The 222,249-nt window shown below is 44.3% G+C and overlaps 1 long non-coding RNA gene across 1 annotated transcript; it reads right to left on the bottom strand.

The window, feature by feature from the left end:
• Positions 1-66,403: 66,403 nt before the first annotated feature.
• Positions 66,404-186,911, bottom strand: LOC143818150 (uncharacterized). Its single transcript, XR_013224345.1, has 3 exons — positions 186,854-186,911; positions 186,712-186,766; positions 66,404-66,568 (listed from the first exon to the last, which is right to left on the bottom strand). It is a non-coding gene; the product is annotated as an uncharacterized LOC143818150 (long non-coding RNA).
• Positions 186,912-222,249: the final 35,338 nt, after the last annotated feature.

The following is a 222,249-nucleotide window of genomic DNA, read 5'->3' as shown; positions in this document are numbered from 1 at the left end:
AACGGTTTTTATGTCCGTCGAAAAACGTATGAAACTGAGATGTGAAACGATGAATCCGGCCTCCAAATCCATTTTTTCATGCATGTTTCCATTCAAATCATGCACATTTTCTTTTTATTTATTTCCAAAAACTGCATCAAAACCGCACCAAAAACTGCACCAAAACTGCATCAAAAACCGCACCAAAAACTGCACCAAAACCACACCAAAAACTGCATCAAAACTGCACCAGTTTTTGATGCAGGTTTTGATACAGTTTTTGGTGCAGTTTTTGCCCATAGACTTGTATTAGCGATAGATCGCGATGGATGGCCACACGTCGCGTCCATCGTGCAACGGATCCGTCGTGTTTTGGCGGACTGTCGGCACGAAAAAACATTTAAGTGAACGTTTTTTTGTCCGTCACGTTCGCCATTTTCTACCGCGCATGCGCGGCCGAAACTTCCCCCCCCTCCTCCCCGGACTTCAGAATGGGCAGCAGATGCGTTGAAAAACTGCATCCGCTGCCCACGTCGTGCACAAATTTCACAATGTGCATCGGTACGTCAGCCCGACGCATAGCGACGGACCCGTACCGACGCAAGTATGAAAGACGCCTTAATGAGCGATTAATTTAAAAAAAGTGAAAAAAAAACGGCGTGGGCTCCCGCGCAATTTTCTGCCCCAGAGGAGGAAAGCCGACAGCCGGGGGCCAATATTTGTAGCCTGGGAAGGGGGTAATACCCATGGCCCCTCCCAGGCTATGAATATCAGCCCACAGCTGTCTGCGCAGCCTTTACTGGCTATTAAAATAGGGGGACCCCCCAAAAAATGACGTGGGGTCCCCCTATATTTTATAGCCAGAAAGACTGTGCAGACAGCTGGGGGCTGATATTCATAGCCTAGAGAAGGGCAATGGATGTTGTCCCCCCGGCTACAAATACCAGTCCGCAGCTGCCCCAGAAATGGTGCATCTGTAAGATGCGCCAATTCCGGCACTTAGACCCTCTCTTCCCACTCCCGTGTAGCGGTGGGATATGGGGGTAATAAGGGGTTAATGTCACCTTTCTATTGTAAGGTGACATTAAGCCAGGTTAATAATGGAGAGGCGTCAATAAGACGCCTATCCATTATTAATCCTAGTGTAGTGAAAGAGTTAAAAAAAAAATAAAGACACAGCCAGAAAAAGTATTTTAATATTCTTCATTTAACCATACTTACCATACTTCAGCGCCTGCAAAAAACGTAAAATTTTAAACCGTATACTACCTGTCCGCCGTAGTCCAATTAATAACGAGTGTCCCACGTGTGATGTCACTGCTCTATAGGACCTTCAGTGACACACTGACAAGAGACAATGGCTCCTGCAGTGCATCACTGAGAGGTTACCTTAGTTCAGAGTTTCGCTTTATGGCATTTGCTACGTGGGAAATTTCTCACACAGCAATGCCAAAAGTGAGACTAGGGACTATTTTTTTTACAGCAGCGGAGGAATACAGTGCGAAAGGATAACTTCCTCCCGTGTTTGTATTCCTGGAGCCCCTAGAGAGCGGTCGCATCAGCAGATGCTGCCATTCTCACATGGGTGAGGACACACTGGGAGAGGGTAGAGCTGGTCGTGCGGCGGTTCAGTTGACTGAGGATCACTGCAGTTTTGTAGGCTTGTCGAAAGAGGTAGGTCTTCAGGTTCCTTTTGAAGGTTTCCGTGGTAGGCGAAAGTCTGATGTGTTGGGGTAGAGAGTTCCAGAGTATGGAGGAAGCACAGGAGAAGTCTTGCATGTGGTTGTGGGAAGAAGAGGTAAGAAGGGAGTAGTGAAGGAGGTCTTGAGAGGATCGAAGGTTGCGTGTAGGTAAGTACCGGGAGACCATGTCAGGAGACAGGTTGTGGATGGCTTTGTCTTGCTATATCTTGAAGATAGGAATTACCTGTGTTTTTGATAGATAAAACTCTAGATTTCAAACATTGCTGTTTAACTGCATTGGCTATGAGCCTACTCATTTTTTTATATGAGTAGGAGTGGTTTAGTTTGATTGCATTCATTGCTTTGTTATAATTCTCCAACAGCAAAGTTTTCAATTGCTTAAAATTTTAGAATGTGTTTCTTCAGAGGGATTTATTTGTTGCTTTTTTCTCTTCTTCTGTTATTTTTTGTGATATATTTTGAATATTTCCCCTAGTTTGTTTTTTGAGTTGAGCATTTAACTGAATAAGAACACCTCTAATAACCGTACTGTGGGCGCTCCAAATAGAAAAAGGGGAAATATTTTGAGTAGAATTCTCTTGGAAATAAAAAATTATTGCTTTTTCTATTTTCTCTTTGAATGCTGGGTATCGAAGAAGAAAAGAGTTACATTTCCGCACACTAGAATTGTTCCCATTGACAACTGATTTAATCGAAAAATGTATTGGTGCGTGATCAGACCATGAAATGTTCCCTATGTTGATGTCCTTATATCTCTGAAGAGAAGTGATATTGATTAGTTAAAACCAAATAAATTCTCGAAAAAGTTTGATGACTGTCAGAATAGTATGTAAATTCCCTAGATGAAGAATTCAGACATCTAAATACATCAAACAATTGCTGTTTGATGATCCATTTTTTTAAGGTGATAGTCTTAGGCGAACTGAAGACCGCGCACACGAGGTAGATTTAGGGTGGTTTATTGAAGCCTACGCGTTTCAAGAGCTATCTTGCTCTCTTCTTCAGGGCATATAGTCATACTATATGCCCTGAAGAAGAGAGCAAGATAGCTCTTGAAACGCGTAGGCTTCAATAAACCACCCTAAATCTACCTCGTGTGCGCGGTCTTCAGTTCGCCTAAGACTATTACCTCCAGCATCCTTTTGGATTCTTGTGGAGACCTGCTGCTACGATTATGCCTTCTTGGGAGTTGTGAGCCAGTTTCACAACTTCAATAGGTGAGCACATTCCCTACAAAGGATTGTATGTGTGTTTTTTAAACAGTGTGACACATTGGGGGCGCCTTGTCTTTTTTCTTTTTTCTTTTATTTTTTTAAGGTGAACATTTTACCTCTGGGTGTGGCTGTTATATACATTGCTTGTTCAGGAATAATATTAAAAAAACCCAGAATAATTAAATCCCCTTTCTGATTTTTTTGGACTTTTTTCATTAGTTTGAATAGAAATGTGATTTGCCCACGATAAGGAGCTACAAATTAACTAGAGTATACATGATTGTATAAATTACACAGATAATTAAAATCGGCCGTTAGTATCAGTAATTTCCTCTAATAATTGAAAAGAGACAGTATCTCTGATTGCCATAATCACTTCTGTCTTTTCTTTGTCTAATGAGGAGCTAAAAATATAAGGGAAATTCTTATGAGAAAATGTTGGTGGATTAATAGATGATGGTCTTGTTTCTTGGAAAGCAATTACGACACTGGCCGGTACTGCAAACAGATACACAAACAACGCAGGTCATCAGTAGTAGGCCACTGTTGACATCTAGAAGAGCCCCCAACTTAAGACAGCTATTGACCAGGAGCCATTTCTCTAGGCCCACAGTTAAACTTAACAGGGGTATTGTCCTTAAGGGGTCATTCCCCTGTGGAGGATGTAATGTCTGTCCCTTTATGGTACCCACCCGGGATACCTTTATCCATCCCACCAGTTCCAGTAGACATCCTCTAAAAGCTTACATAAATTGTAAGACCAGGAACGTAATTTATGCTTTAATATGCCCTTGTAACTTGGTTTACGTAGGGCAAACGTCCCAGGAACTGTGCAAGAGGTCACAGAAACATATATCCACCATACGCCTGGCGGCCACGGATCAAGATAGAGGTAAAGTTCTTACTCCCGTGGTGGCACATTTCTTGTTAATGCACAGAGGTTCCCCCACTAACCTTCAAGTTGTGGGGTTGCAGAAGGTTCCCTATGATGGGAGGGGTGGCGATATGTGCAACCACCTCTTGCGTGCAGTGCAGAGTCTAGGTGGATTTTTTATCTCCAGACGGTTGCACCAATGGGCCTTAATGAGGAGTTACTCTTCACGGGATTCTTGGGATAAAGCACTGCGTTTGTGTGGTGCGAACCTGATCTCCTGGGCTCTTGCACCATTATTATGACCTATCCTCTGTTACTTTCAGGACAGCTGATGACAAATACAATGTAATTGAGGTGGACAGCAATGAATATCCATAAAACCTGAGAACCACCGGTTGGCTTGGATGCTAAAGGGGGTCCATTCAACCCCAGAACATGGGATGGGAGAGGAACCTATGGAGGGTGGATGTATATGGATCTATTGAAGAAGAAGGAAGGATACCGGATGTGGATGTCAACTTGTCTTCAACAATGTTGTTGTGGTCCATACAGCAATATACATATATAATTGGACACATGGACATGGTAGAGATCATGGAATCTCTCATGATGGAGGGGACATTGGATGATGGCTAAGTTGGAAGAGCCTCTGAATAGGAGTGCCCCCTTTTTCATATCTGGGCCTGGCCAGTCTTTTTTGGACTATAACATTGTACGGAGACGTCTGCACAGTAATATGTGTACATGGATATAAAAGGATATAACTTATATGTATTAACCCAATATGTATTGCTTGATCCGGTGCATTACCTTGGGTTTCACAAGGCTTTCACTGTGGATTACTATCCTAGTCTGGCAGACTTAGCATGTTATATAGATATGTAATATTATGGCTATATTATGCTCTTTTTTCTGTGCTTTTTAACCTATTATTTCCTTACTTTTGTGGTACAGTATGTACCTACTAGCTGGCAATTCCCCTTATTTTTCCATTCTACAGGTTTTAGCCGCTATGGTATTGACACCCATCCCTATCCTCTTCCCCTTTCTTTTCTCTCCCCACCCCCTTACACCGCTATGTCTCTGTCCTCCCTATTTTTGTCTCCGGCTACTACCGGCCTCTACGTTCCTCATATCACATATATGGGTCTTGCCGGCTGGTATTGCGCACGCGCAACGCGGTCCTATCCGGCATCTCGGTGTGCGCATGTTACCTCTCAGACTCCATATTATTCTGGCCGCCCGGCGGCTATTATGACGTGATTTGCGCCTTCTGCCCCCCGCTCCTGGGTACCACATGACGCTCCACACAGCAGTAGGCAATTTTCTTTATTTGGCTAGCTATTTATACTGCGTTATGCGCGCCTTTCACCACTTCCCCTGACGAAGCTGCTGCGGCAGCGATACGCGTGGGGTCAGCTCCCGCCATACCCACCTTCATTTTTGGGCTATTTGGCTCGTTTGGCTCCCTGGTTCATGGGGATGCAAGTTCTGCCGTGAAAACCCTCTGCCAATAATCCCTGCTATTTCCTGCGGGCTCTATTGGACTGATTACAGGTTGTATTCACTGCCATTGTGCAGCTTCATGGTTACTTCATTTTACCTAGGGATGGTCCATAGCATGGTCACCTATTTTGGGTGCTTCAGTCTTTAGCTACACGGTTTAGGTGTATATACATATTGGTTACGTGGCTTTAGCCGGAATAGACACTGTATGCAGGGTTATGGATTATGCGCAGATAGGGCCATGAATATGTCTATATGACACTGTCGGCATTATCATGAGACTGTATGGACTATTGGGTAGGGTATGTGGATTGATTTTGATACCATGTTTTAAATGTTTTTAATGTGTTTTTTTGAGGTGTTGAATAAAGGTGTTTTTTCATATTTACAAATGCATATAGCTTGTCTCAATAATTGCGGTAGTGCATACCATATTAGTCCTTCTTTTCTTGGTTGACATGGCTTTACATATGGACTAGGTTTTTTGCACCCCTATATGATAATTCAGACATGACGTTGGTGCACCCCTTCTTTCTTTAGTTCCCACACTTTTATATACCTGTATCCCACATCAAATTGCTAATTTTGCTGTTGAATCTCATCTCACGAAATACACCACAGATTTGCAATATTATATAAAATCTGTGTTATCCTTCTTACTCTTCCATAATTATTGTTATTTAATAAAAAGTTTTTCCTTTTAAATAATGGCATCTCAGTGGGAGCAAAATTTTCCCCTTCAATTTAGTAATGGTATGGTGGGAATAACCATTTATTTACAGGACTAATAATCCTTTTTTCAGTTCCATACAATGGTACTCGATATATAGATGACCTGTTGCTGATTTGGAATAATGATGTCTCGCTCATCCGTTCTTTCTTAAATTTGCATAAATGATAACCCATTTAAATTGAAATTTGCTAATTTTTTTCACCAAAATACAATTTGTTTCTTGAATTTGTGCTTAACAGGTAAACCTAATAAACCCATTTCTAGTTGTACTTACCAAAAAATGTGGGCAATGCTATACTACATGTACAAAGTTTTCACCCGTCTCATACAATCAAATCTATCCCTGTAGGCAAAATCATTAGCGCAAAACTCAACTGCAGTGAGACTGCATGTAAGGCTACTTTCACACTAGCGTTTTTCTGCGAACGTCTCAAAGCGTCGGCACGACGCATCGACGGATGCGTCACAAATAGTGAAAAACGGACGCAATGCATACAGTATTTCGACGGATCCGTCGTAGATCCGCTAGACGGTTCCGTCGAAAAACTGGATCCGTTTAATCCGTTGTGTCCATTTTTACTATCCGTTTCATCCGTTTTTATGACGGATCCGTTTTCCCTGCCTAAAATGGGAGTCTGTGATTGGATACTGGAAAATAGGGAAAACTATATATTGAATGTTTTTACAGCCTATCTTTGAAAGGGTTTAAAGTGGCAAAGATGGAGCAAGTGCTTGTGAGGATTGCAAACGTGGTTACCGATGTGATTTTTGAAACAAATCGCCTGGATATACAGGTCCTTCTCAAAAAATTAGCATATAGTGTTAAATTTCATTATTTACCATAATGTAATGATTACAATTAAACTTTCATATATTATAGATTCATTATCCACCAACTGAAATTTGTCAGGTCTTTTATTGTTTTAATACTGATGATTTTGGCATACAACTCCTGATGACCCAAAAAACCTGTCTCAATAAATTAGCATATTTCACCCGTCCAATCAAATAAAAGTGTTTTTTAATAACAAACCAAAAAACCAACAAATAATAATGTTCAGTTATGCACTCAATACTTGGTCGGGAATCCTTTGGCAGAAATGACTGCTTCAATGCGGCGTGGCATGGAGGCAATCAGCCTGTGACACTGCTGAGATGTTATGGAGGCCCAGGATGCTTCAATAGCGGCCTTAAGCTCATCCAGAGTGTTGGGTCTTGCGTCTCTCAACTTTCTCTTCACAATATCCCACAGATTCTCTATGGGGTTCATGTCAGGAGAGTTGGCAGGCCAATTGAGCACAGTAATACCATGGACAGTAAACCATTTACCAGTGGTTTTGGCACTGTGAGCAGGTGCCAGGTCGTGCTGAAAAATGAAATCTTCATCTCCATAAAGCATTTCAGCCGATGGAAGCATGAAGTGCTCCAAAATCTCCTGATAGCTAGCTGCATTGACCCTGCCCTTGATGAAACACAGTGGACCAACACCAGCAGCTGACATGGCACCCCACACCATCACTGACTGTGGGTACTTGACACTGGACTTCAGGCATTTTGGCATTTCCTTCTCCCCAGTCTTCCTCCAGACTCTGGCACCTTGATTTCTGAATGACATGCAAAATTTGCTTTCATCAGAAAAAAGTACTTGGGACCACTTAGCAACAGTCCAGTGCTGCTTCTCTGTAGCCCAGGTCAGGCGCTTCTGCCGCTGTTTATGGTTCAAAAGTGGCTTTACCTGGGGAATGCGGCACCTGTAGCCCATTTCCTGCACACGCCTGTGCACGGTGGCTCTGGATGTTTCCACACCAGACTCAGTCCACTGCTTCCTCAGCAATCTTCCTCAGGGTCCGGTCACCTCTTCTCGTTGTACAGCGTTTTCTGCCACATTGTTTCCTTCCAACAGACTTACCATTGAGGTGCCTTGATACAGCACTCTGGGAACAGCCTATTTGTTGAGAAATTTCTTTCTGGGTCTTACCCTCTTGCTTGAGGGTGTCAATGATGGCCTTCTTGACATCTGTCAGGTCGCTAGTCTTACCCATGATGGGGGTTTTGAGTAATGAACCAGGCAGGGAGTTTTTAAAAGCCTCAGGTATCTTTTGCATGTGTTTAGAGTTAATTAGTTGATTCAGAAGATTAGGGTAATAGGTCATTTAGAGGACCTTTTCTTGATATGCTAATTTATTGAGACAGGTTTTTTGGGTTATCAGGAGTTGTATGCCAAAATCATCAGTATTAAAACAATAAAAGACCTGACAAATTTCAGTTGGTGGATAATGAATCTATAATATATGAAAGTTTAATTGTAATCATTACATTATGGTAAATAATGAAATTTAACACTATATGCTAATTTTTTGAGAAGGACCTGTAGTGGTTCGGGAGAAGGAGGCGGCAGCAGAAAGACGGAGGATGCTTCAACCTCGACGTCACAGACTATATGGATTCATCCCATTAATGCACTGCGGATGACCCGGGGTGTATATTCTACTCTCTACATGGAGTTGCGCCAGAACCCGGAGAAATTTTTTAATTATCTTCGGATGAGGCAGGAGCATTTTGATTTGTTACTGGAACAAGTTGGGGATGTCATCCAAAGACAGGACACACGCATGAGGTTTTCCATTTCACTGGCGGAGCGGCTGATGGTGACACTGCGGTAAGCTCTTTTTTTTTAATCATTGTTCATATTTAAACCCTCACATCAGCAGTGAACATGCACCACAAAATACTGCGCTAAAACACTGCGTTGCATTTTCTGGAGCATGTTAATTTTTTATTGTTTGTGGCCATTACTAATTTTTTAAACACCTGTTGCATAAGAATGCACAGATGTAAAAATGCTGTTTTTAATGTGCACTGCTACAGACAAAAAAAATCCGCAGTGCCATTTTTTGAAACTTAAAAAAAAAAAATGTAACATTTGTGTAAATTGTTTAAAAATGTTATGTGGGTCTTTGCAATTTTTACTAACATTTTTTTTTTTCACAGCTTCTTGGCTACAGGAGAATCCCTTATGTTACTACACTACCAGTTCCGCATTGGAGTTTCAACTATTTCCGGAATTGTAAAAGGCACCTGCTGCGCTATATGGGATAACTTGCACACGGAGTACATGCCACAACCGACAAGGGACATCTGGCTGCAGAGTGCAGAACTGTTTGAGAAACTGTGCCATTTCCCAAACTGCTTGGGTGCAGTAGATGGGAAACACATACGTATATCCAAACCGGCAGGATCAGGCTCACAGTTCTTCAATTACAAGAAGTACTTTTCTATCGTACTCATGGCCATTGCAGATGCCAACTGCAAATTTCTGGCTGTGGACATTGGAGCCTATGGCCTGTCCAACGACTCCCAAGTATTCAAAAATTCACCGATGGGCCACTGTTTGTACGGAGACATGTATGACTTTCCACCAGCCAGAGCACTCCCGGGAACAACTGGACCACCTATGCCTTATGTATGTGTGGGTGATGAGGCCTTCCAGTTGTCCCCACATCTCCTTAAACCGTATTCAAGCAGAGACTTGACCCGAACAATAAGAGTGTTCAATTACAGATTAAGAAGAGCAAGAAGAGTCGTGGAATGTGCATTTGGCATTCTCACAGCCAAGTGGCGCGTGCTGCTCACCGCCATCAGACTTCACACTCAAACAGTGGATGAGGTTGTGAAGGTGTGCGTGGTCCTACAAAACTGTACTTTTCAAGGAGCCTGTTTCTGTGGAAGATGAGGACTTGGAGACCACCCTGTGGGATTACAACAGCAGCTCTGTACGTTCCGCCGGTTCTGTTTCCAGAATGAGGGACCACTTTGCAGAGTATTTTGTTTCACCTGTGGGCAGGGTGCCATGGCAAGAGAACATTGTGTGACATCTTTTTTCATGTCTTGGTGATTAATGTTTGTGTAAAAAGTTTTTTTATTGACACCGACTTTTAATAATTACTATCCAAAACTTTGGTATATTTTGGTTAATAAACCAAATGTTATACCTTCTAACGTGTGGTGTGTATTGTTTTTGTACATTTAGTTAGCATACTTAAATGAAGGCACTTCACAAAGAAATTCTTTTTAAACCAAACCAAATTTTATTTTACATATTACAATACAAAATTTGTAATACTTTTTTTTTTATAAAAAAAAAATTTTGTGTAAATATTTTTTTGTTGTTTTTGTAAACCTTTTCATTGGTTACCCTTTTATTTTTGTTAAACTTTTTATTTTAAGTAAACTTTTTTTTTTTAAACCTTTTTTTTGTAAACCATATTTTTTTATTTTTTTTATTTTTTGTAAACTTTTTTTGAAAAACATAACCGCATACAACATTACAAATCGCTAAAGTGTGGGGTGGAGATAGTAGCGGAGGGGCTGGAAGGTTGGACCACGTCGATAGGTGGGGAAAGCCTACTGGGTTGGGGTGTAGTGGAATGGGTGGAAAAAACAGGAGGCTGAGCAGGGGTGGGTGTTGTTGGGGTAGGTGGAATACTAAATGGGGAAGGTAAGGTGGACAAGGAAGAAAACATTGGGGAAGACACTTGGATTTGGGGCCGGGATGGGAATTGGGACTGTGTTTGGTATTGGGCCTGGGGTGGGAATTGGGACTGTGTTTGGTATTGGGCCTGGGGTGGGAATTGGGACTGTGTTTGGTATTGGGCCTCTGGTGGGAATTGGGACTGGGGTGGGAAAGTAGTAGTGACTATGTGGGGAGGTGTAGGAGTTTTGGATTTGGACATGACCCGCAGTAGAGCAGCATGGCAGTCGTGCATTGCCTGCATCTGCTCGTCAAGACTAAGCTTTTCCATGCTCCTGAGCATAGATTGAAAAAAAAGGTTGCTTGGAGCTTGACTTGCATCTGAATGCAGCCTATCCAAGCGACTGCTGTTTTCACTGATGCGTGCTTGCACCATGTTCAACCCAGCAGTCACTTGCTCTCCCAAAATTTTGAAAGAGCTTTGGAAGGCTGCATACAGATGCAAGAACTCAGGAGCATAGCTCCTTTCTGGACCCCTCTGTCGCTGCCACCACGAACCTAATGGTGGTCTAGAGGTGGCAGGATCAGAGGGGTGTGGCCAAGGGAACGCTACGTCTTGACCAGCAGATTCAAGTAACGAGAGCTGCGATGCTGCTCCAGTGCTTGTGGAGGTGGATGGGGCAGAGGTACCGGAAGGGCCAGATGAGGGGTCAGAGGGGTGGGGTCTACCAATGTGGCCCTCGTTGGCGGACTCCTGAGAGATCCCTCCAGAGGGGTCCAAAGTAAATGCAGGTGCCCGATGACTAGAGAAGGTGCTGTGAAATAGAGAAAAAAACAATTAATATATTGATAGGGGAAAAGCCCTGACTGAAACCAAACAAGTTATACAGGTAAACATGGTGATTTATTGAATGGGCTGTTGTTGTCAGCATACTTTCACGGAGGAAGGACAGGGCACGACCATACTTGTACCGAATCCTTCGATGTCCTGATGAGCCACTCGGGGCCTGCATCTCCTGGTTAAACTCCCTCTTGAAGTGATCCCTGAGTGACCGCCACCACTTCCTAACCCTTTCACCTGTAAAGACAAGAATAAAAGCAAGTGTTAATTCAAACACATTCCATTCAGTTCAAAACATAACTGAAAAGGGAATACTTACATTCTTGAGTCTGCTGCCTTGGCTCAAGGTCCTCCCACCTCGGCAATACGTTCTGGCATACTTCCTCCCAGAACCGACGGGTCACATACGTATCAGCATGTCTGCGGTCAGCCATATTCCACAGCGGCTCCCGCTCGCGGACCTCCTCAATGAGGCGTTCCACATCGATTCCTATGTCCTCTCCGTCTGAGTCGGGAGCATGCTGTGAAGACTGAAAAGAAAAAAAAAAAAGAAAAAAAAATTTAATACACTGAAACCAAAAACTACAGTGAAAAAAAAAGAAAATTACTCACTGCTGGCTGGCCGCGGCGGCAACCACCACGTCGACTCCGGGAGCGGCTGGAAGGATCCTCCTGGTGTTGGCCTGAATGTGCAGCAGACTAAAACAAAAGAAAAATAGTTATCTTTGATATAGGCATATGTTGTATGTGTACAGTGATGTATGGTGATCTGTTTTGTGTTGGGTGCACTGTGATGTGTGAAGCAACTGTTTCGACACAACTTACACTCTGTGCGCCCGCTCCTGGCATTTCTCCACCCATCTCGTCCCCTTCTGAGAGCCCCTCGGCTGCTTCAGCTTCCTGTGAAAACATAATTAATGCATATAGTGATTAACAGAAATTCAAACTAACACCCAACAAAAATTTAAAACATTTTTAACTGACCGCTACACGCTGTCTCTCTGGAGGAGGGCTATCAGAAGAGGACATTCTTGCTGTGGTCCCTGGTGTCTCTGTAAGTAAAAAGACAATTGTAATCTGCTATACACATTGAATTGGCAGATTTAGGGTCTTCAAAACTTACATCTGGAAATTGGCTTGCTGTGTGCACGTGGCTGTTGTTCCCTGGAAAAGGTGGCCTGTGGTTCCTGGTGGCTGGCAAGGTGGTTGGGGTTCCAGGTGGATTGCAAAGGTGGCGAGGTTCCTGGTGGGTCTGTAAGTATAAAAAATTTATAGTTATACCCACCCCCAAACTCATCTAAAAGATTTAATAACCACCCTGCTCAAAGTATGTGAGCAATGTTCATGCAGGCCAACACCAACAGTTTTGAGAAACAAAACCCCCCAAAAAATAGATCCAAGGCACACCAGTTTGAGCTGGATTACCTACTTCAATAGTATGTGCAAGCTGTAAAACCATTTCCCCTATCACCCAAAAAAAAAACCCTCTTGTAAAATTGAAATTCCAACACACAAGTTCCAAATGTATTTATCACATATGTGGTTTGAAAATATCCCTTTAAAAATAACTTTAAAAAATTAAATTTCCCTTTGAAAAATGTTAGATTACCTTTTATCTTAAAAAAATAAACTCTGAACCAACACAGTAGTGCATGTGTAACCATTTGTACATACACCAGTTTAAAATTTACCTTTGTGAATTGATACTACGGACATTTTTTAGAAAATTTTTATTAATTCTTTTTTAATTTTTTTTTACCATCACAATAGGAGCTAAAATGCTCTTTATTTTAAATACAAGTACATCAACTGGAAATGTGTTCAACAATAAAACAAAACAAAAAATTTACAGAAAAAAACAAAACACACACGGAAGACACGCTCACACACTGAAACCACATGCTGCACAGACCACACTACTTGGTAAATACATCACAGAAAAAAAAATGCATGTGAAATCACTGCACGTGAGTGCACGGACGCATGCACCCACAATCACCCAGATACATGCATGAAAGCACACAGGTGCAGGCATAACGCACGCACACATACAAAAGCACACAGCTGTACACAAACACACACAGATGCACACACACAAAAGCACACAGCCAGACAAAAACACAAAGACGCACATACACGCATGCACCCAACACACATACACAAAAATGGCAGGCCTCATGCTGGAGCTGGACTGGCAGGATGCTGGATGTTGCAGGACGATGGTAGGCCTCTGGCTGTATTCAGGTTTAGCTCTGGCTGTATTCAGTACATCATACAGACACACATGCACACTCACACACAGACATGCACACAGACGCACACAAAAATGGCAGTACTCACACTGGTTTGAAGGCTGGAGTGTGATGGTTTCTTCTGGCAGCACAGTCAGGCCTCTGGAATGGTTTTATAGCTGCCTGGTGGCTGGCTCTTGGCTGTATGGTGGCTGGAGTCTTGGTGGCTGGAGTCTTGGTGGCAGAAGTCTTGCAGGCTGGAGTCTTGCAGGCTGGAGTCTTGCTGGCAGGCTTCTTGCTTCTTGGCTTCTAGCTGGCACATTTGGGGTTGAAGGCCCAGGCCAGGTTTATATAGATATGGGGGTGTCTGGTGAATTGGCAACAAAATCCTGCTTCTGAGCATGCTCAGTGTAAAAAAACGCATTGCAGCGCTGCATTCCGTCATACGACGTGTCCCGAGGCAACCTGCGCCCATAGGCTTCCATTCTAGCCAACGACGCATGCCGCAGGATGCGTCGTGACACATTTTCCCGGCGCAGACAAAAAACGTTACAATCAACGTTTTTTCCAGACGACATGTCACCAAATTTCGATGCAACTGTCGCACGACGTACACAACGCATGACAATGCGTCGCGATGCGTCGCCAATACAAGTCTATGGGAAAAAAACACATCCTGCGAGAGATTTTGCAGGATGCGTTTTTTTCACAAAACGACGCTTTGAGATGTCCGCCGAACAACGCTAGTGTGAAAGTAGCCTTAGAATAAATAACACTTCCTTACTTTTTCAAGTAAGAGCACGGTGAGGATAGAAAGGAAAGCAATATTGAATTGTATGGATAAAACAAATCTTGTTTAATGAAGAAAAGTAAGTTCATAAGTTCATAGCACACACAATTAAGTATTAGATTATAGAAGAGGAATCAAGCATTCATTGATCTTACATATGATGTGGTCCGTGTGGAGATTCCCAAGGTATGAGGATCTGACTGAACAGGAGTCGTGTCTGCTTTATATACTATTTTGACCCATAGACTTACATTGGTTTCTATTTTTCCTATCTCATAGCAATATATGGTGATCTACCGCTATTTTCATAGCTTCTACCATATTAGAAGAACACTATTAACTTGGAGAATATGCATATTAGTTCTGTACATTACCTCATTTTAAAATGCTTAAGCATATAGCTTGTGTGATCTTTAAAAGAACCATTTATTATCTTCAAATAGCCACATTTTGACTGTTCTGACAAGAGTCCTATAGCTATGACATACAGAGAACAGATGTATCTAGCAAGATCCTCAAAATAACTCAGTCACAAACTACCCAGAGTTTCTGCTCACTAGTTGGACTCTGTATACGTTAAGTAATCTTCTATACTTTTTTTTATTATTGTTATATTAATATTTTACAGTCCCCCTGTTAATGATTTGAGAAATATAATCAATCCTAAACTCATTCCCTCACCATTCGTATCACATTCATTCTTTATTCTGAAAACATTGTATCAACATCTGTCTTGAATGTCATTTGAATTTTGAAAACTAAAATGAAAATTAAATCAGAGAGTTATATATTTCTCAAATGTCTCCTTTTTCATTTGTCTTTATCTTTTTATAAATGTTCTTAATTTTACACATAACTATTTGATACATTATACACAGCAAAACTATAATAAATATAATAACAATCTGATTTAATACATTTCCTGCTGCCATTTTCGCTGAAGACTGTGACCAACTAGTTACTGATTTTCCTAAATTTCTACACCAAGATGCGCCTGACATACTTGTCCATTCATGTTCAATATCATTTAAATTCCCTTGCTCATGTCTGAATACAATTTCAGCTTCTTTTACTTGTTTTGTTAATTTAACAAACCCTTGTCTTTCTTTATCTCATTTGTCCACGTATCCCAAGTAAAATTATTCGGGACAAATTGAACTGAATTGGAAGGATTTTTAGATTTCTTGAGCCTATTGATGTAATATTAATACGTCCTTCCTTGTTTGTGAGAGTTTTCACATTTCCCTCAATGCAATATAAACCTATTGTCAGATTTTCAGCATGTACAAAAGATGAAAAGAGATCAGAAACAATTTCTTTTTCTGACATAACTTGGAAACAAATCTTATTAGCGCTTATTGGTGCCACCAAGTCATGTATCGTGTGTACATTCTCAACTCTGGCATGACATGAGGTATGATTATGGAAACATGAATGATAAATGACTTTATCCTGTCCAGGTAGACACATTACTTTAGAAACAAAATGTAAGCATGAGGAAATGTCTAATTGTTCAGTGTTTGTACCATCATAAGCAAAATCTGTGTACTAAAATTGATACCGTATTTTTTCCATCATACATGACGGCACCATGAGAGAGTGGATCCGCCCATCAAGGACAGTAAACCTTCAAGATAAAAGGGGCGGCTCCTTTCTCCACATCAGTTGGTTTCCTGTCCTTGACCGGGAACCCTCAAGATGGAAGACTTTTGATGAAGATAGAAGAGGATGCCTGGGCCTGGGTCGGGTGGATTTGGGCAGGCGCTGGTCTGCTGCACCCGTCACCAAGTACCGGTAGTCGCCTCGGGGGCCATGTATACCATGCCCCCCCTGAGCGAAGCATGGCCACAGCCCGTGAGGCGAACGCCTGGGTGAAAATTATCCACGGGGGCCGCAGGTGGCGTTTCCCCCCCTGTTGATCTAAAATCCTGCTGTCCACGGGGGTCACTTTTATGGTGCCCCCCCTGTTGACCAAAGGTGGCCATGCAGCCCGTAAGGCACATCGGTGCCCGGGCTAGGTAAGCTCCTCAGAGGTTTTGGGGCCCTCCCTGTCGAGCGTTAAGAGCAGGTCTCCCCCCTTCATCCTCCTCCCTGACGGTACCTGAAGCTGCAGAGCGGTTTTGAGCGGTGTCCGGAGCACTGGAACATCTGGACGCTGAGAGCTGCGCTGCCTTCCTGTACATCCGTGGCGTGGGCTCCAGCCAGCGCCAGGTACCCGGGAATGGAGGTACGTGCGTTTGCAAGGGAAAGGGCGGCAGCACTCGGAACGTTTGTTGCGAGCAGAGGGGCCCAAATCTTCGGCGCGCACCGGAAGCAAAGGCCGGGTGCGCGCCTGGAAGTAAAGCGTGCATAGACGCTGAAGCCGGCGGCAGCACTCGGGGCAGGATAAACCAGGTGAATGGTAGCGCGCACCGGAAGGGGTTGCCGGGTGCGCGCTCAGGTATCATTTTATGGTGCAAGTGTCGCGCTGGGCGGCCGGCAATGGCAGGATCAGCCAGGTAAATGGTGGCTCTAATAGCGCGCACCGGAAGTGGTTGCTGGGTGCGCACTCTGCCATGATTATACAGTGCAGGCATTGCGCTAGCGGACGGCAGATGCAGGATCAACCAGGTGATTGATTGCATCTATGAGCACCGGAAGTGGTGCAGGCACGATCAGCCAGGTAATCATTCATGACAGGTGCGAACATACACCTGAGTACTGAAGCGACCAGTAAAGGCAGGATGAACCAGGTGATCCATTAAAAAAAAAGAAAAAAAGAGTGAATCTATTTAAACGAACCAGATGCGCTGCCCTGTGTCACTAAACCAGGTCAGGTTGAAGGTGACTACTCTTGTTGCGTGGTGGTGTGTAAGATGGAGAGCTTTTCACTGGAGCATTTGATGCCACAGAAAGAGGTGCAGGAGAGGCGGTCTCGCTCAAGTGAAAAGAGCCAGATCCGCCGTGGCAGCAGCAGAAGCCGCTCGGACAGCGTACGGACGGATCGCCATACCAAGGAGGGGTCCCTAGTCTCATTGGGAGACACTGAGAAAACCAGCCAACCTCTGGATCCGGTACCCATACTTTGAAAGCATCCGAGTGGTGAGTGAACTGCGAGAAAGTCCAGCACGCTAATGTCTGTTCTTTTCTCTTTTCTTATCTCCGTCTCTCCCCTCTTTTCTTATATACATTGCGGGGTGGAGTTTAGGAGGTCCCCAAAAAGTATAAGGCAAAAACTAAAAATAAGGAATGTCCCTTATGTAAAAAGCCTTTAAAGACATCTTGGGGTAAAATACTGTGTCAGGAGTGTATCAACCAGACTGTGGCAGAGGAAACACCCTCCTTTACGGACAGCCTAGGATCTCTGATTCAGTCCGAAGTCTCTAGGTCCGTAAAAGCATTACAGACAGCTGACATGGATGCCAGATCTAGGGACAGATCCAGCCCCTCAGTAGCATCCCAAAGAGATTCCTCGGAGTCAGAGGAGGACTCAGATACAGCCCGCTGCTCAGATAGTAGCTCAGAGGAGGAGGATACATTTCCAGCAGAGGCTACGGATAAGCTTATAAAAGCTGTTCGCTCTACCATGGGGCTGGTAGATGAGAAGGCTAAAAAGACAGCCCAGGAACTTATGTTCAGTGGTCTACAAAAGAGAAAACGGAGGTCATTCCCTATTAATGAACAGCTACAGGAACTGATTAAAAGGGAATGTCAAAAACTGGAAAAAAGGTCCAAAATAACCACCTCCCTAAAGAGAAGGTATCCATTTGAAAAAGAGGCGTCCTCATCTTGGGATAGAGCCCCAAAAATTGATGTGGCAGTCTCAAAAGTTGCCAGGAAATCCTCCCAGCCATTCGAGGACCTAGGTTCTCTAAAAGAACCTCTGGATAGGAAGGTGGACAGTTCCCGGAAGACAGCATGGGAAGCCTCAGCAGGAGCACTAAGGCCAGCTATCGCGGCCACTTGTGTAGCCAGATCCCTTAAAATCTGGATAGACAACCTGGAGGAACAGGTAGAGCAAAAAGTTCCCAGAGAAGCTATCCTAGAGGCAATACCAACCATGAGAGCAGCGGCTGTGTTTCTAGCTAAAGCATCAGCAGACTCGGCTAGGCTGGCAGCAAAATCAGCAGCTTTAGCCAACACAGGACGCCGTGCCATATGGCTTAAATGCTGGCCAGGAGATACTCAGGCAAAGATGAAGCTTTGCTCTTTGCCTTGTGAGGGGAACTTCCTGTTTGGACCGGCATTAGACGAGGTGTTGGAGAAAGCCGGTGACAAAAAGAAGAACTTCCCAAAACAGCCATTCCAGCCCTTTCATCGCTCCTTTCGGAGTTCACTCAGACACACTATGGGTCCAAGACCCCTGGGCTCAAGAGGAGAAAGATCTATCCTCAAACGAGTGGGAACTCCTAGCAATAGAAAAGGCGCTAGAGAGGTTACTTCCACACTTGGGATGGCATCATGTGAGAGTCCTATTGGACAACCGAACAGCGGTCGCATACGTGAACCACCAGGGGGGCACCCGTTCTCGGTCACTGATGCACATAACCACAAGACTCATGTCTCTAGCCGAAAGGCACTTCCTTTCATTATCGGCCCTGCATATCCGAGGTGTGGACTACATAAAGGCAGACTTTTTAAGCAGGAACCACTTGAGGCAAGGGGAATGGTCCCTAAAAAAGTCAATTTTTCAATGGATAATACACATGTGGGGAAGACCCAGTACAGACCTCTTTGCCTCGAAAGCCAACAAAAAAGTTCAAAAATTCTGCTCCCTGAACCCAGCAGACAGGCCGTTGGCAGAAGACGCCTTCAGCATAGAATGGACGTCAGGACTCCTGTATGCCTTCCCACCGATATGTCTAATCCCAGCAGTTCTGAAGAAGATCAGGGAGGACAAGGCCAGGGTAATTGTGATAGCTCCCTGTTATGATCCGGTGGTAGGATCACCAAACTGACCTGATAGGTAAACAGAATATTTGGACGAGCTCTGGGGATGTGGAAACTATACTGACCGCAACACTGAACCTATCCAATACACACTAAAGGCAGCCGTGGAGCGTTACCTAAAAACCTAGACGCCTCGTCACAGCCTGAGGAACTAACTACCCCTAGAGAGAAAGCCAAGCCTCACTTGCCTCAGAGAAATGACCCCAAAGTTTAGACAGCCCCCACAAATAATAACGGTGAGTTAAGGGGAAAATACAAACGTAGTAATGAAAAACAGGTTTAAGCAAATGAGGCCCGCTAAAGCTAAATAGACTGAAGATAGCAAGGGATCTGTGCGGTCAGTACAAAAACTATCAAAAACTATCCACGCAGAAAATACAAGAACCCCCACACCGACTCACGATGTGAGGGGCGCACTCTGCACCCCAGAACTTCCAGCAAGCAAAAAATCACATATAAGCAAGCTGGACTGAACTCATCATATAATGAAACATATTTTCAAGAGAAAAATGAGCAAACATGAACTAGCAAGACTTAGCTTCTCCAGATGGAGACAGGTCACAAGGAAGTCCAGAGAGATCAGAACCAGTACTGAATACAACGACAGCAGGCAACAAACAAAGGTGCAGGTGGAGTTAAATAGGAACCAGCAAAGCAGGAAATGAGGCAGCTGAGCCCATCTCCAGACCCGCAGTATCGCTAAAGGCCACCAGAGGGAGCCCAGACGGAATTCACAACAGTACCCCCCCCTTGAGGAGGGGTCACCGAACCCTCACCAGAGCCCCCAGGCCGATCAGGACGAACCGAATGAAAGGCACGAACCAAATCGGCCGCATGGACATCAGAGGCGACAACCCAGGAATTATCCTCCTGACCATAGCCCTTCCATTTAACTAAGTACTGAAGCCTTCATCTCGAAACACGAGAATCCAAGATCTTCTCCACCACATACTCCAATTCTCCCTCGACCAAGACCGGAGCAGAAGGATCAACAGAAGGAACCACAGGCACCACATATCTCCGCAACAATGACCTATGGAACACATTGTGAATGGCAAATGATGCTGGGAGGTCCAAATGAAATGACTCAGGGTTGAGGATTTCCAAAATCTTATAAGGACCGATGAAACGAGGCTTGAACTTAGGAGAGGAAACCTTCATCGGAACATAACGAGAAGACAACCACACCAAGTCCCCCACAGCGACGGCGGTTAGCAAAGCGCTGAGCCTTCTCTTGTGACAACGTCAAATTGTCCACCACGTGGTTCCAAATCTGCTGCAACCTATCCACCACAGAATCCACCCCAGGACAGTCAGAAGGCTCAACCTGACCTGAGGAAAAACAAGGATGAAAACCAGAATTGTAAAAAAAAGGCGAAACCAAAGTAGCAGAACTAGCCCGATTATTGAGGGCGAACTCAGCCAATGGCAAAAAAGTCACCCAGTCATCCTGATCAGCAGAAACAAAACATCTCAGATAAGTCTCCAAGGTCTGATTAGTACGTTCGGTTTGGCCATTTGTCTGAGGATGGAAGGCTGATGAAAAAGATAATTCAATGCCCATCTTAGCACAAAAGGACTGCCAAAATCTGGACACAAACTGGGATCCTCTATCAGACACAATATTTTCAGGAATACCATGCAAACGAACCACATTCTGAAAAAACAGTGGAACCAAATCAGAGGAGGAAGGCAGCTTAGGCAAGGGCACCAAATGGACCATTTTAGAAAAACGATCACAAACCATCCAGATAACAGACATCTTCTGAGAGACTGGAAGATCCGAAATAAAATCCATGGAAATATGCGTCCAGGGCCTCTTCGGGACAGGCAAAGGCAAAAGCAAACCACTGGCACGAGAACAGCAAGGCTTGGCCCGAGCACAAATCCCACAGGACTGCACAAAGGAACGCACATCCCGCGACAAGGAAGGCCACCAAAAGGACCTAGCCACCAAATCCCTGGTACCAAAAATCCCAGGGTGACCTGCCAACACCGAAGAATGAACCTCGGAAATGACTCTACTGGTCCATCTATCCGGGACAAACAGTCTCTCCGGTGGACAACGATCAGGTCTGGTTCAGAAACTCCCGGAGAGTCAGGCACAAAGCTTCTAGAAAGAGCATCAGCCTTCACGTTCTTCGAACCCGGAAGGTATGAAACCACGAAATTGAAACGGGAGAAAAACAGCGACCATCGAGCCTGTCTAGGATTTAGCCGTTTAGCAGACTCGAGATAAGTCAAATTCTTGTGATCAGTCAAGACCACCACACGATGTTTGGCTCCCTCAAGCCAATGTCGCCACTCCTCAAATGCCCACTTCATTGCCAACAACTCCCGATTACCAACATCATAATTCCGCTCGGCAGGCGAAAACTTTCTTGAAAAGAAAGCACATGGCCTCATCACAGAGCCATCAGAGTTTCTCTGTGACAAGACAGCCCCTGCTCCAATCTCAGAAGCATCAACCTCGACCTGGAATGGTAGAGAGACATCCGGCTGACGCAAGACAGGAGCTGAAGAGAACCGACGTTTGAGCTCCTGAAAGGCCTCCACGGCCGCAGGAGACCAATTTGTCACATCAGAACCCTTCTTAGTCAAATCCGTCAAAGGCTTAACCACACTGGAAAAATTAGTGATGAAGCGACGGTAAAAATTAGCAAAACCCAAGAACTTCTGAAGACTTTTTACCGATGTAGGTTGAGTCCAGTCATGAATAGCCTGGACCTTGACTGGATCCATCTCAATGGTAGAAGGAAAAAAAATAAAGCCCAAAAAGGAAACCTTCTGGACTCCGAAGAGACATTTAGAGCCCTTCACAAACAAGGCATTGGCTCGCAGGACCCGAAATACCATCTGGACCTGCTTCACATGAGATTCCCAATCATCAGAAAAGACCAAAATATCATCCAGGTACACAATCATAAACCTATCCAGATACTCTCGGAAGATGTCGTGCATGAAGGACTGGAACACAGAAGGGGCATTAGAAAGCCCAAAAGGCATCATCAAGTACTCAAAATGGCCTTCGGGCGTATTAAATGCTGTTTTCCATTCATCGCCCTGCTTTATACGCACAAGATTATACGCTCCACGAAGATCTATCTTGGTGAACCAACTGGCCCCCCTAATCCGAGCAAACAGATCGGACAACAGTGGCAAAGGATACTGAAATTTGACCGTGATGTTATTTAGAAGGCGATAATCTATACAGGGTCTTAGAGAACCATCCTTCTTGGCCACAAAAAAGAACCCCGCACCCAAAGGGGACGAGGACGGGCGAATATGCCCCTTCTCCAAAGACTCCTTGATATAACTCCGCATAGCGGCATGTTCTGGTACAGACAAATTAAAAAGTCGTCCCTTAGGGAACTTACTACCAGGAATCAAATTTATGGCGCAATCACAATCCCTATGAGGAGGTAGGGCACTGGACTTGGGCTAATCAAATACATCCTGGTAGTCCGACAAAAATTCAGGGACTTCAGAAGGAGTAGAAGAAGCAATTGACACCAAAGGAGCATCGCCATGAATCCCCTGGCAACCCCAACTTGACACAGACATTGCTTTCCAATCCAGGACTGGATTATGAGCCTGCAGCCATGGCAGACCCAACACGACAACATCATGCAAATTATGTAACACAAGAAAGCGAATCACCTCCTGATGTGCAGGAGTCATGCACATAGTCATTTGAGCCCAGTACTGAGGTTTATTCTTGGCCAATGGCGTGGCATCAATTCCCTTTAGTGGAATAGGGAATTGCAAAGGCTCCAAGACAAAACCACAGCGCCTGGCAAAAGACAAATCCATCAAATTCAGGGCGGCACCTGAATCCACAAAAGCCATAACTGAGTAGGATGACAGAGAGCAAATTAAAGTAACAGACAAAATGAATTTAGGTTGTACAGTACCAATGGTGACAGACCTAGCGAAGTTTTTTGTGCGCTTAGAACAATCTGAGATAACATGAGCAGAATCACCACAGTAAAAGCACAACCCATTCTGACGTCTGTGATTTTGCTGTTCAATTCTGGTCAGAATCCTGTCACATTGCATAGACTCAGGCTTCTGCTCAGAAAATACCGCCAGATGGTGCACTGGTTTGCGCTCCCACAAACGGCGATCAATCTGAATGGCCAAAGACATTGACTCACTCAGACCCGCAGGCGTGGGGATCCCCACCATAACATCCTTAATGGCTTCAGAAAGACCCTTTCTGAAAATCGCTGCCAGGGCACACTCATTCCATTGAGTGAGCACAGACCATTTCCTAAACATCTGACAGTAAACCTCTGCTTCATCCTGACCCTGACACAAAGCCAGCAAGATTTTCTCTGCCTGATACACAGAATTAGGTTCATCATAAAGCAAACCCAGCGCCAGAAAAAACGCATCTACATTACGCAATGCAGGATCTCCTGGCGCCAGGGCGAATGCCCAGTCTTGAGGGTCGCCACGCAACAAAGAAATAATAATTTTAACTTGCTGAACCGGATCACCAGAGGAACGAGGTCTCAGAGAAAGAAATAATTTGCAATTATTTTTAAAGTTCAAAAACCTAGATCTGTCTCCGGAGAACAACTCAGGAATAGGTATCTTAGGCTCTGACATAGGACTGCAAACTACATAATCCTGAATGTCTTGTACTCTAGCAGTGAGATGATCCACACTAGAAGACAGACTCTGAAGGTTCATAGCTGCAGCTGAATTCTGAACCACCCAGAGATTAAGGGGAGGAGAGAGGCAAGACACACTGCAGAAAAAAAAAAAAATGAACTCAGGATTTCTCTTATCCCTCTTTTGTGATGCATTAACTCTTTACTGGCCTGCTGTACTGTTATGATCCGGTGGTAGGATCACCAAACTGACCTGATAGGTAAACAGAATATTAGGACGAGCTCTGGGGATGTGGAAACTATACTGACGGCAACACTGAACCTATCCAATACACACTAAAGGCAGCCGTGGAGCGTTACCTAAAAACCTAGACGCCTCGTCACAGCCTGAGGAACTAACTACCCCTAGAGAGAAAGCCAAGCCTCACTTGCCTCAGAGAAATGACCCCAAAGCTTAGACAGCCCCCACAAATAATAACGGTGAGTTAAGGGGAAAATACAAACGTAGTAATGAAAAACAGGTTTAAGCAAATGAGGCCCGCTAAAGCTAAATAGACTGAAGATAGCAAGGGATCTGTGCGGTCAGTACAAAAACTATCAAAAACTATCCACGCAGAAAATACAAGAACCCCCACACCGACTCACGATGTGAGGGGCGCACTCTGCACCCCAGAACTTCCAGCAAGCAAAAAATCACATATAAGCAAGCTGGACTGAACTCATCATATAATGAAACATATTTTCAAGAGAAAAATGAGCAAACATGAACTAGCAAGACTTAGCTTCTCCGGATGGAGACAGGTCACAAGGAAGTCCAGAGAGATCAGAACCAGTACTGAATACAACGACAGCAGGCAACAAACAAAGGTGCAGGTGGAGTTAAATAGGAACCAGCAAAGCAGGAAATGAGGCAGCTGAGCCCATCTCCACACCCGCAGTATCGCTAAAGGCCACCAGAGGGAGCCCAGACGGAATTCACAACAGCTCCCTTCTGGCCGAAAAGACCATGGTTTTACTGGCTGAAGTAGTAGAGCATTGGGTGGTTTCGTCAAACTCAATTTGACAGGTGGACCCGCCCCTATGAAAGTGTATCAAAGTGTGTAACCCCCCCCCCTCCCTGGCAGCCAGCTGTTCCCCCTTGTCTGGCTCTCCCCTTTTAATATAATTTGATATTGTTATCACAGTGTTTAATATTGTTATCACAGTGAATATTATCCCAGTAATTATTTTTTTATTAGCTGTTTATATGTAGCTGATATGAATTTGAATGAGTCTGTGTTTCTGCAGGCCTGTATCCTGTAATATGTAAGTCTCGCTGACTATTACTTACTTAACTACATGCAGATGTGTTGCTGCTTGACATGCATTCACAAACATCATGGTTCCTACATAATCACAGACAGATGTGGCCGTGATGCTGGGATATGTCTGCAAATCCTGTTGTGAACCGGGGAAATGCTGTATCCCACGGATGTGCCTTCCCTTGGCTCATCAATCAACGCAGCAAAAACTGTCTGCATTTCCGTTTCACATACAAGCTTGTTGTATGTGAACCGGGGAAATGATGCATCCCACGGCTATGTGGGGGGCCCCACGGATGTTCCCAGATAGTTGTGCAAACACAGAACAGTTTAAAATCTTTTATTGTGAGAAGTAAACCACAACAGAGCTAATTGCTAGCAGATGTCACCCTGAATATCTTCTAACTAAATAACTGTCCTGGTCATATTTAGATCAGCAAAAGCAAGTGCATTTTTGATTAAATTGATAACAACGATTAGAACAAGTTAAATTTGAAAATGTTGATGACACATAATCTGTTACGATTCTATCGTTTCTTTGTACATCAGAACTGAAACGCTGTAAAAGCGTCTTGAATGGTAATCCGTGCGCTAAATGATGCAAAACATATACGCAGTAATGTCCGCATACATGGCTATACATATCTTGGATTTGGGCGTCTTGATAACAATACGCGTCACAATTCTTGTTCAGGAATGTCACAAAATCGCGTGGGAAGATTATATTTTCAGGACTAAAGCCGTAACTATCAAAAAATATGCCCGTCTTATCATCGCAGAGTACGATTAATACCCAGTGGCGTCCAGCTTGATTCGCCGGGTCTGTATTCACGATATATGCCGCTGGTCTCTGAGTCACCCTTTCTTCCGGAAGCAAATCACACGGAAACACACCGACGAATATGCGGGCTGTATAATTATCGGCATTCAGTATCGTTGTAAGCTGCAGACTGTCCATCGTTACTTAATTAAAATCGTACAAGATCTCTCTCCTATTATTAATTTCCAGAATGGTGTGGTTGACTGCAAAAACAATCATATTTATCGTGTGGGGTGTCGCTAGCGCAAAGCGGACTTCAGCACGTAGGTTACCTGTTTTAATGAGTGAGAAATGGCCTCCAGGCTCTTGATCAGGCGATAAATCAAAAGCAAATAGAGTGAATCCAGCCATAATTTCTTCACGATCTATCACCATGGCACAATCAGCCTTTTACTTGCCGGATATATGGGCAAGCGCCATATACTCTCTGATGGCTAAACCATCATTAAAATTAGGATTATAAGGTCTCGCGGGTATCTGCTGGCCGTCCAGATATAAAGCGGCGTGGTTGATATGGTAGTGGTTGAATTGAAGAGGATTTTTCGCGTATGAACCACTGAACCCCTCATTATCTACAAACCCCAATATAACAGTCTTTGGTATCTGGCCTAGGAAGAGGTTCTCGTGGTTCGTGATCCGTGTCCCTGCGGCGATGCTGTACACTTTCAGGCATGTTTGGTCAATAGCGTACTTGGCGGTTGCGGTTAGAAGGGCCTGGCTGTGGCCGATTCGGACAGCCGGAGACACCTGCACTCTTTTCACATAGACGCTTTTATATATTTTGATATACGTGCACACTCTCTGTACAGTCAATGATACACGTGCTTCTCCAATGAGATCCTGATCGCACAGATATCTGGCACATATCTGACACATATCTGGCGCATATCTGACACATATCTGATGCATATCTGACACATGTATAATCTTTCCCGCAGCTATGCGCAGCGACACCCGGCGGTCGCGCACATATCTGACACATGTATAATCTTTCCTGCAGCTAAAAGCAAAGTCATGAGAAAAACACCTCCAGCACCTCTACAGCCGCTATAGCTCTCCGAGAATGGCGCAGTACCAGTGTGGATGGCAATACAGTCGTCTAATGGACCTGTTAGAACAGCCCCGGTATCGTCGACCTGTGTGGTGCACGGCCTGGGAAACCCTGTGTCTGCGGTCCAGCGTGAAATACCCCATTCAAGTGCTGGACAGCCAGCGATCAGTCATGTGAATGACCCCTCGCTACTATATCCAGAAGTGGTAGAGGCACCCCGAAAACATAAGCGAAAAACAAAGCATATTACAGAGCCACCAACCACATCCAGCGCCGTGGGTACCACAGCCACATCCAGCGCCGTGGGTACCACAGCCACGACGACGACTCGTGAAGAGCTTGATCGCGAGATTGATCAGCTCACTGATGGTAAGCAATCAGCCGTAGAACCGATCATTATACGTATGTCACACACTATGCAGCCGCCAGTGGCATATCTAACTGTACCTGCTAACTCCTCTGGTGCTGCCCCCACAGGCGCCTCTAATTTGGGTGGCACATCTCATGCTTGTGTATCTAACTCTGTTAATGTTAAGAAACGGTTAAAGAGGGCTTTACCAGCGAGTGTTAAGTTGTGTAAAAAGCCGAGGATTCAAGCGCCATCTACAAATCTGACGCATGAATCCATCGGTTGGGGGGTAGCTGAAATGACTGTGGTTCAGGAGCTGTTCACGCGCTACTTATGCTACAAACTCTGGGGCCCCAACATAATGTTTTTTTGTGATACTTTTGAAAAATTATTATCAACACAAACCCCAACACACGCTAATAAGGCCAAACTATATGCACTCCGGAATCTGCAACTGGATGGCGAGACAACAGCTGCCGCTAGCCCATTATGACTGAATATGGTCGGCCACGGTATGCATAAATCACCTAAATCAACACCACCCAGCTATAATAGGGCTAGAGTTATAAAGAGGGCTCTAAAATTGTTGGTCAGCGCCAGGCGCGCTCTATGCTCTAGGAGGCGTCATGGTGGCTTGTGTCCTGCAACAACGCTACAGGCACCACAGTTGCAGCCACATGCGCCAGACCCGCATTCACATGGCCGAGACAACTCTGCAGATGCCCTGCATACATCTACACAATATTCACAAGCCTCAGACATTGACACAGCCGCTGATGGTGATGTGTTGTACAACGATCATACAGTATTTTTACAACGCATCTATCATCATCATAGGCCTCTCCGCAATTTCAACGGGCATATCATCATATAATGAAACATATTTTCAAGAGAAAAATGAGCAAACATGAACTAGCAAGACTTAGCTTCTCCGGATGGAGACAGGTCACAAGGAAGTCCAGTGAGATTAGAACCAGTACTGAATACAACGACAGCAGGCAACAAACAAAGGTGCAGGTGGAGTTAAATAGGAACCAGCAAAGCAGGAAATGAGGCAGCTGAGCCCATCTCCACACCCGCAGTATCGCTAAAGGCCACCAGAGGGAGCCCAGACGGAATTCACAACAGCTCCCTTCTGGCCGAAAAGACCATGGTTTTACTGGCTGAAGTAGTAGAGCATCGGGTGGTTTCGTCAAACTCAATTTGACAGGTGGACCCGCCCCTATGAAAGTGTATCAAAGTGTGTAACCCCACCCCTCCCTGGCAGCCAGCTGTTCCCCCTTGTCTGGCTCTCCCCTTTTAATATAATTTGATATTGTTATCACAGTGTTTAATATTGTTATCACAGTGAATATTATCCCAGTAATTATTTTTTTATTAGCTGTTTATATGTAGCTGATATGAATTTGAATGAGTCTGTGTTTCTGCAGGCCTGTATCCTGTAATATGTAAGTCTCGCTGACTATTACTTACTTAACTACATGCAGATGTGTTGCTGCTTGACATGCATTCACAAACATCATGGTTCCTACATAATCACAGACAGATGTGGCCGTGATGCTGGGATATGTCTGCAAATCCTGTTGTGAACCGGGGAAATGCTGTATCCCACGGATGTGCCTTCCCTTGGCTCATCAATCAACGCAGCAAAAACTGTCTGCATTTCCGTTTCACATACAAGCTTGTTGTATGTGAACCGGGGAAATGATGCATCCCACGGCTATGTGGGGGGCCCCACGGATGTTCCCAGATAGTTGTGCAAACACAGAACAGTTTAAAATCTTTTATTGTGAGAAGTAAACCACAACAGATCTAATTGCTAGCAGATGTCACCCTGAATATCTTCTAACTAAATAACTGTCCTGGTCATATTTAGATCAGCGAAAGCAAGTGCATTTTTGATTAAATTGATAACCACGATTAGAACAAGTTAAATTTGAAAATGTTGATGACACATAATCTGTTACGATTCTATCGTTTCTTTGTACATCAGAACTGAAACGCTGTAAAAGCGTCTTGAATGGTAATCCATGCGCTAAATGATGCAAAACATATACGCAGTAATGTCCGCATACATGGCTATACATATCTTGGATTTGGGCGTCTTGATAACAATACGCGTCACAATTCTTGTTCAGGAATGTCACAAAATCGCGTGGGAAGATTATATTTTCAGGACTAAAGCTGTAACTATCAAAAAATATGCCCGTCTTATCATCGCAGAGTACGATTAATACCCAGTGGCGTCCAGCTTGATTCGCCGGGTCTGTATTCACGATATATGCCGCTGGTCTCTGAGTCACCCTTTCTTCCGGAAGCAAATCACACGGAAACACACCGACGAATATGCGGGCTGTATAATTATCGGCATTCAGTATCGTTGTAAGCTGCAGACTGTCCATCGTTACTTAATTAAAATCGTACAAGATCTCTCTCCTATTATTAATTTCCAGAATGGTGTGGTTGACTGCAAAAACAATCATATTTATCGTGTGGGGTGTCGCTAGCGCAAAGCGGACTTCAGCACGTAGGTTACCTGTTTTAATGAGCGAGAAATGGCCTCCAGGCTCTTGATCAGGCGATAAATCAAAATCAAATAGAGTGAATCCAGCCATAATTTCTTCACGATCTATCACCATGGCACAATCAGCCTTTTACTTGCCGGATATATGGGCAAGCGCCATATACTCTCTGATGGCTAAACCATCATTAAAATTAGGATTATAAGGTCTCGCGGGTATCTGCTGGCCGTCCAGATATAAAGCGGCGTGGTTGATATGGTAGTGGTTGAATTGAAGAGGATTTTTCGCGTATGAACCACTGAACCCCTCATTATCTACAAACCCCAATATAACAGTCTTTGGTATCTGGCCTAGGAAGAGGTTCTCGTGGTTCGTGATCCGTGTCCCTGCGGCGATGCTGTACACTTTCAGGCATGTTTGGTCAATAGCGTACTTGGCGGTTGCGGTTAGGAGGGCCTGGCTGTGGCCGATTCGGACAGCCGGAGACACCTGCACTCTTTTCACATAGAGAGCCGCTTGCGAGATTTGCACCTTCAGCGGCTCGGCTTCTGCGGACATGAGGCAGAAAGCATCCTTATTTCTTGTTAACTAAACCTTAAGGTCAAGACCATTCAATATTAACTTTGGCTGATTAAATATATCCCCAAAAATGGGCCCCAAGAAGTCGATGGGCTTTGAGCGAGAAGCTGCGTTGGCTCTTTTGATAAACCCCACATTTGCGCCATCCAAGCTCCGGTCATTATCATGGCCCGCAGTGTCTTTATAGAACAAACCGGCTGTAAATTGTGATGAAAGCGTCTGCGAGCTGTAATTTAAAAGGGTTTGTGAGATAAGTCGATCTCCCAGAGTAATATCGACCTGGTTAAAAAGGGTGGCTAGAGGATAATTTATGAGAGCCACCCGGGAGTCATCGGCAATAGCCGTTTTATCTTGCTTCACGATGCGACAGCTTATGTACAACAGCGTATTGTTTAGATCATAATAATAATCGCCGCTCCCAGATATGAAAAATTCCAACGGGCCATTGTCTGACAGAGCCGCAACCGGCTGTACTTCTACAAATAGAGATTTCTCTATACTTGTTTGTGTCGGGGGTACATCAAAAATATCCAGTTCAGATTTTGCGCAATCTACAGAAGCGTCATGCAGGAAAGCCATGATAACTGATTAGAAGATGTCGTCCACAGAGCGTCTTACTCGTTTCTGGCGGTGTCGTCTCTTGGTGGTAGTTTTATTCATGAGCATCGGCGGTAAAGGCGGGCAAGCGCGCCTCTTTCTTCTTTGTTGTTTTTTAGTGACATAAATTATCCCAGATCCGTCTTGCTGTGGTTGTGTATTTATCCGTTTCATAAGGGCTGTTGAGGCGGTCGTGACGGCGTCCGTTGCGATGTTCCGGACCGCCATCTTTATGTGCGGTTTTACTAATTCTAAGCCTTTTCTGAAAAGCGGCACGGCGCAGCGAAATAAGCCTTTAAATATCCCGGCCAGGCCGGAGCCATACATGTACTCGCTCCCACGGAACCCCTCTAGCCCGTGCCCCGACTGGGCAGTGTAGTAGCGGGCATAAACAGCGGGGTCACCATACACCCTTTGAGACACCATTTTATCGTGTCAATACTGTCGCGGTCTGAAATGTAATCGCACTATACACTTTCCGTATCTGAATTTAACCGGCGTAGCCTAGTCCGACATGACTGTAATGTTTATGGAGTCAAAGTGTTGTTTGCACAGCGGTATGTAATCGAGACGCGTGTAGCGCACCGTGACAATATCATTATCATCGCCGCTAACTTCTACGGTTTGTAACAGTTGAATGTAACTGTCACCTACAAGCTGGTGCTGAATTATATCAGTGTATACAAAAAGCAAATAAAAACCAGCCTTTGAATCGGGGAAAAAGTGTCGATTCCACGGCATTAAAGCAACGGGGGAGTCATCGACGGTCTGTAGCCTGAAAATAAATTTTAACTTAGTACCCAGAGCAAACTGTATAGGGGCCGGGTCGGGCAGGATCACCTCTCGGCGTAGCTCATCATACCGTATTCTGTAGGCAGGCGCGGATAAATTCAGCGCCTCTATTCGGGCATTGATCGCTCCAACCAACTTATGAATGTTCGAGTAAAATCCTGATTTTATGTGATAATGTTCTAACGGTTCGCCGTGTTTGGCAGCGTAGAAGTTCCCTTCAAAAGCCTCAAACGTGTTCCACGTATGGGGGTACTGTATTTCCGTTAACGCCACTTCATAAGCGTCTGAATGATGAGCGGCCCTCGCTAACTTGGTGTTGTAATTCGATATGGTGTTATCGGGGTAGATTTTAAATGAGGAATTACTGGGCAGTGTCACGAAAAACGAGCGCGCTTCCATGACTATATATCTGTCAACTCCGAGGCCGGAATCTAACTATTGAATTTTTCGGGGTACCCCAGCCATTTGACGAAGCAGTGACTCACACCCCCGACGCGTTTTTTTCTCAAAATCTTTTCTACTCTGTAGACACGATTCTCATCCATAGGTATTTTTTGCAGTTCTTCCTTATAAAATAACCCCTCTACAGGGTCGCCGGCTAAATCACTAATTTTATAAAGAGGTTTATGAAATTTATTGGAGACGCCGGTAATTAAAAAAATCTCTTCGCTGTACGATTTCTCATACGACTTACAGAATGGGCCCCTATAGCGCAATATTCTCACATGATCTCCGACCTTTAAAGTTGGTTTAATCGGTTTATTAGTAATAGTAGAGCTGTAAATATTGCGCCAGATCTGCATCGCGTTTTTCTCTGTCACTTCAGCGGGGCTACAGCGTATGGTAGTAGTAATGATAAGTATGATTGTAGCTATGCACCAAATCCGGTAAAATATCAATATACCTAAAGGTATTATGCTTTGTGAGATAGCGCCACATACAAGTTTTTAATGTGCGATTAAAGCGCTCTATCATAGCTGCTTTTTCGACGTTGTTGGTAAAAAGTGGTGAATATTATGCATATTACATAGTTGCTTGACTGACGAATTTATAAATTCTTTGCCGCGATCCGTCTGAAATTTCTTCGGTATGCGCTTATCATTTTGAAATATTAATTCGAACGACCTGGCCACACAAGGCAACGCACCACGCGTATCGCAATAGAGTATCAATCACCGTCAGGATGTATTTGACATTATCATTTTCCCTTAAATAGTCAATTAAACTTACGAGATCCGCCTGCCACTGCGCATCAATGTTCGAGACGTAAATTTTATTTGTCAAAAACCGTTTTCTAATAGGCTTATGCAGCGTGTAAGCATCTTGGCTATTCAGCCACTCAGACACGTCAGATTTCTTTATTCCACGGTCTCTCGTCGCTCTAAATAATTTGTCGATTCCGCCGAATGATCTGGGCTCCCTAGCTGTAAAATATTGTTTTTCTAATATGTGATCCCAGGTATTAGAACCCATGATTGAATAAAATGATTGTGTCTCGACGAACAGCAGCCTGCTTCTTTCAGAAATTCAACTGTATAAAATTTCATATTAAATGCTGTATTTATACCAAATATTCCAGCCCTAGATAATATATTTCATAGGAATTAGAAGCCATGAATGGATAAAATGATTGTGTCTCGACGAACAGCAGACTGCTTCTTTCAGCATTCAACTGTATAAAATTCCCTGTTTTAATCTGACTATGTCATGCATGAGTTAATACATGCAATAATTGCTTGCATGTGTGTGCTCTGGGTGTTAACAGAAGGCTTGTGACGGGGCGTAACTGGGTGTGTTTCTGGGTGTTAACACCTGGCTTGCTTTCTGACACACAGAATAAATACAGCTGTCTGTAGTCCTGTACAGCCACGAGAAGTCAGACGCAGTCTAATCTCTGAGCTATTCGGAAATGTAAGTATATAAGACAGTTGTCTTATTATTTGCAAATGCTTAATTATATTTAACTACGCATCTCTAAAACATAATTAAGGTTGTTATTTGTTTAATAATTTGAGTAATACGGTAGTTAATAGCTGTTAATACATCCTAACTAGCGTATTCAGCGCGTACTTGTTACCTATGTTTGGTTAGTATAAACATATTTATTATTTAAGCATATATTTATTATGACATGATTTGTGTAATACAGTAGTTAATAGCTGTTAATACATCCTAATTAGCGTATTCAGCGCGTACTTATTACCTATGGTTGGTTAGTATAAACATATTTATTATTTAAGCGTCTATTTATTATGACATGATTTGTGTAATACAGTAGTTAATAGCTGTTAATACATCCTAACTAGCGTATTCAGCGCGTACTTATTACATATGTTTGGTTAGTATAAACATATTTATTATTTAAGCGTATATTTATTATGACATGATTTGTGTAATACAGTAGTTAATAGCTGTTAATACATCCTAATTAGCGTATTCAGCGCGTACTTATTACCTATGGTTGGTTAGTATAAACATATTTATTATTTAAGCGTCTATTTATTATGACATGATTTGTGTAATACAGTAGTTAATAGCTGTTAATACATCCTAACTAGCGTATTCAGCGCGTACTTATTACATATGTTTGGTTAGTATAAACATATTTATTATTTAAGCGTATATTTATTATGACATGATTTGTGTAATACAGTAGTTAATAGCTGTTAATACATCCTAACTAGCGTATTCAGCGCGTACTTATTACCTATGTTTGGTTAGTATAAACATATTTATGCCGCACTCGCAAATTTAGTTGCGCTGTATAATATAGTTTAACTGTATAAACAATATTTGTTGTGTGAAATTAATATAGATAGCACAAAAATTTACACGGATAATTTATTTTAGATGGAATCCCAAAATTTTTCGGCTTTTTCCGGCCTACTTGATACGATATTAGGTATGTTTCAAGCTTTATATAAATGCATCTGTTAGTGTACCATTCTAAGTAAGTGCTGTTATGTATATTATATTTATATTGTTTTTTATTCTTTCTTGTTTAAGATGAACTTGTCAGGAACCTTCCGGATGATATTTTTAACATCTGCAGCGTGCCTGCTCTGGAGTGCGATACAACCGGAGCTGAGTATAGTATCGCTGATGAGACTGATGCATGGGATTTTGCCCAGGACATCATAGGTGCGTTGTGTGTCTGTGTGCGTGTGTGTGTATATATCTTTTAAGTATTTAGACATGTAATCATATATTAATTCTTTACTGATGCCGACATGAATCTCTTTTAAGTATTTAGACATTTAGACGTGTAAATATATATTCATTCTTTACAGATGTTGACCAGATTCCAGAACCAGCTACCTCGGAACACAATCAGATGATTGTTGAAGTCCTGTTGTACCAAACCCCCACACCGAGAAACAGCCCTGTTTCTAGAGCCCCTAAAAAACCGCGAGGAAGAGCAAGAAAGGAAAAGGTAGCAATCGTATGAAAACGTGTTTTTGCACAACCGCTCTGAGAAAATCCCCCTCGCCACTACTAAGGCCTATATCTTTATTTATAGCTTGTAAACTGAAGCCTAGAAGGATTTTCACAAAAGAGAATATACACCTGCTAGTGGAGAACCCCACAGAAGCTCCAGTAGTCACCACAGCAGTCATCCGCCCCATATCGCTAGCCCGTAGGTGTATATTTTGATATACGTGCACACTCTCTGTACAGTCAATGATACACGTGCTTCTCCAATGAGATCCTGATCGCACAGATATCTGACACATATCTGGCACATATCTGACACATATCTGGCGCATATCTGACACATATCTGATGCATATCTGACACATGTATAATCTTTCCCGCAGCTATGCGCAGCGACACCCGGCGGTCGCGCACATATCTGACACATGTATAATCTTTCCTGCAGCTAAAAGCAAAGTCATGAGAAAAACACCTCCAGCACCTCTACAGCCGCTACAGCTCTCCGAGAATGGCGCAGTACCAGTGTGGATGGCAATACAGTCGTCTAATGGACCTGTTAGAACAGCCCCGGTATCGTCGACCTGTGTGGTGCACGGCCTGGGAAACCCTGTGTCTGCGGTCCAGCGTGAAATACCCCATTCAAGTGCTGGACAGCCAGCGATCAGTCATGTGAATGACCCCTCGCTACTATATCCAGAAGTCGTAGAGGCACCCCGAAAACATAAGCGAAAAACAAAGCATATTACAGAGCCACCAACCACATCCAGCGCCGTGGGTACCACAGCCACATCCAGCGCCGTGGGTACCACAGCCACGACGATGACTCGTGAAGAGCTTGATCGCGAGATTGATCAGCTCACTGATGGTAAGCAATCAGCCGTAGAACCGATCATTATACGTATGTCACACACTATGCAGCCGCCAGTGGCATATCTAACTGTACCTGCTAACTCCTCTGGTGCTGCCCCCACAGGCGCCTCTAATTTGGGTGGCACATCTCATGCTTGTGTATCTAACTCTGTTAATGTTAAGAAACGGTTAAAGAGGGCTTTACCAGCGAGTGTTAAGTTGTGTAAAAAGCCGAGGATTCAAGCGCCATCTACAAATCTGACGCATGAATCCATCGGTTGGGGGGTAGCTGAAATGACTGTGGTTCAGGAGCTGTTCACGCGCTACTTATGCTACAAACTCTGGGGCCCCAACATAATGTTTTTTTGTGATACTTTTGAAAAATTATTATCAACACAAACCCCAACACACGCTAATAAGGCCGAACTATATGCACTCCGGAATCTGCAACTGGATGGCGAGACAACAGCTGCCGCTAGCCCATTATGACTGAATATGGTCGGCCACGGTATGCATAAATCACCTAAATCAACACCACCCAGCTATAATAGGGCTAGAGTTATAAAGAGGGCTCTAAAATTGTTGGTCAGCGCCAGGCGCGCGCTATGCTCTAGGAGGCTTCATGGTGGCTTGTGTCCTGCAACAACGCTACAGGCACCACAGTTGCAGCCACATGCGGCAGACCCGCATTCACATGGCCGAGACAACTCTGCAGATGCCCTGCATACATCTACACAATATTCACAAGCCTCAGACCTTGACACAGCCGCTGATGGTGATGTGTTGTACAACGATCATACAGTATTTTTACAATGCATCTATCATCATCATAGGCCTCTCCGCAATTTCAACGGGCATATACATACAAATCATTTTAGATTTGTAAATTTGGAGCGTGTACGATCATTTGTAGAGGGTGTGAATATTGTTCATGACGGCATTCAGTCATTACTGGATAGAATCATCAGGGACATTGAACCTGGTGACTTTGTACAGTTAAGACTTGAAGGTGGCGATACTCTAGACCCTATTTTCGCTACAAAACAGACCAGGGAAGATTTTAATTCCGAATCTTTTTTAAATGCCGTTGCCCGTACACTTCAAAGTAACGCTGAATGCATAGCAACCAATTCGCTAAAGCTAGTCGTCACCATCATTAAAAACCGCCGTGGTGGTGTAAAACAAAAAAGGCGCTTGAAATCTATATCGAGCAGTCAGATCATTAAACAAAAGAGACAATGGCTGTATGATTTTAACAATTACACAACAAATCTGTGTTTGGCTGCTAGTGTGTGCGCCCTGATGGACGACACGGGTCTCGCTGATGGCGATTTACTGAGCCGCTCTAAAAACATACACACAGCACTGGGCATCCCTGATGGTCAGTTAGTGAGCTTTAGCGACATTCCTGCATTTGAAAAATATTTGGGGGTCACCATTAAAGTACTGTACTATAGTCAGGGTGACTGGTGCTACTTTCAGAGCGGCAATACAGCTAATGGTAAAACCGTATTCATATTGTTCCATGATCACCACTACTACGGTATCAAAAATATGAAGGGCTTTATCGGTGCTGATTTCTTTTGCGAACGCTGCAATTCTGTGTTTCATCACAAGAGCAGTCATTCCTGTCAGTATTTTTGTAAGTCCTGCCAGAGAGATGTTTATGTAGAAACCGCTGGCGAGCAACAGCCCAGGTGCCCTATTTGCAGGGCTTATTGCCGATCGAGCGAGTGCTTAGATTATCACGCACAATTGGGTGTAGCCGACTTAACATTCTGCAGGCTTAAAACATTTTGTGATAAATGCAACCGTTTTGTTTTCAGAAATAGCGAGACTGAGCATAAATGTAAAGGTTTGCGCTGCCCTGTATGTCGCGGCCCTATAAATAAATTCGATGCTCATCTTTGTTACATGCGGCGGTATGTAGCACAGGATGAGACGGATTGTTATATCTTTTATGATTTTGAATGTATGCAGGAGACAGGCATACACATTCCGAATTACATTTATGCTACCACGCTGTATGGTCACCCCTCCTGGGAGTTTGAGGGTGATACCTGTACACATAACTTTGTACAGTTCTTTACAAGCGGTAAATTTTCAGATCACACATTTATTGCCCACAATGGTGGTAGATACGACTCATACTTTATTGTTAAGGAACTGATTTCTGAAAAACTACAGGTAAAGTTGATAACCCGAGGTGGCCGCCTCTTGTGTGTGACGCTACCCGATCTGTCTATAAGGTTCATAGACTCTCTAAATTTTATCCCCATGAAACTCAGTAAATTACCACAGGCCATGGGTTTTTCAGGGGGCAAAGGACATTTTCCACACTTTTTTAATATCAGGGAAAACCAAAACTATGTAGGCCCCATACCTGATGTAAAATATTATGGGGTGGAGTACATGTCACCTGGTGAGAAGGTAGAGTTCCTGGAGTGGTATGCGACACAGGTAAATACAACTTTTGACTTCAAGGCTGAGCTAAAATCTTATTGCAAACAAGATGTTGAAATTCTGAGATACGCCTGCGAGATCTATAGAGAGCGTATTATGCAGATGACACAGAAAAATGTCAAAAAATACTGTAAGCGTCAAAGGCAAACGATTGTAGTGAGCAGATGTGTTGATCCTTTTCAGCTCATCACTCTGGCCTCAGTGTGTATGGCAATGTACAGGTTTAAATTTCTTCCAAAAAAGACCATCGGCATTTTGCCTGGTGATAATTATCACAAGACAAAAAAGCGCTACTCGTCACCGGCTATACAATGGCTCATGTATGTAGCACAATCCGAGAACATCGACATCCGCCACGCATTGAGAGGCGGTGAAAAACGAGTCGGGAAATATTTTCTAGATGGTTATGCCTATGTTAGCGGCCAACTCATAGCATTTGAATTTCATGGATGTTTTTACCACGGGTGTCCCGTGTGCTATAATGAAAATGACACGAATAAGGTCACAAACACGTCCTACGGTCAGTTATATTACACCTTTTAAGCTAAAAAGCGCTACTTACAGGCCTGCGGCTACACAATAAGAGTGATGTGGGAGCATGAGTGGAATGAAATGGTTGAAAATGATTCTAACCTTCAATCATTTCTCGACCAGATGGAATTCCCCGTTCCTTTAGACCCCCGTGATGCGCTTTATGGCGGGCGAACTAACGCCATTAAGCTCTATCACCAGCTGGCAGAAGGGGAGACTTTACATTACTACGATTTCACCAGTCTGTACCCCTTTGTAAACAAAACTAAAACATACCCTGTAGGTCATCCAGACATCATCTATGACAATTTTGGATTCATTAAAAAATACTTTGGCATTGCTAAAGTCAAGGTCTACCCACCGAGAGATTTATTTTTTCCAGTTCTACCGGTAAAACTCAACAAAAAATTAATGTTTCCCCTATGCTACACATGCGCTGTAAATTCCCAGGCAGATATTTGTGCGCATAGTGATGAAGAGCGTGCATTGTCAGGCACCTGGTGCACTATAGAGCTCGAGATGGCGATAGAAAAAGGGTATCGGATTGCGCACATCTATGAAATATGGCATTTTCCTAAAACCACTGATGATCTGTTTGCACCCTACATTAAATTACATCTGAGGGAGAAGCAGGAAGCCTCTGGTTACCCTAGCTGGTGCACTGATGAGGTCAAGAAAAGGCAGTACATTGACTCCTTTCTTGAAAAAGAAGGTGTGCAATTACAACCTGAAAATATAGCTGTCAACCCTGCTAAGAGACAGATCTCCAAGCTTTTCTTAAATTCTTTATGGGGGAAGTTTGCTCAGAGATCTAATCTATCATGTACCAGCATTGTTAGGGATCCAGATGAGCTTTTTAAGTATTTGTTCCTGCCTTACTATGACATCTCAATGTTACATTTCCTTGATGATGACACCGCAACCATTAACTGGAAATACGCAAAAGGTCACCACACCGTCAACAAAAACACAAACATTTTTATAGCGTGTTTTACAACAGCGTATGCCCGGCTAGAGCTCTATTCGCTGCTGGACCGGCTGCAGGAGAGGTGCCTTTATCACGACACAGATTCTGTTATTTTTGTACAGAGAGATGGTGAGTGGCAGCCGCCTGTAGGCGATTACCTGGGGGAGCTGACCAGTAAAATACCCGATGGTACACACATCACAGAATTTGTATCCGCGGGCCCCAAAACTTACGGATACAAACTCAACACCGGTAAAACTGTCTTAAAAGTTAAGGGTATAACACTAAATGTTGGTAACTCTCAATCTATTAATTTCAACAGTCTAAAAGATCTAGTTCTGGACTACCCGAGCAATTCTGACACAGATACACAGAAGCGTATTGTCGTACAACAACCGTCCATTGTAAGAAATAAAAAGTACTGGGAGATTGAAATGAGGCCGTTACGCAAAACACAAAAGTGCGTTTATAAAAGCGGCGACTAATTGACGGTTTCACAACCCTGCCTTTTGGGTATTAGCCGAGTATTGTGGTGATGGATACACGCTTGCAACATCCATTCTCATGCATTCAAGCAGGGCCGTCTAATTCTGGAAAGAGCTATTTTGTAAAACAACTGCTGTATAATATTGAAACTAATTTTTCTCAGAAACCTGATAATATTGTTTGGTTTTATTCGTGTTGGCAAAAACTATATGATGAAATCTCTCTCTCTTTTCCCCACGCCAGATTTGTGGAGGGTCTGCCGAATACATTCGTAGATGACGAATTATTCCCACTGGAGAAGGTGAATTTGGCTATTGTTGATGATCTCATGGAGAGTGCTAGTGAAAATTGTGAGATAGAAAAAGCCTTTACCAAGTATGTGCATCACAGAAATCTCAGCATTTTCTACCTGGTACAAAACATATTTTGTCAGGGTAAGAAAAGCCGTACGATAAATTTAAACACAAAATACATGGTGCTTTTTAATAACCCCCGAGATAAATTACAAATTTTAACTCTAGCTCGCCAGATGTATCCCGGAAAAACACGTTTTTTCCTAGAAGCTTTTGAGGATGCCACGCGGGAACCTTATGGGTATTTGCTTGTAGATTTGAGAGCTAATACCCCTTAGGAACTTCGCTTAAGGAGCGGCTTGTTTCCACCAGGGTTGCCTGCTGTTTATGTTCAAAAGAAAAACACTTCTAAAAAGTGAATTTTACCCAGGTATCAGACATTCTACGCTGTGTGCGTTGTGCTGTAAAGATGTCTGAGAGACTCCGGCGTAACTGGGCTCTCTTACAAACTCTGGTGAAGTCAACCCCGGCTGTCCGAAAGTCTATTTTGCGCAATGCAAGCAATGATTTAATTACAGCCATAGGCGAGATTGCTTTAAACATCTTAAAAGGCAGGATTCCGCTGAAAGAGCGCCAAAAAGGCATATTAAAGAAGTGGCGTAAAGCTATAAGAACCCTGAGCGACAGGTCTCAGCCCATAAAGAAAAAGAAGCGGCTACTAAAGCAGGCCGGAGGGTTTATCGGCCCTCTTTTAGCTTTTGCAATCCCTATAATAACAAGTCTGCTCGCAGGAAGATAATGGAGCATACAGAGAAAATGTATCTAGTACCCAAACAGGAGCTAGACAAACTAAGAACCGGTGCTACAGATAACATACGCGACAGCGTTATTCGTCGCCTTGATGGTGAAATTAGCGACATTTTACAACGTAGCGACATTCCCGATGATGTGAAAATTAAAATGTATAGCACCGTGCTACAGCGCTACTTGGTGCATACGCGGCACAGCTCAAAAGAAGTAACGGCTTTAAATCTCGTTAGCACTCCTGATCCTGGTCAGCAACAATTGTCAAATACCGACTCTGATAAAAATCAAGAGATCGCTGAAATTGTCAGCCATATAAACCAAAGATATAAAAAGAATGCTGAATTTTTACTAAACAGGTTACTACAGAATAGAAATGTTACAGCCTGGAATAATAAAGCTGAATTTATTTTCAAAGGATCCGTAATACCGGGGTCTAACTTACTGGATTTGGTACGTAGTAATACGCAGAGCCATGCTCTGACCGGCAGAAATTTACCGCCGGGTTGGGATTCATTTATGCAGGTTATGGCCGAGCTAAATATACCATCTACAGTTGTTGGTAATCCCACTACTAGGAAGCTTTTAGATGAATTAAAAATTTCCAGCAGCGAGACACACGCTGTATCTACGGCGCAGAAGCTAGCTCCGATGCCGCGTACAATTCAATCTTTACATTCCCCGTCATTAGGTACCACACGTGGAACTCTGCTACCTAAAAAAAGGTCTCTACCGATGCTACAAACCATGTGGCTCACGATGTAAAGAATGTAGTGGATAAATGACATACATGACTTGTAACACTATATTATTTATTTTGTAAGAAGTGTAATGTTGTATATTCATTGTACTTGTGATACTATTTAATGTCTTTGCTTTTATACTCTGCAAGAATTTTACAGCATTGAAATGTCTTTGAGATGTGTTTATTTTACAATAAAATCTTTTACATTTTTACAATACCGTGTCTTTTCTTTTTTTTATAAACGTATAAAACACCGAGCTTCATACTTGCGAGTGTTGTAATATGGCCACATACATAATGTGCCCATTATAAAACACATATAAATGAGAATAACAATACTGTGTTTTTGCTTTTTTATATACGTATAAAACACCGCGCTTCATACTTGCGGGTGTTGTAATATGGCCACATACATAATGTGCCCATTATAAAACACATATAAATGAGATATAAACATCTAATATAAAAACAATTACTGGGATAATATTCACTGTGATAACAATATTAAACACTGTGATAACAATATCAAATTATATTAAAAGGGGAGAGCCAGACAAGGGGGAACAGCTGGCTGCCAGGGAGGAGTGGGGTTACACACTTTGATACACTTTGATAGGGGCGGGTCCACCTGTCAAATTGAGTTTGACGAAACCACCCGAGGCTCTACTACTGGCTGAGAGTGATCTCAGTGACAGACCCGTGGGTTCTCCCGGAAGACCAGGACCTTCTAACACAGGGTTTCTTCAGCCACCCGCAGAATTCCGGGCTACATTTGACAGCCTGGCATTTGAATGGTCGTTAGAGAAAGAAGGGTTCTCAGCTGGTTTAATATCCACCTTGCTCAGTAGTAGAAAACCAGTAACAACCAAGATCTATGGGAGAATATGGAAGAAATTCCTGTCCAGCTCAGGGCCAATACTGGAAGGGGAGGTCCCGATAGTGGCAATACTGGAGTTCCTGCAAAAGGGCTTAGATCTGGGGTTAGCTGTTAGTACCCTCAAAGTACACATTTCAGCCTTAGCAGCCCTATTCAACTGTGACCTGGCAAGCAATAGGTGGGTGGTGAGGTTTATCCGAGCCTGTAGTAGAGCTGACTCTGTTCCATCCCCTACTCCTCCACCATGGGATCTAAATTTAGTGTTAACAGCTTTGACAGAAAGCCCCTTTGAGCTGTTAAATAGCTCAAATAAACAACTTTAGATAAAGTACTAACATTAAAGACAGCTTTGTTAGTGGCACTTACATCGGCCCGTGGGGTGGGGGATTTACACACGTTGTCAGCTGACCCCCCTACACACAAATTATGGACGATAGGGTTGTATTAAAATTAGATCCGGCATATCTCCCCAAAGTGGTATCGAGATTCCATAGGGCTCAGGATATAACCTTACTCTCTTTCTGTCCTAATCCTAGCAACAAGAAAGAGGAGAGACTCCATTGCCTAGATGTCAGGAGATGTATCCTACAGTATCTAGAGATGACAAAATCCTGGAGGAAACAGAAGGCTTTATTTGTTTCGTTCCAGGGGTCAAGGAAGGGCCTTAAAGCCTCAAAACAAACTATAGCTAGATGGGTGAGAGAGGCCATTATTCTAGCGTATAGTAGTGCAGGCAGGGTTGTTCCACAGGGTCTGAAAGCCCACTCCACGAGGGCCATGGCGACGTCATGGGCGGAGAGAGCAGATGCTACCATTGACCAAATCTTTAAGGCGGCCACTTGGTCTTCTCCGTCTACATTTTAAACATTATAGGCTAGACCTATCTGCTACCTCTGATCTCACATTTGAGAGAAGAGTGTTACAAGCAGTGATCCCTCCCTAAAAGAGAATATAAATCTCTGTAACTCTCTCGTGGTGCCGTCATGTATGATGGAAAAACACGGGTATTACATATCTGGTAATGTGTTTTTTCATGAGACATGACGGCACCCTTATATTCCCACCCTTTTGATCACGTCATTAGTTGGGTGCATTAGCATTATTTGTATTATACACTCCCTGGGGTATCGGTGAATAGAACCGTATAGGATGTATTATTTATGTGTACACTAACCAGCGGAGTTCCTTTCGTACTCTGTAAAACAACTGATGTGGAGAGAGGAGCCACCCCTTTTATCTTGAAGGTTTCCTGTCCTTGATGGGCAGATCCCCTCTCTCGTGGTGCCGTCATGTCTCATGAAAAAACACATTACCAGGTATGTAATACCCGTGTTTCCGGTGTATAAGACAACTGGGCCTATAAGACGACCCCCCAACTTTTCCAGGTAAAATATAAAATCTTCTTAAAAGTCGCGGGTCTTCTTATATGCCATGTGTCATCTTTTAGGGCCAGTGAATAATGTGCCTTTTGGGGGGGAGTGGTCCCGATGACGAAGAGAGGGGGCGTCTCACAGGAAAGTCTGAGTGGAGTATCCCCCTATTACCTCATTGTAGCAGCGTGGGGTCTCTGTGCTGGGGAGCGGCGGTGGCTGCTCCTCTTTGTGCCGCGTGGGTGCTGTGCTGTGGGGTGGCTCCTCTTCGTGCAGCATCGGGCCTCTGTGCTGTGGGGCACCGTCGCCGCATCTTAGTGCAGAGTCGGGGCTCCTCCGGCATCTCTTCAAAGCCCGGAGGCATCGGCAGCTCCATTGCTGCGATGCGGTGGCCTCCGGGAAAAGGGCCGCTGGGGGCGGCGCATGCTCAGATTCAGATCTCATCCCGAGATCTCTGGAGATGAGGCCCGATGCTGCACGAAGAGGAGCCGCCCCACAGCACAGCATCCACGCGGCACAAAGAGGAGCAGCCGCCGCCGCTCCCCAGCACAGAGACCCCACGCTGCTACAATGAGGTAATAGGGGGATACTCCACTCACACTTTCCTGTGAGACGCCCCCTCTCTTCGTCATCGGCACCACTCCCCCCACCATATACACATAGGTCTGCACCCGGCGTACAAGACGACACCCGACGTATAAGACGACCCCCGACTTTTAAGAAGATTTTCAAGGGTTAAAAAGTTGTCTTATACGCCGGAAAATACGGTAATATAGCAATTGTGTATGACTAACAGGAATTCCCAAAACAGTTATAGGAACCAGGGTTTCTTCTCTTCCCGACACTGGAATCAGTGATGTTCCTATACAAATGTTCTGTTCACATCCTAACCACTTATTTACCCACAAATCTGTATGATTTAAAGCAAAATTATATTCTGTAGGCAAATTTCTCATTAATCCTAAAGGTGTAATTCCACTTTGTAATGCTTGTGCGATCATTTTCAGATTGGTGGAATATTCAATCTGAATTTTTAGACATGTCTTGGCCACTTGAGATTCCTGTTCACTTTCTATTAAAGCTAAAGTAGCATATTGTAGATGTGATACAGAAGATCCCAATACAGCAGCAGTGTTAAAAATCATCTTTTCAAGGACTTGATTCAAACTTTTCTGAGTCTTTACCCCTTTACCTCCAATATACCCAATATTTTCCAGATCTGATTTAAGTGTATGAATGTCCATAGTATTAATTAGACTTCCCACTGTTCCTAATCCCCCCAAAATACTTGCTAAAGGTACCGTCACACTAAACGATATCGCTAGCGATCCGTGACGTTGCAGCGTCCTGGCTAGCGATATCGTTTAGTTTGACACGCAGCAGCGATCAGGATCCTGCTGTGATGTCGCTGGTCGCTGAATAAAGTTCAGAACTTTATTTGGTCGTCCGATCGCCGTGTATCGTTTTGTTTGACAGCAAAAGCAACAATACCAGCGATATTTTACACTGGTAACCAGGGTAAACATCGGGTTACTAAGCGCAGGGCCGCGCTTAGTAACCCGATGTTTACCCTGGTTACCAGCGTAAAATGTAAAAAAACCAAACAGTACATACTCACATGCGTCCCCCGGCGTCCGCTTCCCACACTGACTGAGCACCGCAAAGTGAAAGTGAAAGTACGGCACAGCGGTGACGTCACCGCTGTGCCCTGCTACTGCCGGCGCTCAGTCATTGCAGGAAGTGAACGCCGGGGGACGCATGTGAGTATGTACTGTTTGTTTTTTTTACATTTTACGCTGGTAACCAGGGTAAACATCGGGTTACTAAGCGCGGCCCTGCGCTTAGCAACCCGATGTTTACCCTGGTTACCCGGAGACCTCGGCATCGTTGGTCGCTGGAGAGCGGTCTGTGTGACAGCTCCCCAGCGATCAAACAGCGACGCTGCAGCGATCGGCATCGTTGTCGCTATCGCTGCAGCGTCGCTTAGTGTGACGGTACCTTAACACTCCCCTCTTACTTCTAACTTGTGTTGAAGTTCTTTTCCCAAACCATTGTTCTATATCCATTTCCATGTTAATGAGATGTGATTGACACTGGGGATTAGGGTTGAGCGACCTTTACTTTTATAGGATCGGGTCGGGTTTCACGAAACCCGACTTTTTCAAAAGTCGGGTCGAGTGAAATCGGCCGATCCTATAAAAAAGTCGGGGTCGGGGTCGGCCGAAACTCGAAACCCAATGCAGTGCATTGGGTTTCCAATGGTTCCCAGGGTCTGAAGGAGCGGAAACTCTCCTTCAGGCCCTGGGATCCATATTTAAGTGTAAAATAAAGAATTAAAATAAAAAATATCGCTATACTTACACTCTGACGGGCCCTGGTACTAACCGGGAACCTTCCTTCCTTAGAATCAGCCTTCCAAGACCTGCGGTGACGTCGCAGTGACGTCGCGGCTTGTGATTGGTCGCGCGGCCCCCATGTGACCGCTCGCGCGACCAATCACAAGCCGCGACGTCTCCGTGACGTCACCGAAGGCCCTGGAAGGGCTGATTCTTAGGAAGGAAGGCTGCCGGAACGAAGCTGAGGGTGAGTATATTCCTATTAGGTATATACTCACCCTCGGACATGCCCTGCTTCTTTCCGACAGCCTTCCTTCCTAAGAATCAGCCCTTCCAGGGCCTTCGGTGACGTCACGGTGACGTCGCGGCTTGTGATTGGTCGCGCGAGCGGTCACATGGGGGCCGCGCGACCAATCACAAGCCGCGACATCACCGCGACGTCATCGCAAGGCCCTGGAAGGCTGATTCTAAGGAAGGAAGGTTCCCGGTTAGTACCAGGGCCCGTCAGATGGTAAGTATGGTGATATTTTTTATTTTAATTCTTTATTTTACACTTAAATCTGAATTCCGATACCAATTCCCGATATCTTAAACATATCGGGAATCGGTATCGGAATTCCGATTCCAGATTCAGAAGATCGCCGACTTCATGGCCGACCCCACACAGGGGTCGGGTCGGGTGTCATGAAACCCGACTTTGCCAAAAGTCGGCGACTTCTGAAAATTGCCGACCCGTTTCGCTCAACCCTACTGGGGATATCTAGAAGAGATTTTTCAGTTAGACATGTTAAAAGTCCATATCATAGTCATAAACACTCCATACTAATAGAGGTTTAGATTGGAATTGATTTATTTGGAAAGGAGTGGATGGTTGAAATCTTGTCTGAGTGCATACATTATCTACGGCTGACCATACATTTACATCTTTACATTGTTTGTAATTATTTTTCATTAAAATGCAACATTGGTAAAGTCCAGAATCCTTAGGAAATGGATTATCTACAGAAAAAATAAAATTCTTATTCAACCATCTCACATTACCCGACTGACCTCTGTGTATAACATTTGTTGGACATTTGATAAAATTCCCAAAAATAATCTATCTTTGGTCCATGTTAACAGAGATTCCGAAGGTAACTAACCATGTGTTGCATTTTACTAACAAAGGATACATATTTTCTTGACTATGTACTGCTTGTGGGGTAACCCTTACTTCTGGAGCTATAGTATTTGTTACTGTAAAAATTACAGATACCTGTACTCGGACTGGTTCTCTAGTTATCTGGAAGTTCCATGTTTTTACCCAATCTTCATCTCCTTCTGTAATAGAAAGTAATGAAGGATCCAAAATCATTCCAAAAAGGTGTGTCCTTAACCAAATATCTGTTTTGAATGTTCCAACTTTCCCTTTTGTGATCATATAATTTGTAATATCTCCTGACCACACATCTTTTTCTTCACCTCTTATCTCTATATTCCAGTATAACACATCTGTAGGATTACATTGCCATGTGCCTGTCTTATTATTGTGTACATAATCTCCTTGTAACTGTATAAACCCAGTCTTAGGTCTTGTGGTAGCATGAAATATGTCAGTGTCATGTATAAAGTGTAGCTCAATACAGCATTTTACGCCATTACCCATGCAAATGTTTCCAGTAATATCTACTGAATCGTCGGGTATGTCTTTATCTTTTAGGCTTTGTAGACTTGATCCTCTTGGTTTCCGTAAACCGTAAAGGTTCATTTACTTTACTAGTATTTGTTCCACGATATAAAATATCTTCTGCGTAGATCACAGTTGAAATAGTACAAAGTAGCAGAAATGTAATTCCCATCAGATAGTAACTTTTTCTGGGAACTGTCTTCTTCTCCTGAAGGATTGGTGTTGAATCCCTTCCATCAAGGACATGGTGTTTCGTATTTGTTAAATATGCTTATTTTCGCACATTTATTTAATCAAGACTATTCACCAGGTGCATTACTCTTAAAGAAAAATGTCATGATATTCTCATAAAAAAGTTAGTGGTTTATTGAATTGTCCACAGAAAAACCACATTCCAGCAAAACATAAAATAGATGAAAAAGTTACGAACAGATTGTCCATGTGTAGATATCAGCACTTTATACTCATCTTTCCCAAAGTTCTGAATGGTAAAAGCTGTCTGTCTGTGTGAAATCTGAAGGTCATCATGGCTACCGCTATCAGCTGTTCCTTCCTTCTGTGACTTGTCTGATGTCCATGGAGAATGATGGTGAAGGAAGGAGGTGACAGCCCCCACGTGACAAAAGCCCCACACCCTCCTAAGAGACGTTTATAAATGTGTCCCACAGACCATGTGTTCCCCTTTATATGGTGTTGAGCTACACACACATAAATAGCCCTTGCTAATGTCAGCAAGAAGCAATGTGCTCAGTACAGAATTGAATAAGAATAATTCAATTAATAATTAATATTTAACAATTCCCCCTTTTGAGGGTGACAGACATTGATTGGAACCCTCAAAGTAAACATATTAATAAGATCTTCTTTCTTCTTTTCTTCTTCTTTGGCAAAATAATTTAATGTTCATAATAATATAAATAATAATATTGTTATATGTACTCAATAATATAATGATATGTAAATTCATGTTATGGTAAGCCGTGACTAATATTCATATAAAATATATAATTAATTATACTTCCCTATATCTACTTGAAGCATCTTAGGTCTGATCATCATCTGATGTCATCTGGTCTTCTTCTTCTTGGTTCTTTTAAAACAATCTTTATTATAATTCTTTTGAAATAGATGATAGCATGTAGATATTGTAGAAACCGTGTGTCATGTGTCAATCAAAGTCCATAAATTCAAATGTTGATAAGAAAACAAAGTTCATAGATGAAATGTAGCTTTAATATCTGTGCAGTGTCACCTTTAAAGACCTGGACTTATATTGGCTCGCCTTGGAAATCATCTGGAATCTCCATATCATCCGCATTGGTCTTGGAACAGGTGTGACATCTTTGGTCAGCACAGCAAGGGATAAATTGACTCTTCCTTGCTAAACATAGCACCATAACCAGTCTTTAACCCGTTTACCCCCAAGGGTTGTTTGCACGTTAATGACCGGGCCAATTTTTACAATTCTGACCACTGTCCCTTTATGAGGTTATAACTCTGGAAAGCTTCAACAGAACCTGGTAATTCTGACAGTTTTCTCGTGACATATTGTACTTCATTATAGTGGTAACATTTCTTTGATATTACCTATTTGTGAAAAAAATGGAAATTTGGCAAAAATTTTGAAAATTTAGCAATTTTCCAACTTTGAATTTTTATACAATTAAATCACACAAAATACTTAATAAGTAACATTTCCCACATATCTACTTTACATCAGCACAATTTTGGAACCAAAATTTTCTTTTGTTAGGGAGCTATAAGGGTTAAACGTTGACAAGCAATTTCTCATTTTTACAACACCATTTTTTTTTTAGGGACCATATCTCATTTGAAGTCATTTTTAGGGGTTTATATGATGGAAAATATCCAAGTGTGACACCATTCTAAAAACTGCCCCCCCAAGGTGCTCAAAACCACATTCAAGAAGTTTATTAACCCTTCAGGTGTTTCACAGGAATTTTTGGAATGTTTTAATAAAAATGAACATTTAACTTTTTTACACAAAAAATTTATTTCAGCTCCAATTTGTTCTATTTTACAAAGGGTAACAGGAGAAAATGGACCCCAAAAGTTGTTGTACAATTTGTCCTGAGTATGCCGATACCCCATATGTGGGGGTAAACCACTGTTTGGGCGCATGGCAGAGCTCGGAATCGATGGAGCGCCATTTGACTTTTTAATGCAAAATTGACTGAAATTCAGATGGGACGCCATGTAGCGTTTGGAGAGCCCCTGATGTGACTAAATTTTAAACCCCCCACAAGTGACACCATTTTGGAAAGTAGACCCCCTAAGGAACTTATCTAGATGTGTGGTGAGCACTTTGACCCATTAAGTAATTCACAGAAGTTTATAATGCAGAGCCGTAAAAATAAAAAATCATATTTTTTCACAAAAATGATCTTTTTGCCCCCAATTTTTTATTTTACCAAGTGTAAGAGAAGAAATTGGACTCCAAAAATTGTTGTACAATTTGTCCTGAGTACGCTGATACCCCATGTGTGGGGGTAAACCACTGTTTGGGCACAAGGGAGAGCTCGGAAGGGAAGGAGCGCCGTTTGACTTTTCAATGCAAAATTGACTGGAATTGAGATGGGACGCCATGTTGTGTTTGGAGAGCCCCTGATGTGCCTAAACATTGAAACCCCCCACAAGTGACACCATATTGAAAAGTAGACCACCTAAGGAACTTATATAGATGTGTGGTGGTGAGCACTTTGACCCACCAAGTGCTTCACAGAAGTTTATAATGCAGAGCCGTAAAAATAAAAAATTATATTTTTTCACAAAAATGATATTTTTGCCCCCAATTTTTTAGTTTCCCAAGGGTAAGAGAAGAAATTAGACCCCAAAAGTTGTTGTCCAATGTGTATTGAGTACGCTGATACCCCATATGTTGGGGTAAACCCCTGTTTGTGCTCACAGGAGAGCTCGGAAGGGAAGGAGCACTGTTTTACTTTTTCAACGCAGAATTGGCTGGAATTGAGATCGGACGCCATGTCGCATTTGGAGAGCCCCTGATGTGCCTAAATGGTGGAAACCCCCCAATTATAACTGAAACCCTAATCCAAACACACCCCTAACCCTAATCTCAACTGTAACCCTAACCACACCCCTAACCCTGACACACCACTAACCCTAATCCCAACCCTATTCCCAACTGTAAATGTAATCCAAACCCTAACCCTAACTTTAGCCCGAACCCTAACTTTAGCCCCAACCCTAACTTTAGCCCCAACCCTAACCCTAACTGTAGCCCTAACCCTAGCCCCAACCCTAGCCCTAACCCTAGCTCTAACCCTAACCCTAGCCCTAACCCTAGCCCTAACTCTAGCCCTAACCCTAGCCCTAACCCTAGCCCTAACCCTAGCCCTAGCCCTAACCCTAATGGGAAAATGGAAATAAATAAAGTTTTTAAATTTTTTAATTTTTCGTAACTAAGGGCGTGATGAATAGGGGTTTGATTTACTATTTATAGCGGGTTTTCTAGCGGATTTTTATGATTGGCAGCCGTCACACACTAAAAGACGCTTTTTATTGCAAGAAATGTTTTTTTCGTTACCACATTTTGAGTGCTATAATTTTTTCATATTTTGGTCCACAGAGTCATGTGAGGTCTTGTTTTTTGCGGGACGAGGACATTTTTATTGGTAACATTTTCGGGCATGTGACATTTTTTGATCGCTTTTTATTCTGATTTTTGTGAGACAGAATGACCAAAAACCAGCTATTCATGAATTTCTTTTGGGGGGGACGCTTATACCTTTCCGCATTTGGTAAAATGGATAAAGCAGTTTTATTCTTCGGGTCAGTACGATTACAGCGATACCTCATTTATATAATTTTTTTATGTTTTGGCGCTTTTATACGATAAAAACTATTTTATAGAAAAAATAATTATTTTTGCATCGCTTTATTCTGAGGACTATAACTTTTTTATTTTCTCACTGATGATGCTGTATCATGGCTCGTTTTTTGCGGGACAAGATGACGTTTTCAGCGGTACCATGGTTATTTATTTCTGTCTTTTTGATCGCATGCTATTCCACTTTTTGTTCGGCAGTATATAATAAAGCGTTGTTTTTTGCCTCGCTTTTTTTTTTTACGGTGTTCACTGAAGGGGTTAACTAGTGGGACAGTTTTATAGGTCGGGTCGTTATGGATGCGGCGATACTAAATATGTGTACTTTTATTGTTTTTTTATTTAGCTAAAGGAATGTATTTATTGGAACAATATTTTTTTTATTGTTATTTATTTAGGAATTTATTTTTTTTTTACACATGTATTTTTTTTTTTTTTACATTTTTACTTTGTCCCAGGGGTGGACATCACAGTAAAGTGACAGATCGCCGATCTGACACTTTGCTGTGCACCGTGTCAGATCGGCGATCACACAGCACAGCAGGGAGGCTTCCCGGCGCATGCTCTGAGCAGGTGCTGTGAAGCCACCTACAGGAACCGGATGCAGCCCCGTGGCCATTTTGGATCCGGGGCTTGCAGGGAGGAGATGCTCGGTACAAGGTGAGCACATCGCCTTGTACCGATCGTCTCAGGGAAGCCCACAGGGAGCCCCCTCCCTGCACGATGCTTCCCTATACCGCCGGCACACTGCGATCATGTTTGATCGCAGTGTGCCGGGGGTTAATGTGCCGGGGGCGGTCCGTGACCGCTCCTGGCACATAGTGCTGGATGTCAACTGCGATAGTCAGCTGACACCCGGCCGCGATCGGCCGCGCTCCTCCCGTGAGTGCGGCCGATCGCGCTGGACGTACTATTCCATCCTTGGGAAGTAGGGCCCACCCCACATGGACAGAATAGTATGTCCGATGACAGAAAGGGGTTTATGCACAGGACACATGTCAGAGTTGTAGCGTCCTGACAATTACCTGATTGTTCACCAGCTTTCATGGAAGTCTTATAGGTGATAGGAAACCACTGGAACGTAATATCACAGTTTATCTTAGCATCATAGGATCATCGTCCCAATTGTGATTGTCAGTTTAGATACTGTACTCATGCTTGTCAGTGATGGATGCTGTAGTTGTGAGTGGTGACATGAATTGTATTTGACAGTCTATTATTACTTAGAAATCATAGCATTGTTACCTTATGGAACTTCTGGATAACAGCTTTTTCTTCTTGAAACTTTTAAGAATCAATTGAATTTAATGTATTAATGTAACTTCAGTATCTTGATTGAAGTCTTCATTCCCTATTCTATACCAAATCTGGTAATTTTCCTAACTTATAATATCACAGCGTACCATAGCAATCAATAATATCCATATAATTATTAAATTATATTAATATGGAATTTATATTTGGAAAAATAAAGTAATACATTATTAACCATATTCTTCATGTGATAGGACATTTTTTTTTTGTCATAGGTGTAATTTCTTTTTGAACCCATAGATGTCAGTGTGTCTTAATTATGTAACAAGTATTTTATTACAAAAACTTTATTAATAAACTATATTTATTAGACCAATAATATATAAGAATGTGTAGCCATGAACCAAAATAAGAATATATATATGAATAAATGAATGAATGAGTGGAAGAATTGTATTCAACCCAGAATTGAAACATGTCTTATATAATGAAACCATAAGATCACTATATTTGATAAAGCAATATCCTTGTATTAAGCATTACTTTATTAAATATTGTTTTTTTTTTTTTCTTGGAGTAAAAAATAAAAATTAAGAATAAAAATTGAAGAAAAAATGAAAAATGAAAAATAAAAATTAAGAATTAAAATTTCAAGAAAAAATGAAAAATGAAAAATAAAAATGAGAATAAAAATAAAAATAAGGTCTTATATGTTGATGATAAATAGAGAAGTTATGTCTCAATAACACATTCCCTTAATATTTCCATCATTTAGATTTTGTCATAACCTTGGATTACCAAAATATTGAAATTATGCAACTTTGCATATAATATCCTTCATTAGAGAAAAAAAATTACTTTTATAATACTTAATGTTATTGTACCCAATAATACCTTATTAATATTTCTTCTTTATTAAAATGTGTGAAGAGGTATTGATGAAATGTGATGATGTAATCTGGATCAAAAACACATTTCCCCTTAATACCAAAAATTTATATTTTATGAAAAAAATTAATTTATGGAAAAAAAACGAAATAAAAAATAATTAATTTTATAACTGTCATTTCAGCTCGTGCTATATATTTGTTTGAAGATGTGTACCCATCTATGTAATCATTAAAAAAACACTGAATATCATAAAATTATAATTTGGAAAAATTATTCTAAATGTAGATTTTCTTTATTAAACCATATTGATGTGTGATTGCACTTATTCACTATTAACTAAATCAAGAAATAATAATTACTAAAGAAATATAGAAATATATGTTGAGTAAATAATATTTAAATATATCTTAATATTCTAATAATTTAACTGTATCTTATTTCCCATAAACACAAGTTTTTTTTTTTTTTATAACATACCATAAATCATGAGGCCTCTTTCATACTGTACATTCCACGCTATAGTCACTCTTACAATAACTTCACTCTTAGCAGCTGCTCATACGCTCATCTGTCATCTGTCACTCAAACTGTGACACACATAGAAGTTCACAATACATATTTCACATACAAAGAATAAGAATACATGTATATTAACCCAAAATATTGTATCCTAATTATCAATGCGCATTGTAAACTATTAAATTGAATATTTATTTGAATATTCCCTAAATACACATGCCCTAGCATTTTGTTCTACAGCTATATCTGGTACAAGGCCTGCAACTGAATCCATTCTAAAGCTTCTTCTTACAGCTCTAAATTAAAACAGGGGTGTGACATGTCATGCCATGCAGTATAGAAAAAAACTATATTATTACCATGCAAAGGAAAAAAAAACCAAGTTTTAGATTATGTTACAGAACAAAAATTACAGTACAGAAATTTTAGATTGTTAGTTATGTATTATTTTCTTTTAAATGTTAAATATATAAAATCATGCAGTTGTGTAAATAAAAACATAAATTAATGTAAGAAGTTTTTTGTTCAAGTCCTGCTTTGAAATGAAAGCTCTAAGGAAAAATAAAAGATAAGATTAATTTCATATTTATTCAAAAACAAAATAATTTAAATATGTTATACATATGTATATATTTAATAAATGTATTTAATGTAATTCTAATTATTATTACTAGATTAAATTCTAATTATTTCACTATACATATAAAAATACAGTTAATATAATCACTACTTATACAAATATGCTACAGTATTTACTGTATACTATATTAATATATATATATATATATATATATATATATATATATATATATATATATATATATATATATATATACACTCACCGGCCACTTTATGAGGTACACCATGCTAGTAACGGGTTGGACCCCCTTTTGCCTTCAGAACTGCCTCAATTCTTCGTGGCATAGATTCAACAAGGTGCTGGAAGCATTCCTCAGAGATTTTGGTCCATATTGACATGATGGCATCACACAGTTGCCGCAGATTTGTCGGCTGCACATCCCAAAGATGCTCCATACAAGGCAGGATGGATCCATGCTTTCATGTTGTTTACGCCAAATTCTGACCCTACCATCCGAATGTCGCAGCAGAAATCGAGACTCATCAGACCAAGCAACGTTTTTCCAATCTTCTACTGTCCAATTTCGATGAGCTTGTACAAATTGTAGCCTCAGTTTCCTATTCTTAGCTGAAAGGAGTGGTACCCGGTGTGGTCTTCTGCTGCTGTAGCCCATCTGCCTCAAAGTTCGACGCACTGTGCGTTCAGAGATGCTCTTAGGCCTACCTTGGTTGTAACGGGTGGCGATTTGAGTCACTGTTGCCTTTCTATCAGCTCGAACCAGTCTGCCCATTCTCCTCTGACCTCTGGCATCAACAAGGCATTTCCGCCCACAGAACTGCCGCTCACTGGATTTTTTTTCTTTTTCGGACCATTCTCTGTAAACCCTAGAGATGGTTGGCGTGAAAATCCCAGTAGATCAGCAGTTTCTGAAATACTCAGACCAGCCCTTCTGGCACCAACAACCATGCCACGTTCAAAGGCACTCAAATCACCTTTCTTCCCCATACTGATTTTCGGTTTGAACTGCAGGAGATTGTCTTGACCATGTCTACATGCCTAAATGCACTGAGTTGCCGCCATGTGATTGGCTGATTAGAAATTAAGTGTTAACAAGAAGTTGGACAGGTGTACCTAATAAAGTGGCCGGTGAGTGTATATATATATATATATATATAACTGCAGAATTATATTGTATAAATTAATTACATATTAATAAATAATACATTGTATAATTCATTTACACATCATATAATATAATTACATTTTTAGCCAATTCCTAAACCAAATCTCAACTCTCTGTCAATAATTTGTTGAAAAGCGCTATTTAATAAGGTCATTTTTAGACCGAGCTGTGATAATGGAGTGTTCAGTTGAGCACCCCCTATGCTGTTGCTCACCTGTTTCTGTTTGTCAATTTCCGCCATCTTTACAGACAGATCTGGCCCATCAACTTTTAACCCATTCAGTGCAACTTCTTTAATGGACTCATAGGGTTTGTAGCAAATATGTAATTTTCTTCGTACTTCATAGATTTGATTTTGGGTCAGTTTTGGAGATTTTGATTTTGGTTTCTCATAAGATATAATTCTGCCTGTTTTAAAAAACTTAGTATGATTTGTTTTCCTTTTAAGATTCTCATGTTTTCTAGAAAAATCAAGGGATTGCGCACACTCAAATAAAGAATCTTTTTGTGACGCAATAACACGAGATACAGAATTTAGAAATCCAAATTTGTTTACAAAACATTTTATCATTGATTGTTTATTACAATTTGGAATGACAATTTTGTACAACCTTTCAAATATGGACATGAATGTAAAAGTACATTCTTTCCGGCCAATCTTCAATTTTAGAAGAATATCAACATCTGGATAATTTTCTTTTAATCCGCAGAATATCAACATTTTTAATCTTTCTATATCAGTCATTTCTTCATGGAACTCATCATTCTGCATTTTTAATGAGAACCTTCTGGAAAAAGTTACTGGAAGCCACATTTTAAACAACTGATTTTTCTCTTCATTAGTTAAATCAAACTTATCAGCAAAACTCTCAAATATCTCTGAATTTCTGCACACATGAATTTTGTCATCATATGCAGGAATGATTTTGCATAATTTTAACAAGATTTTCCTAGATTTAGTTTGGGGTTGGGCTTCTGAGTCGTCTTCTATATTTAGTGGCCCTTCTACATCTGTCCCTCGTACATCATCTTTGTCAGTTGTCATGTCTGCTACGTTCCCTCCATCTTGTTTTTCATCATGAGACACAAAGTCACCTTGGGTGGCCACAACAGACACATGCGTCACATCTTGTTTATTCTCCACATTACAGTCAATCTTGGGAACATCATTATTATCAACTGGTACTATTTTTACATGGTCATTTTTGGATTTTTCTGACACAAACTTGTGAAATACGTTAACCATATGTTAGGGCTAGCGGAACGCACCAAATGAATATATAGATTTTATTATGATAGATGCATTCGCAGCCCGGGGTCCACCGTGCAGGAGAACCTGCTGCTAGCAAATAGCGGAACTAAATGGCGGTGTTAGCTAACTCTGTTACTTCACAGAGCAGTCGTGAACTCAAAGCACTGCACCCTGTTAGACTCCACAGAGGCACAGGCTAACTGCCTAACAAGAGCAGTCAGTGGTCATGCATGCACACGAAACTCCTTGCCGGAGGTGCCAGCATTCTAGGGGCTTATTTCGGCCAGGTCCCTGAATACCCAAGCATACAAACTCCTCGACGGAGGTGCCAGCATTCTAGGGGCTTATTTCAGCCGGGTCCCTGAACACACTCATACAAGACCACACTGGCGCAAAGTGCATAAATAAAGAGCAATACTAGCCACACGGCCATGCGAGCCTTAAATAGTTGCAGCACGTAAAGGACCTTCCAGAAAGGACCAATGAGAGGCTGCCACAGAGCGTGAGCACCTACAGGACCTTAGCTGCAGTGTCTGATCATGTGACCCTCGATCTCCACTGAGAGATCTTACTCTGGGCATGCTCAGAACGAGAAAAGCAGGACTTAGTCCCAGAAGCGTCTGCTCGCCGCTGCCCAGCACTGACTTCAATGGCAGAATCACCTTGCACCCCAAAATAGCGTTCACCTCGTAATCGTCCGTAGACGACCCCGATGTCCCAGCAGATGACTCAGAAAACCGGGACATGTATACAGGTTTCAAGAGGGACACATGAAAGGTGTCGGTGATACCCAGGCGTGGTGGAAGGGCTAAACAATAGACCACAGGGTTAACCTGTTCGAGGACCTTGAAGGGACCCAAGTAGCAAGGTTCAAACTTAGTGGACTCAACACGCAGCCTGATGTTACGGGCGGAGAGCCACACTAAGTCGCCAGGAGCAAATGTCGGAGCGGGGCGCCGATGTGCATTGGCGGAGGACCTCATTCTCTCCTTGGAGGCCTGAATGGCATCCTGAGTGCGGTCTCAAATATCCCGTGCTTCCACAGCCCAGTCTGCCACCCTGGAGTCGGCAGAAGACACGGGCATAGGCACAGGTACCCGCGGATGCTGACCATAGTTGAGGAGGAATGGGGTTTGTCCAGTGGAGTCAGCTACCGCATTGTTCAGCGCAAACTCTGCCCACGGTAGCAAGGACGCCCAGTCATCCTGCCTGGCTGAGACAAAATGTCGCAGATATGTGACCAAGGTCTGATTGGCCCTCTCTACCAATCCATTCGTCTCAGGATGATATGTGGAAGAGAGATTTAACTCAATGCTGAGAAGACGACAAAGCTCTCTCCAGAACCGAGACGCAAACTGGGGACCCCGGTCACTGACAATTTTGTCTGGCATACCATGTAGGCGGAAGATGTGCTTTATGAACAACGCTGCCAAGGCCCATGCCGAAGGTAACCGTGGAAGCGGCACCAAATGCACCATTTTGGAAAAATGATCAGTGATAACCCAAATGATGGTACAGCCCCGAGACTTGGGCAAACCCACCATAAAGTCCATCCTGACCATCTCCCAGGGCCTGTCTTCCACCGGCAATGGATAGAGTAACCCAGCTGGCCATTGTCGAGGAGACTTATTTTTGGCGCAGGAGACACACGCCTGAATATAATCCCTGACATCACGGACCATATGTGGCCACCAGTACGTCCTCACCAACAGCACAGATGTCCTTTTTGTCCCAAAATGTCCACCCACCCTGGACGAATGAGCCCATGAGAGAACCTCCGGTCGCAAACTGGATGGTACGAAAGTCTTGCCCGGAGGCACAGACTCTAGTGAAACCGGAGCTACGGTTCTCAGACTCTCAGTGGGGACAATAAGCCGAGGCTCCTCTTCCTCCTCCACAGATGACACAACGGAGCGAGAGAGAGCATTGGCATGAATGTTCTTCTCCCCCGAAAGAAAATGGATGGTGAAATGGAACCGGGAGAAGAACAGGGACCATGTAGCCTGGTGAGAATTTAACCGCTGGGCTGTCTGCAGGTACATCAAATTTTTATGGTCTGTGAAGACTTGGAAAGGAAAACGAGCTCCCTCCAAGAGATGTCTCCACTCCAAGAAAGCCAACTTCATGGCCAGCAACTCCCTGTCCCCGATGGAATAATTCCTCTCTGCTGGTGAGAAGGTCTTAGAAAAGAATAAGCAAGGATGCTTCCGACCCTGAGCATCTTTTTGGAAGAGGACTGCTCCAGCACCAACAGATGAGGCATCCACCTCCATGATAAATGGTTTGTCTACATCGGGGCGATGTAGGATGGGAGCGCTAGCGAAGTGTGACTTTATGGAATTAAAGGCCTTGGAGACCTCCTCAGACCACAATTTGGGATTTGCTCCCTTCTTGGTAAGGGCAACCAAGGGAGCTACCAAAGTTGAGAAGTGTGGAATGAACTGTCGATAGTAGTTAATGAACCCCATAAAGCGCTGCACCGCTTTAAGAGAATGGGGTTCCTGCCAGTCCATCACAGCCTGTAGCTTGGCAGGATCCATAGCCAAACCCTGGGCAGAGCTGATTGTTATGATCCTAGTGGTAGAGGATCTCAGGAGTTCCAGCTAAGTCCGCAAACACAAAAACCAGCTCATAGGGAAGTGGTAACTTGGCTGACCGCATATCTGATCCTGGCACAACAACTAGAAGTAGCCGGGGAACGTACCTACGTTGATTCTAGACGTCTCGCACCAGCCGGAGAACTAACTAACCCTTTCAGAGAAAATAAGACCTCACTTGCCTCCAGAGAAAAGTTATTATACAAGCCCCCAACAAATAATAACGGTGAGGTAAGAAGAAAAGACAAACGTAAGAATGAACTAGATTTAGCAAAGAGAGGCCCACTAATTAATAGCAGAAAATAGGAAGAGGACTTATGCGGTCAGCAAAAAACCCTATAAAAATATCCACGCTGAAGATTCAAGAACCCCCGCACCGACTAACGGTGTGGGGGGAGAATATCAGCCCCCTAGAGCTTCCAGCAAAAACAGAAATCACATTTTGAACAAGCTGGAACAAAATAAGAGCAAATGCAAAAGGACAAAAATAAGAAAGCAGAACTTAGCTTATCTTGCAAAACCCAGGGACCAGGAGTCAGGAGGAAAACAGACATAGACTGATTACATCGATTCCAGGCACTAGACTGAGTTTCCAGGAAGTCTAAATAGGAACACCCAAGGCCTAACGAACCAGGTGGGTACCAACCTGGGGAAGGATAATCCAAGTGCCATACCGCTAGTGACCACAAGAGGGAGCCAACAAATATAGTTCACAACAGCTGATATAACCAAGAAATGGCAAGGACTCCTGCTCAAACACACACTTCTCCAACTTAGCGTAGAGGGAGTTTGCCCGTAAGAGGTCAAAGACTTTGCGAACATCTCTCCGATGGGAGTCAATATCTGGAGAGTAGATGAGAATATCATCCAGATAGACTATGACCGAGGTGGTGAGCATATCCCGGAAGATGTCATTCACAAAGTCTTGGAAAACGGCTGGGGCATTACAGAGCCCGAAGTGTTATGATCCCTAGTGGCGGAGGATCACAAATAGATCAGCAAGTGATTAAACTAAGGACGAGCTCTAGGGAGATGGTAACTGGACTGATCGCAAATCTGAACCTATCCAAAACAACTAGAGGTAGCCGGTGAACGTGCCTAAAAAATTCTTAGACGTCTCGAGCCAGCCTGAGGAACTAGCTACCCCTAAAGAGAAAGAAAGACCTCGCTTGCCTCCAGAGAAATAATCCCCAAAGATATAGAAGCCCCCAACAAATATTAACGGTGAAGTAAGAAGAAGGCACATACATAGGGATGAAATCAGATTCAGCAAAAGAGGCCCACTAGTACTAGAAAGCAGAAAATAGAGCAGGGGTCTATGCGATCAATAAAAAACCCTTACAAAATATCCATCCTGAGATTTCAAGAACCCACACACCAACTAACGGTGTGTGGGGAGAAACTCAGCCCACTAGAGCAACCAGCAAGCGAGGGAATTACATTTTAGCAAGCTGGAACAGAAAACATGATAAACACTGCTGATCAAAAAATGAGCAAACAAAACTTAGCTTATCCTGGATGGACTGGGAGCAAGGTAGTCAGAAGGAATCTGAGTAGCACTGATTACATCGACAGCCGGCAACAAGTGAAAGTAAAACAGAGCTATATAGGAACCTCCCAGAGGATAACGAACCAGCTGATAGCCAGAGACCAGCAGTATAACAAACAAAGCCACCAGGGGGAGCCCAAAGCAAAAGTCACACCATACCACCAGTGACCACAAGAGGGAGCCCGAAAACAGAGTTCACAACACCGAAGGGCATCACCAGATATTCATAGTGCCCATCCCTGGTGTTAAAAGCCGTCTTCCATTCGTCCCCCTCACGGATGCGAATCAGGTTGTAAGCACCCCGCAGATCTAATTTTGTAAGTACCCTTGCTTCCTGTAGCCTATCAAAAAGCTCAGATATCGGGGTAATGGGTACTTGTTCTTAACGGTGATGGTGTTAAGACCCCTGTAATCTATACATGGACTCAGTTCTCCATTCTTCTTCTGAACAAAGAAGAACCCAGCCCCAGCAGGCGACACTGACTTCCTGATGAACCCTCTTGCCAGATTCTCTTGGATGTACTGAGACATAGCCTCCGTCTCCGGGAGAGATAACCGATAAACTCGACCCTGGGGAGGCTCAGCACCAGGCAAGAGGTCAATAGGACAGTCATAGGGGCGGTGAGGCGGAAGGGTCTCTGCCGCCTTTTTGGAGAACACGTCCGCATGAGACCAGTATTGTTTGGGGAGAGAGGATAGATCTGCGGGTACCTCTGTAGTAGCAACCTGAATGCACTCCCTTTGACACCTACCCTCACAAGACTCACCCCATCCCAAAATTCTGCCTGAGGACCACTCGATATGTGGAGAGTGGTACCGTAACCAAAGTATTCCCAACAGGACCTCATCAATTCCCTCAGGTATGACGAGCAGAGATATTGTCTCCTGATGGGATGGCGACATGGACAGAAAAGTCATATAGCAAATAGATCAATGGCTGCACTCAAAATTTACTGTGCTAAGGCCATTGATCTATTTGCTGTATGACTTTTCTGGTTATGCATATGCACCAGTTCAGACTTTATGGTTGTTCAGTCAGTTTTCTTATATTTACTATGTACTATTTTTTCTGACTTGAACGCCCCACCCTTCACCATGCTGTCATTTTAATTACATCCAAACACAGTTGGTTCTGAGCTTCGTATAAAAGCAGGCTTTACCATGTTATTAGCCATAGGTAAGTGTTCACACTAGGCAGTCAGCTCAGGTACCCATCCATTTTGAGATTACCTTGACGTTTGGTGGATGGGCTCACAACTTTTGGCCAAATCTTGTGCTAAGAATCTCATGTGTTTTTTCATAAATTTCACAAGCCATTATGCTATTCACATTTCATGTATTACACATTTCCTTGCCTTAGCACAGTAAATTTTGAGTGAAACCTCTGCCTACACTGGGCTCGCTCTAACCTCCGCTCGTTAAAACAGAGGTCAATACGGGTAGAGACAGTTATTAACTCCTCCAGTGTGGCTGGAATCTCCCTAGTGGCCAGAGCGTCCTTAACATGATCAGCCAGCCCCCTCCAAGATATGGGGATAAGGGCTTTATCCGACCACTCCAGCTCTGAAGCTAAAGTTCGGAAACGGATGGCAAATTTCCTGACCAAGGACTCACCCTGAGTTAATGCCAGCAGTTGGAGCGCCATATCATGGGTGACTTGAGGTCCTAGGAAGACCTGTTTCAGAGTGCTCAGAAACAATGGAGCACTCTGCACCACACGATCGTCACGCTCCCACGGCGGCGTAGCCCATTCCGACGCCCTGTCCGACAAGAGGGACACAATAAATCCCACCTTAGCCCGCTCTGTGGGAAAACGTGCAGCCAGTAGCTCAAGGTGAATAGAGCACTGACTCACGAATCCCCTACAAGATCTGCTTTCTCCAGAAAATTTTTCTGGCAGCAGGAGGTGTGAAAATGTTGGAACAGGGGTGGCAATGGACAAGGTTGCTGCAGCCACGCTAGCAGCCTGTACAGCAACTGCGGAAATATCCACAGCTGAGGTTGAGCTCTCGAGGGCCACCAACCTACCCTCCAGCTGCTGGATATACCGCAAAGATTGCTGTATGTCCGCCATTTACTAGCCAGACCCTGGCGCTAATATTCTGTTAGGGCTAGCGGAATGCACCAAATGAATATATAGATTTTATTATGATAGATGCGTTCGCAGCCCGGGGTCCACCGTGCAGGAGAACCTGCTGCTAGCAAATAGCGGAACTAAATGGCGGTGTTAGCTAACGCTGTTATTTCACAGAGCAGCCGTGAACTCAAAGCACCGCGCCCTGTTAGACTCCACAGAGGCACAGGCTAACTGCCTAACAAGAGCAGTCAGTGGTCATGCATGCACACGAAACTCCTCGCCGGGGGTGCCAGCATTCTAGGGGCTTATTTCGGCCAGGTCCCTGAATACCTAAGCATACAAACTCCTCGACGGAGGTGCCAGCATTCTAGGGGCTTATTTCAGACGGGTCCCTGAACACACTAATACAAGACCACACTGGTGCAAAGTACATAAATAAAGAGCAATACTAGCCTTAAATAGCCTTAAATAGTTGCAGCACGTACAGGACCTTCCAGAAAGGACCAATGAGAGGCTGCCACAGAGCGTGAGCACCTACAGGACCTTAGCTGCAGTGTCTGATCATGTGACCCTCGATCTCCACTGAGAGATCTTACTCTGGGCATGCTCTGTTGTGAATTCCGTTCTTGGGCTCCCTCCGGTGGTTGTAAATGGCACTTTTGTGAATTCTGCCCTTGGGCTCCCTCTGGTGGTTTTGAGTGGAACTGCTGCTCCTTGGATTTAGCATTAGCAGCTGCTTCCACTGATCTTCTCTCCTGGCTCTGCTATTTAACCTGGCTCTGGGCTTCAGCCAGTGCCAGCTGTCAATGTTTCTTGGTTGGATTCAGATCTCTCCTTGGATTTCTCTGATTGCCGGTCCATTTCAGCAAAAGATAAGTCTTTGCTTGTTCTTTTGTTGTCCACCTGCTGTGGACTTAATAGCTCAGCTCATGTTATGTTTTTTCTTGTCCAGCTTTTCAGTATGATATATTCAGCTTAGCTGGAAGCTCTGAGGAAGCAGATTTGCCCTCCACACCGTGAGTCGGTGTGGAGATTATTTTTGTAAACTCTGCATGGGTTATTTAGCTTTTAATACTGACCGCACAGTATCCTTTTCTGTTCTGTCTATTTAGGTAGTTTTGGCCTCCTTTGCTAAATCCTGTTTTCATTCTGTGTATGTCATTTCCCTCTCCACTCACAGTCAATATTTGTGGGGGGCTATCTTTCCTTTGGGGGTTTTCTCTGAGGCAAGATAGCTTTCTGTTTCCATCGTTAGGGGTAGTTAGTTCTCAGGCTGTGACGAGGTGTCTAGGGAGTGACAGGAACATCCCACGGCTACTTCTAGTGTTGGTGTTAGGATTAGGAACTGCGGTCAGTACAGATACCACCTCCTCAGAGCTTGTCCCATGTTGCCTCTTAACCACCAGGTCATAACAATGCTCAGAACGAGAAAAGCAGGACTTAGTCCCAGAAGTGTCTGCTTGCCGCTGCCCAGCACTGACTTCAATGGCAGAAGCAGGAAAAGCAGCAGTAACTCTCTGTACAGAGTCAGACTGAGCGAGATGCTGGGACCGACATCTCCGCTGAGCAGACTCCACTGCGGCAGGAGAAGAATGGGAGACTACAGCGGAGATGGCCCGAGATTCCCCCTGTGCAGAGATGGGAACTCGAACCCTAACACCATATGTATTATATTTTTCAGTTGCGCTTTTTATTTTTTTCTAGATATTAGCTTAGAATCTAACTTTAGATTTGCTTTCTTGCATTCTGCAAACAAGCTAAGCCAGAAAATTTCTAAGCTAGATTAGATTTGTACAAACTTACAAATTCTATCTGACTTGATTTAGCATACGTATTAATTAAATCCATTTTTCTTACCTTGAAATATCTCAGCTTGTAGTTCCTTTGTTAGACAACGCTGGGCTCCAGTCAACAACACGTCTATTTTCAGCACTTCCAATGCTATTGCTTGTCAATCCGGCTGACACCTGTTAAAGTCTCCTTACTCATAGGTTCTTGTGAGATCTTTGTGACTTGAAGTTTTGAAGTGGAATTCCTGAAAACTTGCACAACATCTAGTGAAGCTCTTCTCTCTTCCCCTGTATGCAAGATAAAGGAAATTCACGCAAAAATAGCACAAAAAATCAAAACTGGCTGGCTTGGCCAATGTTAAATATGCTTATTTTCGCACATTTATTTAATCAAGACTATTCACCAGGTGCATTACTCTTAAAGAAAAATGTCATGATATTCTCATAAAAAAGGTAGTGGTTTATTGAATTGTCCACAGAAAAACCACATTCCAGCAAAACATAAAATAGATGAAAAAGTTACGAACAGATTGTCCATGTGTAGATATCAGCACTTGATACTCATCTTTCCCAAAGTTCTGAATGGTAAAAGCCATCTGTCTGTGTGAAATCTGAAGGTCATCATGGCTACCGCTATCAGCTGTTCCTTCCTTCTGTGACTTGTCTGATGTCCATGGAGAATGATGGTGAAGGCAGGAGGTGACAGCCCCCACGTGACAAAAGCCCCCACACCCTCCTAAGAGGCGTTTATAAATGTGTCCCACAGACCACGTGTTCCCCTTTATATGGTGTTGAGCTACACACACAGAAATAGCCCTTTGTAATGTCAGCAAGAAGCAATGTGCTCAGCACAGAATTGAATAAGAATAATTCAATTAATAATTAATATTTAACAGTATTCCAGCTCTTATTGGAATCCATTTCTTCCTAAAAGAAATGCAGTATCACTATTTTGCAACATATAATTTGCATTGATCGACATGTACCCACACTCTTTGTTGTCTGCGGGTATTTTTAACCACATTAGATGCTCGTTGCACAAGAATCATAACTTGTCCCATGGTTTCAATGATCTCAAAGAGACCTTCCCATTTACTTTTCCTTTCATTTTTCCTGAAAGTTTTAATCATCACTTGAGCCCCTTTCTTGAATTTGGATTCATACGGTGGCTCCATTCTCTGCAATCTTGATGCAGCATATGGAAGAATTTTTTTCAAGTTTTCCTGCAACAATTGCAACCATTTGGACCTTGCAACAGCATCTTTTTGAGGTGTGGACAAAAATGGTTCATGTGGAAAAATCAATGGCATTTTTCTTCCTGTCATAAGTTCAAAAGGAGTAAACTGAGTTGTGGAAGAAGTTTTTCCTCTCACACTCAACAGTACAAAAGGTACAGCATCAACCCAAGTATTGCCTTTGTCCAATAGCATCTTGGCAATTCTGGATTTTATTGTTCTATTCATCCTTTCCACAATACCAGCAGACTGTGGAAGGTAAGGTACATGGAACTGTTGTACACCTAGAATAGTACAAACTGCTTGCATGATTTTTCCTGTAAAGTGACTCTATCTGAGGTGATCATTCTTGAGATCCCCCAAGTACAAAAGACATGATTAACTAATGCTGTAGCTGTAGACAAGGCATCATCTTTCAGAAGGAAAAGTTGGGGGGCCAGGGAGCACCACAACTGGGCGGATGTATTACTCCAAATACTAAAAGTATTATAATGAGGGGTGCCACTCAATGCATAGCTAAAAGGATTATATGAAGGAGGCAAGAAAAGAAACCGTGCATATAGGGCGCACACCCAAAGGGAATACAATATCAATAACAAAATATGACAATCGTTTATTAGAAAAAGAGACAAGTGCACAAGAATAAAAACATGCTAAAATACAACAGACACACCACCGGTCCCATAGTAAATGCTAGTCAATAGATGGCCCGAATACAGACAATAAATAACAGAGGCAAAAATACACCACCGATATAATGTTGGAATGAAAAAAATCAGACAATGTATAACAATGACCTAAAGTATAAAGTATGAAATACCATATATCCTATGTGTATATAATAACAGTATGACCCCCTACTTGAGTAGCCAACATATAACAGTATATAAATATGGATAGGCACATCGAGCTTGGGCGTCCCCAGACAACCATATGATAAATATAATGCCCTTATGTAGATGGAAATGCTAGAGCCACCAATACGGCCCCAATAAGCCAATTGGAAGAAAATAACAAATAGATATATAATCAAACAGGGAGTGGCCCAATAGGGGAACAATACCACTACAGCGGTATAGAAGTGCCAAAGAGGTAAAAACCTGTGGCACAAAGATAAGCAGATAAAGAGGGGTAAAGGATAAGTCACCCAGTTAGGTCATCCAGTAAGTGGCGTAGGCCGTCGGCCATCAGAAGTCAGCAGTAGGGGAAGGGGATCCCGGGATCCAGGGGGTGTGGGAGAGGCCCCACGCGTATCGCTGCTAGCCGCAGCTTCGTCAGGGGAAGTGCTGGGGAACAAGTCAGGGAATCTTAAATAGCGGTAGGTTAATAAGAAAGAATTGCCAGCAGGTGGGCAAGGAACGTATGGGTACATACCATAATCAACGTCAACGTAAGCGATATATGTGGGCACCTTCACAAGGATAAGTAATCGCAAGTAAAATGAAAGTGAAAGTACGCGCACAACGCCTAGTCCCGGGCATTAGCTTGGCGCTTGCGCACTGCACGCCGCTCAAGATAAAACTAGTGTGACGTAGGTAAGGCTGAATCAGCCCACAAAGAGGAACACAAATGGCGCATGCGCGGAGCGCAACTTCCAGCACCATAATCTGAAGCCGAGAACATAGGACACAGCGCCCTGATGTAGCACTGGCAGCAAAAAAAGGGGGGAGAGAGGGGTAAAGGCGACCAAACAGACTAAGCTAATAGCAAGGAGTTCTAAATTAGAAATTAAAAATAAAAAGGAGATTCAAATTGTCACAACGTGGATATACAGTACGTCAGTTCTGTTAGTTTGTCGCATATCAGCCAGCCATGTTCTGCCACTTACATTGTGTTGTGTTATACACTGGGCCTGAGTTGTGGTGCTGTCTCTCCCCAAAAAAGGGAGATTCAAATTGTCAAAAAGTGGATATAAGTCAGTTCTGTTAGTTTGTTGTATATCAGCCAGCCACGTTCTGCCACTTACATTGTGTTGTGTTATACACTGGGCCTGAGTTGCAGTGCAGTCTCCCCAAAATAAAAAGGGAGATTCAAATTGTCACAAAGTGGATATAAGTCAGTTCTGTTAGTTTGTCGCATATCAGCCAGCCACGTTCTGCCACTTACCGTACATTGTGTTGTGTTATACACTGGTCCTGAGTTGCGGTGCAGTCTCCCCCAAAAAAAGGGAGATTCAAATTGTCACAAAGTAGATATACGTCAGTTCTGTTAGTTTGTTGTATATCAGCCAGCCACGTTCTGCCACTTACATTGTGTTGTGTTATACACTGGGCCTGAGTTGCAGTGCAGTCTCCCCAAAATAAAAAGGGAGATTCAAATTGTCACAAAGTGGATATACGTCAGTTCTGTTAGTTTGTCGTATATCAGCCAGCCACGTTCTGCCACTTACATTGTGTTGTGTTATACACTGGGCCTGAGTTGCGGTGCAGTCTCCCCCCCAAAAAAGGAGATTCAAATTGTCACAAAGTGGATATACGTCAGTTCTGTTAGTTTGTCGCATATCAGCCAGCCACGTTCTGCCACTTACATTGTGTTGTGTTATACACTGGTCCTGAGTTGCGGTGCAGTCTCCCCCCCAAAAAAGGAGATTCAAATTGTCACAAAGTGGATATATGTCAGTTCTGTTAGTTTGTCATATATCAGCCAGCCACGTTCTGCCACTTACATTGTGTTGTGTTATATACTGGGCCTGAGTTGCGGTGCAGTCTCCCCAAAATAAAAAGGGAGATTCAAATTGTCACAAAGTGGATATACGTCAGTTCTGTTAGTTTGTCGTATATCAGCCAGCCACGTTCTACCACTTACATTGTGTTGTGTTATACACTGGGCCTGAGTTGCGGTGCAATCTCCCCAAAGTAAAAAGGGAGATTTAAATTCTCAACAAGTTTAGATACACCTTCTACCTTGTTTTACAGTACCATATAACGGTTGTTATTTTGGTAACATTTTCCCAAAAATGAGGAAGTCTGGTGGAAGAGGCCATGGGCGGTTGTTGCCAGCTGGTACTGATGGTGATGGTGGTGGTGGTGGAGCATCTGGTGGTAGTGGGAAAAGCAAAATAGCACCTAAGGCTGGAGATGTTGAGCCAGCGTCATCGTCTGGCTACACAAGGCCTCGAAGGCTCCATTATCTTGGAGTAGGAAAACCGCTTTTAAAGCCGGAGCAGCAGGAAAAAGTTTTGACTTTCCTTGCTGACGCAGCCTCTAGCTCTTTCGCCTCCTCTTCAGAAAGTTCCAAATATAAAAGCAGCGAGTCGTCAGTGGATGTTCCTGGTCAGGAACAAGACGTTTCCTTGTGTCCTTCACCCAAACCAAAAGTGAAGGATGCGTCAGGCGACATTACAGGTTACTCCATGGAGCTCTTTACACATACCGTGCCTGGGTTAGAAAGGGAAATTGTTAACTGCCCATTACAAGATAAATCGGACATGGAGTGCACTGATGCACAGCCACAGCTAGATTATTATGCTGTTCCATTGACTCAGATCACTAAATTGCCCTCGCAGTGTACTCAGCCAGAATCTGACCCTGATGAGACTATGGTGCCCCGTCCCAAACGCTATAGCACCTTACACGGTGACACAGAGGAAGGTGCACATGACATTGAAGAGGAGGTGATAGATGACCCAGTTGTTGACCCAGATTGGCAGCCATTGGGGGAAGAGGGTGCCACTGCCAGTAGCTCAGAAGCGGAGGAGGATGATCCGCAGCAGCCATCTACATCGCAACAGCTGTCATCTGGCAGGCCCGTATCAGGCCAAAAACGTGTGTCAAAAACAAAAACAGTTTTAGGACAGCATGTCCAACCGGTGAAAGTACCACAGCATGCAATGCCTGAAAAGGTATTCGATAGTAGGAAGAGTGCAATGTGGCAATTTTTTAACCAAGATCCAAATAATCAGTCAAAAGTTATCCGTAAGAAATGCTCAAAAACCTTTAGCAGAGGGAAGAATCTTCAAAATTTAAATACAACGTGCATGCGTAGACATTTAACCAGCATGCACTTGCAAGCCTGGACTAACTACCAAACGTCCCGTACCATTGGTGCACCTGCTCAGAATGAAGGTAGTCAGCAACGTTACATTGCTTCCCTCACTGTAAGCCCACCGGTTAGGACACCAGCAGTAAATGTGGAGGTATCGTCGCAAGGCCAAAGCAGTCAGGGAATCACAAGGTTTTTGGTAGGAAACACTATGTAGGCCAGCATCAAGAATACCATCACCAACCCTCTCTCAATCCGCCATGTCCACCACCACCACCACCGCTAGTTCCACCATATGCAGCTCTCCAGTCCAGCTCACCCTACAAGAGACTCTCGATAGGAAAAGAAAGTATTCTGTTATGATTGAACTGGTGGTTAGGAGCACTAGAAATGACCAGATGAGCAAACTAGTATTACAGGACGAGCTCTGGGAAGTGGGAGCTCTGCTGACCGCAAGTCCTAATCCTATCACAACAACTAGAAATAGCCGTGGAGCGTTCCTGACTCTGCCTAGATGCCTCTTCACAGCCTAAGAGCTAACTACCCCTAATGATAGAAAATACAGCCTACCTTGCCTCAGAGAAATTCCCCAAAGAAATAGGCAGCCCCCACATACATTGACTGTGAGTTAAGATGGAAGTCACAAACACAGGAATGAAATAGGTTTCAGCAAAGGAGGCCAGCCTTAACTAAACAGACTGAGGACAGAAAAGGTATCTTTGCGGTCAGCATAAAAACTAACAAAAAAACCACGCAGAGTGTGCAAAAGAAACCACCGCACCGACTCACGGTGCGGTGGTACCACTCTGCATCCCAGAGCTTCCAGCTAACAGGACAAAATCATTATAGCAAGCTGGACAAAAAAACAGTGGTAACAAATAAGCTAGCAGGGACTTAGCTTTTGCTGAAGTAGACAGGTCATCTGAAAGATCCAAGAGAACTGAACCAGTACTAGGACATTGACAGCTGGCATCAAGTAACGATCTGAGTGGAGTTAAATAGAGCAGCCAGCCAAGGCCTCAACGTGATCAGCTGGAGAATGAATCTCAGAACCAGCAGCTCCACTCACAGCCACCAGAGGGAGTCCATGAACAGAACTCGCCGAAGTACCATTCATAACCACAGGAGGGAGCTCGAGAACAGAATTCACAACAGTACCCCCCCCTTGAGGAGGGGTCACCGAACCCTCACCAGAGCCTCCAGGCCGATCCGGACGAGCCAAATGAAAGGCACGAACAAGATCGGCAGCATGAACATCAGAGGAAACCACCCAGGAATTATCCTCCTGACTAGGTACTGAAGTTTCCGTCTCGAAATACGTGAATCCAAAATCTTCTCCACCACATACTCCAACTCCCCCTCAACCAACACCGGGGCAGGAGGATCAACGGAGGGAACCATAGGAGCCACATATCTCTGCAATAACTACCTATGGAACACATTATGGATGGTGAAAGAAGCTGGAAGGTCCAAACGAAATGACACAGGATTAAGAATTTCAGAAATCTTATAAGGACCAATGAAACGAGGCTTAAACTTAGGAGACGAAACCTTCATAGGAACAAAACGAGACGACAACCAAACCAAATCCCCAACACGAAGTCGGGGACCAACACAGCGACGGCAGTTAGCGAAACGTTGAGCCTTCTCCTGGGGCAATGTCAAATTGTCCACTACATGAGTCCAAATTTGCTGCAACCTGTCCACCACAGAATCCACACCAGGACAGTCCGAAGGCTCAACCTGCCCTGAAGAAAAACGAGGGTGGAAACCAGAATTACAGAAAAAAGGCGAAACCAAAGTGGCCGAGCTGGCCCGATTATTAAGGGCGAACTCTGCCAAAAGCAAGAAGGACACCCAATCATCCTGATCAGCAGAAACAAAGCATCTCAGATATGTTTCCAAAGTCTGATTGGTTCGTTCGGTTTGGCCATTTGTCTGAGGATGGAAAGCTGAAGAAAAAGACAAATCAATGCCCATCTTAGCACAAAAGGACCGCCAAAATCTTGAAACAAACTGGGAACCTCTGTCCGACACGATGTTCTCCGGAATGCCATGTAAATGAACCACATGCTGGAAAAACAATGGAACCAAATCAGAGGAGGAAGGCAATTTAGGCAAAGGTACCAAATGGACCATCGTAGAGAAGCGATCACAAACCACCCAGATAACTGACATCCTCTGAGAGACAGGAAGATCTGAAATAAAATCCATGGAAATATGCATCCAGGGCCTCTTCGGGACCGGCAAGGGCAAAAGCAACCCACTGGCACGAGAACAGCAGGGCTTAGCCCGAGCACAAGTCCCACAAGACTGCACAAAAGAACACACATCTCGTGACAAGGAAGGCCACCAAAAGGATCTAGCCACAAAATCTCTGGTACCAAAGATTCCAGGATGACCAGCCAACACCGAACAATGAACCTCAGAGATAACTCTACTAGTCCATCTATCAGGGACAAACAGCTTCTCCGCTGGGCAACGGTCAGGTCTATCAGCCTGAAACTCCTGCAGCACCCGCCGCAAATCAGGGGAGATGGCAGACAAAACTACCCCCTCTTTGAGAATACCAGCCGGCTCAGGAACTCCCGGAGAATCAGGCACAAAACTCCTTGAAAGGGCATCAGCCTTCACATTCTTAGAACCCGGAAGGTACGAAACCACAAAATTGAAGCGGGAGAAAAACAGCGACCATCGAGCCTGTCTAGGATTCAACCGCTTGGCAGACTCGAGATAAGTCAGATTCTTGTGATCCGTCAAGACCACCACGAGATGCTTGGCTCCTTCAAGCCAATGTTGCCACTCCTCAAACGCCCACTTCATAGCCAACAACTCTCGATTGCCCACATCATAATTGCGCTCAGCAGGCAAAAACTTTCTAGAAAAGAAAGCACATGGTTTCATCACAGAGTCATCAGAACCTCTTTGAGACAAAACAGCCCCTGCTCCAATCTCAGAAGCATCCACCTCGACCTGAAATGGGAGCGAAACATCTGGCTGACACAATACAGGGGCAGAAGAAAAACGACGCTTCAGCTCCTGAAAAGCCTCAACGGCCGCAGAGGACCAATTGACCACATCAGCACCTTTCTTGGTCAAATCAGTCAATGGTTTAACAACACTAGAAAAATTAGCGATGAAGCGACAGTAAAAATTAGCAAAGCCCAGGAATTTCTGAAGGCTCTTCACAGAAGTAGGCTGAGTCCAATCATAAATGGCCTGAACTTTAACACGGTCCATCTCGATAGTAGAAGGGGAAAAAATGAAGCCCAAAAATGAAACCTTCTGAACTCCAAAAAGACATTTAGACCCCTTCACAAACAAGGAATTAGCACGAAGGACCTGGAACACCATTCTGACCTGCTTCACATGAGACTCCCAATTGTCCGAAAAGACCAAAATATCATCCAAATATACAATCATGAATCTATCCAGGTACTTTCGGAAGATGTCATGCATAAAGGACTGAAACACAGATGGAGAATTAGAAAGCCCGAATGGCATCACCAAGTACTCAAAATGGCCCTCGGGCGTATTAAATGCTGTTTTCCATTCGTCGCCCCGTTTAATACGCACAAGATTATACGCCCCTCGAAGATCTATCTTGGTGAACCAGCTAGCTCCCTTAATCCGAGCAAACAAATCAGACAGTAGCGGCAAAGGGTACTGAAATTTGACGGTCATTTTATTGAGAAGGCGATAATCTATACAAGGTCTCAGAGAACCATCCTTCTTGGCCACAAAAAAGAACCCTGCTCCCAACGGTGACGATGACGGGCGAATATGCCCTTTCTCCAAGGACTCCTTTATATAACTCCGCATTGCAGCGTGTTCTGGCACAGATAAATTGAACAGTCGGCCCTTCAGAAACTTACTACCAGGAATCAAATTAATAGCACAATCGCAATCCCTATGAGGAGGTAGGGCAAATACATCCCGGTAATCTGACAAGAACTCAGGGACTTCAGAAGGATTGAAAGATGAAATAGACAACAATGGGACATCCCCATGTACCCCTTGACAACCCCAGCTGGATACAGACATTGATTTCCAATCCAATACTGGATTATGGACCTGTAGCCATGGCAAACCCAAAACGACCACATCATGCAGATTATGCAACACCAAAAAGCGAATATCCTCCTGATGTGCAGGAGCCATGCACATGGTCAATTGAGTCCAGTACTGAGGCTTATTCTTGGCCAAAGGTGTAGCATCAATTCCTCTCAATGGAATAGGATACTGTAAGGGCTCCAAGAAAAAACCACAGCGCCTGGCAAACTCCAAGTCCATCAAATTCAGGGCAGCGCCTGAATCCACAAATGCCATAACAGAATAGGACGACAAAGAGCAAATCAGAGTAATGGACAAAAGAAATTTTGGCTGTACCGTACCAATGGTGGCAGACCTAGCGAACCGTTTAGTGCGCTTAGGACAATCAGAGATAGCGTGAGTGGAGTCACCACAGTAAAAACACAGCCCATTCTGACGTCTGTACTCTTGCCGTTCAGCTCTGGTCAAGGTCCTGTCACATTGCATAGGCTCAGGCCTCTGCTCAGAAAACACCGCCAAATGGTGCACATTTTTGCGCGCACGTAAGCGTCGATCGATCTGAATGGCCAAGGACATAGACTCATTCAGACCAGCAGGCATGGGGAATCCCACCATAACATCCTTAAGGGCTTCAGAAAGACCCTTTCTGAAAATTGCCGCCAGGGCACATTCATTCCACTAAGTAAGCACAGACCACTTTCTAAACTTCTGACAATATACCTCCGCTTCATCCTGACCCTGACACAAAGCCAGCAAAATTTTCTCTGCCTGATCCACTGAATCTGGTTCATCATAAAGCAATCCAAGCGCCAGAAAAAACGCATCTACATTACGCAATGCAGGATCTCCTGGTGCAAGGGAAAATGCCCAGTCTTGAGGGTCGCCACGCAGCAAAGAAATAATGATTTTTACTTGCTGAATGGGGTCACCAGAGGAGCGGGGTTTCAAAGCAAAAAACAGTCTACATTTATTTTTGAAATTCAGGAACTTAGATCTATCCCCAGAAATCAAATCAGGAATTGGAATTCTGGGTTCTAACATCGGGTTCTGAACTACATAATCTTGAATGCCTTGCACCCTTGCAGTGAGTTGATCCACACAAGAGGACAGACCTTGAATGTCCATATCTACACCTGTGTCCTGAACCACCCAGAGATTTAGGGGAAAAGAGAAACAAAACACACTGCAGAGGAAAAAAAAATGGTCTCAGAACTTCTCTTATCCCTCTATTGAGATGCATTAACACTTTGTGGGCCAGCTGTACTGTTATGATTGAACTGGTGATTAGGAGCACTAGAAATGACCAGATGAGCAAACTAGTATTACAGGACGAGCTCTGGGAAGTGGGAGCTCTGCTGACCGCAAGTCCTAATCCTATCACAACAACTAGAAATAGCCGTGGAGCGTTCCTAACTCTGCCTAGACGCCTCTTCACAGCCTAAGAGCTAACTACCCCTAATGATAGAAAATACAGCCTACTTTGCCTCAGAGAAATTCCCCGAAGAAATAGGCAGCCCCCCACATATATTGACTGTGAGTTAAGATGGAAGTCACAAACACAGGAATGAAATAGGTTTCAGCAAAGGAGGCCAGCCTTAACTAAACAGACTGAGGACAGAAAAGGTATCTTTGCGGTCAGCATAAAAACTAACAAAAAAACCACGCAGAGTGTGCAAAAGAAACCACCGCACCGACTCACGGCGCGGTGGTGCCACTCTGCATCCCAGAGCTTCCAGCTAACAGGACAAAATCATTATAGCAAGCTGGACAAAAAAACAGTGGTAACAAATAAGCTAGCAGGGACTTAGCTTTTGCTGAAGTAGACAGGTCATCTGAAAGATCCAAGAGAACTGAACCAGTACTAGGACATTGACAGCTGGCATCAAGTAACGATCTGACTGGAGTTAAATAGAGCAGCCAGCCAAGGCCTCAACGAGATTAGCTGGAGAATGAATCTCAGAACCAGCAGCTCCAGTCACAGCCACCAGAGGGAGTCCATGAACAGAACTCGCCGAAGTACCATTCATAACCACAGGAGGGAGCTCGAGAACAGAATTCACAACAGTATTCATCCTCTCATCCGCGTACACAGGGTTTGAATGCCCACATTGCTAGACTGATCTTGTTAGAGATGATGCCCTACCGGTTGGTTGAAAGCGAAGCTTTCAAAGACCTGATGGCCTACGCAGTACCACGCTATGACCTACCCAGTCGGCACTTCTTTGCGAGAAAAGCCATCCCAGCCCTCCACCAGCATGTCAAAGACCGCATTGTCCATGCACTGAGGCAATCAGTCAGTGGAAAGGTGCACCTCACAACAGATACATGGACCAGTAGGCATGGCCAGGGACATTACGTGTCCATCACGGCGCACTGGGTTAATGTGGTGGATGCAGGGTCCACAGGGGACAGCCATAGTGGGACAGTTCTGCCTAGCCCACGGTCTAGGAAACAGTTGGCTTTAGGCGTTCGCCACCCCTCCTCCTCCTCCAGAAGCGAAAGCTCGTCCACAGAGCGCAGTCGCATGACCACTCCATCCGCAGCTGCCAGCGTTGCACACGAGGTGTCCCATTATCAAACAGCTAGTGGTAAGCGGCAGCAGGCTGTCTTACAAATGAAGAGTTTGGGCGACAACAGACACACTGCGGAAGTACTGTCCGAGTACTTGCAGCAAGAAACTCGGTCATGGCTGGGCAGTGTACATCTTGAGGCAGGCAAGGTAGTCAGTGATAACGGAAGGAATTTTATGGCTGCCATAGCCCTTTCACAACTGAAACACATACCTTGCCTGGCTCACACCTTGAACCTGGTGGTGCAGTGCTTCCTGAAAAATTATCCGGGGTTACCAGCCCTGCTCCTGAAGGGGCAAAGACTTTGCTCGCACATCCGCCGGTCGCCCGTACACTCCAGCCGTATGCTGAACCATCAGCGATCGCTGAAGCTTCCCCAGCACTGCCTAATAATCGACGTTGCAACAAGGTGGAACTCCACACTGCACATGCTTCAGAGGCTGTGTGAACAGAGGCGTGCTGTAATTTATTTGTGGGAGGATACACATACACTGGCAGGCACTTGGATGGGAGACATGGAGTTGTCTGGTGTGCAGTGGTCGAAGCTACAAGACCTCTGTCAAGTCCTTCAGTGTTTTGAGGAATGCACACGGCTGGTAAGTGCAGACAACGCCATCATAAGCATGAGCATCCCACTAATGCATCTGCTGATGCAAAGTTTGACGCACATTAAGGAGCAGGCGTCTGCAGCCGAGGAGGAGGGAAGCCTTGATGACAGTCAGCCATTGTCTGCTCAAGGAACTCTCCTGGATGAGGTGGCGGACGAAGAGGAGGAGGAGGAGGATGATGGGGATGAATATTTATGGGAGGATGCTTCTCAGGGGGCAACAGAAACTGGTGGCATTGCAAGGTCAGGTACAGGTTTTTTCGGGACACAAGTTGATTTGCAAGAAAGTGCTCCTCAACCCAGCACAAGCAGTGAATTGACACCTGGAACATTGGCCCACATGGCTGAGTATGCCTTGCGTATCCTTAAAAGGGACCCCTGCATTATCAAAATGATGACCGATGACGATTACTGGTTGTCCTGCCTCCTGGATCCACGCTATAAAGGGAAATTGCAAAATATCATGCCACATGAGAACCTTGAGCAAATATTGGCTGCCAAACAAGCAACTCTTGTAGACCGTTTGGTTCAGGCATTCCCAGCACACAGCGGCGGTGATGGTTCTCACACGAGCCGTAGGGGGCAACATGGTAGATGTGTTAGAGGTGCACAAATCCGAAGTGGCGTTGGACAGAGGGGTTTTATGGCCAGGTTGTGGAGTGATTTCGCAATGACCGCTGACACGACAGGTATTGCTGCATCGATTCAAAGTGACAGGAGACAGCATTTTTCCAGTATGGCTACAAACTACTTTTCCTCCCTCATCGATGTTCTCCCTCACAGGTCATTCCCCTTTGATTACTGGGCATCTAAAATAGACACTTGGCCTGAATTGGCAGAATATGCATTACAGGAGCTCGCTTGCCCTGCTGCTAGTGTGCTATCCGAAAGAATCTTCAGTGCTGCTGGTTCAATACTGACCGAAAAAAGGACATGTCTGGCTACCCGAAATGTTGATGCTCTAACCTTCATTAAAATGAACCAATCATGGATTTCAAATTATTTGGCCCCACCTTCCCCTGCTGACACGTAGCTTGCCTGAAAAATGTCTTGCTTTTGGCCTCCTCTTACTGACTTATCCAATTCCTCCATTTGCAGCTGCTGAATGTCCACCATAGGCCATTTTTATACCTCCCTAAATGGGCTGACTCCCCCCACAGGGCCGTGGTCACCACCTGGCGCAAGCACCCGTGCAAGTGCCGTTTGCCTGGACAGGTGGGTGTGCCCACTCTTGGGCGATGGCACTGGTACAGGGTCCCTCATAGTACAATGAAGTGTCTCTGATGGTGGTGGTGCACAACCAACGTCAGACACACCGTCGTAATATGAGGGGCCCTGTGCCAGTACCGCCGCCCACGAGAGAGTGTTCCCCCCAGCTCGAACAGTGCTCTACCACTTGCAATACTTACCGCTCCCTGCTCCACCGCTGTGTAGTCTGTGCTGTTAAATCTTTCAATGGCACTGCCAATACAAATTTGTTGAAATGATAGATGATAGTTAAAATATACAGGGGCCCTGGCCTCCATTTAGACCAGTTAATACTTTGCGCCTACTACCACTGTCTGCTACTCAGCAGAGGAGCCCACCCCTGTACCTAGCTATGCCACCTGTTTATTTATGAACAATTTTTTGGCAGAAATTTAGCCTACTTACTTATTTGGGCCAACTCACTGTGTCTGCCCCTCATTACAGTTGTCCTCCACTGAACAAAGCAATGCCGCCTGGTTAATCGTGTTACCAATTTTGAACTGCATTTGGCCTATTTACTTATTTGGGCCTACTCAGTGTGTCAGCCACTCCTTACAGTTGTCCTCTGCTGAACAAAGCAATGCCGCCAGTTTAGTCCTGTTACCAATTTTGAACTGCATTTAGCCTACTTATTTGGGCCTACTCGCTGTGTCAGCCACTCCTTACAGTTGTCCTCCGCTGAACAAAGCAATGCCGCCTGGTTAGTCGTGTTACCAATTTTGAACTGCATTTAGCCTATTTACTTATTTGGGCCTACTCAGTGTGTCAGCCACTCCTTACAGTTGTCCTCCGCTGAACAAAGCAATGCCGCCAGTTTAGTCCTGTTACCAATTTTGAACAGCATTTAGCCTACTTACTTATTTGGGTCTACTCACTGTGTCAGCCACTCCTTATAGTTATCCTCCGCTGAACAAAGCAATGCCACCTGGTTAGTCCTGTTACCAATTTTGAACTGCATTTAGCCTACTTACTTATTTGGGCTTACTCACTGTGTCAGCCACTCCTTACAGTTGTCCTCCGCTGAACAAAGCAATGCCGCCTGGTTAGTCCTTTTACCAATTTTGAACTGCATTTAGCCTACTTACTTATTTGGGCCTACTCACTGTGTCAGCCACTACTTACAGTTGTCCTCCACTGAACAAAGCAATGCCGCCTGTTTAGTCATGTTACCAATTTTGAACTGCATTTAGCCTACTTTATAATTTGGGCCTACTAACTGTGTCTGCCCCTCATTACAATTGTCCTCCACTGAACAAAGCAATGCCGCCAGTTTAGTCCTGTTACCAATTTTGAACTGCATTTAGCCTACTTACTTATTTGGGCCTACTCACTGTGTCAGCCACTACTTACAGTTGTCCTCCACTGAACAAAGCAATGCCGCCTGTTTAGTCATGTTACCAATTTTGAACTGCATTTAGCCTACTTTATAATTTGGGCCTACTAACTGTGTCTGCCCCTCATTACAATTGTCCTCCACTGAACAAAGCAATGCCGCCAGTTTAGTCCTGTTACCAATTTTGAACTGCATTTAGCCTACTTACTTATTTGGGCCTACTCACTGTGTCAGCCACTACTTACAGTTGTCCTCCACTGAACAAAGCAATGCCGCCTGTTTAGTCATGTTACCAATTTTGAACTGCATTTAGCCTACTTTATAATTTGGGCCTACTAACTGTGTCTGCCCCTCATTACAATTGTCCTCCACTGAACAAAGCAATGCCGCCAGTTTAGTCCTGTTACCAATTTTGAACTGCATTTAGCCTACTTAATTATTTGGGCCTACTAACTGTGTCTGCCACTCCTTACAGTTGTCCTCCGCTGAACAAAGCAATGCCGCCTGTTTAGTTCTGTTACCAATTTTGAACTGCATTTAGCCCACTTTATTATTTGTGCCTACTCACTGTGTCTGCCACTCCTTACAGTTGTCCTCCGCTAAACAAAGCAATGCCGACTGTTTAGTCCTGTTACCAATTTTGAACTGCATTTAGCCTACTTTATTATTTGGGCCTATATCTGTGTTTCCTCCTCATCCTGCCCATTGCCCAGCCACTGCTAGATGAGTCTGCTGGTACATTGACCCAGACCACTACATTCCCCTTGCACTCTACACAGCCAGAATCTGACCCTGCTGAAAGTCAGGTTTCTCTTCCTGCATACTATACCACCTTACACGGGGACAAAGAGGAAGGTGCAGATGAAATTGCAGGTTCCTTCATCAGGTAGGGGGGCATACTCGTTGGCGAGATCACTGGCACAGGGCCCCTCATAGTATGCAAAAGTGTCTCTACCGGTGGGAGGCGCTACCCGCCGTCAAACACACCGCCGTACTATGAGGGGCCCTGTGCCAGTGCCAATGCCAACGAGTGGGCCCCCCCTGCTTGCTCAGGATCACAGCACTTGCAAAGTTGAAATACTTACCTCTCCCTGCTCCACCGCCTTGACATATTCCGCGTTTCCTGGGCCCACGAACATCTTGAGCCAGCCCTACCCCCCCACAACTTTAGCCAAATGACCCCCAGTTTTCAATGCCTAACTATTCTTATAAAATAAATTAAGATTGACAAGCTTCAGTAATAAGAATTGATGTTTTTGGCATTAAAATGGGCACTGTAGGTGTTTTCCTGTCCTCCACTCACTGCCGACTTTGATTCCCCATTGACTTGCATTGGGTTTCGTGTTTGTCGGCCCCCGACTTTTCGCAATAATCGGCCGATTTCACCCGACCCGACTTTTGACAAAGTCGGGTTTCGCAAAACTTGACTCGATCCGAAAAAAGTAAAAGTCGCTCAACTCTAGTCATAATTATGGTCCAGCAAAATTAATTCTATTTCCTCCATTTTGTTGGCGAGGCTTCTGGCATAAGTATACATGCACTTTATGTATCTCTCTTTCACTCTATTCTTTCTTATAATATTAACTGTACTAACCCCACCGCCCATGCCACCCCCCAATTTATTTATTTGTGCCCAGGTCACTATCTGCACTATCTTCCCCTCTTATAAAATGAATACCCTCCCCCAATCCCTAGTTTAAACACTCCTACAACCTTCTAGCCATTTTCTCCCCCAGCACAGCTGCACCCTCCCCATTGAGGTGCAGCCAGTCCCTAGCGTAGAACCTGTAGCCAAATGAGAAGTCGTCCCAGTTCTCCAGGAACCCGAACCCCTCCTTCCTACACCAATTCCTGAGCTACTTATTTATCTCCCTAATCTCCTGTTGCCTCTCTGGTGTGGCATGTGGTACAGGCAGTATTTCAGAGAATATCACCTTGGATGTCCTTACTTTAAGCTTGCAGCCTAATTCCCTGAAATCATCTTTAAGGACCTTCCACCTACCTCTAACTTTGCCATTTGTGCCAATGTGCACCATGACAGCTGGGTCCTCACCAGCCCCTCCCAATAATCTGTCAACCCGATCAGCAATGTGTCGGACTCCAGCGCCAGGTAGGCAGCACACTGTTCGACGATCCCTGTCTTTGTGACAGATTGCCCTATCTGGTCCCCTAATAATTGAGTTCCCCTCAACCAGCACCTGTCTGGCCTGCCCTGCTCTCCTATTTCCCTCCTTACTGTAGCAGTCACTCCTCCGGCTTTCAGAGGACATGCCTTGCTTCAGCAGTGCTACCCCCGTACTGGCATCCCCCTCATCTGCCAACTTAGCAATCTTATTAGGGTGAGCCAGATCAGGACTAGCCTCCCTGGCATTCTTCCCTTTATCACGCCTTCTAACTGTCACCCAGCTGGCTGCCTCACTGTTCTGCAGTTCCTTACTAACATCCTCCCCACATCTATCCCGTTGAGTGTCTGCTCAGTCAGCAGAAGACTACTTTCCATGTTGTCTATGGATCAGTGTTGCCATCTTCACATTTAGATTCAGTATCTGGGCTTCCAAATGCACAACGTGCTCACATCTCGCACAGCAGTATGCACCCTCGACCGGCTGCTCAAGGATTGCATACATGTGGCAAGATGTGCACTGGATGGCATTAACAATAGTGGAGCACATTTCCTAATGGGGATTGAACCAGACAGACAGAAATGTTAAGTAAAAAGAAATATAAAGAAATATAAAGCATTATAAAAAGTATTAATAAAATACAGACAGCAATTCAGTTATTCCTCTCTTGGAAAACTCTCTGAATCCAAAGTCACTGAATCACAAGTCAAACCCTTAATTGTGTTCGCGCTTACACTCCTGTCACACTCAGTTTGTTCACACTCACTAAGGAAGAAAATTTAAAGCGTTTTTTTTACAGAGTGTAGCCAGAGGCCTAATTGGAGGAAGTTTAATATCTGTTGTAGTGTGAGTAGTGTTGAGCGATACCGTCCGATACTTGAAAGTATCGGTATCGGAAAGTATCGGCCGATACCGGCAAAGTATCGGATCCAATCCGATACCGATACCCGATACCAATACAAGTCAATGGGACTCAAGTATCGGACGGTATTCCTGATGGTTCCCAGGGTCTGAAGGAGAGGAAACTCTCCTTCAGGCCCTGGGAACCATATTAATGTGTAAAAGAAAGAATTAAAATAAAAAATATTGCTATACTCACCTCTCCGACGCAGCCTGCACCTTACCGAGGGAAGCGGCAGCGTTCTTTGTTTAAAATTCGCGCGTTTACTTGGTTACGTGAAGTCCCGGCTTGTGATTGGTCGCGGCGGCCATGTTGCCGGGACGCGGACCAATCACAGCAAGCCGTGACGTAATTTCAGGTCCTACAGGATTTTAAAATTACGTTCCGGCGTTGTGATTGGTCCGCGTCCCGGCAACATGGCCGCCGCGACCAATCACAAGCCGGGACGTCACGGGAGGCTGGACACGCGCGCATTTTAAAATGTGCGCGTGTCCAGCCTCCCGTGACGTCCCGGCTTGTGATTGGTTACGTCGCCCATGTGACCACGACGCGCCCAATCACAACGCCGGAATGTAATTTTAAAATCCTGCAAGGACCTGAAATTACGTCACGGCTTGCTGTGATCGGTCCGCGTCCCGGCAACATGGCCGCCGCGACCAATCACAAGCCGGGACTTCACGTAACCAAGTAAACGCGCAAATTTTAAACAAACAACGCTGCCGGTTCCCTCGCTGAGGTCCGGGCTGCGTCGGAGAGGTGAGTATAGCAATATTTTTTATTTTAATTCTCTCTTTTACACATTATTACATTAATGTTGTTTCGATACCCGATACCCGATACCACAAAAGTATCGGATCTCGGTATCGGAATTCCGATACAGCAAGTATCGGCCGATACCCGATACTTGCAGTATCGGAATGCTCAACACTAAGTGTGAGTGTGGACGGAGCAGGAGAAATTGCCCTCTGGCAGCAAACCAACCAACAGCTCAATGCACTTCCAAAGGACTGGATGCCCCAACCAGCTGCCACTTATAAACCCTTAATTATGAACCCCCACCCTTAATTAATCCCTTGTGAGTAAAGCTACATCTCAGGATTTTAGTGCAATGTAGATAACTCTTAAACACACAGATAGTAAAATAAGAAACTGTAAACCTGATGAGAGAAATGATGATAATGAGAAATAACACAGGTAAAAAGTATTGTGTACATGAAAAAAGGTGCAAAAGGCCTTTGAAAGCCATGACATCTTCTGAAATCTATTAGTAATTAAAAGCAATCCTGCCACTTAGTTAAAAATAATGTCAGTTGATTCAGCCAATGGGCTATATCAGTGTTACCCAAGTCCGTTCCTCAAGAGCCACCAACAGGTCATGTTTTCAGTATTTCCTTTGTATTGCACAGGCAATAATTCCATCACCTGTGCAATACTAAGGAAATCCTGAAAACATGACCTGTTGGTGGCTCTTCAAGACCGGAGTTGGGGAACACTGGGCTATATAAAGGTATCTCCTGATCTGAACCCAATCGAACACCTATGGGGAATTCTGAAGATAAAAATTGAGCATCAGTCTTCATCCAGGCTTTAAAAGTGGTAGTGCTTGAAGAATCAAAAACTTAAATGTTGCAGTATGTGCCCAAATTGATGCCTACAAGATTTGGTGTTTGTTGTTAAAAAATCATGGAGGTTCTGCAAAATAGTAGAAGTAGTAGTTTTTGAAGTGGGATGTGTTAATTTTTTATTTTTGCATCAACTAGTGTAAGTAAAACTGAAGGTTTTGTAATGGATGTTGATAAGGAATAACTTCTCAGTCTCCCAATGATGACGTCACAACCTTGTTAGGGTTAAAAGGTTTATTGTAGCCACAAGAGCTCTGATCTATGATAGAACAGAACTAACTTCATTGTCTCGAGGTACAACTCTTATAGTAATTTCATAGGAGGGAGTACAGGTGGGGGGACATAGGAGAATCATGAATCAACCAATCATTATACAGAACAAACAATTAACAACCAATCATGTTACAACACGGTATTTTAAGCTAAAGGTAAAAGATACAGTGTAAAGAGTTTTTGATGTTCAAGGTTGATACCCTAGACCATACTGACCCTAAGGGTACCGTCACACAGTGCAATTTTGATCGCTACGACGGTACGATTCGTGACGTTCTAGCGATATCATTACGATATCGCAGTGTCTGACACGCAGCAGCGATCAGGGATCCTGCTGAGAATCGTACGTCGTAGCAGATCGTTTGGAACTTTCTTTTCGTCGCTTGATCACCCGCTGACATCGCTGGATCGTTGTGTGTGACAGCGATCCAGCGATGTCTTCGCTTGTAACCAGGGTAAACATCGGGTAACTAAGCGCAGGGCCGCGCTTAGTAACCCGATGTTTACCCTGGTTACCAGCGTAAACGTAAAAAAACAAACAGTACATACTCACCCGTCGGTGTCCTTCAGGTCCCTTGCCGTCTGCTTCCTGCTCTGAGTGCCGGCCGGAAAGTGAGAGCAGATCGCAGCGGTGCTGCGCTCTGCTCTCACTGTACGGCTGCACTCAGAGCAGGAAGCAGACGGCAAGGGACCTGAAGGACACCGACGGGTGAGTATGTACTGTTTGTTTTTTTACGTTTACGCTGGTAACCAGGGTAAACATCGGGTTACTAAGCGCGGCCCTGCGCTTAGTTACCCGATGTTTACCCTGGTTACCCGGGGACTTCGGCATCGCTCCAGCGCCGTGATTGCAACGTGTGACCGCAGTCTACGACGCTGGAGCGATGATCATACGATCGCTGCGACGTCACGGATCGTGCCGTCGCAGCGATGAAAATTTCAATGTGTGACGGTACCCTTAGGTCAGCGTGACCAGGGCACACAGCTTTCTGTAAATACCACAGTAGCTTCTGTCAACATTGTATCTTTGCTTAGTGATTGCTGATAATTTGAGGACATAGATTCTACTTGCTATAATCTAAGTTTTATTCTGTTAAGAGGAATACTTAAAGGGAAATGGGAAGGAATTTAAAGGTGAGGTAGAATATGGTTTATTAATTTCCTTATCAGATGTTATATTTTTAACCTTACCTTTATGTTATGGGTTAAATGTTCTATGAAGCTCAGTCCTGTCAAAATTTTGGATATTGTTAAAATACTGGAGGATAGATATGTGTCACTTAGGATGTTAGGCTCAGTGATATGAACCTGGTAAAATACTCCTGCATACTAAGTGCTGAGAGAGGTTAATCAGCCATATTAAGTGTTGTATTTTTGTGAAGTGTAGGTGGGAGGCTGTCCGCCATATCTACACCTCTTTGTGTGGTTTAGAAGGTAAATGTAGAGCGTTTGGACTCATTCAGTGTTCTGTGTGTCTGGAGATGAGCTCTTCAGAACTGTGCTTGTGTTAAAGTTGTCGGGACCACACTCAGTCGGAGCAGCCTTTGGAAGTGGGGAATCACCAGAAATAATACACAAGACACGTCTCGTATAGTATATCACTGGGAAGCCTCTGTTGCACGCCTGCCTTCAAGGTGCTATCCCCTCTTTATATAGTTGTACAGGTAGTTTCAGTGGTTATACAAGTTTTGCTTGTTTAAACAAAGAGAGAAAAGAGAAGACAAAAAAAACAGTTTCGGCTATGTGATAGTTTCACAACAAACAAAACAGTACAGTTTCGCCTAAGTGGCAGTTTCACAAACAAAAAATAGGATTTCACACTATAGCTAAAATGTCCTTGAATGGACAGGTCAATATTGATCACAAATTCTTTTTGGTTCATTGAGGTAACCATTTTTGTTCCGCTCTTCACAATCCCCCCTTTGACATATTCCATTCAAAACCTTGTCATATAGACGATTATTTTAGTCATTCTTTTTGTGATATTACAAAAAAAAACTAAAAACTTTATATTCTCCCATCCATTACACAAAATTTATTTGTGCATACCGAGATACCCTTGAGTACAACCTTGAATAATACATATATAATTACAATAACTATAACTGTATGTATTAGGCTTTGCATAATCCCGGTAACCCACCCACCGATCCCCCTGAACCAATTGGCCGGGTTAAGAAAAGAAAAGGTATCTGACCACCAGCTATCCTTATTTTGGTCATTGTCTTTGTCATACTGATCCCTGAGTCGTTGTACGTCTTCTAATTTAAATCTCATACTCATAGTACTATTCGGGTCTATATAATGACAGCAGGTGGGTCCGATGATTTGACACATACCCCCTTGTGAGGCAGTTAGGTAATCCAATACCAGGGTATGTTGGTTAGTGACTATTATAAGCTGATTCTGTACAGCTATACTAGTATTTAATATGTCCAATATATCCCAAATCTGGTCATCTAGATAATCCGTGGCTCTAACTAATTTATAGTATTGCCAGGTTGGTTGTTGGCCAGGTTGTCTGAACAATTAGGCCAAGCGAATATTTCTTCAGCTGACACGGGAACTGCTAGAAAAGGTATACTTGTGGCTGATACTGGTGAATGGGTACAGATCCAACAATCTGCCAGGGGTTGCGTATTATTTAACAAATCATGCACTAATTTTCTATGATGTTGTACGAATCTATTGTTCAAAGGGGCTAGAGAATTCAATCTTTCCCATGCCTCCGTTGAGGTTAACATTATTAACATCAATATCATGAGTCTTATACTGCTTTTTTGCAATGGCTTGCATGTATCCATGATGCCTTTCCTTCAAGCTTGACTGCTGTTGGAGTTGTTAACAGGACTTGGAAAGGTCCGTCAAATCTCGGTTCCAGAGTCTTTCTGGTGTGTCTTTTCACGTAGATTTGATCACCAGGTTCCAACTTGTGGCCTCCTTCGAGATTTTCTGGATCTGGAAGGGAAGCAAAAACTTGCGAATGCACTTTAGTTAAACGTTTTTGTAATTCTTGTACATAAGCAGTTAAAGTCTCAGTATTCAACATCAGTTGTTGTGGAAAATAACAACCCAAATTTGCTGCTCTACCAAAAAGAATCTCATGTGGTGACAGCTTAGCCTTCCCCCTTGGGGCGTTTCGGATGGAATACAGGGCAAGTGGTAGACACTCGGTCCAAGGCTTTCCTGTTTCTACCATGGCCTTCTGGATTTTTAATTTTATTGTTCCATTTAATCTTTCCACTTTACCTGAACTCTGTGGGTGATACGGAGTGTGAAACTGGTTTTCTACTCCCAACATTTTCATAACATTCTGGAATATTTCTCCAGTAAAATGGGTACCCCTATCTGACTCGATCACCTCAGGCATGCCGTAACGGGGTATCAGTTCATGTGCTATTTTAATGGCAGTAGTTTTTGCTGAGGCTTTACGAACTGGATAAGCCTCTGGCCACCCTGAGAACATGTCCACACACACAAGCACATATTCGTATCCATTGTACCTAGGAAGCTGGATGTAGTCGATCTGGAGTCTTTGAAAGGGATACAGTGGTCTTACATGATGCTTGGTTGGGGTTTTAATGGTCTGACCTGGATTGTGTGCCAGGCATATAGCGCATGCAGCACACATGTTCCGAGCGAAATTACCAAAGCCTGGAGCCAACCACCTTTCTTTTACCTTGAGCGTCATACCGTTTGCCGATACATGCGTAGGTAGGTGGAGGTCACTCGCCACTGCGGGGTACCAGGCTCTGGGTAAACACAACAAAGTTCCTTTTTTCCATAATCCTTGCTGATCTTCTGCCCCTTTTTTCTGCCACTGCCCTCGTTCTTCGTCGTCTACCTGTTTCTGAGCTTTCTTCAATCTCTCCTCATCATCTTCAGAGCTATCTAGTGTGTGGGCATGATGTAAGGGTTTACGTGCTGCCTGTTTTGCTGCTTTGTCGGCTTTATCGTTACCCCTGGCTTCCTCGGTGTCGAGTCTCACATGTGCAGCTACCTTTATCACCGCTATTTCTTTAGTTTCTTGTGCTGCCTCCAGAATCTGTCTAATGAGGGAGGCATGTTTAACAGGTTGGCCTGAAGCAGTCATATAACCTCTGGCTCTCCATATTACGCCAAAATCGAAAATAATGCCATGTGCATATCTAGAATCAGTGTATATGTTTGCTGTCTGATCTTTGGCTATTTTTAGAGCTTCAACTAATGCCGTAAGTTCTGCTTCTTGTGCAGACTGATTAGCAGGGAGAGGTTCTGCTTTCAGCACTTCATGCTGAGTTACTACCGCATAACCTGTATGAAATTGTCCATTCATATCTGCATATCTACTGCCATCTATGAAAAGTTCAAATGTAGCATTACAGAGTGGCTTGTCACGTACATTACGTAAGCCCTGAGTCTCTTGTTCCATTAATTGTACACAATCATGCATTGACTCTGATGGGTCAAAGGAGTTGGAGAGTGCAGTTTCCTCAGGTATGGTACCCCCCTCAGACTCTAAAGGGAGCAAAGACGCGAGATTAAGAGTCTGAACCCTGGCAAAGGAAATGTTGGGCGGCAGTAGTAGGGAACATTGGAGACGGAGGTGTCTGGCCATTGAAATATGTTTAGGTTGGACCTGGTTAAGAATGCCATGTACATCATGAGTGGTCTGAACTAGAAGTGGGTGATCAAGAACAATCTCAGAAGCTTTATCTAATAACAGTGAAATTGCGGCTACTACTCTTACACAAGAAGGTGCGGCTCTAGCTACAGGGTCCAGATGAGCTGATATGTATGCCACAGGTCTCTGTTTGTTTCCATGTTTTTGTGTGAGCACCCCTGTAGCATGTGAGGATATCTCAGCTGCCATCAATTGAAAAGGTTTAGTGTAGTCTGGGAGTCCCAAAGCCGGAGCTGATACCAGTGCTGTTTTCAAAGAGGAAAATGACTGTTTAGCCTCTTCACTGAGTGAATATGGCGTGTTGGCAATACAGTCATATAAAGACTGCATGAGTTGACTTGCATGTATGATCCACTGTCTACAGTGTGAAACAATACCCAGGAAAGCACGCAGCTGTTTGTGATTCCTGGGTTCAAGCATGTTACGTATGGCTTCCGTACGTTGAGGTGTGAGGTGTCTGATGCCCTGTGATATGCAGTGACCTAAGAACACGACTGTTTGTTGACAAGCCTGGAGTTTCTGTCTATTTACTTTACAGCCTTCTTGCGCTAGGAAAATTAAGAAATTAACAGTTGAGGTAACTGCCGTCTGCTCATCAGGGCAACAAATAAGTAAGTCATCTACATACTGTAGAATGACTACTCCTGGTTCTGGGGTGAAATTTTTCAGCACGGTCTGCATTGCTTCAGAGTAAAAAGTTGGTGAGTGTACCATACCTTGTGGCAATCTTGTCCATGCTAATTGTTTACCCTTGAATGTAAAGGCAAACAAATGCCAACAGTTCTTATGTAGTGGCACAGAAAAAAATGCGTTTGATAAGTCAATTACCGTAAAATATGCAGCAGTGCTGGGAATTTGAGACAGTAAGGTATGAGGATTCGGTACCACAGGGGTGACCGGTGCCAAAACCTTATTGATTTCCCGTAGGTCGTGCACCATGCGATATTTCACCATAGTTTCTTTGGAGGAAACTTTCTTTTTAACAGGATATAAGGGTGTATTGGCGGGTGACCTGATTTCTACCAAAACATCTTGTAACACATAATCCTGAATTTGTTGAGAAATCGCCAGTTCTTGCTGGGCGCTGATGGGGTATTGCCTAAGCTGAGGTAAAATGGTTCCCGGGGCAGTTTCTAACAGTATAGGAGCTACTGATAAGAATCCTACATCAGTGTCTCCTTTTGCCCATAGGCTGTCAGGAACCCGAGACAAGTCAATTTTTGCTTGTTGAGTGTAAATTTCGGGAAAATCCTCCATTGCCTGTATTCTAACATATTGTTCCAGAGTTTCTGCATCTTCAGGGATGGTCAGCATAACTGTGCCATCTTCTCTAAAATGGATGTTTGCATGCATTTTACTTAAGACATCAGTACCCAACAAGCAGGTAGGTGCACCTTTAGCAAATAAAAATTTGGATACAAAGGTTTTAGGGCCAAAGCTCACATTTAAAGGTTTTGTAAAGGGCAACGCCTGAATTTTACCATCATACCCTTCTGCATATGTTACCTTTGAGGATATATTGTCAGGATATGGTAAAAAGTCTTGATTTAAAATGGAGGATGTTGCTCCCGTATCTATCAGAAAAGGTACATTTTTACCCTCAACCTCAACTTGTATTATTGGTCTTCTAGAAGGAAGAGAGACCTGCATAACCTTCAGTCATTCTGAGCTGTCTGTTTGATCAGGCACTGGGTTATTTATCCTATTTTTGGGTACAAAGGTTCCTGAATCTATATCTGCTTTTCTCTTCCTACATTCCCTTTGGAAATGTCCTGGCTTCTTACAGTAATGACAAGTAAACTTTTGATTAGCAGAGCCAGTATTAGCCTGTGCAATTCTTACTGGCTTAGAATTTTCTCTTAAGTCCATTTCTATCCCTACAGCTTTCTGTCTAGCCAGGTGTGGGTCTTCCAAGGTTCTCCAATCAGGGGTTGCGGCCTTAAGCTTTTCCTTCACTTTTGGAGACAATCCATCTATAAAGGTTTTTGTAACTAACCTCATCATTCCTGAAGCGGTTAGATCCATGCCTTCATCTCTGAAATTATTTTCTACACTTAGATAATATTCGTCTACTGATTGTCCAGATTTCTGAGCCACCACTCCCGTTGTTCTTCTCTGCCTCTGTTTTTCCCTCATAAAAACCATTAAGTGATCTACAAATTGCGTACCTGATTCTATCGTTTGTAAGGCACCATCTCCTGCCTGGGGCCTATGTACCTGTAGATTTGCTAATAGCTCCTGGAAGAGTCCAGGAGTCATTTTCATTCTACATAATTCTTCTCCATCTGCCCAAACTCCAGCGTGAGTCTGCATAATTTGCTGTATATATTGTGCAAATCTAACTGGACACTGGGTGGGATCTGGTGCGTTATGCAAGAGAGACATGCCTTCAGCGGGGGACCAAGGGAAATATTGTCGAGTTTGGTGATATCTAGTTCCCATTACTCCGTCAGCACCAGGTTCCCTAAAGGGTCTTGGTACTACCCTAACAGGGGCAAGTACAGCGCCATGTCTAGGTGTACCACAGGCTAGGCAATCATTTCTCCAGTCTGGATTTTGTTGTCCACAGTGCGGACATACCCATCCTCCTGGTCCGGCTAAACTTTGAGGTGGTGTTTGGAGAAAAGATGGGGCATGTGGGTTAAGGTATGGGGGTGGGGTGTTCTTATATTCCACATTTTGTTTTTCTCCATAGCCTGCGGGTCTAATACACCACTTTTTATTCTGTTGATTATATGTCCATCCCTCTTTTTCTGCTACCCTAGAGACATCAATCAACGCTTGGATCTGATCTATCCATTTCTTGTCTCTGATTATGCGTTTTTTTTTTTCCTGAATTCCTTCCCATTTTTTTCTACTAAAGGCTTCTGCCTTAGTAACTCCAAACTTACTAAAAATCTTTCTCAGCCCCTTAGTAGCATCTTCACCACTTCTCTCCTTTATGATAGTATAGATATCTAATTCTTCTGGTTCCGACTTTGTTTGCTTATTCCCCATTTTCTTATCCTGAGCTTTTTTCTTTTCTTGCCCTAGGTGGCGTTTGGGTATGAGAATACCTCGTTACCTTCTTCCTAAGGAGCTAGGATGTTTAACGGCTTCTGCGTACCGTGTTGATGTAAGAAAATCCTGATTCCTACACCTATAGCAAACAACACAAATGCAACCAGACAGAGGATCAAAATACAACGTATCTTGTCCCAGGCTAATTTATCTGTCCTGGGCTCATACTATCATACACTTATCCGTCACCAGGTTTTCGTCAAAGACAGGATCAGAGATTGAACATAGGCGCGGAGGTCTCCCCGAAAGGATGCAACCACGTTGCCCAGTGGGACAGTCACTTCTTCTGTTTCAACACCCTGGGCGGCTTATAGGGCTATTCCCAACTTCCACACACCTTCTATTCACATTCACTCTCATTCAATGCCGTACTCCGTGAGGTGGTCAATTCCTAAGTAGTTCAAGAACCCGAGCTATAGGTATCCTCCTCTACTAGAACTACCCGCTAAAGGACACGACACAGAAAATCTTACGGACAGTGCAGGGCAGATATAAGAGATCTAACAGTGTCTCTTACCTGGCCAGGTTTTTTATTCATCTGCCGTCCATTATCCCAGATTCTCTTTTCGTTCGTATTCTGCCGGTGTTCTTGAAGGAGTACACAGACCTCGGGTCCCTGTTCAGGCGCCAGGAAATGTCGGGACCACACTCAGTCGGAGCAGCCTTTGGAAGTGGGGAATCACCAGAAATAATACACAAGACATGTCTCGTATAGTATATCACTGGGAAGCCTCTGAAGGACGCCTGCCTTCAAGGTGCTATCCCCTCTTTATATAGTTGTACAGGTAGTTTCAGTGGTTATACAAGTTTTGCTTGTTTAAACAAAGAGAGAAAAGAGAAGACAAAAAAACCAGTTTCGGCTATGTGATAGTTTCACAACAAACAAAACAGTACAGTTTTGCCTAAGTGGCAGTTTCACAAACAAAAAATAGGATTTCACACTATAGCTAAAATGTCCTTGAATGGACAGGTCAATATTGATCACAAATTCTTTTTGGTTCATTGAGGTAACCATTTTTGTTCCGCTCTTCACAAAGTGAACTGAACATTGTTTTTGTTTTCCTGAGTGGGTGGATCGCCACAGTCACACAGACTGCACTGTATGCTATTTTGTTTTTCCTGTTTTGCCAGAAGGGCCATGCTTGTTTATTTTGTTTTGAACTGATTTATACAGTATGATTTTATTAAACCAGTTGAAAACTTAAATGGAGATTGTTCCTGTCACTACCTCTTTAGGCAGCTGAGTGAGTCGATCTACCATAATTGATGGAGAATACAGGCAGCATTCCCAGGGAAGATGGACCTGATCAAGTACATGATGCAAGCTCAGCAGCAGCACCAGCAGCAACAGCTGCCATAACAGATGACAAGTTAACTGCTTATGCAGCAGATACAGCAACAGCAACTGCAGCAGCAACAAGTCTTGCACCGACAGCAGCAGCAGCAGATTGAAATTCTCGCAGAATCAGTTCGTGGCATAGCGGCAGTTCCGACTCCAAGGTCTGCTGATGATTTTTTCATTGGGAAGGCAGTAAGGAGAGGCTTGCATAAATTGACCCCATGTGTCGACATAGAGTACTTTTTGACCGGTTTTGAAAGAGTCGTGGAGGAGAAACTCCTGGCAGAACAATGGGGGGAGGTGTTGGTGCCATACTTAACAGGGGAGCCCCATAAAGCCTAGTATGACTTAGCCTTATAAGACACCAAAGAATATGTGAAACTGAAAATTTGGAGCATTTGGAAATTACAATGACTTTCAGGGCACAATGGATCCACCACTGGGAGTATCACTGTGACAAATCACCAAAATGTTTGATCTGCTGCACCTGGTCCAGTTGACCTCTGGTATGAAGGCTGGCGTTCTCTGATCTACGGGGATATTAAAGACTCTAAAGACTATCCAGTGGCCATATTGGACATTGAAATGGTCCAAGATGCTGAGTGACATGAGGTTGGTGTGGTCCAGGTATTACTGCAACCCATTATCATAGGCCGGGACTTTTGTTTGTTTGGGACTTGTGGGGGGAATGAGGCAGAGCTTGGTTACTCGGAAAAGAGACAGGTCGCCCATAAAGAAGTATCAACACCCCCCAGAGTCTGATGATTTTCCCTTCTGTGTTTTTGTGGGTGATTAGGAGGTAGTTTCCCCTGAGGCCAAGATTCCTGATTTAGGGGTGTCCAGTGAAAATTTTGGAACTACTCAAATGAAGGACTTTACATTAAAAGAACCTGTCACGTAATTTCTAGCATCTAAACTGTCTCCAGCATGTTGTTAGTAATGTAATGTGCATCACTAACACTTTTTTCAATAAAAACTGTGTTGTAATGAAGCCCAAAAAGCTCTTTACATACGTAGTTATACCATACTGGCTCAATTAGTTATAGGGGTGTGCTTTAATTTCTGTTCAGTCACAGGCATCTCTGCCCACTCAATTTAATTGATTTCGCTGGTTGCGCCAACATCACTGGAATCCTGCATGTCAACGCAACCAGGGAAATCATTCTAATTGAATGGGCGGTGATGCCTGTGACTGAACAGAAAATGAAGTACACTCCTGTGACTTAATGAGTGGGTATGATATAACTATATAAAGTGCTTTTTTGACATAATTACAGCCCCATTTTTAATGAAAAAACATGTTAGGCTAAGTTCACATTTGCGTATTTGTCCGCAGCATATTATCTGCATGCGCAAGCGCATGCCAAAACACATTCAAATGCATGGTTACGCTGCGTTTTTTTTATCCGCATCACCTTACGCATGACTCCAAAAAAATGCTGCGTGTGTCTGCTTTTGTGTGCATTTGTGCATGCGTTTACGTTGTTTCTGCTCATGTGTTTGAAATTTATATGAATTTTGTTATGCGGCAAATGCTGTTCCAGGAGAATTTCCTTGACAAAAGCCACACACAATGGGCGTGTCTCATGGGGATTCTGTATATATATATATATATATATATATATATATATATATATATATACCCTACACAGATGAAATCCTCATCTTTTGCTGCTGTATCCAGCTGCAAGATGGATCTTAGCATGGAGAGCTTCTATCATAATTTGGTTTTGGAAATGAAATTGGCTTTTGCCTTTGCTGTGGCTTGTGAAGAAGAAAGAAGAAGAGCAAGACGGAGAAGACGTCGTCGTTGCTACTGGCAACACCCCATCGTTGAAGTCTGAGAGAGCCGTGGAGCGTACTACTCGTTGTACACCGAGCTGCGTGAAAACCCTGAGAAGTTTTTCGACTACACGAGGATGTCAGAACAGAGCTTCAATGACTTACTGCAACGTGTCCAAGGATCCATCACCAGGCAGGACACACAACTATGTTGAGCAATTCCTGCTGAGGAACGTCTTTTGGTGACCCTGAGGTACATGATTTTGAAAAATAAACACATGTCGTTTGTATTATTGTTATAACAGCCATGTACTGATTTTTTTAAATATTTTCTGTTCTATTTTCTGGTAGCCAGTAATTTTTGATTACTGGCTACCAGAGAGACCTTATCATCTCTACATTTTCAATTCCGGATTGGAGTGTCCACCCTTTCTGGGATTGTTGGAGACCATGCTTTATGTGATGTTCTGCGTGCAGAATTCCTCCCCCAACCCACAACTGAACTCTGGCTGAAAAATGCTGCAAAATTACATGAAATTTGTAATTTTCCAAACTGTTTGGGTGCCGTGGACGGCAAACACATTCGGATTATGAAACCTGCCGGAAGTGGATCCGAGTATTTCAATTACAAAAAAATACTTTTCGATTCTTCTGATGGCGATTGCAGATGCTGAGTCTCGATTTGTCACCGTTGATGTTGGCTCATTTGGATGAGGAAATGACTCACAGACTTTCAAAAACTCTGACATGGCCAACGTTTGTATGGTAATAATTTAAATTTAGGGAAAAATAATAAAATAAAAAAAATTATTTATTTCCATTTTCCCATTAGGGTTAGGCTAAGGGCTAAAGTTAGGGTTATGGTTGGGGCCAAAGTTAGGGTTATGGGTGTGGTTAGGGCTATGGTTAGGGTTGAGATTAGGGTTAGGGGTGTGTTGGGCTTAGGGGTGTGTTGGGCTTAGGGTTGTGGTTAGGGTTGTGATTAGGGTTAGGGGTGTGTTCGGGTTAAGGGTGTGATTAGGATTATGGTTAGGGTTGGGATTAGGGTTAGTAGTGTGTTGGGGTTAGGGTTAGACTTAGAATTGGGGGGTTTCCACTGTTGAGGCACATCAGGGGCTCTCCAAACCTGACATGGCATCCGATCTCAATTCCAGCCAATTCTGGGTTGAGAAAGTCAAATGGTGCTCCTTCACTTCAGAGCTCTGCCGTGCGCCAACAGTGGTTCCCCCCCACATACAGGGTATCAGCGTACTCAGGACAAATTGGAAAACAACTTTTGTGGTCCAATTTCTCCTGTTACCCTTGAGAAAATAAAAATTTGAGGGTTAAAATTATTTTTTGTAGAAAAAAAGATTTTTTATTTTCACGGCTCTGCATTTTAAACTTTAGTGAAACACTTGGGGGTTTAAAGTTCTCACAACACATCAAGATATGTTCCTTGGGGGGTCTAGTTTCCAAAATAATGTCACTTAAGGGGGGATTCTACTGTTTAGGCACATCAGTGGCTCTGCAAATGCAACATGACACCCACAGACCATTCCATCAAAGTCTGCATTCCAAAACGTCACTACTTCCCTTCCAAGCCCCGACGTGTGCCCAAACAGTAGTTTTCTCCCACATATGGGGTATCAGTGAACTCAGGACAAATTGTACAACAACTTTTGTGGTCCAGTTTCTCCTGTTACCCTTGTGAAAATAAAAATTTGGAGGTTAAAATGATTTTTTGTGGGAAAAAAAATGATTTTTATTTTTGCGTCTCTGCATTACAAACTTTAGTGAAATACTTTGGGGTTCAAAGTTCTCGCAACACATCTAGATGAGTTCCTTGGGGGGTCTAGTTTCCAATATGGGGTTACTTGGGGGGGTTCCTACTGTTTAGGTACATCAGGTGCTCTGCAAACGCAACGTGACGCCCGCAGACAATTCCATCAAAGTCTGCATTCCAAAACAGCGCTCCTTCCCTTCCAAGCTCTTCCATATGCCCAAACCATGGTTCCCCCTCACATATGGGGTATCAGAGCACTCAGAACAAATTGCACAACAACTTTTGGGGTCAAATTTCTCTTGTTACCCTTTGGGGAAAATAATGATTTTTTTAAATTCACGGCTTTACATTATATACTTCTGTGAAACAATTGGGAGTTGAAAGTGCTCACCACTAGTGATGAGCGAATATACTCGTTACTCGAGATTTCTCGAGCATGCTCGGGGGTCCTCCGAGTATGTTTTAGTGCCGGAGATTAAGTTTTTCTTGCCGCAGCTGAATGATTTACATCTGTTAGCCAGCATAAGTACATGTGGGGGTTGCCTAGCAACCAGGCAACCCCCACATGTACTTATGCTGGCTAACAGATGTAAATCATTCAGCTGTGGCAAGAAAAACTAAATCTCCGAGTACTAAATAATACCCCCGAGCATGCTCGAGAAATCTCGAGTAACGAGTATATTCGCTCATCACTACTCACCACACATCTAGATAAGTTCCTTTGGTAGTCTAGTTTGTAAAATGGTGTCACTTGTAGGGGGTTTCCACTGTTTAGGCACATCAGGGGCTCTCCAAACGTGATATGGCGTCTGATCGCAATTCCAGCCAGTTCTGTGTTGAAAAAGTCAAACTGTGCTCCTTGTTGTGAACTCTATTTTTAGGCTCCCTCTAGTGGTCACAAGCGGTACTGTGTAGTGTTGTCTTCTGCAGGTTGGCTGCATCAGCTGGTTCGTTATCCTTGGTTCGTTTCCTATTTAACTCACCTGGATACTCAGTTCCTTGCCTGCTATCAATGTATTCAGTGCTCTTCAGATTCCTTGTGATTACCTTGCTCCCAGCCTCTCCAAGACAAGCTAAGTTTTTGTCCGTTCATTTTTTGATTATCAGCATTCATCATGTTTCTTGTCCAGCTTGCTAAGATGTGATCTCCTCCCTTGCTGGTTGCTCTAGGGGACTGAGTTTCTCCCCCCACACCGTTAGTTGGTGCGGGGGTTCTTGAAATCTCAGTGTGGATATTTTGTTAGGGTTTTTTACTGACCGCACAGACCCCTTACTATTTTCTGCTATCTAGTATTAGTGGGCCTCATTTGCTGAATCTGTTTTCACCCCTGTGTATGTGCCTTCCTCTTACCTCACCGTTATTATTTGTTGGGGGCTTCTATATCTTTGGGGATTATTTCTCTGGAGGCAAGAGAGGTCTTTCTTTCTCTCTAGGGGTAGTTAGTTCCTCAGGCTGGCTCGAGACGTCTAGGATTTTTTAGGCACGTTCACCGGTTACTTCTAGTGTGTTTGGATAGGTTCAGATTTGCGGTTAGTCCAGTTTGCCACCTCCCTAGAGCTTGTCCTATGTTTGTTACTTAGCTGGAGTAATTCGTGATCCTCAACCACTAAGGATCATAACAGCTCCTTCCCTCCCAAGCTCTGCCATGCGCCCAAACAGTGGTTTACCCCCACATATGGGATATCAGCGTACTCAGGACAAACTGGACAACGACTTTTGTGGTCTAATTTCTCCTGTTACCCTTGGGAAAATTAAAAATTGTGGGCGAAAATATCATTTTTGTGAAAAAAATATGATTTTTTATTTTTACAGCTCTACATTATATACTACTGTGAAGCACTTGGGAGTTCAAAGTGCTCACCAGACATCTAGATAAGTTCCTTAGGGGGTCTACTTTCCAAAATGGTGTCACTTGTGGGGGGTTTCCACTGTTTAGGCATATCAGGAGCTCTCCACATGCGACATAGCGTCCTATCTCAATTCCAGACAATTTTGCATTGAAAAGTCAAACAGCTTTCCTTCCCTTCTGAGCTCTGCCATGCACCCAAACAGTGATTTACCCCCACATATTGGGTATCAGCATACTCAGGACCAAATTGCACAACAACTTTTGGGGTCCAATTTCTCCTGTTACCCTTGGTAAAATAAAACAAATTCCAAAAATTCATGTGAAACACCTGAAGGGTAAATAAACTTCTTGAATGTGGTTTTGAGCACCATGATGGGTGCAGTTTTTAGAATTGTGTCACTTTTGGGTATTTTCTATCATATAGACCCCTCAAAATGACTTCAAATGTGATGTGGTCCTTAAAAAAAAAATTATGTTGTGAAAATGAGAAATCGCTGGTAAACTTTTAACCCTTATAACTCCCTAACAAAAAAAAAAATTTGGTTCCAATATTGTGCTGATGTAAAGTAGACATGTGGAAAATGTTACTTATTAAGTACTTTGTGTGAGATATCTGTGTGATTTAAGGGCATGAAAATTCAAAATTCGAAAATTGTGAAATTTTCAACATTTTTGCCAAATGTCTGTTTTTTTCACAAATGAACCCATGTCATATCAAAGAAATTTCATGAAGTACAATATGTCACAAGAAAACACTGTCAGAATCACCGGGATCTGTTGAAGCGTTCCAGAGTTATAACCTCATAAAGGGACAGTGGTCAGAATTGTAAAAATTGGCCTGTTCATTAACATGCAAACCACCCTTGCTGGTAAAGAGGTTAAATAGTTTATATTATTATTATTATTATAGCTAACATGTTCCTAAGATTATATAATTTCATTTTCCAAAAGTGGCTGCCTATGTATTATCCAAACTGCCTCTAACACTTTCTGTCTCACACTCTATTAATCGCTAGAAAATTAACTGTGCAAAGCAGAAAATAGTTCTGTGCAATTTTATGCAAACTGTCAAAACTTTCTTTTGAATAGTGATTAGTAGCCCAACCCTGCTGCAGATCAGGTGGTTGATGATACAAATAAGAGAAATTTTAGCACCAAGGTCAGCTTCCTTAAGACTGCTGGCAGCCAGAAAATTACTGAGCTTGAGTGTCCAACCTCACAACACAGTTCACTGCACTAGATTTATCAAAGAAGCTGAGCTGAGAAAGGCTGTTGTTGCTGTGTCTAAGGAATCACATCTGTCACCCCAATTTTCACCTATAAGCTAAAGTTACCGTCACACTAAGCGACGCTGCAGCGATACAGACAACGATGCCGATCGCTGCAGCGTCGCTGTTTGGTCGCTGGAGAGCTGTCACACAGACCGCTCTCCAGCGACCAACGATGCCGAGGTCCCTGGGTAACCAGGGTAAACATCGGGTTGCTAAGCGCAGGGCCGCGCTTAGTAACCCGATGTTTACCCTGGTTACCAGTGTAAAATGTAAAAAAACAAACACTACATACTCACCATCGCGTCCCCCGGCGTCCGCTTCCCTGCACTGACTGTGAGTGCCGGCCCTAACAGCAGAGCGGTGACGTCACCGCTGTGCTGTGCTTTCACTTTACGGCCAGCACTCAGTCAGTGCAGGAAGCAGACGGCGGGGGACGCGAAGGTGAGTATGTACTTTTTGTTTTTTTACATTTTACACTGGTAACCAGGGTAAACATCGGGTTACTAAGCGCGGCCCTGCGCTTAGTAACCCGATATTTACCCTGGTTACCATTGTAAAACATCGCTGGTATCGTTGCTTTTGCTGTCAAACACAACGATACACGGCGATCTGACGACCAAATAAAGTTCTGAACTTTAATCAACGACCAGTGATATCACAGCAGGATCCTGATCGCTGCTGCGTGTCAAACACAACGATATCTCTATCCAGGACGCTGCAACGTCACGGATCGCTAGCGATATCGTTTAGTGTGACGGTACCTTAAGGCCACCACCATCAGGGGCTTATCTACAGCATTCTGTAATGCTGTAGATAAGCCCCCGATGTAACCTGAAAGATAAGAAAAACAAGTTAGATTATACTCACCCAGGGGCAGTCCTGGTGCGGTGCAGGTCCGATGGGCGTCGCGGTCCGGGTCCGGCACCCCCCATCTTTATACGATGACGTCATTCTTTGCTTCCTGCTGCAGCTCCTGCGTAGGCGTAATTCTCTGCCCTGTTGTTGGCAGCGTAAAGTACTGCAGTGCGCAGGCGCCAGGAAAGGTCAGAGAGGCCCGGCGCCTGCGCACTGCAGTACTTTACGCTGCCAACAACAGGGCAGAGAATTACGCCTACGCAGGAGCTGCAGCAGGAAGCAAAGAAGGACGTCATCGTATGAAGATGGGAGGCGCCGGACCCGGACCGCGATGCCCATCAGACTGGACCGCACTGGGTGTGTATAATCTAACTTGTTTTTCTTATCTTTCAGGTTACATCAGGGGCTTATCTACAGCATTACAGAATGCTTTAGATAAGCCCCTGATGGCGGTGGCCTTAGTTTTTAGGTGAAAATTGGGGTGACAGATTCCCTTTAACAGATGAGACACTTTACTCATAACAATATTCAAAGCATTCCACTGGGGACCATCATTTTTGTTGAGCTAGATCTGATACTCTTTTATAACAACTTTCTAAGCTACAGAATAGTCTCTCTTTGTCTCCAAAACCATACAAATGTATAATCAATGAAAAATAATGCAAAAAATAACCCAAATGCAATGTTTATTTAATGCTATTTTGTGCATGCAAAGGATGTATTGTTACTATTAGGCGAGTGCAATGCGAGAATCTCTCATGATTCTCTCGCGTCAATACACAGCAATGCTGCCGGCACTCGGGAGCGGAGCGTTCAGCTGCATAGAAATACATGCAGCAGCACACTCTGGTCCCGAGTACCGGTGGCTGTGTCAGGTATTGATGTGAGAGACTCGTGCAAATGTCTCGCATTGCACTCTCAAGTGTGACCCCGGCCTAAGTTAAATTGTGTGCCAGTGGTAAAGTTAGGTAGCAGAAAGTTTTCCTGCAGAAAAAGTCAGATTTTGTTCAGGAAAATTCTGCACACTTTCCTGAACGTGTGCACATAGCCTTAAGGTTAAAATTTACACTTCTAGCTTTTCCAGGAGTATTCAATTTGCAGACAATCTCGCCTGATGCACCAACAATAGTCAACCATCATATGTACATCCCATCTAACCTGATACCATTCCTCCAAGGCCTTCAAATCTTGGTGGAATTGTTCACCTTGCCTACCACTGACTGCAACAAGGTAGTAAACATAGCCACTGTCACCTCTAGAGTTTGCAGTAATGCACTTTCTCTGGATTCAAAGCAGGATGGATACCTTTGCTCCTTCTGCAAGCAAGTTTTTTTCATTCAATTTTAATGTTAAGAGTTCTTAATCCTTCTTTTATTTTCTTTTATAGTCCCAAATCTCGTGCCTAATTGTTCAACTCATGCTTGTCAAATCTCTTACCACCAAGACATCTTCAATTTAAAAATCTTCATCATTGCTGTCACTTTGTTCTTCACCATAATTCTGCTCTTTTAAAGGTGATAGTTCAAAGAAAACTGACACTAGGATTCCAGATGAATGAGGCACTGGACATATAGCTGATGATAGACTATGATTCTCTCTTTTATAGGTATTTTTCTTGTTATATCCTGAAGTTTTCACTTTACAAATGACAAACCTTAGGTCTACCAAATGACATCACAATTATAGAAACATGCAGGCCATTAACACCCAGAAACTTATGAAGAACTTGCAGTCATCATTGGCCCCTATCTCCTCCATCTTTTGTCCTGATTCTGCACTGAACCATTACAATGAAACCCTGCAAAGTGCCCTGAATGAAATTGCACCATCTATACATAGGATAACTCGGCACAGACGGTGACAACTGTGGCACACGCTGCAAACAAGTTTCCTGCAGTGGTGCTCCAGGAGCGCCGAACGTCTGTGGAGAAAATCTAATGTACCCGAAGATTTCATGCATTATAAGTTCATGCTTAAAACATACAACTCTGCCCTTCACCTCTCCAAACAAACCTATTTTAACACCCTCATCACCTCACTGTCCAATAGCCCTAAACGTCTCTTTGACACATTCCAGTCCCAACTCAACCCAAGAGTGCAGGCCCCAACCACAGATCTCCGCGCTGACGATCTGGCCAATTACTTCTAAGAAAAAATTGACAACATTAGACATTAGACAGGAAATTATCTCCCAATCCCTTCATACTATGCACTGTTCTCCCTCCCCCACTGCATCTAGTTCACTCTCTGACTTTAAATCAATCACAGAAGAAGGAGCTATCAGGCTTCTTGCATCTTCTCGCCCGACCACTTGCACCAGTGACCCCATTCCGTCACATCTCCTCCAGTCCCTTTCCCTGGCTGTCACCTCTCACCTAACAAAAATATTCAACCTTTCTCTCTCTTCCGGTATTTTTCCCTCCTCATTTAACCATGCCATCATACATCCATTACTTAAAAAACCATCCCTTCCCTTCCCTTCATCTCTAAACTCCTCGAACGCCAGGTCCACTCCCGTCTTATCCGCTATCTCTCAGATAACTCTCTTCTCGACCCTCTTCAATCTGGTTTCCGCTCTTTACACTCTACTGAAACTGCCCTCACTAAAGTCTCTAATGACCTACTAACAGCTAAATCTAATGGTCACTACTCCATGCTAATTCTCTTGGATCTCTCCGCAGCATTCGATACTGTGGATCATCAGCTCCTCCTCACTATGCTCCGCTCCATCGGCCTCAAGGACACCGTTCTCTCCTGGTTCTCCTCCAATCTCTCTGATCGCTCTTTCACTGTATCTTTTGCTGGTTCCTCCTCCTCTCACCTTCCCCTTACTGTTGGGGTTCCTCAAGGATCAGTCCTAGGCCCCCTCCTCTTCTCTTTGTATACTGCCCTTATTGGACAAACAATTAGTAGATTTGGGTTCCAGTACCATCTCTATGCTGATGACACCCAATTATACACTTCTTCTCCTAATATCACGCCTACCTTTTTAGAAAACACCAGTGATTGTCTTACCGCTGTCTCTAACATCATGTCCTCCCTCTATCTTAAACTGAACCTGTCTAAAACTGAACTCTTGTTTTCTCCCTCTACTAACGTACCTTTGCCTGACATTGCCATGTCCGTTTGTGATTCCACCATTACTCCCAAGCAACATGCCCGCTGCCCTGGGGTCATCCTTGATTCCTTCACCCCCCACATCCGATCATTGGTTCGCTCTTCTTATCTGCATCTCAAAAACATTTCTAGAATTCGCCCTTTTCTTACTTTCGACACTGCAAAAACTCTTACTGTTTCACTCATTCATTCTCGTCTTGACTATTGTAACTCTCTCTTAATTGGCATCCCTCTTACCAAGGTCTCCCCGCTCCAATCTGTCCTGAATGCTGCAGCCAGGATTACATTCCTCACCAACCGTTACACCGATGCCTCTACCTTGTGCCAGTCATTACACTGGTTACCCATCCACTCCAGAATCCAGTACAAAACTATTACCCTCATCCACAAAGCACTCCATGGCTCAGCACCACCCTACATCTCCTCCCTGGTCTCAGTCTACCACCCTACCCGTGCTCTCCATTCTGCTAATGACCTGAGGTTAGCATCGTCAATAATCAGAACCTCCCACTCCCGTCTCCAAGACTTTTCACGTACTTCGCCAATTCTTTGGAATGCACTACCCAGGTTAATACGATTTATCCCCAATCCGGACAGTTTTAAGCGTGCCCTAAAAACACATTTATTCAGACTGGCCTACCGCCTCAACGCATTAACCTAACTATCCCTGTGTGGCCCATTCAAAAAACCAAACAAAGCAAAAAAAACATAATCAGGTTCCTCACATCATGTTCTCATACACGTCATGCAGTTAATAGCACTCTGTGTCTGTACTGTTACATACTGAGGCTGTTAACTGGTTCATGCAGCTTTACATGAACATCCGAGCCTTACACTATGGCTGGTCCGAACAACGAAAGCAATTTTTACCATCCACCTCTCGTGTCTCCCCTTTTCCTCATAGTTTGTAAGCTTGCGAGCAGGGCCCTCACTCCTCTTGGTATCCATTTTGAACTGTGTTTTTGTTACGCTGTAATGTCTATTGTCTGTACAAATCCCCTCTATAATGTAAAGTGCTGCGGAATATGTTGGCGCTATATAAATAAAATTATTATTATTATTATCTTATGGCGTTCTCTTCATCTACATCCATAAACTCTTGACACACTGCTTGCACTCCCTGAGAGGGGCCCAACATTTACTTGATCACCAAGTTTTTCTTTGAAACATGCAAAATAGGCTTTCTTGACAAACGTGCTGATGTTTGTCCTTGGACTGGGAATGGTGAAACTGTCATAGATATAAAAAAAGGAATCGGGACTATTTAGGCACTTTCGACAAGAAATAGCAAAGACAGACGTAACCTGAAAGAAAAGAAATGTGTGTGAATAAAAAAATAAATTCTGCTAACCCCTTGTATATACGTTTGAAATGTGTTTCATACTGTAGAGCGTCACACAAACTCTCTTTACAATCTCTCATGTGTAAGTGAATAACCTAGACAAATAACAAACTGTTCCTATTGTAGCCAATAGGAAAGAACTAGCCTTGAGCAATTGCATTAAGATAACTTGTAGCGAAAAAACCTGAACACAAAAAAATTATGTTCAAAATTGTTCCCCAGTGCTATAAAAAATACTCATAATATTAATCTATGTACATGGTATATACAAATATAAATGCTAACGGAACAGCCTAGACAAATAACAACCTGCGGTGGTCGCCAAGGTCATTCTCCACCCCTCATCACTCGAGGGGGGTTCGCTCTAGACTAATAGGAAGGAACTAGTTCTACCCGTGATCCTGCCAAGAATAATTAGGATAAGCTGCAGAGAAGAAACTTGAACACTACAAAAATTATGTTTAACCTTGTTCCGCAGTGTTATACAAAATATTTGTAATATACAAATCTACTGTATGTACATATATATCTATTCAGTAGAGTGATTGAGATACTGTAATAGAAAATAGACATTCATTTCATATGTATGGTGCCCAAAGTTTCTAAAATATACATACAACATGCTAACATACATAAATAATCCAATAAAAACCAGATGCTGTATTATAATCATAAGTGATAGATCATAGTAAGAGAGATGCCAATTCAATTTCACCGCACTTGGCCATATTGACGAAAAAATTAAAAAGTTATGGCTCTGAAAATCAAGGGGATCAAAAAACAAAAAATCAGAAAAGGAAAATCGCAAGGTCATGAAGGGGTTAATGGGGCAAAAAGGGTGATTTGAACGTTTGTTTTTTTTATTCCTTTTTATTTTTTTAAACTTTTTTTTTCTTTTTATTGTATTTCATATCCCCCTTAGGAGACTTAAAGCTGTGATCGTCCGATCGCCTGTGATATAGATAGCAGTGCTTCAGCCTCACCGCTGCCATACAGGCTCGGACTGACCCAGAGCGTAACAGAGGAATCCCCCGGTGGGCCCCTATGCAGATCTGGGCTTCCAACCCCACTGTATGAGCAGTATTTGGCATAATTCACTTGATTCACTCAGACAGAAAAAAGCAGCATATCATCATTCCTTAAGCAAACTTCCCTGTTTACTATTATATAGAGATATAGGTCAATTTGTGAATGAGGGTAGTGTAATATTTGTGTGCAGATGAAAAGTGGGCCCTGCCAAAATCAATGTCACTGGTGGGCCCTTGGAACCCCAGTCCGACACTGCTGCCATGTAAAGCCTGGATCAATGACGTGATCGAATGGGATCAATGACATGCTCTGTGCTTGTTAAATGCCACTATCAGTGATTAACAGCTGCATTTAACTGCGGTTGGATCTCGGATCTACCCACAGCTGTTAGAAGGACTTGATAATTGATTAACCCCTTTCTGCCATCAGATGCACTATCCCGTCCGTGTGACCTGTGAATGAATTCACATGGACTGGATAGTACGTCATACATGATCAGCCATGATCACGGGGGGGGGGGGAGCGCGGCCAATTGTGGCCGGGTGTCAGCTGATTATCACAGCTGACACCCGGCACTATGTGCCAGGAGCTGTCACGGACTGCTCCCGACATTTTAACACCCGGAACACTGCGATGAAGCAGGATAGCAGCGTTCTGGTGGCATAGGAAAGCATCGCGCAGGGAGGGCGCTCCCTGCGTGCTTCTTTGAGACCCTCAGAACAACACAAGGTGATCGCGTTGTTCCAAGGGTCTCCTCCCTGCAGGCCCCTGGATCCAATGGCCATGGGGGAGGTGGCTTGTCAGTACCTGCTGAGAGCAGGTGCTGACAAGCCTCCTACACTGCCTGTCAGATCGCTGATTTGACACAGTGCCCTGCAAAGTGTAAGATCAGCGATCTGACTTTATAGAGTGATGTCCCACCCTGGGACAATGTAAAAAAGTAAAAAAAAAAAAAAAAGTAACATATGTAAAAATATTTTTTTTTAAATTCCTAAATAAACAAAAAAATAAACATTTTTCCAAAAAATACATTTCTTTATGTAAAAAAAATAAAAAATAAAAGTACACATATTTAGTATCGCCGACCAATAAAACTGTCCCACTAGTTAACCCCTTCAGTGAACACCGTAAAAAAAAAACCGAGGCAAAAAACAATGCTTTATCATTGTACCGCTGAACAAAAAGTGGAATAACACATGATCAAAAAGACGGATATAAATAAACATGGTATCACTGAAAACGTCATCTTGTGCAGCAAAAAACGAGCCACCAAACAGCATTATCAGCAAAAAAATAAAAAAGTTATAGCACTCAAAATAAAATGATGCAAAAATAATTATTTTTTATATAGAATAGTTTTTATTGTATAAAAGCGCCAAAACATAAAAAAATGATAAAAGTGAGGTATCGCTGTAATTGTACTAACCCAAAGAATAAAACTGCCTTATCAATTTTACCACACTCAGAACGGTATAAACATCCCACCCAAAAGAAATTCAGGAATTACTGTTTTTTGTTCATTCTGCCTCCCAAAAATCGTAATAAAATGCGATCAAAAAATGTCATGTGCCCAAAAATCATACCAATAAAAACATCAATTTGTCCCGCAAAAAACAAGACCTCACATGACTCTGTGGGCCAAAATATGGAAAAATTATAGCTCTCAAAATTTGGTGATGCAAAAACTATTTTTTGCAATAAAAAGCGTATTTTAGTGTGTGACAGCTGGCAAACATAAAAACTCGCTATAAATAGTAAATCAAACCCCCCTTTATCACCTCTTTAGTTAGGGAAAAGTAATAAAATAATTTTTTTTTTATTTATTTCCATTTTCCATTTAGGGTTAGGGATGGGGCTATAGTAAGGGTTAGGGTTGGAGCTAAAGTTAGGGTAAGGGTTTGGGCTAAAGTTAGGGATAGGGTTGGGGCTAAAGTAAGGGTTAGGTTTGGGGCTAGAGGTGGGGCTAGAGGTGGGGCTAGGGTTTAATTTACGTTTACGATTGGGATTAGGGTTGGGATTGGGGTTAGGGGTGTGTCAGGGTTATTAGTGTGGTTAGGGTTATGTTTACGGTTGGGATTAGGGATAGGGGTGTGTTGGAGTTAGGGGTGTGGTTAGGGTTGGAATCAGGGTTAGGGGCATGTTTGGGTTAGGGGTGTGGTTAGGGTTATGGTTAGGGTTGGGATTAGGGTTAGGGGTGTGTTTGGGTTAGGGTTGGAGTTAGAATTGGGGGGTTTCCACTGTTTAGGCACATCAGGGGCTCTCCAAACGTGACATGGCATCTGATCTCAATTCCAGCCAATTCTGCGTTGAAAAAGTAAAATGGTGCTCCTTCCTTTCCGAGCTCTGCCGTACACCCAAACTGGTTTACCCCCACATATGGGGTATTAGCGTACTCAAGACAAATTGGACAAACTTTAGTGAAACACTTGGGAGCTTAAAGTTCTCACAACACATCTAGATAAGTTTCATGGGGGTCTAGTTTCCAAAATATGGTCACTTGTGGGGGTTTCTACTGTTTAGGCACATCAGTGGCTCTGCAAATGCAACATGACGCCAGCAGATCATTCCATCTAACTCTGTATTCCAAAACGGTGCTCCTTCCCTTCTGAGCTCTGCCATGTGCCCAAACGGTGGTTCCCCCCCACATATGGGGTATCAGTGTACTCAGGACAAATTGCACAACAACATTAGGGGTCCAATTTCTTCTGTTATCCTTTGGAAAATAAAACATTGGGGGCAAAAAGATAATTTTTTGTGAAAAAAATATGATCTTTTATTTTTACGGCTCTACATTAGAAACTTCTGTGAAGCACATGGGGGATCAAAGTACTCACCACACATCTACATTGGTTCCTTAGGGGGTCTAATTTCCAAAATGGTTTCACTTGTGGTGTGTTTCCACTGTTTAGGCACATCAGGGGCTCTCCAAGCGTGACATGGCGTCCTATCTCAATTCCAGCCAATTTTGCATTGAAAAGTCAAATGGCTCTCCTTCCCTTCCGAGCTGCCATGCACCCAAACAGTGGTTTACCCCTACATATTGGGTATCGGCATACTCAGGACAAATTGCTCAACAACTTTTGGGGTCCAATTTCTCCTTTTACCATAGGGAAAATAACATATTGTGGGCAAAAAAATCATTTTTGTGAAAAAATATGATTTTTTCTTTTAACGGGTTTACATTATAAACTTCTGTGAAGCACTTGGGGGTTAAAAGTGTTCACCACACATCTAGATAAGTTCCTTAGGGGGTCTATCTTCCAAAATGGTGTCACTTGTGGGGGGTTTCCACTGTTTAAGCACATCAGGGGCTCTCCAAATGCGACATGGCGTCCTATCTCTATTCCAGCCAATTCTGCATTGAAAAGTCAAACGGCGCACCTTCCCTTCCGAGCTCTACCATGCTCCCAAACAGTGGTTTACCCCCAATTTTACCAATAACTTGAAGTAAAATATGTCACTAGAAAACATTGTCAGAATCACCAGGATCCATGGAAGCGTTCCAGAGTTATTACCTCACAGTGGACAGAATTGTAAAAATTGGCCCGGTCATTAACATGCAAACCACACTTGGGGGTTAAGGGGTTAAATCAGCCATCAAGTGCAGGGAAAGATGTGGGCTCAGCGTGTGAGCCAACATCAAGGCAGGGACACAGCAGTTGATGTAAATATTTGTCATCAGTCTTGAAGGGGTTAATGTCTGATGTGGATTAGTGAAATCAAAACTCTTTAGGGTATGTGCACACGTTGCGGATTTTGCTGCGGATCCGCAGCAGATTGGCCACTGCGGAATCCACAGGTATAAAACTGCAGGTGGAATCCACACAAAATCTGCAAAAAAATGCGGTTAATCCGCGATAATTCTGCAGGTAATCCGCAGTGCGGTTTACCTGCGGATTTACCAAAATTGGTCTGGAAAAATCCGCACCACTTTCCGCAACATGTGCACGTGGCCTTAGCGATGGTTTTGTAGCCTTTTCCAGCGTGATGAGCCTCAACAATTTGTCATTTGATGCCTTCAAAAATATTCTTTGTGCGCACCATGGTACACTTCCACAAATGTGTTGCAAAGATAAATAGCTGTTTTCCAATAAATCAGGTCAATGCTTAACACCTGATTGGCATCCTGTTGCAAACACAAGACTATAATTTCACCTTCATCTGCTGATACTAAAGGTTCACATACTTTTGATACACACAGGCACATGATATTGGATATTTTCCTAATCTAAAAAATGAGAACGCCTAATATTTTTCAATCATTTATTTTGTTCCTTTTTATTTACTTTTAAAACTTGTGAGAAAATCTTATGGACTTGTTCCGCTTTTCATCTTGGAAAGTCCCAAAGAGCTGTCTGGTTTGTGGCCGCCATTTTAATCAATTTATTATAGTGTATATATTAGCTGTGAGTATAGTATGTATGAGTATATATGGAAGTGAGATATATATGAAATATATATATCCCATTAAAATATTTTAGGTCAAATTTATGCAGCAACATGGAAAAATTCTAAAGTGTTCACAAACTTTCAAACACCACCATAATAATACCTGTAAAATCCTTTGCTCATTTTTAGTATACCCTGCCGTAGATGAGACATTACTATGGCATTACAGGAGGAGGATGGTTCACAATATTTATATGAGGTTAGAATTTCCTTGGATGTCCACAACGTGAGCTGCTCATCTCCTGAGAGGCTCCTTGGGAGCGCATGAAGGCTGACTTATGTGTTTTCTTCCTAGGATCATAAAACAATAGATTGAACTTTCATTTCCTCATATATATTTTGCCAGTAAAATATCCTGGAAATGATTCGGTTTTATGAGCCACTGACACATTAATAAAAGGACAGCATATTTATTCCTTTCAGAGTCTGCGGTCACAAAGGGACATAAGCAGCCGAGGATCATCTCCCTTCTGTCACATATGGGACATGGGGAAAATGTTACTTAATGACAGTGCCCTGCCATGTAAGATTTCCTTCTGCTGTGCTTTTCTTTTCATAAAACGCAATCCTCTCTCTATAACATTTTTATCTGATATCCCTGATAAATCTATAGCTTTCCAGATACAGAAGTAATATCATTCGGAAAGCTGCAAAAGCATTAAGTCCCCAAATAAATCAGGGGCCATAATCATGTGTAGGCTCTAGAGCTTACACACCTATCTTTCCTATCTGTGTCACTGGATGCTATAGGGTGTTTTAGCGCCATCCAGAGCTGCTGTCACAAAGATGCCAACATATTTTTAACTTAAAGGGAACCTGTCACCTGAATTTGGCGGTACCAGTTTTGGGTCATATGGGCAGGGTTTTCGGGTGTTTGATTCACCCTTTCCTTACCCGCTGGCTGCATGCTGGCCGCAATATTGGATTGAAGTTCATTCTTTGTCCTCCGGAGTACATGCCTGCGCAAGGCAATATTTGGAACTTACCTCTTCATAGAAGCTGATCAAATTAGTCTGACATGAACGGTCCCTAGTAAACCCGTGCTGATACTGGGTCATGAGGTTATTCCTCTTCAGATACTCCAGTATAGCATCCATTAGAATGCCCTCCAGGATTTTACCCACAGTAGAGGTTAAGCTTACTGGCCTATAATTACCGAGTTCAGTTTTTGTCCCCTTTTTGAATATTGGCACCACATTTGCTATACGCCAGTCCTGTGGTACAGACCCTCTTATTATGGAGTCTTTAAAGATTAAAAATATTGGTCTATCAATGACTGTACTTAATTCCTGCAGTACTCGGGGGTGTATCCCATCCGGGCCCGGAGATTTGTCAATTTTAGTGATTTTTAGACGCCGCCGTACTTCCTGCTGGGTTAAGCAGGTGACACTTAATGGGGAATTTTTGTTATCACTGATCATATTGTCTGCCATGGGATTTTCTTGTGTAAATACTGATGAAAAAAAGTCATTTAGCATATTGGCTTTTTCCTCATCCTCATCCACCATTTCCCCCAGACTATTAATAGCATCCTCAAGCTGCCCAGCACACACACTGAAGGCCCCACTATCAGGAGAAAATTAACTTTTTTCCTCCCAACAGCCTCAAGTATTCCATCAAAGGGGTGGGCCAACGCAGCTTCAGCCACCGCTCAGTGAACAATAAGTGGCAGCTGTAACAACGCCGTAGGACTTGTCAAACCTAGACACATTTGAGTCACCCGGCAGGGCCGTGGGGTACTCAGTACCGGGTCCGTTACTTAAAGGGACGTGTCAAGGCAGCGGCAACCCGGTCCGTGGCCCTGGGCGCCCATGTTAAAGGGACGGTCTTTAAAGGGGTTGTGGAAATAAGGAAAGTTCGTGACGCCACCTGTGGTTCTCAGTCAGAGGTGACTGACGCTGCTTAAAGGGGTCGTATGGGGGCGATGGTGCTGCATCAAAGATGGTGTCGTTTCCCACAGGTGAAGCGGTGTCCCCAGGGCTTCCGGTGTATTTGGCAGGGATGATGAATGCCGCAAATAATTGGTGGACACGGGGTTGCAGTCTTTACCTGGTTTACTGAGATGATATTCAGCCTCAGTCCAGGGTACCGGTAACACATGTAGCTGGAGTCAAGGCAGCCTGAAGACAGGTGGAAATCCCCTTGACAGGTCAGTTTGAGAGCCTTCCACTATGCGCTGGTCTGTGGTCCCTTGCTGCCTGTAGCTCTCTAACAAGGCCCTCTTTCTTCCCTGTCCAGGGACAGTACCTGCAGGGTAGGCAACTTGAGCCGTCTCTTTTGGGTCTCTGTTCACGGTGACTCTGGACTCTGATTGCTGCTGTACCTCAGGTATTATGTAGGCAAGTCCCTTTTAGTTTACTGCCCTCTGGTTTTGCCGTGGAGCTTGCAGTCCCCCTCAGCCTCGGGCTCTCGGTACCCGGTTTCTGCGCTCAGCTTAAAGAGCCCCAGTAGCAGTCTCTCTCTAGCTCCTAAGTACCTCTGTGCTCCTTCACTATCTGCTACCAACTGTCAACTGTCTGCTTGTCTGCCTAGCAACTGATTCATCCTCCCGACCAGAGAGAGCAGCTCCCCTCAAGTCGGGTGTAGAGCTCCCCCTTCTGGCCTGGAGTCAGAATGTGTTGCATGTAAGGTCACCTGCCAAAGGGAACCCTCCTGTCTCCAGGCATGGCATTACCCTCCCTGAGAGGAAGGCAATACCACTGTGGTACCTGAACTCCTGGGGAGCCATACATTCATATGACTGCCAGAGAGAAAAGTGTGATTCATCACTCATAACTACACAGTCCTGTAGTAACATGCCTTATACGACTCCATCTGACTCTTTGTATTGTGCTCAGTGATGTAAGGCTAGCATGCAGTTGCTTGATAATTAACACATGCATGAAAGTATTGGGACATATGTCTTAATTATTAGTAAAACTTCTTTCCCCTTAAATATTTCATGATCCATAGTGAGTAGTCTTATTGAAATGTGGAAGCATTTAGAGATCACTGAAACTCAGCCACAAAGTAGAAGATCACTTAAAGGCCGGGGTCACACTTGCGAGTGCATTGCGAGAGACTCGCACGAGTCTCTCACCTCAATACCCGACACTACCGCATGCTCCTGTCCCAAGTGCCAAGAGTCTCTTGCATTGCACTCGGAAGCGTGACCCTGGTCAAAGTTATAGAGTAGGATCATCAAGTACTGAAGCAAATAATGCTGAAAAGTCACCAATGGTCTGCTGACTCAATAACTGCAAAAACCCTACACGAGGAGTTTCATCTGTGTGAGGGTCATTTCCACATAGTCGGCTCTCGGACTAAAATATGTTCATGTACATTGTAACCTAACATTATTCAGATTAATTTATAGGTGCATGGTATAGCTGCATGGCCTTAATAAGTTTTCTTATAGGCAAAAAAACTGAATGATTTTCATCAGTGTTGTGGGCCAGATTTTTATTATTTTTTGGTAAGTGTGGACATTTTATTACAAGAATTTCATTGGTTTCTTTTGTATGCAACAAAAAACTGATGTAACTATGATGGCATCGGAGTGCTGTCTGTGTACTTCACTTTTTCATTGTTGTGATTGGATAAATGTGATCCATCAGGAACAGAATAAAATACAGACATGCAATATAAAAGCCATGTAGATTAATGGCTACATGTTCTATCTGTGAGAACTCTATTTCTGAAAGAGACATGTGTAACAGTAGACATTTTAATATGAAAGGAGCAGAAGTAAGGATTTTCATGATATTTAGATATTTTGTATTTTTATAGGAGCGTGGTGATATACCGCTTTCCCCTGCTTTCTTTCACAAAATGTTAATCATTTTACTTATTTCTACGTGCAGCCACCACTTGGGGCCACTCCATGCATATGTATTTGTGCAGCTACAAATAAATTTAATAATAAAGACTTTGTCTGATATACTGGAGACATTTATTTCCAGGCATATATGTGCTTAAAATAACAATGGTGGCATGTTCAACTTCCAGCTGCCCCAGGTCTGCACCAGTTCTGGAAGAAATCCGTGCTCTGTTCAGAGACCACTGCAGTCAATCACAAGCTGACATGTGTCTCTCAGGTGACTCATTCAGCAGATTAGAAGATTTTATCATGCCTGGGGAGCTGTAAGTTGAGTATGCTGCAGCGCCCCAGAGTCCTGGTCGTTGCAGTACTGACGCTCCGCCGCTAAGGGGAGTGATGGTATGTCTGATGGCACTTAAGGAGTTCACCTGACCAGGTATCACAGACACCAATACACTTCATAGTCTGGCCTCCAGGGGGAGCAAAGGGCATTATGTATTAGGCCACTCCTCACAATCTGGTAAAACTGGGGGTTGGATAGAAAGTTAGACAGAAGCTGACTGGGTTGGAACCAGGCAACACCCTGTGGCAGAGGGTGTTGCAGGGGAAGATTCAGGGGGGTCCCTGTCAGGGGTGGGATCCTGACAGAGGCCTAGCGAACAAGACAGAACGTTAAGGAGCCACGCCTGCACTACCTAGCGGCGGTATCTCAAGAAAGGACAAGAAGCGAGGTTTATTGTGAATAGTGAGAAACGAGATCATAGCAAAGAGGAGATAACACCAGTAGGAGTCGTGCCGTAAGATCGAGGCAACATCCTACTGAGGCGCGTAGCCGGTGGCCGGAACGCCGAGGAAGTATTGGGCTCCAAGCATTACTTCAAACCAACAGCAGGACAGTTAATTATAGGTTGGCTGTCTCACCTAAATCACCTAAGCAGACATAGGGGGCAACTGTGGGAGAGGGGCGTCACTAGGGTCCCGGAAGAACTCCAGGCCTACCCGTCATACGGGTGCGTCCTAGCCATATCATCTGGGGGACGGAGAAGAACATCAGAACAGATATAAGTTGTGGGAAAGAACATCAGAAAGAGACACAACAGTTGTGAGGACTATCCTGTGGTGCTCAGCAGGGAAGTACTACAACACACAGGCGCTAGAAGGTAGGCACAGATTTCCACCTGCAAAGGGAACTCTGGAGGTGCCATCGGACCGGCCGGTCTCAGACAGCCCTGTTGACAGTACTCTGGATTGAGGATCTTGAAGCCTTCAGTAAAGAGGTAAAGAGACTGCAACCCTGTGTCCTCGTTATTCACCGCGACCTGCACCACGCACCACCACCTACACCTTTCATTGGACGCCCCTTAGCAGGGTCACGGACCGGGTCTAGCCACCGTGACAACCCCAGAACTGAGACAGAGAGGCCCGGTACCGAGTACCCCGCGGCCCTGCGTCTGGGGGCGCTCCAATGCCATAGGTTATCATTTTAACCCCTTAACAACCAGGGGTATTTCAGTTTATGATATTCCGTTTTTTGCTTCCCTTCTCCCCAAAGCCAAAGTTTTTTAATTTTTCAGTCAATATGGCCATGTGAGGGCTTGATTTTTGTGGGATGAGTTATACAGTACAGACCAAAAGTTTGGACACGCCTTCTCATTTAAAGATTTTTTGGTATTTTCATGACTATGAAAATTGTACATTCACACTGAAGGCATCAAAACTATGAATTAATACATGTGGAATTATATACTTAACAAAAAAGTGTGAAACAACTGAAATTATGTCTTATATTCTAGGTGCTTTTGCTTTGATGACTGCTTTTGCACACTCTTGGCATTCTCTTGATGAGCTTCAAGAGGTAGTCACCTGGAATGGTTTTTAATTCACAGGTGTGCCCTGTCAGGTTTAATAAGTGGGATTTCTTGCCTTATAAATGGGGTTGGGACCATCAGTTGTGTTGTGCAGAAGTCTGGTGGATACACAGCTGATAGTCCTATGAATAGACTGTTAGAATTTGCATTATGGTAAAAAAAAATGCAGCTAAGTAAAGAAAAATGAGTGGCCATCATTACTTTAAGAAATGAAGGTCAGTCAATACGAAAATTGGGAAAATTTTGAAAGTGTCCCCAAGTGCAGTGGCAAAAACCATCAAGCGCTACAAAGAAACTGGTTCACATGAGGACCGCCCCAGGAAAGGAAGACCAAGAGTCACCTCTGCTTCTGAGGATAAGTTTATCCGAGTCACCAGCCTCAGAAATCGCAGGTTAACAGCAGCTCAGATTAGAGACCAGGTCAAAGCCACACAGAGTTCTAGCAGCAGACACATCTCTACAACAACTGTTAAGAAGAGACTTTGTGCAGCAGGCCTTCATGGTAAAATAGCTGCGAGGAAACCACTGCTAAAAACAGGCAACAAGCAGAAGAGACTTGTTTGGGCTAAAGAACACAAGGAATGGACATTAGACCAGTGGAAATCTGTGCTTTGGTCTGATGAGTCCAAATTTGAGATCTTTAGTTCCAACCACCATGTCTTTGTGCAACACAGAAAAGGTGAACGGATGGACTCTACATGCCTGGTTCCCACCGTGATGCATGGAGGAGGAGGTGTGATGGTGTGGGGGTGCTTTGCTGGTGACACTTTTGAGGATTTATTCAAAATTGAAGGCATACTGAACCAGCATGGCTACCACAGCATCTTGCAGTGGCAGGCTATTCCATCCGGTTTGCGTTTAGTTGGACCATCATTTATTTTTCAACAGAACAATGACCCCAAACACACCTCCAGGCTGTGTAAGGGCTATTTGACCAAGAAGGAGAGTGATGGGGTGCTATGCCAGATGACCTGGCCTCCACAGTCACCAGACTGTGGAGGCCAGGTTCTTCAATTTTCATAGTCATGAAAATACAGAAAAATCTTTAACCCCTTTACCCCCAAGGGTGGTTTTCACGTTAATGACCAGGCCAATTTTTACAATTCTGACCACTTTCCTTTTTTGAGGTTATAACTCTGGAACGCTTCAACGGATCTTGGCGATTCTGCCATTGTTTTCTCGTGAGATATTGTACTTCATGATAGTAGTAAAATGTGTTTGATATAACTTGCGTTTATTTGTGAAAAAAACAGAAATTTGGCGAAAATTTTGAAAATGTTGCCATTTTCCAACTTTAAATTTTTATGCCCTTAAATCACAGAGATATGTCACGCAAAATACTGAATAAGTAACATTTCCCACATGTCTACTTTACATCAGCACAATTTTGGAACCAAATTTTTTTTTTGTTAGGGAGTTATAAGGGTTAAAAGTTGACCAGAAATTTCTCATTTTTACAACAACATTTTTTTTTAGGGACCACATCTCATTTGAAGTCATTTTGAGGGGTCTATATGATAGAAAATACCGAAGTGTGACACCATTCTAAAAACTGCACCCCTCAAGGTGCTCAAAACCACATTCAAGAAGTTTATTTACCCATCAGGTGTTTCACAGGAATTTTTGGAATGTTTAAATAAAAATGAACATTTAACTTTTTTTCACACAAAATTCATTTCAGCTCCAATTTGTTTTATTTTACCAAGGATAACAGGAGAAAATGGACCCCAAAACTTGTTGTACAATTTGTCCTGAGTACGCTGATACCCCATATGTGGGGGTAAACCACTGTTTGGGCGCATGGCAGAGCTCGGAAGGAAAGGAGCACCATTTTACTTTTCAATGCAAAATTGACTGGAATTGAGATGGGACGCCATGTTGCGTTTGGAGAGCCCCTGATGTGCCTAAACATTGAAACCCCCCACAAGTGACACCATTTTGGAAAGTAGACCCCCTAAGGAACTTATCTAGATGTGTGGTGAGCACTTTGACCCAACAAGTGCTTCACAAAAGTTTATAATGCAGAGCCGTAAAAATACAAAATCATATTTTTTCACAAAAATGATATTTTCGCCCCCAATTTTTTATTTTCCCAAGGGTAAGAGAAGAAATTGGACCCTGAAAGTTGTTTTGCAATTTGTCCTGAATACGCTGATACCCCATATGTGGAGGTAAACGACTGTTTGGGCTCATGGCTGAACTTGGAAGGGAAGGAGCGCCGTTTGACTTTTCATTGCAAAATTGACTGGAATTGAGATGGGACACCATACCACTTTTGGAGAGCCCCTGATGTGCCAAAACATTAAAAAAAAAACACAAGTGACACCATTTTGGAAAGTAGACCCCCTAAGGAACTTATCTAGATGTGTTTTGAGAGCTTTGAACTCCCAAGTGTTTCACTACAGTTTACAACGCAGAGCCGTGAAAATAAAAAATCCTTTTTTTTTCCACAAAAATGATTTTTAGCCCCCCATTTGGAATGCAGACTTAGATGGATTGGTCTGCAGGTGTCACGTTGCATTTGCAGAGCCCCTGATGTACCCAAACAGTAGAAACCCCCCACAAGTGACCCCATATTGGAAACTAGACCTCCCAAGGAACTTATCTAGATGTGTTGTGAGAACTTTGAACCCCCAAGTGTTTCACTACAGTTTACAACGCAGAGCCGTGAAAATAAAAAATCTTTTTTTTCCCCACAAAAATGATTTTTAGCCCCCCAAATTTTTATTTTCCCAAGGATAACAAGAGATAAATCAAATCAGGGTGTGACTATAACTAAAATTTAACTTTTAATATATAAATCTAAAATGGTATGATTAACCAACACGATAAACACACATAAAGGACTCACAGACAAATCACATTCTTTGGAATGTAAAACCACAAAATCCCCGAGATTTTAAGCCACCATTCAATTTCTCAATCTCTTAGGGAAAAAGAGATTCTCATAACATGAGAATCACAATACAAAAGCAATCACAAACCGCATGTCTCGTATTCCAAATACCTTCTTGTGGAATGGAAAAGCAATAGTAGTGATTGACATATACAATTGGAACGATCTCACCTCAAGGTTCCTTTTCTTTGCTATGGATAAGACCGCTCACTTTTGGCACTGCATCCGGGAGGGGGGGGCACATTCCGGCCGGGTTCAGCCGCCGAGGAATGGGGGCGCCAATCTTGCGTTTTTTCTGTCCTAGGGTGCCAACCTCCATTGTTAGGTAGGTGACAAACATCAGGAGCGCATTTAGGGAAAGAATGGGGGGTTACATATGATACTATCCCTCTAACTATATTTTTTCATGCACCAATCTCTGTATTTTTAAAATCCTGTATTTTTGAAATCTTGCATTACCTTCCCCCTCCATCTCTCCGAAATTTCCTCACTTTGGAGTCCTAAAATGGACCACCTAAGGAGTCAGTTCCTTTTTGGGGAATATTCTTTTGAATATTAGATGGCTATGGTTATGATTGGATATTTGATACTATCGGCCCTCTTACTCAGTGTTCCTTTCCACTTTTTTTAGGGTATAGCCGTCATATGCCTGTTGTTATGATCCTCCTTCCTATTAGGAGGTCTGGTAGGATCTATATGGGTTATCCGAGAAGTGGCCCTGCAGAAACAGACAGCATAGAGATTGATAAATTGAATGGTGGCTTAAAATCTTGGGGATTTTGTGGTTTTACATTCCAAAGAATGTAATTTTTCTGTGAGTCCTTTATGTGTGTTTATCGTGTTGGTTAATCATACCATTTCAGATTTATATATTAAAAGTTAAATTTTAGTTATAGTCACACCCTGCTTTGATTTATTATTTTGGATTGGTGGATATATATCTTTTTCCCAAGGATAACAAGAGAACTTCGACCCCAAAAGTTGTTGTCCAATTTGTCCTGAGTATGCTGATACCCCATATGTTGGGGTAAACCCCTGTTTGGGCACACGGGAGAGCTCGGAAGGGAAGGAGCAATGTTTTACTTTTTCAACGCAGAATTGGCTGGAATTGAGATCGGACGTCATGTCGCGTTTGGAGAGCCCCTGATGTGCCTGAACAGTGGAAACTCCCCAATTCTACCTGAAACCCTAATCCAAACACACCCCTAACCCTAATCCCAATGGTAACCCTAACCACACCCCTAACCCTGACACACCCCTGACTCTAATCCCAACCCTAATCCCAACCGTAAATGTAATCCAAACCCTAACCCTAACTTTAGCCCCAACCCTAACCCTAACTTTAGCCCCAACCCTAACCCTAACTTTAGCCCCAACCCTAGCCCCAACCTGTCATGATTCCCCAATGGCATGGGAACATCAGAAACACAAAAATAACAGACTAGCTCTCGGGTGATGGAAACTCAAGCTGACCGTGACCTAAATCTACCACACAACTAACAGTAGCCAGGAAGCATTCCTACGGCTGCCTAGATGCCATGCGCCAGCCGGAGAACTAACTACGCCTGGAAGAGGAAGGAACAGACCTGGCTTACCTCTAGAGAAATTCCCCAAAGATATACACGTATATTAACGGTGAGTTCAGAGGAAAAGACATACACAGTATGAAGGTAGAGCAAAGCGAGGTCCACTTACTAGATAGAGGAAGGATACAAAAGAGGACTTCACGGTCAGCTGAAAAACCCTTTCAAAAACCCATCCTGAAATTACTTTAAGACTCCTGTGTCAACTCATGACACAGGAGTGGCAATTTCAGTCCACAAGAGCTTCCAGTAACAGGAAATGACAAAACTGTAAACTGGACAAGAAAAACAAAACAATAAGGACAAGAGTCCACTTAGCTGATCAGCAGACTAGTAGCAGGAACATGCAACTGAAAGACTCAGGTTACAATGATGACCGGCAAGGAAGTGACTGGAGAGCAAGGCTAAATAGGGAACTCCCAAAACTGATGGAAGCAGGTGAGCTGAGGCAGAAAAGCACACACAAGTCTCCAGTACCACCAGCCACCACCAGGGGAGCCAAAAAGCGGATCACAACAGTACCCCCCCCTTAGGGAGGGGGCACCGAACCCTCACAAGAACCGCCAGGGCGACCCGGATGAGCCCTATGAAAGGCACGAACCAAATTCGAGGCATGAACATCAGAGGCAGTTACCCAAGAATTATCTTCCTGACCATAGCCCTTCCATTTAACCAGGTACTGGAGTCTCCGCCTGGAAATACGGGAGTCCAAGATCTTCTCTATAACGTACTCCAATTCACCCTCAACCAGCACAGGAGCAGGAGGCCCAGCAGAAGGAACCACCGGCACCTCGTATCTCCGCAACAACGACCGATGGAACACATTATGGATAGCGAAAGATGCCGGAAGGTCCAAACGAAAGGAAACAGGGTTAATAATCTCCAAAATCCTATAGGGACCGATGAACCGAGGCTTGAATTTAGGAGAAGAAACCCTCATTGGGACAAAACGGGAAGACAACCACACCAAGTCCCCAACACGAAGGCGAGGACCAACCCGACGCTGGCGGTTAGCAAACCACTGAGTCCTCTCCTGGGACAAATTCAAATTGTCCACCACTTGTTCCCAAATCCGATACAACCGATCCACCACAGCATCTACTCCAGGACAATCCGAAGACTCCACCTGACCAGAAGAAAAACGGGGATGAAACCCCGAATTGCAAAAGAAAGGGGAAACCAAAGTGGCAGAACTGGCCCGATTATTAAGAGCAAACTCCGCCAACGGCAAAAAGGCAACCCAATCATCCTGATCCGCAGACACAAAACACCTCAAATACGTCTCCAAAGTTTGATTAGTTCGCTCCGTCTGGCCATTAGTCTGAGGATGGAAGGCAGACGAAAAAGACAAATCAATGCCCAACCTGGCACAGAATGCCCGCCAAAATCTAGAAACGAACTGGGTACCCCTATCAGAAACGATATTTTCAGGAATACCATGCAAGCGAACCACATTTTGAAAAAACAAAGGAACCAACTCAGACGAGGAAGGCAACTTCGGCAATGGCACCAAATGAACCATCTTAGAAAAACGGTCACACACCACCCAGATAACAGACATCCTCTGAGAGACAGGAAGATCAGAAATAAAGTCCATCGAGATGTGCGTCCAAGGCCTCTTCGGAATAGGCAAGGGCAACAACAACCCGCTAGCCCTAGAACAACAAGGCTTGGCCCGAGCACACACATCACAAGACTGCACAAAAACACGCACATCACGAGACAGAGATGGCCACCAGAAGGATCTAGCCACCAAATCCCTGGTACCAAAAATTCCAGGATGACCCGCCAGCGTAGAAGAATGAACCTCCGAGATGACTCTACTGGTCCAATCATCCGGAACAAACAGTCTACCAGGTGGACAGCGATCAGGTCTATCCGCCTGAAACTCTTGCAAAGCACGTCGCAGATCTGGGGAAATAGCAGATAATATCACCCCATCCTTAAGGATACCTGTAGGTTCCGAATCACCAGGGGAATCAGGCTCAAAACTCCTAGAAAGGGCATCCGCCTTCACATTCTTAGAACCTGGTAGATATGAGACCACAAAATTAAACCGAGAGAAAAACAACGACCAGCGCGCCTGTCTAGGATTCAGGCGCCTGGCAGACTCAAGATAAATCAGATTCTTGTGATCAGTCAAAACCACCACCTGATGTCTAGCACCCTCAAGCCAATGACGCCACTCCTCAAATGCCCACTTCATGGCCAAAAGCTCCCGATTACCGACATCATAATTTCTTTCGGCGGCAGAAAATTTTCGAGAAAAGAACGCACAAGGTCTCATCACTGAGCAATCGGAACTTTTCTGCGACAAAACCGCCCCCGCTCCGATCTCGGAAGCATCGACCTCAACCTGAAAGGGGAGAGAGACATCGGGCTGGCGCAACACAGGGGCAGACGAAAAGCGGCGCTTAAGTTCCCGAAAGGCCTCCACAGCGGCAGAGGACCAATTGGCAACATCAGCACCCTTCTTAGTCAAATCCGTAAGAGGCTTAGCAACACCAGAAAAACCAGTTATAAATCGACGATAAAAATTAGCAAAGCCCAAGAACTTCTGAAGACCCTTTAGAGAAGTAGGCTGCGTCCAGTCACAAATAGCCCGAACCTTGACAGGGTCCATCTCAACAGAAGAAGGGGAAAAAATGTACCCCAAAAAGGAAATCTTTTGAACCCCAAAAACACACTTAGAACCCTTTACACATAGAGAATTCTCCCGCAAGACCTGAAAAACCCTTCTGACCTGCTGAACATGAGACTCCCAGTCCTCAGAAAAAATCAAAATATCGTCCAAATACACAATCATAAATTTATCCAGATATTCACGGAAAATATCATGCATAAAGGACTGAAAAACTGAAGGCGCATTAGAAAGGCCGAAAGGCATTACTAAATACTCAAAGTGGCCCTCAGGCGTATTAAATGCGGTTTTCCACTCATCCCCTTGCTTAATTCGCACCAAATTATACGCCCCACGGAGATCAATCTTGGAGAACCACTTAGCCCCCCTTATGCGAGCAAACAAATCAGTAAGCAGCGGCAACGGATACTGATATTTGACAGTAATTTTATTCAGGAGTCGATAATCAATACAAGGCCTCAGCGAGCCATCCTTTTTAGAGACAAAGAAAAACCCAGCTCCTAAAGGTGATGAAGAAGGACGAATATGTCCCTTTTCCAGGGACTCCTTAACATATTCTCGCATGGCAGCATGCTCAGGTACAGATAGGTTAAACAAACGACCCTTTGGAAATTTACTGCCTGGAATCAGATCTATGGCGCAATCACACTCTCTGTGGGGAGGGAGAGAACCAATTTTAGGCTCTTCAAAAATATCCCCAAAATCCGACAAAAATGCAGGAATCTCAGAGGGAATAGATGACGAGATAGGAACCAAAGGTATGTCCCCATGAGCCCCCCGACATCCCCAGCTTAACACAGACATAGTTTTCCAGTCCAGTACTGGGTTATGAGATTGTAACCATGGTAATCCAAGCACTAAAACATCATGTAAATTATACAACACGAGGAAGCGAATCATCTCCTGATGGTCTGGAGTCATACGCATAGTCACTTGCGTCCAGAACTGTGGTCTATTACAAGCCAGAGGTGTAGAATCAATACCCTTCAGAGTTATAGGAACTTCCAGAGGCTCCAAATCAAACCCACAGCGCCTGGCGAAGGACCAATCCATGAGACTCAGAGCGGCGCCAGAGTCCACATAGGCATCCACGGTAATAACTGATAATGAACAAATCAGAGTTACAGACAGAAGAAATTTAGACTGTAAAGTGCCAATAGAAACAGACTTATCAACCTTCCTAGTACGTTTAGAGCATGCTGATATAACATGCGCGGAATCACCACAGTAGAAGCACAAGCCATTTTTGCGCCTATAATTCTGCCGCTCGCTTCTTGACAGAATTCTGTCACATTGCATTTTCTCTGGTGTCCCTTCAGAAGATACCGCCAAATGGTGCACGGGTTTGCGCTCCCGCAAACGCCGATCAATCTGAATCGCCATTGTCATGGACTCATTCAGACCTGTGGGCGTAGGAAACCCCACCATGACATCCTTAACGGCATCAGAAAGGCCCTCTCTGAAATTTGCCGCTAGGGCACACTCATTCCACTGAGTAAGCACAGACCATTTACGAAATTTTTGGCAGTATATCTCAGCTTCATCTTGCCCTTGAGACAGGGCTATTAAAGCTTTTTCAGCTTGAATCTCCAAATTAGGTTCCTCATACAGCAACCCTAAAGCCAGAAAAAACGCATCCACATTGAGCAACGCAGGATCCCCTGGTGTCAATGAAAATGCCCAATTTTGAGGGTCACCTCGCAGCAAAGAAATCACAATCTTAACCTGCTGAACAGGATCTCCAGAGGAGTGAGGTCTGAGAGAAAGGAATAATTTACAATTACATTTGAAATTCAGAAACCGAGATCTATCTCCGGAAAATACCTCTGGTGTAGGAATCTTAGGTTCAGAAATAGGAGTACGTATAACATAATCTTGTAAATTCTGAACCTTCGTAGCAAGATTATTTAAACCTGCAGCCAAACTCTGAGGGTCCATCCTTAAACCGGAGAGATCAGAGCCATTCAAGGATTAGAAGGAGAGAAAGGCAAGGCTGTAAATAGAGCAGAAATACAACTGAGCCAACTAAGTAGCAAACATGAGAGGAAAAAAAAAATCTACTGACTTCTTTTACTCTCCTTTCTTCTGCCAATTACTTTAACAGTGGCCGGTCATACTGTCATGATTCCCCAATGGCATGGGAACATCAGAAACACAAAAATAACAGACTAGCTCTCGGGTGATGGAAACTCAAGCTGACCGTGACCTAAATCTACCACACAACTAACAGTAGCCATGAAGCATTCCTACGGCTGCCTAGATGCCATGCGCCAGCCGGAGAACTAACTACGCCTGGAAGAGGAAGGAACAGACCTGGCTTACCTCTAGAGAAATTCCCCAAAGATGATAGTAGCCCCCACGTATATTAACGGAGAGTTCAGAGGAAAAGACATACACAGTATGAAGGTAGATTTAGCAAAGCGAGGTCCACTTACTAGATAGAGGAAGGATACAAAAGAGGACTTCACGGTCAGCTGAAAAACCCTTTCAAAAACCCATCCTGAAATTACTTTAAGACTCCTGTGTCAACTCATGACACAGGAGTGGCAATTTCAGTCCACAAGAGCTTCCAGTAACAGGAAATGACAAAACTGTAAACTGGACAAGAAAAACAAAACAATAAGGACAAGAGTCCACTTAGCTGATCAGCAGACTAGTAGCAGGAACATGCAACTGAAAGACTCAGGTTACAATGATGACCGGCAAGGAAGTGACTGGAGAGCAAGGCTAAATAGGGAACTCCCAAAACTGATGGAAGCAGGTGAGCTGAGGCAGAAAAGCACACACAAGTCTCCAGTACCACCAGCCACCACCAGGGGAGCCAAAAAGCGGATCACAACACCAACCCTAGCCCTAACCCTAGCCCTAACCCTAACCCTAACCCTAACCCTAGCCCTAACCCTAGCCCTAACCCTAACCCTAACCCTATCCCTATCCCTAGCCCTAACCCTAACCCTAGCCCTAACCCTAGCCCTAACCCTAACCCTAACCCTAATGGGAAAATGGAAATAAATACATTTTTTTTAATTTTATTATTTTTCCCTAACTAAGGGGGTGATGAAGGGGGGTTTGATTTACTTTTATAGCATTTTTTATATCGGATTTTTATGATTGGCAGCTGTCACACACTAAAAGACGCTGTTTATAGCAAAAAAGTTTTTGCGTCTCCACATTTTGAGACCTATAATTTTTCCATATTTTGGTCCACAGAGTCATGTGAGGTCTTGTTTTTTGTGGGACGAGTTGACGTTTTTATTGGTAACATTTTCGCACACGTGCCAGTTTTTGATCACTTCTTATTTCGATTTTTGTGAGGCAGAATGACCAAAAACCAGCTATTCATGAATTTCTTTTGGGGGAGGCGTTTATACCGTTCCACGTTTGGTAAAATTGATAAAGCAGTTTTATTCTTCGGGTCAGTACGATTACAGCGATATCTCATTTATATCATTTTTTTATGTTTTGGCGCTTTTATACGATAAAAGCTATTTTATAGAAAAAATAATTATTTAGGCATCGCTCTATTCTGAGGACTATAAATTTTTTATTTTTTTGTCTATGATGCTATATGGCAGCTCGTTTTTTGCGGGACAAGATGACGTTTTCAGCGGTACCATGGTTATTTATATCCGTCTTTTTAATCGCGTGTTATTCCACTTTTTGTTCGGCAGTATGATAATAAAGAGTTGTTTTTTGGCTCGTTTTTTTTTTTTTTCTTACGGTGTTCACTGAAGGGGTTAACTAGTGGGACAGTTTTATAAGTTGGATCATTATGGATGTGGCGATACTAAATATGTGTACTTTTATTGTTTTTTTTTTATAAAGAAATGTATTTATGGGAATAATATATATTTTTTTTCTTTATTTAGGATTTTTTTTTTTTTACACATGTGGAAATTTTTTTTTTTACTCTTTTACTTTGTCCCGGGGGGGACATTACAGATCGCTGATCTGACAGTTTGCACAGCACTCTGTCAGATCAGCGATCTGACATACAGCCGTGCAGGCTTACCAGCGCCTGCTGTGTACCCGGAAGTACTCCCTGCAGGACCCGGATGCAGCCCCGCGGCCATTTTGGATCCAGGGACTGCAGGGAGGAGACGCTCGGTACAAGGTGAGTACATCGCCTTGTACCGATCGTCTCAGGGAAGCACGCAGGGAGCCCCCTCCCTGCGCGATGCTTCCCTGTACCACCGGTACACTGCGATCATGTTTGATCGCAGTGTGCCGGTGGTTAATGTGCCGGATAGTCAGTATAGCCGGATAGTAATAGTGCCGGATGTCAGCTGCGATAGTCAGCTGACACCCGGTCGCGATCGGCCGCGCTCCCCCCGTGAGCGCGGCCGATCGCATATGACGTACTATCCCATCGGTGGTCATACGGGCCCACCCCACCTCGACGGGATAGTACGTCAGATGTAAGAAAGAGGTTAAATGAGAAGGTGTGTCCAAACTTTTGGCCTACTTCCCCATGCTATGGTAGCCTGGGGGGAGATGAATCCTGTTCACCAACAGATACCTTGTTTGCAAATCTCATCATAATAAATATACCAGCTCTTGCGGTCACATGCACTAGTAATACCAACATTTATGTAATGAAAGGGTAAATGAATATACTCTTATTATGAATCACCATTTCCACTATATGAGGTTTACCATTCAGTCTGCAGCGGTTGTCCGCAGCTCGTTTATATAGGGAATGTTTGGAGACAGCTTTTATATCTAGGTCACCATACAGAAGTATGAAGGTAGCAGGCACAAGGCGTGCTAAGTTGCAGGTTCCTTTTGCACCCGGGAGAAGCCATTTATACTCCTGGTGACCACATACTAGATATACAGTGCTGTTCAAATTAATTGGGACAAAGCATTTTTTAAGTAAAGTAAGTTGGTTACCAGTCAGTGATTCAAACCAGTTTTAATATATAATAAATAAATCTTGTTCAACTAGCCAGGGAAAAAGGTAATTTTCAGAATTAGTATGTAACAGTGCATTATAACATTTTATTGTTTTGCTTTGTCCCAATTAATTTGCACAGCACTGTAAATCCTTAGGCAGTATGCAGGGTACGATGTCAGTGGGTCTCCCAAAACAATGTTTAAAAGTCAAAAGTCCTCGCATCGGAGGTTGGGCATAGCAAGGTTTGAGTGTTTTGAAAACCGACCTCGTTCCTTCAGCACGTGTTTTGCCAAGTACTTAAAGGGGTCGAATACAGCTTTAAAGAAGGGGATTAATTTTATTACAATAATTAAATTATTACAGAAAATAGCTAATAGTGTGATATTGCGTATACTTTTGCATAATATAAATCACAAAGGTAAAGTACTTACATTGCACAATACTCAGGTAGAAGAACTGCACCAGAAATTGCACATCACCTGTCTGGGAAACATCAACTGTGAGAAGCAAAACAGCGCGGACAGAGAAATTCCTGGAATATCTACACTGTGGACCCATGGGTGTACCCTTCAGTCCACAGGATAACAGGCTTCTGTCTTCGCTGAAATCTTCCCCAGCTTATGTATTGTTTAGAAACAAATGCTTGCGTAACCAAGTGTTAGGGTACTGTCACACATTGAAATTTCCATCGCTACGACGTTACGATTCGTGACGTTCTAGCGATATCGTTACGATATCGCAGTGTCTGACACGCTACTGCGATCAGACACCCTGCTGAGAATCGTACGTCGTAGCAGATCGTATGGAACTTTCTTTCGTCGCTTGATCACCCGCTGACATCGCTGGATCGTTGTGTGTGACAGCGATCCAGCGATGTCTTTGCTTGTAACCAGGGTAAACATCGGGTAACTAAGCGCAGGGCCGCGCTTAGTAACCCGATGTTTACCCTGGTTACAAGCATAAACGTAAAAAAACAAACCGTACATACTCACCCGTCGGTGTCCTTCAGGTCCCTTGCCGTCTGCTTCCTGCTCTGAGTGCCGGCCGGAAAGTGAGAGCAGATCACAGCGGTGCTGCGCTCTGCGCCTCTCACTGTACGGCTGCACTCAGAGCAGGAAGCAGACGGCAAGGGACCTGACGGACATCACATGGTGAGTATGTACGGTTTGTTTTTTTTTACTTTTACGCTGGTAACCACGGTAAACATCGGGTTACTAAGCGCGGCCCTGCGCTTAGTAACCCGATGTTTACCCTGGTTACCAGCGAACCTCGGCATCGCTCCAGCGCCGTGATTGCAAAGTGTGACCGCAGTCTACGACGCTGGAGCGATATTCATACGACGCTGCGACGTCACGAATCGTGCCGTCGCAGCGATGGAAATTTCACTGTGTGACGGTACCCTTACACAAACTCTAACAAATTCTATTTGTCCAATATAGCATCTCTCTTCTGAGTGGCCAGCTCTTCATAAACATCGGATAAATACATCATTGGATATGACATGCCAAAAACTCTCCTGGTACCTGATGTTCTACCATACTATAAACACGACGTGTGAATGTGAATAAATCAGAAGTCACGGCGGGGCTGGGAATCACAAGCAGGGCGGCCACGCAGGCGCAGTCAGCTGGGCTGCATATGAGGAAAGACGGCCAGCGCTCACTGCGCCTGCACCAGGCAGGGGACAAAAGCGCAGGCGCCGGCTATTTTGAAAACAGCGGTGAGGAGGAGGCGGCGCCCGGCGCCAAGAAGATGTGAGTGACAGCTGTGTGCTGTCTGAAGCAGGGTGGAAACGCCAGCCTCCTTGACTGAAGACCAGATATTTCTGACAAATTATAAAACTGATTATTTCTCCAGTTACAGCACCCAGAACTAAAAGAGCCACCTTGTCAGAATGCAGCATTACTGCTGCACAAGGTGGCTCTTTTAGTTTGAAACGACTGGGGGGGGGATGACAGGTTCCCTTTAATATCATACAGAAGGTTCCAGTGTCTATCATGAATGTAACAGCTTGTCCCTCCTCAGGAAAATGCAGATCATTAGTGTGGGTCCCTTGGGGGTGACAATGGGGCACAGGGAGACATCTGGATGGACAGTTTCCTATGGGGGGGGGGGGTGTTCAGGATAGTAGCTGTTAATTTTGTAGAACATTTGGAAGACAAAATGTCTTTTTTGCCCACAAGACCAACATTCTACTTTGCTACAGTCTCTATTTCTACCTTGATGGTTACTTCCCCCTCTCCCTCTTTCCTTTCTGGCTACATGGTTTCTAACTAACTCTTTCTTTGACACGCTTTCCAGTTCAGCACCCTGGGCTCTTTCCTTCAGGTCAACCCATTGCATATTATGTCACTCCAGGCAACTAGTGGATACTGCAGTCTGGACAGTAGATCTAAAACCATTCATGAAATACTGCAGCAATAGTAAGTAAGGGGTAACTATAAAATGACTGAGACTAGATCATCCGAACTGGCTGATATGTCTCCTCAAAACTGTCATCACCCCATAATGTGGGACATTCTGAGACATTTTATCTGCTCCAAATTAAATTGCATAATTCTAATACGTGCACGGAAGAGCCACTCTAATACATTAACAATCAAAGCAGATCTCTCTATTACACACCTTGGTCAGGAGTTTTATAGGTTATTAGTATTCATGCATTGTAACAAGGTAATTGTCTCATCTTATCTCTAAATATGTGCTGGCATTAGCATAAATACTTCTAATTGGCCAAGTTAACACTGTTAACACCAAGCTTGTGGTCTAGGGGTCACACTAGCCTCTAAGTTTCATTTCTCTCACTTTCCTATGTTTTTTCTAAGTCCATTACGCAAAGGCATTCCTGAGCCCCCTTCTCTGATCATGGACTCCATCTTGGAAAGAAATACATTTAGAAAGAAACTAAAATGATGTCAGGATAGATAAAATATAAATCCTGTTCTCACAACACCCTGGTGATGCATTCTAAATGTTAGGGGTCCGGGACCAGGGTAACAAGAGTGTTGAGCTCATTGGGGGGAGGCCAGAGCCAATGTTATGCTATTGGCTAAACCTGTGGTCAGTGGCGTAGGAAGGGGGGGGCGGGGGGGGCGGTCCGCCCCGGGCGGCACAATGCGGGGGGCGTATTGTAGTCCAAAGCTGTGACGCTCCGACTCCATCACTAGTGCTTGTTTCTGCATCACTGAGACGCTGCAGATGAAAAGGAGCAGAGTGTGGTGTCTCTAAAGAGTGGAGAGACTTGTGGGGGTGGCGTGCATGCTTAACACAGTGCGTGCACACATCTCCATAGCCCAGGACACTGTAACACCCCCCCCCCCTTCGGTCAGGATGGACTGAGCCAAAGGACCTTTCCTGACCCCGACGTCGTAGATACCTGTGATCAGTCATGTGTGTGGGAGGACTCGTCACACTGTAGGCTGACGGCTGTGCTGTGTACTAACTGCTGTACGAGGGTTATGTAGTGCGCAGTATGTACCGATGTATGAGTGTACATGAGAATGTTCAGGTAAGAAGATCGGCTAGGTGTTTGTTATAGGGGAACCTCGCTCTGTGCCGTCAGTCGTATACGCGGGGGCCGGCTCTGCACCTTCTTCCGTATATACTGGGCTCTGCACCTTCTTCCGTATATACTGGGCTCTGCACCTTCTTCCGTATATACTGGGCTCTGCACCTTCTTCCGTATATACTGGGCTCTGCACCTTCTTCCGTATATACTGGGCTCTGCACCTTCTTCCGTATACACTGGGCTCTGCACCTTCTGCCGTATATACTGGGCTCTGCACCTTCTGCCGTATATACTGGGCTCTGCACCTTCTTCCGTATATACTGGGCTCTGCACCTTCTTCCGTATATACTGGGCTCTGCACCTTCCGTATATACTGGGCTCTGCACCTTCTTCCGTATATACTGGGCTCTGCACCTTCTTCCGTATATACTGGGCTCTGCACCTTCTTCCGTATATACTGGGCTCTGCACCTTCCGTATATACTGGGCTCTGCACCTTCTTCCGTATATACTGGGCTCTGCACCTTCTTCCGTATACACTGGGCTCTGCACCTTCTTCCGTATATACTGGGCTCTGCACCTTCTTCCGTATATACTGGGCTCTGCACCTTCCGTATATACTGGGCTCTGCACCTTCTTCCGTATATACTGGGCTCTGCACCTTCTTCCGTATATACTGGGCTCTGCACCTTCTTCCGTATATACTGGGCTCTGCGCCTTCTTCCGTATATACTGGGCTCTGCACCTTCTGCCGTATATACTGGGCTCTGCACCTTCTTCCGTATATACTGGGCTCTGCACCTTCTTCCGTATATACTGGGCTCTGCACCTTCTTCCGTATATACTGGGCTCTGCACCTTCTTCCGTATATACTGGGCTCTGCACCTTCTTCCGTATATACTGGGCTCTGCGCCTTCTTCCGTATATACTGGGCTCTGCACCTTCTGCCGTATATACTGGGCTCTGCACCTTCCGTATATACTGGGCTCTGCACCTTCTTCCGTATACACTGGGCTCTGCACCTTCTTCCGTATATACTGGGCTCTGCGCCTTCTTCCGTATATACTGGGCTCTGCGCCTTCTTCCGTATATACTGGGCTCTGCACCTTCTTCCGTATACACTGGGCTCTGCGCCTTCTGCCGTATACGCGGGGCTCTGCGCCTTCTGCTGTATTCGCGGGGCTCTGCGCCTTCTGCCGTATACACTGGGCTCTGCGCCTTCTGCCGTATACACTGGGCTCTGCGCCTTCTGCCGTATACACTGGGCTCTGTGCCTTCTGCCGTATACGCTGGGCTCTGTGCCTTCTTCCGTATACACTGGGCTCTGCGCCTTCTGCCGTATACGCGGGGCTCTGTGCCTTCTGCCGTATACGCGGGGCTCTGCGCCTTCTGCTGTATTCGCGGGGCTCTGCGCCTTCTGCTGTATACGCGGGGCTCTGCGCCTTCTGCTGTATACGCGGGGCTCTGCGCCTTCTGCTGTATACGTGGGGCTCTGCGCCTTCTGCCATATACGTGGGGCTCTGCGCCTTCTGCTGTATACGTGGGGCTCTGCGCCTTCTGTCGTATACTATTTTTGGTAACCTTTGTGTGGTATGGGGCCGGGGGGGGGGGGCGCCAAACTCGGGAACAGCCCCGGGCGGCGAAAGCTCTAGCTACGCCACTGCCTGTGGTGGATCATGTACCATCAGGTTACTTTCTATCCCAGGAGGTAGAAAGTGTACAAGACTCGTGGTCCTCATGGGGAGCAGAGGCACCTTGGGCATCCACAGGCGTGGTGACCCACACAACACAGTAATTAACCCCATGGAGGATTCTGTTGGCCACAATATCTGCAGTCTCATTCTGTCATTCCTGCATAAGGCAGGGGTGTCAAAAAGGATACAAGTTTTACATTAAGTACAGGGATCTCTGTGTTTTCATACTATCATAGATTACATACACAGTTCTATGTCTATTTTCTCTAGTTTACCTTCGCTCATTGAGAGACGCTTTGACTACTTCTAACTACATCTTAGTCATCTCTAGTCTTATCTATCTTCCAGTAATCCTTCCCAATTGCACATACACTTCTTCCAATATTTTTTGTCTTTCTATTTCTTTTTTCTTCTATTTTCTGTCACATACAGGGACAAGGGTGCTACCTCTGAGGTTGCTTATTTCCTTGCAGTTGCCAGTCCTCATCACTGCAACTTTAATGTCCCCAGTTAACCGAAGAACTGAATAGGCTCATAAAGTCTTAACTGCAGAACTCCCTAGTCTTCTCCCAGCATTCTCAATTGCTCACAAGAGAAGGATTTCAACTCCCAGAACCAGTGTCCTTGCAAGAGATGAATTTTTAGGAAATAGCAACATCAGGTAACCAGCACTTTGTACCTATGCAATTTTGACACACAACCAAATAACAATCCAAAAACTATACTACCAATAGTTATTGCAATTACTTCCACTGGTCAAAATAACGTCTTGGGAGAATAAGTTCTACAAAACCTTTATTCACCTCCTCTGATTCAAACAGATTACACCTAACACAAAAGAGGAGAGTTACTGTCATGATTCTCAATGGCGAGAGAACATAGCCCAGCATATATGAGAACTAGCTCTTGGAAGATGGAAACTATACTGACCATGAACTAAACCTGCCGCTCAACTAGAAGTGGCCGGGTAGCATGCCTACGTTTTTTATCCCTAGATGCCCAGCGCCAGCCGGAGAACTACCTAATCCTAGCAGAGGAAAAGACAGTCCTGGCTCACCTCTAGAGAAATTTTCCCAAAAGGCAGACAGAGGCCCCCACATATATTGGCGGTGATTTTAGATGAAATGACAAACGTAGTATGAAAATAGGTTTAGCAAAATCGAGGTCCGCTTACTAGATAGCATGAAGACAGAGAGGGCACTTTCATGGTCAGCAGAAAACCCTATCAAAACACCATCCAGAAATTACTTTAAGACTCTAGCATTAACTCATAACACCAGAGTGGCAATTTCCGCTCACAAGAGCTTTCCAGACACAGTAACGAAACAGCAACTGTGAACAGGAACAAAATGCAAAAACACACAAGGACAAAAGTCCAACTTAGCTAGGAGTTGTCTAGTAGCAGGAACATGCACAGAAGGCTTCTGATTACATTGTTGACCGGCATGAAACTGACAGAGGAGCAAGGTTATATAGCGACTCCCACATCCTGATAGGAGCAGGTGAACAGAGGGGATGATGCACACAAGTACAATTCCACAAGTGGCCACCGGGGGAGCCCAGAATCCAATTTCACAACAGTACCCCCCCCTCAAGGAGGGGGCACCGAACCCTCACCAGAACCACCAGGGCGATCAGGATGAGCCCTATGAAAGGCACGGACAAGATCGGAGGCATGAACATCAGAGGCAGTGACCCAAGAATTATCCTCCTGACCGTATCCCTTCCATTTGACCAGATACTGGAGTTTCCGTCTGGAAACACGAGAGTCTAAGATCTTTTCCACAACGTACTCCAACTCACCCTCAACCAACACCGGAGCAGGAGGCTCAACGGAAGGCACAGCCGGTACCTCATACCTGCGCAACAATGACCGATGAAAAACATTATGAATCGAAAAGGATGCAGGGAGGTCCAAACGGAAGGACACAGGGTTAAGAATCTCCAATATCTTGTACGGGCCGATGAACCGAGGCTTAAACTTAGGAGAAGAAACCCTCATAGGGACAAAACGAGAAGACAACCACACCAAGTCCCCAACACAAAGCCGAGGACCAACACGACGACGGCGGTTGGCAAAAAGCTGAGTCTTCTCCTGGGACAACTTCAAATTGTCCACCACCTGCCCCCAAATCTGATGCAACCTCTCCACCACAGCATCCACTCCAGGACAATCCGAAGATTCCACTTGACCGGAGGAAAATCGAGGATGAAACCCCGAATTACAGAAAAACGGGGACACCAAGGTGGCAGAGCTGGCCCGATTATTGAGGGCGAACTCCGCCAAAGGCAAAAAAGCAACCCAATCATCCTGATCCGCAGACACAAAACACCTCAAATATGTCTCCAAGGTCTGATTAGTCCGCTCGGTCTGGCCATTAGTCTGAGGATGGAAAGCAGACGAAAAAGACAAATCTATGCCCATCCTAGCACAGAATGCCCGCCAAAATCTAGACACGAATTGGGTCCCTCTGTCAGAAACGATATTCTCCGGAATACCATGCAAACGAACAACATTTTGAAAAAACAGAGGAACCAACTCGGAAGAAGAAGGCAACTTAGGCAAGGGAACCAGATGGACCATCTTAGAGAAACGGTCACACACCACCCAGATGACAGACATCTTCTGAGAAACAGGCAGATCCGAAATAAAATCCATCGAGATGTGCGTCCAAGGCCTCTTCGGGATAGGCAAGGGTAACAACAATCCACTAGCCCGAGAACAACAAGGCTTGGCCCGAGCACAAACGTCACAAGACTGCACAAAGCCTCGCACATCTCGTGACAGGGAAGGCCACCAGAAGGACCTTGCCACCAAATCCCTGGTACCAAAGATTCCAGGATGACCTGCCAACGCAGAAGAATGAACCTCAGAGATGACTCTACTGGTCCAATCATCAGGAACAAACAGTCTACCAGGTGGGCAACGATCAGGTCTATCCGCCTGAAACTCCTGCAAGGCCCGCCGCAGGTCTGGAGAAACGGCAGACAATATCACTCCATCTTTAAGGATACCTGTGGGCTCAGAATTACCAGGGGAGTCAGGCTCAAAACTCCTAGAAAGGGCATCCGCCTTAACATTCTTAGAACCCGGTAGGTAAGACACCACAAAATTAAACCGAGAGAAAAACAACGACCAGCGCGCCTGTCTAGGATTCAGGCGCCTGGCAGACTCAAGGTAAATTAAATTTTTGTGGTCAGTCAATACCACCACCTGATGTCTGGCCCCCTCAAGCCAGTGACGCCACTCCTCAAAAGCCCACTTCATGGCCAAAAGCTCCCGATTCCCAATATCATAATTCTGCTCGGCGGGCGAAAATTTACGGGAAAAAAAGGCACAAGGTCTCATCACGGAGCAGTCGGAACTTCTCTGCGACAACACCGCCCCAGCTCCGATTTCAGAAGCGTCGACCTCAACCTGAAAAGGAAGAGCAACATCAGGCTGACGCAACACTGGGGCGGAAGAAAAGCGGTGCTTGAGCTCCCGAAAGGCCTCCACAGCATCAGGGGACCAATCAGCAACATCAGCACCCTTCTTAGTCAAATCAGTCAATGGTTTTACAACATCAGAAAAACCAGCAATAAATCGACGATAAAAGTTAGCAAAGCCCAAAAATTTCTGAAGACTCTTAAGAGAAGAGGGTTGCGTCCAATCACCAATAGCCTGAACCTTGACAGGATCCATCTCGATGGAAGAGGGGGAAAAAATGTATCCCAAGAAGGAAATCTTTTGAACCCCAAAAACACACTTAGAACCCTTCACACACAAGGAATTAGACCGCAAAACCTGAAAAACCCTCCTGACCTGCTGGACATGAGAGTCCCAGTCATCCGAAAAAATCAGAATATCATCCAGATACACAATCATAAATTTATCCAAATAATCGCGGAAAATGTCATGCATAAAGGACTGGAAGACTGAAGGGGCATTTGAAAGACCAAAAGGCATCACCAAATACTCAAAATGGCCCTCGGGCGTATTAAATGCGGTTTTCCACTCATCCCCCTGCTTGATTCGCACCAAATTATACGCCCCACGGAGATCAATCTTAGAGAACCACTTGGCCCCCTTTATACGAGCAAACAAATCAGTAAGCAGTGGTAACGGATATTGATATTTAACCGTGATTTTATTCAAAAGTCGATAATCAATACACGGCCTCAAAGAGCCGTCTTTCTTAGACACAAAGAAAAAACCGGCTCCTAAGGGAGATGATGAAGGACGAATATGTCCCTTTTCCAAGGACTCCTTTATATATTCTCGCATAGCCGCGTGTTCAGGCACAGACAGATTAAATAAACGACCCTTAGGGTATTTACTACCCGGGATCAAGTCTATGGCACCATCGCACTCCCGGTGCGGAGGTAGTGAACCAACCTTGGGTTCTTCAAAAACGTCACGAAAGTCAGACAAGAATTCAGGAATCTCAGAGGGAATAGATGATGAAATGGAAACCAAAGGTACGTCCCCATGAGTTCCTTTACATCCCCAGCTTAACACAGACATAGCTCTCCAGTCGAGGACTGGGTTATGAGATTGCAGCCATGGCAATCCCAGCACCAAAACATCATGTAGATTATACAGCACCAGAAAGCGAATAACCTCCTGGTGATCCGGATTAACACGCATAGTCACTTGTGTCCAGTATTGTGGTTTATTACTAGCCAATGGGGTGGAGTCAATCCCTTTCAGAGGTATCGGAGCCTCCAATGGCTCCAAATCATACCCACAGCGTTTGGCAAAGGACCAATCCATAAGACTCAAAGCAGCGCCAGAGTCGACATAGGCGTCCGCGGTAATAGATGACAAAGAACAAATCAGGGTCACAGATAGAATAAACTTAGACTGTAAAGTGCTAATTGAAACAGACTTGTCAGGCTTCTTAGTACGCTTAAAGCATGCTGATATAACATGAGTTGAATCACCACAATAGAAGCACAACCCATTTTTTCGTCTAAAATTCTGCCGCTCGCTTCTGGACAGAATTCTATCACATTGCATATTTTCTGGCGTTTTCTCAGTAGACACCGCCAAATGGTGCACAGGTTTGCGCTCCCGCAGACGCCTATCGATCTGAATAGCCATCGTCATGGACTCATTCAGACTCGCAGGCACAGGGAACCCCACCATAACATCCTTAATGGCATCAGAGAGACCTTCTCTGAAAATCGCCGCCAGGGCGCACTCATTCCACTGAGTAAGCACAGACCATTTGCGGAATTTTTGGCAGTATATTTCAGCTTCATCTTGCCCCTGAGACAAGGACATCAAGGCCTTTTCCGCCTGAAGCTCTAAATGAGGTTCCTCATAAAGCAACCCCAAGGCCAGAAAAAACGCATCCACATTGAGCAACGCAGGATCCCCTGGTGCCAATGCAAAAGCCCAGTCCTGAGGGTCGCCCCGGAGCAAGGAAATTACAATCCTGACCTGCTGTGCAGGGTCTCCGGCAGAGCGAAACTTCAGGGACAAAAACAATTTGCAATTATTTTTAAAATTTTGAAAGTGAGATCTATTCCCCGAGAAGAATTCAGGCAAAGGAATTCTAGGCTCAGACATAGGTGCATGAACAACAAAATCTTGCAAATTTTGTACCTTTGTGGCGAGATTATTCAAACCTGTAGCTACACTCTGAAGATCCATTTGAAACAGGTGAACACAGAGCCATTCAAGGATTAGAAGGAGAGAAAGAGAGGAAGGCTGCAGTATAGGCAGACTAGCAAGTGATTCAATTAAGAGCACACTCAGAACTAGAGGGAAAAAAAAAAAAAAAAAAAAAATTGTAGCAGACTTCTTTTTTCTCTCCTTTCTCAGCCAGTAATTAACCCTTTTTTGGGCCGGTCAAACTGTCATGATTCTCAATGGCGAGAGAACATAGCCCAGCATATATGAGAACTAGCTCTTGGAAGATGGAAACTATACTGACCATGAACTAAACCTGCCGCTCAACTAGAAGTGGCCGGGTAGCATGCCTACGTTTTTTATCCCTAGATGCCCAGCGCCAGCCGGAGAACTACCTAATCCTAGCAGAGGAAAAGACAGTCCTGGCTCACCTCTAGAGAAATTTTCCCAAAAGGCAGACAGAGGCCCCCACATATATTGGCGGTGATTTTAGATGAAATGACAAACGTAGTATGAAAATAGGTTTAGCAAAATCGAGGTCCGCTTACTAGATAGCATGAAGACAGAGAGGGCACTTTCATGGTCAGCAGAAAACCCTATCAAAACACCATCCAGAAATTACTTTAAGACTCTAGCATTAACTCATAACACCAGAGTGGCAATTTCCGCTCACAAGAGCTTTCCAGACACAGTAACGAAACAGCAGCTGTGAACAGGAACAAAATGCAAAAACACACAAGGACAAAAGTCCAACTTAGCTAGGAGTTGTCTAGTAGCAGGAACATGCACAGAAGGCTTCTGATTACATTGTTGACCGGCATGAAACTGACAGAGGAGCAAGGTTATATAGCGACTCCCACATCCTGATAGGAGCAGGTGAACAGAGGGGATGATGCACACAAGTACAATTCCACAAGTGGCCACCGGGGGAGCCCAGAATCCAATTTCACAACAAGTTACCTACAGTACATCAGAGCATAATAGTAGGTTTCAATTACAGTATATACTCAAGTATAAGCCGACCTGAGTATAAGCCGACCCCCCTAATTTTGCCACAAAAAAACTGGGAAAACTTAATGACTCGAGTATAAGCCTAGGGTGGGAAATGCAGGAGCTACCGGTAAATGTCAAAAGTTAAAATAGATACCAATAAAAGTAAAATTAATTGAGACATCAGTAGGTTAAGTGTTTTTGAATATCCATATTGAATCAGGAGCCCCATATAATGCTCCATAAAGTTTATGATGGCCCCATAAGATGCTCCATATTAAAATAAGCCCCATATAATCCTGCATAAAGGTTAATAATGGCCTCATAAGATGCTCCATAGACACATTTGCCCAATATAATGCTGCACAAATGTTGATTATGGCCCCATAAGATGCCCCATAAAGATATTTGCCCCATATAATGCTGCACAAACGTTGATTATGGCCCCATAAGATGCTCCATACAGACACTTGCCCCATATAGTGCAGCACAAACAATGATTATGGCCCCATACAGACATTTGCCCCATATAGTGCTGCACAAACGTTAATTATGGCCCCATAAGATGCTCCTTACAGACAACTGACCCATTTGCTGTTGCTGCGATAAAAAAAATCACATACTCACCTCACCTCGCTCAGGCCCCCGGCACTTTCGATATGCACCTGACTTCGTTCCGGTGCCGCTCCATCTTCAGCATCTTCTGCACTGACGTTCAGGCAGAGGGCGCGCACTAACCACGTCATCATGCCCTCTGACCTGAGCGTCACTGCAGAAGACGCTAAAAATGGAGCAGTGCCTGGAACGGGGAGCAGGTGAATATCGCGTAGCGCTCCCTGTTTTGAATTCTGCTCTTGGGCTCCCTCCGGTGGTTGTTGGTGGTAGTGCAGTTGTCTCTGGGTTGTAATCCAGGGCAGGTGTTTCTGCTGATTGCAGCTCTACTAGGTATTTAGGTGTGCAGGATCCATTAGTCCTTGCCAGTTGTCCATTGTTCTTGGAGGGATTGCATCTCTGTCTGGCTCCTCATGCCCTGCTGTCAATTCAGCTAAGATAAGTGTCTGGTTTTTTGTCTCTGCAGCACACATGCAGTGTGCTTTACAATTCAGTGCAATTCATTGTGTTTTTGTCCAGCTTAGACTTTGTTTGGATTTTTCAGTCATGCTGGATTCTCTGGAGATGCAGATATACATTCTATGTCTTTAGTTAGATGTAGAATATTGGTATTATCTGCTGTGGATATTTTTAGGGTTTTAATACTGACCGCTTAGAATTCTGTCCTATCCTTTTCTATTTAGCTAGAAGTGCCTCTTTTGCTAAATCCTTTTTTCTGCCTGCGTGTGTCTTTCCTCTTATACTCACAGTCAATATTTGTGGGGGGCTGCCTATCCTTTGGGGTTCTGCTCTGAGGCAAGATAGAATTCCCATTTCCATCTATAGGGGTATTTAGTCCTCCGGCTGTGTCGAGGTGTCTAGGACGTGTTAGGTACACCCCACGGCTACTTCTAGTTGCGGTGTCAGTTTAGGGTTTGCGGTCAGTACAGGTACCACCTACTCCAGAGAAAGTCTCATGCGGCTCCAAGGTCACTGGATCATAACAGTACAACTGGCTGACAATGAGTTAAATGCATCTCAGAAGAAGGGAAGAAAGGTGTTGAGACATTTTTTTTTCTGTAGCCTGTTTTGTCTTTCCTTCCCTCTTTTCCTCTGGGTGACTGAGGAGTCTTGTGCTAGCATGGATGTTCAGGGATTAGCTTCTCGTGTAGACCAGCTTGCTGCTAGGGTACAGGGTATTTCTGATTATATTGTTCAGACTCCGGTTTTAGAGCCTAGGATTCCTACTCCTGATTTGTTTTTTGGGGACAGGTCCAAATTTTTGAGTTTTAAAAACAACTGTAAACTGTTTTTTGCTCTGAAACCTCATTCCTCTGGTGATCTAATTCAGCAGGTTAAAATTGTCATCTCCCTGCTGCGTGGCGATCCTCAGGATTGGGCATTTTCCCTGGAATCTGGGAATCCGGCCTTGCTTAATGTAGACGCCTTTTTTCAGGCTCTAGGATTATTATATGATGAACCAAATTCTGTGGATCAAGCGGAGAAGACCTTGTTGGCCCTGTCTCAGGGTCAAGAAGCGGCAGAATTGTATTGTCAGAAATTTAGAAAATGGTCTGTGCTGACTAAATGGAATGAGGATGCTTTGGCGGCAATTTTCAGAAAGGGTCTTTCTGAATCTGTTAAAGATGTTATGGTGGGGTTTCCCACGCCTGTTGGTCTGAGTGATTCTATGTCTCTGGCCATTCAGATTGATCGGCGCTTGCGGGAGCGCAGAACTGTGCGTGCTGTGGCGTTGTCCTCAGAGCAGATGCCTGAGCCTATGCAGTGTGATAGGATTCTGTCTAGAATGGAACAACAAGGATTCAGACATCAGAATAGGTTGTGTTTTTATTGTGGCAATGCTTCTCATGTCATTTCAGTCTGCCCTAAGCGTACAAAGAAAATCGCTAGTTCAGTTACCATCAGTACTGTACAACCTAAATTTCTGTTATCTGTGACCTTGATCTGCTCATTGTCGTCAATTTCTGTCATTGCGTTTTTGGATTCAGGCGCCGCTTTGAACTTAATGGACTTTGAATTTGCCAGGCGTTGTGGTTTCCCCTTGCAGTCTTTGCAGAACCCTATTCCTTTAAGGGGCATTGATGCTACACCTTTGGCTAAAAATAAACCCAAGTTTTGGACACAGGTGACCATGTGCATGGCGCCAGCCCATCAGGAAGATTGTCGTTTTCTGGTGTTGCATAATTTGCATGATGCTATTGTGCTGGGTTTTCCATGGTTGCAGGTACATAATCCGTTGTTGGATTGGAAGTCTATGTCTGTGACTAGTTGGGGTTGTCAGGGGGTTCATAATGATGTTCCTTTGATGTCAATCTCCTCTTCCTCCTCTTCTGAAATGCCAGAGTTTTTGTCTGATTTTTAGGATGTATTCGATGAGCCCAAGTCCAGTTCCCTTCCACCGCATAGGGACTGTGATTGTGCTATTGACTTGATTCCAGGCTGTAAGTTTCCTAAGGGCCGACTTTTCAACCTGTCTGTGCCTGAACATACCGCCATGCGGAGTTATGTTAAGGAGTCTTTGGAGAAAGGGCATATTCGGCCATCTTCTTCACCGTTGGGAGGGGGATTTTTTTTTTGTTGCTAAGAAGGATGGCTCCTTGAGACCCTGTATTGATTATCGCCTCTTGAATAAGATCACGGTCAAGTTTCAATACCCTTTGCCTTTGCTTTCCGATTTGTTTGCTAGGATTAAGGGGGCTAGTTGGTTTACTAAGATTGACCTTCGGGGGGCATATAATCTTGTTCGTATTAAGCAGGGTGATGAATGGAAAACTGTGTTTAATACGCCCGAAGGCCATTTTGAAAACCTTGTGATGCCATTCGGGCTCTCTAATGCTCCATCTGTTTTTCAGTACTTCATGCATGATATCTTCCGGAATTATCTTGATAAATTCATGATTGTATATTTGGATGACATTTTAATTTTTCCGATGATTGGGAGTCTCATGTGAAACAGGTCAGGATTAGGGTTGAGCGACTTTTATTTTTATAGGATCGGGTCGGGTTTCACGAAACCCGACTTTCTCAAAAGTCAGGTCGAGTGAAATCGGCCGATCCTATAAAAAAGTCGGGGTCGGGGTCGGCCGAAACACGAAACCCAATGCAGTGCAATGGGATACTAAGGTTCCCAGGGTCTGAAGGAGAGGAAACTCTCCTTCAGGCCCTGGGATCCATATTTAAGTGTAAAATAAAGAATCAAAATAAAAAATATTGATATACTCACCTTCGGAAGCGCCCTGGTACTAACTGGCAGCCTTCCTTCCTAAGAATGAGCGCGTGAATCACCTGCGGTGACGTCACGGCTTGTGATTGGTCGCGTGAGCGGTCACATGGGAGGCCGCGACCAATCACAAGCCGTGACGTCATCTAAGGCCCTTCACGCGCTCATTCTTAGCTAAGAAGGCTGCCGGAAAGAAGCCGAGGGTGAGTATATTCCTATTAGGTATATACTCACCCTCGGACGCGCCCTGCTTCTTTCCGGCAGCCTTCCTTCTTAAGAATGAGCGCGTGAAGGGCCTTAGATGACGTCACGGCTTGTGATTGGTCGCGTGAGCGGTCACATGGGCGGCCGCGACCAATCATAAGCCGTGACGTCATCTAAGGCCCTTCACGCGCTCATTCTTAAGAAGGAAGGCTGCCGGAAAGAAGCAGGGCGCGTCAGAGGGTGAGTATATACCTAATAGGAATATACTCACCCTCGGCTTCTTTCCGGCAGCCTTCCTTCCTAAGAATGAGCGCGTGAAGGGCCCTAGATGACGTCACGGCTTGTGATTGGTCGCGGCCGCCCATGTGACCGCTCAGGCGACCAATCACAAGCCGCGACGTCACCACAGGTCATTCATGCACTCATTCTTAAGAAGGAAGGCTGCCAGTTAGTACCAGAGCACGTCCGAGGGTGAGTATATCAATAATTTTTATTTTGATTCTATATTTTACACTTAAATATGGATTCCAATACCGATTTCCGATATCGCAAACATATCGGAACTCGGTATCGGAATTCCGATACCAGATTCAGAAGATCGCCGACCTCATGGCCGACCCCACACAGGGGTCGGGTCGGGTTTCATGAAACCCGACTTTGCCAAAAGTCGGCGACTTCTGAAAATGGCCGACCCATTTCGCTCAACCCTAGTCAGGATGGTATTTCAGATCCTTCGTGATAATGCTTTGTTTGTGAAGGGGTCTAAGTGTCTCTTTGGAGTGCAGAAGGTTTCTTTTTTGGGCTTCATTTTTTCTCCCTCATCTATAGAGATGGATCCGGTTAAGGTTCAGGCCATTCATGATTGGATTCAGCCCACATCCGTGAAGAGCCTTCAGAAATTTTTGGGCTTTGCTAATTTTTATCACCGTTTCATTGCTAACTTCTCCAGTGTGGTTAAACCCCTGACCGATTTGACAAAGAAAGGCGCTGATGTGACAAATTGGTCCTCTGCGGCTGTCTCTGCCTTTCAGGAGCTTAAACGACGATTTACTTCTGCCCCGGTGTTGCGTCAGCCGGATGTTTCTCTTCCGTTTCAGGTTGAGGTTGACGCTTCTGAGATTGCGGCAGGGGCCGTTTTGTCTCAGAGGAATTCTGATGGTTCCTTGATGAAACCATGTGCCTTCTTATCCCATAAGTTTTCGCCTGCTGAATGCAATTATGATGTCGGCAATCGGGAGTTGTTGGCTATGAAGTGGGCATTTGAGGAATGGCGACATTGGCTTGAGGGAGCCAAGTGTTATGGACTGGTGATTTAGTAGCGACATGCGACTAGCTCTGAGCAGGTGGTAACTATACTGACCGGTCACAAACCACCCATATAACAGACATCCTCTGGGACACAGGAAGATCTGAAATAAAATCCATGGAAATATGCGTCCAGGGCCTCTCAGGGACAGGCAAAGGCAAAAGCAACCCACTAGCGTGGGAACAGCAAGGCTTAGCCCGGGCACAAGTCCCACAGGACTGCACAAAAGAACGCACATCCCGCGACAAGGAAGGCCACCAAAAGGACCTAGCAACCAAATCTCTAGTACCAAAAATCCCAGGATGACCGGCCAACACCGAACAATGGACCTCAGAAATTACCTTACTTGTCCATCTATCAGGAACAAACAGCTTCCCCATAGGACAGCGGTCAGGTTTATCAGCCTGAAATTCCTGAAGCACCCGCCGTAAATCAGGGGAGATGGCAGAAAGAACCACCCCTTCCCTAAGAATGCCAACCGGCTCAAGAACTCCAGGAGAATCAGGCAAAAAACTCCTAGAGAGGGCATCCGCTTTAACATTCTTAGATCCCGGAAGATATGAGACCACAAAATCGAAACGGGAGAAAAACAGGGACCATCGAGCCTGTCTAGGGTTCAGCCGCTTGGCCGACTCGAGGTAAATCAGATTCTTATGATCGGTCAAGACCACAACGCGGTGCCTGGCTCCCTCAAGCTAATGTCGCCACTCCTCAAATGCCCACTTCATAGCCAACAACTCCCGATGGCCGACATCATAATTGCGTTCCGCAGGCGAAAACTTTCGGGAAAAGAAGGCACATGGTTTCATCAAGGAACCATCAGAATTCCTCTGTGACAAAACGGCCCCTGCCCCAATCTCAGAAGCGTCAACCTCAACCTGAAAAGGAAGAGAAACATCTGGCTGATGCAATACAGGGGCAGAAGTAAATCGGCGTTTAAGCTCCTGAAAGGCCTCAACAGCCGCAGAGGACCAATTCGTCACATCAGCGCCTTTCTTCGTCAAATCGGTCAGGGGTTTAACCACACTGGAGAAGTTGGCAATGAAACGGCGATAAAAATTAGCAAAGCCCAAAAATTTCTGAAGGCTCTTCACAGATGTGGGTTGAATCCAGTCATGAATGGCTTGGACCTTAACAGGATCCATTTCTATAGACGAAGGAGAAAAAATAAACCCCAAAAAAGAGACATTCTGAACTCCAAATAGGCACTTAGACCCCTTCACAAACAGGGCATTATCACGAAGGATCTGGAACACCATTCTGACCTGCTTCACATGAGACTCCCAATCATCGGAAAAAATCAAAATATCATCCAAATACACAATCAAGAATTTATCAAGATAATTGCGGAAAATATCATGCATGAAGGACTGAAATACAGAAGGAGCATTAGAAAGCCCGAAAGGCATCACAAGGTATTCAAAATGGCCTTCGGGTGTATTAAATGCAGTTTTCCATTCGTCACCCTGTTTAATACGAACAAGATTATATGCCCCTCGAAGGTCAATCTTTGTAAACCAACTAGCCCCCTTAATCCGAGCAAACAAATCTGAAAGCAAAGGTAAAGGGTATTGGAATTTGACCGTGATCTTATAAAGAAGGCGATAATCAATACAGGGTCTCAAGGAGCCATCCTTCTTGGCAACAAAAAAGAATCCCGCTCCCAATGGTGACGAAGACGGCCGAATATGCCCTTTCTCCAAAGACTCCTTAACATAGCTCCGCATGGTGGCATGCTCTGGCACAGATAGATTGAAAAGTCGGCCCTTAGGGAACTTACAGCCAGGAATCAAGTCAATAGCACAATCACAGTCCCTATGTGGAGGAAGGGAACTGGACTTGGGCTCATCGAATACATCCTGGAAATCTGACAAAAATTCAGGAACATCAGAAGAGGGGGAAGAGGAAATTGACATCAAAGGAACGTCACTATGTACCCCTTGACAACCCCAACTAGTCACAGACATAGATTTCCAATCCAGCACTGGATTGTGTACCTGTAACCATGGAAAACCCAGTACAACAACATCATGTAAATTATGCAACACCAGAAAACGGCAATCTTCCTGATGTGCTGGAGCCATGCACATAGTCAGCTGAGTCCAATACTGAGGTTTATTCTTGGCCAACGGTGTAGCATCAATACCCCTCAAAGGAATAGGGCTCTGCAACGGCTGCAAAGAAAAACCACAGCGCCTGGCGAATTCTAAGTCCATTAAGTTCAGGGCAGCGCCTGAATCCACAAATGCCATGACAGAAAAGGATGACAATGAGCAAATCAGGGTCACAGACAGGAGAAATTTAGGCTGTACAGTACTGATGGTAACAGATCTAGCTACCCTCTTAATACGCTTAGGGCAATCAGAAATAGCATGAGCAGAATCACCACAGTAAAAACACAGCCCATTCTGACGTCTGTATCCCCTCTGTTCTGCTCTAGTCAAAATCCTATCACATTGCAATGGCTCAGAACTCTTTTTCTTTTCCTTCTTTTGAGATGCATTCAACTCATTATTGGCCAGTTGTACTGTTATGGACTGGTGATTTAGTAGCGACATGCGACTAGCTCTGAGCAGGTGGTAACTATACTGACCGCAGTTCCTGATCTTAACACAACACTAGAAGTAGCCGTGGGATGTTCCTGTCACTCCCTGGACACCTCGTCACAGCCGGAGAACTAGCTACCCCTAAAGGTAGAAACAGGAAAGCTATCTTGCCTCAGAGAAAATTCCCAAAGGATAGACAGCCCCCCACAAATATTAACTGTGAGTGGAGAAGGAAATGACATACGTAGAATGAAACAAGATTTAGCAAAGGAGGCCACTTCTAGCTAGATAGATAGTACAGGAAAGAACACTGTGCGGTCAGTAATAAAAACTAGAAAAAGTCCACTGCAGAGAAATGCAAAAATCTCCACACCTGACTAAAGGTGTGGAGGGCAAAATCTGCTGCCCAGAGCTTCCAGCTTAGCTGAATAGATCCATACTGATAAGCTGGACAAATGAGCAAAACATAGAATGTGCTGAACAATAAAGTCCACAACAAGAGGACTGCAAAAGGACAAGCAAGGACTTATCTTTGCTGAACAGGTCAGAGTGTCACGGAAATCCAAAAGAGCCGTGTCTCCAAGCAGGAACAATTGACAACTGGCATTGATTGAGGGATAAGGCCAGACTAAAATAGCCGAGCCAGAAAGACGATCAGTGGAAGCCGCTGCTGATGCTAAATCCAAGAAGCAGCCATACCACTCAAAACCACCAGAGGGAGCCCAAGAGCAGAACTCACAAAAGTGCTACTTACAACCACCGGAGGGAGCCCAAGAACGGAATTCACAACAGCCAAGCACCGTATTGTGGTCTTGACCGATCATAAAAATCTGATTTACCTCGAGTCGGCCAAACGGCTGAATCCTAGACAGGCTCGATGGTCCCTGTTTTTCTCCCATTTTGATTTCATGGTCTCGTATCTTCCGGGTTCTAAGAATATTAAGGCTGATGCCCTCTCTAGGAGTTTTTTGCCTGATTCTCCTGAGGTCCTTGAACCGGTCGGCATTCTGAAGGAAGGGGTGGTCCTTTCTGCCATTTCCCCTGATTTACGACGGGTTCTTCAGGAATTTCAGGCTGACAAACCTGACCGCTGTCCTGTGGGGAAACTGTTTGTTCCTGATAGATGGACTAGTAGAGTGATTTCTGAGGTTCATTGTTCTGTGTTGGCTGACCATCCTGGTATTTTTGGTACCAGAGATTTGGTTGGTAGGTCCTTTTGGTGGCCTTCTTTGTCGCGTGATGTGCGTTCTTTTGTGCAGTCCTGTGGGACTTGTGCGCGGGCCAAGCCTTGTTGTTCCCGTGCTAGTGGGTTGCTTTTGCCTTTGCCGGTCCCTGAGAGGCCCTGGACGCATATTTCTATGGATTTTATTTCAGATCTTCCGGTTTCCCAGAGGATGTCGGTTATCTGGGTGGTTTGTGACCGGTTCTCTAAGATGGTTCATTTCATGCCTTTGCCTAAATTGCCTTCCTCTTCTGATTTGTTTCTGTTGTTTTTTCAGCATGTGGTTCGTTTGCATGGTATTCCGGAGAATATTGTGTCCGACAGAGGTTCCCAGTTTGTTTCTAGGTTTTGGCGGGCCTTTTGTGCTAGGCTGGGCATTGATTTGTCTTTTTCATCCGCATTTCATCCTCAGACAAATAGCCAGACCGAGCGAACTAATCAGACTTTGGAAACTTATTTGAGATGCTTTGTGTCTGCTGATCAGGATGATTGGGTGGCTTTCTTGCCATTGGCCGAGTTTGCCCTTAATAATCGGGCTAGTTCGGTTACCTTGGTTTCGCCCTTCTTTTGTAATTTTGGTTTTCATCCTCGTTTTTCTTCGGGGCAGGTTGAGCCTTCTGATTGTCCTGGTGTGGATTCTGTGGTTGACAGGTTGCAGCAGATTTGGGCTCATGTGGTGGACAATTTGGTGTTGTCTCAGGAGGAGGCTCAGCGTTTTGCTAACCGTCGTCGGTGTGTTGGTTCCCGGCTTCGGGTTGGGGATTTGGTCTGGTTGTCTTCCCGTCATGTTCCTATGAAGGTTTCTCTCCCTAAGTTTAAGCCTCGGTATATTGGTCCTTATAGGATTTCTGAGATTATCAATCCGGTGTCTTTTCGTTTGGCCCTTCCGGCCTCTTTTGCCATCCATAATGTTTTCCATAGATCTTTATTGCGGAAATATGTGGTGCCCGTTGTTCCCTCTGTTGATCCTCCTGCCCCTGTGTTGGTTGATGGGGAGTTGGAGTATGTGGTCGAGAAGATTTTGGATTCTCGTTTTTCGAGGCGGAAGCTTCAGTACCTTGTCAAATGGAAGGGTTATGGCCAGGAGGATAATTCTTGGGTTTTTGCCTCTGATGTCCATGCTGCTGATTTAGTCCGTGCCTTTCATCTGGCTCGTCCTGATCGGCCTGGGGGCTCTGGTGAGGGTTCGGTGACCCCTCTTCAAGGGGGGGGTACTGTTGTGAATTCTGCTCTTGGGCTCCCTCCGGTGGATGTTGATGGTAGTGCAGTTGTCTCTGGGTTGTAATCCAGGGCAGGTGTTTCTGCTGATTGCAGCTCTACTAGGTATTTAGGTGTGCAGGATCCATTAGTCCTTGCCAGTTGTCCATTGTTCTTGGAGGGATTGCATCTCTGTCTGGCTCCTCATGCCCTGCTGTCAATTCAGCTAAGATAAGTGTCTGTTTTTTTGTCTCTGTAGCACACATGCAGTGTGTTTTACAATTCAGTGCAATTCATTGTGTTTTTGTCCAGCTTAGACTTTGTTTGGATTTTTCAGTCATGCTGGATTCTCTGGAGATGCAGATATACATTCTATGTCTTTAGTTAGATGTAGAATATTGGTATTATCTGCTGTGGATATTTTTAGGGTTTTAATACTGACCGCTTAGAATTCTGTCCTATCCTTTTCTATTTAGCTAGAAGTGCCTCTTTTGCTAAATCCTGTTTTCTGCCTGCGTGTGTCTTTCCTCTTATACTCACAGTCAATATTTGTGGGGGGCTGCCTTTCCTTTGGGGTTCTGCTCTGAGGCAAGATAGAATTCCCATTTCCATCTATAGGGGTATTTAGTCCTCCGGCTGTGTCGAGGTGTCTAGGACGTGTTAGGTACACCCCACGGCTACTTCTAGTTGCGGTGTCAGTTTAGGGTTTGCGGTCAGTACAGGTACCACCTACTCCAGAGAAAGTCTCATGCGGCTCCAAGGTCACCGGATCATAACAGCTCCCCCTCCCCATTATACTCACCTGCTTTTGGCGCTGTGCAGTCCCTGGTTCCCCAGCGCCGCAGCTTCTTCCTGTACTGAGCGGTCACCATTACCACTCATTACAGTAATGAATATGCGGCTCCACCCCTATGGGAGGTGGAGCAGCATATTCATTACTGTAATGAGCGGTACCATGTGACCGCTCAGTACAGGAAGAAGCTGTCAGCACCGGTGAGCCAGAGACCTCCAGGGACCGCACCAGGAGCAGGTGAGTATAATTAGACAGCCCCAGCTCCCCCTCTCCTGCCAACCCCTGGGTATGACTTGAGTAAAAGCCGAGAGGGGGACTTTCAGCCCAAAAAAATGGGCTGAAAATCTCGGCTTATACTCAAGTATATATGGTACTTAATCAAAATGTTCCCTTCAAAATCCTGCAGGGAGCACAGCTTGTCAATTACATCTGAAATGTTATACTCGTCACTTCATCCAATTTCTTTCAACAATTGTTAGCTATACATCTAAAGACACATTGAAACATATAATAGAGAACAAATTATCTTATAACTCTATAAGCTCAATCATACACACAAAATCAAAACAATGGCAGAGGTTTGATAAAAATGGTCTTGTAGGACCACTACGTACCTGTCTTGGACCACCACAAAGCACTGAAACTTTGTAACACAAAGGGCTACTCACCGCGGGTTTTTATTTTCAGCGATTTATGGAAAGGTCCGTGTATTCGGGTCACAGTGAGGTCCAGTTAAATATCCCGGGTTTCGGCACCATGTAATGTTGAGGTAGAACCTTCCAAGGAGAGCTAATTTGAGTTGAGATACAAACTATATTTCCAATTTTCTCTACCATTATTGGACCAAATTAAATTGAAATAAAATAAATATGACGCATCAGAGGAAAGAAAATACACACAGCTGTCTGTGCGTGTACAATTCTTGTCTGGTTCTTAGAAGCCCAGTCAGAAGTCTTTATTACAACTACAGAGATAAAGAAAGTGGGAATTGCTTCTTGCATTACATAACCTAAGAGATAAGATAATTTAGTTGGCAAATTATTTTCAAACCAGTTCTACCTAGACTACTATACTTTCAGAGACAAAGGATTGTTTTTCACAAATGTAAGAGGGTGGTGCTGTTATGGACAGTAAGGAACACGCTGTCACTTTAAGAAGCTGTACCCCCTTGTCTGGCGTGATGGAATGTTCTGCTTCTTGCCTGCAATAGTCGGTGTGATGAACTAGTCTGGCAGAGTGCAGGTGTGGAGCTGGAGCAGCGTGTGTGAACTGAGGCTGCTGCAGAAAGGACTTTTTTTGCTGATAGCTGAAAGAGAGAAGAACTGTGTCCTGACATAGCTGCAAGAGCGCCACGAAGATACAGAGAAAGGGATTTACAGTTTCCAGGAGCATCCCTAGGATCCAGAAGCAAGGAAAAGACCACGCTTCACAGAGCTGATAGAAAGCCATGCGCACCACCATATTAGAATGCTGGGGGCCCCCCTGGGACTGGATCTGATTCTCCAACATCACCGTGAGTCTGTTCCTGTTTGGTGCACCTGTTAGGGCCTAGTGTGGGCTTCAATAGTCAGTACACAGGAGCCGTGTGGCCTGCTTAGTAAAGGCCAAGGAGGTTATACGTAGAGTAGCATCATCACTTGTTTATTGTTTACATTTGCTGGTTAGACATATTTTGAGTCTGCAATAGTTGGAGCACCGTGCTATTTTACGGGAAAGATAATGTTTATAACTCTTGTAAATTGTCTTTTACCATTGCATACCCCTGTTTGCTCTTCCTCATTCACTTCATCCCTTGCTTTCCAATAAATCTACCCTTTGTTGTTTGCACCTCATCTTGTGTACAGTAGTCTTCCTGCACCGTGGTGGTCCCTCGGCCATCGCTTCACACAGACACCTCTATATCAGAGCGAACACCCTGTGTTATTGCTTTTATGAATAACACTTATAAAGCTAATACTAAAATACAGAATTAGCAGATATATAGGTAGATTTAATTGTTCAAAATAATAATCAAAGCAAAGTATAAATATTTACCATAACAGTATCAATGGATTAACTGACAACCAAAGAATCTTTACAGGGCTTTAAGTACTTGTTGGCTGTCATGGACCACTTTACTAAGTTTGCTGTAGCAATGACCATGAAAGACCAAATAACAGAATATTCCCCACATGACCTATGAAAGAGATTAATCCTTTCTTATGGATGGCCTCCTTAACTACACTCAGAACAAGGGGTTTGCTTTGAAGCTATGTCATAGAAAATATTAAAAATCCTTGAAGTCACTCATATCCCTTATTCCTCCCCTTTTTCCTCGCTCCCCTTTAAAATAAGGAAACAGGAGCTAGCACTGAAAGCTGCCATTATGTAAAAAGGAGTGCAGGTCATTGAGGCAGGAGAAGTCATTTTCAGGGAGTTGGACAAAAAGTGGAGGAAACCTTTTATCCGCAGGAATACATTGTCCACTCACGGGAAAAATTGTACATGTTCACTAGAGACCTTTGTTCCCCACAGAGAATATTTGACTTTCTGTACATGCAATGTTAATGAAACATACATTATTGGCGCCATAGTTAACCATGGAAACATATATTTATTTTCTCACAATTATAACCCCCACAAAAATCCCCAAAGCCATAGGGGCCATATAATCGCCAACAGCTATGCCATGTTTGGTTTCTAAGTACAGATAAAATCCCAATGCAAAATATGACCTCAGTCTTCTACGGTCGTCCTATTAGGATTTATTGCATAAGTTGAGATTTCATAGAGTCATGAAGGGCAGAAGCCAGCCCACAACCTGTGCAAGAATCCCGTTTATTAACCCCTTAATCCGATATGACATACTATTCTGTCGAGGTGACCTGGGACTTAATTACCAGTGACAGGATAGGACGTCATATGCAATTGGCCACGCTCACGGGGGGAGCACGGCCGATCGCGGCCGGGTGTCAGCTGACTATTGTTGCTGACATCCGGCACTATGTGCCAGGAGCGGTCACGGACTGCTGCTGGCACATTAACCCCCAAAACACTGCGATCAAACATGATCGCAGCGTTCTGCGGGCATAGGGAAGCATTGCGCAGGGAGGGGGCTCCCTGCGTGCTTCCATGAGACCCTCGGTACAAGGCGATGTGCTCACCTTGTACCGAGCGTCTCCTACCTGCAGGCCCCGGATCCAAGATGGCCGCGGGGCTACTTCCGGGTCCTGCAGGGAGGTGGCTTACAAGCTGCTGCTCAGAGCAGGCGCTGGTAAGCCTGCAGCCCTGCTTCTCAGATCGCTGATCTGATACAGTGCTGTGCAAAGTGTCAGATCAGCGATCTGACCCTATAGTGTGATGTCCCCCCCTGGGACTACGTTATAAAGTAAAAAATATATATATTTAGATGTGTAAAAAAAAAGAAAAAAAAATTCCTAAATAAAAAAAATATATATTGTTCCCACAAATACATTTCTTTATCTAAATAATAAAAAAATAAAAGTACACATATTTAGTATCGCCGCGTCTGTAACGACTCCACCTATAAAACTGACCCACTAGTTAACCCCTTCAGTGAACGCCGTAAAAAAAAAAAGGAGGCAAAAAACAACGGAACAAAAAGTGGAATAACACGCGATCAAAAAGATGGATAGAAATAACCATGGTACCGCTGAAAACGTCATCTTGTCCCGCAAAAAACGAGCCCCTACACAGCATCATCAGCAAAAAAATAAAAAAGTTACAGTCCTCAGAATAAAGCGATGCAAAAATAATTATTTTTTCCATAAAATAGTATTTATCGTATAAAAGCGCCAAAACATAAAAAAAATATATAAATGAGGTATCCCTGTAATCGCTCTGACCCGAAGAATAGAACTGCTTTATCAATTTTACTAAACGTGGAATGGTATAAACGCCCCCCCCCAAAAGAAATTCATGAATAGCTGGTTTTTGGTCATTCTGACTCACAAAAATCAGAATAAAAAGCGATCAAAAAATGTCACGTGCCCGCAAATGATACCAATAAAAACGTCAACTCGTCCTGCAAAAAACAAGACCTCACATGACTCTGTGGACCAAAATATGGAAAAATTATAGCTCTCAAAATTTGGAGACGCAAAAACTATTTTTTTTGCAAAAAACAGCGTCTTCTAGTGTGTGACAGCTGCCAATCACAAAAATCTGCTAAAAAAACCTGCTATAAATAGTAAATCCCCCTTCATCACCCCCTTAGTTAGGGAAAAATAATAAAATTTAAAAAATGTATTTATTTCCATTTTCCCATTAGGGTTAGGGTTAGGGCTTGGGCTAGTGTTAGGGCTAGGTCTAGGGTTAGGGCTAGGGTTAGGGTTAGGGCTAGGGTTAGGGCTAGAGTTTAGGTTAGGGCTAGGGTTAGGGCTAGGGTTAGGGCTAGGGTTAAGGCTAGGGTTAGGGATGGGGCTAGGGTTAGGGCTACAGTTAGGGTTGGGGTTAAAGTTAGGGTTAGGGCTGGGCTAAAGTTAGGGTTAGGGTTGGGGCTAAAGTTAGGGTTAGGGCTACAGTTAGGGTCGGGGCTAAAGTTAGGGTTTGGATTACATTTACAGTTGGGATTAGGGTTACGGGTGTGTCAGGGTTAGGTGTGTGGTTAGTGGTATGGTTGGGAGTAGGGTTAGGGGTGTGTTGGGGTTAGGGGTGTGGTTGGGGTTAGGGGTGTGGTTGGGTTAGGGTTTCAGTTAGAATTGGGGTTTTCCACTGTTTAGGCACATCAGGGCTCTCCAAATGCGACATGGCGTCTGATCTCAACTCCAGCCAATTCTGCATTGAAAAAGTAAAACAGTGCTCCTTCCCTTCCGAGCTCTCCCGTGTACCCAATCAGGGGTTTACCCCAACATATTGGGTATCAGCGTACTCAGGACAAATTGGACAACAAATTTTGGGGTGCAATTTCTCTTGTTACCCTTGGGAAAATAAAAATTTGGGTGGCTAAAAAACATTTTTGTGGGAAAAAAAATATTTTTTATTTTCATGACTCAGCGTTATAAACTGTAGTGAAACACTTGGGGGTTCAAAGTTCTCACAACACATCTAGATAAGTTCCTTGGGGAGTCTAGTTTCCAATATGGGGTCACTTTTGGGGGGTTTCTACTATTTAGGTACATTAGGGGCTCTGCAAACACAATGTGATGCCTGCAGACCATTCCATCTAAGTCTGCATTCCTAACGGTGCTCCTATCCCTTCCGAGCTCAGCCATGCGCCCAAACGGTGGTTCCTCCCCACATATGGGGTATCAGCATACTCAGGACAAATTGGACAACAACTTTTGGGGTGCAATTTCTTCTATTACCCGTGGGAAAATAAAAAATTGGGGGCTAAAAGATCATTTTTGTGAAAAAATATGATTTTTTATTTTTACGGCTCTGCATTATAAACTTCTGTGAAGCACTTGATGAGTTAAAGTGCTCACCACACATCAAGATAAGTTCCTTAGGGGGTTTACTTTCCAAAATCGTGTCACTTGTGGGGGGTTTCAATGTTTAGGCACATCAGGGGCTCTCCAAACGCAACATGGCATCCCATCTCAATTCCTGCCAATTTTGCATTGAAAAGTCAAATGGCGCTCCTTCCCTTCCGAGCTCTCCCATGCGCCCATACAGTGGTTTATCCCCATATGTGGGGTGTCAGTGTACTCAGGACAAATTGTACAACCACTTTTGGGGTCCATTGTCTCCTATTACCCTTGGTAAAATAAAACAAATTGGAGCTGAAATAATTTTTTTGTGAAAAAAAGTTAAATGTTCATTTTTTTTAAACATTCCAAAAATTCCTGTGAAACACCTGAAGGGCTAATAAACTTCTTGAATGCAGTTTTGAGCACGTTGAGGGGTTCCGTTTTTAGAATGGTGTCACACTTGGTTATTTTCTATCATATAGACCCCTCAAAATGACTTCAAATGTGATGCGGTCCATAAAAAAACGGTGTTGTAAAAATGAGAAATTGCTGGTTAACTTTCTACCCTTATAACTCCCTAACAAAAAAAAATGTTGGTTCCAAAATTGTGCTGGTGTAAAGTAGACATGTGGAAAATGTTACTTTTTAAGTATTTTGTGTGACATATCTCTGTGATTTAAGGGCGTAAAAAAATAAAAAGTTGGAAAATTGCGAAATTTTCAAAATTTTCACAAAATTTCAATTTTTTTTTCACAAATAAACGCAGGTAATATCAAATAAATTGTACCACTATCATGAAGTACAGTATGTCTCGAGAAAACTTTGTCAGAATCATCAGGATCCGTTGACGCATTCCAGAGTTATAACCTCATGAAAGGACAGTCGTCAGAATTGTAAAAATTGGCCCGGTGTAAGATTGCTCTCACTGAGTGTATTGGGGGACACTCGCTTCGTACGGGATTGACGTAGTCAGGCACGATTTTTCAAACAAAACAGTCCATCCGGTTTATTAAAGTGTCATAATTTTAAACCGGGTTATGCACAGTTCATTATATACATTTCTTAGGAACACAACAGGCACCAACTGGTGATATTATCTTGCAGCTTTATCTTAAACACTTCATTTACGACTTTGACTCACGGACACTAAACATGCTGGACCTTTCACTTCACCCAGTTACCATGGGTGTCCGTATGCCGAACAGTTCACCAATGTCCCAAGTCACATACAGCACCTATGACACTGGGTCGCGGTCTCTAAACACGCTAAACCTCACTCCGTTCAGTTGCCGTGGGAGACCACACAGTTCATAGACTCTCACAAGCACCAACTGTCTGTATAGGTACCTGACGGGAGCTCCTGCTCCACCTGCTGACTCCTTGTCAGTCCACTCTTCTGGGAAAGCTGCCTTTACGGGGTTCACCAACTTGCCTGGCCGGCACACAACAGTCAGTCCAGAGCCACCGAAGGACGATAGCTTCCCCAACACAGACCATCCAGAATCATAGTCTTACTGTGTGCTATTCAGGACATCCATCCCACATGGGACCGTCCAACACACTGGCATGTGCTCTTCAGGATTCCTACTCCCAGGAGATCCAACACAGGTTGTGCTCTTCAGGAAGCCTACTCCCAGGTCTTCCAACACAGGTTGCCCAGTGTGCTATTCAGGACATCCATCCCACATAAGACCGTCCAACACACTAACATCTGCTCCTCAGGAATCACACGTGTGGCCTGTCCAGGTGCTATTCCGGTGCTATATACCGCAAGTATCGGGTATCGGCCGATATTTGCTGTATCGGAATTCCGATATCGAGATCCGATACTTTTGTGATATCGGGAATCGGTATCGGGATCGATATTAATGTGTAAAATAAAGAATAAAAAATATTGATATACTCACCTCTCCGACGCAGCCTGGACCTTACCGATGTAACCGGCAGCTTCCGTTCCTAAGAATGAGCGCTTGAAAGACCTTAGATGACGTCGCGGCCTGAGATTGGTCGCGTGAGCGGTCACGTGACCGCCACGCGACCAATCACAGGCTGCAACGTCATCTAAGGTATTTCAAGCACTTTCCTCTCCTTCAGACCCTGGGAACCATACAGGATACCTTCCGATACTTGGTGTCCCATTGACTTGTATTGGTATCGGGTATCGGTATCGGCGATATCCGATACTTTTCGGGTATCGGCCGATACTATCCGATACCGATACTTTCAAGTATCGGACGGTATCGCTCAACACTAATCACAGCAAGTGGTACTCGTGACCTTCCTAACCTGTGATATTGTGAATATGTATGATTAAGAAATTCTTGAGAAAATCATTTCTGACTAGTTAGTGACAAGCGGTAGGATTTTACAGAACTTCAGTGATCTGGTTTGAGAAATCATTTCTGTCACTGAAAAATTGCATGGTTCTGCACAAGGTTTTGAGGAATCAGACTCAGTATTTTAATATTTTTCTTATCAGGAATATTACTGTACGTGCAACAGTTACACGCCTCTACTTCTCTTGTTTTTCTGTCCTATATTTTGCTTGCCAATGATGGCTACATTGGGAGAGCCCTGGCTTAACCAACAGTCTAAGTTCACCCTTATTGCCCTCTGTGCACTGAGATGGATTGACCTCAAGGACAAAACCAAACATCAAATGATTGCTGAACTGTTCCAAGGTGCCGCAGAGCCAGTCGGTCACCAAAGCCCTGATGACGGAGAGGCTACCCCAGGTGCTGGTGGGGCTGCTGCAGAGATCCAACCAGTAAATTCCAGCCATACTTGCAACCAGAGTAGTGTGGAACCCCTTCTGCAGATGGCCTTGGAGCAACTAGATGCAGGTGATCGTGAGGGATGTCTGAACCTGATTCAGCAACACCGATAGGCCCAGGCCAAGTGTAAGATGAGCAACATTACCAGCTGAAGTTAGCCTGAATCCAGGAACAGAGATCTTCCCCATCCAGCAGCGAGGTCAGCAATGCCAATTGCTTTAAACCCCTTACTAAGCATTTTCCTGTGATGGACAAGGACAGGGACTTTCTTTCTTATTTCTGTGGGGGTTTGAAAAAGCCTGCAGGCAGTACTAGATGCCTGAGGACCAGTGGGCTCAATATTTAATCCCAGGGCTCAGAGGAAATCTCTTGAGGTGTTTGCTTCTCTCCCTCAAGACCACGATGGAGACTATGTAGCCATCAAGCAAGCCCTGATAAAAAAAGAACCAGCTGACTACTGCGATTTACCAGAAAAAGTTCAGAGCCCTCCAGCATGGACCTCATGACAGCTACAGTGATATGGTGGATGGGCTCAGAACCAACTTTGAGCAGTTGGTCCAAGAACTGTCAGTTACCTCCTTGAAGGATTCAAGGATCCGATGGTGAAAGACCAGTTTCTTCATCTCTGCCCAGTGGAAGTGTAACAGTTTATGCTGGACCAAAAGCCAAAAGAGGCTGCTAAAGCAGCACAGATCACTGATGTATTGGAGGTTAATCACACACCAAAGGTACGGGAGTCAGCCTTCAAGTTGCCAAGCTAGCAAGAGGGTAAGCCAACAACAACCCCCAGAGCCCCTGCCAGCCAGCCCTCAGGAGGTCTTTCCCCATCTTACAGCACCCGGTCTGCATATTACTCCCGGCAGTGCTATACCTGTAACCAGACTGGCCACATCAGCCTTATGAACCCCACACCTGAGGCCCCAGTGCCTAAAGCAGCCATTCTTTCTGTCAGTTTGGTGGTTCAAGAGAATTTGCAACCAGTTACTGTGGGCAACACCATTACTGTTGGGCTTAAGGAAACTGGCACCGAATGCACTCCTGATCCATCCTTGGTTTGTGTACCTGGAGGAACTCATTCCTAGGAAGACCCTGACTGTCACCAGGTTTGGGGGCATCCACTGTATCTTACCGATGGCCAACAGCTATGCCATGTTTGGTTTCTAAGTATAGATAAAATCCTGATACAAAGTATGACATCAGTCTCAAACCTCTGTGGTCGTCTTATGAGGAGTTATTGCATAGGTTGGGATTTCATAAAATCATGAATGCTGAAACCAGCCACATCCTAGCCCCCTTGAGGTCAGCACGGGGGGGGGACTCAGGGTCTGATAAAAGATCTAGCTCAATTATCATCTGTGTTCCTGTAGAGAGATACATATCGTGTATGCATGAATCCCGTTTATTGACAGCTCAAAGCAAAGCGCTCTCCTTCAACTAAACTGAATAGTCTCTGCGATTGGTGTAGTAAGTTCTCTTGTTAATCACTTTTATTTTCTGTAATTGTATATGCTGTATTGTTTTCTCCCCCTTGTAAAATCTTTTGGATATTTTTCATAAACACTGCATCCCTTTGGATTAAATATAAAATGTAATAGTTCTGCTTCTTCTCTTCTGTAAACTACACCCCAAAGTCATAAGCTACCATAATTGGTCTCCAATTTGCCAAAACGGATTCATGGTGATGGCGAGTAGTCTGGGGTTATTGTGGCGTTAGCGGCGACTGTACAGGGTATATACACATATTCTGTGTGTTGGAATCAGGAGGTGTATATACCATATGCTCACCGTTAGTCTTCCGATAACCGGCCTATTGGTGCGAACGGCCTGTGGCCTTTTCCTTTGATCATTGGTCAACAATGTAATTGTCCGAACGATAGGGGGCAGCAGAGAGCTGTTTGCTCCAAAGATCACAGTGAGTGGTACTTGTGATCTTCTCTTGACCTTCCCGGGCTGTGATATTGTGAATTTTTGTGATTAAGAAATTCTTGACAAAATAATTTCTGACAAGATAGGGTGACTGAAGAGTTGTGAGGGTTATAAGTAATATGCAAGACATGGACCACTCCCAACCACACCAAAGGTAACGGCGCCTGTGAATGCTTGAATTGGACTTTATTACAACTTTTACAAATTCTTGAAGAAGAAAAATATGAAAAATGTCCTAAATTCATTGGGTGCATAACAACAAAGTACACTCCACTAATGGATACGTGTCCTTTATATTGATGTTTTTCAACAAATGGGATATGTGCTCTCAAAATGATGTTGCATGAGAATGAAGACGATTGAGATTGGATGCCATAGATCTAGGTGCAAGACCATAGCATACAGGAAATGTATAATTTGGTAACCCAGAAAATCAGCCTGTGCTCAAACATAGTTAACTGGAAACTGCGCGAGCTGCCACTGCAAATAGGAGACCTTATCATTGTGTCCAACAAGACAGCGTGAAAAGACAGGAAATTCCATCATAGATGAGAGTTCAGTCCCTATGAAGTGGTGAGACAGTCTCATGCTGTGGTACTGGAGCGCCCCCACTGCCGCAGGGCCGAGGGGTACCCGGTACCGGGCCTCTGAGTCTCTGCTCCGGGGTTGTCATGGTGGCTAGGCCCGATCCGTGACCCTGCCGAGGGGCGCACAGTGAAAGATGTGACGGATGATGGTAGTGGTGGTGAGGCTGTGGTGGTGCGGTGCAGTAAATAACGAGGACACCAGGTTGCAGTATCTTTACCTCTTTACTGAAGATTTCTGGGTCCTCAGTCCGGAATCCGGATAACCAGGCTGCGCAAGTCCGGCCGGCCCAATGGCACCTCCAGAGTTCTCTTAGCAGGTGGAAATCTGTGCCTTCCTGCTAGCGCTAGGTGTTGTGGTCCTTCCCTGCTGTGCTTACAGAAAGTCCCCACAACTGTTGTGTCTGTTTCTTAAGTTCCCTCTCAACTCGATTAGATGATGTTCTGCTAATCCTCCGTCCCTCCCTGGTGTTCTGGTTGGGACGGCACCCGTTTGACGGGTAGGCTCGGAGCTCTTCCGGGACCCTAGAGTCGCCCCTCTCCACAAGTTGCCCCCCAAGACTGCATAGGTGATTAAAGTTAGACAGCCCGCCTTAAACTGACTGTCCTGCCGCTGTTTGGAGTATTGCTTGAAGCTGAATGTTATGATACTCCCTCGGCGTTCCGGCCAACGGTAGTGCGCCTCAGTAGGATGTTGCTTCGGTCTTACAGCACGACTCCTACTGGTATTTCTCCTTTTGCTTGATCTCGTTTCTCACTCAGCACAATCTATCTCGCTTCTAATCCTTCCTTGGGCACCGCCGCTATCCTGAGCAGGCACGGTCCCGTTACGTTCGTTCAAGTTGCCAAGCCTCTGTCGGGATCCCACCCCTGACAGAGACCCTACTGTATCTTCCCCCACAACACCCTCTGCCACAAGGTGTTGCCTGGTTCCAACCCAGTCAGCTTTTCTGATCTAACTTCCTGCCTGACCCCCAGTTTACCCACTATGGTGGGGAGTGGCCTAGTGAATAGAACCCTTAGCTCCCCCCGGAGGCCCGGCTGTGAAATGTATTGGTGTCTGTGATACCTGATCAGATGAACTCCTTCAGTGCCATCAGACGCACCATAGCTCCCCATAGTGGCGGAGCCACAGTACTGCAACGACCAGGACTCTGGGGCGCTGCAGTACCAGTATTCAAGGTAAAACCTGAGGGTGCCTCAGGTCCCTTGAGGGTGATTGACAGGATACAGACCTATATATTTGTGAGCAGACCTCCACCTGCAGTGACAGTTGACCCTCCACAACCTCCATAACGCAAGCAGAGATAGACCTAGTGTCTTCCTGATGGTATTCCTTAACATGTCGGGCCAATGGAGTATCCCTATTGTGTCTAATGTCCCCTGTATGCTCCCCTATCCTTCTCAATACGTGTTTGACTTTGCTGACATAATTTAAGGGATGTGAGAATGTGGCCAAATATACCATTATACCTTCCCCATTGCCTTACAGTTAGCAAAGTCTTTTAAGAAGTATTTTTTTCAGTTGCTGCGCTGGTGAAGGATTTAGATGGTTTAATCCACGGGAAAGAGCTACAATCACCGTATCTAAACTTCCCAGACATCCTGCAGTCTAGCCAAGTCCCAAATTGCTCAGGTCTTTTATATAAACTGTGGAACAGGCAGTAACAAATGCATCTACCCTTTCTGTAGGAGACCTTTGGAGTGTATTGGAGTGCCTAAGGGATTCCCAGAGTAAGACAACAGGAAGCAAGGGCAGGGTTGGGGGGGGGGGGGGTTGAATTGTAGGAATCAATTGGAGGAAGAGCTTTTAGGAACTCATTTGAATTGTTGAAGCCTCTTCCATTGTTCACCACTAGCCCTTAAGGTACCTTCACACTAGTATACCTGTTCTTTTATCCTGTATTTGACTGCTGGTGTGATTACCAGTTGTTAACCATAATAATAGCATTTATATTGTGCCAGCATTTGTGTATTATTGATTGAGAATTACTGTTGTTTTTTTGATTACTATCAATAAAGTATATTTGTATTTTTCTTCCATATTTTAGACATAACACCTATCTAATCAATACAGGGCCCCAAAATAAGAGCAATATACACTCATCTCTCACAATGGCGTTTTAATTGCACTGGTGGTGCTGTTATTTCTGATGGGTGATGTGAAACTGTTGTGTCATATTACTGTGACCACATTTTTGTGGGATTTTTTGTGAATTAATAATAAATTAGTAATTTGTGAGTGCCCCATAGTAGTGGGTGCAGACATGAAAACATTATCATGTAACCCTATGGCTGTGTCAAAGGAAGCAGCAGTTTTGAAGCTCTGTATTACAAAGATGTTAATAATTAAAATAGTAATAACAATAATAATTCATTTCTGAATAGTATGAATCTTTTTAGAGGTTTAATAACTATGTTCTCTCTACTTTATCAATGAGTTTACTTGGGAAAGATATCAGAGATGTTTTATGTCTTGAATGGACTGGCTGAGGTGACTCACGGCATCCTTGGGAATTACAGCTGCCTTCTAATGTTTATGGAGTGTTTATTGCAATAAATAAAAAGGACAGCAATATGTCAATGTCTGAATGAATAATTCCACAATCTCTATGGTTTATTTAAATTTAGATTAACCTTTTCTTCGGATGACTTGCAAGAGAAAAATAATTGGATCAATTAAACTTTAATTGGAAATTTGTTGTTTTCTATAAAAGTTTTACATCCATTGTCAGTGTTATTCTGTGTTATTGAAAACTTTGTTGAAGCCATGAGATGGGGCACAGCTACAGCATAGTTTGGAGTGACTGTAACTGCCATGTACTTCAATTACATTTATAACCCTACTTCTCAATTCATTCTATATCTTTTATTTCTTATCTTGATGCAAACTCACCTTACCAATTCATCCCTACCCCCCTTTCAGGTAAAAGTCTTAGTCAGGGTAGCTGTCAGGAATTTTTGGGCCCTATACAGCAAAGGAATCTGCCAACCCCCCACCACCTAAACAGGGGATGGAGGCAATAGAAATTGTCGCAACAGGAAGAATAAGGCATGAAAAAATTAATTCAGACCCCTTGATTAATTCAAACTTTAATACAGACTCCCTTTAAATATTTCAGACTTCAGCCCAGACTATAGCATTTTATTCAAAAGTGTTTTCTCACTTTGAATGTTCAGGAGTGCATTGCTCCACTGCCTCCTGCCATGGTTTGCCGGGCGGTGGTGCACTTGTGATGATTGACAGTTCGCACCAGCAGCATGGCTGCGACACCAGCCCAACCTGTGTGCTCTCCTTTCTTATGCTGCTAGGCAATGAGCTGTAAATTACAGAATTTAAAAAAGCAATACATTATTGAGGATTGTGAGGATTTTTAATAGATGGTAAAATGCAACATTGCTAGACAACCTCTGGCATCGGCTCCGGGCAGATTTGGAGCCGATCAGGGCAACTAATCCCTTAAGTGGTATCTAAGTGGTTAAAAGGGGTTTAAAGACCCAATTTAACAGGACCGACCCCCGTAATCGTAAGAGTGGGTATCAATAGGGTTGAGCGAAACGGGTCGATCATTTTCAAAAGTCGCCGACTTTTGGCTAAGTCGGCGTCTCATGAAACCCGATCCGACCCCTGTGCTTGTCGGCCATGCGGTACGCGACTTTCGCGCCAAAGTCGCGTTTCAATGACGCGAAAAGCGCCATTTCTCAGCCAATGAAGGTGAACGCAGAGTGTGGGCAGCGTGATGACATAGATCCTGGTCCCCACCATCTTAGAGAAGGGCATTGCAGTGATTGGCTTGCTGTCTGCGGCGTCACAGGGGCTATAAAGGGGCGTTCCCGCCGACCGCCATCTTACTGCTGCTGATCTGAGCTTAGGGAGAGGTTGCTGCCGCTTCGTCAGAAGCAGGGAGAGCGTTAGGCAGGGTCCACTAACCACCAAACCGCTTGTGCTGTAGCGATTTCCACTGTCCAACACCACCTTCGGTGTGCAGGAACAGTGGAAGCTATTTTTTTTTTTTTTTCCTCAGCGCTGTAGCTCATTGGGCTGCCCTAGAAGGCTCCGTGATAGCTGTATTGCTGTGTGTACGCCACTGTGGAAACCAACTGCTTTTTTCAAAGCACATATCCTCTTGTTCCTTTCTGCACAGCTATCTTTTTTGTTTGTCCACACTTTTTATTTAATTTGTGCATCAGTCCACTCCTATTGCTGCCTGCCATACCTGGCTTAGATTACAGCAGGGAGATAGTAATTGTAGGACAGTCCCTGTTTTTTTTTTTTTGTGGGAGATTAAGATTGGCATTTCTGCTACAGTGCCATCCCTGTGTGTGCCATCTCTCACTGAGTGGGCCATAGAAAGCCTATTTATTTTTTCCGTGATTTGTGTTCTAAATTCTACCTCAACACAAAAACACTACATCAATCAGTGGTAGAAAAATATTGGCCTCAGTCAGGGCTTGTGTGCCACTGCTGTGTGTGCTATCTCTTATTCAGTGGGCTATAGAAAGCCTATTTATTTATTTATTTTTTTTCTTATTATTTGGTTTCTAAAGTCTCCCTGAAAAAAAAAAATAAAATAAATAAACAGTGGGAGAGTAATATTGCCCTTTCAGCTTGTGTGCCAGTCTTGACTCCTGGGTGTGCCACCTCTCTCTCTCATTCAGTGGGCCATAGAAAGCCTTTTTTTTTTTTTTTTTTAAATATTATTGGGTTTCTAAAGTCTCCCTTAAAAAACAAAAAATACATAAAAAAACAGTGGGAGAGTAATATTGCCCTTTCAGCTTGTGTGCCAGTCTTGACTCCTGGGTGTGCCACCTCTCTCTCTCATTCAGTGGGCCATAGAAAGGCTATTTATTTTTTTGGTTTTTTTAATATTATTTGGTTTCTAAAGTCTCCCTGAAAATAAAAATAAAAAAACTTAAAAAAACAGTGGGAGAGTAATATTGCCCTTTCAGCTTGTGCGCCAGTCTTGACTCCTGGGTGTGCCACCTCTCTCTCTCTAATTGTGGGCCATAGAAAGCCTTTTTTTTTTGTTTTTTTAAATATTATTGGGTTTCTAAAGTCTCCCTTAAAAAACAAAAAATACATAAAAAAACAGTGGGAGAGTAATATTGCCCTTTCAGCTTGTGTGCCAGTCTTGACTCCTGGGTGTGCCACCTCTCTCTCTCATTCAGTGGGCCATAGAAAGCCTTTTTTTTTTTTTTTTTTTTTAAATATTATTGGGTTTCTAAAGTCTCCCTTAAAAAACAAAAAATACATAAAAAAACAGTGGGAGAGTAATATTGCCCTTTCAGCTTGTGTGCCAGTCTTGACTCCTGGGTGTGCCACCTCTCTCTCTCATTCAGTGGGCCATAGAAAGGCTATTTATTTTTTTGGTTTTTTTAATATTATTTGGTTTCTAAAGTCTCCCTGAAAATAAAAATAAAAAAACTTAAAAAAACAGTGGGAGAGTAATATTGCCCTTTCAGCTTGTGCGCCAGTCTTGACTCCTGGGTGTGCCACCTCTCTCTCTCTAATTGTGGGCCATAGAAAGCCTTTTTTTTTTGTTTTTTTAAATATTATTGGGTTTCTAAAGTCTCCCTTAAAAAAACAAAAAATACATAAAAAAACAGTGGGAGAGTAATATTGCCCTTTCAGCTTGTGTGCCAGTCTTGACTCCTGGGTGTGCCACCTCTCTCTCTCTAATTGTGGGCCATAGAAAGGCTATTTATTTTTTTGGTTTTTTTAATATTATTTGGTTTCTAAAGTCTCCCTGAAAATAATAAAAAAAAAACTTAAAAAAACAGTGGGAGAGTAATATTGCCCTTTCAGCTTGTGCGCCAGTCTTGACTCCTGGGTGTGCCACCTCTCTCTCTCTAATTGTGGGCCATAGAAAGCCTTTTTTTTTTGTTTTTTTAAATATTATTGGGTTTCTAAAGTCTCCCTTAAAAAACAAAAAATACATAAAAAAACAGTGGGAGAGTAATATTGCCCTTTCAGCTTGTGTGCCAGTCTTGACTCCTGGGTGTGCCACCTCTCTCTCTCATTCAGTGGGCCATAGAAAGGCTATTTATTTTTTTTGGTTTTTTTAATATTATTTGGTTTCTAAAGTCTCCCTGAAAAAAAAAAAAAAATAAATAAAAAAACAGTGGGAGAGTAATATTGCCCTTTCAGCTTGTGCGCCAGTCTTGACTCCTGGGTGTGCCACCTCTCTCTCTCTAATTGTGGGCCATAGAAAGCCTTTTTTTTGTTGTTTTTTTTTAAATATTATTTGGTTTCTAAAGTCTCCCTGAGAAAAAAAAATAAATAAATTAGGTGGGAGATTAATATTGACATTAGTGCTTGAGTGACAGTCCTGCGTGTGTGTCATCTCTGTGATTTTGTGCCACAGAAAACAGAGTGTGTAACATTGTGCCTGATTTTCCTTGTGGTCTCACCAACCTGTTAAGGGATATTGAAATCATACTGAAGTTATAGCTCACCGTGTAAGTTGTTTGACAGCAACAAATAAAGTTACTTTGGTTAAGATTTTAAAACAATGAGGAAGTCTGGTGCAAGAGGTCGTCGTGGGCGTTCATTGTCAGCTGGTAATGATGGTAGTGGTAGTGGAGCATCAGGTGGTTGTGGGGATAAAAATATTCCACCTAAGTCTGGAGCTGTGGAGCCAGTTTCGTCGTCAGGCTACACAAGGCCTCGAACACTCTCTTTTCTGGGAGTAGGAAAACCGCTTTTAAAGGCGGAGCAGCAACAGCAAGTTTTGGCTTACATTGCAGACTCAGCCTCTAGCTCTTTTGCCTCCTCTTCCGAAACTGGTAAATGTAAAAGCAGCGCGTTGCTTGTGGATGTTCACGGTCAGGGACAAGTCGCTTCCTTGTCCTCTTCAGCAAAAACTACAACAAGAGAGAAGGATGCAGCAGGCGACACAACGGGTCACTCCATGGAGCTCTTTACACATACCGTCCCTGGCTTAGAAAGTGAAACATTTAACAGGCCATGCCCATTACAAGTAGATTCTGACATGGAGTGCACTGATGCACAGCCACAGCCAGAGTACTATGCTGCTCCTTTGACTCAGACCACCACATTGCCCTCTCAGGGTACAGATCCACAATCAGACCCTGATGAGACTATGTTGCCCCGCCACGAATGCTATACCACCGACCGACACAGTGACACAGACGAAGTTGCACACGAGCTGGAAGAGGAGGTAATAGATGACCCAGTTATTGACCCCGATTGGCAGCCATTGGGGGAACAGGGTGCAGGCGGCAGTAGTTCAGAAGCGGAGGTGGAGGAGGGGCCGCAGCAGGCATCAACATCGCAACAGGTTCCATCTGCCGGGCCCGTATCTGGCCCAAAACGCGTGTCAAAGCCAAAACCTGTTGGAGGACAGCGTGGCCATCCGGTTAAAGCTCAGTCTGCAATCCCTGAAAAGGGATCCGAGTCTAGGAAGAGTGCAGTCTGGCATTTTTTTAAACAACATCCAACTGATCAGCGCAAAGTCATCTGTCAAAAATGTTCAACTAGCTTAAGCAGAGGTCAGAATCTGAAAAGTCTAAATACTAGTTGCATGCATAGACACTTAACCACCATGCATTTTCAAGCCTGGACTAACTACCAAACGTCCCTTAAGGTTGTAGCACCCTCGGCCAATGAAGCTAGTCAGCAACGCAACATCCCTTCCGTCACTGTAAGGCCACCATTTTCCGCACCACCGGCAGTATCTGTGCAGGTTTCTTTGCCAGCCATAAGCAGTCAGGGTCAGGGAACCACCAGTTTTGTAGGAGGAAATATTGCATCTAGGGCACCGGCGGAAACAATACTGTCTCCAACCGTCTCTCAGTCTGCCATGTACACCGGCACACCCGAAAGTTCCACGATCTCCAGCTCTCCAGTCCAGCTCACCCTACATGAGACTCTGGTTAGAAAAAGGAAGTACTTATCCTCGCATCCGCGTACACAGGGTTTTAACGCCCACATAGCTAGACTAATCTCGTTAGAGATGATGCCCTACCGGTTAGTTGAAAGCGAAGCTTTCAAAGCCCTGATGGAGTACGCTGAACCACGATACGAGCTACCCAGTCGACACTTTTTTTCCAGAAAAGCCATCCCAGCCCTGCACCAGCATGTTAAACAGCGCATCGTCCATGCACTCAGGCAATCTGTGAGTACAAAGGTGCACCTGACTACAGATGCATGGACCAGTAGGCATGGCCAGGGACGTTATGTGTCCATCACGGCACACTGGGTGAATGTGGTGGATGCAGGGTCCACAGGCGACATCAATTTAGGGACAGTTGTGCCTAGCCCACGGTCTAGGAAACAGTTGGCTGTAGGCGTTCGCACCCCCTCCTCCTCCTCGTCCTCCTGCAGAAGCTACAGCTCTTCCACAGAACGCAGTCTGCCAACCACTCCATCGGCAGATGACACTGTTGCACACCAGTTGTCCCATTATGGGCCAGCTACTGCCAAGCGTCAGCAGGCTGTATTGGCTATGAAGTGTTTGGGCGACAACAGACACACCGCGGAAGTTCTGTCCGAGTTCTTGCAACAAGAAACGCAGTCGTGGCTGGGCACAGTAGATCTTGAGGCAGGCAAGGTAGTGAGTGATAACGGAAGGAATTTCATGGCTGCCATCTCCCTTTCCCAACTGAAACACATTCCTTGCCTGGCTCACACCTTAAACCTGGTGGTGCAGTGCTTATTGAAAACTTATCCTGGGTTCTCCGACCTGCTCCTCAAAGTGCGTGCACTTTGCTCACATATCCGACGTTCGCCTGTACACGCCAGCCGTATGCAGACCTATCAGCGGTCTTTGAACCTTCCCCAGCATCGCCTCATCATAGACGTTGCAACAAGGTGGAACTCAACACTGCACATGCTTCAGAGACTGTGCGAACAGAGGCGTGCTGTTATTTATTTGTGGGAGGATACACGGGCAGGCAGTAGGATGGCAGACATGGAGTTGTCAGGTGTGCAGTGGTCTAAGATACAAGACATGTGTCAAGTCCTTCAGTGTTTTGAGGAATGCACACGGCTGGTTAGTGCAGACAACGCCATAATAAGCATGAGCATCCCCCTAATGCGTCTGCTGATGCAAAGTTTGACGCACATAAAGGAGCAGGCGTCTGCACCAGAGGAAGAGGAAAGCCTTGATGACAGTCAGCCATTGTCTGGTCAGGGCAGTGTACAGGACGAGGTAGCGGGCGAAGAGGAGGTGGAGGACGAGGAGGATGATGGGGATGAGTATATTTTTAATGCCGAACCTTTCCCGGGGGCACAGGAAATTGGTTGCGTGTCACGGCCGGGTTCTGGTTTTTTGAGGGACACAAGTGACGTAGATTTGCCTGCAACTGCCCCTCAACCAATCACAACCGGAGATTTGACAACTGGAACTTTGGCCCACATGGCGGATTATGCCTTACGTATCCTAAAAAGGGACACACGCATTACGAAAATGATGAACGATGACGATTACTGGTTGGCCTGCCTCCTTGATCCACGCTATAAAGGCAAATTGCAAAATATTATGCCACATGAGAACTTGGAACTAATATTAGCAACCAAACAATCAACTCTTGTTGACCGTTTGCTTCAGGCATTCCCAGCACACAGCGCACGTGATCGTTCTCACACGAGCTCCAGGGGGCAGCAGACTAGGAGTGTTAGGGGTGCACACATCAGAAGTGGCGTTGGACAGAGGGGTTTTCTGACCAGGTTGTGGAGTGATTTTGCTATGACCGCAGACAGGACAGGTACTGCTGCATCAATTGAAAGTGACAGGAGACAACATTTGTCCAGTATGGTTACTAACTATTTTTCATCCCTTATCGATGTTCTCCCTCAACCGTCATTCCCATTTGATTACTGGGCCTCCAAATTAGACACCTGGCCAGAATTGGCAGAATATGCATTGCAGGAGCTTGCTTGCCCGGCAGCAAGTGTCCTATCAGAAAGAGTATTCAGTGCTGCAGGTTCAATATTAACCGAAAAAAGGACTCGTCTGGCTACCCAAAATGTTGACGATCTAACATTCATTAAAATGAACCACAACTGGATTTCGAAATCTTTTGCCCCACCTTGCCCGGCCGACACCTAGCTTTCCTATGAAAAGCTCTTGCCTGTGAATTACTTTTCTAATGTCTAATTTGCTGCAGCTGATTGTACAGCATACGACATGTTTACACCTCCCTAAATGGCAAAACTCCCCACACGGGGCCGTGGTATCGCGACTTGGCGCAAGCACCCGTGAGACTGCTGTTTGTCTGAAGAGGTGGGTGTGCTCGCTTTTGGTTGACGGCATTGCTACTGGGTCCCTCATAGTACAATGTAGTGTCTCTGGCGGTGGCGGTGCGCACCCAACGTCAGACACACCGTTGTAACATGAGGGGCCCTGGGGCGGTCCCGCCGGCCTCAAGAGAGTTCCCCCCTACCCCAGCTCAAAATGTGCTCTACCACGTGCAAAATTATGTCGCACAGCTCCACCAATCTTTAGTCTATTCGCTGACATCATTCAATGTCTGGCACTGACAATACAAATTTGTAGACATCTATGATGCAACTTAAAGTAGTCTGTGTCTGTGTCCTATATTGGCACCATTAAATAGTTACTGCCAAATTACTATGTCAGAAACTCAGTAGATGAGCCCACCCCTGTACCTAAGTGTTAAGTCCTTCTCAGTCCCTGGCTTACTGGAGGTAAGCTTCCAGGTAAATGACACGCAAACAAAGTATTGTGTGATCATATACAGGGGAAGCTCAGGAGCGCGTCTGACTCTCTGGGCTTTACCCCTCCTTTATAAAGAAAAAGAGTTATGCATTTACAGACATGCGCACAAGCGCTCATTATTTCACATTCTCTTACAAAGCTTATCTATACTGTGAAATTTACAACCTCTAGTATGTAGGTAAAAGGCTATAATAACAGAAGGAATGCGTGCATAAAAAGGAAATGTCAACTTGCTCAAGTTTCTTGATATGAGCCAGATGTTTCAGGAGAAAGATACAATGGATTCTTTCAGTCTAATCTCTACAATTCCCCCCTTTGACATATTCCTTTTATTTATTACCATAGGGCCAAAGACAAAGCCTTTATTTTTGGTATTACACATGCACACACTTATATTATTAATAAGAGAATCAAATCTAGTATTAATTCTTCTATTGCAAATTATTTTCTTCTTTAGCAGTATACTAAAATATAAAAACAAAAATTAGTACAGTAATATTAATCAGAATCACTAGAGGATAACATAAGAATAAAGGAGAAAGAAAAAAAACAAAAAAAACTTTATACTCTTGCATCTATTACACAAAGTTTATCTGTGCATACTGAGATACCCTTGAGCACAATCTGGAATAGTACGTATATGACTACAATAATCATAACTATATGTATTATGCTCTGCATAATCCCAGCAACCCACCCACCGATTCCTCTGAACCAGTTAAAAAGGTATCTGACCACCAGTTATCCTTATTCTGGTCATTATCTTTGTCATACTGATCTCTGAGTCGTTGTACGTCCCCTAATTTAAATGTCATACTCATAGTACTATTCGGGTCTATATAATGACAGCAGGTGGGTCCGATGATTTGACACATACCTCCTTGTGAGGCAGTTAGGTAATCCAATACCAGAGTATGTTGGTTGATGACTATTATAAGCTGATTCTGTACTGCTATACTAGTGTTTAGTATATCCAATATATCCCAAATCTGATCATCTAGATAATCCGTGGCTCTAACTAATTTATCCCACATCTGTGTTAACATTATTAACATCAATATCATGAGTTTTGTACTGCTTTTTTGCAGTGGCTTGCATGTATCCATGATGCCTTTCCTTCAAGCTTGACTGATGTAGGTGTTGTCAACAGGACTTGGAAGGGTCCGTCAAATCTTGGTTCAAGAGCCTTTCTGGTGTGTCTTTTTACATAGACTTGATCACCTGGTTCCAACTTGTGACTTCCTTCAATGTTGTCAGGATCTGGAAGGGAAGCAAAAACTTGTGCATGCACCTTAGTTAATTGTTTCTGGAGGTTTTGCACATAAGAAGTCAATGACTCAATATTTAACACAAGTTGTTGTGGAAAATAACATCCTAAATTGGCAGTCCTGCCAAACAAAATTTCATATGGAGACAGTTTAGTCTTACCCCTTGGGGTATTGCGTATTGAGTAAAGGGCCAGTGGAAGGCATTCTGTCCAAGGCTTTCCTGTTTCAGCCATGGCTTTCTGTATTTTTAATTTTAAAGTTCCATTCATGCGTTCCACCTTACCAGAACTTTGAGGATGGTATGGAGTGTGCAACTGACTTTCAACACCCAACATTTTCAGTACATTTTGAAATATTTCTCCAGTGAAATGAGTACCCCTATCTGACTCGATCACTTCAGGGAGACCGTAACGGGGTATCAGTTCGGCAACTAGCTTTACAGCAGTGTTTTTAGCTGAAGCCTTCCGAACTGGATAGGCCTCTGGCCACCCTGAGAACATGTCCACACACACCAACACATACTCATACCCATTACTTTTTGGCAGCTGGATAAAGTCTATTTGTAATCGCTGAAACGGATAGAGAGGTCGGACGTGGTGCTTCATAGGGGTCTTTGTCGTCTGTCCGGGATTATGTGCCAGGCATATAACGCATGCAGCACAATAGTCTCTTGCGTAGTTGCCAAAACCTGGAGCCAACCAGACTTGCTTTGCCAGTAGTGTCATTGCATTTGCAGACACATGAGTAGGGTGGTGTAGTCCACCAACTACAATCGGGTACCAGGCTCTAGGTAGACATATTAGTCCATCTTTCTTCCAAATTCCTGCTTGTTCTTCTGCCCCTTCCTTTTTCCACCTGTCCCTCTCCTCTTCTCCTGCATCTTCCTGTGCTTGTCTCAGTCTATCTTCAGTATTTTCTGTGGGGTTTACAGTATGAACCTGCTGTAAGGGTTTGACCGCTGCTGCCTTGGCTGCTTTATCAGCCCTATCATTTCCCCTAGATTCCCTAGTGTCGAGTCTCACATGTGCAGCTACCTTAATTACTGCTACTTCTTTTGTTTCTTGTGCAGCCTCTAAGATCTGTTTGATCAGAGAAGCATGTTTTACAGGTTGGCCTGACGCTGTCATGTAACCTCTAGCTCTCCAGATTACTCCAAAGTCAAACACAATACCATGTGCATACCTAGAATCAGTGTATATATTAGCTGTCTGATTCTCAGCTATTTTTAGCGCTTCAATCAATGCTGTTAGTTCTGCTTCTTGTGCAGACTGTTTTGGTGGAAGTGGTTCTGCTTTGAGAGTTTCAGATTCTGACACAACTGCATACCCTGTATGGAAGTTACCTGTGTCATCTGCAAACCTACTACCGTCTATAAACAGCTCTAAATCTGGATTTTGAAGTGGTGTTTCGGATACATTGGGTAAGCCTACCGTTTCTTGTAAAATGAGCTCTGTACAATCATGTGTTTCTGTAGGGAAAAAATTTGCGTGTGAATCAGTGTCCTTATTCCCCCCTTCAGACTCGAGAGGTAGCAGTGTTGCTAAATTGAGAGTCTGAAGCCTTGCAAATGTGATAGTAGAGGGGAGCAGCAAAGAACACTGTAGCCGCAAATGTCTGGCCATGGAAATGTGTTTTGGTTGGACCTGGTTTAATATCCCATAAACATCATGTGTGGTTTGAACTGTGAGTGGATGCTCTAGGACAATTTCTGATGCTTTGTCCAACAATAGTGAGACAGCAACAACTACACATACACAGGTTGGCGCTGCCTTAGCCACTGGATCTAACCTTGCTGAAAGATATGCAATTGGTCTTTGTTTCCCTGCATGCTTCTGGGTAAGAACTCCTGTAGCATGAGAATCAACTTCTGCAGCCATAAGCTGAAATGGTTTAGTGTAGTCTGGTAGCCCTAACGCTGGAGCTGAAACAAGGGCATCTTTTAATTGTTGGAACGAAATCTGACCTTCTTTTGTCAACAAATAAGGTTCACTTTTTACACAGTCATACAGTGGTTGCATTAGTTGACTGGCATGTATAATCCATTGTCTACAATGAGACACTATTCCTAAAAATGCTCGTAGCTGTTTATGATTTCTAGGCTCATTCATCTGTCTTATTGCTTCAGTTCTTTGAGGTGTAAGATGCTTTTTACCTTGAGAAATGCAATGACCTAGAAAGACCACTTTGATCTGACAAACTTGTAGCTTTTGTCTATTCACTTTACACCCTTCTTTTTCTAGAAAACATAGTAAACTCACAGTGGACCTTTCTGCAGTTTCTAGATCTGGGCAGCAAAGTAGTAGGTCATCCACATACTGCAAAATTACTACCTGTGATTCAGGTTCAAACCTTTGAAGAACTGTTTGTAGGGTATTTGAATAAAGAGTAGGGGGGTGTATCATTCCCTGTGGAAGGCGTGTCCACGCCAACTGTTTGCCCTTAAATGTAAATGCAAACAAATGCCAACTATCTTGGTGTAAAGGAACCGAGAAAAATGCATTTGAAAGATCTATTACAGTAAACACTTGAGAACTGGCTGGTATCTGTGATAGTAACGTATGAGGATTGGGTACAACTGGGGTGATTGGATCTAGAACTTTATTTATTTCTCTTAGATCATGTACCATACGATATTTGGGCATAGAACCCTTATCAAGAGTTCTCTTCTTGACTGGATACAGAGGAGTGTTAGCAGGTGATTGTATCTCTACCAGAACTCCTTTCTCTCTATATCCCTCTATCTGTTTTGTAATTGCTAATTCCTGCTGGGCACTCACAGGGTATTGTCTGAGCTGTGGGAGAACAGTTCCTGGTTGCACAGATAATTTTACAGGAGAGATATGTAATAATCCCACATCAGTGTCACCCTGTGCCCACAGTGTTTCTGGGATCATTGAGAGGTCTAGATCTGTGTTGTACTCTTTTTCTTCAGTATAATCCTCAAAAGCCTGAATTCTGACATATTGTTCTAATGATTCTGCATCATCAGGGATAGTCAACATAACTGTGCCATCTTCCCTAAAATTGATGTTAGCTTCTAATTTCTTTAGTACATCAGTTCCTAACAGACATGTTGGGGCACCTCTGGCATACAAAAATCTGGATGCAAAACATTTAGGTCCTAATGAGACCTCTATCATACAATGTATGATTTCTTCCCACCCATTGTCTTTGATAATTCCACCTCGTTCTTTACTCAGTCTTTCCCATTCTGTACTGAACATTAGTGCTTCTGAAATTCCCAATTTTTCTCTTACCCTTCTAATCTGCCTTCTGACTGTCTTTCCACATCTTTCCTGTATGATATCTGCTGCTTCCACTTGTCCTAAGACAGTTTTGGTCTGTTTATTTCCCATTTTTCTTTTCAATATTAGCTATGACTACCCTAGGTGACGTTTGGACAACCACTTCCTCTGTTGGTGGCGTCTCGTTGCCTTCTCTCCTAGGGAGCTAAAATATTGAAGGGCTCGTCTGCTCCGTTTCTTCTAATATGCAGGACGTACTTAAGTGCTATTATGCACGCAAACAGACCCATCAACACCATACAGATCACAAAACTTTCTGTGTCAGTTAGCATACTTGTCCCAGGCTCATGAAAACCCGCGTCCTGGGCTCATTCTATCAAACCTTATCCAGAAATGAAGGAGGTTAAGCACTTAATAAGAGTCAAGCATGGGCGGAGAAGAAGAACGCAACCACATGACCCAGTTAGGCTGACTTCCGTGTATAAGGCTTATACCCCAACTATTTCGGCTTATTTTTCTACACACTTTTGCTCTTCTTTCACAACATACCACAACCTTCACACTGTTCACACACTGCCAGGGACAGGACTCATAAGTCTATACAATATGGTAACCCGAGTTTTATAGGTATCTACTCACTACTAGACTAACCCAGCGTGACACGGCTCATAGAGATCTTTCGGATAATACAGGGCAGATAAAAGAGAACTAATAATGTCTCTTACCTGGCCAGGTTTTGCAGTTCATTTGCCGTCCATTATCCCAGATCTCCGTTGTCCGTATCCGCAGGTAAATCTCGAGCAAATACTCTTATCTCAGGTCCCTGTTCGATGCGCCAAAGAAATGTTAAGTCCTTCTCAGTCCCTGGCTTACTGGAGGTAAGCTTCCAGGTAAATGACACGCAAACAAAGTATTGTGTGATCATATACAGGGGAAGCTCAGGAGCGCGTCTGACTCTCTGGGCTTTACCCCTCCTTTATAAAGAAAAAGAGTTATGCATTTACAGACATGCGCACAAGCGCTCATTATTTCACATTCTCTTACAAAGCTTATCTATACTGTGAAATTTACAACCTCTAGTATGTAGGTAAAAGGCTATAATAACAGAAGGAATGCGTGCATAAAAAGGAAATGTCAACTTGCTCAAGTTTCTTGATATGAGCCAGATGTTTCAGGAGAAAGATACAATGGATTCTTTCAGTCTAATCTCTACACTAAGTATGCCACCTTTTTTTTTGTTTTGGTTGTTTTGCGAGACATTAACATCTATTTATATTTTGGGAGTACTGGGACAGACACTCCTTGCACTACTCCTCCACTCACCACCAAGCTGCCTGTGTATCCATGTAACCGCTGTAAAACTGCCATGAGCCTATTGTTTGTTATTTTAGGCCTTTGATAGCCTGTCTGCGGTCCCTACTTTAAATACTCCTCCACTCATCACCAGCTGCCTGCCCGTGTATCCATGTAACCGCTGTAAAACTGCCATGAGCCTATTGTTTGTTATTTTAGGCCTTTGATAGCCTGTCTGCGGTCCCTACTTTAAATACTCCTCCACTCATCACCAGCTGCCTGCCCGTGTATCCATGTAACCGCTGTAAAACTGCCATGAGCCTATTGTTTGTTATTTTAGGCCTTTGATAGCCTGTCTGCGGTCCCTACTTTAAATACTCCTCCACTCACCACCAAGCTGCCTGTGTATCCATGTAACCGCTGTAAAACTGCCATGAGCCTATTGTTTGTTATTTTAGGCCTTTGATAGCCTGTCTGCGGTCCCTACTTTAAATACTCCTCCACTCACCACCAAGCTGCCTGCCCGTGTATCCATGTAACCACTGTAAAACTGCCATGAGCCTATTGTTTGTTATTTTAGGCCTTTGATAGCCTGTCTGCGGTCCCTACTTTAAATACTCCTCCACTCATCACCAGCTGCCTGCCCGTGTATCCATGTAACCGCTGTAAAACTGCCATGAGCCTATTGTTTGTTATTTTAGGCCTTTGATAGCCTGTCTGCGGTCCCTACTTTAAATACTCCTCCACTCATCACCAGCTGCCTGCCCGTGTATCCATGTAACCGCTGTAAAACTGCCATGAGCCTATTGTTTGTTATTTTAGGCCTTTGATAGCCTGTCTGCGGTCCCTACTTTAAATACTCCTCCACTCATCACCAGCTGCCTGCCCGTGTATCCATGTAACCGCTGTAAAACTGCCATGAGCCTATTGTTTGTTATTTTAGGCCTTTGATAGCCTGTCTGCGGTCCCTACTTTAAATACTCCTCCACTCACCACCAAGCTGCCTGTGTATCCATGTAACTGCTGTAAAACTGCCATGAGCCTATTGTTTGTTATTTTAGGCCTTTGATAGCCTGTCTGCGGTCCCTACTTTAAATACTCCTCCACTCACCACCAAGCTGCCTGTGTATCCATGTAACCGCTGTAAAACTGCCATGAGCCTATTGTTTGTTATTTTAGGCCTTTGATAGCCTGTCTGCGGTCCCTACTTTAAATACTCCTCCACTCACCACCAAGCTGCCTGCCCGTGTATCCATGTAACCGCTGTAAAACTGCCATGAGCCTATTGTTTGTTATTTTAGGCCTTCGAAGCCTGTCTGCGGTCCCTCCTTCCACTAGGCCTCCACTGACCAGACCACTGCTGCCCGTGTACCCCTGGAACCAATTTTAAAGTGCCTACAGCCAGCCCATTTTATTGTGTTAGGCCTTCGAAGCCTGTCTGCGGTCCCTCCTTCCACTAGGCCTCCACTGACCAGACCACTGCTGCCCGTGTACCCCTGGAACCAATTTTAAAGTGCCTACAGCCAACCCATTTTATTGTGTTAGGCCTTCGAAGCCTGTCTGCGGTCCCTCCTTCCAATAGGCCTACACTGACAAAGGTACACCTGACAACAGACACATGGACCTGTAGGCATGGCCACGGAAGGTTACGTGTCCTTTGTGGCTCAATGGGTTAATGTATTGGATGCATGGTCCACACAGGGGACAGCCTGCTAAGTCTGTATGCAGTCCCTAATTCAAGTTGTCCTCAACTGAATAAAGCTGAGCTTCTACCTTCTGGCTCTCATTAAGTGTTTTTTAAAAAACAAAATGGTGGTTCCGGCCTACTAACGGTGTCTGCCCCTGCCTGGTGTTGCCCTCAACTGAATAAAGCTGAGCTTCAACCTTCTGGCTCTCATTAAGTGTTTTTTAAAAAACAAAATGGTGGTTCCGGCCTACTAACGGCTTCTGCCCCTCCCTGGTGTTGCCCTCAACTGAATAAAGCTGAGCTTCTACCTTCCGGCTCTGATTAACTGCTGTTTTTAAACACATTGCTGGTTCCGGCCTACTTACGGTGTCTGCCCCTGCCTGGTGTTGCCCTCAACTGAATAAAGCTGAGCTTCAACCTTCTGGCTCTCATTAAGTGTTTTTTAAAAAACAAAATGGTGGTTAGGGCCTACTAACGGCTTCTGCCCCTCCCTGGTGTTGCCCTCAACTGAATAAAGCTGAGCTTCTACCTTCCGGCTCTGATTAACTGCTGTTTTTAAACACATTGCTGGTTCCGGCCTACTAACGGTGTCTGCCCCTGCCTGGTGTTGCCCTCAACTGAATAAAGCTGAGCTTCTACCTTCCGGCTCTGATTAACTGCTGTTTTTAAACACATTGCTGGTTCCGGCCTACTAACGGTGTCTGCCCCTGCCTGGTGTTGCCCTCAACTGAATAAAGCTGAGCTTCAACCTTCTGGCTCTCATTAAGTGTTTTTTAAAAAACAAAATGGTGGTTCCGGCCTACTAACGGCTTCTGCCCCTCCCTGGTGTTGCCCTCAACTGAATAAAGCTGAGCTTCTACCTTCCGGCTCTGATTAACTGCTGTTTTTAAACACATTGCTGGTTCCGGCCTACTAACGGTGTCTGCCCCTGCCTGGTGTTGCCCTCAACTGAATAAAGCTGAGCTTCAACCTTCTGGCTCTCATTAAGTGTTTTTTAAAAAACAAAATGGTGGTTAGGGCCTACTAACGGCTTCTGCCCCTCCCTGGTGTTGCCCTCAACTGAATAAAGCTGAGCTTCTACCTTCCGGCTCTGATTAACTGCTGTTTTTAAACACATTGCTGGTTCCGGCCTACTAACGGCTTCTGCCCCTCCCTGGTGTTGCCCTCAACTGAATAAAGCTGAGCTTCTACCTTCCAGCTCTGATTAACTGCTGTTTTTAAACACATTGCTGGTTCCGGCCTACTAACGGTGTCTGCCCCTGCCTGGTGTTGCCCTCAACTGAATAAAGCTGAGCTTCAACCTTCTGGCTCTCATTAAGTGTTTTTTAAAAAACAAAATGGTGGTTCCGGCCTACTAACGGTGTCTGCCCCTGCCTGGTGTTGCCCTCAACTGAATAAAGCTGAGCTTCAACCTTCTGGCTCTCATTAAGTGTTTTTTAAAAAACAAAATGGTGGTTAGGGCCTACTAACGGCTTCTGCCCCTCCCTGGTGTTGCCCTCAACTGAATAAAGCTGAGCTTCTACCTTCCGGCTCTGATTAACAGCTGTTTTTAAACACATTGCTGGTTCCGGCCTACTAACGGTGTCTGCCCCTGCCTGGTGTTGCCCTCAACTGAATAAAGCTGAGCTTCAACCTTCTGGCTCTCATTAAGTGTTTTTTAAAAAACAAAATGGTGGTTCCGGCCTACTAACGGTGTCTGCCCCTGCCTGGTGTTGCCCTCAACTGAATAAAGCTGAGCTTCAACCTTCTGGCTCTCATTAAGTGTTTTTTAAAAAACAAAATGGTGGTTCCGGCCTACTAACGGCTTCTGCCCCTCCCTGGTGTTGCCCTCAACTGAATAAAGCTGAGCTTCTACCTTCCGGCTCTGATTAACTGCTGTTTTTAAACACATTGCTGGTTCCGGCCTACTAACGGTGTCTGCCCCTGCCTGGTGTTGCCCTCAACTGAATAAAGCTGAGCTTCAACCTTCTGGCTCTCATTAAGTGTTTTTTAAAAAACAAAATGGTGGTTCCGGCCTACTAACGGTGTCTGCCCCTGCCTGGTGTTGCCCTCAACTGAATAAAGCTGAGCTTCAACCTTCTGGCTCTCATTAAGTGTTTTTTAAAAAACAAAATGGTGGTTAGGGCCTACTAACGGTGTCTGCCCCTCCCTGGTGTTGTCCTCAACTGAACAAAGCTGAGCTTCCACATTCTGGCTTTCGGCCTATACTATCAGATATTAAACTGCATTTGGCCTACTAGTGTGGTTAGGCCCTTGAAACAGTGTCTGCTGCTCTTGGGTTTGCTACTCCACTGAACAAAGCAATGCCGCCTGTTTAGTCCTGTTACCAATTTTGATCTGCATTTAGCCTACTTTATTCTTTGGCCCTATATCTGTTTCCTCATCATCCTGCCCATTGCCCAGCCACTGCTAGATGAGTCTGCTGGTACATTGACCTAGACCACTACATTCCCCTTGTACTCTACACAGCCAGAATCTGACCCTGCTGAAAGTAAGGTTCCCCTTCCCGCATATTATACCACCTTACACAGGGACAAAGAGGAAGGTGCAGATGAAAGTGCAGGTTCCTTCATCAGGTGGGGGGGCATACTCGTTGGCGACGTCACTGGCACAGGGCCACTCAGAGTACGCAAAAGTGTCGCTGCTGGTGGGAGGCGCCCCCGCCATGCAAACACACCGCCGTACTTTGAGGGGCCCTGTGCCAGTGCCAATGCGAACGAGTGGGCCCCCCCTGCTTGCTCAGGATCACAGCACTTGCAACGTTGAAATACTTACCTCTCCCTGCTCCACCGCCATGACGTAGTCCATGTTTCCTGGGCCCACTAAAACCTTGAACCAGCCCTTCCCCCACAACTTTTGCCAAATGACCCCCAATTTCCAGTGCCCAACTATTATTATAAAGTTAATTAAGATTGACAAGCTTCAGAAAACAAGAATGGATGTTTTTGGCAGTAAAATGTGCACTGTAGGTGTTTTCCTGGCCTCCACTCACTGCCGGCTATGCTTCCCCATTGACTTGCATTGGGTTTCGTGTTTCGGTCGATCCCCGACTTTTAGCGATAATCGTCCGACTTCACTCGACTCGACTCTGGACTAAATCGGGTTTCACAAAACCAGACTCGATCTTAAAAAAATGAAAGTCGCTCAACCCTAGGTATCAATCATTGCCAGTTTACCCTGAGGTCATCTGATGACCCAAGGATAGGTGGCCTGTAAGTTCTTGCTATAAGCATTGTTTAATTGGATTTGTCAGTCAGTCACTGACAGGTCTCATGCACTGAAATATACGAGTAGAGATGGGAGAACCTAAACAGTAAAGTTCGGGGTCTGTACTAAACATCTATTGTCTGTGTAAGAACCCCGAACACGGACTTCTCCAAGTAGTCCGTATTACTGTTCGGGTTCGGCACTCCAAACATCCATTGATTGCCAAGCTGTAATCTTTGTGACAGCTTGGCAAACATGGACTCAGATCAGTGGTAATATCAATTCCTCCAGTGAGAAAGCTGTGTTTCCCATGCTGTCGAATGACAGCGTAAGCCAGCAGCAGTGACTGGCAGTAAAAGGGTTACCACCGGTCACAAGCGTCAGCTGATGAGAGAGTGCTACTCATCGTCGAATGCCTGCTGTTGCTGATAACAGCAAAAGCAGGCACGGCTGATGGGAGAATTCATCAGCTGGCTCCTGTGCAATATATAATAAAAAAATGACTTGGGGTCTTTCTATTATTGAGAATCAGTGCAGGCAAAACCAAAAGCTGCAGGCTGACACCCTTAGCTGTCAGCTTTATCATGGCTGGTTATCAAGAATAGATGGGTCGCACACTGTTTTTTAAAGTTATTTAAATAAATAATTGGGTTCAGTGATATTTAATGGATCAGATTTGTGTTCTTCATTTTGGGCGGCCGTGGTCACCTAAGCTGACATCCTGTAGAAAGTGAAATCTGTGTACCTCCTGATGAAACCATGCTGCCTTGGCTGTTGCTCTGGCAAGTCACTTTTGATACAAAAGTAATAGATATAGCGTACACTCTGTCCAAGGTTTGGGGTGCAGGTGTAACGGACCAAATGGTCATGTAAATAGCTAAATATAAATTCACCGCACTCTCACAGGGAATATAATGCAGAATCTTTACAAATGTATTCAATATGTTCTGGGAGCATAACAGAATATTTTAACAAAGCGGCAAGAGACGTTTCGGCTCCGCCGGAGCCTTTATCATGCTCGCTGTGGATAACAAGACAAACAGAAAAAAAGGAAAAAGAAAACAATAAAATCATAGATAAATAATAAATCAATGATAGATCCATATATCCGTAAGAGTCCCCAGAGATCCAGGTCATCCTATTGGAGATAGACCAATATCAATAAGCATACATACATGGTTATATACAAATATATACATAGAGATCCATATGCAGCCTGTCAGAGACTGGTATCAAATGAAGAGAAAAGCATAGAGTATCATGTTATTACCTTGTTCAGGTAGATAGAAGATATAGGAAGAATAGGGATAAGGATCCCGGTGATGCTGTAGGAGATTTAAAAGGTACATTAGTACTGAGAAGAAGAGAGCCAAGGAAGGGAGAGGGTTAAATGGGGGGGTTGAATAGAATACCTATGGTTACGTGGTGCCCAGGCGTAGTAGCGCAAATTAAGAATCGCTGAGGATCTGTAATAACAGATAGACCGTAATGTAGGTATGCAATATAGAATAGGGCTGTAAAGGAAGTGCGCACATGTAGTGGCAGGGTATATCTACCTGTGTAAGTAGCGTGGATAGCGACGCTCCCGCGTCTAGCTGCGATGGTGAATGAATACCTGCCTCCAGTACGGCGTTATGTAGCGCGGGACCGGAAGTAGCCGGTCTTAACCGGAAGTGACGTATCGCTATGTTTAGGTGCGAACTGCGCATGCGCGGCTGTTGTTAGGGGAACTGAAATGCCTGTTTGAAGCCAATTATGGCTGTAGAGGGAGTAGTGGCGATATGTCACCTTGGTCTCATAGAGATATGGTATAAGACATGCGATATGTAATCCAGTATGGATGGAAATTAAGCGCTATGAAATGGGCAACTATTAGAACGCCAAAGAATGGTAAAATAATAGTAAAATAAGGAAAAATAAGGAAAATAAAGAAAAATAAAAAATAAAATTAAAAATAAATAATAAAAATAAAAGTGGAAAATTGTGAAAAAATTAGAGAAATGAAAATAAATAACATAATGAGATGGATAATATTATGAATAATATTATGTAAAATTGCGAACAAAGAATGAAAAATTGAAAAGAATGAAAAAAATGGAAAACAAAAATAAAAATAAATATAAAAATAAAATAAAAATGAAAAAATGAAAATGAAGATAAAAAATTGAATGAAATAAAAATAATAATAAAAATGAAAATAAATTGTGAAAATGAAGATAAAATAAAAATAAAAATAAAAATGAAGTCAGAAATGGAGCAAGAGCAAAACTCACCTAGAGTCACGGTATATTAGCGAGTCTGGAAAACAACAGAGAGAAACATTAATAAGTATTCACAGGAGCCAATCAATCTCCCTATTAAGTCCCTTAGGTGCCATTGTATCCAATTTGTGGATCCAGTATGTTTCACGTGATTTAAGTAATCTAACGTGGTCCCCTCCCCTTCTGGGGCGAGGGACATGCTCAATGACTTGAAATTTGAGCTGCGCCACTGTGTGTCTGAACTTGATGAAATGGTCCGGCAAGGGTAGCCAAGTTTTGCCACACCTAATGGTTGATTTGTGGCTAGCAATACAATCTTTAATATGTTGTGTGGTTTCTCCCACATAGAGGAGGCCACATGGACACTTGACTAAGTATACCACAAAATTGGAGTTACAGGTAAAGAAACCATGTACTGGGTAGGATCGACCGGTCCTCGGATGGGTGATATGTTCCGACTTGATCACATTAGAGCAAGCAGCACAACTAAGACAGGGAAATGTACCATTACGTCGGGAGGATAATAGTCTCTGTGTGGTATTGGGGCGCACGCTCCCTATGTCAGCTCTCACCAATTTGTCCTTCAAATTAGGTGGTCTCTTGGTACACATTAGTACCAGTTCCCCGAATGTGTCAATGTTGGGATAAGCTTTGGATAAAAGGGGCCAATGTTTTCTGATTATAGAGTGCACCTTGGGCATAAGCGGGTGGTATGTGTGTACGGACGGAACTCTCTCGATCGTCTGTCTCTGGAGAGGGGGAGATTGTGGTGCTGACGCACGTGTTTTCTCTTCTTGGAGCAATCGAGTTGGATAATGTCTTTCCTGAAATTTCTGAGCAATTATGTTCAATCTGTCATTGCGGGTTGCTGGGTCAGAAACAATGCGTGTAACTCTGTTAAACTGAGAGCGTGGTAAGCTATTTTTCGTAGATCTTGGGTGACAACTAGTGTAATGCAGTAAGCTGTTACAATCCGTTGGTTTGCAGTAGAGGTCTGTAGTGAGATGTCCCTGGGTGTCTAAGAGAACTCTAGTGTCTAAGAATGGTACAGATCTTTTGTCGTGATGGATGGTGAATTGGAGCTCAGGGAGAATAGAATTAAGTTGAGAATGGAAAGACATCAGTGAGTCTGTCGTACCTTTCACCACCGCAGCTAGACGTGGGAGCGTCGCTATCCACGCTACCTACACAGGTAGATATACCCTGCCACTACATGTGCGCACTTCCTTTACAGCCCTATTCTATATTGCATATGCAGCGCCCCAGAGACCCTGTCATTGCAGTAATGTCGCTCTGCCGCTAAGGGGAGTGATGTTATGTCTGATTGCACTAAAGGAGTTCACCTGACCAGGTATCACAGTCACACATTACACTTCACACTCTGGCCACCAGGGGGAGCAAAGGGTTCTATGTATTAGGCCACTCCTCACACTCTGGTAAAACTGGGGGTTGGATAGGAAGTTAGGAAGAAGCTGATTGGGTTTTGCCCAGGTAACATCTAGCGAGAGGAGAGAGATACTTGGGAAGATTTAGGGGGTCCCTGTCAGGGGTGGGATCCTGACAGAGGCCTAGCGAAAGGACAGATTGTTATGGAGCTGTGCCTGCACCTCATTGCGGCGGCATCTTAAGAAAGGACACGAAGCGAAGGATGTTGTGGAGAAGTGAGAAACCAGATCACAGCACAAAGGCGATAGAACCAGTAGGAGTCGTGCCCCGAGATCGGCAACATCCTACTGAGGCGCATAGCTGGTGGCCAGAACGCCGAGAAAGTAACAGACTCTACTTTAAACCAACGGCAAGACAGTTAACCTTAGGTTGGCTGTCTCACCTTTTACACCTAATGAAGACAACGGAGGCAATTGTGGGAGAGGGGCGTCTCTAGGGTCCCTATAAAATAACTTCAGGCCTACCGCGTCATACAGGTGCGTCCTATCCATATCATCTGGGGGACGGAGAGAAAGAACAGAAACATACACGACAGTTGTGAGGACTATCCCGTGGTGCTCAGCAGGGAAGTACTACAACACTGAGGTGCTAGTAGGTAGGCGACAGATTTCCACCTGCAAAGGGAACTCTGGATGTGCCTTCGGACCGGCCGGTCTCAGCCAGCCTTGTTAGCAGTGCTCTGGATTGCGGATGCCGACGCCATCAGTAAAGAGGTAAAGAGACCGCAACCCTGTGTCCTCATTATTTACTGCGACCTACACCTCCACCTACACCTTTTATTGGGCGCCCCTTAGCAGGACCACGGACCGGGTCGGGCCACCGTGACATCCTCAGAACCGAGAGACCCGGATCCGAGTACCCCACTGTTCTGCGTCTGGGGGCCGCTCCACATACCTACATTACGGTCTATCTGTTATTACAGATCCTCAGCGATTCTTAATTTGTGCTACTACGCCTGGGCACCACGTAACCATAGGTATTCTATTCAACCCCCCATTTAACCCTCTCCCTTCCTTGGCTCTCTTCTTCTCAGTACTAATGTACCTTTTAAATCTCCTACAGCATCACCGGGATCCTTATCCCTATTCTTCCTATATCTTCTATCTACCTGAACAAGGTAATAACATGATACTCTATGCTTTTCTCTTCATTTGATACCAGTCTCTGACAGGCTGCATATGGATCTCTATGTATATATTTGCATATAACCATGTATGTATGCTTATTGATATTGGTCTATCTCCAATAGGATGACCTGGATCTCTGGGGACTCTTAAGGTACCTTCACACTCAGCAACTTTACAACGAGAATGACAATGATCAGTGACATTGCAGCGTCCTGGTTAGCGATCTCGTTGTGTTTGACACGCAGCAGTGATCTGGATCCCGCTGTGATATCGCTGGTCGGAGCTAGAAGTCCAGAACTTTATTTGGTCATCAGGTCGGCGTGTATCGTCGTGTTTGACAGCAAAAGCAACGATGCCATCAATGTTTTACATGGAGCTAACGACTTGTGAGAACGATAAGTGAGTCACCGTTACGTCACAGGATCGCTCCTGCATCGTTCTGGAGCTGCTGTGTTTGACGTCTCTACAGCGACCTAAACAGCGACGCTGCAGCGATCGGCTCGTTGTCTATATCGCTGCAGCGTCGCTGAGTGTGACGGTACCTTTACGGATATATGGATCTATCATTGATTTATTATTTATCTATGACTATTTTGTTTTCTTTTTCCTTTTTTTCTGTTTGTCTTGTTATCCACAGCGAGCATGATAAAGGCTCCGGCGGAGCCGAAACGTCTCTTGTCGCTTTGTTAAAATATTCTGTTATGCTCCCAGAACATATTGAATAAATTTGTAAAGATTCTGCATTATATTCCCTGTGAGAGTGCGGTGAATTTATATTTAGCTACTTTTGATACAAAGGCATATCCCCCTTATATAGTTCACAACTGTCCTTTAAGCCATCATCCAGTGGTCAAGGAGAAAGGTGTGATGAAATTAACTCGCCTTTGTTTGAGAAGTTAATCAATCTGCCTTTGTCTTGACTGTTGCTCTGGCAAGTCACTTTTGATACAAAGGCATATCCACCTTATATAGTTAAAGTGGGAAAGTGTGATGAAATTAACTCTCCTTATTTGAGTATTTAATCAATCTGCCTAATTTTTCTTCCTCTGTTTTGCAGGTCAACAAACTATCTGTCCTGATACAATGTGTAATGAACAAATTAACAAACTTAATTGTTCAATTACCCTGCGTCCCAGTCATCCAAGATACCAACACAATATCCTGCAACAAATGTCAACTCAAGAGTCAACTTTAAAGGCTCATACAAACAATAGTCTGTGTTTCTTGGCCGACCAAAGAAAAACACATAAATTCAAAAGTCAACTTAAACATTATAGTCTATGCCTCCTGACCTACTGAAAGTAGACATCTGGATAATTTATGATTAAATGTTGTGTCATCACAATGAACATCCATGGATTCTCCCATCACTATACATGAGTACTGCGGTGCATGAAACCAGTGATCAAAGTAGAGATTATACATATCCCACAGTGAGACTAAGTGAAAACGTAAAAAAAAAAAGTACATAAAATGTGTAAAATAAAATGTAAAAAACACCCCCCAAAAAGCGCAGCGAAATCATGTAAAGTCGTTTTGCCACTAAAAATGAAGCTTTTCTAATAAATCAAAAATAAGCAAAAACATATACACATAATTGGTATCACAGTTTCCATAAAACTGCCATGTTATTTATTCCATACAGAAAACACCGTAAATAAAAATAAATAAAAAAACACGACAATTATTCATTATACTGTCAAACAAAAAATGTAATAAAAAAATAAAAAATGTGAAAAAAACAGTATATATTGTGACAGTCACTGGTAAAGTGATGGAGGGGAGATACGTGTCACTGCGTATTATGGCATCAGTGATGTAAAACGAGAAGCGTTTCCTCCAGCACACTATGTGTTGGGTCATTTTATTGAAAGTTATATTATGAGCTAGTTTTAGTGGGCCTCCATAGAGTGGGAGGTAGGGGGTCCATGTATCTCCCCCTGCAGTGTCCTTACAGGACTTGTGTGATGTAAGGATCATGTGATCAGTCACGTGATGGAGAGTCACATGGTCTGGCTTTAAATAGCTGGGCTCCAGAGTTAGTCTGGGCTGTTGAGGGCCTGGAGAGGAAGACTCCAGGAGACTGTGCACATATTGTTTATGTAAGGACATTGTTAACCCTGAGTGGGCTGACCCCCCACCAGTGCAAAGACTGCATGAGGTGCAACTGTTTTGTTTTGCTTTTTTGCCCAAAGGGCCATATTAATTTTTGTGCTTAAGACCTTGGCTTATGCTGCACTCATAAACCAAATGCATCCTTAAAGACAAAGTATTCCATTAACTACCTCTATGAGCAGCCGTGTGATTCAATCTACCACAATATGTAAAACTCCAAACCGTCTCGCAAAAAACAAGCCCTAATATGGCTCATTTGGCAAAAACATAAGAACGTTATAACAGCTCTCAAAATATGGCATTGAAAAAATCAAATACATTTTTGGAAAATATTGGTTTTTGTTTGGAAAAATAGCAAAAAACTCCATAAATCTGGTATCGCTGTAATCGTATTGAACCAAAGATTAATCTCATCTTATCACTTTTACCACATGTTGAATCGTGCAAAAATTTTTTTAAACAATAATTGAATTGCTGTTTTTAAGTCATTCAGTATCTAATAAATCTGAAAAAAAAGCAATCAAAAACATGATGTACTTCAAAATTTCCAAATGGTTGAGGAAAAAATAAGCTCACATACAGCTCGATTCGCAAAAAAGTTAAAAAGTTACCACTCTCAGAATATGGCAACAAAAAAAACTATTTTTTTTTAATAAAAATGCATTTTTAACATGTGATAGGAGCATTTAATAAAAAATATATAAATCTAGTATTGCTGTAATCGCACCGACCTAAACAATAAAGACATCTTGTCTAATAACTTATACTGCATGGTGAACTATGCAAAACTAAAAATAAGAAATATTTTCTATCGATGTCTAGGAATGAGCGAACGTGCTTCGGGATACTCGGTTATCCCTCAAGTATCACAGTGCTCGGATGCACTTGTTACGGTGATGCTGTATGTAAAACTCGAATCCTCCCCTACATTTTGGGGGACAGTTTGGCACCGGCGGTGATTGCCTGCACATCATTGTAATGCTATAGCCATGTTGGTTGTGGCATTACTGTGATTGGCTGGCCGTGTGGCATCATCAGGAGTTATAAAAGAAAAGGTGTCCCCTGACTCAGCAAACTGACGACATTGTACAGCTCTGTGACACTTTGTATTGGAGGGAGAGTGTGCTTGTCTAGGTGTGTGCTCACAGTATAATGAATTAGAGTCCTGTAGTGTTGATATGCTAAAAATACTTATTTTGTATATTTATTTATTCAGGACTCTTTACCAGATGTGATATTCTAAAGAAAATGTCATGATATTTCTTATAAAAATGTAGTAGTTTATTGGATTGTCCACCAAAAATCATCATTGCAGTAAAACATAGAATAGATGAAATAGTTACTAAGAGATTGTCCATATCAAAGTTTGTTCCCCATCTTTCCTGAGATTCTGAATGGTAAATGGCATCTGTCTCTGTCAAAAGCATGGCAGAAGTCATCAAGAAGCACATGGCTAACTCACATACTAGCTGTCCATCTGATGTCTGTGTGAAGTGTGTGATGTGTCCGAAGAGAGTGAAGAGACCCCAAGAGAGAGCCCTTTCCTCCTGTGAGTCGTGGTTATATATGTCCCATAGAGCACGTGTTCTCTCTAAATGGTGTTAACTTTTACTCTGAGCTAAATATACAGGAGCAATACATGGAATGTCAGCAAAAAGGTAATGTGCTCAGTATAGAATTGAGAATAAGAATAAATCAATAATTAATATTTAACATGATACTGGTGCTGAAGCTGAGCTATCATACTAACAGCTCTTCTAAGGGCTAATTGCTTGCTTTGCTGTTTGCATGACATAAAATATGCATTTAGCCTAAGGAGGGAGAGCGAGTCGCAGGAGCAGGGAGAGTGACAGAATACAGTCTGTAGACAGGGATTAGGGCTGTGCAATCCTTTGGCAAATATATAGCTGCAGATATTTTTTGAGGGAGGAGGCTGAAACAAATTGAATATATTTTGATCCATCAAGTATTACATGTTTAGAGGTCCTTGTCTGTGTCACATAACAATCCCAAAAATCATTGAAACTTTTTCCTGAGCTATATTTTTCACCCATACACTATTCCGTAGTGTGGAGTACATTTTTGTGATCTATAAAACTGTTTAAAAGCTTTTAAAAATTGTGAAGGGTTACATTTCTCAGCTTCACAGTATTACATCGTAGGTACATTTCTGTGATCTCTAAAACTGAAAAAAAAGCGCTTAAAAATTTTGTAGGGTTATATACAGTATTTCAGCCAAAAAGTATTCCATGGTTCGGGTACATTTTTGTGATCTGTAAAACTGAGACAAAGCATTTAAAAATTTGGTAAGGTTACATTTCTCAGCCATACAGTATTACGTGGTCTGGTGTACATGCTGTATCTATGATCTATAAAACTAAAAAAAGTGTTAAAAAATAGCTCATTTACATTTCTCACATACACTATTCCGTGGTCTGGGGTAAATTTCAGTGATATTATGTACCACTCAAAAAAACGTTAAAAACATTGGCTGGATTGTAGTTCTCATCCATACACAATTCAATTTCTGTGATCTATGAAACTGAAAAAGCATATAAACAATTTGCAGGCTTAAAGTTCTCACCCATACAGTATTACATGCTTTGTTGTACATTTCTGTGGCATAAAAAATTTCAAAAAAGCATTGAAACAGTTTTATAGATTGAATTTGATTGTCATCTATACACTTTTGCATTCTTTCTGTTACATTACGGTGGTATTAAACTGACAAAAAATGCTTTGTCTGCTGCAAATGACCAATGTTTATCTTTTATTAAAAATACATTTGGTTTCAAGAGACCTTGCAATTACAAAATGCGTAAGGCGTGCGGTAAGGGATGAAGAAGTAAAAGTGCTTCCAAATCATTGTCCCAGCTCAGCGTTCAGCTGTCCCTATCCCAGACCTTGGAATGAAAGAGAAAGTTTGCAGCCAACCACTCACAGGCCCAGAGGCTAAAAAGACATACATGTTTCCAGGCTGTTTGCCATGGAATAGTTGCCGTTTCAGCTTGTTGACTAGGAGAATTTCCATCGACTCATGGCGGCAGCTGTCCCTCGGTATTTGGTCCTCAGCCTCACTTGCTCTCCCAGAGTGGCATCTCCGCCTTGCATCAACACGTGTCCATTAACATCACCCGTACCCTTACCAATGCACTTAATGCAATTTTCCACTTAACAACCGACACGTGGACAAGTGCTTGTGGCCAAAGATGCTCCATTTCCCTGATGGCACCGTGGGTCAAAATTGTCACACCCTGGCATGGCTCATTTGCTACAGATGCCGAGAATTGCTAACCTCACTTTGATCAGGGTTTCCTCCACTCCTTACAGCAGTTCCTGCATTACCTCCTACTCCTCCTCATCCTCCTTCTCTGATGTGCTATCTCAGAGCACATCTTTCACATCAGCCGGAAATTAGAAGCTCTGCAGCACTGCCTCATTGAAGTGACAACAGGCTATGCTGAAGCTTATTTGTCTAGAAGACAAACTGCACACAGTGGCAGAGTTACCTAGAGGAATAAAGAGCACACAGATCTGTGTTTTTTGTCACTAAAACTGCAACCAGGCATGGTTGTGTGTCATAATGGGCATAACATAGTGGCGGATGTGAAGCTTGGCAAGATCACAAATGTAACATGCTTGGCACATGTGCACAACTTGGTAGTTCGGCGGTTTCTAAAACTCTGCTCAGATTTCACAGACATTCTGGTTAAGATACACCATTTTCGGAAAGCTCCCATTTCCAAATGTCACACTGGCACTACTGCAGCAGCGCATGCTAGTGCTAGCTCACTAACTGGTGTGCAACATGCCCAGAGCTAAATCTCCACACTGCACATGCTGGCAAGGCTTTGTAACCAGCAGAGGCCAGTTGCGGAATACCAGCTCCAACACACCTGTTGGCATTCTGCTCAAGCACCACACATAACAAGTGAAGAGTGGGCTTGGATGTCTGACATTTGTGTGGTACTTCAAGGCTCATCTCATCTCATCTCTTCGGTGCAGATGTGGTAACAATGAGAAGGTGACACCTGAAGAAGAGGATGAGGAACAGGAGCTGGCTGAGCGCAAAAGAAGCTAGTACCTGCACAAGCTCTCCTACATGGATGATCTGAGGAGGGGAAGTAGAAGAAAGTGATGGCGGAGGAGGAAGAGGAAATGGAGGGTAGTCATCATTGCAGTGACAGGGAAGTGTTGGCTGAAGAGACCTTGACACATATAGCAGACTTTATGTACTGCTGCCTTTCTCATGACCTCGCATTACGTTTATCTTGGCCAAAAAAGTGCTGGTTGTTCACCCTGCTCGACTCAAGCTACAAGGAGAATTTTGTATCTCTTCTTCCTGAGTTGGAGAGGTCTCCTAAAATGGTGTTATACCTGAAGGCCATTGTTGAAAATTTGTAGAAAAGATTCCCATCAAAAAATGCTGGGGCAGAGGGCAAGGTGAGAGAGAGACACCAGGTATAGAAGAGGCAGATGTACACTGTCAAAGTCCTGGACCAATTTCATGACACTATTACAGCGTCCATGCCCCCATGTCTGGGTATTTTTTACAAGGAGGGAAAAATGTAATAGAAGGTCATGCAATACCTTGCTGACCAAACCAGCATTCTTACTAATTCCTCTGCAACCTACAGCCAGGGCCGGCGTCAGCACCCGGCGCACCCAGGCAAGTGCCGGGCCCTGAGCAGGCAGAGGGCCCACTCGCCATCGGGGACACTGGCGCGCTATGGTGCTGGCCCCCGGGAGAGGACCCCCCGCCTGCTCCAGGCCCCGGCACTTGTGATTCCTACCTCTCCTGGTTCCAGCGCTGCAGCGTCTTCCATCCTCTGACTGTGACGTTCAGGTCAGAGGGCGCGATGACGTCACCAGTGCGCACCCTCTGCCTGAGTAGTCGCAGCACAGAGAGCAGGAAGATGCCAATGGTGAGGAATCCAGAGCAGAGCAGCGTCAAGCAACAAGAGGTGAGTATTTCATTTTTTTTTAATATTTGGAGCAATATATGGGGACCATCAGAAGGGGCCCAAATATGGAGCATTATATGGGGCTAATTCTATATGGAGCATCTTGTGGGACCAATAATATAGGGAGCATCTTATGTTGCCAATTCTATAGGGAGCATTATATGGGGCCAATTTAATATGGAGCATCTTATGGGGCCAATTCATAATGGAGCAGTATATGGGGCAAATTACATACGGAGCAGCAGTATATGGGGCCAATAAAATATGAAGCATCTTATGGGAATAATTATATATGGAGAATTTTATATCGCCAATTATATATGGAGCATTATATGGGGCCCATTATACATGGAGCATCTTATGGGGCCAATTATTTTTGAAGCATTATATGGGCCCATTCTGTTTGGAGCATCATATGGGGTCCATTCTGTATGGAGCAATATATGGGACTCAGTATACTGTGTGGGGCCGATCATATACATATGGAGCATTATATGAGGCCCATTATATATGGAGCAATAGATGGGGCCCATCATATACTTTATGGAGAATTATATATGGCTCACTATACTGTATGGAGCATTATATGGGGTCAATTCCGTATGGAGCAATATATGCAGCTCATTCTGTATGGAGCACTCTGTGGTGCCCATTATACTGTATGGAGCATTATATTAGGCTCATTATTCTGTATGGAGCATAATATTGGGCTCATTATTCTGTTTGGAGCAATATATGGGGCTCATTATTCTGTATAGAGGACTATGTGGTGCCAATTATACTGTATGGAGCACTATATGGGGCCATTATACTGTATGGGGCAATATATGGGGCTCATTATTCTGTTTGGAGCAATATATGGGGCTCATTATTCTGTATAGAGGACTTTACTGTCCGGTTTCTGAGCTAATGTAGAATGTACAATAGATATCACTCATCTAATGTATGTAATGTAAGAAGTAAGTGAAATCTTTGGCATTGTACTATACCTTTATTTCTCTGCCGTATCGGTGCATTATGAATTGTGGTATGTGTTAAAGGGGCCCACTGGGACTCTTTCGCCCAGGGCCCATGAAAACCTGGAGCCGGCCCTGCCTACAGCTATTGGGTTTCAAAGCTTGACATCTGGCATGAGCTGTCCCTCTATGCCTTGTATGTGTTAGGCTGCCCTGCCACTACCATGTTGTCTGAGCTGATTTTTAGTGCCACAGTGGCATCATAACTAGTGTTGAGCATTCCGATACCGCAAGTATCGGGTATCGGCCGATACTTGCGGGTATCGGAATTCCGATACTGAGATCCGATACTTTTGTGATATCGGGAATCGGAATCGGGATTAATATCAATGTGTAAAAGAAAGAATTAAAATAAAAAATAGGGATATACTCACCTCTCCGATGCAGCCTGCACCTTATCGAGGGAACCGGCAGCCTTCTTTGCTTAAAATGCGCGCGTTTACTGCCTTCCGTGACGTCACGGCTTCTGATTGGTCGCGTGCCGCCCATGTGACCACGACGCGACCAATCACAACAAGCCGTGACGTAATTTTCAGGTCCTGAATGCCTAATTCTAGGCATTCAGGACCTGAAAATTACGTCACGGCTTCTGATTGGTCGCGTGCCGCCCATGTGACCGCGACGCGACCAATCACAACAAGCCGTGACGTAATTTTCAGGTCCTGAATGCCTAATTCTAGAATTAGGCATTCAGAACCTGAAAATTATGTCACGGCTTGTTGTGATTGGTCGCGTAGCGGTCACATGGGCGGCACACGACCAATCAGAAGCCGTGACGTCACGGAAGGCAGTAAACGCGCGCATTTTAAGCAAAGAAGGCTGCCGGTTTCCTCGATAAGGTGCAGGCTGCGTCGGAGAGGTGAGTATATCAATATTTTTTATTTTATTTCTTTATTTTACACATTAATATGGATCCCAGGGCCTGAAGGAGAGTTTCCTCTCCTTCAGACCCTGGGAACCATCAGGGATACCGTCTGATACTTGAGTCCCATTGACTTGTATTGGTATCGGGTATCGGTATCGGATTAGATCCGATACTTTGCCGGTATCGGCCGATACTTTCCGATACCGATACTTTCAAGTATCGGACGGTATCGCTCAACACTAATCATAACAGATACAGATAAATAAAGCTTTTAAGGTTTGGTTCGGCTTTGTTCACCGAACTTCCTGATGTTCGCTGAACAGTTCGCTGAACATAACCGAACAGTATTACATTCAATGGGAGGGAAAACCAAACGCATAGACAAAACTTTCATGGGGGCCCAAAAGCTGACTAAACAGCTCAAATTAGAGGCAGAAACCAGGAAAACTGACATCATTTGACCCATCAATTGTAAATAAATAAAAAATTGAAGTGGATTCCCCTGTATTTTTGATAACTAGCCAGGCAAAACTGACAGCTGCAGGTTGCAATCATCAGCTGTCAGCTTTAGCAAGGCTAGTTATCAAAAATACAAGGGTCTAAAAGCTGTTTTTTTAATTATTTAAATACATATTTTAAAAAAACAGCATGGTGTCCCCTCCAATTTTTGACAACCAGCCATGTTAAACCTTACAGCTGGGGGCTGAAATTCCCAGGCTGGTTAGGGGCTATGGATATTGGCTGCCTCTAGCCTAAAAAGCAGCCTACAGCCGCCACAGAAAAGGTGCATCTGCTGGATGTGCCAATTCTAGCGCTTTGCAAGGCTCTTTCTACTTGCTCTGTGGTGGTGGCAAGTGAGATTCATATTTGTGGGGTTATTGTCACCTTTGTATTGTCCAGTGAGACCGAGCTTAGTGATGGAGAGGTGTCTATATGACACTTAGCCATTACTAAACCCATTGTGCTATTGTATAAAAAAAACACACACCCAGAATAAAAATTCCTTTATTTGAAATAATGACACAGACTCCTGACGAAGCTTTGGATGAAATGCGCGTTGGGGCTGGGGGTTCAACACTATACGGCTACCTGACCAAGGGGCATCTTTGGATGTAAGTACCATGCCTAATCCTAAAATATCTCTCAATTTTCAGCACATGCCATCCCATTTAGCACAGCCGAGAGTTTTAATCCAACACATTGGTGTCTGTGTACTTGTTATATGAGTCATATTACCACCTACTGTACATATATTTGTGTATAGTGTTTATTTCCCTTGCTTTTTTGCACTCTGCTTTACTTCATACCTTCATGTTTTTATTATTGTTGTAATATTTTTCAATAAACTGTGTATTTTAAGAGACCTAGTTGCCACTTTATTAATTTCTGTTGGTATTTGTTTCTATAAATGTTGCGTCTCTGAATGCGATTTTCACTTTATTTCATATTTGGTTTGTACTAATCATATTACTCACCTGTCTGAAGTGAAGAGATAATATCCCATGAAGATTATGATGACTGATAATGTGACTGCTCTACCCGGCAGCTGGAGACACACTGACAGGAGCATGTAATAACTTCTGCAGTCTGTAACACTGAGCTGTGGTGAGAAAGTTCCCAGAGTTCATCAGATGATGAGCCCTGGTGATCTCACCTACAGCACCTCTGCAGTGTGAGAACACAATAATGTGATCCCTGCCTTAAAATGAAAGCGATTTGAAATGTTATGTACCCCAAAATGTTACCAATAAAAATCCTAACTTATCCTGTACAAAACCAGCCCCCAATGAGGTCCGTCATCTGTCACTGAAAATATATGGGTTCATCCTTAGTGATAGAGCAAAGGCTCTGGAAAAGTGACATACTTCCCACCCCATCAAATAAAATAGAGTAAAATCTGTGCTCCTAAATCCAAATGTCCCCTTCTTCTGAGCACTACTGTGACTAAACGGCTATTAGCAGCCACATGTTTGGCATTTTGTAGTGGGGAGAGTCCATTTAACAATTTACAGGGGGGCCTGTCTCCAGAAGCACAAGCTAGGCACAATGTATGGGGGTGCTACAATATATGGGGACACAGTACTGGATGATGGGAACAATGTATGGGTACTAAACTGGCATATTTTCAATTCTCCAGGAAAAAGGACTGGCTACAAAATAGTTGATGCATCCAGAGATGAGTTAACCGAGAGCTGCAATTCCTACAATGGGGTTACTTTTTGGGTTTTTCTGCTGCTCTAGCACCTTAGGGGCTCTGCAAACGTCACTCACAAGCTATTCTAAGGCTCCAAAAACCAAATAGTGCTTTTTCATTCTCCGCCTTGATGTGTGGTCCGACACCAGTTTCCGATTATATATAGGGCATGACCGCGTTCGGGAGTAATTACTAGAGATGAGCGAATATTTCAATGTTCAGTTCGAACATAAGTGAATGCCATTCAGGTCAGTGGGAGGCAAAAACAAACGCATGCACAGCTTTTAATGGCCCCAAATGCTGTCAAGTCACATCAAATGAGGGGCAGACAACAGGAAAGTGGCCTCAATTCACGGGCACTGCAACAATCAGACAAGAATAAGGAGACTGTAATGAGTAAGGTAGTGGAAACACTGTGCCGTAGTCCTCGGAAAGCCTGGATGGAGGGGTGTAACTAGGTGGTCTACCAAAAAACAATTATGATATGTGGCAGCAGGCAACAACTGCAACCCAAGGAGGGACAAAGAGGTGGCAATATGTGCTACTCTATGGCTGACCAGATTGTAAGCGGTCAAAGAGGGAGCAATAGGAGAGGTGGGAGGACAGTTCAAAATGGATGTGCTGTTCAAGTAGTTTGGAGACATGGGGACAAATGATATCAGGAGATAGGTAGACACAGAGAATGGGTCAAGGGTGGGCCTTTTGAGGATGGGTGTGTTCGAGGTTGTTTCAATCAGGAAGGAAGACACTAGTTGTTAGTGTCAGGTTATAGATGTAGGTTAGGCTTGTGATGAATACTGTAGTAAAGTTTTGAAAAAGGTGGGACGTTATTGTGTCAAGTTCACAAGTGGTGAAGCAAAAGTATTTAGCTGAGATGAGAGGAGAGGGAGGGGGATCTGGTGGAGGCAGCAAAGAGTTGAAAGTACTTAATAGCTGTTTAGGTTTGTGAGACAGGTATGATATGAGGGTTGAGAAGTCGGTTTGTTTTGCTACAGTGAGCAATTGTGCAGCATTTTTACAACTTCTGTTACTGGAAGGGCAGAAAGAATGTGTGCTTCAGTAGATGGCAAGCTATGCATCAAGTGGCCTCTGCTCTTCTTCCTCCAACTTAACGTCATACACAGTACAGTTGTCAGTGGTGGCACCCCAATTACCTTTTTTTTCCCCCACATCACAACTCTCCAAGCGTCCAACTGACGGTTGGGAACCACAGATGGCTGAGTCTGGAGATCTCTGCACACATTTTATTCCATGGGCTTGGGAAGTGTACTCTAAAGATTCATAGCGTCAAGAGGAGGAAATTCTCTGCCCGGTGGCCAAATTTTTTCTCACTTTGATCCATGACCAGACAAAGTTTGGTCAGAGCATAAAACAAATCCTCGTCAAAAGATTTTAACCCCTTTGGGTGAAGGTGATCCATTTGTGACGAGACTCAGATATTTGAGGCACCTGTGGACTGTACTGTGCTGTCAAGGCAGGAAGAGAAGGAGGGTGACTCTCAGGGTGAGGAGTGGGAGAACAGAGAGGATGCTGATGAGGCAGTAGATCACACTTGGTGTAAACTCAGAGGCATGCAGCTCAGTAGCTCAGCAGAGGAAAAGGAGAAGGAGGAAGACGAGGAGGTTGCGTAAACACTAAGTTATGCAACTAAGTTTTCAGACCAGCAAAAATCTAAAAAATCACGTTAACTGGCAACTTTTTTAAAAAAGACCTAGTAGACTAAAAAAATTAAATAATTTCAGTACTACATCCATGAACTGGCATAAACAGCTTGAGGTGGAAACAGAGGCGTAGCTAGGGTTTTGGTTCAGGGGGGACGAAGCTTCTAGGTGGGCCTCTAACCAGGTAACCTTGATTACAACTGGGTGACACACCTTAATAGTGGAGGAGAACCTCAGCAGATAACCGCGCTATTACTGAAGATAATCTCTATATAAAGACCAACATGGATATTACTGCCATATGGTCAGTGGTAGATACCAGCCCCACAGAACAAATAAGAGATTACAGCACAGTTACAGATAATGAATTACCGCTGACGTTCTTGCTGATGGAATCGTTCATTTTCCCCGTCTTTTCCATCTGGCCCAGACCGACACAACTTCTTCCAGCTACAACTCGTCTGCAGAGAATACAACAAAGACACATTACACTTCTCACATTCCAGCCCCATCACCATCTATTCCCAACCTGCACAAACTCCTCATTCTGCTGATACCCAATACTGACTTGCTGCTGCCATATGTGTCCCTATTGTTACCCCTGATACCCCAATCCTGAGCTGCTGCTGCCATATGTGTCCCTATTACTGCACTTGATACCCCAATACTGAACCGCTGCTGCTGTATGTGTCCCTATTACTGCACCTGATACTCCAATACTGAGCCGCTGCTGCCGTATGTGTCCCTATTATAGCACCTGATACCCCAATACTGAGTCTCTGTTGCATGTGTCCCTATTACTGCCCCTGATACCCCAACACAGAGGCTCTGCTGCCATATGCGCCCCTATTACAGCACCTGATACCCCAATACTTAGCCGCTGCTGCCGTATGTGTCCCTATTACTGCACCTGATACCCCAATACTGAGCCACTGCTGCTGTATGTGTCCCTATTACTGCACCTGAGACCCCAATACTGAGCCTCAGCTGCCGTATGTGTCCCTATTACTGCACCTGATACCCCAATACTGAGCTGCTGCCGTATGTGTCCATATTGCTGCACCTGATACCCCAATACACAGTATGCCCATATTTTGCCCCTAGAAAATAATAATTCCATGTGTGCCCCTTTGATAGTCACAGTAACCTGAGTTCCCCTATAACAATAAGTGCCCACTTCACATTAAATAATGTCCCGAGTCTGCCCCCCTGTATAGCTCCCCTATACACAGTATGATGCTCTCTTATACACAGTATAATGCCCCTCACTGTATAGTACCATTCACACAGTATACTGACCCCTTAGTAGCCTCCGAACTGCTTGATGGCTCCAACACTGTATGATGGCCCCTTCACTGTAATCCCCACACTGTACGATGGCCCACTCCCTGTAATCTCCACACTGTATGATGCCCCCTAGATAGCCTCCATATAGTATAATGCACCAGATAGTCCTAAATGTAGTACAATGCACTCCCCATAACCCTCCATATAGTAGAATGCACTCCCCATAGGCCTACTATATATTGTATAATGCACCCCCCCATAGGCAGACTGTATAGCACAAGGCAGCCCCCATTGGCAAACTCTATACTGAATAATGCATCCCCCATAGGCAGACTCTTTTGCACTAGAAAGCACCAATAGGCAGACTCAGTAGTATCAGGCAGCATCCCTATAGGCAGATCCTGTAGTACAGTTATATGAAAAAGTTTGGGCACCCCTATTAATCTTAAGCTTAATGTTTTATAAAAATTGTTTTTTTTGCAACAGCTATTTCAGTTTCATATATCTAATAACTGTTGGACACAACAGATCCTCCTTTTGCAAAAATAACAGCCTCTAGTCGCTTCCTGTAGCTTTTAATGAGTTCCTGGATCCTGGATGAAGGTATTTTTGACCATTCCTCTTTACAAAACAATTCCAGTTCAGTTAAGTTTGATGGTCGCCGAGCATGGACAGCCCTCTTCAAATGATCCCACAGATGTTCAATGATATTCAGGTCTGGGGACTGGGATGGCCATTCCAGAACAGTGTAATTGTTCCTCTGCATGAATGCCTGAGTAGATTTGGAGCGGTGTTTTGGATCATTGTCTTGCTGAAAGATCCTCAGCAGGGTCACGGACTGGGCCTAGCCACCGTGACATCCCCAGAACTGAGACGCAGAGGCCCGGTACCGGGTGCCCCTCGGCCCTGCGGCAGTGGGGGCGCTCCAACTTGGCGTCACAAACAGGATCTACTTAAGCCTGAAGAATCAGGTCATGTGTGCCTTGGAACTGTGATTTATTGTACTTGAACTGTGACTTGCAAAGACTGTGTATTGCCACTTGCCCCAAAAGTTCCCGCTAAAACCGCTGCCATTACAGCGCTAAGGAGAGCGCAGGAGAAGAAGAAGGGCATGGAAGTGGGCGTAGACAAGCTGAAGAGCGCGAAAGACAATGGCCGCCCAGTCTAAATATTTCTGTACCTTGAGGACGTGTCCATCAGCAGCCGAGATCCGCCTCCTGATTCTCAATGGTGGGCGGAGACAGAGAAAACGAAACCGCCCACGAAGGAGAGAGCGGGAAAAGGACCAGGAAGCGGCCCACGTGAAGGATGAGATGGCTGACCGCTCGGGCTCAGAATGTGGGGTTGAAGTGGAGAACTCCCCCAACTACCCAGAGGAGCGCAGTGGCCCCGTCTCCACAGCCGCTGCGGATCTCCTGCAACTTGAGATGGAGGACTTAATTGAACAGCTTCTCCAGCTGCGGATGGAAGCCATGGCCGCACCCCAGGAGATGCCAGCAGAGGGATCCCCGACCTCGGTTCCCGCGCCGCTGATCGACTTGCTGCCGACGTCTCCACCAATGTCACCGTTAGTGGAACCCGCTGTGAGAGAGGACGTTCCACCGGCCGGTAAGCCCGCCGACCCTGCCCCGCTAGCAGAGGACCTGCTGATAGGCCCAGTTGCAGCGCCACATTCCCCTAGGACCTATCGGCTCCAGCGCCTCGTTCCCTGGGACCAGGCCACGGGCATGGAGCACCTCCTGAAGCCCCCGATCTCGCCAGTCACCCTGCCGGGCGCGGTCTATGCGGAGCGCACGGTCTGCCGCTGGGTGAAGCCCGGGGCACACTTTATGGGGTTCCCCGGGGTGGCGACCCAGGATGGTGAGATGGTGCAGGCCCTTAGCTGGGAGGAATACCAGGCCCAGCTAGAACAGCAGTGGGAAAAGAAGGAGGAGGCGTACCGGGCCGGGCTGGAGGCCTACCATCAAAAAGACTTGGCGGTCAAGGACCGGGCCCGCAAGGACCCCACAGCTCACCAGGCCCCGTGCAGGCAGGGCACTGTCGTCGCCTTCAAGCTCCGCGGAGGTTGGGGCTTCATTAAAGAGCCGGGCCTGTACGCGGAAGTGTTCGTCAACCGGAGGGATGTCGAGTCTCACTTGAGGGAGGGTCATCCGGACCGGGACCTCTACCCAGGGGACGAAGTCACCTACACCCGGCACTTTGGGGAGAAGGGGTGGTTCGCTTTAAAAGTCCATAAGAAAAAGCCTACGAAACCCCCAACCAAGGTGCCCGTAAAACAGCCCCCTGTGGTGAAGATGCCCTCCTGTGACCGATCCACCGTCACTACAAAGACCACGGTGGTTACTCCAACTTGCACCGTGGTAAAGACCACAACCTGCACTGTTACTACCACCGCCGCTGTAGTGGCCGGGAGCTTGGCCGCAGTGGTAACTGGTGCCCCAGCTGGCGTTGAAACCAAAACGGTGGCCACCCAGACCCCTGTCTGGGAGAAGGAGGCCGCCTCCTGCCCAGCCAGAAACTGAGTAAGCAAGAATGCTTCATCACTTGTATATAGTTAACTGTCCGTCTTTCTATGTGTCTTCTTGCTGCTACAACCCGACTAGGGTTAACTCTTAAAGGGATCCCTTAGTTTACCCGGGATCCCTACTTTTGCTTTTGTTTTTTGTTTCTCGTTCATCATTGTTGAAAAGAACTGCTGGATCATGAACACTGCATGATTACAAACTTATTGAAAATAGTTTGCACCTTCTTAAAGGTGCCCTCCACTGGTTTTACAAAGAAAAGGACTCTTTGCGAAGAAACTGTTCTTGGAAACAGCACCGGAGTCCTTTCTGTATACGAACTTGCAGCTTGAGAAGTTGCACTACCGCCGAGAGACTTGGCCCCTTCTTAAAGGGGACGTTCACCAATAGCACTTAAAGTCGAATAATGCTTACATGTCGAAGTTATATGTAGTTAGCTAGTTAATTGTAAGAAATGTTTAATAATGTGTTAGAAGATGAGGACAGGAAGTGAACACGTACGGGGTTAGTCGGCGAGTCCTCCTAGGAGCCGTACAGAGATGGCTCAGCGATCCTAAACTGAGAGAAGGTTGATAAGTTCTATACTGTGTATAGTAGCAGTAAGGCAGTATCCCTGGATGAGGAATGGGGCGGTCCTGCAACAGAGCGAGAGGCAGTAGGCCTGGGGCAGATAGACAGGCGGTCCTGCAGATGTAAAGGTGGAAGATGAAGAAAAGTTGATTAGCCTTATAGCGTTTTATAAGAAGGTCTTTAGTGGATTCAGCTCATACGTCCTTAAAGGCAATGTTAAATTATTGTTCAGAAATTGCACTAAGCCTATCCCGCCCTTATTCCCTTTTCTTGCCTGTTATTTTAAAATCCAAATAAAATCTTTGGAAAAAGAAAAAAAACCCTCCCTTCTTTCCCCTCCCCCTTATTACCCCTTTTTCTCCCGCCCCCTCCTCCCCTCCCCCCCACCGTCCTATCCCGCCCTTATTCCCTTTTCTTGCCTGTTATTTTAAAATCCAAATAAAATCTTTGGAAAAAGAAATTGCACTAAGTAGAATACCCGGTTGGGTAACAGAAGTTATTTATAGTATGTTATTTAAAATATTTAACCATGTTTGTAACGTTCAAGTGTCCTCACCTCCCATAAAGGGAAGCTCTGTTCAAATTTACTTATTGTTGCATTTCAAAAATTGTATGTCTTTTTGCTGACATGTATTGTTGTTTTCTTCCCAGTCCAGGAGTACTGGATTTAACCGGGGGGGGGAGTGCAGCGCCCCAGAGTCCTGGTCGTTGCAGTACTGATGCTCCGCCGCTAAGGGGGGCTATGGTACGTCTGATGGCACTGAAGGAGTTCACCTGACCAGGTATCACAATACACTTCACAGTCTGGCCTCCAGGGGGAGCTAAGGGTGCTATGTATTAGGCCACTCCTCACAATCTGGTAAAACTGGGGGTTAGATAGGAAGTTAGACAGAAGCTGACTGGGTTGGAACCAGGCAACATCCTGTGGCAGAGGGTGTTGCAGGGGAAGATTCAGGGGGGTCCCTGTCAGGGGTGGGATCCTGACAGAGGCCTAGTGAACAGAAAGAACGTTACGGGACCGCACCTGCACTTCATTGCGGCGGTACCCCAAGAAAGGACAAGAAGCGAGGTTTATTGTGCTGAGTGCGAAACGAGATCAACGCAACAAGGAGAAACACCAGTAGGAGTCGTGCTGTAAGACGAGGCAACATCCTACTGAGGCGCGCAGCCGGTGGCCGGAAACGCCGAGGAAGTATTGAGCTCCAGGCCTTACTTCAAACGTACGGCAGGACAGTCAGTTCTAGGCAGGCTGTCTCACCCAAAATCACCTAAGCAGACACAGGGGGCAACATTTGGAGAGGGGCGACTCTAGGGTCCCGGAAGACCTCCGAGCCTACCCGTCAGAGCATCATAATCGAGTTGTGAGGGAACTTCAGAAACAGACACAACAGTTGTGAGGACTATCCCGTAAGCACAGCAGGGAAGGACTACAACACACAAGCGCCAGAAGGTAGGCACAGATTTCCACCTGCAAAGGGAACTCTGGAGGTGCCATCGGACCGGCCGGACTCAGGTAGCCCGGTTTAACCGTATTCCGGACGGAGGATCCTGAAGCCTTCAGTAAAGAGGTAAAGAGACTGCAACCTGGTGTCCTCGTTATTCACCATGACCTACACCACACCACAACATCATCGCATTCTCAACTTTCACTGGACGCCCCTCAGCAGGGTCACGGACCGGGCCTAGCCACCGTGACAACCGCAGAACTGAGACGCAGAGGCCCGGTACCGGGTGCCCCTCAGCCCTGCGGCAGTGGGGGCACTCCAGTAGCACACCTGTAGGCAGATCCTGAAGTATAAGGCAGCACCCCTACAGGCAGAGCCTGGAGTATAAGGCAGCACCCCATAGACCCTGTAGTATAAGACAGCACCCCCATAGGCAGACCCTGTAGTATAAGACAGCACCCCTAGAGGCAGATCCTGCAGTATAAGACAGCACCCTCAAGTCGGGTGCTTTGCTGCCTTGTGCCTGATCATGCTGGTGGTAGTCAGGCTGGTTGTTTTGCTACCCCTGCTGATGCACGCATGGTAGGTGCTGCAAATGGCCTGTTTGGGGTTAAAATAACCAGACTCGGGAAGATCTAACAGTTGGAATAGCAACTTTACTCATGTTGGTGTTATGGGGAATGGATGCCCGCCTTCTGTCTGTGGCCACCACACTGCTTCTTCCTGCCTGTTGTGGTGATATGCCTCCTTCCCCATGTGTGCTTCTGCCCTCGCTCTGCATGTACTCCTGCCAGGTTGGGTCAGTCACATAGTCATCCACCACCTCGTCTTCCACATCCACACCCTGCTCCTTCTCCTGACTTTCTGGCAATTGTGTCTTATCATCGTCCACCTCTTCTGACACTTTCCCACCATCGCCTTTGCGTGACCGGGGCTGGTCAAAGCTTTGGGCATCACTACATGCAATCTCATCTGTCCCCACTTCAAGTTGACCAGCTGAGAGTTCTGAATCTTGAAATGGAAAACTGAACAGCTCTTCAGAGTGTCCAAGTGTGGGATCAGTTGTCTCAGGGCACTCGGCATGTTGGGAGGAAGGAGGATCAGGGTGAGGAATATCTGGGCCACACTCATGGCTACTCAGACTTGACCGTGTGGAAGACATGGTGGTGGTGGTAAGTGACTGGAAGCATCCATCAACCGTTTCACACTGTTCTGGCTTCAATAATGGTGTGCTGCGGTCCCCTAGAAACTGGGACAGGTAGGTCGAGGGAAAAGATGTGGGTCTTTGTTGTTGCCCACTTTCACCTTGTTGCCTTGACCATTTTAAATGGACTACTGCACTATGTCAAATGCTCAACACAAATATATTTATTAGTAGCGAATAATATCTGATCAGTATGCCTGCAAATCTAAGATTTTTCAAACCCAAATACCAGGCTGGCCTCAGCCTGACATAGCAGACTGTATTCAATTTTGGTCCACTGGCCTACAATGCCCAAACTTGGAACACGCAGGTATATGAGGGCTGTCACGGAAATACCACACTGGCAAATACGTGGCCTTTTTATATTTTTTTATGCTAAATAGTGCTGTATATTATTAGAGTATCAGACAGTAAAATAAGTGGACCACCGGTCTACAATGCCCAAACTTGGAACATGCAGATATATGAAGGCTGTCACGGAAATACCACACTTGCAAATATGTGGCATTTTTATATTTTTTATGCTAAATAGTGCTGTATATAATAAAAGTAGCAGACAGGAAAAAAAGTGGTCCATCGGCCTACAATGACCAAACTTGGAGCAGGCACATATATGAGGGCTGTCACGGAAATACCACACTGGCAAATATGTGGCCTTTTTATATTTTTTATGCTAAATAGTGCTATGTATAATTAGAGCACCAGACAGCATAAAAAGTGGTACACCGGCCTACAATGACCAAACTTGGAGCACGCAGATATATAAGGGCTGTCACGGAAATACCACACTGGCATATATGTGGCCTTTTTATATTTTGCTAAATAGTGTTGTATATAATTAGAGTAACAAACAGCAAAAAAAGTGGTCCTCTGGCCTACAATGCCCAAACTTGGAGCACGCAGATATATGAGGGCTGTTACGGAAATACCACAATGGCAAATATGTGGTCTTTTTATATTTTTTTATGCAAAATACAGCTGTATATAAGTAGAGTATCAGACAGCAAAAAAAGTGGTACACAGGCCTTCAATGACCAAACTTGGAACACACGAATATATCAGGGCTGTGTTAGGACTGGTGGAACGCACCAAATAATATTTAGAGAACATATGAGGTGCACTCGCAGTCCGGGGTCCAACGTGCAGAAAGGATACCTGCTGCTCGGTAATGGCGGACTAGATGGCGGTATAATGTGAATACACACATGGGTTAGTTTCACCCGGTATGAAAGAAGGGAACCCTGTTGCATCACAGGGCCGCAATACTGCACAGAGAGCCCAAGTAAAGGGTCACAGAACTCTGTCCCAAGACACGGGGAAAGAGTTCCTCTAGACCACTTATGCTTGATACTGTTACTGTGGTGTCAGGGGTAGAACTGAACTAATAATAATAATTTATCGCACAAGAGTGCGTACAATGCCGCTCTGGTGGACGCCACTAACCACCCTAACCAGGGCCTGGAAAGCGCACTAAGCGCATGGTGCCGCACTAGCGGTCGCTGCTGAGAGACGTTGAATTGTGTGCTGGATGTGCAGAGTAACTCTGTCAGGCACTAGGTAGCTTCCACCATTCGCGAGCAGGCAACAGCACTAGGAATGGGAATTATTCGGAGCTTTCATCCATCAACAGGCATTCATCTACACACACACAATTAGATAAGTTTACACTAGCGCATGGCCGAGTGGCCATGTAAACCTTTTACAGCAGTAGCGCTCCAGGACCTTCCTGATTGTCCAATAGGAGCCGCAACAGGACCTGAGCATGTGACCCCCGACCTCCAATGGGAGGTCGTCCCGTGGGCATGCTCAGTATGGGAAAAGCAGGACTTAGTCCCAGAAAGGCCTGCTTGATGCTGATCAGTGCTGGTTACAAAGGCAGAGCCTGGAAAGGCAGCAGTAACCATTTGCACAGTATGAGCTTGAGCCAGACGCTGGGACAAACGTCTCCACTGAGCCGGTTCCACTGCGGCTGGAGGAGAATGGGTGACTGCAGTGGAAATGGTTTGAGATTCCCCTGTGCAGTGGCAGGAACTCGACCCCTAACATTATTACCCCCCCTCCTAGGACCTCCTTCTTGTGCCTCACTACGTTCAAAAGCTGCAATGAACAGCAGAGCCTGAATCTGCTCCACAGGTTCCCAGGTTCTCTCCTCTGAGCCGTGACCCTTCCAGTCCACCAGATAATATTTTTTGCCATGTACCGCCTTGCACCCCAAGATAGAGTTCACCTCGTACTCGTCCATGGACAAACGCGATGTCCCAGCAGATGACTCGGAAAACCGGGACATATAGATGGGCTTTAAGAGGGATACATGAAAAGTGTCGTTGATACCTAGGCGTGGAGGAAGAGCCAAACGGTAGACCACAGGGTGAACCTGTTCCAGAACCTTGAAAGGGCCTATGTAGCGAGGCGAAAACTTAGTGGACTCAACTTGCAGCCTAATGTTATGGGCGGAGAGCCACACTAAGTAGCCAGGAGCAAAGGTCGGAGCGGGTCGCCGGAGTGCATCGGCAGAAACCCTCATTCTCTCCTTGGAGGCCTGGATGGCATCCTGTGTGTGGTCCCAAATGTCGTGTGCCTCCACCGCCCAGTCTGCCACCCTAGAATCGGTGGATGACATGGGCATGGGCAAAGGAACATGCGGATGCTGGCCGTAATTAAAGAGGAATGGAGTCTGTCCGGTGGAGTCGGCTATGGCGTTGTTCAAAGCAAATTCTGCCCATGATAGCAAAGATGCCCAGTCATGGGGTCGCAAGTATGTGACCAGAGTCTGATTGGCCCTCTCTAGCAAGCCATTTGTACGGAAAACATGTTTAATGAACAACGCCGCCAAGGCCCGTGCAGAAGGCAACCGTGGAAGCGGAACCAAGTGCACCATTTTAGAAAAATGGTCAGTGACTACTCAGATAACGGTGCAGCTACGAGACTTTGGTAATCCCACCATGAAGTCCATCCCGACCATCTCCCAGGGCCTGTATGCCACCGGCAGGGGATAAAGTTGCCCAGCAGGCCGTTGATGAGGAGACCAATTCTTGGCACAGGAGGTACATGGCCAAATATAGTCCCAGACGCCACGGGCCATATGCGGCCACCAGTACGTCATTGCCAGATGCTCAGATGTCCTCTTGGTCCTAAAATGTCCACCCACCCTGGACGAGTGAGCCCAAGAGAGAACCTCCGGTCGAAAATTAGATGGAACTAAAGTCTTGCCTGGGGGCACAGACTCTAGCGAAACGGGAGCCACAGTTCTCAGGCTCTCTGAAGTGACAATAAGCCGAGGCTCCTCCTCCTCCTCTGATGACATTAAGGAGCAGGAGAGAGCGTCGGCATGAGTGTTCTTCTTCCCAGAGAGAAAATGGAGGGTAAAGTGGAACCGGGAGAAAAACAGGGACCATCTGGCCTGGCGAGAGTTTAGCCGCTGGGCGGTTTGCAAATACGCCAAATTTTTGTGGTCGGTGAAAACTTGGATGGGAAAACGAGCCCGCTCCAGGAGGTGTCTCCACTCTGAAAAGGCCAAATTCATGGCTAGCAACTCCCTATCCCCGATGGAATAATTCCTCCCTGCCGGTGTGAAGGTCTTGGAGAAGAAGAAGCAAGGATGCTTCCGACATTGAGCATCCTTCTGGAAGAGGACTGCTCTAGCACTGACGGAAGAGGCATCCACCTCCATGATAAATGGTTTATCGACATCGGGGCAATGTAAAACTTGATAGAGAGGAAGGCCTTGGAGACCTCTTCTGACCACAATTTGGGAATAGCTCCCTTCTTGGTGAGGGAAACCAGGGGAGCTATCAAAGTTGAGAAGTGGGGAATGAACTGGCGATAATAGTTGATGAACCCCATAAAGCACTGCACCGCTTTGAGAGAATGAAGTTCCTGCCAGTCCATCACAGCCTGTAGCTTTGCAGGATCCATAGCCAATCCTTGGGCTGAGATGATATAGCCCAGGAAAAGCAAAGACTCCTGTTCAAACACACACACTTCTCCAACTTGGCATAGAGGGAGTTTGCCCGTAGGAGGTAAAAGACTTTGCAAACATCTCTCCGGTGGGAGTCTATATCTGGAGAGTAGATGAGTATATCATCCAGATAGACTACAACCGAGGTGGAGAGTATATCCCGGAAGATATCATTCACAAAGTCTTGGAAAACGGCTGGGGCATTACAGAGCCCAAAGGGCATCACCAGGTATTCATAGTGCCCTTCCCTGGTGTTAAAAGCCGTCTTCCATTCGTCCCCCTCACGGATGCGAATCAGGTTGTAAGCACCCCACAGATCTAGTTTAGTAAACACCCTTGCTCTCTGAAGTCTATCAAAGAGCTCAGATATCAGGGGCAATTGGTACTTATTCTTAACGTTGATAGTGTTAAGACCCCTGTAGTCTATGCATGGACGTAGTTCTCTTTTCTTCTTCTGCACGAAGAAGACCCCAGCGCCTGCAGGTGACAATGACTTCCTAATGAATCCTCTTGCCAGATTCTCCTGGATGTACTGAGACATTGCCTCCATCTCCGGGAGAGATAATGGATAAACATGACCCCGGGGAGGCTCAGCACCAGGCAAGAGGTCAATAGGACAGTCATAGGGGCGGTGAGGCGAAAGGGTCTCCGCAGCTCTCTTGGAGAACACGCCCGCCAATAGTGCTTGGGGAGAGAGGAAAGATCTGCGGGTACCTCAGTAGTAGCAACCTGAACACACTCCCTCTGACATCTACCCTCACAAGATTCACTCCATCCCAAAATTCTGCCTGTGGACCTCTCTATATGAGGGCAGTGGTACCGTAGCCAAGGTATCCCTAACAGGACCTCATAAATTCCCTCAGGAATGACGAGTAAAGAGATAATCTCCTGATGGGATGGCGACATAGAAAGAGTAAATGGGATGGTCTGGTGTGTTATCTGTGAGGGCAGTGTCGACCCATTCACCACTCGTACGGTCACTTTTGGCCAGCATCACCAGAGGTATTTCATGCTGTTGGGAGAAGACAGAAGACATGAAGGTGCCCTCCGCCCCAGAATCCACGCAAAGCTCTACCGTATGAGTGGATGGGCCTAAGGTAATTGTCCCCTTGAAGGACAATTTGGAGGAAAACATCGCCATGTCTAGTGTAACTCCTCCTACTACCACTAGACGCTGACGTTTTCCCGACTGCTGGGGACATTTCCTGGCATAATGTCCCGACTGCTGGAAGACCGGACAGACCTTGAGTGCACGAGTGGTCCGGGATTTAGACCCCGCTCGTGACACCTCCACGGCCTCATATGGCTCGGACGCCTGGACCGGAGATCCCAGAGGTTTGGCGAATGTGGGAGCCAGCCGAAACCTCTGCCTACACTGGGCTTCCTCCAACCTTTGCTCGTTAAAAGGAAAGTCGATGCAGGTAGATATAGATATTAGCTCCTCCAATGTGGCAGGAGTCTCCCTAGTGGCCAAGGCATCCTTCACATGGTCAGCCAGCCCCCTTCAAAATACAGGGATGAGGGCTTTATCCGGCCACTCCAGCTCAGATGCTAAATTTCGAAAGTGGACGGAAAAATGACTGACCATGGATGAAGCCTGTGTCAATGCCAGCAGTTGGAGCGCCGTATCATGGGTGACTTGGGGTCCCAAAAAGACCTGTTTCAGAGTGCTCAGAAACCGTGGAGCACTCTGCACCACATGATCATCGCGCTCCCACAGCGGCGTAGCCCACTCCAATGCCCTGTCTGACAAGAGAGAAATAACGAATCCCACTTTAGCCCGCTCTGAGGGGAAACGTGCAGCCAGGAGCTCAAGGGGAATCGCACACTGGTTCATGAATCCCCTACAAGATTTGCTGTCACCAGAGAATTTATCTGGCAGCGGGAGGCGGGATAAGGTCAGAACAGGGGTGGCAGTGGACAAAGTGGCTGCAGCCACGCTAGCAGCATGAACAGCTACTGCGGTAAAATCCACAGCTGAGGTTGTGCGCTCGAGAGCCGCCAACCTGCCCTCCAGCTGTGGGATGTACCACTGCAGTCGCTGTTCGTCAGCCCTTACTAGCCAGACCTTGGCGCTAGTGTAATGTTAGGACTGGCGGAACGCACCAAATAATATTTAGACAGGCTATGAGGTGTGTTTGCAGTCCGGGGTCCACCGTGCAGAAAGGACACCTGCTGCTCGGTAATGGCGGACTAGATGGCGGTATAATGTGAATACACACACGGGTTAGTTTCACCCGGTATGAAAGAAGGGAACCCTGTTGCTTCACAGGGCCGCGATACCACACAGAGAGCGCAAATAAAGGGTCACAGAACTCTGTCCCAAGACACGTGGAAAGAGTTCCTCTAGTCCTCTTACGCTTGACACCGTTACTGTGGTGTCAGGGGTAGAACTGAACTAATAATAATAATTTATCGCACAACAGTGCGTACATCGAAGCTCTGGCGGATGCCACTAACCACTCTAACCAGGGACCGGAAAGCGCACTAAGCGCACGGCGCCCCACTGGCGGTCGCTGCTGAGAGACACTGAATTGTGTGCTGGATGTGCAGAGTAGCGCTGTCTGGCGCTAGGTAGCTTCCACCATTCGCAAGCAGGCAACAACACTGGGGATGGGAATGATTCGGAGATTTCATCCATCGACAGGCATTCATTTACACACACACAAGTAAATAAGTTTACACTAGCGCATGGCCAAGTGGACATGCAAACCTTTTATAGCAGTAGCGCTCCAGGACCTTCCTGATGGTCCAATAGGAGCCGCAACATGACCTGAGCATGTGACCCCCTACCTCCAATGGGAGGTCGTCCCGTGGGCATGCTTGGTATGGGAAAAGCAGGACTTAGTCCCAGAAAGGCCTTCTTGCTGCTGATCAGTGCTGGCTACAAAGGCAGAGCCTGGAAAGACAGCAGTAACCATTCACACAGTATGAGATTGAGCCAGACGCTGGGACCGATGTCTCCGCTGAGCAAGTTCCACTGTGGCTGGAGGAGAATGAGAGACCACAGCAGACATGGTTCAAGATTCCCTGTGTGCAGCAGCGGGAACTTGACACCTAACAGGCTGTCACAGAAATACCACACTGGCAAATATGTGGCCTTTTTATTTTTTTTATGCCAAATAGTGCTGCATATAATTCGAGTATAAGACAGCAAAAAATTTGGTACACCGGCCTACAAATCCCAAACGTGGAACACGCAGATATATGAGGGCTGTCACGGAAATACCACACTGGCAAATATGTGGCCTTTTTATATTTTTTTACGCTAAATAGTGCTGTATATAATAAGAGTACCAGACAGCATAAAAAGTGGTACACCGGCCTACAATGCCCAAACTTGGAGCACGCAGATAAATGGGGACTGTCACTGAAATACCACACTGACAAATATTTGGCCTGTTTATATTTTTTATGTTAAATAATGCTGTATATAATTAGAGTAACAGACAGCAAAAAAAGTGGTCCACCGACCTACAATGCCCTAACTTGGAACACGCAGATATATGAGGGCTGTCACGGAAATACCACACTGGTAAATATGTGGCCTTTTTATATTTTTTATGCTAAATAGCGCTGTATATAATTAGAGTAACAAACAGCAAAAAAAGTGGTCCTCCGGCCTACAATGCCCAAACTTGGAGCACGCAGATATATGAGGGCTGTCACAGAAATGTCAAAATGGCAAATATGTGGACTTTTTATTTTTTTTTATGCTAAATAGTGCTGTATATAATTTGAGTATAAGACAGCAAAGAATTTGGTACACCGGCCTACAAATCCCAAACGTGGAACACGCAGATATATGGGGGCTGTCACGGGAATACCACACTGGCAAATATGTGGCCATTTTATATTTTTTTACGCTAAATAGTGCTGTAAATAATAAGAGTACCAGACAGCATAAAAAGTGGTACACCTGCCTACAATGCCCACCTTGGAGCACGCAGATATATGAGGGCTGTCACGGAAATACCACATTGGCAAAAATGTGGCCTTTTTATATATTTTATGCTAAATAGTTCTGTATATAATTAGAGTAACAGACAGCAAAAAAAGTGGTCCACCGGCCTACAATGCCCAAACTTGGAGCATGCAGATATATGAGTGCTGTCACGGAAATACCACACTGGCAAATATGTGGCCTTTTTATACTTTTTTATGCTAAATAGTGCTGTATTTAATTCGAGTATAAGACAGCAAAAAATTTGGTTCACCGGCCTACAAATCCCAAACGTGGAACACGCAGATATATGAGGGCTGTCACGGAAATACCACACTGGCAAATATGTGGCCTTTTTATATTTTTTGAAGCTAAATAGTGCTGTATATAATTAGAGTAACAGACAGCAAAAAAAGTGGTACACCGGCTTACAATGCCCAAACTTGGAGCACGTAGATATATGAAGGCTGTCAATGAAATACCACACTGGCAAATATGTGACCTGTTTTTTTTTTTTAAATGCCAAATAGTGCTGTATATAATTAGAGTAACAGACAGAAAAAATTGTGGCAAAACGGCCTAAAATGCCAAAACTTGGAGCACGCAGATATATGAGGCCTTTTTTGGTGAATTTAAATCACCAAAAAAAGTGGCACAAGGCTAGCACACACAACTATGCTACGTATGCCTGACAAAGTATGATTTTTAAACAGACCTCAGTCTGACAGAACACACTGTTTGTTTGTTTTTTTGGGGGGTGAATTTTGGGGAAAAAAAAAATGCAACTACGTATATAGTAAAAAAGCTGCAGCAGCAGCAGCAGACAGTTATGGAGCTTTGGGGGCATGCAGTGGGAGCAATGGACGCACATACAGTGCCTGCAGGCCTTGCACTGATGTGGATATGCTGGGCCCTGCCTACCTAGCGCTGCAATATCGGGACCCCCGAATTAGCCCTAAAAGGAACTGTTGGTTTCTGAGGAGTTGTGGATTTAAGAGTTGCAGACCTACACTAACTATAAAACCACGATTCAGACCCTATCTCAGCAGCAGCTCTCCCTACTCTCTCTGGATCTGAAGCAGAATGCGGCGAGCAGGGCGGCGCCAGGTCTCTTATACTCTGGATGATGCTGTGCAGCCAAGCCAATCACTACACGACCACAACAAAGATGGCTGCGGCGCTTCATGGCTTGGCAGACAATCCATGCAGCGTGATTGGGTCTCTAAAGTCCGCCAAAAATGCTGGGTGGCGACACCAGTTACCACTGAATAATCCCAGAAATGCTCGATGCTTGCTGAGTACAAAGAGCATAGTGATACTCGGACGAGTAACGAGCAGAGGCAAACACATTCGCTCATCACTAGTTAGGGAAAGTGAAGCCTTAATAGTAGATGAACTGTTCTTTAGAAAAATATTTTGCATCCAATGCTAGTTATAGTAATGTAAAGGTCATGTGAGAGAGCCACTGTGAAATATCACTTTTATCAAGCTGTTATTGCCTCGGAAGTTCAGTGCAGATTACATAATGGACGCCACAAAACCGCAATATATAAAATCATATAACAGTTCATCATTTGCAGCTGCAGCTACTCATCAGTGATTGTGGGATGGAATAATGATATTAAAGAAACCATAATCAAAACAAAGAAAAACCCCTGTTGTCTTATTTCTGACGTTGAAAGATACGATCTTAGGAAATAGGCCAATAGTGAGGTTCATTACAATTTCCTTTCCATCGGATCGCAATAAGATTCTTCAAAATTAAAATAATTAAAAAGTAAGATATTTGGCTCATAGATAGAATGGATACAAATATAACAAATAAAAGTAACTCTCAGTTCTAAGGCAGATTACGTTTGTCACAGCCAAGGTTTTCTTTACTGAGAGCAAACAAAACTCTTAAATGGTGAGAATCAAAATACAATTGTAGCAAGCAGAGTTCTTGACATTCAAATATATTGAAAAGATGCAGAACTTTTTGCTCTGTTACATTTGTATATATAAATATTAATATGTTTATACCTGATGAATCAGTGCAACTTCTTGGTAACAGACCTGAATAAAGTATTTGCATTTTCCCAGTCTCCCCCATACAGTGATTTCACTCTTTACCAGTTTGCCGCCTTCCCTCGTCCTCTCTATTTGCAGTGAGACATGCATGTAATCAAAGTGTTTCAGAAAGCAATAAACTGTGCGGAACTGAGCTGTGTGATGAATGTCCTCCATTACATCGTGATTTTTCAACCATTAAACGCATTCTCAATATATTTTCAAAGCCAAAAAGAGTTTTGTCCTTGAGTTGTTTGGCAGACGTCTGCAGACTAAATCTAATTAGAGTGTAAGAATTTTATAGGAGAGAATTCAATAAACAATTTTTGCCAGAAATCTGGGGTTTAAAAGTGGAAGGGTAACTGTAATATTATTTTCCAACTTTTGCCATCCTTCTTTTCCATGAGCAGAGCAGCGGGAGTGTAACCTAACTCAACAGATTAACTATAATTATGCCAGAAAGTGGCATAATTTATAACAGACAGTAGACACTTACCAATGTTATTGTATTGATGTAGTTGTATTCAGTTGTCCTCTAGGAATAGAGAAAAAATAGAGAAAAAATGTCATTATGAATAAATAACGATAAAATGTCAACTCCTGAAAGGGAATCTGTCACCAGGTTATTGCTGACTAGAGAAGGAAGGACCCTTGGATGCTTCTTTCTGGTGGGTTCGGCCGAACAGTAAAAAAAAAGTTTGGGTTTAGGTACCAGAACAGCATCTGGACCCGAACCAGGACTCCATTTACCTGAATGGGGGCCCGAAAATTCAGTGTTTGCAAAACTGCCATGTGCATGACAGAGCGGCAATCACTGCTTCTGATTGGCAGTAAAATCATTACCGCCTGTCAGACAGCCGCGATTCCCACAGTATCAAATGGCAGCCTGAGCCTGTAGCTGTGATCAGATGTATTAAATATACCTCCGATCCTTAGTCCAGGCTAATGGGACTACTGCTCCTGCTGCCACTAATAAAAGCAAGAGCAGGCGTCGGCTGATAGGATTATTTATCGGCCAGTGCCTGCGCTCTAAATAAATAGTAAAAAAATGGTGTGGGTTCCCCTGTATTTTTAATAACCTGCAAGGCAAAACTGACAGCTGGGGGCTACAACCCTCGGCTGTCAGCGTTAGCAAGGCTGGTTATAAAGAATAGAGGGGTTCCCATACTTTTTTTATGAATTACATTTTTGACAACCAGCCGTGCTAAAGCAGACTGCTGGGGGCTGGTACTCACAGGCTGGTAAGGGGCCATGGATATTGAGCCCCCATGCTAAAAATATCAGCCCATAGGAACCCAGAAAAGGCAAATCTATTAGATGAGCCAATACTGGTGCTTTGCCCAGCTCTTCACACTTGCCCTGTAGTGGTGGCAAGTGAGATTCATATTTGTGGGGTTGATGTCACCTTTGTATTGTCTGGTGACATCAAGCCCACGGATTAGTAATGTAATGGCATCTATAGGACACCTATCCAATACTATTCCTATAGTTGTATTGTAAATAAAGACACGGCCAGAATAATGTCTTTTATTTGAAATAAAAACAAATCACACTCTTCCTTTTTTATTTAAAAATAACAAACAGTTATACTCACCTCTTACCCATTCCATTGAATCCCTCATCTCCTGCAATAAAGCAAAATTAAAAAAACAACAATATCACTCACCTGTGCATTGTTCTGTCCCATGCCATAGTTCATGTCTGTGGATAAATCATTTTCAACCTGGACAGTGCCAAGATGTGACCGTCCAGGCTGAGAACCACTGTGTGCAGCATCAGTGAGCAGTGGTGACCTGGCTGTGTTCCTAGCCAAGCTGAACATCGATGACCTACCTCTGGTGAGAGGTGAGTTCACAGCAGTTTACCACAGTGAATTTCTCACACTGAACTGTGGTGAACTCAGCTCTCACCGGAGGGAGGTCACTGCAGTTCAGTCTGGAAAGGAACACAGCCTCAGTGACTGGAGGTAATCTGGATGATACTGTTTTCAGATTCCCCCAACAAGTTTGTATTCATAGTACCCCAACATGGGCGTTTAGCAGGGTAGTCCAAACAGAGGCTGTTTTAAGGTACCTCAAATGAGGCTGTTTTGCAGTGTACCCCCACAGAGGCTGTTTTGAAGAGTACCCCCACAGAGGCTTCTTTCAGAGTGTAACGGGCCTGGAGGGGCGTGAAGACCTG

Source organism: Ranitomeya variabilis, chromosome 3, assembly GCF_051348905.1.
Source record: "Ranitomeya variabilis isolate aRanVar5 chromosome 3, aRanVar5.hap1, whole genome shotgun sequence".
Classification (NCBI taxonomy): domain Eukaryota; kingdom Metazoa; phylum Chordata; class Amphibia; order Anura; family Dendrobatidae; genus Ranitomeya; species Ranitomeya variabilis.
Note: the sequence above shows the minus strand (reverse complement) of the source record. Positions and strands in the feature narration are given on the sequence as shown.